We start from the raw sequence: 288,358 nt of genomic DNA, 5'->3' as shown, positions 1-288,358 counted from the left end.
ACATCTTGCTCCTGTCTCACTGTGTGATTCGGACCGGTGGTAGTATAAATACGTTTTCAATTTTGTAAAGTCCACTATCAAAGGAAAACACTTTCAGACGTTTCTTCATACGAAGATATTACGATATTGTAATGACGTTTCTCCCTGTAGCTCAATTGCAAATAACTGTCGACGTGATAACAATTTGAATGTGTGGTAAAACGATGTACGATAGGTGCACAAATGTCGAGATCCGTGAACTGTGTAAGGCTGAGACATGCATTATTGACAGAATCAAGAAAGGGGTGCTGCGCTGGTTTGGACATGTAGAGCGAATGGACAGCGAAAGAACGGCTAAAAAGATCTACGATGCGAATGTTGATGGATGCAGAAAACGAGGAAGACCGAGAAAGACATGGCACGATCAAGTCCATCAAATACTTGAAGATGGACATGCCAAAATTAGGAATAATCGGCATGCGTGCATGAGAATATGTATAAATGTAGAGGAAGCGAGGTCTGTATGCCAAGATAGAGTGTTATGGCGTTCTATCCTCTCTGCCTACTCCTACGGGGAAACGGCGTGATGTTTTGTTTGTTTATCGTATTCGCGATCACAATGCAACATCCGTGAACACCTAATATCAAATGTCAAAATATTTACGTCTCGCGACGTATAATCCTGCTCCGCAATCACATATTTGAATTTCACCGGTGTAAATTTGGAAAATATTCCAAAACTGCCATTTCGATTCATTTATGTGTTTATATGTTTATTAATTTGTATAAATCACTTTAATTATGAGTTACACTTCGGCCGATTTCGAGAATACTACCTCATCGTCAGGAATTTAACTGACCGTGAGGTATAACCCGTAAACTAGTAAACTGGTAGTAGTAGATTTGAAAATGGCGCTGTACAAATCAGCCTTATCTCATAACTATTATCAATAATAATACAATTTGTAATCCCGAGTCTCGATCGCGATGGCCGTGGTTAAGTTGTCGAGATGGTCCGTGCGGCAGTGTGGGGTGCGCGGGGTGCGCGGGCTGCGCGGGCGCGGGAGGCAGTGGATGATGTATGGTATGGACGATGCAGGTATAATTCGCTACCGCCATAATGCCTCCTTGCCCCCGGTGTTACGCGGCGACCACGCGTCCAAGGATGCTGTTCAACCTTTTGTATTACTTATTATTCATTTAACAAAGTTAACGGTAATTGTCTTGTCCGTAAAAATGAGCTGAGAGATTTAGGTGTGATTATGGATGAAAAACTCTTATTTGATTCCCATATTCAGGCGTCTATAAATAAGGCTTACATAAACCAACCATTTAAAACAACCGCATCCCTCAAAATCTTATATAATGCATACGTTCGCAACCATCTTGAGTTTGCATCTGTTGTTTGGAATCCTCAATTTACAATTTATATATCACAACTAGATAAAATACAGAATAGATTCCTTAAACTTCTGGATCGTAAATCTCTTACGTATTTTGACTCGTATGAAGACTCTTCTTCCTTTCATAGTTTTACTTCCCTTACTATACGTAAAAGCATTTCTGATCTGTCTTTCCTCTTCAAAATTTTAAACAATTTTATCGATAGTCCATATCTCTTAGAGCGTATTTCAATCAATTGTCCCGTAAAGTCAACACGACAAGTTCATTTTTTAAATAATTAATTGCCCAAAATAATTATGTGTTGTTGAATTGGTCAACTATATTATGAAAATCCCTCTCCTCCACTCCTCCACTCTATTTCCTCATCCCTTAACCTTCTTAAGAGCTCTTTTTTTTCTATATTTATCAATGCCTCTTTTCTTCTTTTTTTAATGTTATAAGCTATTCTTTTATTGTAATATTTAAACCCTATAAATTGTATACATGGAATATGTCCGTTAATAAATAAATAATAGACAAATGTCTGTCACTATTTATAAATTACTTACAAAACCTATTACAGTGCACAAGAACTGAAACGAAAACTAGTAATACTGCAATTTCTATGCATGGGGTACCACAGGGAACAGTCATTGGACCATTATTATTTTTAATTTATATAAATGAACTTTGTGATATTGTTATTCCCGGCAGATTATTATCTTTTGCTGACGACACTGCAAACGTTGTACAAGGTAAATCTTGGGAGGAGACTACCTTTAAAGCCAACAAATGTACATATGTAGTTAAAGAATGGCTTGACCGTAATCCATTTACCTTAAATTGTAAGAAAACTATTTTTATACCTATATCTATATCCTATAAATCCGCTTTGTCAGCTCCGAAAATTGAACATAACCCACCGTGTAAAATTGACTTTTGTTCTGATTGTGAAAAAATGAATGCAGGTAAAATGTACCAAGTACTTGGGTGTCATTATTGACAGCCAACTTAAATGGACAAACCATATAGAAAAAAATGTGAACAAACTGAGATTTTTAACTTATGTATTTAAGTGCCTAAATGGTATCATTGGTTACAATATTAATATAATGATTTATTATTAACTTGTCCAATCAACACTATCATATGTAATAATTGGATGGGGTGGAGCATTGAATAAACATATTCAACCTTTAATGATAGTACAAAAACTAATAGTAAAAATTATGCTTAATAAGAATAAAACATATCCCTCCATCAAATAACCAATCATGGTCACTCCACACGTGAGAGGAGGGAAAAGCAGACGTTGTGTTTAATGTATATCACAACGTTAAGGACGTGTCTGGCTGTTGTATAGCGGCTACCGTGCGCGCGCCCAAGAGGCAAACATTACCGCGACCCAAGCAAAAACAAACCTCTAATCTCCTCTGCCCTCCCAATACATTGTAATATAATATTTATTTAATTTTGCTCCTTGTTATTTGCATATACACTTTTTTGTGAATGGAGAGTTCAGTAGTGTTTTTTATTTTTTAAAATTTGTTATACACTATCAAACCAAGACAAAAAAAATATATATGTCGTATTATCAGCGCTATGATTTAGTAGTTGGTCCGCACACACTACGGTATTGTAGAGAAGTGATTCCATGGTAGGTGGAGGCAGTGAGAGTTGATGCATAAGAAATACCAAATAAAATATTTTGTATTTTAGGTACTTTATAAATTTGTTTCGAATATTTTCTATTCTTGTTACATATAAGGCATACTGGGGATTCCATATCTGAGATGCGTATTCCAAATGGCTTCTGACAAACGTATGATGATCAATATAAATCGTAGGGTTCTTTCAATGATGACATTTTTTATTCATTGTCAAGAAAACAAAAACTTTTTTTTTCCACCGACCGGTTTCAAAGCAAACAAGTTTCTTCGTCAAAGTTTACGTAACTAATGAATTATTTCCTATTTTATTTTATCCGTGTTTACTAAATACTACACGTAAAGCTAATGAATCAAGTATTATTTTCCCCTAAAAGGGTGGTAATTTCTTATGTCCTCTGAGCGGTATGTAGTGGGCAAGCTTCATAGTAAAACTCTACTTTTACTAACGATCAAACAACCGGGCCTTAGTTATGTATAATTCAAGTTAAAACTCGTGGCTCCCGGCTATCGTCCGTAACTCCAGATTTATATCTTATATATTGCCCGTATTTAACCATCGACCATTTCATTACCATATGCCCTCTGGCCTCTGAAATAACATACTCATGTTCTTCATGTACTATGTACATATTTCACTATTTAGAACGGACACCTCGCCATCTTTGAGTGCCGGTTTACCAGCGTAAATCCGATTCGTGTTGCCTTCCAGATGTTTAGTTTTTTTACAAGGGTCATTTAGTTACCAGCTGCTTAGTTGTAATCGTAAAATGCCCAATCAGCCAAGGTAAACGAAAGCTGCGCGGTCAATTTAATACGCCATTACAAAAAAAAATACAATGTTTATCCATATACTTACTTGTGATGATGCGGCTTAAAAGCCATTATTTGTCGGATAGACCCCCAGAGTAATAATTCTCTAAAGAAGCCCCTAAGGTCTATTGCATAGAACAAAAGCGCTCTAAGTTTTTCGTTTGGTTTTTAGTTTAACAACAAACGTGTGATGGACAGTTTTGGTTTAGGCTCGCAATGCTCAACCTACGGCCTACGGCCCGTTGTATTGCTGTAATCTGTAGCTAACTTCGTGGTCAATTATCATTGAATGGTTTTTCTGCACATTAGTGACTCTATTATAGTCATTAAAATGACAGTTGCCAAACTAATGTCAACGGTGATAGGATATTACTGATCACTGATCATGTACCGATCAAATCGATTTTATCAGTTTTTTCATGCAAACATGAAACTCTGTTTCCGAGAATTGATATAAAAACGCATAAACAAGCCTAATATTGTGTCTAAGACAATGATTCACTAAAAAATAAGACATTTATACTTTTTTCATGAACAACATCAAATGAATTATTTTTTTATTCGATCAATTTACACTGATCAATTTGTCCCATCTCCAACATTTTTTCAAAATGATGTGTAATTATTTATCACCTTTGATTGGTCAGTGTTGTATAACATGGTTGTGTTATTTTTATTATGGTGAACTTATATAGCGCCATTTTCGTATCTCACCTATTTCGCATAATACCTCAAGGGCGCTTTTAAAGTGATTATGTAAAAAAATAAATTTAATTAAAACTTTTTGAATTTGTAATTTAGGCAAAAAAATTTACTTTGTGATCACACGCTAAACCTATGTTAATAATTTATTAAAATCTCTGCAACAATTAACTGCGATCCCAAAGCTAGCGAGATTGCTCGAAGCACCCGTTCGCATTCTGCCGCTGGGCCATCAGCTCCAACTTGGCATGCAGATTATTCCTCCGTGTCACAGTGCGTTGTGGCAGGGGATTCTGCAGCCATGCGGTACCCGTGATTAATGGCTCCCCGTCGTGTTGCGAGGGTCTGCTTGACCCCGAACTCCGTACCCTGGTCCTGGTCCAACCTAACCCACGCATCTGGCGGCAGGGTCGCATCGAGGATGTTATCACCTTTGTCAAACTGTGTAATATTTTCTTCAAATTAAAACTATTATTTTCAATAATAAAATAATAACCGCCGTGGGATGGATAATGTTTGGTTAACTCTCCCTCCCCGGTGATTTGTAGCTAGTACACATTGCGTCTAATAACTATAATATCTTTATAAATAAAATAAATATTGATTTTCTGTATTCCTTCATTACACATTTACGTATCGACTGAAATAATTTGTTATTAAATAATAAGTACTTGTTAGGCACAAAAAAAGCATTTTATCGGAAATCGGGGATAAATTACAAATATCATCATAAGTATACTATCAGTCAGTCACGTAGTCCAGTACTGTATAGCTACTTAGTAGATCTCCGGAAGTTGGCGCGGGTGCACGTTTCGCCCGAGTCGTTAGCGATACCCAATGGGTTTTTCATGTTTTCAGCAGTTAGATTTGAAATATTATCACCTTTGAATTAAATTATTGTTTATTAAAGCCATTCCCTATAAATATTTCATTTTTCCCCTTTTAAATCTTTTATTTTATAATTGTGTAGTGACTACACAGCACCGTAACCCGCGGGTGTTTTGAGGACAGAAAGGGAAAGGTAAATTGTTGAGGTTGATGTGAAATTGGGAACGATAGTTTTCCGTAATAACTCTTGTGTGGCTGTGATGTCACACTAGTCTACACACGATACAAGACTTGATATATCTCTCTTATTTTAAAAAAATGATTTAGTTGTATTTTTTATAATCTTCAAATGGACATTTTCACACCGGATTTGGAAATTAAAATTTGTGTAACTATGCTGGATTTTAATACAAAAAATATTTATCCTTGCTACGCGAAGAATGAAAGTCCGCCAATTCAACAATACGTATAATAGAGAGCAAGACAGATACGCCGTTCTGTGCCGGTGTTGTACGAAACAGAAACAGTTGGTTACCGACAGTGACGGGGGACGCACGCTCGTAATATGTGCGGCGTATTTATAATTTCTTTAGCTAAAACAGGGTTTAATTATGTTTTTTTTTTTAAATTTCTGATTTTTAGAATATTCTGTTTTTTGCTTGTGGTTACACGATGTTACATCACCGCGCACTTTTATTTACCACAGCCGTTTAGAGATTAATCCGAAAATGGTTTCTTGGGTTGAGTTGATACAGTTAACTTACACTTGTGAGTCACCTTTTGTCATTTTGGTTCCTAAATTTTATCTTACCCATAGAAATTCATATAAGTAATGACATTTTTCATATGAATAGTCGATTAGATTTATGTATTCACAATCATCGACCAATCTCATACCGTCTCTTTGTCCAGTAAAATATAAAAATACGTTGCCCGATTATTATTTTCAAGCAGCCAGTAGGCCACATGGCGGCGGTATCTACCTACTATCTACAAAAGCTACTCTTCGGACATCTATCTATCTTTATTTTGTTAACCATAATGTTGAAACAGTGCTTTATTTGTTTAGTTTCTTATTGCTTACTTCTTGGCATGAACACTTGTCAAATTTGCTATGCTCTTTGTTTACTTTTATTTTTTGTAAATTTATTGATACCATTTTAAGTTGCTAGAATTCCACTCGTCCATGCGCTTTGTAGCTGCACGATTGGTAGTCTAGTTTCCATATGTAAATGTTATTAACTATAAAATACCTAAATTTTGTAAATGGTGTCTAGAATTCCAACCGCCCGCGCCCATGCGCTTACGCTTAGTAGCTGAAGACGTGTTGTAATCCTACTCCTTTTTATTATAATTAAAAAAAATAAAATATTTCATTAATACACTAAATTTCTTTGTCAATTTTAAAAATGTGTAAATAGGGGCTAGATTTCCTACCATCCATGCGCCCTGTAGCTGCAAGATGTGCCGTAATCAAGCTCCTATCTGTTATAATTAAATTGATTTCAATTGAAAACTAGGATCAAGAATCCCAACCGTCCATGCGCTCTGTAGCTGCAAGACGTGCTGGGATATTTATTTATTGTACAGCGCCCTTGAGGTGATTTTCACGAAAATGGCGCCATATAAATTATCCAACGATATAAATAACTATATATATTATTAAAAAGTTCCCTTAATCCGCCCCGGATCATACCGACCCTTTCAAGAGAAAAGGTTATCTCGCAAGACTATTTTAACGATCGATGTTTTTTCAGTGATACTTTTCGTGGAATTAATCTTACTTTATCTTCACAACTAAAATTGGGAGCGTGTTTACTTGTATTATACATACTTACATATACTACGTAAATGATCTCTTTAAATTTATAATCTGAGCTCGTTGATTACCAATCGTAAATCGATAAAATAATTGCTGTGTCCGCTGAAGGTTTACCCTGGGCCTATTTGCTTAATGTAAGTATCGCTTTTATGAGTATCTATTGACGCAAAAATATTACATTTTAACAGGCTATTTCGCCAGTGGTCCTTCCTCGCCTCGACCGAGCCGTGCGTATAATCAACGTTTATAATCTCATCTATCAAAAAGTGCGTGTCTTTGACCTCTATCGGATACAAACTAGTTTGAAACGTCGATTGTGTTTTTTTTCTTTCTGTATACAGATACCTAGTACCTTTACATTTGAAGTCTATTATTAATCGTAAATCAGCGCGAGGATCGCGGAGTTGCTAAATTATCCAGTTATTTCGGCTCAGAAGTGCGTTTACCTTTAGGGGCATATTTGTTTCGCTTTGTGTGATCGTTAGTACGTCGAATCTGTTGTTTATTCGAAGTTAATCGTGACGTAAAAAAACATTTAATTCTTTGAGCACTTGTAATTTTCTATAATTACAATAAATGTACCTAGGTAATTGGCAATCCTCATAAAAACTAGCATTTTTTTGCTGTGTGGAGCCCTGCGCTAGAACAAACTTTTGGCCAGTGGGAAGTATAATGACTAAGACACTCGACTCATGCACGAAAGGTTCCGGGTTCGGTGAGAACACAATTTTTTTTTTTTTTCAAGCCTGGGTGTTCTGTTCTGTGATTCACCACTGTTATTATAGTCATATATAAATTCCTGTGCGATAAATGATTACATTTATATGAAAATTTAATAAAAAATTTAAAAATATATACTATTATACATACTCATTTTTTATACTGAAAATTCAGTTTTACTTTATTTAATACACAATTTTACTATAGCACAATTATTTATTTTTATTTCCTGACTTGTTAGAAAATTCCGTGTTAAGTCGGGACTCCTCTATGCAAAAATCAAAACATTTATAGATATTACGACACATCAATATACACAATACATAAAATTAAAATTTGTTCATATCAAAAAATATAAAACACAATAATATATGTTTCAGATACATTTTTTATTTAATTCTTTGATAATTTCACTATCCAATTTAGTAATTAATTTAATAGTAAAAATAAAATAATATTAGTAATACATTTATATGGTACCACATATAATTTAATAATTTAGTAAACAGATTAATAAATCATTTTATGTTTCAATTAGCAATAGTTAAAATACATATTTGTAAATAATCACACATCACTATTAAGTTTATTAATAAATGGTATACACAGGTAGGTATAAGGGTATTATTATTATAGTCACCTAAAAATAATTATGTTAACTTCCCATTGAAATCAGGGCTTAGTCAACAATGATATTAACCCTTGTGTGGCTATGATGTCACACGATTCTACATTGATTACAAGACTTGTTATTCTATATTCAAACTCCGCAAAACAAGAATCCAGGCAACTCAAAACAATCTGTATTGTAAAGAACTTAAGATGTTTAATGAGTTCCCAAAAGATATTAGGGATGCTGGGTCTATCGCATCGTTTCGTGGGATAGCGATGATTTTTGTTAAAAACAAACGTCCATATAGGTAGATAGAGTGTCATCGGAAAGAACAACAACAAAACAATCCATCACGCCGTTTCCCCGTATGGGTAGGCAGAGAGGATAGAACGCCACAACACTCTATCTTTGCATACAGATCTCGCCTCCTCTACATTCATACATCTTCTCATGCACGCGCGCCGATTATTCCGACTTTGGACATGTCCATCTTCAAGTATTTGTTGGATTTGGTCATGCCATGTCTTTCTCAGTCTTCCTCTATTTCTGCATCCATCAACATTCGCATTGTAAATATTCTTAGCCGTTATTTCGCTTTTCATTTGTTCTAGATGTCCAAACCAGCGCAGAGAACCTTTCTTGTCGATAATGCTTGTCTCAGCCTTACATATATATATATATATATTTTATTTTTTTTGTTTTTTTACAATAAACATAATAATAAAACAGAGTATTAAAAAAATAAAGCATAATTACATATCAATGAAATACATATTAATAGAAAAATAGTAAACAAAAAATCCCACAAAGGGATGGCCTGTTCGTGGGTATACAAGAAAATGTCAATGAATTTTTGCTCCTATAATAAATAATGGACAGTTATAATATTTTTGTATAACATAAGAAAGAAAAAATAAAATATTCTGTAAAAGATAATATGGTATTTTTTTTTATAGTAATTAAAAAAGGAAATAAAAAATATTTAAAAAAAAACACTAAAATATTCCTTATTATTAAAGGGCAACAAAATAAATCATAGAAAAAAAGAGTTCATATCTTTAGTTTGAATCCAGGATAGTGCATGTTTACAGAATGTTGTACAGAACTCAACATTTGTGCATCTATCGTACATAGTTTTACCACACATTTGCCCGAGAGATCGCATTTCGACAGCATTTAGCCTACTTCATCCATCGGAAAGCGTCTGGATTTTATAACAGTGTATTGTTTTTGAAATTATTTTTGTATACATATTGTTTATTAGTTAAGGTATAGGTGTTCAAATTTTATTTGTAAAACTATCTAAAATAAATACATTAAATACTTTGCGAAACTCGCCTCGCTAATCTTTTTTTGTCTTCTTTCCGTATCATTTATATTGTGTATCCGATGATCTAATGTTTTTTTTCATTGTTACAGGTATGTTTGACGATATACATTTCTTACTAATCTGAAGACTTTCTGAATGGTAAGCATAATATTTTAATCAAAATTCGTCGTTTAAAAACCGCGTCACATAATATAAACTTGGTATAAAGTTACGCCTAGCAGGGGCGAATCGTGTATAGAAGCGGCTATGCGCAGCTTACCATTATATTTTACTATCCATAATAATGTTTTCATCATCATCATCATCAGCCGTCTCTTGTCCAATGTTGAACATAGGCCTCCCCCTTTAGTCTCCATATTTCCCTATCCTGAGCCAACCGCATCCAACCACTTCCTGCAACTCGTCTTATGTCATCAGACCACCTTGTCTGAGGCCTGCCGACACTTCTTCTACCCGTTCTGGGTCGTAATAATGTTTTACGGTGACTTTATTTACCGAAAAACAAACAAATAATTATTATTTCTTATGAATCATTGCCACCATTCGTATTTTTCTCCAAATATAAATAAATATATTGATAAAGCGCGCCCAGCGCCAGCAATGAGCCAAGGAACTAGCCGATTACTCCAGCTTATTTCTTTATACGGACAATAAGTGGACTATATTTTTAACATATTAAATCCAGTAGCGGGATTATTCTCCTAGAGTAAACTTGTAGATTACACAAATTCTTTGAAGATTCTAGATTTGGAAAACAGTATTCCAAACATTATTTCTTAAAGACTATTTTTCTTTGAGATGACACTTTTGACATATGACTCGCAACACATGTGGCGCCCGACGCGGTCGTTTTTGGCAGGAAAATTCAAAGTATCTTCATCGGTAACCGGTAATTGAACATGTTTAGAATTAAAAATGTAAACAAATTATGTTTTTCATACAGAAAACTCAACTTCCCATCAGAATACGTACCCAGAAGTAATATGTACCACGGCTACATTCACGCCAGTTTTACGCAGTTACTATTGGATTTCCGTTAGTGGCGGTCTCTGTCTTCGCTGCGAAAGTCAGCCAATGGTTTTTTCATGTTTTTAGCAATCGGATAAAAAAAATCGCTTTTTGAGTTAAACTATAAATGATTTTAGCAATTCCCAATGCATATTCAATTTTTCCGATTTAAAATATCTCATTTTTTGCATGTGTATTGAATACACAGCACCGTAACGCGCGGATGTTTTTGGCGCAGTAAGGGGAGGGTTAAGAGTTAATACTTCTGCCAAGTTATTACCATATTAAAATCAGTTCGTACTGCATTTGCAATGGTTGTGATTGTCGTTCAATGTCAAATGATTCTTGACCAATAAATTTGGATCTATTATCATAAATCACACTCAACACCCATTGTTTTGAACTCTCTGGACCTTGAATTTTAGCTATGGTATGTATTATTCAACGCGTTCAGTTCCAAACTGCTCTGAATTATTTCCCCCGACGCATTTGTTACATACATAATATTAAACCAACACGGCCCGAAGACGCGGGTTAGATTAAATTTTAACTTTCGACGCTAGGTATTTTATTTACTTACACAGTCCTACATCCCGCCTTATATATATTTTAAAATTACAATACCAACCGACGTCCGTTTAGCTCAAAGCTTGCCTCCTAACTAAAAATGAATTAATGTTTTCTGCCGTCATAAGAAAGAAGGACGTTTCTACATAAAACAAAAAACGGAGAAAATAAATATTTTGTAACTCGGAAATTGAAAAATTCGCTGTGTAAAAAATAAAGGATATTATTATGCGACAGTATGTATTATGGTTTGCCTTAACGGAATATATATATTAATTTTAATAAATTTTACGTTAAATATTTAAAAATTAACATTTTCATGTTCTTTTTAGTAAAAAATAATACAAGAAAATATGTTATACTGCAATGAAAAGACGTTTCTGGCTAGAAACACCCTTTTTATTTAGTAATTAAGTAAATGTCTTTCTTTTTAGTGTTAATATGCCAATAGATTCTACTCAAATAAATAAAATAGACGTTACTGGCTATTTACTGCTTTTCAAACTAGTAACGCCGACCTAATAATCAATTAACTTCTAAATTACCAGCAGATCTTAAATTTAATTGAATACGAGTAGGTACATTCATGTCAGATGTTTTTAAAAACGAATCAGAAGAAAAAATAAGTATTTCAATCAATCTTTTATAATTATATATAAGTCAGAACAGCCTTCTATATTTAGTAATCTTCGAGACTTTTTGTAGTTAAGTCTCATTTATTAGTGAAAATAATATTTGAAAAAGATAATTCAAGTTTCAGTAGATGCGTATTTTTTCCTGATTCCGAATGTGTATTTTACTCATTTTCGAAAAAAATGTTAGATGCGTCCTTCTATCTTATGACGGCAGTATTGTTAATTATATTAAAACGCCGAAACGAGACGAAATTAACAGTAAAAAATATACGGAGACAGGCGGTCAAAGCGTTACGAAATATTGCCAAAGTTTAATTGAATTACAGTTAAAATTGTATTACTTTGTAGTGGTTTTAATGCAGTTTTCTGGGATTATAGTAATTTTTTTTTTTTTTAATTAAATGTCTGTAACAGGTGCACGGAGCAAGACAGAAAAGGCAGTTTTGGGAGTTTTTACGTAAATTCCTGCATTTATTTCTGATAGGATTTTTAAAATTTGTATTTGGGGTTTCAATTACTTTCGCATAGGTACCGAAAATATTTACTTAACTATCCGTGTAGAATTGTCGGTTCAGTCATTAGTAATATTTTTTCCGTCGGAATGATGCGGTTATGTATTATTATTTTTTATTATACTTATTGTTATTTTTATTTTAACTTTTTAAAATCATTCTTATGTTGTTGAAATTCCACTTGTCAATCCGTTTTGTTACTACAAGACTTTTTGTCATATTATATTTATCATATTTTGTAAATGTTATTAACTATCAAATATCTAAATTTAGTAAATGGAGTCTAGAATTTCAACCGTCCATGCGCTCAGTAGCTGCGAGACTTGTTGTTATCTTACTTCAATTATTATAAATTTGCTTTTTATTTCGTTTTCAAAATATCACTCAAACTTTAAACTTCACTGTTAAATATTTTTTATTCTTTTAAATGTAAATAGGGGCTAGATTTCTTACTGTCCATGCGCTCTGTAGCTGCAAGACGTGCTGGTATATTTATTTATTGTACAGCGCCCTTGAGGTAATTTTCACAAAAATGGCGCTGTATAAATTATCCAATCATATATATATATGCTTATAATATCTGACCGTTCAATAGTTTTTCTTTGCTGTATAATGCTCTCGAATTTTTTTCGTTTTTCACTGTCGATTATCAAGAATTCAAATGTGTTTTCAAAACGTGTTGTAATCATTTCGGTGAATTGATCATTTCAATGAATCCCATTCGGTGAAAAATTCACTTCCCTCTTTTCCTCGCGTACTTCTGGATTACTCCTTTCAGCACAGAGATGCCGCGGCTCTCAGATTACAGAGAGCTCCCACGGGCGGCTTTTGTCGTTCGGCAACGAGCAATTTTTCCTTGTATGTGGGCACCGCCAAGGAGACTCGAGTATCAGAAGCGTGGTGCAGTACGAGGGGGGCACGAGTGTCTCGATTATTCATAAACATTAAAAAGGCTATTTTTTTCTAGCCGATATTCTACTTACGGTTTTGAGGAGTGATTAATTTAAACCTGGAGGCATTTTTCTTCCATTTATGAACTAAACGCTGGTGTTGATACCGCGTTTTTCTCTGCGGTTATTTTTTGCTATCCATTCGCAATTCGTCACGCTTTGAACTTAAGATATTCAGCACGCGTGTTGTTTCGTGTGTCAGGCCCGCTTGTTTAATTATTTTTTGTAGAAATTGAAGGATTCGGCTACCGACCCGACCTACCGCTCCGTCCGTTAGTACGTAATTTGATTGCCTCAGATAAAGTTCCAAGGTGATGGGAAAATGGCCAGATTCGCCACGGACTTGCCCACAGTCGCGAGTACCGTAGAATTTAGAACTGCCGCGGAGCGGGGACCGCGAGGATATACCGCCGGCCACGGGAACAATAGTAATCACCGTTCGTAGTGTGCTCGAGTGTATTATATTTAGTTTCCATCTTCGCGGAACGACTTCGCAGACTTGAAATGGCGCAATTACCTTCGCTATGCCTGTCGATTACATATTATATGGATTCGTATAAGATCTCCTCGAATTCTAGACCCACGGTGATGATTGGGCGCGCGAGACGGATAGAAGCAACTGAACAATAACTAACGATCTTTGATATCGGAATGACTATAATTTCCCAGCTTTTGTAATAACGTTCATGTACGGAGCGCTACGGAGAATTACGAGGCAATTGCTTTTCAATAATACCACTCGACCATTCTCGGCGAGTTGTATTCCAATGTTGGGAGAAATCTATAATCGGCATTTGATCGATCGAGCGAGCGAATCAGATTGACTGCATCGAGCGACATTCTGCCGGGTAAACTTTTAGTCCTGGGTAATAAATAGATCAGTCTGGCTCCGAATGTAAAAATCTTAATTTTAAATTCAATATCGTACGAACATGGGCGTTTAGTCTAATCACTTTTTTTTTCTTATGAATATTTCATGACACTGCGGGAGTATTCTCTGTATCCACTATATTTTTTTATTTTTATTTTTATTCCAGTAAAATGGCTACATAGTGCAGAGCCAATTCTACCATATAAACCTAAAACAAAATGTTATATGTGAAGCACTTATAGTGGTCTTAGCATATCCCGCTATTGCAGCGAGGACGCGTAGATTCTACACATTACACTGAAAGGTTGGTTGTAAGACAACTTATATGTTATACGCAGTACGTGGGATGGAAATTATTAATATCTGATTGAAGAAAAGTTATTACACGCCTGTTATAAAATCTGAATCGACGTTTTCTGCGAACGCCAATTAATGTTTCAAGGTAAATTGTCGAACCCGTGTTGATTTTTATTATTTTTCCGATATAATGTGTATCTCCCGCTTGTCGTCTCCAATAAAATACAAAAAACGACAGACTGATTTTTTTCATTGAAAAATTGTCACATTCACAATTTTATGTAAAAACACTTGAATTCCCGCCAAACTGCGGGCGCAGTTTTTCTGTGTAAATCTTATAGCAACATTTGTCATATTTCTCATATTTTTATTTTTTTTTGCACCACAACAGGCCAAGCGGCCTAATTACAGTGGTGAATTACATTACAGAACAACCAGGCTTGAGAAAAATCACATTTTTAATTTTTGTGTTCTCGCCGGGAATCGAACCCGGAACCTTCCGTGCGTGAGTCAAGCGTCTTGACCACTACACCATGGAGGCCGCCATAACATAAACACATATCTAGTATTTATCATTAACGTCAAAATAAAAGTAAAAAATAAATTGAAGAAGCACATATAAAAATAACAAATAGCACTGTTTTTTGACGAAAAAAATCTTTTTTTCATACACTGAATTTTAAATTTAACTCTTCCTTCCCGTTGATATCGTTGATATGTAACATGTAGCTAGTATACACTGCATCTAATAACTTTAATATCTTCATAAATGTAATAAATTATTAACATATTACAACAGAGATGAAGAACATTAAGAAAAGGTAATATAGAAGTCTAGGCATCTACAGGGCTTATGACCTGTCAATGGCTGGTTTAAGTGGCCACATTACACACTGTGTAACATTCACCATTCTGCCTATATTTGAACATCTATATTCCTTCAATTCTTTAATCTGTTGATGTTTGTGAAGTTAAAGAGCTGAAACCTTTATTTATGCGGGTGAGATTCATCTAATTGAATTATTTCACCTACATACTAGGCAACGCCTGAAAATGTTATTTTTTCAATTTCTATACTTCTTCATGGACCAGGTAATTTATCAACAATATTTTGAGTTTGTCCAAATTTTTGTAGACAAGTTACTTTTGTGCAAGGGTTTCAGTTTTTTTATAAGGTTTCAGTTTTCAGTCACAATAAAGGTTTCAGTTTTTTTACTTCACAAAAGTCAACAGATGGAAGCGTTGAGGAAATGTGGGTGTTCAAACATGGGCAGGATGGTGAATGTTACACAGTGTGTAAAGTGGCCATTCAAACCAGCCAATGACAGGTCATAAGCCCTGTAAATGCCTAGACTTCCATATTTCCTTCTCAAAAACGTTTTCCCTCTCTGATGAAATAAATTTAAACATGAATAACTCCCTAGAGAGGAAATCCAGCCAGTCTGCAAGCATTTGGACACACTCAAACAGTGTTGGATCTTTCATGTTAATGATGGTTGTGGAGATCATTGAACATTGCGAAGACCTAGTCGAGACTTCCGTCGTCCCTTTTGGTTGGATTGTGTAACCGGCGGAAGTACCAGGGCGGCAGAAGGTCGGTGGAAGCCATTTCTCGGGCTTCTGTCGCTTCTTCCCTTCGCGTGTCCTATTCCGTATTCCCCCGACCCTGCAGACGCGTTCGGGGTGTGTTGTGTGTGCCGCGCTTGCTAGAGCCACTCGATCGCCCGCCCGGCGATTAATCGAATATCTCGCGGTTAATTGAACTCTGAGCACCACCTGGACATCTCGACTAAAATGACTACGGTTACTGGAGTGACAGCTGTCGCCGACCACCTTACAGGATATATCGGATTCCTTAAAACAGACAGCCTACAGACATTCTTGTACCTACCTGTTATCATGTTTCCGCAATTAGAGCTAGATTCTACCGAGCAGACTAGTAAATACTGTATTGTGCGAATTAATGTGAACGTTTAGCGATTCTTTACTTACAAAATTTTCACAGCTATTTATTAAAAAAACATCACACAACCTGTTACTGTACTATTGCCAATGTCAGTCGTTTTGCTCGTGAATTCGTGAGATATTTTTTAAGTTTTATTCATTTTAACAAATAAGTAACATACATAATTGTATTTTTGTTCCCGCAAAGCTGAAGCTTGTCTGCGGGTTACGTTACATTTTTTTTTTTAAATTTATAAGTAATTACATAGTTTAATAATAATTAAAGAACAACATATATTTATACACTGTAGTTTCACTTGCTGTTTAATAATTTTTTTGACTATTTTTTAAAATGAAATTAGGTAAAAAACATTTTATTTATTATTTAAAACAAGATTATGGAGAACTATCTTCCAGCGCGATTCAGCACCATGGCTCCGATTACAATGGGAAGTTAATATTTATCATCAATTTTGTATACAAAGTAAAATTTAGTTTTCTGTATGGAAAGCAGAATATCCATCCAATTTTATCTTCTAAACATGTTCGATTATAGGTTGCCGACGAAGATGCTTTAAAGGTTCATGCAAATATACTCATGCTCGTACACAAAAATCGGTATTTCTCTATATACAGTCGAAGATAACTCTGTTAACTTCCCATTGTAATCGGGCCCCATGTCGTGTTTCCATGAAGTTGTTGAACTTTTTCAAGAAAAATAGGTAAATCTTTTTGATACGCCTGGAAACTCGCCAGATGTTAATCCTAGGAATGAAGGATAGATTTCTTCAAATATATTGTACAATAAACGTCAAGGTGAATGAAGCCACAATTCAGGCGTCTTGTTTTATTTTATTAAGATTTTGGTTCATTTTTCTATCACATATCGCTATATTTAATAGCATAAAAAATCACACATAGGCCTGTGCTTGGGTATACTAAATCTAGAATACAATATGAAAGCTATGGTGTAGATGTAGGTATATATAAAATAGACACAGAGAATAAGAAATGGATAAAATAAAAAATTGGCGTAAAGACAGACAATATTAAAATCAAAGTAGATAATCGGGAAATATCACATACTACGACTACCGATAAAAATACATGAAATGGATTTAGAATAATTTTTTTTTTAATACGTCACTAGAAAAACGCGACATGTTTAGCTTTGATAGTTGTGACTTCAAGATTCGTGACAATGTTCTAAACAAATTCGAATGGTCGGGAACAAATAAACATGAATTGTGGCGTATTAGGGGCGTGCCCCAATGACCGTTTTTGCGTGAATTCAAAATTACAAATTTAAAAATATTTTTTATAAAATTGATATTTCCCTATGAAATTAATAAAAGTTACGAAAGCAAACAAAAAGTTTTAATGGAAAAGAAATCATAGACATTTATATCCTGTGTTAATAAATAAATTATTAGAAGAAGAGAGGTTTTAATTATCATTTTCTATTGTGTCTTCTAAGTAAAAGTAATTATTTTAGGGGCAAGGACATTTGCATGTCTCTGTCCTAGTGCTGATTTACAAAATATGTGATATATAATAAAACTGAATGATATAGTTACTGGCAAAAATTTTAAACTCTCAAATCCCCGTTTTGAGAATTCAAGCATTTATGTTTTGATAAAATAAATAAAACAACTTTGTTCTTAACCACTAATTTTTATTTTTCACCGACCGGTTTCAAAGCAAACAAGCTTCTTCGTCAAGGTTTACGTAACCAATTAGTTACCGAAACCTTGACGAAGAAGCTTGTTTGCTTTGAAACCGGTCGTTAAAAAATAAAAATTAGTGGTTAAAAACAAAGTTGTTTTATTTATTTTATTATAATGAATAACCACAAAGTTAGTGCTTCAAATATATTATTTACATTTAAGTTTTGTTCCAATTTTACTATTTTACATCTTATTTAAATGTAGTAAGATGGTAAGTGCTTATTTAAGAACATGTTTTTGATTTTTCCGTTTCTTAAATTCAAATTCGGTAAATATTAAGTTATTTAAAGCTTTCAGCCTGAATAAAATGCCCGGTATACGACTTAACCTTAAATTTATTTTTAAAACTACAGATATATGAAATTTAAAATGACTAAGTGTATTTTGCCAGTTTGTAGAGCGTTAAAAACTTTACAAAACTGCATCATTAAGTCAAATCCGCATATTTTCGAGTTGACGTTTTTTGCCGTATACCCACGATATATTTTCTTAAAAAAAATTATTCAAAATATATCTGCCTGTATTCACATTGATTCGCACTATGCTGTACATCAAATTTTAAATGTAATTACTAGCAATTAACCGGCATTTATTGAACGTCGAATGCCGGTTATTCGAATACTGTGAATAGATAATGAAGACTTGTGACGTAGCAATCATCATGTACGAGTATAATATATTTGCAGTTGGCGCGACCTGATTAGCCGCATCAATGATGCCAGCAAGCCAGGCTTCGACGAGAACTGGTTTTCTAATAATTTCATCACTTCTTTTCTCTTCGTAAATTAGCGAAAATTTCGTATATATCACGGCACTTATAATAAACAATACTCCCTATGAAATCAGCCCGTAACTTTTATTTTACAACAAATTAGCCAACGATTCATAGCATCTTCGCCGTACACTGGGCATCGCAGCAGCTTTGACAGCTTTTTTCTCTAGATTGAACGCGAACAGAAGCGGCGGTGTCGTAAATGCTCACTTTCGTAACATTGGCGTTTCATTTTGAAGGCTTGTAACCAAATAAAAAAATATATGTAACGTAAAAGCAAACACAATATCTTGTAGAGCAGAATTTTTTATTTCGAGTGACGTTTAACCTTAAACATTTTATTTTATTCATGGAACTAATTTTTAAATTTGAAAAAACTAACACAATTTATGTTAACTTCTACTGTTGTAGTTAAATAAGCACGTTTTTAAAAAAATATTCTTTCTCGGTAGATTGAGGAATACATTAGACAGAAATACTGCAGAACTCATATATCGACAACAACAACAACAAACCATCACGCCCCCGTAGGGGTAGGCAGAGAGGATAGAACGCCACATCACTCTATCTTTGCATACAGATCTCGCTTACTCTACATTCATACATCTTGTCATGCACGCGCGCTGATTATTCCGACTTTTGACATGTCCATCTTCAAGTATTTGTTGGATTTGGTCATGCCATGTCTTTTTCGGTCTTCCTCGGAGATTATCGCATTTAAAGCTTTTTTATTCTTTCAACGCATTAGTTGTCCCACAATTTTCTTTTATTTTAATTTATTTAAAGCTTCGAAAGAGTAATCTTTATTCTAGGCATTGCGTAAAATTTGAAATGAACATCTTGCACCTATATTTTAAAATATTTGAATTATTGGACCGAAATTGGGATTAAGCATTTATTATTTAAAAGATAGGGGAAAAAACACATGGCTGTTAAAATACTTATTTGATCTTCTTATCTCCAAAATATGTTAGAAATAGTATAAAAGCTGTAAACGTTGTAAACAATTTATCAGTCTTGAAGATGCCTCCTTAGGCGAAAGCGCTCGTTGGTCAAAATAATAAAAAAGTAAAACTAAACCAAGAAGTTTTATTAATGACTTAATTTATAATTTTATCAAGATCATGAACTTTGGAGTTTTATCAAGAAATATCAACAAAAAACATCAATATTATTAAACTGTGGTGTTTGTATGTATCACCTAAATATTGTATATTTTTTTGTTCAGTTCGTCTTTCTCTTTATTTTTTTCCCCTCCCCTTTCGTGTTAAATTTAGACCAGTCATTTACCAAAACCGGTTTTAATTAGACGCGTGATCGATGTTTCGATTATTCCTAGACCTTTTATTGCTGCACACAATAATTTGTTCGATTTTATTGCGTGTTAAACTAAAGACAGCTGTCGCGGGGGGGATACTGAATCAAAACCGCGGCGACAAAAGCCCGACCGCTGCTGGTAGCTGGTACCTGGTGCGCGGTTCCTCGAATATGATCTACGATAAGACGATCGCATCCTAGAATTTCTGAGTAACTTGCGTCCTCACTTGACTAGCGCATTACCTTAAGGCTGTAGTCTGGTAAATCGAACGCAAAATTAGGAAATCATACGATTTTGCCGAAACGATTAGGGCAGGTCTCAGACCTCAAGGTCATAAAAAAGTCAATAAAAATATGTTTTAAATTAGAATAATCTTCTTTTTTCAAAAAAAGCGAATACAATTCTATAAAAAAAGGTTTCAACTAAAGTATTTTAATAATTTATTTTTTTAAAGTATTACCGAAGGCATAATTAAACGTAGTTATGCAGAAAGCAGCCAGTCATAGAAAAGTGAAAATGAGATAATCGCACTTTTGTGTAAAGATTGAATAATCAAACCCATACAGCAGTTGGATTGTTTTCGACTTTAACAAATGATAATCAATGAATACTCGTACATTCTTTTTTTTTATATTACAAACAAGAATTTAATTCTGTACTTGACCAGTTTAAAACGATTTTAAAAGTACTGTAAGTGCTTTGGGTGTTTTCTGCAAATTGACAAATGCCGTTTTCAAAATGTGATTAATACAATTTTTTTTATGAAAGCGGTCTGGCTATTTTTAGCATAACTATGTTCAATTTTAAGTAGAAATAAAAAAAAATTCACTAAAATGTATGTGATTTAAAATGCTTGTATTTCTTTTCAAAAACAAAAAATTCAATTTTGCCGCGGCCACGTATCTGTCCTAAACTGTCTCTGTTCTTAACTCTTTCTGTCCTAAACTGTCTCTGTTCTTATCTATTTCTGTCCTAATCTGTATCTGTCCTAAACTGTCTCCGTTCTTAACTCTTTCTGTCCTAAACTGTCTCTGTTCTTAACTCTTTATGTCCTAAACTGTCTCTGTTCTTATCTATTTCTGTCCTAATCTGTATCTGTCCTAAACTGTCTCCGTTCTTAACTCTTTCTGTCCTAAACTGTCTCTGTCCTAAACTGTCTCTGTCCTGAACTGTCTCTGTCCTAAGCTGTCTCTGTCCTAATCTGCCCTAAATCCTTTGCCGCTTCAGAAACTTTCTTTCGATTTATCATCTCGCCTCCGACTATTGTACTTCCCAAGCTTTAATGTTTGTTCTCGATTACTTGTATATTAATTTCCATTAGTTTTAAGTTCTTCCTTTCGAGTATCTGGTGTTATGTGATATAAATCGTACCGCATTCGCTAAGCAGTTTATAATCCGTCCAATATGCGCGTTAATTTGCCCTTTCATCTGCCAGATTCATTAGAAATTTATTTAAGCTTCCTTTTATCCATATAAACATATACGCACCTCTCAATCACCACTAATACTAAATATTATAATTTCCTCTTCTTTCTTTTAAATCCGCTGTGCTAAGTGTGAAAAGTATTGGACATAAATACTTCCTCCTTCCGAGGAGTGATTGTTTATCAAACATTTTGGATTCAAATAAAGCAGTTCTCAATTTATATCCATAGAATCAATAATTTGTTTATATTCGACGAGTGGTTCAAGTGATCAGTATTCACGCTTCTCGAGAGGTGGAATACAAACTCTGTTGGTCTTTGCACACGGCAAGCTGCTTTGGGATATCTAAAATATCTAGGTATTCCGGGGCGGAGAACGCTTTGCTAGCACGTAATTTATTTTTTATTTTATTTTTATTTTTTATTTTTGCACCACAACAGGCCAGGAGGCCCAATTACAGTGGTGAATCACATCACAGAACACCCAGGCTTGAGAAAAATCACTTTTTATTTTTTGTGTTCTCACCGGGAATCGAACCCGGAACCTTCCGTGCGTGAGTCAAGCGTCTTGACCACTACACTACGGAGGCCGCGTTTTTTATGTTTATTTACGTTCAAATTACGCGCTGCAAAGCGTTCTCTGCCTTACGGACTAAACTTGCTTACGGACATCTTACGCTTACGCTAGATATAACATAATACTGTAATATTCATTTGTAATTGTGCATTGGCGGGCTTATTGCCAAATGGGACCTTCTTCCAACCAACCAAAAAATAAAAGTTTTATTTGTTAAAACATATTCAATAGAAAATAAAGATAAGAAATAGCTAAAGATTTATAAAAATATAAATAAATGTATTTGTAAATAAATTAACTTAAATCAATATTATTACTCAATGGGAAATAGGATATCATATCCACCATGCCGGGAATCGAACCTGAGACCTCTCGATGGTAGGAAAAAGCACTGACCATTACACCACAGAGCCGACAAACATTTGAAAATACTTTGCTTTTATTTTTTTAGGCGAGTTATTTTATCACCAAAATATTTTAATCTTTAGACATAATATAAACATTTCTAATTGTGTTAATTTTTAAATAATAAACAATCAATATTGTGAATAATCGCTTCCTAGAATAACAAGCACGTATTATTAAACGGTTGTGTTTAAGAAGTCATTGTGGTTTTTACGGTTTTTCGCCCCGAACGGAAATATGGTCTCGTGTTTCGTTTTACACTCGGCTGTCATAACATGCGATTTTCTTTAAAATATTATTATTATTTGACAGCATAACATAATACTCGACTATATTGTAAATCACTACTTGACAAACGAACAATCTCGTGTCAACACTTTCACTAACAATGCGGTGTCGCATTTGAAACTTCACGCGTCAGTTAAAACAGTTTTATTTAGAGACTATTTAAGCTGACAGAAGAACAATTTTGACTGGGGTGAATGATTCGTATTGTGCCAAATATAATTATTATATTTGATTGATTGCATTATTTTAAAACCATATTTTGACACGTGACAAATAATGCTTACAATGTAATGTAGCAAAAAAATCAATTTTGTAATGTTTTAATAACTTATATTTACATATAAGTTATTAATTTTAAAATATTTGGTACACTTCCACTTATTTATTTTGACCAATTAGCGCTTTCACCATCTAATAAGCATCTGCAGACTGGTGAATATTATACAGTGTAAGGATAATTTATATAAAACTAAATATTACCTTAAGTGTAGGTACATTAAAAAATATGTTGAAAAATATACAATACGCAATATTTCAATGGAACAGAGTGAGACAAATCATTTAAACATGTGTACTTTAAGAGAGGATTCTATTCTATGAAAAACATTTACAAATTATCGTACATAAATTATCCTTAGTAAATTAGTATTTTTAAATTATTAACTTATATGTAAATCATTGCAATGTAATTCCATCAAGAATTGTCAATAAATAATTGAAATAAAATTTTGTAATGAATAAAAAAAAATATGACAAATATATTTTTTACATTTTATGTGGTGTTTTACTACTACTACCACCATCACGCCATTTCCCCGTAGGAGTAGGCAGAGAAAATGGACTGCCACACACGTCTATCCTGGTATACATTACCAGCGTCTTTTACATTCATACATGCCCTTCGGTTCTGTCTGCTTTTGATATGACCAGACTTAAGATTTTGGTTTATCTGATCATGCCACGTCTTCCTTGGTCGTCCTTGTCTGACGTTACCGTTTTACCATTCTTTCTTCGTCCATTCGTTCTACGCGATCAAACCATCTCAGAGACCCTTTCTTAATCTTATCAATTATACTTGACTCAGATTTACACTCTCGCCCCATTTCATCATTCGTAACGTGGTGTTTTTAATCCCCTTTATAGGAAATTCTTATAGTCCTTAAAATGTAACATGATAAGAATGACAGTTGTCAGAAAAAGTGACGACATAACTTTGTAGGAACGTTTTTTTTATTTGTATCTGGCGTGTTAATTTATTTTTTTAATACAATGCTTGAAACATAAATCAACATTAATATATAAAATCAGCTTTAAAACTAAAAAAAAAACTAAAATAAACCTAATTATTACGACGTTCTTACAAGGTTACATCATTTTGCAAAAACGTTAGAGATGGGACAAATTGATCGAATAAAAAAATTTAAAAAATGATGTTGTTCATAAAAAAAAAGTATAAATGTCTCATTTTTTTTGTGAACAATTATGTTAAACACAATATAATAGGCTTGTTTTTACGTTTTTTATATCAATTTTCGGAAACAGAGTTTCATGATTGCATGAAATAACTGATCGAAATAATCGATTTGATCAGTGATCAGTAATTTCCCATCTTTAATGAAATTAGTTTGACAGCTGTCATGCTAATCAAGCTATATTTTAAGGACTATAGGTAGTCAGAACCTGAACAAAAGAACCTTTGTACATTGTAAAAATAGAAATAGAAATAAATATATAAATTAAAATTAAAATATTAAAAATATATATAAATATATATGAATTACCTTTGGATGATCTTGCCTAACCTAACGTTGATATCCAACCCCTTTTTTTCAGATTGAATTAAAAATGAAATCCTAACGTAACCTAACCCATAATTATATTTCCAATATTAAACCCATACCTGCTTCTTCAGGTACATAATAAATTGCATAAACCAATACAAATTAGTCTGGTCGTCTGTTTTTGTAATGATAATTTTCTTCAAATCATACTTACATGGTGTTTTATTTTAGTCGGATATTTTTAGAATAAAATATTTACTAAATAGATTAACTTAGCCGGACCCAGGGGGGGATTTCAATCCCCCATAGACCGATTTTAATTCGATAAATCGAATATTATTTAAACTATTTAATTAAATGATGAAATCAGGCGAGAGTGTAAATCTGAGACAAGTATAATTGATAAAAATAAGAAAGGGTCTCTGAGATGGTTTGGTCACGTAGAACGATTGGTAAAACAAGTATATATGGCAAAAAAAACGGCAACGTTAGACGAGGACGACCAAGGAAGACGTGGCATGATCAGATAAACCAAAATCTTAAGTCTGGTCATGTCAAAAGCAGACAGAACCGAAGGGCATGTATGACAAGATGTATGAATGTGGAAGAGGCTAGGATTGTATGCCAGGATAGACGTGTGTGGCGGTCCATTCTCTCTGCCTACCCCTACGGGGAAATGGAGTGATGGTAGTAGCAGTAGTAGCTATTTGCCGTATATTTTTTGTAATCGTTATCTTTATAGAAAGAAGCATTTTCCTGCTTTTGTTTTTAAATTTTAAAATAGTTGTTTTTTTTATATATTAAAACAAAAAAAGGCGTAATTAATACAAGGGTCAATTTCGCTTTATGTACATAAGCATTCGGCAAACTAACAAAAATGAATAAAATACACGAATGAGTAAAATATGTGTACGCAAAAACATGAATAAATTATTGCACGGTCATAAAAACTTCCAACATTTTATTCTCCTGACGCCATATACAAGTAGGCGCTGGGGTCGTTTGGTCCCCCCGTTCGGATCATGTGTAATTCGGATGCTTAGTAAGGGAAAGGTTAAACAAAACAGTTTAATAATACGTGTATGTTATTCTAGGAAGCGATTATTCACAATATTGATTGTTTATTGTGCATGTGTAATTTTTGGATGCTTAGTGAGGGAAAGGTTAAATGCGAGATGCGAATAATAAATCTTCTCTGGAACATTTTCCTACCATCAAGTATTTCGTATTTTGTATTACAATAAGAAAAATTATATTTTAACGCTGAAATTGTTAATTGGAGCTGATTTCTAACTGTCCATGCGCTCTGTAGCTGCGAGACGTGTTCGGGTTTTTATTTTACAGCCTTCAAAGTGATTTTATAAAAATCGGCGCTGTGTACTTTATCCATAATAATAATGTTGCATAAATACATAGCAGATGTTTCAAATGAATTATTCTATAAATGATTCTTTAAAACCAGACTTAATTTAATTTCTACGATACAGTACACATTCATCATCATCATTTGCTTATCCACACCCGGTGGTGCATAAGGCACTGATTCAGAACTCCAATTACGGTACCTGAAACTAGATCTAGCACAGCTATCTAACAAGATTTACATCTGTTGATGGCCTAGTTGTACCAAAATTTGAAAATAAATATGGACAACGTACGTTGGATTATATTGTTCCAAAAATATTTAATATGTTGCTACTTGACATGAAAACATGTCATTGTAAAAATAAAATTATGTTTTTATTACGTAAGTGGTAAGTAGACAGAACGTTATTATATTAATTTATTATTTATGTAAAACATTTTTTAAACTCTCATTAAATACATTTTTGTAATTTTCTTAGATTTACTTTTTCTTTTATTTCTTTCTTATTTTATTTACATTTTTTAGATCTTAATTTTAATAGGTTCTTTTTTGACAGTTGCTTTAGTACATACAGAATAGATACAACATATTCATTTATATTCACAGGAATTAACTTCGGTCTTGAAAGGGCCTCAGAAATAATATAGTATTTTAGCGTAAATTTAATATTCTAATTTTTAATCGCAGGACCTCCATTTTTTTACTCAACGTGATATTAATTTAAATTATTTCCCACGTTATAAATTATTACATTTTTCACATTTATATTCACGAGAACAATATGATTAACAGCCAATCGGAAGCTGCCGACGCTGAAATCACCACGCATAGAATAAATGAATATTTAATTCGTATGAACGCCGCGATTTTTAACGGGTCGGTGATTTCGGACAACCTGTACATGGACTAGTTCTCAGCTTCCCACGCGGGAGGGGTAGCGAGCACCGTGCGTGACTTACCTCCCCGGCACAGGTGATTACCACCGGGGATCGTGTTACGAACTACCCTGTACATAACGATTTTAGAAGAATCTTAGATAGAAAATGTTTTTAATGCGTTACGCACGATTTAAAAAGACCTCAACATCATTAATCCCCGATGGTGTATAAGGCACTGCATTGATACGTTTAACTACCCATCTAGGGCATTTTCATCGGTACATATCGAACCCGTATTGAGTAAAACCGATATTAATTTTCGAAATTGTGTATATTTGTGTGAAAATTTAAAGTATCTTCGACGGTAACCTGTAATTGAACATATCATCATTATTCCCTTTCCGCACCTAATGGTACATAGGGCACCGCATTATTGTACCAAATGCAGCGTATCTTGATCATTTTTGTTACATGAAAGTAAGATGATCAGTTTTACGCTTCAGACACCAGTCCGGGGTCTATGAAATGTTCCAGTTGAAAACACCCCTTTAAATAAATATTGCATTTCAACCATGTCAGGAATCGAACCCGAGTCCTCTTGCATGGTAGGCAAACGCGCTGACGAGGCCATATTAAGAAAAAAAATCTGTGCATATTCTATTTTTCATGCAGTAAACTTAATTTTACTTTGTAGATAAAATTGAAAGTTATTAAATAAAATTTTATCTACAAAGTAAAATTAAGTTTTCTGTATGAAAAGTAGAATATTCATACAATGTTTTCTTCTAAACATGTTTAATTATAGGTTACCGACGAAGATACTTTAAATGTTCATGCAAATATACCCATTTTCGTGCACGAATATTGGTTTTTCTTTACAGACAGTCGAAGATAACTCTGTTAACAATATTGCCGTAGAGAACCAATATTTCATGTTGACCTTTTCAGAAATCCAAACCGGGCCTTAAGTATGGTAGACGAACGCACCTACCACTACACTACGAGACGGAACTATCCCCAGTCGATTTTCTTTTTCAGAAGTTTTACCTGAAAGTAGCCATCTAGTCGAGAACACATTCGTCCAGGGATCTGGTACAAAATAAAAATGGTATCAATACACACAGAACTGTATTTTTCATCGGCCTAGACAGAAAGCAAAACTTTGCTCGTATTGGTAGGGGTAGGCAGAGAGGATAGAACGCCATAACACTATCTTGACGTACAGACCTCGCTTCCTCTACATTCATACATCTTCTCATGCACGTACGCCGATCATTCCTACTTTTGACATGTCCATCTTTTGACATGTCCATCTTCAAATATTTGATGGTCTTGATCGTGCCATGTCTTTCTCGGTCTTCCTCGTTTTCTGCATCCATTAACATTTGCATCGTAGATCCTTTTAGCCGTTCTTTCGCTGTCCATTCTCTCTACATGTCCAAACTAACGCAGCACCCCATTCTTGATTCTGTCAATAATGCCTGTCTAATGTATTATCTTGTCTTTGCTTTTCTTTGTTGTATTCCTTCTATTATTTGTTACTGTATTATTATTGTTTTTCGTTATACAATTAGTTTAAATTGGACATTGCCCGTAAATTTGTTAAATAAAATAAAATAAATTACTAATATTGATGAAATAACTCAATATGTATATAACTTATTATAAAGGTCCGATTTATCTAAGATGATCAGGTGGTAGGTCAAACTAGATTATAAAAACTAGCGAATAAGTCGAACACATTATCTGATGTATAGTCTGTCATCTTCCTTACCGCTATGCTGCGTCACAAAGTCTCCCGAATAAGATCAATGTTCTTATAATGGACTGAATGGTCGGCGCCGAAGTAAAACATCGCGACATTGCACAATGCATTCTGCACATAGCTGCATCGCGCGATGCAGCTAATGGTATTTGAAAGGAAAAAAGCATATAATTAAATCCTCGAAGGTGACCGGATACTAGAAGACAAAAAAGCCCAAGAATTTTATGTTTTTTGTAAAAGAAAAATTCATTAATTGCACGCCCGGCTTTGTGTACGCCGCTTTGCGACAAATCGTCTTTATTATCGTCTGTTTTCATACTAAAATGTATGAATCTGCGATTTACATTTACGTACTGAAAATATTTGCAAACCTCTTCTTCCTCTCGGTCTAGGTCGTAGGACCTATTTGTGACGGTGGGATATCCTGGGATAATGACATCTATCCTTCCATCTTTTTGCGGCCTTCCTGGGGTGGTATTCTGAACGCAAGAAAACGCATTTTAACGAACGCATTTTTAACGAACGCATTTTAGAAAACGCATTTTTACCGCGTATTTACGCACTGAATACACGCTAACAGAGCGATCTCTTCGCGCGCAATGATGAACTTCATCCCTACGGGAAATTGGATACAAAAAATATTTTCTTGCGGGCGGTAAAAATTAGATCATTAAATTGTTCAGCAAAGTTTCTTGAAAATGTACGAAAAAAATAATCAAAAATATTTTAATAAAAACGCACTACTTTGATTGACTTTACTTGTTCATATGAACAAACCAATGATGTGAGATTTGTGAAGGATATCGGGTTGGCTTACCGTAAACGAACCAATGGGAAGAACTAACAGAGAACAACCTCTGACGTCACACGCGTAGTTATTTCATAAGTAGAAACCTTTAAAAAGTCATAGCGCTGATAAAAAAAAATGTTTTTGGCTTAGTTAACAGTCTATTAACAAAAAAAAATAATAAAAAAGACACTGAACTTTCTCATTCTGTTCAGAGTACCAGCCCTGGGCTCCGATTACAATAGGAAGTTAACGGAGTTACCTTCGACTGTCTATAAAGAAAAACCGATATATGTGTACAAAAATGAGCATATTTGCATGAGCATTTAAAGAACCTTCATCGGTTACATGTAATTGAACATGTTTAGGAAAAAAAAAATTTGCACATTTTATTTTTTTTACAAAGAAAACTTAATTTTTCTTTGTAGATAAAATTGACGATAACTGTTAACTTCCCGTCGTAATCGGGGCCCTGGGCGTGCGAAACTTCGCTTTCACTAATCCTCGGAAGGAGCTAAAATACTCGTAGCTAGATACCGTGTTGTAGGTTTTTTGTGAGCGTTCTATTAGCGTACGAGTGGTCTAAAACCGACCAGAGATAACAGATAAAATTGGACCGCATCTGCCCCAGACGAGACGCGGGTATTACGGACCTATCGTGTTATATTATACATACACATTAATTGAGAACATCGTGTTGCATATTGCCTCATCATTACTACGACTCTAGTAGTAATAGTATTAGTAGTAGTAGTATTAGTAGTAGTAGTAAGTAGTAATGCGATAGTAATTTCACTTTCTCGATGGTTTTTATTTCGCCCGCTTTGCCTCTCGTCCCACGCCGGTTTGTTAATTGATTGATAGTGATGAAGCGGAAAAAGAACAACGTACGCTGAGTGTTTTTTACCACCCTTTACTTTCTGTAGCTTTCTTTTGTTCTAAGTTAGTTGTGGTTTAAACGAGTGCTTCTTGGCTTCGTGAAAAAAATTCTTATGACACACCGATTTAAATAAATAAAAATGATGTACTCTCAGAGTAATAATTCTCTAGAGAAGCCCTTTAGCTCTATTGCAAATAAATGTTTGTCGCAAGAAGCAAAATTAGCAGTTCACAGTGGACTCCTGGTTTCGAGCCTGATGTATGGGAGCGAAGTATGGACTTGGCAAATCAGGGATGAAAATAGGCTGAATGCTGTCGAAATTCGATAGATGCACAAATGTAGATCCGTACATTATGTAAGGCCGAGATAAACACTATTAACGAAATCAAGAAAGGAACTCCGCGTTGGTTTGGACATGTAGAGCGAATGGACAGCGAAAGAACGGCTCAAAATATTTACGATGCGAATGTTTCAATTTTTCAATTTTATTTATTTATTCATAATTATGTACATTACAAAATGAAATATCTTAATTCATACATATAGAAAAAATCAAAATAATTAGGTAAAATTAGGTATGTATTAAAAAAAACACATTAGCATACATAATATCCAGAGAATAATATGTTAAAAAAGTAAGAGAATCTTGTAACGAAAAATTCCTTCAGAGACGTGAAAAATGTCAATGTCCAAAGTGATATTGTTCTACATAGAGATAGCCCTTCCAACAGGCATAACCATTGGCATCTTGGTCCTGTATATTGGAATGTAAAACAGTCTATGCTGACGCTGTCTAAGGTAATTATCGAAAGAAGTGCGTTGTTAAATACACATTCCTTCTAGTCTTCAAACTGCTGTAACCGAGCATACCCTGGAGGAATTCAGTGGGATAAAGCCACGGATAATATCCGCACTCCCTCGTGTAGAGAAACCGAATGAATTTCTTCTGAACCCTCTCCACCATAAGAGAGTACTTCAACTCACACGGTCCCCAAATCATCGAGCCACTCTCGAGTCTACTTCGCACCAACGAGTTATAAAGAATTCTCAGTACTCGTGTACTACCAAAAACCCTGGCAGTACGCAAGACGAATCCTAACATCTTCAACGAACTACTACAAACTGTTTCGATCTGATCATGAAATGTCAGGGAACTCACAAAAATGTTGACGGATGCAGAAATAGAGGAAGACATGGCAAGACCAAATCTAACAAATACTTGAAGATGGACAGGTCAAACGCCGGAATAATCGGCGCGCGTGCATGAGAAGACGTATGAATATAGAGGTGGCGAGATCTGTATGCAAAGATATAGTGATGTGGCGTTCTATCCTCTCTGCCTACCGTTACGGGGAAACGGCGTGATGGTTTGTTTTGTTTTTTGTCCGCGTGTAACATAAATTCCTCGTCCCGTTTGCGGTCCTGTTTCTCACGCTCCGCAAGTGTGTCAGAAGTGGGCAGTAAACCGATTCACGCGTTTCATTGTACCGTGTGCAGTGTTCACTATACTTTACACTGCGCAGTCTCTCTTAGCGGCATCCAAAGGTCGTACACGCATGCTAACACACCATAATAAAATTAAAATAGCGAAACATCCACCCCCGAGCTGAAGCCCCGAGCCCGTGTGAACTCCGCGTACTCGTGTTATGTAAGAATGTATATAAACGCCATCATTAGCCGCATTTTCTTTTCAGTAAACTTTGGTTTATTGTGTCTTATGCAACGGTCGCTGCACGATTCGTTCGTTTCAAAATCAAACTTATATTCTTGTATAGCCATCTATTATCTGCGTAAAAATAAAAATACTTAATACACTTCTACTTGTTTATTTGACCAATTAGCGCTTTCGTCTTTCATCCTCTGAACGAGGAGCTTCAGGGCCCCGATTACAATGGAAAGTTAACATTTATCTTCAATTTTATCTACAAAGTAAAATTAAGTTTTCTGTATGAAAAGCAGAATATGCATGCAATTTTTTGTTCCAAACATTTTCAATTATAGGTTACCGACTAAGATACTTTGAACGTTCATGCAAATACACTCATTTTCGTACACGAATATACACGTTTTTGTTTATGGAAAGTCGAAGATAACTCTGTTAACTTCCCATTGTAGTCGGGGCCCAGGTCGGTTAGTCGCTAATGTATAGGATAAACAAGTGAAGGAGAGCTAACTTGGCAAGGAAAACATTTGACAATTATTATTTTTTTTAAATTATATATTTTAAACGCCCTCAGTGGGCTTTTACATATATATATTTTTTTTTACATTCATAATAATAATAATTATGAATAACTTACGTAGCGCCATTTTCGTAATATAATACCTCAAGGGTGCTTTACAAAGTGATTATATAAAGATATAAATTTAATTTTAACTTTTTAAAAATAATGTACTTTGTCAGCACAAGCTAAGAATTTATTCAAATTATTTAGAGAATTAAGTTTCCTCCGAAACATCACTTCACTCTCACAGTTTCGGACCTCTGCTGGGAGAGCATTCCATGCCATAGGGCCTGCGACCGGAAATGCGCGTTCGCCAAATTTAGTGCGCTGTTTGCGTAGATGTATAATAACTTTTCCTTTCGACGTTGATGTAGCTGATCTAAGCGTAAGACGTCTGTCAGCTAGTTTATCTGGAATGCAGAGTTCCCATAGATATTCTGGAGCAGAGTTGTGCAGTGACTTATACATAAGCCAAGAGAGTTTGTATTCCACCCTCTGCGGTAAACGTAGGCAGTGTAATTCCCGAAGTAGTGGAGTAATATGACTGAACTTTGAGATTCCAAAAATAATTCTCGCTGCGGCATTCAATACAGACTGTAAGCGAGTTCATAAAGGAGAGAAGCAGGAATGTGTGATGTCACCATGGCTGTTCAACGTGTATATCGATAACTGCACGAAAGAACTGAAAGGCTTAAGAATGGGAGCAAAAATGGGTGATTTTAATGTCAATTATCTTTTGTATGCTGACGATGCCGTACTTCTTGCTAACAACAAAGAAGAACTGCAATTCTTGGTAACAAAGGTCTACGATGTATGCGAGGGAAGCGATTTGCTAGCGATGAATGTCGATAAATCAAATGTGATGGTTTTTGAAAGAAATGAAAGTATGACTAAATGTGAAATCACTGTGGATGGAGTTACACTAAAACAAGTAGAGGAATTAATGTATCTGGGAAGTAAGTTTACTGGATGGAATGACTGAGAAAGATATTGAAAAGAGGGTGAGTGCCGGGAATAGAGTAAACGGTGCTCTTAAATAGACCTTGGCAAATAAATGTTTGTCACAAGAGGCAAAATTGGCAGTTCACAACGGAGTCCTGGTCCCGACCCTGATGTATGGGAGCGAAGTATGGACTTGGAAAAACAGGGATGAAAGTAGGCTGAATGCTGTCGAAATGCGATCTCTCAGGCGAATGTGTGGTAAAACTATGTACGATGGATGCACAAATGTTGAGATCCGTACATTATGTATGGCTGAGACAAGCATTATCGACAAAATCAAGAAAGGAGCTCTGCGCTGCTTTGGACATGTAGAACGAATGGACAGCGAAAGAACGGCCAAGAATATTTACAATGCGAATGTTGATGGATGCAGAAATAGAGGAAGACCGAGAAAGACAAAAGCAAATGTTAATTTTAAATACTTTAGTGTTAATATTTCAATTTTAAAATAAATTATTGTCCGAATAGATGTTTTGTGATGTTCAGCGTAATAACGAAATTCATCGCTATCCTACGAGGGAAGGTGAAGGTTTTAGACTCCCCAAAACAAGAATCCAGGCAACTCAATACAATCTGTATCATAAAGGACTTGGATATATTTTTATTTATATCCCTACAGAGATGAGGTAGAATTTTTTTCAAATTCAGGATTATGGATATTCGAGCGTTTACAGGGCTTATGACCTGTCATTGGCTGGGTTAAGTGGCCACTTTAAGTACTACAACATTCCCCATTCCCTTGCCATTGCCCTTGGGAGAAAATCCAGATTTGTGTGTGTACAAGTACACGTACCAAAAATAATGTTAAGGACTTGGATGTTTAATGAGTTGCCGAAAGAGATTGGGGATGCTGGGTCTATCGCATTGTTTCGTTGGACGGCGATGATTTTTGTTAAAAACGAACATCCGCATAGGTAGATAGAGTGTCATCGGAAAGCGTCTTGATTTTACAACAATGTTTTGGTTTTGGAATAATTTTTGTTTATACATTATATTGTTTATTAAGGTTAAGGTTCAAATTGTATTTGTATAATTATCTTAATAAATAAATTCCATATACAGAATCCGAATTCCATCATCTATCTCGAGCGGTTCTCTTTTGATCACGGAACCATCGGGCCGATATCACGGTCTCTTGTTTGTCTCTCGTGGCCTCGACAGTGTTATGTGCCATGTCTTCTGCATAATATTTGCGCAACTGTTTTAAACGTGTACCAACGTGTATTTAGTTTATTAATAAACAAAATGCGTGTAAGAATCCATATTGTTTGTGACATCACTGCGGGAATAGAATACCGTTCATAGATAACACTAGACTAGGTCAACCTTACTATTGCAAACACGAAAATGCGCAATTTTATAAAATCTAACTGGAGATCAGTTTCACCACAAAAAGTTCATTTAAAAAATGTGCCAAGTGTTGTTTTTTCTAACTTTTTTCATACGCAAGCCATTTTGACGAAAAAAAAACGCGACAATTATTTAACTTGCACCCTTTTTTAAGGTGCAACTGGCCCCGAATTCGAATGAAATATCCAAACTCGGAACTATAAAAAATGACCTATTGAAATTTTTTGAATAAAGAAACGATCACATAAGTCAAAATGGATTTTTTTACAGGGGAGTTTTTTGTCTCGATTTTTTTTTCAGGGAACTTTTACTGTTTGTATTAAAGCGCAATGAGATTCTTTATCTTTTCTTATAGTTCCTCTCCCCGATGGAGTTTGGAAATCATCGTTGCGATTCTTACTTTGTTTGCAGCTGCCCTGAACAAGGGCTGAGTGCTGCAATGGAACCAGTCGCGCAAGTTCTTAAGCCAAGAGATGCGCCTTCTACCTGCACTGCGTCTTTCTTCAATCCTTCCCTGTAGAATGACTTGTAAAATTTTATATTTTTCGCTTCTCATCACATGCCCAAAGTACTCAAGTTTTCTTTTCTTTATGGTCTTCAGTACCTCTTTATCTTTTACCAGCAATGAGATTACACGAACAAATAATCAAAATTAAGTTTTTTATTAAATGTTCACAAAAAGTCGCATAATAATATTTTAAAACAGTAATTTAAGATAATTAACTGTTTATCTTTGATTTTACCACTGTAACGTATATCTGCATACTTGGATTTATTGCGTAAATTATACTCAATAATCTACACACAGGTGTCAGTCAGCCTATGTGGTATTTTTCTGTATGTTGTTTTTTTTTTAATTTTATTTTATAACGAATCAATAGTTACCGAAACGCTTGTTGAGGAAATCGAGTGGAGATAAATCGACCTCGCCTACCATTTCTGAGGTCCTGGGTTCTATTCCTAACGGGATAAACGTGAAATATTGGTTTCAAATGTGGTTCTAAAGCGTAAGACTAATCACCCCACCTTCCATGTAACAAAAATAATCAAGACACCCTTCAATTAGAGTGTTAATGCAGTGCCCAATGCACACTTATTAACGATAAAAATAGTTAACTTTTTTTACTAAACAATAACCGACCAACTGATCAAATCTCAAATGAGAGTTACATCACAGAACACCCAGGCTTAGGAAAAATCTAAGCAAATTATTTTGAGATCATGGTGATCTCCCATGCCCCAAACGCGAAGCAAGGCCTTACCCGTTAAAGGCTGTTAACACGTGGACGATATAATATTTTTTGTCCCTGAACTCTACCATTGTCAACGTGTAAACGGCAATTTGTAGGACAAAAAATTGTTCCGAGACATCGCCACCGAAGATAGACGGGCAGGCTATCTCCGCGGAACAATGATCACCCTCACCACCACGCGCGGCCGCATTGTCCTCGTGTGAACATGCACGGACAGGACCTTCTGACTAGCGACTTTCTCGACTTGAACGTTCGCTCCCGCTCATTTTTTCTGACGAGATCGGAGGCGAAAAAAAATCATTTGCATTATTTAGTTCGTTTTTTCACAATTCCGATACATCTTGGTATAAAATAAATAGTATTTTTCGTAAACTCGCTTGTGATAAACGCCGTCGTGTATTTATTTGCATTATGATTTTTTTTTTAAAAGAATGTGTGTATCTGTCTATGTTTCCGGCACTGCAAAAATGGCACGGAATGTCGCTGCTGCCGACTGCGACACGGTACAAATTACAAGTACGTTAACACATATTTTTTACAAAACATACAGTTTACCCTGAAGATGGCTCCTGCCATGTTAGCAACTTACACGGGATCACCAAAAAAGAATCATATAGTTATGACCGTGAAAACCTACGCACCCAGGTTACAATCTAATTGAGAAAATAATCTAAGCCATCTCCTCGGGACGTATCGCGATACGCCCAATATAGCCTACACATATTTGTTATCCGAGTTTTAGGCACACACGCTTTGTCGTATAGTATCTGCGTGTACTGTATACAAATAACTGCGTAGTAAATAAATCCGCCAACTCCGGGGACATCTGGACAAAGCGCACATGTGAGCCTTATTAACTCGAAAGATTGTAATGATGTAATAACTTATATTCACATATAAGTTATTAATTTTTAAAAAAATGCGTATTGTATCTTTTTCAACTTATTTTTAAATGTACCTACACTTAAGATAATATTTACGTTTATATAAATTATCCATACACTGTATAATATTCACCAGTCTGAAGATGCCTATTAGAGGGTGAAAGCGCTAATTGGTCGAAATAAATAAGTGAAAGTGTACCTAGTATTTTTTAAATTAATAACTTATAAACAGTATTTTGAGTTTGTCCAAATTTTTGTAGAAAGGACTGGATTCAACTCCCTGGGAAGCTGTTTATATTAACATATTACAACAGAGATGAAAAACATTTAACAGAAGGTAATATAGAAGTCTAGGCATCTACAGGGCTTATGACCTGTCAATGGCTTGTTTAAGTGGTCACCTTACACACTGTGTAACATTCACCATTCTGCCTATATTTGAACATCCATATTCCTTCAATTCTTTCATCTGTTGATGTTTGTAAAGTTAAAGAGCTGAAACCTTTATTTATGCGGGTGAGATTCACCTAATTGAATTATTTCACCTACATACTAGGCAACGCCTGAAAATATTATTTTTTCAATTTCTATATAAATATAAGTTATTACATCATTACAATGGAATTCCATCAAGAATCGTCAATAAATAATTTAAATGAAATCAAAAGATTGTGCTAAAAAATCCCTCAGCGAACTCCCAATTATTTATTTATTTAATGCTTCGCCAAAATACATTATATAATTTAATTTGACACCAAGTCGTTGGAACAATAAGCATAATCCCCCAGTAACTACACACGTGCGTTTCCAGAAAGTATCAAGCAGCCAGTGGGCCACATGGCGACAGTATCTACCTACTGTCTACAAAAACTTATCTTCGGACATCTATCTCCCTTTGTTAACCATGGAGTTGAAACAGTGTTTTATTTTTTTATTGCTTACTTCTTGGCATGAACACTTGTCAAATTTACTACCAGGCTCTGTTTTTTGTAAATTTATTGATATCATTTTAACTTCGCTAGAATTCCACTCGTCCATGCGCTTTGTAGCTGCACGATGATTATCTAGCTTTCATATATCAACTTTAAAATACCTACATTTTGTACATGGGGTCTAGAATTCCAATCGTCTATACGCTTAGTAGCTGCAAGACGTGTTGTAATCTTACTCCTTTTTACTATTCATATATATTTTTTTTAAATATCATTAATATCTACACTAAATTTATTTGTCAATTTTTAAAATGTGTAAATAGGGGCTAAATTTCTAACTGTCTATGCGCTCTGTAGCTGCAAGACGTCCTGCAATCTAGCTCCTATCTGTTATAATTTTTGATTGATTTTAATTGAAAACGAGGAACTAGAATCCCAACCGTCCATGCGCTCTGTAGCTGCAAGACGTACTGGGATATTTACTAATTGTACAGCGCCCTTGAGGTGAGGTGAATTGTTATTTGAACATTGTTTTTTCCCCCCTATGCGATGTGGAAAGACAACTGCACCATCGACGTTTCGCTGTCCCGTTTTGCGGACCCCAAAACTGAAGAAGATCACAATAAAATGTTCTGTGTCGGCACCTTTTTCGTTCTTCAAAATTATTTATCACGGTGAGGCAATCCGGCCAGTCCGCAAACATTTGGACAAACTCAAAACATCGCTGGATACGGAACACGTTTGTTTGAAGAAACGTCGGCCCGCGTTCCTCTCGCAGGATCTAGGCCGAAGATGTACGTGGAAATTATAGCCAAGCTGAGCTAAATCTTCGGCCGCTATATCCATTTTCCCCGAACTCCCCTACTCGATGCAATTATAGCTCGTCGTGGCGGGAAAACTGCTAATTGACGCGATGCGATGCCGCCATTTCGGTTTACTATCGCCGAATTTCTACAAAATGTACCCGCGAGTACGCTAAAACGTGTTTTTCCGTCCATTAATGCGGTGCCCGTTCGCGTCACGTCACAAAAACAAATTGAGATAATGTTGTTTTTGATAATATGTGCCGCGTTGTCGTTTTGTCACTAGTGACCTACATTTCAAAACGCATGAGCCTCGACGACAAAAGATAACATTTTATTTATCATAATAAATAGTATTTGTGCATATGCACATAATGTAAATCTATTAATTTATTATATTATTTATGTTTAAAGCATTAACTTGTGGTCAAACATTTTAACTAATGTCAGTAAATATTAGTAAATAACCACTTACCTACTTTTTTTTTTTTTTTTTAGTCTTCCGGTTTCTAAACTTACCCGTCTCTTCGTCAGGACACTCGCTACACCAACATGCAAATACTGAATAAAGATTTTTATAAAGTTTATATTTGAAGCACTAATTTTGTGGTTATTCATTATAATAAATAAAATAAAACAACTTTGTTTTTAACCACTAATTTTTATTTTTTAACATTTCCCTTTTTAAAGTATTCAAAAATTACACATGATCCGAACAGGGGGACCAAACGACCCCAGCACATACTTGTACATGGCATCAGCAGAATAAAACGTTGGAAGTGTTTATAACCGTACAATAATTTATTCATGATTTCGCGTACACATATTTGACTTATTCGTGTATTATTCATTTTTGTTAGTTTGCCGAATGCTAATGTACGTAAAGTGAAATTGACCCTTGTATTATTTCCGTCTTTTTTGATTTAATATATAAAAACATCAAAATTTAAAAACAAAAACCGGAAAATGCTTCTTTCTATCAATTTCAGAATTACAAAAAATATACGGCAAATAGCTTTAATAATACTTAAATTATCAAATTAAAATTGGTATAAGGGGATTCGAATCCCCCCTTCGGTCCGGCTAGATTAAATAAATATTTAATGTCAACCATGTCGTAAATCGAACCCGAGACCTCTTGCATGGTAGGCAAACGCGCTGACGACTACACCACGAGGCCGACGTATCTCAACTCGATGAAAAAATCTTATTACTAATAGAATCATAAAAAATATCAAGTATTTTGTTGAAAAAATATTAAATTAATTCAATGTTATGATTTTTAAAATTGATGGTTAGTAATATTTATAATGAGCCGTGTTTACATTAGGGTTTTGAATATTTGTTCTGCAATGGCGTCGGAATTAAAAACGTTCCCGCCAATTTTTCATTATCATTTTTTCACATCGCCGCACTTTTTGTGAGGCATTCGTCCTGTCTAGCTTTGCCTAATCCGCCGCCGATATTACACCGTGTCCATGTGTGCACGGGCTCGACGCTCCGCCTTGGAAGTGCGCGTATGGCGTGATCCGGGTGCATCAGTTCCGCGAAGCTCGCCTATTTCCTAGTTCTGCCCGGTGCAAGGTCACAATTGAATTTGCACAATGTTTTTAGAAATCGGCCACATCTTGTTGACCTTGTGAAGCTCTTTAGGCGACTTTTTCTATCGGGTGATTGCAAAAACCTGTTGCGTTATTGTCTGCCGAAATGTTCCGGTGCATTTCGTGATGTTTCTACTCGATCGTCCGGCGGAAGAATTACCTAAATAAATTATTACATAATTATATAATTATGGCATTTACAAAGACAACGTACATGGCTGGAAGACGATTAGTAATCTAGCTTCAATAGGTAAATGTTATTAACTATCAAATATCCAAATTTAGTAAATGGGGTCTAGAATTCCAACCGTCCATGCGCTCAGTAGCTGCAAGACTTGTTGTAATCTAAGATCTATTTTTATAAATTAGTTTTTTATTTCAATTTTTTAATATTTCACTAAAACTCTAAATTCTCATTGTCAAATAAAAAATAAAAAAATGTTAATAAAGGCTAGATTTCTTACTGTCCATGCGCTCTGTAGCTGCAAGACGTGCTGTAATCTACCTCCTATATATCATAATTGGAGACGAGAAACTAGAATCCCAACCGTCCACGCGCTCTGTAGCTGCAAGAGGTGCTGGGATATTTATTTGTTGTGCAGCGCCCTTGAGGTGATTTACAATAAACTACCAGACAAAACTAAACAAAAGACTCAGACAAACTTTACAAAAGATGTAAAAAATATTATTTTGAACAACAGAGTATAAATGAAAAATGTATATATTATTTTATGTAAAATGAATGTTATAATCCGTAAGGGTTTATAAATAAATTTTCAAATAAAAAAAAATTGAAAAAAAAAATCGCAAAAACGGCGCTATATAAATTATCCAAAGATATAAATATATATATATGGCTAATGGTACAAAATAATATTATAAAAATAGTAAAAAAAAAAACAAAAAATATTGACAAAACCATTGGTTTAAATATAGTACCCATCTCAATGGACAGAAAAAATATAATGAGGATGTTCAGTGGTTTTGAATAAAAAAATATTTGTTCAATAGATTATCAAACTAAGCCAAAAATTATTAGTTATTTGTCAAAAGTCATATTTTTCGGTAATCAAAATAGATCGTTTATCAGTTTTTTTATTCAATTTTAAACAATTTCGAAGTCGTGCGACCTTCTCAATGCGTTTCAAGTGATTTTTAATTATTCGTTTCAATAATATCTGAAATGTTTGTATGTGTTTTAATTAATTGTGATAAAAAAGAAACACAAATAATCTAAAGAATTCGTTTTTACATTCTCCTCTTCTTCCTAATTTTGATTTCTTTTTCAAACGGTTTTCTCCGTGTTCTCGATAACTCTGACAGTAGTCCCGATTTGACTTTGACGTTTGTTTGTGTTGTTATAAAATTTATTGCCCACGCGCACATATCAGTGTTGACTGTTTAAAAAAATAAGTATTAAATAACCTGTGAATTGTTTTTATAGGTAATAAATATTTTTATAAGTAATCTTTTTTTATATCGGTTATAAACAGTTAAACCGGGTATAGTTATTTTTTAATATAAACCTGGTGTAAGGAAATCTAATAAGTAAGGCCCACCATCTGCAAATCCTGAGATTCATTTATCTGTATGTACGAAATGTCCGTGTCTGATGGCTCGCCTCGTCAGGCACGTATTTTATACCGAATAGTGTGTGTTTATACCAGTCATTAATTGCAATAAAATATGATTATAATATCTCGGGTCTCGGGCGACGTGACAGATTCGCGCGTAATTCGGTCTCCGTCGGGTTCCCGCCTCGGGCGCATTTGGCGCGCGATTCTCGCGGCCTTGTTGCCCGTTTACTACGAGTTGTTTTATCGTCACTCGCACTACTCCGTTACTACGGCACGTGAAATGAGCGCGCCAATTTTTTCCGTCTCTGAAAATTTCATTCCGCGAGTCTGTCCTTTTTGGCGCCAACCGCCGACCGCGCGGCGGCGAAACTCCGAACTCGCCGACATGCGCTAACCGAAATTACGCGTACATAATCAAAGTAGTTTAACTCCACAATAATTTTCAAAATCAACGTTTACAACTGTCATTAGAGGCGTTGCTATTGAGCACAATTCTCAAAATTAAAATAGTTCAACTCCACAATCATTTTCAAAATCAAAGTTTACAACTGTCATTAGAGGCATTGCTATTGAGCACAATTCTCAAAATTAAAATAGTTCAATTCCACAATCATTTTCAAAATCAACGTTTACAACTGTCATCAGAGGCGTTGCTATTGAGCACAATTCTCAAAATTAAAATAGTTCAACTCCACAATAATTTTCAAAATCAACGTTTACAACTGTAATTAGAGGCGTTGCTATTGAGCACAATTCTCAAAATTAAAATTTGCATTGTTCCATAATATTAATCTACTTTTATCTACTAGTTTTTTTAAATCATAAAACATATTTTTAAATTAATAATTTTTAATTCCCGCGAAAACGGTAATTGCATTGGCCACGCCCCTAATACGTCATGATTCGTGTAGATTTTGAACTTTGTGACGTTAAATTAAATAATAATGATAATACATAGCTGTAATAATATTTGGCTGATTTGTATAGCGCCATTTTTGTAAAAAATCCCCTCAAGGGCGCTTTACAATTGTACACTTACATTCTAACTAAACAAAAGTGACATATTATATTTTCTGATTTTAAATTGAGGATATGATGAATATGATATTGAAGTGAGATTTTAGTTGGGATCTGGACTGTTAATGATTCGTAAGTTTGAAGGCAATTGGTTCCAGACAGAGGGGCCGGAAATGGCAAAAGCACGATCTCCGAATCTAGTGTTCGGGGAGCGCCGGATTTTGACAAGTTTTCCTCTTCAAGAATCAAATGCTGACCTAAGAGTAGATTTTCTTTGACATATATTTTCCCTAATACAAACGTCCGATAGGTATCTTGGAGCCGTTTCATGAAGGGATTTGAATACTGTCCAGCAAAGCTTGTATTTTATTATCTCTGGGCTTTTTAACCAGTGCAAATCTCGAAGATGTGTGAGAAGTAAACATATTTTTTTACTCCCGTAATTTTTATTAATGACATTGATAAATGCTTTACCTCTTCGCGTTTGCTTTGTTTTGCTGACGACATGAAATTTTTGCCACAATCAAGACCCCAGCTGACGTCTTTGATCTGCAGTCAGATCTCAACCGTCTAGAGGATTACTGCAACTCCAACTGCTTGGACCTTAATCCTTCTAAGTGTTCAGTTATTACATTTAGTCGCAAAGTAAACTTTTTACGTACTAACTATGTGCTTAAGGGTCAAAACCTCCAACGCTCATTATGTGTAAAGGATCTAGGTGTCTTCCATGATATTAAATTACTTTTTGACGCCCATGTTGACAGCATCATAAAAAAGTCATCGCGCGCGCTTGGCTTTGTTATGCGTAGCTCTACGTCGTTCACTATGGCAAAGACACTTAAAATCCTTCACTGTACATTAGTGCGAAGCAACTTAGAATATGCATCACAAATATGGAATCCTATGTACAATGTGCAGATATCACGCATTGAAAATATTCTAAAAAATTCGTAAAGTTCATGTGTTTCCGGTTGAAACTTGAGTTTAAATCTGACCAGTATATTCATTTATGTCAAAAACATCACCTATTGCCTCTGCAAAAACGTCGTGAAATAGCGGATATAATTTATTTACTTAAAATTGCCTCTGGTTCAATTGACTGTCCTGTACTACTTTGCAAACTTTCTATCAATGTTCCTTCCAAAGTTTTAAGAAATAACCCTCTTCTCCACATACCTCTTGTTTCATCTAATTATAGGCAAAATTCATATTTATGACGAACTTTTAATAATTTTAATGTAATAAATAAATCATTTAACATAGATTTATTTGCAAATAATCTTAATGACGTACGGCGTTTGCTTTCGAAATAACTCGTAGTATTTTTTCTTTTCTTTTAAATTTACATTTAATTACTATTCATTGTATGTTCGAGAATCTTTTTTAACTTACTGTGATGCTACTTGTGAAAACCTGTAATTGGCTTATTTGTTATTTGTTTTGTTTTATAAATATGAGATAATTATAGCTGTTGGTTATCCAAATAAATAAAAAATTTGAAATTTATTAGTTAGATATTTTGAGAGATTTGCGTATATTTCATTACAATAATAAATAGAACATCTTCACGAATCTTGACGCCACGATTATGTCGCGTTTTTGTAGGGACATGTTTTAATATAATTTCTTTTCAAAGTTATGTGTGAAAACATTTCTCCTCAATATCCATATTGATTTTGAAAACACAATTTATTTTTCTAAATCCATTTTACGCATTTTTATCGGTATTCACAGTATGTAGTATTTCGCAATTCCCATTTTTTTAAATTTATTGGCCTCAAAAATTGACATTGGCAAATATTTCTTTTAGTTAAAAAAAAAAAATCCTTCAATCCAATTCTTCACTTTCTATTCCACGACGGGACTTGGTCGGTGGTTACTTTGAACGTATCCATTTGAAGTTAAAAGTTGTCTTTTCGTATGTCTCCCGGAAGCGGTATATAGGGGGCGCAAACGCCTCCATCCAAAAGCCTCGTTATTATTTTCACACGTTTATTCCCTCCCCGTGCGTTGCGTTTTGTGTTACTCCGAACTAAAATAGTGATACACACAACCGATTGGAAGATAGAATCGAATAATCATATTCCATTATCTCCGTCAATAGAATTATTGTTGCATGAAAATATTTTTTTTAGAATATTTATGGACAATTATTTCATATTTTCCCCGTGACCGTGGCCGTTTTTTTTGTATAGTTTGATAATCTGTTAACTCTTAAAAGACTGTGGTAAATAATCCCTTCGCGCGCGGTGATGTAACATCGTGTTACCACTAGTAAAAGACGGAATATTCTAAAGTTTAAAAACATAAATATACACATATTTATTTTAAGGAATTCAAAGAAACGATGAAAAGAACCTTTAAGTGAAATATAAGACAGTAAATTTAAGTCAATTTCAAAAACATCTTCAAAATTAATGACACATTATAGTAAGAGCAGCAATATATTGATTTTATATACATATATAATATAAGTAATTAAAAGTAGTTTAAAAGCATAAAAACATGCCAATGCAACAGAGAAAAAAGAAAGGATAAAGAAAGAATAACAAGTATAGCAAGTAATCTTTAAAATTTGAAAAAGCAATATAAGGAGAAGATTTTAAACCAAGAGAAGTCGATAAAATTTCATTAAAGCGATTTTAGTAGTAATACAAATTTCAAAAAAGAAATTTGATTTATAATAATTATATTAATGTATGTAATTTGAAGTGTAAGAGAAAAAGGGGTCAACGGGATAATTGTATCTTATAAATTTATAAATGTCTGTTGGCTTTCCAATGAAATAAAATAAAAAATAAAATAGTGTGACATCACAGCCACACAAGAGTTAACAAACACTGATCTTCCCCGTTGTTAAATGAGTATGTCGAATATCCGAGTAGCTAGGTAATCGAATTATTAGGTTATCTTGCGCCTCGCTAGAATGTAGCTGTCTCGTGGCGGATGCGAGCTGCCGGATGTCGAACTGTCGAACTGTCGAAGTGCGTTAAAACGAAGACTTCACACGGTATGTGGCGATGCGTTAACCCACGTACTGACCGCTCCGAGGGTTAGTGTGACACTTTAAAAAATATATAATTAGCGCTTAACAAGATGATTCACGAGTTTGAAACAGGAAGCTATGTAGGCTTATTTACGCTTAACATGCTTTCGCAACTGCATGTTGATTTTATTGTGAAATAAAAACTCGTTTTGGAACTAATAAATCCTTCATAATTCGCGAAATGATCATAATATCGTCCTTTTAGATTTATTTCAACAGAGAGGGAAAAAGTTTTCGAGGAGAAATTTGGAAGTCTAGGCATTTACAGGGCTTATGACCTGTCATTGGCTGGTTTAAGTGGCCACTTTACACACTGTGTAACATTCACCATTCTGCCCATGTTTGAACATCCACATTTCCTCAACTCTTCCATCTGTTGACTTTTGTGAAGTGAAAGAGCTGAAACCTTTATCACGTGGGTGAGATTCATCCGGCTGAACCAAATCACCTACTAGGCAACGCCTGGAAACAATTTTCCAATTTTTATACTTCTTCTTTTACCAGGTAGTAATTCAACAATGTTTGATTATGTCCAAATGCTTGCAGACTGGCTGGATTTCCTCCCTAGGGAGTTGTTCATATTTAGATTTATTTCAACAGAGAGGGAAAAAGTTTTCGAGGAGAAATTTGGAAGTCTAGGCATTTACAGGGCTTATGACCTGTCATTGGCTGGTTTGAGTGGCCACTTTACACACTGTGTAACATTCACCATTCTGCCCATGTTTGAACATCCACATTTCCTCAACTCTTCCATCTGTTGACTTTTGTGAAGTGAAAGAGCTGAAACCTTTATCACGTGGGTGAGATTCGTCCTATCATTCTTCAGCCTGTATATTCATATAAAACTACCGTACTCGAACAATCGCAATAGTTTGTCTTTTCATTCAAATCACAGTATAACGGAAATGTTGATTTATTGATTTCAAAATATCTCCCTTATGTTAATTTATTATTATCTTGATTATTGCACTGCTATCCGGTCTCTTGTTTATAAATTAAATATTGAATCGAGTGTTCGAAAAAATTCCTGGAAAAACTAGAATACAAATTTCATTTGCATTTTCAAAATTATATAGCTTCATTAAAATTTCATAACCTTGATTCATTAGCACACAGAAGATATATTTTTGATCAGATCCTGCTTTACAAAATTGTAAATAATAAATTCGATTCCTCAGAACTCATTGATCTACTTGCTTACCGTGTCCCCTACATGCCAACTAGACTCTCTGATATTTTCTATATTCGTAAAATTAAAACTAATCATCGGAAACATTCTGCGATCCCTCGTATATGTGAAGCATTTAACAAAAAATTTAATAGTCTTGATATATTAACACTCCTTACAATATGTACAGAAGAGAACTAATAGGCTTGATTCAGAATAACAGAAAATAGACGTTTTGTCTCTTTTCTTGCTCTTCATTCATAATTCATTTGATCATTAAATCAAATGCAATTTTCCACTCAAACTTTCCTTCAATCACCCTTTACCACTCCTTATCAATTTCCCTCTTTTCTTATTTTAATATATAGTATATTTATTAAATATTTATCTTATTTTAATACATATAGTATATTTATTATTCATAGAGTTTAAACTTTAAGCCGTCGTTGCTTTATTAGTATTATTTAGTGGATACATATAATTGGATGGCAGGCCCTACTATGTATACATTTTATATAGCTTTTTAAAATATTAATTTAACCTGTCCATCTGTTTGTATAAGATTTTTTTTTTTTAATATTACTATTATATCTCTTCATGTAAAAAATGCACCTTCTCTAGCCACCTCCAAGAAACTTCCGAAACATTATTATACCTACTCTCCAAAATTAATCTTAATGTCCCGTTTCGTGTGACAAGAAATAAGTATTTATTCCATCTGCCAGTCTGTAGAACTAACTATGCACAACACTCTTTTCTCTATCGTTCTTGCTCCAACTATAATGCTTTTTTTTCATCTATTGATATATTTAACACCCTTAATTTATTTAAAAATAAATTAAGACTGATTCTTTCTGGCTGCGATACGATCCCACTTGCTATTTAACGATGGTCACACTTACACACGCCTGAACACTTACTCCCACATACAAGCAAATACACCTTTACACTTACTCTCATACAAATACACATAAACGCACCTTTTTGTTGTACCACAATTTAATATGTATGATTTTTATTTAGAAACTTCGCTGGTCCGTCTTTAAACCGTATCTTTTTTATGTTATTATATCATTGTGGACTGTTTGTGTCTGCAAAATAAATATATCCGCAGAATCCTGAACTACTGTTTTTACTGTTTTTTTTAAAATATATATTTGTATACCTTTTTCTTTCCTTGGTTCCTCTTTCTCTCTCCTTCCATTATCTCAACTCATTATCTAATTCCACATTCTTTATTATTTGGTATGTTTTACCTAAAATCCAGTAAAAAGAAATAAATGGGTAGAAATTATAAGGAATTTAAGGATCTGATTGGGATCCATAAAAAACGAATGTTGTTTGTAAACATTCAAATACAAACTTTTTTATACGCAAAAAATAACATCTTCCCAGTTTGTTAGTATATGCGTTCTCGTCTAATGCAACACCGGTAGGTCGATGAATAAAACATTTATGCTCCTAACTTTTTTTACACATTAGATTGAAGATTTTAAGATCTACAAATGTGCGCAGCGCAACGCTCATTATTATGCAAAAAACCGCACGTAAATATTTTAGTAGGAGTTCAGCGACATCACACGTACAGAAGAATTATATATATGAAGACATAAAACTATATTTTTATATTTAGATAAATAAATGTAGTACTATCAGCCGTCTTTGTTTTCCAATCTGCCATTTGGCGTGGAAATATTAGTATATTTTTCTACCTTTTGTGGTCATATTTCTATTTAAGTTTTCCTATCACGTTCCTATAGTATTGTCCGCCTTTAAAATGATGCTTTTGTGACTCTTTTATATTATTATTGTACAATACACGTTTTTCTATGGTGGGTTTTCAAAAACATTATGCGTGGATGAGCCAACTCTTTAAGATGAATTATTTGAAATATAAATCAATACCAAAGCCACAGATGCGAAGCGGATATCGCGCATCCGATAAAATAGAGTCATAACTACTAAGTATTTTTAACTCTCTCTTGTAACAAATTTAAATATGAATAACTCCATAGGGAGGAAATTCAGCCAGTCTGCAAGCATTTGGACATACTTTAAATCTTGTTAGTTTGTAACAAAGCTTAAACTGAACATGAATCGTGGCGTATTAGGGGCATGGCCAATGTAATAACCGTTTTGGCGGGAATTCAAAATTACAAATTCAAAAATATTTTTTATGCTACTAATAAGCAGCATTTTTTTTTACTCGGCAGTATTTCATAGACCTTTTTACTTTAAAAATGTAAAAAAAACTGTAAAACAAAACTGTTATTTTCCTATTGTACAGCACATTGACATTTGAATTCAGGCAATTTACGCCGTTGCCTTATTGATTCATATACCGTCCCGTCCAATGACTCGTTTTATCTCTGTGAACTTCAGATGGAGGAATCTTAGCCATCGGAACTTAACGCTTATTTTTTTACTGTCTTGGCTATGTATGTAATTCGCAGCGTCACAAAATAATTCGCACTATGTAATTTTTGTGGTATGTATCAAATTAGATACACCATGCAATTAAGGGTAAATGTAACCTGTGGTCCTTAAAATATAGCTTGATTAAAATGACAGCTGCCAAGCTGATGTCAATAGTGATGGGAAATTATTAATCACTGATCATGTACCGATCAAATCTATTTTATCAGTTTTTTCATGCAAACATGAAACTCTGTTTCCGAAAATCGATATAAAAACGCAGTGTGTTTAAGACAATTATTCACAAAAAAAAGACATTTAATCTTTTTTTATGTACATCAAATAAATTCTTTTTTTATTCGATCAATTTACATTGATGAATTTGTCCCATCTCTAACGTTTTTGCAAAATGATGTAACCTTGTAAGAACGTCGTCAATAATTAGGTTTATTTTAGTTTTTTTTTTTTTTTTAGCTTTTAAGCTGATTTTATATATTTACGTTGATTTAAATGTCAAGCATTGTATTAAAAAAAATAATATGCCAGATACGAATGATTTTTCGTGTGTCAATATAAATCACTTCTTAGACGTTACTAAAAAGCTATGTCGCCAGTTTTGATGACAATTGCCATTCTAATCAAGCTATATTTTAAGGACTATAGAGATATTTAAATTGTTCCTTTATCCTTCTTCTTTCCTTCCCATCCCCTCTCCTCTCTTCATAGTAAAGTGTTTTTTTATTTTTATACATATATTTATTTTTGTTAATCTTTGCTTTTAATTTTTGTATAAAATTGTAAGATTCAATATGTCCATGTATTTATAATTTTCTCAAACTGAACGGTTTGGGTAGGTAGGAAGAAATTGCCTTAAGGCGATATGCCCGCCCTTATATGTATATTTATTGTATATGTATGTAAAGTGCCAAATAAATAAATAAATGGCTAGTTTAGATTTTTATCATCTTTGAAATAATTAAAATACATTGCCAAAAGACACTACCCACTACAAGAGAGCTTGATTATAATGATTAAAGCTATCAATGGAGAGTACTTCTAATATTTTCATGATTTTGTTTCCCAAGATGGATGATTCGGATATTACGCTGATGATGAATTAAAATCGTGCGTCGGTCCGTGTACTTAATTCGTATTATGTACCTTAAATGGGTTTCTCATTCCGCACCAGTCTTAAAGTAAGATCCTCACCTTACTTCGAAAAGGATCTATTTTCATTTATCCATCATGAGAAAGAGTCGTTTGAACATCGTATTCGTAAAATGCCACGATTATTTATGTACCTTAGAGGATAAAACACGGGAGTCCACTTTTTGCCGTTTTGAAGTTTAAAATGCGAAAATGATCGCAATAACCTACTTTATGCATCAATATTTTGGGTTCGACCAAATTTTTGTAGACAAGGACTGGATTTAACTCCCTGGGGAGCTGTGTATAATAATCTATTACAACAGAGATAAAGAACATTTAAGAGAAGGTAATATAGAAGTCTAGGCATCTACGGGGCTTATGACCTGTCAATGGCTGGTTTAAGTGGCCACTTTACACACTGTGTAACATTCACCATTCTGCTCATATTTTAACTTCTTCTTTTACCAGGTAGTTAATTCAACTTTCCCTCTCTGTAGCGATAAATTTCAATATGAATAACTCCCTAGGGAGGAAATCCAGCCAGTCTGCAAGCATTTGGACATACTCAAACATTATTATTATTATTATTATGGATAACTTATACAGCGCCATTTTCATAATAAAATACCTCAAGGGCGCTTTACATAGTGATTCTTTTAAATTTGTAATTTAATTAAAATAATTTATTTTGTTGTCACATGCTACGGATTTATTCAAATGATTTAGAGAACAAGTGGGTTTTAAGTTTTTTCCGAAACATAACTTTACTTTCACAGCCTAGCACCTCTGCTGGGAGAGCATTCCATGCCGTAGGGCCTGCGACCGCAAATGCGCGTTTACTGAATTTAGTGCGCTGTTTGCGTAGAGGTATAATAACTTTTCCTCTCGCCGTCGACGTAGCTGATCTAAGCGTGAGACGCCTGTCAGCTAGTTCATCTGGAATGCCCAACAGAGTTTGTATTCGACCCTCTGTAGAAAACGTAGCCAGTGTAGTTCCCGAAGTAGTGGAGTGATATGACTGAACTTAGAGATTCCGAAAATAAGTAACATAGTTTATTAATATTGTTTAGATCCTTTTCCAGGTAAGGTGAAATGTAATATCACACACAAGTGTAACGTGTAGTGTGTAGTGTGTAATGTGTAGTGTGTAGTGTGCGTCTCGAGTCCCACGGTAAACTATCCATAGTAAAGCGTCGCGCTATTCTCTCGATCGTGTTTCTTTGTTGCCGGGACAGGTTTTGTGGTCATCGCTAGTCATTGAACTCACGCAACTAACCTACCTCCTGCTGCCGCGGCATCGCCTAGCTGCTAGCTGCTAGACGCCAGTTCCTAGCCTCTAGGCCTCTACGGCCTCTCGGGAGGCGGAGGAACAACAGGATACTCGACTGGTTTCTGGTTTCCGAGTGACCTGGCGCTGTGTGTACGGCGCCCGTCATCCGCGGCCCGATTCCCGACTCGGCATGCATCAGTCTGATCAGCGAAATTGTCCAATCGTCAAAACTCTTCTGCCTCTAATTTGTGCCAAACTTTAAAGCAGGTTTAATATTGTCAGAGTTTCATATAACTTATTGATAGAATCAAAGGTGGACGATGTATTAGGCGATTTGATATATCGCACATGCAAACGGCTAATTGAAACGTAGGTAATTTCAAAATTGTTTAATGTGCATGTTTTATTTTTTATTTCTTTAATTTCTTCTTTGTTTGTTATAATACATTCATATTATATAATTTACTATAGAACATAAAAGACGAGTGATACTCTAATCCACGAATTTGGAATATCCAGTAACCGGTTTCATCGCTTTCGCGACATCTTCGTGACTGGTGGTATGTTTATTAAGAAATTCAATGTATTTATACAAAACAGAGGTTAGGATAGGGAATTCAAAATTATATTAGAGTAAATGAAATAAAATTATTTTTGTCCTAAGGATCATTAGTAAAGTGTTTCAGGTTAACTGGTATAATGATATTTCTACTACCATAGCGCCATTTACCCGTAGGGGTAGGCAGAGAGAATGGACCGCCACACTCGTCTATCCTCGCATACAATCCTAGCTTCTTCCACATTCATACATCTTGTCATACATGCCCTTCGGTTCTGTCTGCTTTTGACATGACTAGACTTAAGATTTTGGTTTATCTGATCATGCCACGTCTTCCTTGGTCGTGCTCGTCTCACGTTGCCGTTCATTTTCGCCATATATACTTGTTTTTCCATTCTTTCGTCGTCCATTCGTTCTACATGACCAAACCATCTCAGAGACCCTTTCTTAATCTTATTAATTATACTTGACTCAGATTTACGCTCTCGCCGAAAATGAACGGAGCACTAAGCACAGTAATTTCTAATTAAAAAAAATTATTTTGAATGAGTTTAAGTATAATATATATATTATTTTTAATTGTCCCATCCCTTCGTGAGTCTGATTTATGTCAATTTTGATTTCTGAAAAACAAAGAATAAAAAGTCATTACATTACATTAAATTTTTTTTGCACCACAACAGGCCAGGAGGCCTAATTACAGTGGTGAATTACATCACAGAGCACCCAGGCTTGAGAAAAATCACATTTTAATTTCTGTGTTCTCACCGGGAATCGAACCCGGAGCCTTCCGTGCGTGAATCAAGCGTCTTGACCACTACACCACGGAGGCCGCCGGATTAGTAAAGTTTATTAAAGTTAGTTGATTAAAGATGCCAGTCTCGAAGATGTCGCGAAAGCGATGAAACCGGTCGATAATAAATTACAATGAACTTCCACCAAGAATTTTCACTTACAAACTTAAATGTTTCATATTATATAATACAAGTATAATGTAGCTTTCGAGCGGTAATTTTGTACCTACTAAAGCTGCTATGAATATTTCTTTGCAATTTTACATGTTAAATTGTTTTTGTTAACTATCTTCATTATAGTATAAGCAATGTTTTTTTTTTGTATTGCAATTAAATTATACGTACGATTTTCGCCAATAAACGCCGTGTTTCACCACCGAAACTGAAAGGAATGAAAAATTATGATGACAATTTGAAAAAAAGAAAAAATAATTAAGAAGTCGCATGTTTACCATCAGAGGCGGTTCTTTAGTATGTGCATAAGTGCAGTGTACTGGCAAGTAAAAATTTGTGTAAATAAATTAGTAATTTTATTGATAGTAAAAATATGTTTTAAGTAGGTAGAAAGAAACAGGGATTCGTTGCAATATTATACACGTAAACATCATATTAATCAATACTAGCGCCAAAAGATCTAGCGAAATCGACTCTAGCGGACGATTTTATCATCTTGTCTACGCATGCGCAATCGTCCCAGTGCATATTCTGTTTTGCACAATCTTTTACCCTAAATTTGTAAGAAATATATCATATCTCCTAAAATCGTCATTTGAGCGAGACAGACAATGCTTCATACTGAACAATTGTGCGTTGGAGGGAGAAGAGAATATACATATTCTGGGCATTGCCAACGCATGCGCAGATTTGAAGTTCGTTTGTAATGTCACTTTGAACATGCGTAATGACATGATTTTAGTACGAATTTAGTTAACTATAACGTGCGTATTATGTTGGGCGCATTTAGCGTTTCTGGTTCCGATGCGCGGGCTGTCATACTATTGCTCGTTTATCACGTCAGACCTATCATATTATTATAATATTATTGGACTTAATAATACACAAGTTGACAAAATGTAAAGAAACACACTGCCAATGTTTTCGGTCAGGAGCCGCCAGTGTTTACCATAGTAATTTATTAACACATTACAAGAGAAATGATAGTAAATAAATAAAAAATATATATTATATCCTTCAAATCCCGATGTAATCTGAAATTCTGTACCAGTGCAAATACGCCGTATCCGGGGGGGGTGGGGTCTTGAGACAATGATACAATGTGTATATGGGCTAATGTTTAACGCAGTGGTTCTTAACTGGTGCTCCGCGAGCTTGTTGCAAGTGCTCCGCGAAATTATGAAAACCAAAATTTAATGTTGACTCGTTTACTGTGCGATTTGAGTTGCAAATATAATGGCTAGATGGCAGTACCCTTGCAAAGTGAGGTTGTGTGCGCTCACTTCACAACAGCGCAAGCGGTCAATTACTCTATCGAGAACCGTCGCTCGATTGCTGGTTACTAGCATTTCCACGCAGGGGATTCCCCTTGCGTTATTGCGTTTATATAGATAATAACAGACAGACCCTGTGTTTAAATCATATTTTATGTGTTTATTTCGATAGTGTTATGTGTATGCTGTTTATAACATAAGTGCATATTTATTTTACAGTTTTCAACCTCATATTTGTGTGAGCTAGGTTTCTCGACATTAACCAATATTAAAACGAAAAAAACGCGAAAAACTTGTCAATTTGGATGAAGAAATGGGAGAAGCTATATCAAAGAGAAGACATTTAGAAATTTGTAAAAGTCGACAAGCTCAGGTGTCGCATTTATTTATTTATTTATTATTAGTGTATACACGGCACAAATGCCTTTTATACACATAAACATAAATACAATTACAATATTTGAGTTTGTCCAAATGTTTGTAGACAAAAGACTGGATTTCACCCCCTCGGGAGCCATTAAGATTAACAAATAACAACAGGGATGGAGAATACCTTAAATAATCTCTTCACAGCAATAAAGGTTTCAGCTCTTTAACTTCACTTAAATCAACAAATGGAAGAATTGAAGAAATATGGATGTTCAAACATAGGTGAAATGTGAATGTTACACAGTGTGTAAAGTGGCCACTTAAACCAGCCAATGACAGGTCATATGTCCTGTACATGCCTTGACTTCCATTTTCCGTTATTTAAGGTATTCTCCATCCCTGTTGTTATTTGTTAATAAATACAATTAACATACAGTGTTCTATTACAAAATTATGAAATAATATAATAACAATATATCTATACATATTACACAGTTGTTTTATAAATATTCAATATAATAACTTTGGGATTTTAATACTTTACATACTTAGGTAGAAAAATAAAGATAACGCGGTATATTCGAAATAGCAAAAATCATAAATCATTAAATCGTTAAATCATTTTCGCCACAAAAAGTTTCATTGGAGTATTTATGTTTTTATGTATTTTTTAATTTAATGTAATTTTTAACTTGTCCGTAATAATATAATCAGTTTTATTTATAATAAAAGAAATATTTGTATGTTAATTGTATTTATTGCATCTTTAGTTTTGGTGTACCGCGAATTTTCCTTGTGATCAAAAGTGCTCCCTGACTTCGAAATGGTTCAGAACCACTGGTTTAATGTTTAGTATAGCGATATCTCTTTCCTGTATCATACATTTATAGGCAACAGCAGCACCCTGTGTTGATTTTGCTACGAGACGTGTCGCGTGCCGAAGATATTTTTTTTACCGGACGAGATTTCTGCATTCGTAATCTCAGTCGTCCAATCGATGACGTATTATAATCGTATGCGGGCTTCTGAAATTCCTTTCATCGCCATTCGAAGCGGATTATACCCACAAATGTTTAAAAAGCGTTTCTAATACGTGATTAATTTTAATTACGCATAGTGAAGAAAAATTATATTGATATTTAAAAATGTTTTAAATAATTACTAGATTTTAGCCGCGGCTTCGCTCACGTGGTGAGAAATTAGTTAGGTTAGATTACATTTGTCGTTTAGCAATAAAAAAAAATCCGGTGAACGATAATTTTTTTCGGAAAAATTTTGAAAGTTTGGGATCAATGATATATTATCAGTAAAAAAAGAATTGAAAATTTTTGGGCCTATGAAATATGCGTGAATTTAAAATGAAACACGTTATTTTTACCACATAAGAGTTTAATATATTATAACACGACTATAGTAGGGCCAATTTAATAGGTCACATTTGACACTTCATCAAAATTCAACAACATAACCTTGTAAGGGCGGTAATAAAATATTATTTATTTTTTCTAATTTAGAACTGCACAATTGCTTAACTTTTTTCAAAAACGATTACATATTTATCGTAATAATGACAAAAGAAGGTAATTTTATGATATTCTTTCACTAATAAACCATTCTAAACATAATAAACTTTTTCTGTTCTAAACGTCGTTACAATGTTGCATCAGTGAACCCTTTTTCTTTTCAAACACTAGGGATGTTACCCAGAAAAATCGAATGTTGATAATTTTGTTAAATTATGTACTTATCTTATTTTGTTCCTTAAATTTACGATAGAAAATAATAATGGGACAGAGATTCGACTTATGATTTTTAAAATAAAATTACAGTACATATAAGTACTTTTTCATAGTAACTGAATTCAATTCACATGTATTATGTTTGAAGTCCGAATCGATTCATTCACTTTAATCGATGTTTTTAAGCAGGTCATAGTGATGAAGCTAAAACCGACATGTCAAATGTGACCTATTAAATTGGCCCTACTATAGTTTCATGTATTCTGAATTACCCATCATCAGGTGTAAATATAAACCAAACTAAAATACACAGATTAGTACTTAGGTACTGATAGGGTCGGGTGGAATAATATATTACACTCTTGTGTGGTAAAAAGTGTAAAGTGTTTCATTTTAAATATATGCAAAATGTTTTTCCACAGAGTAAATGCTGAAATAAAAAATAATATAATTTATAAGAACCTGCTGACGAGTTGTCTGTATATAATTCAGCGGTACTTTAATTTTAAGACTATTCGTGTAAATATTTTTGAAAAATTAATTTTAAAAAATTAAATAAAAAAGATAACCTGTCCAGGGAGTGTGAAATATTCCGATGTAAAAACACCCTTGTTCTCATACTGAACTCTATTCTTCGGTACATAGACCAAAATTATAATTTTAATCTCTGTTTTGACTGCAAAGCAAGTCAAGGTCTCTGCGGTCGGCGATATTTTGTCTATTTTTGGCGTAAATTTCGCATGTAGATAATTGGTTGTCTCGGTGCAGAATGTGGATATCGATTTCATTGTTCCCAGAGACACGCTTCACCGCATTGTGCATCAAGGCTGCACACTTCCTGTGGGAGTGGGAGCGTCGAGTTGAATCGGTGCATCGGCAGTCGTGCATCCGACCGATACTCGAATTCGCCCTTCGGATCAATATTGGGTACGTCGCGGAGATTATAGTTCTGCTACCACCCAATGCGACCAACGTGACGTGATACGAAAACGAAGATGCGCTGCAATTATACATTATGCCTTGATGCGGATACGAAAATTATGATGAATTGACGTTTATTTATTTATTTATTATGGATAACTTATATAGCGCCATTTTCGTAATAAAATACCTCAAGGGCGCTTTACATGGTGATTCTACTGTTAAGTTAATTTAATTGAAGCTTTAAATTTGTAATTTGATTAAAATAATTTATTTTGTTGTCACGTGCTACGGATTTATTCAAATGATTTAGAGAACAAGTGGGTTTTAAGTTTTTTCCGAAACATCACTTCACTTTCACAGCCTCGCACCTCTGCTGGGAGAGCATTCCATGCCATAGGGCCTGCGACCGCAAATGCGCGCTCACCAAATTTAGTGCGCTGTTTGCGTAGAGGTATAATAACTTTTCCTCTCGCCGTAGACGTAGCTGATCTAAGCGTGAGACGCCTGTCAGCTAGTTCATCTGGAATGCATAGTTCCCTTAGATATTCCGGAGCCGAGTTGTGCAGTGACTTATACATAAGCCAACAGAGTTTGTATTCGACCCTCTGTGGAAAACGTAGCCAGTGTAGTTCCCGAAGTAGTGGAGTGATATGACTGAACTTAGAGATTCCGAAAATAAGTCTCGCTGCGGCATTCAATACAGATTGTAGGCGAGTCATTTTGTTCATTGGTAGACCTGCATAGATACCATTACAATAATCGACTCTAGACACTACAAACGCATTTATTAATTGACGGGCGGCATCAACCGGCAAATTTTTGCGTATGCATTTAATTTGTCTCAGCTGATAGAAGCATGAACTTATCGTTCTACTAATTTGAGCGTCAAGAGATAGGTCAGAATTGAGTAAAACTCCCAGTAGTTTAACGGTGGGTAGAACGGCACTCCCTACATTGGGTAGAGCCGTATCCTGGATCAAATTCTGTCGTCTGGCTGAAGCCACCCACAGTTGTTCAGTTTTTGATGGGTTTAATGTTAGTCTGTTTTCAGCCATCCAGTTTCCTATTTTCTTGATGCATCCATCAATTAAATTGACAAGCACACTTCTCTCGCCTGGTTTGCAATAAAAATAAATCTGCGTATCATCTGCATAGCAGTGCGACCACAATCCACATTCTTTGATAATGTTCTCTATATCTTTAGTGTAAAGGAGATAGAGAAGTGGTCCGAGTACTGACCCTTGAGGCACTCCTGTAGACACCCGAAAGTTGGTTGAGCTTTTACCCTGGAACACGACTGCATATTCTCTTTTATTAACTCATGTGTGGCTATGCGGTAACGGATGTCTACCTCGGGTAAAAAACATTTAATAACTCTCTTATTTTTTTAAATAACCAACTCATATTTTTTGTAATCCTTATATGGACTTTTTTACACAAAAATAAGGAAACATTTTTATAAAAAATGCACGGGCTTTTTCTATAAAAAACAATTTCTTCATTTTGTAAAATAAATTAAAACAAACGAAAGAGATGCCAGTATTATAAGTGGTTTATTAAATTTTATAAGAAAGAGCACGAGAATATAGCATATCAGAAGACCGACAAGGACACTATTCGTTAGGGGCGGAGCTTGAGTGACCGAGAAAACAATACCGAAAGAGCACGATACAGAATTATACCACTTGTGGGACAGAGAACACATCAGTCGCGTGAAGTTTTTTGTAGTATACTGTGCTGACGCTGTATTTAACACACCGTGTTCCCGAAATGTTTCTACAATTTATTCACAATTTATCTGATTTAAATTATTTTTTGACAATTCTTGATGGAATTTCATTGTAATGATGTAATATTTACATACATTTACATATAAGTTATTAATCAAAAATACTTGGTACACTTCCACTCATTTCCACACTTAAGATAATATTTTGATTTCTATAAATCATCCTTACATTGTATAATATTCACCAGTCTGAAGATGTCCATTAGAGGATGAAAGCGCTAATTGGTCAAACAAATAAGTGGAAGTGTACCCAAGGAAGTGTGCAAAGTTATTTCATTTAAAGTGTTCAAAAAATTTGTTCCTAACTAGTTTTAAAAAACGTGTTTACGTTGTCATTTTTGTGTATGTTTAATTATGATTTGATTATATCACGTATTACGTACTATTATTTTATTTCTTACAAGTTTTTTTTGCTATTTTTTTAGGTTTTATTTCAATATTATTCTAAGAATATGTTTTAACAGCGTTTTTATTTATTCTAATAAAATCTAGTATTTATTTGCAATAAAAATTTGATATTCTTTTTTGCATTCAAATAAGAGTTGTATTAGCATAGCATACTTTCTAGTCTCCCGGTTGATCTATTTCCGCTAAATTCAGTCGTAAGTGTAATTCGGAATTCAGTCGACAACCAGACGCGGGCGGCAGCGCTTGATGGCGGGATTTTAAAAGGAATGAACACAATTTCTAACTTTATTTTGCATAAATATGCTTTAATTTTATATTTTTTATGTAACATCTTTAAATAAAGATCATTTTTAACACATACCATTGTAAATAATTTGGTATTTTAGCTTACATTTCAAAATATCTCGACTTATGCTTGTGGTCACATTGTGTTACACCACCGGCTGCAAAGGGATTATTCAGCACAGTCTTTTAAGAGTTAAGATATGAACTGAACCACATATGTGCCTGATCACGGATACCATAAGTTTTCTCCAGACGTTCAAGCAAAATATTATGGTCTACAGTATCAAATGCAGCACTCATGTCCAGAAGAGCCATCAACACCAGATTACCAGAGTCCACCGACGTTATAATGTCAGACAGTACTCTTATCACTCCCGTCTCCGTGGAATGAAAACGTCGGTATGCCGATTGCCTTACCGAAAATAAAGAATTCCGCTCGATATAGTTAACGAGCCTGTGAGAAACTATTTTTTCTAGTATTTTTGATACGATGGGAAGATTTGAAATAGGGCGAAAACTGGAAAGATCTTCCACATCTAGTTGGGAATTTTTTAAAAGTGGAGTTACATTTGCTTTTTTTATGGCTCTCGGAACAATGCTGCGCTCCATGGATGTATTAAATAAATCTGTTAAAAATGGAGCTAATACGTTAATGCATTTTTTCAAAAGCCATGTTGGCATCGGATCTAATATACATTGTTTGTTGGGTAATGCTGCAACAATTTTTTTAACCTCATTTATAGACGTTGGTTCAAATTTACTGAATTTTTGAAGGGCATTATCTAAAATTACAGGTTTTTTCGCTGAACTACACGCCAGTCTGATTTTTTCGACTTTATTTGTAAAAAAGTCGGCAAAATCAGTGGCAGTAGCGCTTGTGTTAGATGTCTCTGCTATACAGTCACCACGAACAGATTGAAGGCTTCGCCAGAGTTGTTTTGGAGACTTTTTCTGTTCAGTGATTTTTGTACACCAGAAACTAGATTTTATTTCTTTTATAAATGTCCTATAAGAGGCTTGCATATCTAACCATATTGATCGGTCCAAAGTTGACAGTGTGTTTCTGTATTTGCGTTCTAGACGTCTTAGCTCTTTTTTATCGTTATCGTAATGAATTTTAAATTCCTGGCAGACAGAAATATATTGTAAATTCTCCAATCGTCAGACTACACCGGCTCGGAAGCGAGTGTGAAGAAATTGATATGTTTCATTTTCCATTGTCAATTTTTAGATTAAAAATTATTACGGTGATAAAATCAAAATAACTTATATTATTCGAATACTCGAAAAATAACTTTGACTTTTTGTATTTTACTTACTCTTAAATATACCTGCTATAAACTTGTTTTTTTTTTTTGCCTAAAACATTTCATTATGGACCTACCTTTTTATGTTGTATTTTACCTTTATATAGATATATATATATATCTAAAAAACATAACTTAATTCGATATTGAAAAAAAAACTGTTTTTTAGACCTACTTGTCTTGTTATTGTTATACCATGAAACACTTAAATTTTATTTTTGTACCTGTCATGTAAAAGCCCCCTGGGCTTTCATAATAATAAATAAATATTTCGTGCAATCCCCGCTGTGCGGTGTGAAATTGACGCATTTATTTATTATTTTAAACACTTATTTTGTTCATGACCACGAATTTACCAAACGTTTTAGATTTACTTTTCATAAAAGAAATGAATTTTCATCGTAATTTGATTAATTATATCTACACTTAAAGATTGTTTAAAACGTCCAAGTTTCTCTGACTGCTGTGAAAGTAAAATTTCTGGATAAACTCCAGAAAATGCATCGAAATTATGAATAATGGGTACATTCGGACCCGATACCGAAGACGAAAACCGCCGCGAAGATGAGACCTTACCATCGTATACGAGAGCGAAATACTATTGATTGCGATTGAGATGGATATATGAGATACGAACGAATTTACGAAACGAAGGAGTGTCATAATAAGGGCTATGATTCGCCGCCAAAACCGATATTTTCATCGTAATCCGAATAATAATGTCACTATAGTCCTTAAAGTATAGCTCGATTAGACAGTTGTCAGCAAAAGTGACGACATAACTTTGTAGTAACGTCTAAGGAGGGATTTATATTGACACACGAAAAATCATTCGTATCTGGCGTGTTAATTTTTTTTTAATACAATGCTTGATACATAAATCAACATTAATATATAAAATCAGCTTTAAAACAAAAAAAAACAAAAATAAACCTAATTATTAACGACGTTCTTACAAGGTAACATCATTTTGCAAAAAAAAATAGAGATGGGACAAATTGATCAATGTAAATCGGTCGAATAAAAAAAAAATCATTTGACGTTGTTCATAAAAAAAGTACAAAATGTCTTGTTGTTTGGTGAATAATTGTCTTAAACACACTATAATAGGCTTGTTTTTGCGTTTTTATATCAATTTTCGGAAACAGAGTTTCATGTAAGCATGAAAAAACTGAGAAAAATCGATTGGATCGGTATATGGTCAGTGATCAGTACTTTCCCATCAATAGTCGCGTTAGTTTGGAAGCTGTCATTTTAAGGACTATAAGATTCGACGGAAAATCATCGTCACTTTCATTAATCGCGAAATCTGACTCCAGTCTCTGTGCTGCAACAATGTCGTCTTCATCCATTCTAAGAGTAGCCATTCTACAGTGGTTATTTGTTTTTTTTTGTTTTTTAACACTATTTGCCTGTACCAAGCGCGTATAACGGATTTTAACGAAACGAAAATTCCCCCCTGAACCCCGACTTCTCCCTCCGTTCTTCGTCTCAAAATTATATCGTTAATTTATCGCTAAAGCAATCCTCCCAAAATATAAAATCTCACCCTTCTTACTCGATCCGATGATTTATAATCCAAAGAGAACGACCGCCGGTTATAAGTGGAAAAGCGTCCAAATGCCAAGAAAAAACTAGTCTTTTTTAGTCGTTAGTCAAAGTTCGAGCGCTTGTTCGTCTCTGGGACGGTTTTTATATTCTGCTGTCACAGTTTTGATCCTTTTACGAGCACCTCTATCCGCCCATCCCGACAGGATTATACTGAATAATGTAATATTTATGTCGCCCTTAATGTTTGTCTCGTTCCTCTCTCGGCTTCCTCCCATTAAAAGGGTCGTTATATCGAGTCGCGACTGGAAATTTTTAAGTGTTAAAATTTCGGCGGCGAGGTGCGATGTGCTATATATCATACCTATTTTTTGCGCTGCATCTTGATTGCGCGTGTAATTGCATTCAGACATTTTATTACTCTTGCGACTACTATCACAAAACTAAAAAAAACTAACAAAACTGTAGAGATTTTCTGAAAGCGGTCTGTGGAATATGCACATATTTATTATTCGTTATTGAGTTAGTATTTTAGAAAAACAGCAGAAATGGTATAAATAAATTAGTGTAAAAATTAGTACATACATCCTGTTAAAGTTTTTCTAAAATGTAAATATAATAGGTCATTTTTTTTTTTTTTTTTTAATTTAAATATAATTATACATTTTTACAATTTAAAAAAAATTCAAATGTTATATTTTTTACTAAAACTAAAATCCCACCAAGCCACTTTCTGTAGCTTGTTGGTAGAGTTTTACATGTTACACACTATTTATTTATTTGATATTTGGCTGATTTATATGGCGCAATTTTTGTGAAAATTCACCTCAAAGGCGCTTTTCAATTATATACTTAAACTTACATTCTAACTAAGCTAAAGGGACATATCATATTTTCTGATTTAAAATTGAGGGTGTGATAATCTAAAAAGTGAGGTTTTAGTTGGGATCTGAACTGACTGAGACTGTCGATGATTCGTAAGTTTGAAGTCAATCGGTTCCAGGAAAAGGGGCGGGCAACGGCAAAAGCACGATCTCCGAATCTAGTGTTTGGGGAGCGCCGGATTTCGACAAGTTTTCCTCTGCCTGAATCGAATGCTGATCTAAGAGTAGATTTTCTTTGACGTGTATTTTCCCTAATACAAAGATCCGATAGGTATCTTGGAGCCATTTCATGAAGGGATTTGAATACTGTCCAGCAAAGCTTGTACTTTATTCTTTCTGGGCGGCTCTTTAACCAGTGCAAATCTCGAAGATGTTGTGAGATGTGAGAATATTGTTTTACTCCCGTAAAAAGCCTTGTTGCTGCATTGAAAACAGATTAAAGTTTATCAGTTCGGCATTTTGGGAGATTGCGTATATTCCATTACAGTAATCTAGACGCGAAGCGACAGGCACTCACGAGAGCTTTAGTTGCGTCCATAGGAATATTTCTCCGTACGGATTCGATTTGTCGGAGATGGAAGAATTTCCGAATTTATGTTTATTGTTGTGCACACAGTTCTATATATACATAAATAATAAACGACTAACTGAAATTGAACATGTTAAATACTTAGGACTAACAATAGACAGACAATTGACATGGACAATTCATACCAACAATTTAATTAGCAAAGTGGCGACATTATCGAGTCTTTTTTAAAAAATCAAAAACTTTATTCCAAAAACGGAAAAAATTCTAATGTATGAAGCCTATGTAAAAACTAAAATATGTTATAAGCAACTACTATGGGGAACAGGATATCAAAATGACATAAACACAATAAAATATTAAAGTGAGTATATGACCTTCCCTATCTAACTGCAATTAGAGAACTTTTTAAACAAACTAAGCAATTAAATATAACTGAACTCTTTCAACTAGAATCATTAAAATTTATCCGTAAATTATTTACTAATGTAATTGTAGACGAAGAACTAAAATTGTAGTCAACATGGACATAATACGAGAATATCAGAAAAATATCACATACAACTTTCTAAAACAAGACAAGGTAAAAAATATTATTTTGAACAACAAAAATATTATTTTGAGTATGAATAAAAAATGTTTATACAATTTTTGTAAAATAAATGTAATAATCCGTAAGGGTTTACAAATAAATTTTCAAACAAAAATGTATATATAGTTAGATCATTTATATAGCGCCATTATTTGTGAACATCACCCAAGGGCGCTGTACAATAAATAAATATCCCCGCACGGCTTGCAGCTGCAGAGCGCTCAGACGGTTGGGATTCTAGTTCCTCTTTTCCAATTAACACCAATTTAAGTTATAACAGATATGAGCTTGATTACAGCGCGTCTTGCAGCTACAGAGCTCATAGGCGGTAAGAAATCTAGCCCCCTATCTGAACAACAGAATTCAGAATCTTAAAATCCATTTTAAAAGTCGCGAGTAGAATAAATTGGGAAAAAAGTTTCCCTTTTAACCCAGGATGCTGTTATGTCAAATACGTGGTAGTCAAAGTCATATCATAGAACCTACCTGCTTTTATATTTAAATGCATACTAGGCATATTATTATTTAATGCTTCTGGTAAACGGGGTTTCGTTTAGAATATTTATAAATAATGTTTTTGTTTTTATTCATCGCCTCAACTGAGTTTTATAACTACCCCTAGTGTTGACAGAACTCGGCATTATGCATTCATAATGCACCGTCCTCGCGCATCCCTCGCGCCTTCCATAACCTTCCCCGTGTGTAGAGTAGGGATGGAAATTATCGCTATTTTTATTTTATTTCATTCGCGCGTGAAATTTATTGACATAGCAATAGCATGCGAAGCGCCGTTATCACGCTGCGCTGGATCTAATCCGGTCTGCATACTAATTTTAATTTAGTGATTTAACTTACCAAATATGCATTTAAATCCTTTTACTTGAAAATCAACTGAGTGTTTCAAATATAAATTTTAAAATGATGTTTTAATAAATTTATTTTCTTAAGAAAATCACATTTTTCACTCGTTCTTTAAACAAAATAATGAGGAAGGAAGATACAAAAAATGTTTTCTTGCGTGCGGTAAAAATAAGAACATTCAACTGTACGGCAAAAAGCAAAAAAATAGTAATAAAAACAAGCTATTCTCAACGGCGTCACTAGTTCATACAAATCAACCAAGAGAAGAGAGAGAGAGAGAGCTTTGAAAGATGTCCATTTTACTTTCCTTGAACGGACCAATCGGCAGAACTGACTGAGAATAAGCGGAAGAGAACCTCTGACGTGACAATCAATCGTCAAATCATTTGAATAAATCCGTAGCATGTGATAGATAACAAAATAAATTGTTTTAATTAAATTACAAATTTAAAAGCTTCAATTAAATTTATTTATCTATAGAATCACTATGTAAAGCACCCTTGAGGTATTATATTACGAAAATGGCGCTGCATAAGTTATCCATAAAAATAATAATGTTGAGATCCGTACATTTTGTAAGGCTGAGACAAGCATTATCGGCAAAATCAAGAAAGGAGATCTGCGCTGGTTTGGACATGTAGAGCGAATGGACAGCGAAAAAACGGCTAAGAATATTTACGATGCGAATGTTGATGGATGCAGAAATAGAGAAAGCCCGAGAAAGACATGGCATGACCAAATCCAACAAATACTTGAAGATGGACCTGCCTAAAGTCGGAATAATCGGCGCGCGTGCATGAGAAGATGTATGAATGTAGAGGAAGCGAGATCAGTATGCAAAGATAGAGTGATGTGGCGTTCTATCCTCTCTGCCTACCCTTACGGAGAAACGGCGTGATGGTTTGTTGTTGTTGTTGAGTAATTTCAGAAATACAAAAATTCGCAGCGCTGATAATTCGATATATTAAAAAAAAATGCTGTGTTTAATAGTATATTCTTCTTCTTCTTCACGTGTCATGTCGGGTCTCCCCGACGTTGACGATCACTTGGGAGAAAGCGTCCCTATCCTGAGCAGTGCGAAACAGCTCCTCCACAGTTCTAATCCTGGTCCATGCTCGGATGTTTCGAAGCCAGGAAAGCTGTTTTCTTCCGACCCCCCTACGTCCCTCGATCTTCCCCTTCGTGTCACGCTGAAGTATGGCATATTTATCGCCTCTCAACACATGGCCAAAATATGAAATCTTACGGAGCTTAACAGTAGTGAATAGTTCTCTATTAGTATTGGCTCTACGTTATACTTCATTGCTGGTTATCATATCGGACCAAGGTATTCTTAACATTCTACGGTGGATCTACATTTCAAATGCTTCAAGGCGGTTTATAGTCCATTAACAAATAAAAAAATATAAAAAAACCAATGATCTTCCTCATTGAGCTTAGCAAATGTTTTTATATTTTTCTGTTGTGAATAATTAACTACGAAATCTAAATGCTAATGCTAATCATCGCCAATGCACCGTGCACACGTGCTCCACGTGTGTCCTACGGGGGACAACCAACAGCTTCCCCATGTATATTAGCGTTTCCTGCGCCGCACTTTCCGGTCTATAAATAAACGCGAGCCTTTGTGAGGGGCTGAATACGCCGCGCCGGACGAGGGCTAAAAAACTGCGATTGTGCCTTTCTTAAAACAAAAGACAATCGACAATGACATTTTTTTTTTTCATATTAATTCCATACAAAATGCATCTCCGATGCTGCATTGGGGGTGGTCTTTTTATTATTTTTTTATTTTATAAACATAAACGGCAAATCTGCCTTTTACAAACATTTATAATATTAACATATTTGTAATAATTTAAGTATATATTTTTTAAAACGCGAATTACCTTATTATACCCAAGATTTATAAAAAAAAAATTAAACCAAAAATTATACAAGTTTAATAATTATACAGAATATTCAGTAGAAAGTTTAATTAATAAAACATTCAACAGTAAAACAACAAGAAAATAATAAGTACTGTTTCACACAGCTAGGTAAAGTGAACAAAAAACTGTAAATATATATATTATGAAATGCATGAATAAATAAATATAATTACCATTCACCATCTTTGAAAAAGTTTTTAGATGTTAGGTATCTAAAGTTGAAGGAGTTGCTCATAAAAACTTTATCGTCATCATCATTTTCCCATCCGTACCCAGTGGTGCATAGGGCACTGCAATTTGAGTTTAATTCTTACCCTTTAGATCCAGTCGATTTGTATAAATTGTATACCATATTTTTTTTTTATCTGGAAAATATAAGCCATTCCGAATTTAAGAAACTGCCCGATGAGCTAAAACACGAAAAGTCGAAGAGAAAATCCAAAAGTGTCGCAATTAAAAAATATTACTTAAACCTTTTTAATAGTGATAGTTATTAATGTAATTTATACAGATTGTGTAAAGTAATGTATTTTATGTTTCTTGTATTATGTTTTCTTACTATTTCGGATGTATTAACATGTATGAAAACATTATGTCACCAAAATGTTTTCTTTATATGCACGGTCCCAAATGAGTTTTTTTTTATAACTCCTGGGAGTATAATATGTACTATATGTATGAGGGTACTATTTGCGAACCCGGCAAAATCCATCTTTCTTCATTTTGAGCAAATCACAAAAAACCGATACAATACTCAACTTCAACTTTTTTTTTTTTTTTAAATAAAAAGAAATATTTGAGTTCTTATGATTTACCCAAATATTTAATTTTTTGAGGGCCATTTTCAACGAGTTGTAAATAACTCACTATTAGAAAATGGGAATCGAGTTGGGGTAGAGTGGGATTCGAACCACGGACCTTTGGTCCGTGAGTCGAAGAAACTAGCCACAGGACCTCAACCCGACCCTATTTTAAACTTCAATTTTTCATTATAATCAGTAAATATTTTATGCGTAAGCAGTGATGACGTAAGCATGATTATGTCAAGAAACAGTAGTGAAATAATAAATTTAATTTTATAAATTCCAACTTTACAATACTCAAGTAGAGGTTGCCATGTTTGCAACAAACCCGATAATTTAAAAGTCAAGTTCTTACAAATAAAGCCGTATTTTTAACTGACAATGTTATAATTATTTTTAAAAATTGTATTCTAAATATGTATTAAAATATATATTTTTTAGATTTTGCCGGGTTTGCAAGTAATATCCTCGTATTATCTTTTATTAATAATAAAATAAATAAAAAATATTTAAAATATTCCATACTACTTTTGACCCTCAACCGAGGTTTGAAGTTTATCACTGTCTGAACATTTTGTTAATTATCTATATTGATAAAATTATTTTTTGTTGGTAAAGATATAACCCAATCACATTACAAATTTGAACACGTTTTAAAACTACCGAAACGCAAAAAGTTTACACTCCGCGGGACTGATTCCGTTGAGCGCCTGGCTAATATTGACAAGAACAATGGCTCATTAAAACAATGCTAGCCATTTATTACGAAACAAAATGCAACTCACGCCCTTAGATGCTTATTTAATAAGGATTAATGCACATTATAAATTTTAATCGGACTCATTTTCTTACTTGAATACGAAATGACAGCCGGTTTAGCACTTTCACTCTGATGTCTAAAATATAAAAAACTTCATACATCATCGGCCCACTTTAGGTACGAGTACATATAAAATAAGGTATTATGCATCAGCCAGAAATATTGCGATTATTATCTTTTTATTCTTACGAAGTGACCTATTCCCAATATCGATATGGTCGGCAAATTCATTGCCGAGTTTTTACATTCGATGTATAGGAGTATTGAGTACAGACACTGCATATATCATACAGTTTTCTCGATAATGCGATTTACGACATGGAACTTTTAGATCCAAGCCACTGATTTACCTAAAGGTTGAGGTTGATATTAGTGTATTTTCGTAATTATCTACAAAAATCAGACATTGATACTCGAAACATTGTTCTAGGTTCTAGGTGTTGTGTGACATCGCCGACCGACGCCATGAATTCACGCCGTGGCCAAGTTTTAAATGAGTTTTTTTTTGTTTCGCAGATTACATGCCCAGCCGCAAGCGCTCCGCTGTCGGGGGCTCCGGCCCTTCCGCCAAGAACGCCCGCCTGTCCGGGGCTCCGGGCCCCGGCGCCGCGCGCCGCCCCGAAGCCGCCCCGGCGCCCGTCTCCCAGGACCGCTCCGGCTAAAAGGAGGAATCATCAAAACATCGATGAGACATCGCAATCACATTATCGGGTCAATGCAAAATCACCAATCTGCAGAATCGTCTTTTGTCGAGATATAATTATGTTTTCCAGGGTGTTTCAGTTCGATATTGTGTAATTGAAACGGGCGATTGAGCAGGTTATTAATAACGAATATTTTTTTTAATATATTTGTTTGACCATCACTAGCTCGGGTGTTTAATATTTTGGTGGAAAAAATTGCAATACTTTTGCTCTGCTATTAATGACGTCATTTATCCATCGCGTTCCTAACTCTCGAACGTACATCACCCTCGTAACCTGTTTTTATACGAAAATATTTTTCAGCAATAAATACGTTATATGGAGCCGTTGGTTTTGAATTATTGCAATTTTTACAGTAATTAATGATCGTTTTTCGAATACTCCTGCGGTATTTTTGATTAATTAATAATTCATAAGTAATATATTAAGAGAACGCTTTTAAGGATCCCCTGTCAAATAATTCAATTTATACTTACGCGAAATTGCAGCATCTCCGAGGATATTGTAATGATAGATGCAATACTAATAAATTCAGAAATTATTGTTCGGTTTTAGCTTTCATTTGCTGATGCCGCTGCTCATTACTTCCTCGGGAATTTGACGCCGGTCAGATCAGGGATATCAATAAAGTCAAACGACTAGATGCGTACTATTAACTCCTAGTAAAAATGAATTTTGCGACGTATTTGTTGTCTGTGATCTGCTCGACTGCCCCTTCAAATACCTGCAATGCGTTCAAACTGAAACATCTTGTGTGAATTGTACTAAACCATCTTCAAAATGTAATGTAATGTAGTTTAATAATATGGACCCATAATTCAGTAGGAAGGTTTACAAACTTTTGTAAGTTCGCATTTTCCGTACTAAAATTAGAATACTTGCCCGAAATTCGTCGGTAGCATGATTGGTACGACGAAGGAAACTGAAAATTTTATTCAAATTTCGAGATAGAAGATTTGAGTTTACTATTTATACAATCGGCTATTATTTTTAATTTCCCGCTGCAACCGAGGACCCGATGACACAATTTAATATTCGTTTTTTTGATCGGTAAACAAACAAGGCGACTATCGGCGTGTAGATAATATCTAAGTCTTTAGGAAGCAAAAAAACGCTCAATTTCAAAAATAAAATCGAAAATTAAATGACTAATCAACACCTTGATTACAATGTAACAATTAAATATTTACCGATTGTGGAATACAGCTTGGACATTCTATCCGAAAATTCGTATAAAATTTACAGTTACATTGACACATGAATTGTGTAACCGACGATTTTTTACACAAATATGAAAATTGATAAATCGTTTGCTTTCTTATTGTAATGCAATGTTTACGTTTGTAAAAAAGGTAAAATTGGTAGATGTTTTATATACTTGCGTATTTCCAAATATTTTTTCTTAAGCCAGATTATTTTGACTCAATTTCTGTATCGCTCCACCCTATCGATTAAAAAAAAAGTATTTATGGGTGTAATTTAAAAAAAATAATTTAGGGACGTTACGCTTCACATTCTTAATGCACTTTGCGATTGCATTGAAAAATAATTTTAGGTTGTTTTTTTTTGTTTTTACAAAAAAGTATTTAAAAAGGGATAAAAAACTAGGGTGGACCATATATAAATTTTTTTTTTGTAGATTTGATGAAATTCAAATATCGTAACTTTTAAAAAAATATTCAATTGCATGTTTTTTTTCCGGCGTCTGTTTTTTTTCGAAATTTTATTATCAATTCACAGAACCTATTTTAACTTCAGTTTCATCAGATTTTGTACAATAATTCCGCTGGGCGACAAATTGTAATATATTCTTGCTAGAAAAATACAATATTTAGTTGTATTATAGGTTTAATATAAGATTATTTATAGCACCCATAGTTATCTTTTGCTGTTAGAATGTAACGTGCCGTTGTCACACATTTTCATTTGGTGTATAATATGGTTTTATATTATAATGTGTTAAATCAGTTATAAATAGAAATTATTTTGAGTGTGTCTAAATGCTTGCAAACATGACCGGGTTTCACTCCCCGTGGAGTTTTTAAAAATAAAATATATTACAGCAGGCACGGAGAACATTTTTAGTAAGAGAATTTGGAAGTCTGGGCATTTTATAATTATTCTGTCATTGGCTGGTGTAACATTCACCGTTCTGTCCACGTTTGAACACCCGAATTTCTTAAGTTCTTCCGTCTTTTGATTTTTGTGATGTCGGTCTCTTAGGCCGTGTACATTCCTGGACTTTCATATTCCCTTCTCAAACTCGTTCTCCATCTCTGTTGTGATACTTATATATATATCAGTTATAAATAATTATAAAATGATCGATGAATTTTCGGATCTATGTATTTTTAATATCAGCATAGAAACTTTTGTAGGATCTATTTTTTTACTTTTCTAATGACTCGAAAATAAAATTTATCAAATGATTTAAGAAAAAGGCGCTAAAAAATCGATGAAAATAATACATTTGATTATATTGTTGAGTGTATTTTAATGTCGGTGATTATCAGCTTAAATATAAGCTTAATCAATAATTTTGGCTACTCCACACTAAACGTATTTAGATAACTAAATCTTTTATAATTCAATATTCTGTAAATTCCACAAAATGTTAACTTGGACCCAGTTGCACAAAAAAAATTGCGTTAAAAAAATTTTAGAGTTAAATAATTCTTATGTTTTCGTAAGAATTAAAAACCCATTTTGACCTTTACGTCTATTAACATACGAGTATACAGTGAGTAGTATTTTACAACAAATTACACAGCATATTATACAGTATGTTTTGTAATTTTCTACAATATGTAAAAGGTGTTATATTATTTTCTACCAACTTTTATTAACTTAACTGCATGTGGTGCGACTGGTCTTGAGATAAATAGGAGCTAATAATCATCGATATAATAGCATATTTAATCAATTGAGTTTTGACATTTTGTGAGATCGGTATAATACATCTTACGTATTTTTCAAAAAATAAATCTAAATTGTTTTTTTAATTAATATTACTATTTCAATTCGAAGTTTTGTAAGTTTTGGTTGAGGCTTAATGTAACAAAATTGAAAACTCTTATGCAGTTAAGTATTGAGCGAATATTTATTAATCGCGGTATATCGAATCGTTTGAATTTTCATAGAATATATTTATTTTGATAAGCGAATTGTACATAAACCCTTTGTTCGTAAGACTATAAAATTGGTTAGTTCTTCAGTAAAAATGTTTTTTTTTAATAATAAAAAAACGTTTGTTTTGTAAGTAAAAAAAGTTTGGAATAGAAGTGAACTGGCCAAGATTACAGTCTTGAAATTTCTATATATTTTCTTTAGTAGATATTTTTAATTTCTAAGGTAAAATTTTATCTAAAACGTTTATTTTATAACGTTATATTATCATAATAATTATTTGACAATTCCCACCAGTATGTTAATGGTCTTTATTTTAAGTTGTTATCCGAAATAAATGTACAAATTCACCCAGTCGCCTGCAGTGAAATTTGAGTATTTTTTTTATTCAATTCATTTTTGTAAGCATCGATTTGAAAATGGGATTTCAAACATTTCCGCTGTATTTATTATGTATATGGGATTAATAACAAAACGCTTATTTATTTTTGTTAACATAAAATCATAACTTCATTAAAAGTAATCGAAGCGAAATAAATAACAATAATTATAATAGGCACATACTAACCGACATTGTTTTCTTAGTGAAATGCACGTAACTTTCTTGATTTTTTTCCATAGATGTTACATATGATATGAAAGAGATGTATGTAGTGCATTTTGAAAAAAATCGACTTAGTTCCTGTATAAAAACGACTGTATTTATCGACCTTGTAATTTAAAAAAATTGCACCGTCGCAATATTTCGACTACCGCTATTCCAGAATAAGGCCTAAAAATATAAGCTAGTTCGCTAAAAGTAATATACTCTACATGATTTTTTACTTGACTAAACCCGATTTTTTTTTGAGCGCCTTGCCTGACGCGTGGTGTTTTTCAAAAAATATATTTATTCGCAAAAAATGTAGTTTTCCGGCGTAATAAAGTGTTTTCTTTTCAATACCATATACATACACGCCATGCTGTTGTTGTCACCTTTCGATAACGTACTCGTATATTATGTTGATCCACTTACATTGCTTACACCGATATGTCCGTTTTCAATAAAAAAATAGCACATACAGTGTGTTACACGATTCGTAATTTATAGAGAGTGTTATGTTATTTTCTATAATGTATAACGTATGTTTACAATTTTCTACAACATGCAGGTACAAGGTGACATGTTATTCTCTATAACATGTGCCGTGTGCTTTGTAGTTTTCTACCAACATTTACAGTATATTACGTAATTTTCTACAGCATACATGTATGTTGTGCTATTTTCTGCAATATTACAAGTTGTTCTGTTATTTTCTATAACATATACAGCGTGTTTTGTGTTCAGCAACGCGCGCACCGTGTTATGTAATTTGCTACGAAAAATGTAATTTCCTTTTCGACCGTAGGTGCATGTATATACAGCATGTTATTTCTTTTTCGGATTCATTGTGGGGACTGGTATCGATCTCATGGAACGGGTACGTAAGGAACTGATGGTTTCTTTGTATCACAAAGCTCTAGGGTACAAAATTATTTTTATTTAATTGTATTTTTGATTTGCACGTACAACCGCTTTCGATGCATAATGATCTCCAAAACGCACCTGGGCATATGGCCACACCGATTTGTATAGTGATGCTTGTAAAATAATATTTATCGTATTGTATAACTGTAAAAATAATTGGTACTGGGAGAAATATAGATGTTGCCATAGGAGTGTGTAAATAAGCGTTGTATGGGGATAATACTGTTTTTGGCAAATTTTTCCATTTTTTCAGTTCTTTCATATCGCATCCCGGGAATAACAGTGACACAATTCAAAAAGCCTAATTTTTTCATGAAAAAAAATAAACCCACATCCGCGCTATCATTCTCAAAAACAAAGGCACAATTTGATGGGCACTCACGCCATCCAGTGTTTAAAAATGGCACAATGGTCATTGCTCGAATCTAACTAGTATGACATTGTTATTTTTGCTTGCGAGGTCGCGTGGATATTTTGAAGAATTATGCTGTTAGATAGAAAGGTGTTGATTTTCGGCACGCTTCTCAAAAACATCAATTCTGAACTTGTGTCATTCTTATCGCTCGGGTACGAAAGTTAAACAACTAATTCTAGATAACTTATATTTACACGTAATTTACAAATTAAAATAGATATTATGAATTAGAGCGTATGAAGTATTTTTTAGCCAAAATGAATCCAATTTTATTGATTTAAAAAAAGTAAGTGCCACGGAGTAATCTAGCTTTCAGACTCCTGGGAGGGTAATAATTCAAAGGATGATCCGAATACTAATCTCACCCCCAGAAGTACACTATCATTAGTCTTAATTTGTCTGTTTTGAGTTATGAGTTTTAAATTATACAATTTAACCATATATTTGATCTCTTCGGAGAACACTGACGTACTTCGAGCGAGATTTACCACAAACCCTCGGATTATAGTACAGCGTTCTTCTTATATCTTAACAGTCAAATAAGCAAATATCACAATAATAACTGGACATTATAATGTCAATTTACGGCCATTAATAAAAAATGTTAAAAGTTTGTTTTGCTCTCCTGCAAAATGGCCAGATACCACAGTTTACTTCTGGGGGTGCGAAATATTTGTGCAACTTTTTTGTGTATATTTTATTAATGACAGAATTAATACAGTCATTTCGGGTAACATTGGACCACTTCAACAAGTTTTTTCTAATATTTTTTTTATTGGATTGAGCCAGCTGCAAATTTATGAATTATTTGGTGTTCTGAATGCTCCATATAACTAAATTTGACCACAAAATTTATAAAATTACATTAAAACATAACTTTAATGATGGTCCAATGTTATATTGATATTTGGATAACTTTGGACTTAAGTATTTTCGATGAACGATTTTCTTGATTTTTGACAAAAAAATCTCTCCGGGTAACATTGAACTATATTTTTTGATATAAAATACTCTTCTGATCCAAAGCATTAAAAAAAACACATGAATTTGTGTCCATTACCCCAAACATACTTACTCTTGGGCTCGAGCGGTGGTACCACACATAAAATAAAAAAATTGATAAAGCTTTTTTTATTCTTTATGAAAGTAATCAATCATATATCTCAGGTTTTTGTCCTATGTTATATTGAATTCCAATGTTACCCGATATGACTACAGCAATTGCATTAAATTCTCTTATTTTAAAAATATACATAGTTACGTTTTCAATCTTACCTTCGCAACTCATCAATTTTGAAAATTGGGACAGGATAAATATTTTCGTACTTATCTGCAATACATGTTACATTTAACAATATTATAATTAATTTAAAAATCAATATTATTTATGTCTAACTTATAAGTATACTGATAAATATGCTTTAACTGTATTCAGTTCACTGGTAAAATAGACCCATTATTCAGTGGAATACTTGGTATTACAACTCATCCCGATGGGTACTCCGAAACCGGTCGCAATAGTTTAGCTTCAGTGTGAATATGAGTTAAAACTGATTGTCCATTAAATAATGTTCACTACCAATCGACTCGATGACTACTCAGAAAAAAAATCTGAAAAAGGAATTCGATATTTTTTCTGCGACTAATTATTTCTGAGAGTTTCTTCAATCCATATTTGAGGTCCTGGGTTCGATTCCTGGCAAGGTTGACGTGAAATATTTATTTAATAGGTGATTTTCACTGCAACATTTCAAAGTTCCTGAAATGACGCCTGAAGCGTAAGACCGATCGTCGTGTCTTCGCGTATACAAATTATCGTTGATGCGCCGCGATCGGAAGTGCCATTGCAGTGCCCTATCGGATGAGTAAATGATGCTGACAAATTATTATTATTTTTTGTATTTTAAATATTTTTATTTATCGTATAAGTAGGTATGCTATTTGCAAATTGACCAGGAGTTTTAAAAATATATAATACGCGTATATTTATAAAATCAAAGATTATTCTTAGTTATAATATGAACGTAGTTATTCAGAAAGCAGCCAGTCCACAATTAAAAAAAAAAGCGATATTGGTGTTATCGAATCCAGGGAAGGTCAATTCTATGTTCTGTTTAAAACAGCCAGGCCGTATTCATACAAAAAACTGTAATAATCATCTTCTGAAAATTTAATGATGTCAAAATGTCACCTCATACATTCAGAGTTTGTCAAACTTTGGCAAACAAATGTTTATCGCAGGAGGCTAAACTAGCAGTTTACAACGGAGTTCTAGTTCCAACCCTAATGTATGGGAGCGAAGTATGGAATTGGAAAAATAATGATGAAAGTAGGTTGAATGCTGTCGAAATGCGATCCCTCAGGCGAATGTGTGGTAAAACGATGTATGATAGGTGCACAAATGTCGAGATCCGTGAAGTGTGTAAGGCTGAGACATGCATTATTGACAGAATCAAGAAAGGGGTGCTGCGTTGGTTTGGACATGTAGAGCGAATGGACAGCGAAAGAATGACTAAAAGGATCTACGATGCAAATGTTGATGGATGCAGAAAACGAGGAAGACCGAGAAAGACATGGCACAATCAAGTCCATCAAATACTTGAAGATGGACATGTCAAAAGTAGGAATAATCGGCGTGCGTGCATAAGAAGATGTACGAATGTAGAGGAAGCGAGGTCTGTATGCCAAGATAGAGTGTTATGGCGTTCTATCCTCTCTGCCTACCCCTACGGGGAAACGGCGTGATGGTTTGTTGTTGTTGTTGTTGTATGAGGTTTTATTCAACATAAAATATGGCTGTCATTAAAATCATTAAATCTGGTCAAATACACGATCAAATACTTTTTTGGATTAATAAAAAAACGAATGCATGCATTATTTATCATTTGCTTAAGTAAAAAACATTCCAACTGTTGAGTAGATTTGATTACTCACTCTTTTCACAAAAGTTCTATTATCTATGTTTCGCTGTTCAATGACTGGCTGCTTTCTGCATAACTATGTTCAATTATTGTATACCTATAATTGATTGATTGATTGAGTCATCGTTCGTTGCACGGAGTGCACGCCTTTTTTGTTACGCGCTGTCTTTCGTTCTAATGTCATGTCTGAATCTGACAAAATCATTCGTGCTCTCACCGAGAGAATTGAAGTGCTGGAAAGTGTCGTTTCCAGTAAATTGGATAGTATTTTGATGTGGATTAAATCCACAAGTGATAAATTACAACCTACCGCCGCCGCTGATATCGGACCAGCGCTATCCGCACTTAGCCGTTCGGAAATCTCCGGTAATGTTCGGCAGTTGCGTGAGGCCGGGCTCCCCGCGAGCCCCTCTCCGCCCTGCCCCGCCGTCACTACCGGATCAGAGCCGTTCGCGTCAAGTTGTTCGGAAATCTCCGGTGGTGTTCGGCAACCGCGTGCGGCCAGGCTCCCCGCGAGCCCCTGTCCGCCCTGCCCCACCATCACTAACGAACCAGTGCCGTCCGCACCTAGCTGCTCGGAAGTTTCCGACAATGTTCGGCAATTGCGTACAACTCCACGCATGCGTACCGATGACATTGCACCCACGGCGTCAACAAAAACAAAGATGATGACACGTGCGATGTCGAAGGCGGTTATACCGGTGGAGGCCAAAAATACATCTGAAAACTTTTCTTCTGAGGGAGATATGCAGCCTCCGTCGCAATCAGCTCCCCGATCACCCAGCACGTCCATCACTATCAACTATGCCGCAGCTGCCGCCAGTTCGAGGAATGTTCCCAGCGATACTTCGGTGATGGTTCCCCCGACAATGGAGTCGGCGGCTGCAGTTCTCCCCAGTGTATCAGTGTCTCCTTCCAAAGATTGGAAGACTGTTAAAAATAAAGGGCGTGTCGTCGTTCGGGGTACCTTGGGAAAGCGGAGGGAAGAGGATAAGTTTTATCACTTCTATCCGTTCCATAAGGACACTACGAGCGATGATATGTCCTCTTATTTAACCTCATTGGTGAGTACCGCCTCATTTCATGTGACAAAGATCAAATCGCGGGGTGACTACTCGTCATTTAAAATCGGAATTCCGAAAAATGCTGTAGATGCAATTTTGCAAAGCGAAAATTGGCCGCGAAAGTCGTATATTAAAGAGTGGGATGCAAAACCGCGAGATGCGCCGCGACTTCCCTCGGTAAAGTGACTAGATCGCGATAGTACAACAGATGATAAACTGAATTTTTATTACATGAATATTCGCGGGTTGAAAACGAAACGCGAAGATTTTTATAACAGTGTTTCGGCCTGTGACCTTGATGTTATAACATTAACCGAAACTTGGTTGAACGATGGCGTTTTCGACTCTGAATTATTTGATAGTAACTTTACAGTAGTAAGGCGAGATCGTGGTGGCCACAGGCAGGGTGGGGGATGTTTATTGGCTGTGAGAAATAGAAAAAACTTGCAAGTCGAGCGTTTTTCTGTTTTAGAAACGTCCAATGAAGATCTCTGGGTAAAACTGACATACGATCTCGATATTACGTTCATTTGTGTATTATATTTCCCTCCGGCGAGTGAGACGAATATATATCAACTGTTCTTTGACAGGGTATTGTCCAGTTTAGAGCTACTTCGGGACAAAAGTGTCATTATATTGGGGGACTTTAACATGCATTCAGCAAAAAACATAAAAAGTATAGAGGCTAACCTCACTTTTTTGTGCTCGGTGTTGGGTCTTTCGCAGTATAATTATATTTTGAACTCTAGGGGTAGAACGCTGGACTTAATATTCAGTAGAAGAGTTGTTGGTGTGTTTCGGTCATTATCACCTCTTACAAGAGAAGATAATTATCACCCCGCACTTGAATTTTGTTACAATCTGATTGCAGATCGCCCCCGTCGATCCAGAGTTCCCGCGGAGGGTACGGTTAGTCAAAGAGGATGGAATTTTCATAAAGGCGACTTTGACCGACTGTACTCTCTCATGGACGGTATCGACTGGGGCGAGATGTATAAAATATCAGATGTAAATGAAGCGGTACAATATTTTTATTGTATTGTTGAAGGTGTATTCGATTCCTGCTTCCCTAGAAAATCTCAGGCTACTGGTGGGAGGCGATATCCGAAGTGGTTTTCTAGGGATATTGTTAGAAACATACAGACTAAGCATTTCTATCATAAAAAGTGGAAAGCTTCTGGCTGTCGCGGTGATTATGAGATGTTTGGGTGTTACAGATCTGTCGTAAGACGTAGCATTCGATTGGCGTACCGGGAGTTCATTTCCAGCATGGAAAGCAACATTCTTCATGATCCTAATACCTTTTGGGACTATATAAGGTCACAAAAGGCGGATGGTGGGAGTGTTGACTCCATGACATGGGGTGAAAAATTGGTTCGAGGTGCAAACATAGCTGAAGCGTTTGCAGGTCATTTTAAAACAGTATATAGCAATGAACCTCCGCTTCTAGATGTTAATATTGCTAAGCAATGTTCACAGACCGGTGCACAGTTTATTGATGTTCAAAATATCAATGAGAAGGATGTGGCCGACACTATCAAAAAATTAAGTAATACTAATTCTCTCGGACCAGATTTTATTCCGACATTCTTCCTAAAAGGTTGTGTGGAACTGATCAAAAAACCCCTCTGTTTTTTGTATAATCTTTCTTTTAATACGGGGGTCTTCCCAGAAACATGGAAGACGTCAAAAGTAACACCTATACATAAAAGTGGATCTAAGTCATCAGTAGAAAATTACAGACCTGTAGCTGTTCTTTCTGCACCAGCGAAGGTATTTGAAATTATCATATGTAGAATCGTCACTTCCCGAGTAGAGCCATTTATTATTGATGAACAACATGGGTTCAGGAAAGGCCGCTCGGTTGAAACCAATCTAATGGTTTTTACAAACTACGTCACGGAAGCTCTGGATGCAGGACATCAGGTAGACTGTTCATATAATGACTTCGCCAAGGCCTTTGATACTGTCGACCATGATGTCTTATTAAATAAGCTGTATGAGATCGGTTTCTCGGATGGTATGTTAAAATTAATGGCGAGCTACCTCCAAAACAGAAACCAATACGTCTCCTGCGGTCTATTCGCGTCAGAGTATTTCCATACTTTCTCGGGTGTCCCGCAAGGCTCTAACCTGGGTCCATTGTTGTTCTCAATTTTCATTAATAATATTAAAAATGTAATTTTGAACTCGCGTTTTCTGTTGTTTGCGGATGACTTAAAACTGTTTTTAAAGGTGACAACTTCTGACGATTTTCGTCTTCTCCAAGCGGATATATCTAATATATCTGAATGGGGAAGGCGAAACAAACTTGGGTTTAATGTTTCCAAGTGTTCGGTCACGTCCTTCACTAGGGCCCAAAAAACTCTTTTTTTTCGCTACAAAATGAATGACCAGAATCTGATACGAACATCGAATGTTAAGGATCTGGGCGTTAGATTTGTAAGCACTCTGACATTTCATGAACACATAGAGACAATCAGTGGTGATGCATTGAAGATGTTAGGATTTGTTCTGCGTACTGCCAGGGTTTTCGAAAATACCCGCGTACTGAGAACTCTTTACAACTCCTTGGTGCGAAGTAGACTCGAGAGTGGCTCGATGATTTGGGGGCCACATGAACTGAAGTACTCTCTTATGATAGAGAAAATCCAAAAGAAGTTTCTGAGATATCTCTACATGAGAGAGTGCGGGTATTATCCTTGGCTCTACCCGACCGAGTTTCTCCAGGGTATGCTTGGCTACAACAGTTTAGAGACTAGAAGGAATGTGTATTTGACCACACATTTTTATCGATTGTTGCGCGGTATGATCGATAATTCTGAAATTATGATGAGCATTGGTTTGTATGTTCCTGATAATTACCTAAGACAGCGTCAGCATAGATTGTTTCATATTCCGATATTCAGGACCAACCTGCCTATGGTTATGCCTGTTGGAAGAGCTACCGCTATGTTGAACAACATCGCTCTGGATATTGATCTGTTCCATGTATCCGAAGGGGTTTTCCGGAGCAGGATTCTTCGACTCCTTTGACATGAGTCTCTTTCGTGTATTTTTTTTTCCTTTTTTATAATATGTACGTATTGAATATATTTTTGTAATGTATATGTTATATTTAAAATAAATAAATTGAATTGAATTGAATTGAATATTTTCAAAACAAAATGATTGTAAATTCAATAAATAGTTATAAAATTTCCAAATCTTTGTAGACGAGTACCTACTGGATTAAACCTTCGAGGGATTTAGTCAAGATAGATCCCATCTCAACAGACTTTACTTCACACACTTTGTACCATTCTGCTTTTTTGAACATCCACATTTCTTTCATTTGAAATTTCCGAAAATTGAATAAATACTGATAATCAAATATTATTTGGTTTTTAATGTTACAAGTGTAAAAAGTAATCACTTGATCCAGTCAATGCCAGATAATCAATTGATACACCTAGACTTCTATTGTATCTCCTTAAATATATTTTTTGAGCCCGTGTGGTATGTGCTTAATTCACTACTTAATTGGGCCTTCAGGCCTGTCTTCACTTCAGTTGAGATATCTGTATGTTATTCCTTTTTATTACATAAATCTGCCGATCATTTTGTTTCGAAATTTATTATTTTATTTAACATTTTCCAAATCTCTAATTTATTGTTTTAAACCGGTGACAGGAATTTCGATTGTAAGATATATTTGTTTTAGTTAATTAGCGGTATCTTTAATGTATGTTTTTTGATGGGGAACTTAAATTCGCTAAAAATGTTTTTTTACAAACGTATAAATGTAAAAAATAGTAAAAGAGCGAAGCCTGATAGGTGTGCAATCTAATATTACAGACCTCAATGTTATCAGCATACGTGTTGCTAAGGTTATGCATAAAGAGTATGAAACCGCGCTACTATACGTCTATTATTTATTGCACCAAACTCTTAGCATACTTGTTGCTGGGGTTATGCATTCTATGCATAAAGAGTATGAAACAGCGCTACTATACGTCTATACCAAACTCTTAGCCTACTTGTTGCTGGGGTTTTGCATTATATGGTTAAAGATTATGGAACTGCGCTACTGTACGCCTATCATTACTTTAAGCTCTAAGCATACTTGTTGCTGGGGTTTTGCATTCTATGCATAAATAGTATGAAACCGCGCTACTATACGTCTATTATTTATTGCACCAAACTCTTAGCATACTTTTTGCTGGGGTTGTGCATTCTATGCATAGAGTATGAAACAGCGCTACTATACGTCTATATCAAACTCTTAGCATACTTGTTGCTGGGGTTTTGCATCATATGGATAAAGATTATGGAACTGCGCTACTGTACGTCTATTATTGCACATTAGCTTCTTGTACTTCTGGTTCGCACATACAAATGAACCGATTCCAGTAATGTGGTATTTTCACAAATCGGATATTGAAAAAGTAATCAATATTTACAGCGGTTTTTTACGATTCTAATGATATAACTATCAATAAAACACAAGTTTTCATTTGTAATTTTCGGGTTTAAAAACGAGCACGTACAAAACGGCTCGCAGTTAGCGACACGTCATTTCGACGTCACATATCTCCCGCATGCTGCACCAAGCGAGGCTACTGTTCTTCTGCTACGGCCCGCTATTACGGCCGACGTAAACAAACATAATATCACAATTTATGTATCCCTTGTACGACAGTGGCAAATATTTATGCCATTCTACGTAAATATTATTTTCTTTGTTAATATTCATCTAAAATGAACTTTTTGTACGTATTTACTTATGTAGACGGCGATCTTGAGTTTAAACTTGTGTACGTGTGACGAAGACAAATAAAAGCGGCATTTATATTTGCCACTGGCCATTAATTTGCGCGGACGACTTTGGAGTGTTTTGATGCGTTTGAACGTGCCCGAATAAATAAATATTTGGTTTGTACAGTTTTAAATTAAAGTCCATTTTAGATGAATATTTAGAAGAAAATCACCTATATTTAAAGTGCCATAAATATTTGCCACTTTCCTATAAAGGGTTAATATCTGTAAATGCAGTCAGATTACAAAGGCAATATAGTTTAGCGTATAAAAGCGCACCTAATCGTTCAGTACCTATTTGTCTTGGATGAGAAATTCGCTCGCGAAATTCTGCTTATATTATAGTTTTCCCCAATTAAACATGCGTTGCCATAATTCGACTTGGAGAGTGTACATTATTTTCTTAAATATTTATGCGTCGGAAGTGGAATTAAGATCTCAAACTAAATCTTTAATTATTTAACTAATAATTTCATTTATTTCTTAATACTCCCGAGTAAAATACCAATAATTATTAAACAAGCAGGTCGTTTGAAATAAATAAATTAAAAAAAAAACCTATATTCGAAAAGAGTTATTTGATCAGAAAATTCCGCTATTGTTACGAAACACCTCAGTTTAAGAGCGTTGCCATATTATTTTTTTAAATTTATTTATTTTAAAAATAGTTTTTAATTAGCTTTTATTTGCCAATCGGAAATAAAAAGTGTCGTAATTTGTGATTGGCTAGAAGATCTAATTGGCTTTATTTTAAGGAATCAAATTTAAAAAATAAGATGGCAACCTACACGTTGATAACAATTGCACTGCATTAATATCACATTTCTCGTAAACCTTTGGAAAACAGTTTTCTCAGTAAACGTATCCAAGATCTTCTTCAAATTTTATGTACAACATTTATTTATCGAAACTTTACTCTTAACGAAATATAGATATAGACTCTTGTGTATGTTTAATAAATTAAAAAATATATCTTAGGTTAAAGGAACTACTATCACCAATGTATATGTACAGATCTTAGGCAGGTGAACCAATTATTGTAAAATATATCGTCACATCAGTACAACAGTGCGACACTCGGTACAATTAAATCACATTATCTTTGAAATTTAATTTTCAAGATGTCCCGCTGTTGTATTGATGTAGCAATATCACACTAAATAAAAATGTAATAATTTCCGCAATTTTTTCAAATTGGTGGTTCTTTCAAACGAAATCACGAGTACTCGTTTGAAAATACCGCCATGATGATGTTTTTCTATCTCTTAAATCAAGCCTCGTATACCGATAGTGTTTTTCTGGCCGGGACGCGTAACTTTACGCTGTGCTCCTGTTTTTCAATCGAAAACCCACGCGACTTTTACATGGCGCTCAACGCCATTTTGATTACTTCAGATGAAAGGGAATTAGACCCGGTACTTGACGCATTGAAATTTAAGTCAAATGTTAAAACCATCCCATATGATGGACGCTGCGGGACATGGGCTTTCTCTCGGCCCTGTTTCCTCCGCATACTGCATATTCGGAAATACCCGGTTCGGGATGTTTCGGAATCCACCCGAAGTGGCTTCGTAAATAGCAGACGCGTCGGATGGAGATAGCGGCGCTATTTAATAACGAGCGCCCGAGCGATTCCGAAACATCCCGAACGGGAGACGTATTTCCGAATGGATAACGCGTCGGGTTTTTACGAATACGCCTTCAGATTCTGAGCCGTCCTCGTCCACTGTCCCCGGTAAACCTCCGAATATCATCCGACCATCTATCTCGTCGCGTTTTAACAACCCAGTAAAACACTATCAGTGTCAGAAAGGCCATGAAAATTTAAAAACTTTAACCGTGTCGTGCACTTCGCCGAACTGTCGAATCGCCCGAGCGGCTAATATTTTGTTCACAATAGAATTCAAAAATATCAGCCCCGTAGACGATTTGAGAATTTAAACATTTCTGTGATGTATTAAATATGATCTCATTATTACTAATGGCATATTTAATAGGTAACAAAAATATATTATTGTTTAGTTTACTTTTAAATGTTATTTTTTAAAATAGTATATATAAACGCTGTAAGATATACTTCGTATTATATTGGTGGCTCGGGATCACAGAAATTCACAAAAGAAAATACTTTCATCGGAATCGTAGAGACTTTCCTTTTCCGCGTCTTCAACCGGTAACTATCTGTCGAAGACGCGACATTTTAGCGTATTTTTATATTCCGTGGAAAAAAATCTGTAAGTACTCATGTTTAAAGCCTTCCTTAATTTATTTTCTGCACTTATCGGCAGTGGTGTAGTCGGGCCGGAGCTTATTATTTATAACCTTTTAAATTTAAATATTTTCTACATTTAGAATATTTAACCCAGTCAGTGTCTTTATAAAAATTATGATTATTTTATGTCACATGGTTTGCGAATTCGCAATAAATATTATTTGGGCACCTTAAGTATTCATTTACTCTAAATATTATACTTTCTTTTAGTTCTTTTTATGTAAATTGAATTGGTCGGTGTTTATATAAATAATAAGTGTTAACAAACAAAATGTGCTAGTGCTTTAAATATTAAAGTACTTTCAATTTGTGTCAACTCTGTGATTCGAAGCTTCTAATATAATTTGATAAATCTTGTGTGTAAAAAATATTAAAATCGACCTATTTGCTGGTTTATCTTCAACGTGTTAATATAGTTTCGTACCACTCGGTGGGCGGTTTGGATATTTGTTTTAAAATGTAATATAATTCACTAATACAGCATATCGAAATGATGTTAATGGTTCAATTAATTTATATTTTTAGAAATTTCTTATTAATAAAAAGAGAAAACCTTTTGTAACCTGAAATTTGTTAATCAAACACTTTAATATCTTAATAATTTATTTTCACAACTTAAAATGTAAGTTAACTTAATATTAAATAATATAAATTGACTTTTGGTAACCAATGTGTATGATTGTTTATTTTTGAATTGTTTGTAAAATTGACGAATGCATTGAGAAGTTGCATTTTCACAAAAGTAACTGCAGTTTACTGAAAACGATGCATTTCTAATTGTATTTTGTGCGCGTTTCATAAATATATTTTATGTTTTATGTCAAATAATTGCTACAAAATTTCATTTCACGACAAATCCATAAATTAGTAATAAAATGTTGTTAGTAAAAATTATGTATTGTTTTATTTCTCCATACTGCTTACATTGTAAAAAATAAAAAAAATTCTCAAGAGTGATAATTGAAGAGATTTCGTCGATCTAAAGACCCTAAAGGGTCAACTTCGAGAATTACACAAAATTTGTGCACTATCTGAGGGTCAACATCGAGAAATACACAAAATTTGATAATTGTGCTATAGAACAGAACAGATAGCTGAGGGTCCACTTCGATAGTTATAACTGTACACAATCTGAGGGCTATACTTCGAAAATTGCGCTCAATCGGAGGGTCTACTTCGAGAATTACAATTGGGCTCTATCTGAGGGTCCACTTCGATAGTTAACTGTACACAATCTGAGGGCTATACTTCGAAAATTGCGCTCAATCGGAGGGTCTACTTCGAGAATTACAATTGGGCTCTATCTGAGGGTCCACTTCGATAGTTAACTGTACACAATCTGAGGGCTATACTTCGAAAATTGCGCTCAATCGGAGGGTCTACTTCGAGAATTACAATTGGGCTCTATCTGAGGGTCCACTTCGATAGTTAACTGTACACAATCTGAGGGCTATACTTCGAAAATTGCGCTCAATCGGAGGGTCTACTTCGAGAATTACAATTGGGCTCTATCTGAGGGTCCACTTCGATAGTTAACTGTACACAATCTGAGGGCTATACTTCGAAAATTGCGCTCAATCGGAGGGTCTACTTCGAGAATTACAATTGGGCTCTATCTGAGGTTCCACTTCGATAGTTAACTGTACACAATCTGAGGGCTATACTTTGAAAATTGCGCACAATCGGAGGGTCTACTTCGAGAATTACAATTGGGCTCTATCTGAGGTTCCACTTCGATAGTTAACTGTACACAATCTGAGGGCTATACTTTGAAAATTGCGCACAATCGGAGGGTCTACTTCGAGAATTACAATTGGGCTCTATCTGAGGTTCCACTTCGATAGTTAACTGTACACAATCTGAGGGCTATACTTCGAAAATTGCGCACAATCGGAGGGTCAACTTTGACAATTACACAAAATTGGATAATTGGGCTCTATCTGAGGTTCCACTTCGATAGTTAACTGTACACAATCTGAGGGCTATACTTCGAAAATTGCGCACAATCGGAGGGTCAACTTTGACAATTACACAAAATTGGATAATTGGGCTCTATCTGAGGGTCCACTTCGATAGTTAACTGTACACAATCTGAGGGCTATACTTCGAAAATTGCGCACAATCGGAGGGTCTACTTCGAGAATTACAATTGGGCTCTATCTGAGGTTCCACTTCGATAGTTAACTGTACACAATCTGAGGGCTATACTTCGAAAATTGCGCACAATCGGAGGGTCAACTTTGACAATTACACAAAATTGGATAATTGGGCTCTATCTGAGGGTCCACTTCGATAGTTAACTGTACACAATCTGAGGGCTATACTTCGAAAATTGCGCACAATCGGAGGGTCTACTTCGAGAATTACACAAAATTTTATAATTGCTCGTTATCTGAGGGTCCACCTGGAGAATTCCACAAATTTTGAGAGCCGCTTCAAGAATGTCATAATATTTAAGAGTCCATTTTGAGAATATAACAAAATTTGAAGGTCCACTTTCAGAAAACCTGAGGGCCCTCTTAGATAATAAATTCACTGTACGCACTCTGAGGGTACTCAAATTTGAACGTAGTTATTTAGAAAGCAGCCAGTCCACAAAATTGAAAAAATGAGATATTGATGTAATCGGATGCAGTAAGGTCAATTCTATGTTCTGTTAAAAACAGCTAGACCGCTTTATGACAAAAAACTGTATTAATCACCTTCTGAAAATGGTGTCGATCACAAACAAGGCATTTCTCAATTTGCAGAAAACACCCACATCACAAGAAAAATCTTACTTTTATTTAAAAATCATTAAAACTGGTCAAATACATAATAAGATTCTTGTTTGTAATAAGAAAAAAAAACTTTTATATTCATTGTTAAAGTCAAAACATTCCAACTGTTGTGTAGATTTGATAATTCACACATTTCACAAAAGTGCTATTATCTCAGTTACACTTTTATATGGCTGGCTGCTTTCTGTATAACTGCGTTCATTTGAGAGTCCATTTCGAGAACTTCGAAAAATCTGAGAGCTACTTCGATAATTGCACCCAATCCGAGGGTCCACTTCGAAAAATTCACAAAATTTGCTGGTCCACTCTTTTTACGGATTTTGTAAACCCTTTAAAGGCTACTTTAACTAAGACGTTTTTTTATATCTCGAAACATCTTCTCTTCTTCAATCTCTCCTCTTTTCCTTTCTATTCCCGACTGTTGAATCGAGTTTTTGTTTACAGATATTGTTAACAATAACAAGGGTTAACCCTAATTTGTTTCAATGTATTTTTTTACATTTAGGATACATTTTATTGACAAAAAGTCGTGTTGTGGTCCCGTGGTAGTGACATCGACTACGGGTTAGAGATCTAAAGTTTAAACCCCACTATACCTCAACTTGACCTCGTTTGGAAAAAAGTCCGATGTTATGACAAAATATTTTTTTTTGCCTAAAAGTTAATTAAATTTAAGATCAATTTTAAAACAATTTTTGCATTATCGATAAAAATAGGAAAAAAACATTATTTTTTAAAACGTGTGAAAGTCGAGGGCCGCTTCCATTTAAATTTAAAATAAATTATTTATTGTATAATTATGTAAAAAGTCTCTTCGAAAACTATTATCTGTGTAAAAAATAAATAAAACTAGACTTAGATATTGTAAAATGACTTCCTCGGCACGAGTTTTTTCCAGTGAGGAATACATTTATATTTATATAACTTAACAAAAAATTCTAAATTTTAAAAATCATCAAGGTTTAGAAGAAATAATAATCATCATTATTCGTGTTCGCTTCCTAGTTAGAGCATATGGTATCCACAAAGGGCCTCCAGGAATAATATAATATATTTGAATAGTCATAAAAAAACAATAATCGAATCATTCGATTGACCTGCTCTCTAAACAGTGAGTAGGTACTAGGTATAGACGGAGTCTACGTTCAAGGCGCACGGAAGGAATGCGGTAATGTGTTTTCACGCTGCCCTGTTGAGTTTCGATAAAAGTAGGCTCGCCGACAATTTTTATCTCGACTAGAGATGTAAGGCGGTAAAATTGCCCCGATATTTTACGGTTATTTTCGGTAAAGAACGAATTTGACGTACTAATTTTTATTTTTCGAAGACATAAAAAATACGAGTAGCTTTTTTTTGGGACACGTTACATGACAGTGAAAACCAGGTTTTGATCCATCGGGTGGTTGTCGAGATTTATAATAAGTGTGGGACGTTCAAGGTCATGTACATTCGTTATGTACTTTTTTCACTTTTTGTAAAAAAAGGTTATGATGTTTTGAAACTTAACAGGATCGGTGGACATAGGGCCCTTAGTAAAACTTTATGTTTGTGAATTTGAACGACCACCGCTCATGGCGCGATTTAAAAAAAATCATTAAGTTGTTTGCGTATAATTCTGACGTAATTACGTCCCTATAGATTTTATATAAAAAAATATACAAAAGTCTGAGAAAATGAAATTTACTTAAAAATCATAATTATTATTTTTTTTTCTTCGGATCAATTCTTTCCAAGATAGACGTTTGAACATAAAATAGATTTTGTCAAAATACCGGAAAAGCGGTATTTACACTTACTTTTTCCTAATTATCCGATAGTTGACCATCCTAAAGTCATCATAATCGTCATAATTCCACGTCCGCTCCTTAGTTGGAGCATGTGGTGTCCACAAAAATCCTCCAGGGATCTCTGTCGGCTTCCAGCTCCTGTGCATCCTCACAAGTCAGGTTCGCATCTCGTAGTTCTGACATGAACTGCCAACCAAATAAGCAGTGGACGTCCTGGATGTCGAGAACCCGATGCCTTGTGAAGCAGGCAAACCTGAAGTAGCATTACGTAATATAAAATTATTTTATAAAAAAAATACAAGGTTTTTAAACTTTACATATAACATTTTATTACATATTTTATTAGTACGAAATATTCCCAATCAGCAAAAGTGCTGGTATGAGGGTATGCTGGTATTTTTATATTATAATGTACACTGTTTGAAGTATTTGTAATACTTGCCACCTGTTTATTTGTAAATTTCAATGCTTTTATCAGAACACGCGACTGCGAGCAAAAAAATCTTTTAAACACCACCGGCGAAACTTTTTTTAGATGCACTGGAAAGTATGAAAAAAGTCATGAGAACATAGATTAAAAATTTGAGCTCGCTATTCGCTACATTATACCCTCTATCTTTTTTATTGAAAAAGGATGAAAAGGAAAGGGAACAAATCGACACTATTCAAGACTAATCAATATATAATCAGCACCCATATGGACATGGTAATAAAGGTAAGAAATATTAAATCTACATGTATTTCTTTGAAATCTAAACGGAAAAAAATACACGACGAAAACTGAATCTAAGCGCCATTTTTTAAGGATGGGGACGCGAGTAACGATAGTTCAAGGTCACAAACATACGATCTTGCTTTTAGGTACCGCGATTATCTACTTATCTTTAGCGTAGTACTGATCACATTAAGTTCACGTGGCGATCGAGATATGCTACAGTTTGTTTAATAATGTAGTACCCTATGCATCACCGGGTGCGGATAAGGGTTTGATCATCACGATGAAGGGCCATTAAGTCGACCAACTCTGCCAAACTTTAAAACCTCAACTTTTTCAAATTAAAAAATCCTTTTTCTGTATTAGATATGTTTTTGGCCGCCACTGCACCACTGTCATAATATTGTAACTTTTTCGAGGAAATCGATTGTATGACTGAAAATATCATCAAAACCTTGAAATATCATTTTTAAAAAGCTAATAACTTTTCAAAAAGTAGCAAAAAACGAATAAAAATATTTTTAGTTCGCAATTTATAAAAATGGCGTCATTTTAATGTCAGTAAACAGTTTTTACACTTCAACTTACATATTTGTTCGAATAAAGCTGAAACTGTGCATCTAGGTAAGATAAACTAAGTAAAACACATAATTAAAAGTCTCATAATCTCAACTCAAGCGGGCAGCGTCACAACGTCACAACGCACTACCGCATTCCTTCCGTGCGCCTTGAACGTACGCTCCGACTATATATATTCCTTTCGGTACAAATCGAACCAGTCGGCCTCTTGTGGCGGCGAGATCAAATGAACAATACAGCAATATGGACCTGTTTACCGAGATTCCCAAAATACCTCCGATAAAAAGCGGGGGAAGAATAGAAAGGAATGTTTTAATCACAACAACCTTTTCATTTAATGCTGTCGTGATTCGTGCATTTTGACGAGCGCATTGCACCGGATCTATTCTACCTACGATCTATTTTCAAATTACTTTTTCCCACACTCTTTTTTCAAAATATGTTTCAGCAAAAGGAGAAAAAAAAACGTGTTTAAAAACATATTTTTATTTTATTTATTAAACTTTTAACTAGAACGTGAAAAGAGAGCCTCCGTAGGATTAAGCAGCTCTGGGCCCCGATTACAATGGGAAAAGAACAGTTATCTTTGACTGTCTATAAAGAAAAACCGATTTTAGTGAACGAAAATGAGTATATTTGCATAAACATTTAAAGTATCTTCGTCGGTAACCTATAATTAAACATGTTTAGAATAAAAAAATGTATGCATATTCTGCTTACAATAATACAGAAAACTTAATTTTACTTTGTTTATAAAATTGAAGATAAACATAAACTTCCCATTGTAATCGGGGCCGATATTGGGAATATTAAGAAAATGCAGGAGTTTACCAAGTTCAATGACATTTAATGAAAAAGATGAGTTAGGAAGAACACTTTTTTGAACAAAAACACAGAAAGGTCCACTGTCTCTCTCTGTAAATTTGTTAATGATAATATCCACTGAATCTGAAGATGAAGGTTGATTCGATCTTAAAGATAACTGAGAAATAGGGTTTAAGACGTTTGAGGTATTATTTTGAATATTTTTGATAAAATCATTTTTGCAAACTTTTCTTATTTTATTTGGTAAAATTGGGGAAGAGGATAGTGAAGTGTTTGATGAAGATGTAGAGGGGATATCGGGAGGTTCCTGACGTCGCGTTTTTAACCTCTCCATATTCCCACAAAACTAAATTATTTAAAAATAGAAGATTAAACAACTTGAGAAAAAAAACAAATGAAGTTATTGTTGCAATTTACTACTGAAACTGAAAATTTCAATAGTATGAAATATAGAAACTGAAATTAAGATCAAAATAAGAAAATAAATATGGATTCGGCTTATCTGGGATGTACTACTTACCAGCAACCATTAAAACTAAAAAAACTTTGGAAACAATCACAAAAACACACAAATATGGCACAATTGCTGGAGCTTAACACTAAATCAACTGACAGTTACAGCTGCCAAAACTCAAGTCCCTAATGTATTCTTGTGAGGTATCAAATTAATCATGAATAACATTGAAATAGGAAAAATAACAATAGTTTTTTCATAACTAAACCAAAAAAATATATAGTGACAAAAATTTCTAAACTTAATTTTACTTTGTAGATAAAATTGACGATAAATGTTAACGTCCCGTTGTAATCGGGCCCCAGTGAAAATAAACAGACTCAGTAACTACGGGTACATTTTGGCATCACTACTTTAAAAAATATTTTACTCTATAGGACGCGTCTATGCGTTAATATGTCAATGGTAATTACTACAACTGGGCAACCTCAAAATCAGGATTTTGGAGTTGACCACTAACTAAACCATTATTTTGTATCTTCCTCCATGTACGCTTCAAATAGACAAGTCGTGATGGATTTAAATAGTATTATGGTGATTTGAATGCACAACTTTAGTGGATTTGAAGTTACCTAGTTGTAGTAGGATATAATTAGTATCCAGAGCCACGATCGTACTGGTTTATTTTGTGAAATGATGTACGAGTATGTAAGTGATATATTTAGTCGGGTTCAAACAATGGAATGCCATTCCACCATGAGTTTGGCAAAACGCACTGCCCAGAGGAGGGGGTAAAGGATGAAATAAAAGAGAATATGTTGCAGATGACTTCCGTATAAATATTTATTACAACATCACCACAGTAGTAAATACAAACAATAATTTGTTAATTTGTGTTTTTTTATATGTATTTTATTTTTTCTCTCACTGCAGGATGCTACCAACCTCGTCAGTGAGTTTGCATACAACATGAAAACATGATTATTTTTCTAAAAAAATATGCATCTAGGCCCATTGACTTTGCTTTACAATTATTAATAGAACATTTATTACTTTGGCTATAAGAAAACACACACTGTGCTAAATTTTATAAATTTGTGAAACACCTCGCAAGCTTCTCCCTTCATTTTTTATTTTTCAATTTTAATTTTTAGGATAAACATTTAAATTTTCAAAATTTGATTGATGCGATAATATTAGCTAAATTTTGACAAATAGCAACGTAATGACATTATTATATTTTTTGCACTGAGTTTTTAAGGCGTGTGAATGCATCTTCTTCACATTTTACTCCGGAGCTGTTCGATCTTAAAAATACACAAATTGAAACATAAGTTCTTTAAAAAGTAAAAACTGAAACTATAACTAATTTTTATCCTGGCTACACCAAACTATCTGTTTCTTAAGCACCTGCGTCCTCAATCGTTTTCTACTGTTTATCTCAGATTATGCAACAAAATAGTTTGAAGTTGAAACAATAATATTGTTTTATAAAAACAGCTCTGGAGTATTGAAAACGTAAAAAGTAAAAATATTTCATTTAATAATATAATAATCTACAAAATAAAAATCTTACAGGCAATTTTTGTCTTTGTTAATAGTTGTTTTCAAAAAATTATGAAACTACTTTGAAATGCATAAACATGCAGCAATATGAGTTTTTGTATTTGTGTGTTTAAATATCAAAATGTTTATTTTATTTACAATACAAGAAAATCCATCCAAATCCATTGACTGTGACGACTGAGTTACATTATATTATTTACCAAATGAACTACATGGAACAACTATTGTCATGATTCAAGACTGTCTGTAAAACAGTTATTTTATTAAATTTATTTAAAAGAATCACATTATAGTTTCATTGTAATTCACAATAATTTAATAATTTTATCAAATTCATGTTCGTTTCTGTTATATTTAACTATCGACCCAATTTACATTCAACTTGTGTAAGAAGTTCGTATTGTCCATAGTATAATATATAAAGTTATCAATTTAAAGATGTTTCGATTGATAGGCGTAATTTAGTGGCAGTTTATGGGAAATAACGCGGAAAAGATGTGTCATTACGTTGGATTAAAGTTAGCGGTGAAGCAAACAGATTGATCTACTTACTAAAATTTTAAAAGAATGAAATCAGTCGACAGATATTGAATACTATATTGAAATGCAAAGAGTGATTATTTTACTTGGAAGTTGTTAAAAATTTTAGAAAAACTCGAGTGACGTAATTTAAGTAACATCTATAATGATAAGTTCTATATAAAAATTCTATGGAGAGCATTGTATGAAAAATTAGATACTTCATATCACAATTATAGATCTACCAAACTATTTATATAATATATAATATTTTGTATTTTTTGCATTAATTATTATATAATATTACAATAAAAAACTACACATTTGATTTTTTTGGATCAACAATAATTGCAATTTCTATGTTTATAGTACAAGTCTACAATCACTAGGTTACACATTTGTATCGTTAACTTACATTAAAGTACACATTCAAAATGATATATCTATTCACTGAACCCTTCGCCCATACGTAACTTTAGTGACAGCCTTTGTATTCTAACACGTCCGATTCTTCCTAAGGAAACAGTTCAGGGGTGGGTGTTAACACTGTTAACCGATCCACTCTGGACTGTTCCGCTCTCCTACCCCGCAACATCTGCAGAGCGAAGGATCGTTCTATATATTAGGAGATAAAAGGCGAAACAAACACCGAATCTATGCGATGAACATCAACTCAATGCACAAACTACCTAGCTACATTTACCGTAACTCTATTTTCATTGGACACATTTTCTGTAATATAAGGTATGACTTAACAATAGGTGTAATGATTTAAATACGATAATTAATATTAGAGATAATAAATTGTTCATCCAGTGATACGTTAGGCACATCGATTGTAAGATAATAAATCGTACGTAATAATAATAAGTGAGACACTACTACAACGGCTTCGTAGTCCATCCATACCGGGGAAGCCAGAGCTCTCTGTCGGTCGGACTCCGAGTAAACCCGTAGAGAACCGCCACCACAGAGCAGGAAACTCGCTAAACTTTCGGAGCTTTGTGTAAGTGGGTGTTGAGTGCATTATTGTCATTATATTAAATAAATTCCGGCACGCAGCTCCCGAAACTAACTACCTCCGTTTTCGTATAACTACGTACGTATCTCGAGTGACGAGCACTTCGGAACTGCGTGCCTCACGTAAAACAAAACCTTCCATTTGCATTATCTAAAATACTCTATTTCTATATATTTTATCACAAGTTTGTTTTCTTAAAAAAGTTGCTTCTTCTGTGAAATCTTTAATGAAAATAACGCATGTCAATTCTTCTAACCAAATTACACTATGTCGGGCTGACTCCTGTGAGTTCACTGCCCTGTGAACTGTGAATTTATTCTCTGCAATCAAACTACATCATGTTGAGGTTGTTTACTACACATTTTCTTTATGTAATGATAGAAATCAGACTTTTTTCAAACATATTTCAATACAGATGGCTAAAGCAAATTTGAGCTAAATATTATAATAATTTTAGCAAAAATTTTATTGAGAATTTGAGGGTTGAATCTTTGTAAAGTCATATTGAGCGAAAACTCTACCAGTTGCCTCTCTAAGGGTATACTTCTACGGAGACTCGTTATTCTGTACCATTCCCTAGCGATAGTTATTCCACTACATCTAGAATAGAAGTTTGTAATCTTAAGAACATTCAGTACAATTTAACAATTATAAAAATATCATTTTAAAGACATCAAATGCAAATCTTTCCAATCTTATAATATTGGTTTAGCTATAAACACCGAGACTAAAGATTTTGACAGCGGCACAACTAGAAAACATTGAATAAGATCCATGCTATATATTATGTACTCTCTGTGTACTTAATTATTGTGAGTAGATTCAACTCTTATGTCTACCAATTTGTAAAACTCTATGGTAATAACATCTACCACCACACTGAGAATAGAAAAGTTGTAAAATCTTGATAACTTATTTGTTGAAACAGCCACGAGAATGTACAGCTTTATTTGACAACATTAATCTATATACCCATCATTTCTAACAAATATTACCTACAACATGTCTATATGTACTCTCAACTCTAATGGTCCAAGCTATGGCTGTATGAAGCTTTAGTGGGGAGAATATACTGACCAGTCTTATCCAGCGTAGATCGAACTGAGATGTGGTAAACTGGATAGTAATTAGTAATGTCATTTAGGTTATATACGGTTTGGTTAAGAACATTAATTTACTACTAGGACACTATTCCTCCATCGAGTGATAACATTAAGATTTGCACAAAATTTGAGGAACATTAAGACACAAAAATGTGACATGAAAAGGACAAAATCTCATCTAACATTTAGGACACACTTTAATTATCTTAATTTTAGAAAAAACTATTCAATATTCAATTAGGTACTTGTGGAAGTTATCATAGACAGCAATATTAAGCTCGTAGTATATGTTTTGTTAATGAATAATGTCTAGGGAGTGCCCATACACCGATACAGTCAGACTATTCCTAGTTAGACATTATGGCTACAACCGTATCTTCTGTATAATATGATTACTTCTCCAAAATGTGCCATACTTAAAGCGAAGAATGTATTTATTTATTACACAGGATAAAACACCGATACTAGTATCTCTACAGCCTTAAGTATTTGAATGGATATACATTGTAACGTACTTCCTACTTACATTACTTTACGATGATCCAAGCGCAGTGAGCGGCGAGGTTATCACAAACGGGTACATTATGCTCTGGAAATATTCAGCATTACTCTTCGCAGTACTTCGGCGTTCATTGTTTACTCAAGCTGCGTTTGGTTCTTTAGATATACATGTATAAAGATTTGCGTCAACTGAACATCAGAAATCAACGGTACCTGTGTGCCTGTGTGCTTGTGTGCTACGGCTACACAAAAATCAGTATAATCGATGAATATGTATGTAATTCTAATTGACTATATATAATATATCGACACATTTACGAGAATACAGAATAAGGAGACAGTAAAGTTATGTTAATTTGATGAAATGCATCACTACAGAGGTACACACGGTTTACGTACGATTATAATATAAACAGCAATATTATTATTCCAAAAAACTACATCAACATCTTATTAAAAATGGATCAAATGTCTACCTAGTAAATTGATATAAAAACAGTCCCCTGTATGTATGTAAGTATGTGTAAGCTAGTGTAATCCTTATTTTATAGAACATTTCTTTCAATGTGACCTAAGAGTGAAGTAAGAATTAAACCTTAAAAGATGACGTATTACACCGAGTTATCGAGTAAAAAATCTATCGCAATAAATTGAACATCACTTCGATATATGTTTTAGAATAAAAAAGTGCTTTAGTAAATATGTGGATAACACTAATTTAAGCAATAGAAAAAGCTATTTAAATCAATGATTTTTAGGTCACACACACACACACGCATCTAAAGTACGCACTAAAGCAATCCTCTAATATATTTTTTCTAGCGAGAAACAAATCAGAGTAAATGTAACTCAACAAATAATTTGTCTTTTCTAATTGTAAATGTTTTATTTGCGAGAAAATAATTCGATGACAGTTAATAAAAACTTCCTTCCACCTAATCAGATCCATTATTATCATTCTCTACAAGCTTCTTTATAAAAAATATATAAATTTATTAAATTGGCAAATCTTTTACTTTAGAATGAATATCCTTACTTAATGTATTGAAAATATTTGGTCAAATAATGTTACACCTAGGGAAGTATAAATAGAGAAATTTGTGATGATTCTACAAAAATCCGCAAACATTGTAAAAAAAAATCAAATAAAAACAAAACTGTCCAATATCTTACCTCTATTTTTAGGGAATCAACGTATATTATGCACTCTTTATCACTGTGCGTTAAATGTTTTCATTTTAATATTTACTTGCCTTACCCATGGCGGCCTAATACTTCGTTTCCAATACAAAGTAGAAAATATCTCATTTGTATCCGCTGATGTAAGCTATTGTAACATTTGAAAGTCATTACGATAGTATGTTTATTTTTTAATATCCAAATTAAAAAAAAACACTGGCTAAAATTTGAACAAAAGCCAAGTAAGTTCAAAGTAATAATGCTAAAAAAAAAAGATTTTCAAGTTACAATAGTTTACATGTTAAAGGGTGAATTTATTGGTTACTTTGTTTTAGAATTTTCTCCCACGTGCGAGGACGGCCACGAGACTTGGACAGCTTCGATAATAACCAAAATTCAACAAAAACTGAAAGAAAAACAAAATAAATAATAACCAAAAGAAAATAAAAAAATCAAATTATAGTAGTTAATAAGAATTTTATTTACAACCATGATTAATTAAAAAAGATAATAAATGCGCACGCATCTAGTTTTATCCCTGAATTCCCATTTATTATATAATACATAATATTTAAATGATACAAAGACTTTTCCTCCCGAAGTGACTTGTCAAATTATTGCGAGATCGGGTGACCGACACAGAACAGTATGTCTACAGTACACATGTGTATGCATATGGGAAAAGGGGAAAGGCAGATTCTGGATTACATCACGATAAGGTTAAACAACGCTACCAAATTGAATATGCGTAAAGAAAATGAAATATTCACAAAGTAACCATGGTAAATTATACAAGAACAGCCTTTTGTAATGCAAGTTTGGACAGATATTCTACACAAACACACGCATAGAGTGACTCCAGTATAACATTCATCCCGGGTGAATAGATACATAATTATTTTTTTGATTTTGTCTCAAAGAAATATTATTTAATCCCTGTTGTGGTCTTCGCAGACCGGTGCAAGTAGAAAGATGAACGCTACAACAAATCTAGTCACGACAATTCGCCACAAGCTATATACACAACACACATCTCTCCTCGTACGGTAAGAAACTGCGGGTTTACGTGTTTGGCCACTGGGAATATTAGAAGCGACCGTGGCCGTCGGCCGCAAGCGGGACGCGAGTGGAGCTCCACCGACACTAGTAAGTATTCTTTCCGGCGTAAAAATATATCACAAAATGCGCAAAACCCAACACTTCTAAATATACATATTGTTACGCATAACCACAAAAAGATAATTACTCGGGTTAAACTAAAGTAGTCCTCGTACCCATTTATTACGCGGCAAATTGCAAAACTAATCCTAGGTACGTATCAGGGTAGAAACTGTACTCGCAAAGTACTGCCATTTCTTCTACGCACCGCACGCTTCGCTTCCTTCCTTAAACTTACCTAATGAACACCTAACACCATTTTCAAATTTGATTCATAAAAAAAACGAAATTCAACAACTACGAAAACCTACCCGCTACTAATGACTATGTTGATATTCTGCCAAGCGAAAGGTGGAGATACCAGATACAGTAAACATACTTTGGATTCTAATACAAATTCTAGACAAACTAAGATATTAATACGAACTCTTCCTAGTGCGAGACTTTTAATAACAAAGAATTAGATTATAAACCCAAGTAAAGCAGATATCATCTAACCACCAAAGCTAACGTACATTTTTTTGTAGTTTTTACGCGTAGCGAAGATCAAACAATCTAAAATTATTATCAAGTGATAAAGACTAAAACGAAATAGTGAAAATATTAATTGTATATTGCGTAACTTATTATGAATGCTAATTAATAATATAATTTCACGGTACAGTTAAATGAGACAAAGCGGGAAAATATTTCCGAGAAAAAAATTACATCAATAGAAAATAAAATACACACTATTAGCTAAAATCAAACGTGGATCACAGAAGAACTTATTTTCAATTTTTACATTCAACAAGCGCCTGAATCAGTTTTCAAAATACACTACAAAATACACAAAATTTAATTAAATACTTTTACGAAGTCTATCAATGTCAGAATACAAATAATGATTGACAAAGGGGTACAAATATTAACTAACAAAATGACTTCGCACCTCCAACAAACATGAAACGTCGGAGGTTACCCCAGTCGGAAATCTAGCTTTGTAAACTGACGGTAGATCTCGTCACAATGCTAGTACTGAATAACTCGTACAAAAATGTCAGTAAGTACATACAGTGATTATGTACTCAAACATGATTATTGCGTTTATTATATAAACGTGATTATGCCCAATATTATTTCCAAATTTTATATGGCAGAATATTTTTTTAAGCAATGGTCCAAAAAGTGGCACAAATTAAATCATAAGCGTGGAAACAAATTTACATAAACATTTTGTACTTTTTTTCAATTAGGGTTACATAACTTGATAAAGGAAATTCATTAATAAATTATCACACTACATTATTATAAAATGATCGGTATAAATAAAATTATAAGTCCTAATATAAGTCGGAAGCCTAATCATTACTAGCCCTTCCCTCGCTGTGTTAAAAAAATTTGCACATTCCGGTGCTATGTAGTCAATACACATACAAAAATTAGGGATTTAAAATCTGGAAAATGGAGCATTCGTAGGCAATTACTTCAATCAACTATATTTGAAGTCAATATTTAAAATATAATCGCTAAAAACATGAAAAAACTGCGCTGTGAGCGTCAGCAAATGGTCCACTCTTAGCGGAATTCCGAGAGCAACTGAGAACTGAGTGTTTTGTGGCAGTGGTACAGGCTGACCTTTGTCGCATGTAAAATTGTCTCTCTCACTCACGAGTATATCTATAACGTGGAGAGTGAGACGTAAAGATTCATTTGAGACAATGGAATTTGGTATTTTTTTACTTCATCGCTGCGACAATGTGACACATCGGTAGGCTTTTGATTGTGTAGATGATTTATCTCTAATTTTTTGTAAAATATTTTTTCTGTGCCCAACAAGTATAAAATGATTTAATAATAAAATGTTTCAATCGCTACGTAATAGCATAACTAAGGAATATCGAAAATCTTACCGAGTTTTTATTATATTTACAGAGATATACAAGTTTTTAGATGCAGTGTGTACTAGCTACACATCACCGGGAAGGGAGAGTTGAAAATAATATGTATTAATTCACATTTATGCTCAACTTTTGAATATTTTCAGCGCGACTTGAATACAATGCGAGCTGACAACCATTGTAAACAATTCCGAAGCTTTCTAGGTTTGAATAAACTAATGGCCGACTTATATTAGAACTTACTTCTAAATAGTGCGTTATACAAATTACTTCACTAAAAAGGATTACAAATTTCAAGTGATTAAAAAAATATATTTAAAGCTTCCGCAGTATAATATTCACCGAGTGTTGTTTAAATATAAAATTAAGAAGTTAAAAATCTTATCGATATATTACCAAAATATTAAAATGTTTATTTGTATTTACAGTTGTTTTGTTAAGAAAGTAGAATCATATTATTTTGGAATAAAACTTATCATTAAAAAATACGAAAAAAATGCCTATCTTTGGTGTGCATTTTGAAATTAATAATTAATAGAATAAAAATGGATAACTCGCGATGATTCGTACTATAATAGGATTCAATAAAAAATAAAACATACAAACGCCAAAATTGAAAATGAGCCAATAAATTATTGAATATTGAAAGTCAAAATGAACGTCTTCGGTTCGAAGAAATGCAAACTTACAATTATTAAACTTAAAAAGATAAATAGTCACAAAGACAATTAATTTGTACAAATTATAATATTTTATAAATTTACCAGAAAATCTTGGTATAACGATTAAACATAGCAAATTGATCAAGCATTAGTAAAAAAAATCTCAGCTAATAAACTTTTTAGAAATAAATTCAAAGAAAATGTCAATATTCTTTTGTTTTCTCCCCAAACAGAAGCGGCAATATCCTCTTCTTGCACTTCTCGCTCGTATCGTGACGGCTCGTCACGTGTCACGCACACAACACAACACATAATATTCGAGTAAAATGCACAACACTTACTCCCATCTCGCCGAGTATCATTCCACATACTTAACAAATCAAATCAGTATGTTTTGGAGGGAGTCTGATTAATGTTTAATTTAGAAATCGTTTCGCATCTCGGACATGAATTTAAAGTTTCTTCGTAATGGGACACAATTTTCTTTTTAACAAAAGTTGGTACATTTTTTAGCGTCCAAATTCACAGGCAACTTTTTATACCCACTCAATCGAAATTTCAATTAATTTTAAAATCAAATGGATAATATACGAGTGCAGATGTAGACATCAGCTAACTACACTAGTTTGTGGATTTCATTCTTACTTTGTTAATTGTTAATTACGATTTCATTATGCCGTTTTCCTTCTCAGGTATTACACATTCTTCCTTAAAAAAATAAATAAAATCTTAGTAACTTTTGTTGCCGTGTGAAACGTTGTATTTTGTCATATCAAATATCGACCATCGATACCACGTTACCAATTGGTATTATATGTTATCGTTTAATCCCATCATTGTCTAAAGCGTACACTGGCACATGTTAGTTCTCCTTAGAAGGGGACGGCTCGATCGATGTTGCTTCTTAAACCGTTCACAATCAATTTTACCTCGTCCACGAATGTCACGTCATATCACCATACAGGGCGGGAATATTGATACAGAGTTCCGCGCACGAGCGTCATCTTCGGTGTTGAAATCGTCATCGAGTGTCACAGCAATTTGCAAAAATTTCATCGAATAAACGGCGATAGATGTCCCGAGCCGAGAATGTCACGATCGGCATTCTTTAACGTCACTAATAATGTTGTTTCCGAGATTATTTAACGGAGAGACACAGTTGCGTCGTGAGCTTGCACTGATCATCGCCTTAATGATAATGACACGATCAATATACACAAATAAACGCTTCATCATTGAAGAAAAAAAACAGAGTGATCATTGGGTATTTAGTCATGCACCACGCAAGCCTACTTTACGCAGCATCAGATTCTTCAGCCCCGGACGTTCACTGTCCATAGTCTGCATCTGAATTACAGGATGCAGACCAGATGCAGGGATACGACACGAAATGGCGATAGTCACACGTGCTTGTTTCCACGATCAGCGCGTGTCTCGATCATGTCTCGGTAGGCTAGAGACAGAGGAAGGCCGGGCGTCAGTCGGTGTACCACAGCTGGGGCTGGTAATGGGCGGGGGGGGAGGCGTATGCCGCCAGCGGATGGGGGTGGTGGTGCGGCGGGGGCAGGTGCGCAGGGGGAGGCACGACGGCTCCGCCCCTGACCTGGTGCGCGGGCGGCGGCACCGCTCCGCCCCTAGAGACAGAACATTACATAAGAACACATTAATTGATGTATTATATTCTTGGCATAATAAATAACTATCCCACCACCTTTCCCGTTAGTTTGATCATTTCTAAAAATGTTATAGCCGAGAATATGTACATCTGAACCTGTAATGTTAGTAATAATTTTATAAATCGAGTTTGGCAGTGAATGAATTCTTCACTGATTAAATATTAATTGAACATGATTCCTTAAAAGCCTTAAAATTATTTTTGGAAGCCACTAGATTAGTATATCCGACAGAACCTATAAAAGGGCCGCAAATAGTAGCGAAAAGCTCCATTTGGTATTCATCGAGAGAGGGAAAGGGACACCAAAGGATGTATTCAGAAGATTGATTAGGACAGTAATGGGTAACCGTTTTAGCTCGGCGTATTAGAATTCTGAAAAAATCTGGCTTGACCCGGGTGCCAAGTCACATCTAGGAATATTGATAATTTTTGCAGCCCTAGTAAATGAGAAGAGTTTTGTTTCCGAACTATTTATTTATTTTTATTAAAAATCGAAAACAAATAATTATTTACATTGGTGATTTTTAAAATGTTGAGTTGCATTTGTTAAGAGGAAAGGCGGTCTGGTCAGACTTCTTCATATTATTTTTTTATTTATAATTACACACAATATTTACTATTGACGTGTCTCTATCATTTTGTTTTTTTTGATCAATTGTTTCTAATGGGAGTTAGGACCATTCGAAAACGCAAAAAAGCGTCCAGTTTTATCCGCTGTCTTTGGACGTACGATATAGAAATATGATAAATAATTTTTAAAATTGAAAAAAATTACAACAGAGAAAATATCATTCTGCTACACTTTCTTTAAAAGAACAACCATATCGGTTCAATTTTGGGTTGCGGGAAACGGGACAGCGAAACATCAATTTTAAAATCTTTTAAAATCAGAACAACGTGCAGTAGTCTTTTTTGCACAGTATCGGGGACACGTTTGCGAGAGAGTGACAGAAAAACAATGTTCAAATACCAATTCATCAAAATTCCCTGACACCGCATCCACTTAAATCTTCAATTAGTATACGAATGAAGAAAGCGCATTGATCGTTCTTGGATGAAGATTTTTGACACGCATTTTGTAGGATTAGAATATTAAAATTAGTATTTATTTTTTGTCTACTTTTTCTTCTCTCGAACAATTTACGCTTTGTCCCTTATATCATGTTTGATAAGTTATTCCAGTCCGAAACCACTCTGCGGGAGTGGAAGATTTCACTCACCCATGGTGATAGTGATAGGAGGGGGGCGCCACGCCCACGTAGAGAGAGGGGGCTCGGTGGGGGCCTGCGGGGGGGGCATATCCGGGGGACACGCCCCCTGCGGGGCTGCCCACCACGCCTGCGGTACCCCCACTGGTCCTGAGAACAACAGTTACAAAATATTAAATCGATATATGAAGAAAGAATTTCAGTATTTCTTGAATTATTATATACAGTAAAACCTCGTTTTTACGTCTCTCGATTTTAAGTATTCCCGCTTTTTACACCGAAATATTTAGGTACCATTTTTTTTCCATACATTCTCATTACAACATTCCCCCCACTAACATAATTTGATTGTTTTTTTTTTCGCTCTAACCCAAAAGAGATTTTTACAAACATTTAATATAATATCAATATTATGTACATTAAAAATGTTTTTGTGTAAGTTTTGCGAAAGCGCCAGCACTAGATAAGCGACCTATACATGATTTGATTAAATAAAAATACATAATTATAAACCAGTGTGATGGATTAAAAATCCAAGCAATAGTTGTCTATGTCACGCTCATAAGCGCGTGAGAGAGACAAAGATTATTTTCATAATGCGTATGCCGTGCGATGTCATACCATGATTTTATTCAACGATACTACACAATGAGCGCCCCAGCTTTTGAAAATACACCACTACTTGTCATCGCAAACTTAGCATTCTCCATTGTGTTGGTGAGGCATGATTAGAAATCTCACAATTCTTTTTCCAAAGTTTTTCGCAAATATCTAATTTCTAAGTTTGCTTATAATACCCTCGTATATTATAATGGTGCGAATTGCTGGATGAAAATACCTGTATGTCGGGGCCCAGCCGGTCTTCAGGTGGGCGGCCGGGGGTTGGTAATCTCTCATGCTGCTCATCTGTACAAAAAGGAATACAATTGAAAACTAAACATTATATTGTGGCCAGTTGAAATGAGAAACTAAAAGAGAATAAATATGATTCACTGCCTAAATCAAATACTACCTTAATATGTAAATATCCCTGGACTGGCACCTAAAGTGTTATAATAAATGAGAGAAATGTTATCGGGTGCAGTGAGGTCAATTCAATGTTCTGCTAAAAACAGCCAGATTGCTTTCAAACAAAAAACTGTACTAATCACCTTCTGTAAATGGTGTCGATCACAAAAAGGCCATTTCTCAATTTGCAGAAAGCACCCACAACACTAGAAAAATCTTACGGTACTTTAAAAATAATTAAAACTGGTCAAATACATCATTAGATTCTCGTTTGTAATATAAAAAACAATGTTTTCATTGTTTATCATTTTTTAAAGTCAAAAACATTCCAACTGTTGTGTAGATTTGATTCATATTCTCTCTTTTCTCAAAAGTGCAATTATCTCAGTTTTACTTTTCTATGGCTTTCTGCATAACTGCGTTCGATTGAAACTACAATCGCGGAATCGATAAATTGTAATTATTATGAAAATAGTACAAAATTATTCTTTATTTATTTATATTTATTATTGCCAAAATACATTAGTGACGAATACACAAGATGCGAGTTAATTTTACAAGAATTTGATATGACATATAGAATATCCTCTAATTTTACTAATGTCCGTACAATCAAAACTCTTTATTGCTCAACTGTTCGCCCTCTTTTTGAATATGCCTCAGTGGTCTGGTCTCCATTCTATGTCAATCGCATAAATCACATTGAATCAGTCCAACATCGCTTGCTTCGAAAAATAGCGTGGATGCTTGGACTAGACAGAGATAATTATTCTTATGCTGAAATAGAGTCAATGTTAAATATTTCTAGTCTACAGAAACGTAGAACTAATATTGACTCCATATATATGTTCGGCATACTAAATGGTATAATCGATGTTCCATCATTACTGGGACAAGTAAAATTCAATATTCCGACTCGTAGATTGAGAAACAATGAAGTACTGTTCATCGATCAACATAGAACAAACTATGGCCTAAATTCTCCAATGACCCGCCTTTGTCGTATTGTTAACTCAAGACAGGATCTGGACTTTTTTGGTTTAAGTTTACAACGATTTAAACGAGCACTAAATAAATAGTCCAGATCTTGTCTCGATGTCCCTTATGTTTGTCAATGCTTCTTTCTTTTTTTTAAATGTTTTAAACTATTCTTTTATTGTAATATTTAAACCTTATAAATTGTATACATGGACAATGTCCGTTAATAAATAAATAAATAATAAATAAATGACGTTTGTACAAATGTGCATTGAAATGGTAATAACAACGGGAGTTTCTTACACTGTCTCTCTTGTTGTGGTGTATGGGAGTATAGTGTCCACATTGGTAGTCTTGTGCGCTGGAACGCACCACGTGATTTGACTGGAAAAATACATTCAGATTCGTTAGGAAATAATACGACGCTGATCAAAGACCCATAATTAAATATACAAGATACAGGAGCCAAGTCGATGCGTTTGAATTGGTTCATCACAAAATGGATTTATTGTTAATTTATCAAATATTTAATTGTTAATAGTAGAACTCCGTTTGCTCTAACTCCAGGCATCCGGATTGCCGAATACCCGGATAGTTGTCAGGAAATAAAAAAAATAAAGGAGATGTTATAATGACAAATAACAAAGAGTGAACGAGTTTCTTCGTCAAAGCCATTAACTGTGCTGGACATTTTTAAGTAATGATTGTGATAAAATTATAAATAAACTTATCGATGAAACTTCTTGGTTTAGTTTTATTTTTTATTATTTTGACCAACGAGCGCTTTCGCGTAAGTAGGCATCTTCAAGACTGGTGAATTGTTTACAACGTTTACAGCTTTTATATTATTCTTAACATATTCTGGAGATAAGATCAAATAAGTATTTTAACAGGGGACAGAAAACATAAATATTTACAACTAGTTTGCTAAACAGTTCAATTTTTCAAGTTCAAGTTTTTGGACCGAAATTGGGATTAAGCTTTTATTATTTAAAAGGTGGGAAAAGAACACAAGGCGAAATACAACAGAGTGAGAAATACACATTTTAACAGATAAAGTTAGCACAATACTTTGATTTTTTTACAGGGAAGTTTACATACCTATATTCATCTATAACACAAACAATAACAACCTGTTAAAACAAATTTATTTTACTTTCCTTACAGTTTTGGAGTATTTTCCATCTTTGATTTATATAATAATTCAACGGTACCAAATAATATTTAAATACGCAAGACCAAAGATTACACACATCGCAAAACGTAAATGTTTTGAATGATGACATTTAATATTAGGTGTTGCCAAGCAACAAGATAAAGTGTGGCAATATTGAAAAATACAATAATCGCAACTGATATATTTGAATCGATGTTCCATTGAAATCGCTAAAACGATAAACAATCGCAGTGTTAAAATTTTATTGCGTCAATTACCAACGGGCGCGATGATTGTGATTGAGCAACAGAGTTCTGGTTCTTTTTCAAACACAAAACTGTATTCATTTTTCCGGACACAGAACGTTTATACGTACGAGCCCTGTAAATGCCTAGACTTCCATATTCCTTTCTCGATAATGTTTTCCATCTCCGTTAAAATACAAATCGATTCGAAATGTGTTTGCTCACCTGAGGTGTGGTAATGTAGTCATTGGATGGCGGTTCTTGTTTCGCCTGACATTCCGACTGGGCCATGGCCAGCAGCCGCTTCTTCTGGTGCTGCTGCTGCAGAGGTTGCGGCTGTTGCTGCTGCTGCTGTTGCTGCGTCGGCTGCTGGGGCTGCGCCTGCTGCTGCGAAGAGCTGGTTCCGGCCACCGACGAGGAGTGGTTACACGCCACCAGACCGCACGGCTCGTGTTTTATAGTCTAGAATTCATGTTTTTAAAATGAACACGGGTACCGAGTAACCTTTATTTTGCGAATATCTAAGCCATTCAAAATCCCGAAAATTGCAATTACATTGTATAAATCATTTGTTCGTAGTTTGCTTGAATTTAATTCTATGATATGGTCTCCTAATTATAATATTCATATAACGCGGATTGAATCGGTGCAAATAAATTTTTGAAATCGTTAATATTTAGAATGGGATCAAATACTTTCATAATCAACTATTATGATCGTCCATAGTAATTTCATATCTTTAGTTTAGAATTCAGAAGGATTTTGGCTGGTTTGATATTCTTTCACAAATTAATATCTAACTGTATAGCAGGGGCGAATGCTCCTTATAATCGATTACATGCAGCTTACCATATTTTTTAGACATCGTAAGTAATGTTTTATAATACTGTAGTATTATTAGGAAAAAACACATCACCAAAAAAATATATTACTTTTCTTGAGTAAGTAAATTATATCATATTCCTTTATTCCATACAGCGACCAGTTGCGCCTCTATTGGCCAAAATTATTACTATTGGATTACACGAGATTACTCTGCTCACTTTGAAATCACTAATTCAAATACGTCTTTAACCTAAAACTTTAGAATCTCGTTCGAAAAATTACACTTGCGATTACAGTAAAATCTTGCAGCTTTCATTAATGCAATTTAGTCTTTCAATACATTTTCATAAGGGCTAGTATTCTTTAAAATACATCAATTTAAGTCTAAAGGAGGTGACAATATACGCACTCGTTATGTGTTAGAAAGAGATAACGAATATATTTCGTATGTCTTAACACGGAAGTTACAATAATAAGTAAGTAATTGATCATACTTATGTTTCGGTGGTTTGAAAGTAAATTTGCTTTAAAATAAATAAATATTTTGATATTTCAATCTATAATATAGTATAAATCTTTTAGTGGGTTTTTAAAAAACAAAGATTCGCTAATTCTTTTTTAATTGTAATTCGTTTTTGTGCATACGATGACAATTGAATATTGTAGGTTATTCTTCAGTATCCATTTAAACTTTTAAAATTTAGTTAGAGTTATGATAAAAACGTTACTAGTGTATAGTGTTAAGAATAAATAAATATGAAGAATTATAAAATGTATAATTTATGTCGTTTTGTGAATAATAATGTGATATAAAAGTCGATAATAGTCTGACTTAACCAAAGATGCACCGGTGCGCTAATGAATTATCCAGTTTATTAATTACTTTTTCGGCGCTTAGCCCAAAACGCAAAATAGCTGCGCGGATGGGTCGTTGCTTTCTGATGACGTAGGCGGGGGTTCGAGTCCATAGGGGTTCCAATTTTTTTTTTTGCAATTGTTTTTTTAAATTGTATTTTTTAAATCAAATGTTTGTGCTACATTAGAAAATATTTTTACTGAAACTATTAGCCGCTGGAGCCATTTGTTAGGAATTATTTATTAAATATAAAATAGACTTGTTTTTTATATGCCATACTACCGCTATGGACATTTTATCAGAATTTTCATAGCTTACCAATTTAAAAACTCACCGCTCGCTACTGGTATGAGCTAGAAGATATATTGGCACATTAAAATAAATTACTAGAACGACTAAAATCTTAAAAAATTAAATATAGGAAAAAAAAATGGTTTATTACTTCTGCAGGGGAGAAACAAGGAGGGGGGAGGGGGGTATGATACACCGTCAACCGCACGGCCGCGCCCCCCTCGCTTCTCCCCTGCAGAAGTAAGCAACCATTTGTTTTTTACCAATATTTGATTTTACAAATTTTCTTCGTTCTAAATATTTTTTAGAGACGGGGTTTAAATAACACCTGTATACAATAGGTGAACATACCTGAGAAGTATGATGGTAGTGATTTTGCTGATTTTGCTGCTGTTGCTGCTGTTGTTGTTGTTGTTGTTGCTGTGCATGATGTTGTTGTTGTGGCTGAGCTTGCTGTTGCTGCTGATGTGGCTGATGTTGCTGCTGCGGCTGGTGTTGCTGCTGTTGTTGCTGCTGATGTTGCTGCTGTTGGTGCTGTGGGTGTTGTTGTTGCTGTTGTTGTTGTTGTTGCTGCTGCGGCTGGTGTTGTTGCTGCTGTGGCTGGTGTTGCTGCTGCGGCTGGTGTTGCTGCTGCGGCTGGTGTTGTTGCTGCGGCTGGTGTTGTTGCTGCGGCTGGTGTTGTTGCTGCGGCGGGTGTTGTTGCTGCTGTTGCTGCTGCTGCTGCTGCTGCTGCTGCTGCTGCTGCTGCTGATGATGATGCTGCTGTTGTTGCTGTGGCTGATGATGCAGAGGAGCCGGCTTTGTGCGCGGAGACGCTGGTTCCACGGGACCGCCTGCCATACAGTTGCCACTGCTGCACTCGCCGCCAACTGTGAATGACATGCAAAATATTGTCAATTAATGTGCAAACATTTGGATAGTCAAAATTAAGTTTTGATGTCGGATATAATCGAGTGAACCAACGTGTTTATCCACTTTTTCGAGAATTTTTCTTTTCTCTCGCACTGACAAAACATTTCTTTGCTGAGACATTATCTAAGAATGAGGATGTAAAAAGAAAGAAAATACTGTAATAAACTTAACTACATACGTAAATGATCGCGAGTAATAATAATAATATTTGGCTGATTTATATAGCGCCATTTTTGTAAAAAATCACCTCAAGGGCGCTTTACAATTGTATATCTAAACTTACATTCTAACTAAACTTAAGTGATACATTATATTTCCAGATTTAAAATTGAGGGTATGATAGTTTAAAGAAGTGGGATTTTAGTTGGGATCTGAACTGACTGGGACTGTCGATGATTCGTAAGTTTGAAGGCAATTGGTTCCAGGCAGAGGGGCCGGCGGCGGCAAAAGCAAGATCTCCAAATCTAGTGTTTGGGGAGCGCCGGATTTCAACAAGTTTTCCTCTTCCTGAATCAAATGCTGACCTAAGAGTACATTTTCTTTCACATGTATTTTCCCTAATACAAAGGTCCGATAGGTATTTTGGAGCCATTTCATGAAGGGATTTGAATACTGCCCAGCACAGCTTGTATTTTATTCTCTCTGGGATTTTTAACCAGTGTAAATCTCGAAGATGTTGTGAGATGTGATAATATTTTTTTACTCCCGTAATAAGCCTCGCTGCTGCATTGAATTGCTGCATTGTAATGTCAAAAAGAAAGAAGCACTGCAAACCGAGTAAAAAGTCAAAAGCCGAATGAAAACGACAGATCGACAGATGTTATAGCATTTTAATGGCCAAAATTGAAAGATGTTGGCCAATCACCACGATTTTAATGGCCAAAATTGAAAGATGTCGACCAATCACCACGATTTTAATGGCCAAAATTGAAAGATGTCGGCCAATCACCACGATTTTAATGGCCAAAATTGAAAGATGTCAGCCAATGACCACGTGGCGCGCCGTACGCCGACCAATCACAACGTCGCTCGCCGTCAAATTACGGACCAAATAATGTGTATACTGCGACGACACATTTTCAAGGGCGCGTAATTTACATATTTTAAATATTTTTTACGTAAATTGCAGAAAAAAAACATACTAAAATACAACAGGGATGGAGAATACCTTAAATAAGGGAATATGGAAGTCTAGGTATTTACAGAGCTTATGACCTGGAATATGGATGTTCAAACATAGGCAAAATGGTGAATGTTACAGTGTGTAAAGTGGCCACTTAAACCAGACAATGACAGGTCATAAGCCCTGTAAAATGCCTTGACTTCCATATTCCCTTAATTAAGGTATTCTCCATCCCTGTTGTAATTTGTTAATCTTAATGACTCCCGAGGGGGTGAAATCCAGTCTTTTGTCTATAAACATTTAGACAAACGCAAATATTGTACTAAAATACATCGGGACTGAAATAATTACACGCAGTTGGCAAGAAAACGTTGAATCCGGGTTTCACTGTATTTTAATTTTTCAATTTTGTGATAAACATATTTCATAAAACAGTAGTTAGGTGGTATATTTTTGGCCAGCACCTGGGTTCGGCGGGTGTTTTGCCCTCACGGTGGCCTCGTCCTCCGAGTCGGAGATGGTGATGACGGAGAAGGTGGGCGAGGGCGTGTCGTCGTGGATGGTGATGGTCTGCTGAGGGGCGGGAGGAGCCGGGCGCGCTTCCCACCCGGGGGCCACCGGTGGCTTCCTGCCGGACCTGGGAAGACAAAATGAAGAATGATTAACTATATTATATTAATATTGTATAGGTTTTGAGACAGCAAATTGGCAGCATGACACCAATTATTTTGACACGACACCAATCATTTGCTGTCCTTATTTGATGGAAAATCAATATTCACAATTTAAGTCACACGAAAAATAGTACATAAGCTTTGTAATCTATAAACTGAATACGTACGAGGCTTGTTCCGGCCAGTGGCTGTTGATGTGATTGTTGTTCCTCCTGTTGGGGGGAGTTCCTTCCTTCACGCGCTTCTTTACGGGACTCAACTGGGTCGTCTCTTTCTTCTCCGCGCCCACCCTGCTGACAAACCATACTGTGTTATTTAAACTAGTCATTTATCAAAAGTACGAATATTTAATTAATAATAAGTAATCCTCTATTTTAATGGATATTTTTGAAAAACGGTTTTACAAACATTAAACTATTTTATACAAACATATAAGTTAATTAAATTTAGAGGTTATTTATTTTAGTAGATACAAACCACTTTTTTTGGATGCCCAATAAACTCCTATCAGAACTCTCCAATATAAACACTCCACTCCCTACTAATATCATAACTCTCCTCTCCTCGTCCAATAAAGCTGTATATAAAATTTTATGTAAATATCTTGTGGAATTAAATTTTAAATAAGTTTTATATAGTGTAATATTAGATGCTAACATTTAAATTGTATATTACCAACATAAAAATGTGTAAATATAAAAAACATATAAAAAAAACATGACACTGGCTAGAACATTCCGGTAGCGAGGTGAAAAAGCCACAAAAAAAGAAGAAGAATTTTAATAGAAGATATTCCTGGCACACAGATAAGCAAAGTCATTTTTTAGTGTCAGCCATAGAGTGTGAGTGGGGTATTATAAAAGGAAAATGGCAAAACAGCATGTGGATTCCTGTGGAGAGCTGGGAAAACAGAAGGGAGAAAGGGGGAGCCGTCAGTTCCCGGGAAAGGGAAGAATGACGCAGAAAAGGAACAAAGTGAAAGGAAATTAATTGCAAAGAAGACAAAAGAGGAAACCGCAGAGAAGACAGGTTCTTCAAACTCAATTAATTGTTTCTGGAGACTCAAAAAGGAAGGAAAATACTATGAAATGTGATTAAATTTACAAATAAAATGCTTGTAATATCGTCGTGATCTTAGAACTACGACGGATGTGCAAATAATGCGACATTGATTTTCTTTTATATTTTATTGGAAAAGGTTTTATAAAAGCTTTATTTTCTAGGTTCGAAAAAAATGAATATATATAACTAACCCAAGTACCGGAGAATATACTTTTGTACTTGTAGAGTTGTGACAGAATGTATGATTTTTTAAAATTTAAACCGCTATCATGTGAAATTAAAGAGCATGAACATGCGTTGTTCTTCTACAATCATGACGATATGCTCGAATTAACAATGCTAACATAAGATTGATCGAAACATGTCACTTGAATCTGACCATCTGATATGATATCACATATCACATCCCTAATTTAAAGAAAGAAAAAAACTGGTAAACAAAGGGAAATAATGAATTCAGATTTGATTGGAAATAAATTTGTACAACACAAAATCGGCAGCTAGATCGATTTTACACATTTTCAAGGAACCAGAAATAATTTTTCAAAAATAATGAAAGACTGTCTTTGACGAAGGATTGGAAGGTAAAACAAATGAAAGATGATGAATAGATGAAACTAAGAAGGTGGGGTGGTCGTGATGTCATCGCTTTCGGCACCCACCTGTAGTGGTGTTGGTGCTGCGAGTGGTGCGGCTGGTGGTGCTGCTGCTGCTGCTGCTGCTGCTGGTGTTGCTGGTGCTGCTGCTGCGGATGGTGGTGGTGCGGCTGGTGGTGCGGCTGCTGGGGAGCCTGCGGCGGCTGGTGGTGCACTTTCGTGGACCTGACCAAACCAGCAAGCACCGTTATATATTTGCCACTTTTTGTCGTACCGTTACCACTATCCTATTGCTGCATTTCACCATTATAGTTTTTACTGCTCTTTACAATTGTTGCTTTTTATCACTATGCTATTGCTGCTTTTTATCACTATACTATTGTTGCTTTTTACCACTATACTATTATCGCTTTTTACCAGTATACTATTATTGCTTTTCGCCATTACATTTTTCCACTGCGGTAAGATGCAGTTATATTCTAACTGCTCTTTACTATTATATCGTCGCTGTTCGGACAAAAGCCACTAACCCTAAAAAGGTTTGTTTTGAGTTGAATGTGACATTCAAAGCGTAAAATTATGTTCTTTTAAATGCAGAAGTCTCCAAGGTTACTTAGAAAAAAGGTGCATAAATCGAAATTATTTGTTGTTATTGAAAAACAGTGGCGTGACTTTCAATAAACTCTCAACAAGCGTAAATCACTAAAGGCGGATAGAATTTATTGTCAGTTTTTATTATTCTTTAAGCATGACAGGTTTCTTCCTAAAAACAACATTTTGTTTATGTTTAGGTATAATAACATATATATATATATATATATATATATATAACAATAAACTTGTTAAAAAATATTTCATTATGTAAAACATAATTTTAACCACAAAAATTTTATAATTGTTGGTAATATTTACTTCCCGTCACTAACTCTTTTCAAAAAGCAAAAGTAACTAAAAAAAATTTTAGTAACCTTGCCACATTAAAAAAATTCTAGATATGACTGAAGGAATCCTTCTTCTTTCCTTTCCATCCCCTCTCCTCTCTTCATTGTATAGTGTTAATTTTTAATTCTTTAATTAATCCTTGTTTTTAATTTTTGTATAAAATTGTAAGATTCAATATGTCCATGTATTTATAATTTTCTCAAACTGAACGGTTTGGGTAGGTAAGAAGAAATTGCCTTAAGGCATTTTCCCGCCCTTTATGTATATATATATTGTATATGTATATAAAGTGTCAAATAAATAAATAAAGAAAAAGTTACGAATGAAATTTACAAAAAAGAGACGAAGGAATTGTGCTGTATACATTAAACTTGTTTTTTGTTGTAATCTGATTTTTCCTAGTTTTCCAAACTTTAAAATTGCGATTTCTCAAAATGGTGTATTTTAGGTCAATGATTTTTGCCCGAATGGCGACGATATTATCGTTGTTGCTCTTTACTATTATCCTATTGCTGCTTTTTACCATGATATTTTTGGTGTAGCGAAACGAACTTATGTTTGAGCCGATTGCAGGTCAAGGGAACCAACCGACAAAATGGTCAAACTTTCATATTTAAGGCCTTACTCATAAACTTGGTATAAAGTTACACCTTAGCATAGTAGAAGAATAAGGATGGAAATACCATTTTTATTCTACCACTACAAAAAGGATGATATTCCCATCCGTATTCTACGACTACGCCTAGGCGTAACTTTATACCAAGTTTATGAGTAAGGCTCTCAATCTTTTAGCTCTGTGAGATTTTTGCCGATTTTTTTTTACCAAACTGTTCAGATAACTTTTATTAACACAAATGTTTTGTAAATAAACAACCAGGGCCGCGATTACAATGGAATGCTAACGGCGTCGTACCTTCACCATGACGGTATAGTTGAAGATAAACTCTCCCGAGCGATTACGAATATACATTATCGATCCCCGGAAGCCAAGTTTTGGGTTGGTATATCGATATGTGACAAGGGGAAGCGAGCGCCACGGTACACATATCTACGCACTTAAGTGACATACCTTCATTATGACGTCAAAATTGAAGATAAATTATCCCGAGCGATTGCGAAGATATATTACCGACCCCCCACCTACAAGTTTTGAGGTAGGTACATCGGTTTGTACCTACTGGTCCGTCTTGGTAATTGTCAAAAGTATAAAAATCATGTTCAAGCGAGCATTTTCTGCTTGAATTGGGATTTATTGGAGTTTATAATCGCTTTGAAGTGGCCAATTTTTATCACAGAAGACTATTTAAAATATAAACGAGAACTATATTAAATTTTAATTAAGTAAGGAACACGTGTTAAATTTTCAGGACCATTCATTGGTTGGATTCGATCATATAACGTCGAGATGACAAGTCAGTAGAACGGTAGAACATACCGAGGTAGATAGAGGTAGTACACAAGTTCAGTATACCGTCTCGGTATGTACCGATGAAGATAGCCTTTATAATCGCGGCCCAGGATTACAGAATGTAATGTAAGCAATCTTCACCTTCAGTAAGTTCACTTCACCGCAGAAAAACATAATAAAGAAATTTGATATTTATGTTGAGAAAATTTATGAAAATTTCAGGTACGCAAATTTGGGACCGATGTGATGAAAACGCAATTAGAATAAATTATAGAGCCAGTCGGATAATCGAACCTTAATTATTGTGGACTGTAGTCTGATGCTTTAACCACCGCATCACAAGGTGAACAAAATGGAAAATATAACCACAACCATTGTGACCTCGAAGATGGAAATATTCGGTAGAATAGAGACTTACCGTTTCGGTTGAGCATGATGGTGATGTTGTGCCGGCCACGAAGAATGTTCCAGAGCACCGTACACTTCTCCGACTTCCACACCGAACACTGGCCGACCGTCCTGAAATTAAACAGATTGGATCACACAAGAGACACAGAACAATTATTAGATATATCACTGTGTTCCAAGGCAGTCACCATTTGTTAATATATTTATATTATGCGGGTTACCTGCACCGGCAGGATGGAATCCACGGCGATGAGCGAGCCGCGCGGGGGCCAGCCCTCGGGCTCCAGCAGGTGCGGCGGCGGCGCGTGATGCGGCGGCGCGGGCAGGCCCGGCGGCGCGGCGGGCGGCGCGCGCCAGCCCAGCACCACGCCGCGCCCGGCCTCCACCACCGACACGGGCACGTATCCTGCCGCGCCGCCTAGCGCGCCCCCTGGCGACGCGCCCATGCTCTGTGGACGGGAACATTGCCATTAAAACATTGTTGTTTCTGATTTTTTTTTACATTAAATAAAAATTAAGGGTAGTATAGCAAACCACATGTTTTCTTTATATTTAATTACAACAACAACAAAACATCACTGTGCCGTAGGGGTGGGTAGAGAGGATAGAACGCCATATTTCTGGCTTGCCGACCCTTCATATACTGAGCCTACTCCTAGTACTAGCAGAATTTGCCAGAGTGTTTTGTGTGCCATTTTGTAACATTGTATGTATAAACTAATAAATGAATAAATAAATGAATGAATATCACTCTGTCTTTGCATACAGACCTCGCTTCCTCTACTTTCACACATCTTCTCATGCACGCACGCCGATTATTCCTACTATTGACATGAACATCTTCAAGTATTTGATGGACTTTATCGTGCCATGTCTTTATCAGTCTTCCTCGATAACATTCGCATCATAGATCCTTTTAGCTGTTCTTTCGCTGTCCATTTGGTCTACATGTCCAAACCAACGCAGCACCCCTTTCTTGATTCTGTCGATAATGCATGTCTCAGCCTTACACAGTTCACGGATCTCAACATTTGTGCACCTATAATACATCGTTTTACCACACATTCGCCTGAGGGATGGCATTTTGACAGCATTTAACCTCATTATTTTTCCAATTCCATACTTCGCTCCCATATCTCGCGATCATCATTGTCAGACTGATGATAAACTAGTAGAGATTAAACATGTATTTTTATTATTATGAGGAAGTTCAGTGGTTTTTTTAAAATTATTTGTCAATAAACTATCAAACTAAGACAAAAAAAATATAATAATAAAATTTTATTATCAGCACTATGATTTTTTAAAGTTGTGTAATTTTGAAATTACTCCGCACGTGAGGTCACAAGTTCTCATCGTAGAGTTCTGCTGATTGATGAGTTGGCTTGGAAAACTCAATATATATTTATTAAATAAATAAAAAAACGGGTGATACTATTTTAGGATTATCACTTTAAATCCCTTGGTCCAATTTTTTTTATGCAACTTTGATATTTTTAATATTTTAAAAACTTACAAATCTAACTCATCATTATGTCCTAGTTGCTTGTAGTACCTGAAGGTGCTTAGGGCACAGCATTAGTTCACCAAATGGAGAATGTCTCGATTATCGTCAGTTCAAGAGCAATGAAGTATTGCAGTGTTAATCTTTATTACAAATTACAGACCATAATTCAACAATTTAGATTCTGTTGGAGATGTTTTAGCTAAAATTCAATATTTTTATTATAATAGAAAACTCAATAGAATCATTTTCAATAATATAAATATTTCAAGACACTTTACAAAGTGATTCTATGAAATACCTGGTATGTGGGCTGGCACAGGATTGAAGATACGAGCTGATGCTGGAAGGGATCTGGCCTGGCAGCCGTCGTGTACTGCCTTCCGACGGCACCACCGACAGCTCTGCCCCCCCCATATAGTTGGTACTGAAATAAAATAATCAAAATACAGTTAAGATAAGCTGAAAACAAATTATAAAATTCAAAACAAATATTTGAACACAAAGTTAATTATTTAAAAATTAATAATACAGAAAATATTTTAATGACATATACATAATGGTTTTTAAATATTGGTATAGAAATATATTTAAAATTTCAAACACGAAAAGTCTCCATCTTAGAACAGGCTGAGCCATGTTAGATGGAGACTAAGCTAACCAGTTTTCAAATAAACAGACGGAAACTGCATGTTTACTCGGTTCACCGACAGGTACTATGTAACACGTTAACATAGGTTTATTAAACTAATATTTTAACCCTTCCCTTACTGTGCCAGAAACATCCACGCGTTACAGTGCTGTGTATTCAATACACACGCAAAAAACTAAAGACTTTAAATACGAAAAATCATTTATAATCATCAACCATTCATAGTTGAAGCCAAAAGTGAAAATATTTTTAATCTAATAGCTAAAAGACTATTGGCTGATGTTCGCAGCCAGAAGAGGGACCGCCCCTAACAAAAGCCCGAAAGCAACTGCGCAAAACTGGCGACTTGCGTACTATAGCAGTGGTACAGGTCACTTTGCAACTGGCCTGTGTGACACGTGAATTTTTCTCTCACGTTGCAAATATACCTGTATGGCATCAAGAGTGAGACATAAATAGTGTTTGAGACAGCCGCATATTTGGTACTCTATATAACACACATGTAACATTGGTAATCTTTTGAATGTATTCATGATTCGTCTCCGATTTGTGAAAAAATTTAAATATGCCCAATTTATTTTAATTGATACATAAACGTGTAATGGAGGAATACCGAAAATCTTAAGCCAGTATTTATTATTATAGATATTAAAGTAATTAGATGCAATGTGAACTAGCTACACATCACTAGGGAGTTAACGTAAGTGAATTATAAGTATATGCAAACATCTAAAACCTCTACGCAAACAGCGCACTAAATTCAGTGAACACGCATTTGCGGTCACAGGCCCTATGGCATGGAATGCTCTCCCAGCAGAGATGCAAGGCAGTGAAAGTGAAGTGTTGTTTCGGAAAAAACTTAAAATTCACTTGTTCTCTAAATCATTTAAATAAATCCGTAGCATGTGATAACAAAATAAATTGTTTTAATTAAATTACAAATTTAAAAGCTTCCATTGAATTTATTTATCAATAGAATAGAATGTAAAGCGTCCTTGAGGTATTATATTACAAAAATGGCACTATATAATTTATCCATAATAATAATATGCAAAAAATAAGTAAATATAAAGTAAATATGTGGCAACATGTTTAAGATTTCTGTATCATGATTAAGCTGATTGCATCAAGTTTATATTAAAAAAAGATTCCCTTTTTTGACAATAGGCAAAATACTGCGTGAAAAAAAGTGGTTTTGACCTTTTTTTTTCTATGTTTTGTATTTTATTTTTATAGTTTGGCGCATTTGGTAAGATGACTAACTGTGAAACTGGCGTCGCGGGTTCGATTCCCGCCAGTTGTAAGAAAGAATTCCAAGAAAGATTTTTTTCCCAATTGGCCTGGGTGTTGTGTGTTTTTCATAACTTCATTCCATATCCTGTCTTTCCCATCTACTAACAAGCTTCTAAAATAGAGACTTAGCAGATAATTCCTTTATTCTTTTAATTAATAAAGACAACTTTTACTTGAACATTTCAAGTTTTCGAAATAAATGGGAATAGCATTGTGGGTAGAGTGAGATTCAAACAGTTCTTTGATCCAGAGTCCACAACACTAGCACGGGATCACTTGGTACAGTTTCTAGCGAGAGTGCTATTACCAGGTTGTCGTAGGGCGCTGTCCGCAGGCGCTGCTGGTTGATGGTGAAGGTGAGGTGCGTGTGCGTGCTGGCCGATGATGCGGGCACGAAGTTCCCGATGAGCGCAGCGGCCGGCGCGGCGGGCCCCACGCCCACCCCCACGCCCACGCCCACCCCTACGCCCACCCCCACGCCGTAGTCCACTCCCGACGACCGGCGACAGACCTGAAACAAACATCACAAATATTAAAGTAAATTCTGCCAACTTAATATTTAAATTGGAGATTGAGATGAACGTAAGGAGTATAAAGGTTCAAATATTACAGCAGAGATGAAGTATACATTATACGATTCTTCCATCTGTGGATTTTTTGAAAGAAGAGAAGTTAAGAAGAATGATCAAAATAAAATGAAATAGCAGAGGGCCAAATTCCTCAGAGTAATAATTTGCGACCCACTTATAAAAGCGTTCTAGGATTATCAATCACAAAGTTAGCTACAGTTTCCAACAAAACTACGGACCACAGGTACTCAGGTCGAGAATTGCAAGCGCAGCGACGAAACTGCTACGCGTTTGCTGTTAAGCCAAATATTTTTTTATTTTTTTTAATAAATAAAACCTTTCGGTTATTGACTGATGACCTATTAAATTGTTAAAAATATTATCGTAAAAAAAGTAAAAGGGGATATATTTTTACAATACAATTAATTATTGTTAACCATATTTTGAATTTGTCAAAATGTTTGTTAACAAGGACTCGATTTAACTCACATGGAGTATGAACGTGATGAATAAAATAACTTATTTTTAAGTTGGTTTACATCACATTATCAACTATGAGTTTCAAATTAAATTGTCCTGAATTGGAATTTGATAAATAATATACAGTAAAATCCCCTTTTTTACGTTTTTTAAGGGAACAAGAAATAAGTGTAAAACTAAGGAAAATGCTAAAGTAGGAAAATGAAAAATGTAAAGAAAATTTTTTGACTGCATAAAAATAAAATAAATTTGCTAGACTAAAGTATAAATAAATTTCCAGAAAGATGTAATAACTGGGGATTTGAAATACTTTTTACTTATTTTTGATGATTTCATTAAAAATACTTTTATATTTTGTATTTTTTTAAACAGTATGATGTAATCATTTTTTTTTATTTAATTTAACAACAGCAAGTTAAAATTATTTTATGTGTAAATAAAAAAAATAGTATTTGCATAAAATACATACAATATTTTTTCCCCTAAATGTTGGGAAATTTTATTTAAATGGTATCACTTTTTTTTCAATGGCATCACTAAAAACAACTGTCATATAGATCGCAGTAAAACTGTTTCACACTTTTTTTGACAACTTTTGACACCTTCTTTTTTATAACTTTTAATGTTTAAATTGTTTCATTTTTTAACTTTATGCATCATAGCAATTTATTCATATGAAGATTTTATTGTTCCTAAATGTTTGTCTCACTGCGTGTCATGATTTGGAACATGTCAAGGTGACACTTAAACAAAAAGGTCAATTACACTGCATATGCTTTGAATTTAGTTAAAGGCAATAATTTATCCTTTATTAGTTGTTTACATGCTTTTAGTCTTCATTCGCGTGGCAAACGCGATAGTGCGCGAACTGTGGCATCATTTTTACGATATAATTTTGAGTTTTTTGGCACATCAAATGAATTCCGAAAATTTTCAGCTTAAAACCGGGGTGATGAAAAATGTAAAAAACGTTAATTGGTGCGACTATTTGTATGAAGAAAAAAGGAACCTGAAAATTTCGGAGCGTAAAAACGGCTGGGCTTTAATTAGTAATCTAAGGTGATCCTTACCTCCATCATCTGTACGCTGGCCTTGACATTATTACAGTGTGCATAGTCCACCAGGTGGGCGAGTGTCACAAACGCGTGGTTCAACGCTTCACCGGGAGTTATACGGCGCTCCTGCAACAAATTAGAAAAAAACTTTATCACATCTGTATATATATTAATAATAAATTGAATCGGGCTGTGATCCTGTGGCTAGGGTCTCGGACTCACGGCTCAAAGGTCCGTGGTTCGAATCCCCCTCTACCCCAACTTGATTCCCATTTTCTAATAGTGAGTAAAAAATAGTGTTTGAGACAATCGTATATTCGGTACTATTTAAACCACATATGTCACATTGGTAATCTTTTGAATGTATTCATGATTTGTTACAAAATGCTTTTTCTATGCCCAATAATTATTTATTATTCCAAATAATTTATTTTAATTGATACATAAATGTATAACGGAGGAATACCAAAAACCTTAAGCCAGTATTTATTATATTTATAGAGATATTCAAGTTATTCAATGCGATGTGTACTAGCTACAGATAAAAAAAAACATAAATATATTTCAAAAGATACATACATATGATAAAATAAAATTTAAAAAAAAAACTAATTACTTAAAAATAAGAGCTGTTTTTTAATTTGGAGATAAGGCTTGCACATATTAACATTTTGTTTTTTTAAAGTACATTATGTTATATGTATTTAAATGATGTGGAATGTGGGATCAGATAATGAGTTTGGAAGGAGAGAGAAAGAGGAACCAAGGAAAGAAAAAGGGATAAAAAAATATATTTGAGAAAAAAAATCAGTAAAAACTGAGGGAGTTCAGAATTCTGGGGATATATAATAATGTTTCAGGCGTTACTTGAAGGTGGCTAGAGAAGGTGCATTTTTTGTATAAAGAGGTAGCTTATTCCAAAGTCTGGCGGCTTGGACGGAAAAGGAATAGCTGAAAAATGATGTGCTATGTCGAGGAATGGAAAGTGTTCTCTCCTGAGAAGAGCGAAACCAAACAACAAAGTTAATGTAAGTGAACTGTAAGTATATGCAAAAAATAAGTAAATATATAGCAAATATGTAGCAACATATTCCAGATTTCTGTATTATGGTTAAGCCGATTGCATCAACTTTATAATATTCAAAAATACACTTTTTTCACAATAGGCAATACTGCGTGAAAAAAAGCGGTTTTTACTTTTTTATTTGGTTTCCTGTTACTTATAAGATATTATTGAAGATGCTGTGAATTATTGACTAATTTGTTGTATTTTTTTTTTGCTGTGTCAAAGAGGACACAATTAAAGGAACAAGAGTTCTCTTCATTAGGAAAAAAACAGACACAACTTATGTTAACACCCAATAGTATGTAAAAGTTTTCTTATATTAATTAATATTTATGATGTCTAAAAAAGTTTGTAAAGTTAATATTTTTTTATTGTTCCGTGATTGGCCGTGGCCGGGGAAGGCCAGCACTGAATATTTTTTTAATAATAATTGCCTGAATTCCCCATAGTCGCTACAGGTGGCATCTACCACAAAAACACCATAAAAATAAAAAGAATGACTCAATAATATTTACCTGGTCCATAGTCAACATTCTTTTGAGTAAGTCAATAAATTCTCGGCGGTCAGCTTTCTCGGCAAGGAGTTGACCCCCTTCCAAGTCAGTTGGTACGTTAACCTAAAAAAAGTAAAATGATAATTTAAATGAAATATATATTTTTAAAAACCCAACAGCGAATCAATACGAGTACACTGAATGGTGAGCTATTCTTATAATATATAATATCATAATGTATAACTGTGCAACCGATAGTCAAGTGTAGATTTATTTTCCTATTATTAATAATATATTTTATTTAATATATATATATCTGTACCTCAGAGGCAGACGGATGCAAATCCAAACGTCAAATGTTCAACACAAGCCTAAAGAATCTACTTTCTCTAAGAGATTTCTCAAACAAACAAACCATCACGCCATTTCCCGTAAGGGTAAGCAGAGTGATGATTTCTGATTTATAATAATTTATAACATTTATTTGTATATTCTGTATCTTAATACATTGGTTCATTCATTATAAGACTTTTTATTTCTTCAATATCAATGGACATGATCATAAACTGGATACGAAAATCGAAATGTCATTTCACCAAATTCTGGATTTGCATCTGTCTGCCTCTGAGGTACAGATATTTTTTAATTGTTTTAAACTTCTAATGAATGCGCTATATAATTTTTAGGTTTAATTTTTGTTTCTAAATCTTAAGTAAAAAGTCATGTATATATTTAAAAAAATAATTAAACCAAATATGTTCATATTGTAATTTTTGTTAAAGGCAATTTTATTTATGTATTATATATATTATGTATCTTTTTTGGGTGATACCGTGTATGTTGGATTTGATCCGACGTTTCGGCTACCATTGCAGGAGCCATCTTCAGGGAAAACTGTGTGTTTTATAGAGAAATGTATGTGTTTAAGTACTAGTAATTTGTACCGTGTCACAGTCAGCAGTAGGCACATTTCTTGTTTTGTAGGAAAGAATAATTATGTTTATGTACTAGTAATTTGTACTGTGTCGCAGCCGGCAGTAGGCACATTTCTATTCGTTTTTGTCATATGTAGTGCTGGGAACCATGTTGAATTTAATTTAAGCCCGTCGTCTTTGTTTATATTATTTGGATGTCTGTGTATTTCAATTGCCTCTTTTATTATTCGTGCACTATAATTACTAGGTTTATGTAGAATTTTTGGTTCAAAGGCGAAAAAATGTCCTGTGTCTATAAAGTGTTCCGCTATTGCGGATTTGTCTGGATGTCCAAGTTTACACGCTCTTTTGTGTTCGTCAATTCTCATCTTTGCTGTGCGCCCTGTTTGTCCAATATACACTTTTTCACATCCTTGGCAACTTAGTTTGTACACGGCTTCAGTTTCCAGAGGATTTTTATCTTTTGGTTTTACTAAATGGTCTTTTATTTTTCCCACAGTCCCAAACGTTGTTGCAATATTTTGTTTCTTCAGCACTTTGGCTATCCTGTCAGTTACATTCTGTACATATGGCAGGTATGCAGTCCCTCTGGTAATATCTTCTTCCTTGTTCTTCTTTGTCCCTTGCGATTTAATAATGTTGTCAATTTGTTTCTTCTTATATCCATTATTGACCTATAGTTAGCAATATAGGAGCTCCAACTTACAAACTGGCGCAGTATTTATCGAAACAGTTGCAATCACATACTGGAAAGACCAACTCGTTTGTAAAAGATTCGGCTCATTTTGTAAGCCTTCTTAACAACATATCTGTGACAGAAAAGGACATTTTAGTAAGCTTTGACGTAGTATCGCTGTTTACTAATGTACCAATGGGAGACTCGATGGCTCTTCTGAGTGAAATTTATGAAAAAGACATGTGCGATATGTTTGAACATTGCCTTAAAAGTGGCTATTTTTCATTTCAAGGTGAAATTTATGAACAAATAGAAGGAGTGGCCATGGGTTCTCCACTTTCGCCAGTGATAGCAAATTTCTTCATGGAAAAATTTGAAGATACAGCATTGGATACAGCAACTCTTATACCGAAAGTGTGGCTGAGATACGTAGACGATATCTTTGCAGTCTGGCCACATGGGATGAATGAATTAAATACCTTTCTAGATCATTTAAATGCATTACATCCTCTGATAAAGTTTACAATGGAATTACAAACGAACGACTCTCTTCCATTCTTGGATGTAGAAGTAAAAAGAAAACCAAACAGCAGTCTTGGGCATACGGTATATAGAAAACCAACACATACGAATCGATACTTACACGCTGATTCACATCATCATCCAGCCCAAAAACGAGGATTAATAAATACACTTCTAACAAGAGCGACTCGAATATGCGAAGATTCCGAAAAGGGCGAAGAGTTCAACAAAATTTCACATGCATTGGAGCATAATGGATATAAGAAGAAACAAATTGACAACATTATTAAATCGCAAGGGACAAAGAAGAACAAGGAAGAAGATATTACCAGAGGGACTGCATACCTGCCATATGTACAGAATGTAACTGACAGGATAGCCAAAGTGCTGAAGAAACAAAATATTGCAACAACGTTTGGGACTGTGGGAAAAATAAAAGACCATTTAGTAAAACCAAAAGATAAAAATCCTCTGGAAACTGAAGCCGTGTACAAACTAAGTTGCCAAGGATGTGAAAAAGTGTATATTGGACAAACAGGGCGCACAGCAAAGATGAGAATTGACGAACACAAAAGAGCGTGTAAACTTGGACATCCAGACAAATCCGCAATAGCGGAACACTTTATAGACACAGGACATTTTTTCGCCTTTGAACCAAAAATTCTACATAAACCTAGTAATTATAGTGCACGAATAATAAAAGAGGCAATTGAAATACACAGACATCCAAATAATATAAACAAAGACGACGGGCTTAAATTAAATTCAACATGGTTCCCAGCACTACATATGACAAAAACGAATAGAAATGTGCCTACTGCCGGCTGCGACACAGTACAAATTACTAGTACATAAACATAATTATTCTTTCCTACAAAACAAGAAATGTGCCTACTGCTGACTGTGACACGGTACAAATTACTAGTACTTAAACACATACATTTCTCTATAAAACACACAGTTTTCCCTAAAGATGGCTCCTGCAATGGTAGCCGAAACGTCGGATCAAATCCAACATACACGGTATCACCCAAAAAAGATACATAATATTGATAGTTATATTAAATTTATATTTAATTTAAAAAATATTATTTACAAAAATAGAAGAAATTAAATGTCATCATTTTTGAGGGCTCAGGGCATATCTATGTGTTTATAATATGATATGTATATTATAATTTTATACATGTGTGTTGGCATAAAAATGAAAATAAAAATGCTTTTGGCGTAAATATGATTAGCAGTTACCTGTCCAATGTCATCGAGGCAGTTGAAGATGTACTTCCTGGCCTCCTTGGACTTGATGCCCGTCTCCAGCTCATGTTCCTCGGGGGTCTTGAGGCGCCAGAAGGGGTACGTGCTGTCCATGTCGCGGTAGAAGAACTTGGTGGTCTTGGATGCGTTGTTCAGCATGTGCTCCGTTGGAAGGCCCTGCGTCTGGCTGATGTAGCGGATCTGGTCGTACTCCGAGCTGCCGGGGTACAGCGGCCAGCCGAGGAACAGCTCGGCCACCACGCAGCCCAACGACCACATGTCGATGGCCTCGCAGAAGGCCAGCCCCAGGATTATCTCGGGAGCCCTGAAAACAAGTATCTTAGTATCAAACACCGCAAACAACAACAGGCTAGGAGGGTTGAGAAAAATCATATTTTTATTTTTATTATCTTACCAGCAATCGAATTCGGAACCTTCCATGTGTATGGCAAGCAACTTAGTTTATACTAGAGACTAATCGTTTGTGTGCTCTTAAATGTACACCCAACTCCCGTTTTATATTGTGAATACATTATTTGCAATGCCAATACCGCGTGACACTCAATAAGGAAGTTCAGTGTAACGGGAAAATTGATACGAAAATTCTTACGCACAGTAAAAATTAGAGCATTGAATTATACTGCGAAGTTTCTATAAAATGTATGAAAATGATTTTGATGATAATGAACTAATTTAAACGACATCACTACAGTTCAGACAATATAAGAAGGTACTTTTGAGTGATTACAATAGTGTTGTGGCAGTCTTTTTTCTTTCGATTTTTGATATAGATTAAAAAAAAATTCTGTCAGATGGAGTAAATAGAAACAGGATTTCATGTCTAAATAGTTTAATACGTAATAGTTCAACGTCAAAATTATCATCCATCAATTTTAATTAACCGTATTGCGAACTCCTTAAAATGAACACGCACAATATAATTCAATATAAAGTCGACATTGTCGATCGATAGTCAAGTTATCTGGTGGTACATCACTATTGCAGCGACTCAATAATAAAGTGTGGCATTTGTTTCCTACACTAAACTGTCAATATTTACAGAACTTCATGAGCGTGCTAACGTCAAAAGTCTCTTCTTAAGTTGACTGTAGAATAGTTCTTCAAAATCAACCAATGACAGAGTGTTGTGATACGTTTCTGGATACTGGGAAGCCAACCCACCAATTAGATCAATTCACCGTAGAGACCTTGCGAAGTCACAGGCGGAGTAATTTTAAAATCACAGAACTTTAAAAAATTGTTGCGCTGATAATACAATAAACATAATTTATTTTTTAAATTTTGGTTTAGTTTGATAGTCTACTAACAAATATATATATTTTTTAAAACCACTGAGCCTCCACAATCGTATTTACTAAAAATCCGCGGCCTCCGTGGTGTAGTGGTCAAGACGCTTGACTCACAGACGGAAGGTTCCGGGTTCGATTCCCGGTGAGAACACAAAAATTAAATGTGATTTTTTCTCAAGCCTGGGTGTTCTGTGATGTAATTCACCGCTGTAATTGGGCCTCCTGGCCTGTTATGGTGCAAAAATAAAAAAAAAATAAAAAAAGATTTTCATTTAACCTTTTAAGACTGTATGTATGTTCAAACGAACAATAACTTTGCAATTTTATTTTTCTCATAATAAATCAAAGAATAATGCGTGCTTTTGTTTTCTAATTGCTTGCAATCTTCTCTGCAGCGTCTATTTTTGTCCACTAGGTTGCAATCCGTAATCCAGCCTAAAATAGCAATCGCACTTTGACAGTTCAACCCTCATTAGAGCACCTGATTCCTTCCGTTATTATTTGCATTATTTAAGGTCGAATGCCCACTGGCCTGTGACCTAATAAGTTTGAATAGATGTATTTTTTATTATAATTATTTTTTATTTAATAAAATGAATTTAAGTATGTATTTGTAACTGGTATTTATTTCCCATACTATAAAAAAAACACCATTTGAAACCTAATGCATATTCAAACTAACATAGCAAAAACTTCTTAGTGATATGGAAAAAATATATTTAAAATAATGAAAAATGTTCAAATCAAATATTTTTTACAACTGCTAGATTTTCAATCCAGATTTCAGAGGGTTAATGTAAAATATATTTTTTACTTTCAATCTCAATAAAAAAAATAACAAAAACATCTAATTCAAAACAGAAAAAAAAACTACTTCATTAAACATACAAAAACTACCTCATTCCAGCAATTGTCACATTTTTTACTTTTATTTTGCCAGCCGTGGACCCCATACTTCTTTTCTGCAACTTATCAGACAAGGAGCCACATTTCCTTAGTTTAGAATATTCTATTATATCGAACTCATTCGGGAGAGTAAAAAAGCATATCTCAAAAATAGAAAAATTGCAATGAGGCCGTTTCGGCCGTGTACCCTCAAATGTGATCCATGAATATTTGCAACTGATTTTGAATAAAAGTTTAGTATTTTATTGACGAGCAGAAAGAAATATCTTCAAATTTTAAAATGACAGAAACTGCTTGGCGTAGGGATGTCACCTGCGCTTGAAATGGCTGGCGCCCATATGGTCAATGAAAAAACAAAACCTACATATTTCTTTACACAACATTGATATTGCGTACCTGTAGTATCGGCTTTGCAGGTAGGTGTTGCAAACCGCCTTGCTCACGTGGGACGCGCTTCCAAAGTCAATCACCTTCACCCTATACGGCTGACGCGCCGGCTCCACCAGCATTATGTTCTCTGGCTTTAAATCCGCGTGGATCAAGCCAAGTTGCTGTAAAAGAGAAAATTAAACTTATTAAAGAAAAACCTCTCGCTTCACTCGAATATTTATGTGGATTCAGTATCATAATTATTATAAAATTATTAATACAAAATACGCATAATTTTCAGTTTTGAAAACGAGCATTTCAGTTCAGTGCCGAATAAATCGGCGTTTATTGTAAAGCATAGTATTATTATGATCCGTTTGCAAAACAGTAAAGAAGGGAAAAAATATACAAAAAAGCAAAATTAAAGTGTAAGCAAACGCATTGGGCCACTGTCTATTCTCACTAGGTAAAGTTCTGTTCTGAGATAGACAGCATTTTCAAACAAAACAAACCATCACGCCGTTTCTCCGTAGGGGTAGGCAGAGAGGATAGAACGCCATATCACTCTATCTTTGCATACAGACCTCGCTTTCTCTGCATTCATACATCTTCTAATGCATGCATGCCGATTATTCCTACTTTTGAAATGTCCATCTTCAAGTATTTGATGGGCTTGATCGTGCCATGTCTTTCTCGGCCTTTCTCGTTTTCTGCATCCATCAACATTCGCATCGTAGATCCTTTTAGCTGTTCTGTCATTGTCCATTCGCTCTACATGTCCAAACCAACGCAGCACCCCTTTCTTGATTCTGTCGATAATGCATATCTCAGCCTTACACAGTTCACGGATCTCGACATTTGTGCACCTATCATACATCGTTATGCCACACATTCGCCTGAGGGATCGCATTTCGACAGCATTTAACCTACTTTCATCATCATTTTTCCAATTCCATACTTCGCTCCCATACATTAGAGTTGGCACTAGAACTCCATTGTGAACTGCTAGTTTAGCCTCCTGCGATAAACATTTGTTTGCCAAAGTAGATTTCAGTGCACCGTTCACCCTGTTCCCGGCGCTCACCCTCCTTTCAATATCTTTTTCGGTCTTTCCATCCCTAGAAAACATACTTCCCAGATACACAAATTCTTCTACCTGATTCAGAATATCTCCGTTCACACTGATCTCACATTTAGTTATATTTTCATAATTTTCAAAAACCATCACTTTCGATTTATCAACATTCATAATGGTCAGCTCGTTTGCCTACCATGCAAGAGGTTTCGGGTTCGATTCCCGACATGGTTGACATGAAATATTATTTAAAAGGGTGTTTTTACACTAGAATATTCCATAGTCCCTAGACTGGTACCTGAAGCGTAAGACTGATCACCTTACCTTCGTGTAACAGAAATGATCAAGATACACTGCGATTGGTGTACCAATGCAGTACCCTATGCACCATTAGGTGCGGAAAGGGAATGATGATGATGATGATATAGATAATTAACAAAATGTTCAGACAGTGATGAACTTCAAACCTCGGTTGAGGGCCATAAGTAGTATGGAATAATTTTTACGTTCAATGTGATCCAAAATGCAACTTTTTAGACCCCTTTCACTTTGATAACAAAATAATAAAAAAACTTCATACATCATCGGCCCAATACTTTGCAGTGACCGAAAAAAAACGGAAGAAGAAAATAATCGGTGTGGTTTTGCAAAACATGTTCACCGAAATCAGATCTGCACCCAGGATTGTGTTTTAAAAAATACCACAAGGAGAAAAAATTTAGGTAATCATAAAGTTACTTAAAAAAGGGTTTTTGTTTTAAATAAATTTATTGGTAAATAAATTTTCTGCATTTCTTCGCAAGAATTGAATTCAAAGCCAGCTTAAATGGTGAGTCAAAGGGTTAACTGTATTTTAGCTATAACCCATTATAGATATTCTAATAACCCGATTGGCTATGTGCACGGCGAATAGCTCTGACAAGGGGAAGAGTGGCATAATGCGAGTGTCTAGGTCTGTTTATCTCACCTTCAGTTTGAGCAGAGCCGTGAGCACCTGCTGCAGGATGGGCCGGATGTACTTGAGGGGCAGTGGAGAGAACTTGTTCTGCTTCAGGAAGTCATACAAGTTCTGCTCCAGCATCTCAAACACCAGGCACGTGTGGGACTTGTGCTGGAAGCACTCGTACGCGCGCACAAAGTTGAACTCGTCCGCATTCTCCTGCGACAGCCGGGACAAGATGGAAACCTGGAATGGAGAAAGGAAAATATGCTCAATATTGGCAGTGGCACAAAAATGAACTCAATCTATGATGGCTTTTATCTTTGGACTTTTTTCCTGTCATCAAATAACCATTTTATAAGACACATTTTTACTCTGAAAATTTAACCAAAAACTAGGATGCGTATTATGGTCATATGCACCTTATCATAAAAAAAAATGTCTACCTTGTTTTATTTAGCAATCTGACAGACGGTAAAATAATCGAATTCTTAAATAAAATAATTTGTGAATTCGCTACTAACACATGAAATGTGATCCCACCATATTCCATTTTAATCCCAGCAGTATTTTGACACTTACAAATGACACAATACGGCATAATTGGATTTAAATCGTCAGTTGCGTACTAAGCGACGTCTACAGAATAACTAATGGCCAAAATGTAAAACTACTCAGTTACGAGTAGTTTAGTCGGCTTCAGTTGCGCTTACGCGGTTTCTGGACTATTATAATTCTATGGTTAAGGCTGTAGTCCTAATCGCTTTCGAAAGGGCTGGTCTGAAGGTCACGAAAAAGTCAATAAGATATCGTTTTAAATTTAATATTACAACCAGAATTGTCTTCTTTTTTCAAAAAAAGAAAATACAATTCTATAAAAAAATGGTTTAAGTATTTAAATTTTTATTTTTTAAAGTATTACCGAAGGCATAATTTTAAGTAGAAAAAATGAAAATGTCACAAAAATGTATGTGATTTAAAATGTTTGTATTTTTTTTCAAAAAAAAAAAAAAATTAAAATTTGGCCACCGCCACTTTTATGAAAATATTATCTTCAAATTATTACAATTTTTTTTTTTGTTCAATACTTAGTCTTTATTGAGATCCCAGATACCTAAGTTTAGTCTAAATTTGAAATGGCGTAATCTGCCGGTCTGAGAGTAATTATATTTTAGTTAAATAAAACTTTTAAGAATATTTTTTAACAGAAATACCTTTAAAAAAACAGTGTTTTCATCTAATTTATGTTTTTTTATTATTGCCCGATTAAAAAAAAACGCTCGTTTTAAAATGGCAAAATCGTATGATTCCTAATTTTGCGTTCGTTTCACCCGACTAAAGCCTTAATAAATTAAAGTTCCTATAGCATAAATTGAATAACTGTGTTACATATAATATATCATAACGTAAATACTAACTACAAACTTTTGCTACTACTACTACTACTACCATCACGCCATTTCTCCGTAGGGGTAGGCAGAGAGAATGGACCGCCACACACGTCTATCCTGGCATACAATCCTAGCCTCTTCCACATTCATACATCTTGTCATACATGCCCTTCGGTTCTGCCTGCTTTTGACACGACCAGACTTAAGATTTTGGTTTATCTGATCATGCCATGTCTTCCTTGGTCGTCCTCGTCTCACGTTGCCGTTAATTTTTGCCATATATACTTGTTTTACCATTCTTTCGTCATCCATTCGTTCCACGTGACCAAACCATATCAGAGACCCTTTCTTAATCTTATCAATTATACTTGACTCAGATTTACACTCTCGCCTGATTTCATCATTCGTAACCCTGTCATACATTGATTTCCCACACATTCGTCTAAGAGATCGCTTTTCAACCGCGTTCACTCGGCTTTCATCCTTCCTCTGCCAGTTCCATGTTTCACTTCCATACATAAGTGTTGGGACTATAACTCCGTTGTGCACTGCCAGTTTAGCTTCGATTGACATATTTTCATTAGAAATTACTGTGCTTAGTGCTCCGTTCATTTTGTTGCCCGCATTCACTCTTCTTTCAACATCTTTTTCTACTCTTCCATCTCTTGAAAACATGCTTCCCAGATACACAAATTATTCTACTTGCTCGAGACTTTTAAATACTTTTTTAACTTTGATTTTAATTTTTAAACTAATTCCATTTATGTTTTTTTTCCTTCTCTTTTTTGTGCTTATTATTATTGTATTAAAAATAGTTCAAAGATAACCTTAGATATAATTATAATATAATACGGAAATTTCACTGGTCCATTAGAGTTAAGTCTAGCTGTGTCAAATATAAAACTATGTAACCGTACAGTATGTTTCCTGAATAAAAGAAAAGAAAAGAAAAGAAAAAAACAACAACGAACCAAAAGCGCTAGAAAACAACTAATTTACTTACTAATTTTAATGAATTTGTAAGGTTTAAAATAAAAAACCGTAATTTTGGGCGTTTTTAACCTATTAATTCATTCAAATAAGTTTCGATTTCGACTAAAAATCTTGATTCGGTCAGTCCGTAATTATTATGACTCGTTTACAATTTCATGCCAGACTTAGTATATTCCTAATACTTATAGTACAAGCTTACAAAACATAAATAAATGCACTGCTAGTGTTTTTAGTCAGGACCGCCTGCGCTACATAGCCAAAATATAACCAGTATTAAAAAAGTTTTCTGTCCGACCAGATTTTTGTCATTTACAGCATAGCATTAAAATTTCTGTTGATATTATAAATGGATAAAATAGTAATCAAAGTTCTTATTCTGATAATAAATGTTTAATAAAATGGAACAGAACCAACACGGGTTGTGGTCTATAGGATGTGGTACGCTCGCTTAATTTTTATCAGACCAAGTTTCCTTTTGGAATAACACAATTATCTATTTCTGGTGAAATTTCACATTAGTCGTAATATTTACCTCAAATGACTGTTTTATGTAAAACAATACGCTGATTTAAAAATATCAAATAATAAACAACTTTGATATTTTCATACGCTTCGAAGTATATTCATTATTTTATACCCACGATTATTGATGATCGAAACAAATACCCGCTGAGATGACAAGAAATAAAAAATTATATGGTTAATGTAAATAAAAATTAAGTTTATGAATATTATAAGCGACATTTTTGACAATAAGGATGGCGTGACATATATTATTGTGGGAATAAGGAATTTCAGTGCTACAGGAAATTGTTGTGAATGTTTTCTAACACAATTTATTAATGATGTAATAACTTATATTTACATATAAGTTATTAATTTAAAAAATACTTGGTACACTTCCACTTATTTATTTTGACCAATTAGCGCTTTCACCCTATAATGGGCATCTTCAGACTGGTGAATAAATACAATACGAAATATTTCCATGAAACAGTATTGTATTGTATTTTTTCAACTTATTTTTAAATGTACCTACACTTAAGATAATATTTAGTTTTATATGAATTACCCTTACACTGTATAATATTCACCAGTCTGAAGATGCCCATTAGAGTGTGAAAGCGCTAATTGGTCAAAATAAATAAGTGGAAGTGTACCAAGTATTTTTTTAATTAAAAACTTATATGTAAATATAAGTTATTACATCATTACAATGGAATTCCATCAAGAATTGTCAATAAATAATTTGAATAAAACAATTTACTAAATTAAAATTTTTCTTAACAATTTAAATTCAATAAAACATTATCGTCGCATTAATTTGAATACAATCACAAGTAAATTTTTTTTGTATTTGAGATTCTGATGGAATATTTTTCACTTTACAAAATAGAATCTATCTATGTCATTTAAATTAAGAAAATGTTGACAGAAAAGAGAGCACATTTTCGAATAACGCGTATCTCAAAGATGTACTTTCATTGGAATACTGCGTAAGTCAGTAGGTAATCAGTGGTTAGCATTTGTTGGGATAAAATACAGGTAAACGTCGTTTTGCGCCGGTTCGATTTACAATTACGCTGGTTGGTGCCGGCGTGGGATTTCCCGGTTCGGCTGACACCAGACGACAGTAGGCGCCGCGATTCTAATAACAGGCACACTTTTACACGTTGTTTTATTCTATTACCGTGTACGCGGGCAGCCTATTGTGTGTGTTAAATTGTTTCAGTTAGTTTTCGTTTTGTTTTTAAGAAAAATAAAAAGGTTTGATCATATTTTTCATTTTATTATTATTAAAATTAAAAGAATATTCAAATATTTGTAGTTTATGCTGTGATTCTACAAGAAAGGAAGCAACGATCAAAGCAAATGAAATTGGATGCTTTTTAAAAAAAAGTGTGAGAATTTAATTTAGTACCGACGAACTGGTGAGTTAGAGTTTATTATAATAAAATCATTATTTATATCCAGAGATTATTATTTATTTTGTAAACAAATTGAAACGGTATTTATTAAATACATTTATAATTTATTTTGAATATATATAGGAAATGTATTTAATTAACATGTTAGATTGTTCTTAAAATTTTGACACAGAACCTAATCTTATTATCTTCCATTATATTTGTGTTCATTTTACGCCGGTGTCTCTCGAAACGGAACGCCGGCATAAAACGACGTTTTCCTGTACTTAAAAATCTGTATGCCTTAAAAACATCAATATTTGGTAAGAAAAAACCAGTAAAGTTTCATACAAAATTACTGAAGTTTGTATTGTCCCGGGTAAATTTATCATTCAGTGACTTAAAGTAATACTAACCTCTATCTGTCCTTGTCGCGCGTACGACGGGTGGTTCTTGAGTATCTTGATGGCCACAATCTCATTGGTGCCCTTCTTCCAGCACTTGACCACCTGGCCGAAGGTGCCACGGCCCAGGAACTCCAGCACCTCATACTGGTTGGCCGACGAGTAGAGCACCTCGTGCTGGACCAGCTGGTAGTCGCCATCTCCGCCTCCGGATCCTGCCCGCCCCGAAGGAAGGAGAGACGAGGGTAGAGGGATCCGAGATGATCGAATGAAATTAAGGTTGCGAGAGAGATTGATCCAATGTTGTATTGGTTGTGAGAAAGATTGACCCAATGTTATATTGGTTGTGAGAAAGATTGATCCAATGTTATATTGGTTGTGAGAAAAATTGATTTAATGTAATTTTGATTATGAGAGAGATTAATCCAATGTAATTTTGGTTATGAGAGAGATTGATCCAATGCAAAGGTGGTCATAAGATAGAATCATTCAATGTAATAATAGATCATGCGAGATTGATGTAATTTATGCAAGATAGATCCAATGTAATGACGATCAAGTGAGATATTGATCCAATGTAATGAAGATCAAGTGAGATATTGATCCAATGTAATGAAGATCAAGTGAGATATTGATCCAATGTAATGAAGATCAAGTGAGATATTGATCCAATGTAATGAAGATCAAGTGAGATATTGATCCAATGTAATGACGATCAAGTGAGATATTGATCCAATGTAATGAAGATCAAGTGAGATATTGATCCAATGTAATGACGATCAAGTGAGATATTGATCCAATGTAATGAAGATCAAGTGAGATATTGATCCAATGTAATGAAGATCAAGTGAGATATTGATCCAATGTAATGATGATCAAGTGAGATATTGATCCAATGTAATTGTTTAAGATTTTTTTTAAGGTGGGTCGGGGAAGGCGAGCGGCGGTCGACAGTATCCATATGTGGAGGAAAAAGAAAAATACAGCGTTAGCGCATCTATGTCATGGCAATAAAATGGAACATCAATCAAATTTATACATTTATATTACAAAATTTGGCAGTGAAAGTTCTTTTCAGAGGGTAAGAGTTCTTTGATTAATTAAACAAGTGCATAAAAGCAATTTTTGACTGTGTAAAAAATGGAAATATGATTTTATTTTAAGTTGTAGACTGGAATCGGTGAACCAATTTAGCGCCCTATGGACCAATCAGTGCGAATAGTTCATTTTCATATCAGAGGTACCTAACGCAGATATGTTTCATAATTTATTTGGTATTAATGATTTAATTCAATAATATACTAGTAAAAATAAAATAGAATATAATAAAAAATTAAAAGTAATGGAAAAACTATTTATTTTATGGTAGAATCTTAATTAAAAATGGTTTCAGTTATTTTACTCGGCATTCACATCGTAAAACACCTAATTATCATTTACTGTAAAATACAATAAAATTAACTCTGATCTATGGGAGCGAAGAATGGAATTAGAAAAATTATGATGAAAGTAGGTTAAATGCTGTCGAAATGCGATCCCCCAGGCGAATGTGTGGTAAAACGATGTATGATAGGTGCACAAATGTCGAGATCCGTGAACTGTGTAAGTCTGAGACATGCATTATCGACCGAATCAAGAAAGGGGTGCTGCGTTGGTTTGGACATGTAGAGCGAATGGACAACGAAAGAACAGCTAAAAGGATCTACGATGTGAATGTTGATGGATGCAGAAAACGAGAAAGGCCGAGAAAGACATGGCACGATCAAGTCCATCAAATACTTGAAGATGGACATGTCAAAAGTAGGAATAATCGGCGTGCGTGCATGAGAAGATGTATGAATGTACAGGAAGCGAGGTCTGTATGCAAAGACAGAATGATATGGCGTGCTATCCTCTCTGCCTACCCCTACGGGGAAACGGCGTGATGGTTTGTTAGTTTGTTTTTTTTTTCACCAGCAGGCCCAATTACAGTGGTGAATTACATCACAGAACACCCAGGCTTAAGAAAAATCACATTTTAATTTTTGTGTTCTCACCGGGAATCGATCCCGGAACCTTACGTGCGTGAGTCAAGCGTCTTGACCACTACACCACGGAGGCCGCCTTGATGGTACGCGACTTTCTGGGAATTCTTTCTCAACAGTAAAATTATTTCTAATTTTTATTTATTTTTTAATTATCGCCATAAAAAATAAGCTAATGGTCTGTGTACAAAAATAAATTTGCGAGTCGTAAATGCCACGCGAAATAATTGCTCTCGGTGTGAAATTGATAACAATAAGGAAAGACGAAGAACTGTACTCGCCGTAGGCGTGGGAACTGGGCTCGTATCGCGTTATGTGCAAATAAATTCATCAGGCAGTTAAATACTGCAAAAAGATCCGAATACTTGCACGCCCGACAACGGTACAGCGCACTGAGGCTTTAATAAGTGCGAACGGCGCGGCGTATCTATTATACCGCCTTTGTGTCAAATTAATTTGACGAACACGACATGCTAATTGCGAATACTTTCTAAACCAAGTACGAAAATCGGAATGAAAAAAACGTTTTAATTGATCAAAATTAAATTTCTATTTCTTCGTTTGCGAATTTGCTAACCCGTAATGCTAACTTTACGGGACTGAAAAAAGACGTATATCGTGGGCATACAAGAGAAATTGACCAAGTAACAAAATCAATAATGTTCAGAGGAGCCATTTTAGTGTTTTTCTAGAGTTCAATTAAACGTTGTTATGCAGAAAGCAGCCAGTCCACAATTAAAAAAAATGAGATTGTTATAAGATGCAGTAAGGTCAATTCTATGTTCTGCTAAAAACAGCCAGACCGATTTCATACAAAAAACTGTATTAATCAGCTTCTGAAAATGGTGTCGATTACAAAAACAGCATTTTTCAATTTGCTAAAAACACCCACAGCATTAGGAAAATCTTACCTTTCTTTAAAATCATTGAAACTGGTCAAATACATAATTAGATTCTTGTTTGTTAAAATATTTATAAAGGTTAAATAAACACAGAAATACAAAATAAATGAAAAAGAACAAACAATAAAGAAGTGTTACGTAATAATCTAAGGAATAAATTTTATTAATTAACTTTTTATAAAAAAAAAACATATCAATCTGTCAAATACAAAACGAATACTAACTTACTAACCACTAACTCTAACTAACTCTTCACTCGTGATATCTACCTACAAGTAAAATTGACTGTTACTTGGTCGATTCTTTGGATCTTAAATTTACTAATAAAAGTGACTATGTGTGTTGGTCAGTTTTACTTGTCAAAAATCTTTGAGCTTCTATCAAATGGACACATATTTGAAAAACTATTTTTTTTAGAGTGTCGGATCGACTTGGCATTTTTACCAGTCAAGCATTATGCTAATACGATGTCAAAAAGTCAATAATCTCAAATTCGACATTTTTGCAAATGGTCACTTTTACTTGTATAACCACGATATTATGTATTATTTACTATTGGATGTAATAAATTTATGTGTTTCGGATGTCTTTATATCAAAGAATTATAATATACCGGAAGGCGCGCATAACCAAGTTTGCATACATCGTACTGTGTCCAAAAGTTAACCATACGCCTCCACCCCGCCTGCGCGCATGCGTGAAGTGGCCGCGTGATGTTGCCAGACCGTGAACAATACGCTGTCATAACACAAATATAAGATAATTTTGTGTTATGTTACGTTTTACCACAAAAAAAAATTACTGACTTGACTTTTAAAACATATAATTTTATTAAGCAAACTTAAAAAAAAATATTTGGTAATTAAGTAAATTATTACGGTTCAATATTATAGTAAGGATTATTAATGGAAAGCCGGGTAAAAAAAATCGACTACCCTGGCAATACTAACAAAATGTCCACAATGTTTTATTTAACAATCTGACAGACAGTAAAATAAATAATATTATTTGTGAATTCACTACTTACACATGAAGTGTGATCCCACCGTGTTCCCTTTTAATCCCAGCAGTATTTTGACACTTACAAACGACAACACGGCATAGTTGAATTTAAATCGGCAGTTCCGTACTAAGCAACGTCTACAGAGTAACTAATGACCAAAACGAAAAACTACTCATTTATGAGTTGTTTAGTCGGCTTCAGTTTGATGCGCGTACGCGGTTTCTCGACATATTTGCATGAACATTTAAAGCATCTTCATCGGTAACCCATAATTGAACATGTTTAAAAAAAAATAAATGCATATTTTGCTTTTCATACAGAAAACTCTAAAGAATTTTACTTTGTAGATAAAAATTGAAGATAAATGTTAACTTCCCATTGTAATTGGGGCCCGATCCGTCAGTCCGCGACACTAGCCACGGGACCACAACACAACTCGGTTATATAAATATATAAACGCATTAAAGTCACATTATTTATAATATATAACCCGGCAACACTTTGTGAAAAAAATCTTTCAAACAAAAATAATAAAATTCAAATAAATTAATTTTAACTGTACAATTATTTTTATATAATAAATTACGATGAACTTCCACCAAGAATTTTCACTAACAAACTTAAGTTTTGCCTAAAAATTATTTTCCTTATTTAATTAATTTTATGTTCATTATTTCCTAGTGTACTTTTTACAACACTTATGCATGTTGACTACAAAAACCTAGATAAACCTAGAATGAAATATCAAAGAGATTACAAACAAATAAAAAAACTATTAGGTACGCCGTTTTCCTTTGGGTTGAATTTGGTGATGCCATGTCTTCCTTCGAATCGCAAATCCTTTTAGCCGTTCTTTCGCTGTCCATTCGCTCTACATGTCCAAACCAACGCAGCACCCCTTTCTTGATTTCTCTTTCTCGATAAAACTAGGCTCAGCCTTACGTAATGCGCGGATCTCGACTTTTGCGCACCTATCATACGTGTTTTTACCACACACTCGCCTGAGAGGTTGCGTTTCGACAGCTTTCAGCCTACTTTTATAATTATTTTTCCAGTTCCATATTTCGCTCCCATACATAAGGGTCGGCACCAGAACTCCATTGTGAACAACTAGTTTTTCCTTCTACGACAAACATTTTTTTGGCCAAGTTAAATGTAAGTCTACGGTTCACCCTGTTTCCGGCACTCACCCTCCTTTCAATATCTTTCTCAATATTACATTACGATTAAATTGTAATTTGAACTCTGTAATTATCAATATGCCCGAGGAGGCGAAACAGTTGTCACTTCACTATGGATGGTGATATTTTTGAACTGATCAATGTTAACAAATTTTTTTATTCAATAAACGCATTTTTGTTATTAATTAAATCAAAACTTAAAACTAAGGGAAGGTTTGGTTAGTAATGGACTGTCGGCGATAGTGTGTAAGAATGGTTTTGGTTAAATGACTTATAATTTAATAGATACGTTACAAGCGCGTAAAAGACTGCATTTCAATTCGTGGGTAATAGGGAAATATCACTTTTTTTTACAATTTTAAATTAACGAGGGTCTATGAAATACTGTCGAGTAAAAAAAATTTTTTTGTACTCATTAGTAGGATATATTTTTTTTAAATTTGTAATTTTGAATTCAAGCGAAAACGGTTCATTGCATTGGCCACGCCCCTAATAAGACACGATTGGGATTGGGTTGGGGATTTTGAACTTTGTTTGCGACCGTTTAAAAAAAAACAGAATATCGTCACAAATCTTGACGTCACAATTTTCAAGGTCAAACATGTCGCGATTTTTTTAAAACAATTTTATTTTTTTAATTATGTATGAAAACATTTCTCCACAATATCGACATTGATTTCGAAAATACAATAAATTTTTCTAAATCTATTTCACGTGTTTTTATTGTAGTATGTGATATTTCCCTATTGCCTTGCTTGCCTCCATTCTTCTATTCTTCATTCTCTAACGGACTTCCGTTGTGATCAGACGTGACGCTACGAAGAATAATGCCGTCGCGTATGGTGAGAAAATACTTTAATTACACCGTAACTGTACAGACATATTATCGTAAATATTCTATTCGTAAATAAAAATCCTATTTTTTAAAAGTTTGAGATTAGCAATTAGCAAAAATTGACAAATCTGCTTTCCTTCCATACTTTTACTTTTCAAATATCTTGATATTTTTATGTTTTTTCATTATGTATTTTTGTATTATTTAATTTAGTACTTACTCTTATTTGGCATATTATTTATTACTCCTATTTTTAACTAAAGTATAAAGTGAGTTTCTAGAAACCATATCTCAATTATCGTTTCAATTATGTTTTTATATATGTGTTCTTTTTCTATTCATTTCAATGATACTATTATTTTGTTTTTTTTTCAATACTACTATATTTTACTATTATTTTGTCTATTTGATTATATATGAATCTAAATTTATATAATTTATATTTTAATATTTATATCTTTTTTACATTGTATTCTTTGGAATTTTATTATTTTTTTACTTATACCTTGTTTTTCTGGATTGTTATTCTATTGCATCATGTCATTATAATTTAATCTAATTAATTTGACTGTGTATTTTTTATTGTTAATTATTATGGCTTGACACAGGCGCAGCCTAAAAAGCCTTAATGAGTTCACTTATATATTTTAGCGAGTGTAATTTTGAATGAATAAATAAATACATAAATAAATAAATTTATGCAATATATTTTTATTTTATTTATTTTTTATTTTGTTTATTAAGAAATTTTTTTAAAAACCTAGAAGGATGTAGCTAGCACAGGAATGACATGTCTATTTACTATACGCCAGTGTTTAGATTATTGCGAAGAGTGTTTATTGGGACGATAATTTCATGGGAAGCGGTTTACCCGAGAGCAGCTATCGAGTCAAAACACTCGTTCAAAGACTCTGGTCTATTTCACACACAGACTGGCATCTGAAGCGTAAGACTGATTAACATAATTTCATTTAACAGGTGAATTATAAAGCCGCATTCAGTGAACTATTTTATCTGGGGCATGTTGTTGCTTGCTACCGTCTGCTTGCTGGGCGAGGTTGTGGTGTGTGGGTCAGTAAATGGGGTATAAACAATAGTGTGTAACGTTTGGGGTAACCTTGCCGCCAACCACCCGCCCCAGCTGCTTGCTGCGCGAGGTGTGGTGTGGTGTGTGGGTCAGTAAACAGGGTATTAACAATCGTGTGTAACGTTTGGCGTAATCTTGCCGACAACTATCCGCCCCAGCTGCTTGCTGCGCGAGGTGTGGTGTGGTGTGTGGGCCAGTAAACAGGGTATTAACAATCGTGTGTAACGTTTGGCGTAATCTTGCCGACAACTATCCGCCCCAGCTGCTTGCTGCGCGAGGTGTGGTGTGGTGTGTGGGTCAGTAAATAGGGTATGAACAATCGTGTATTACGTTTGGCGTTACCTTGCGGCTGGGGCGGGTGGTTGGCGCCGCCCGCCGCCAGCTGCTTGCTGTGCGAGGCCGTGGTGGGGCGCGCGTGGCGCGCGCAGCACGGCGCCCGGCTGGGGGGGCCGGCCTGCGCCTGCACCTGCGGCTGCTGGGGGCTGCTCTGCTGGCCGGGGGCCGCGAGACCATCTCCCGCTCCCGCTACCGCTCCCTGCGCGCGCCGGGGCCGGCAGCCGCACGAGCACGAACAGCACGCCCTCTAAAAATGAGAAAATAATTCTTTAGAAATTTTTAATAATTTCTTATATTTTATTATATTCTAATACATAGGGATCAGTACTAAATAGGCTTTAGGGCTCCGTCTACAATGGGAAGTTAACAGAATTATCTTAAATTTTCTATAAAGCAAAAAGGTTTTTTCAAAACAAAATGTGTCGTTAACATATAATTGAACACGTTTTAAATAAAAAATATGAACTTTTTCGTAATAAAAATTCGATTTTACTTTGACAATTATTGAAGATATCTCTCTCAACTTCTCATTGTAATCAGGGCCCTGCGGGGGAATTACAATCGGAAGTTAACAGAGTTATCTATAAAGTAAAATCGAAATTTATGTACGAAAATGCGTATATTTGTATGAAAATTAAAGTATCTTCATCGGTAACCTGTAATTGCACACGTTTAGAGAAAAAATGCATGCGTATTCTATATTTCATACGGAAAACTTAATTTTACTTTGTAGATAAAATTGAAGATAACCGTTAACTTTCCATTGTAATATGTTGCTATACTGGCACACAAAGCGTTAAGAAGGCCAGCTCAGTACCCTATGCACCATTAGGTACGGACGATGGAAAAATTAAAGTCAGGAAATCAGTTCTGAAGATAAATTCGAACCGAGGACTTCTAAGTCACGCGTCAGCGACAATGAAACGATAGTCCGATTTTAAAGTTAAATGCACGAGCTTCGACACAGTTTTCGACCTGATTCACTTCACCATCCTCCTACGGCCGGCAAACGAGATTCGGCCGAGTGTTGCGCCCGCTTGGAACTAGTTTGTTTATATTTATATTCTCAGCTCCGGGAGTGGAACGGGCTAGACCCGCTCCGCTCGCGACCCGCTTAGCCACGGCGGATGGCGGACAATACTTTACGACGGAATAATAAAATTGTGTTCAATCGGACATGGTCCCATTGTTTATGCGCCCACCACGCCTATACATTGAAAGTACGTGGGTGTTACTCGATGTCCGCAGATGTACTCACTGTACTTGATAAAAAATATCACAGTTAAGTTCGGTTTGTTGTATTATTTATGTATTATAAACATCGTCGATGCGTTTTGTAGCTGCACGACTTTTTGTGATGTTAGCTATCATATTATTTTTATCATATTATGTAAATGTTATCAACTATCAAATATCTAAATTTAGTAAATGGGATCCAGAATTTCAACCGTCCACGTGCTCAGTAGCTGCAAGACTTGTTGTTATCTAACTTCTATTTTTGTAAATTTGCTTTTTATTTCTTTTTTCAAAATATCACTTAAACTCTAAACTTCATTGTCAAATATTATTTTTTTTTAACATGAAAATGTAAATAGGGGCCAGATTTCTTATTGTCCATGCGCTCTGTAGCTGCAAGACGTGCTGTTATCTAGCTCCTATATATCATAATTGAAGACGAGGAACTAGAATCACAACCGTCCATGCGCTCTGTAGCTGCAAGACGTGCTGGGATATTTATTTATTGTACAGCTCCCTTGAGATGATTTTCACAAAAATGGCGCTATATAAATTATCCAAACATTATTATTATTATTATATGTATATTTTTATTAGCACCAAAACAGAAAAACAAGAGAGAGAAAAAAGAAATCAAACCCGTTTTATAACTTTTAAGTCCAGAACACAATATATCAACCTTATTCTCATACTGATTACCATATATCGTCGTCCATATTTCAAAAAGGCGTATCTTGTTTTGAGTTATGAATATTTTAATAAAAATTAAGTTATATTTATGGAATAAATGGGCACAATACTGTATTAAAATACTAATGAAAAACCCAGCAAAATACAGTAAGATTGTTTTTTTTAATAATTTTTAAGGCGAAAAGTTTCCAAACAAATTCCTGAAAAGTCGTCTAAAAAATTAACAAATTCAAAATACGCCTTTTAAAAAGGTGGACAACGATAAGTGGAGCCTAAGGATAGGTTAATGCATGTTATAGTTGGTCCTAGAACTTGCAGAACAAAAACGAGATCTGCGGCGGATAAGTCGACCAGGTACACGGAAACACACCAACAATATTTTTTTTTAAATAATGTAAATCCGTGAGGGTCTATAAAATTATTTTGAATTTAAAAAGAACCCAGGACCCTTCGTTTGCGAGTCTCAGCCATTCTCTAAGACTGAAGATGCCAAATTGCGCGTTGAGGAAATAAAATAGTAAAACTTAACCAGTTTTTCACAATTTTATATCAAAATTATTAAGTGCATTTATCACACAGAAAGAAATATTATAAAAACATCAGTTGTTAATTTATTTTCTAACTTTAAAAAACAAATATCATTATTATTATTTGCACCACAACAGGCCAGGACGCCGAATTACCGTGGTGAATTACAGCACAGAACACTAAGGCTTGAGAAAATCACATTATTTGATTTTGTTCTTATCGGGAATCGATCCCGGAACCTTTCGTGTGTGAGTCAACCGTCTTAACCACTACACCACGGAAGCCGCCATAAAATAATCAAAATATTAAAACTACTTTGAAATAAATATACATTATTATTATACGAAATTATATACACGTTTATCGTCACCCCAACTTATAAAACTCGTAAGTTCACAAATGGCCAAAAACGATATTTTTGAGTTTTCTGTTACGACTTCAAATAATCGATATGTGTGTAAAACTTCTATATTCGTACAGTGCTCTGTTATATTTTTTAATTTCGCTTCTGTAGTAAAAACTGTTTTTAATATATTAATTTCCCCCAAACAAAATAGTTTTGGATTTACGAATTTTCCAAGTTAGACCGACGACATCGTATTACAGCCAGGTGGGAAGGCGTATACGAGTACTGTACACAACTTATCGGACATGACAACCTTGCGCCCAATTTCTACGTTTATACGAATGTACCGAGCTGCTTTTTTAGATACATTTAAACCTTAAATGATTCCATGTTTATAGTGCAAAAAATAACTTCAATCAACTCAGTTATACTGAAGTACTTGCTTTAAATTGAAATGAAATTAATGCCTATACAACTCATAAGCTGGTTTTAAAAGTTATTTTGTTAGTTAGGAAAATACGAGAAAGATTTCTAGTAAGAGTCTTCGGATGAAGTTTTTCCACTTTATATTATATGGCACAATTATTAAGGAGAGGCAGTGGTAAGCCAGCACGCGTGAGTTAGGTATTTTATACGACGCACAAACACACGTTTCCCGTAAGTAGATGTATCAGCAATACACCAAGCAAAGCGACGTCCGTCCGGCTCCGATGTTCATCCGACTCATAGATTATCAAACTTATTTTGATTACTGCCCACGGGGGTTGGTGATGAGGGGGGGGGGGAGTCGATACATAAAACTGATCCAATTCGAAAAAAAAATAAGACTATATTTGCATTCTACAGAAAATAATTATACCCTCCATCACCTTTTTTTATAAAAGGAATAACCCGCCAAGCAGCGGCGGCTTTCCTTTATGTCCATTGGGTCAATGGCCCCCCAAATTTTGCTACTAATAAAAAAAAAATTGTACCTAAAATATATTATAAAGAAAGTACATAATATAATGTAATTAGGTTTTATAATTTATATTTTTAAATCATTCATTCAAATTTATAATGACCTATTAACCTTCGTATTTCTATACACGTTATCTAGAATATTATTAAGAAAAATCACCGCCCGCGCGGGTCAATTCTATAACTGTCCCAAAGTTAATGTTTTCTCTCTACATTTTCGCATGAGAAAGAAAGAGATGAAACGTATCGTACGTATATGAATATCGAAACATTTCACCTAAAATTTGTTGGAACGCGGGCATTGTCCCGGTAGAGATAACAATATGAAACAAGGAAGATTAAAATAAGATTGATTGATGATCATAAGATTGATAGATGCACTTCTACGTGTATTTATATCTAAATGAAATGGATTTTTATAATTGTATTTATATGGAAAACTGATTTGGCTTGATTTTATGTTTTTTTATAATGCTGTGTATAATTTGTTGTATTGCTGTTGTTTTTCTGAATAAAAAAAGATAATAATAATTATAATATTGGCATTGGTCTAGACTGGAAGAGATACGGTGACAAATGAATTCCAATGTATTTTACATACCTACACTAAAGAAGGACGAATTCGTTATTAGTTATTATGTGAGTATAAAGACATATGTTATTCGGGGGTGTTTGTGTATTTTAATTGCATCTTTCATTATTCGTGCAAAAGCATAAGCAATGACGACGGGCTGAAATTAAACTCAACATGGTTCCCGGCACTACACACTACAAAAATGACACGGAATGTCTCTACTGCCGACTGCGACACGGTACAAATTACTAGTACATAAACACTTTTTTTCTACACTACACACAGTTAACCCTGAAAGTAAAGAACCAACTTACACGGGATCACACAAAAAATATACATACATATAGAAGATTATTCAAATTTGCAAACAAAAACAAAAAAAGACAGTCTATAACTTATTTGTGCGTATATATCTTCTGGTTTCTGGAACAAGTTGGTAACTAACATTTTACTAAAGTCCTTAAAATACATGATTAGAATGACAGTTGTCAGCAAAAGTGACGACATAACTTTGTAGTGTCGTCTAAGGATTGACACACGAAAAATCATTCGTATCTGGTATGTTAATTTATTTTTTGAATACAATGCTTGACATATAAATCAGCATAAATATATAAAATCAGCTTTGAAATTTAAAAAAAAACTAAAATAAACCTAATTATTAAAGACGTTCTTGCAAGGTTCCATCATTTTGCAAAAACGTCAGAGATGGGACAAATTGATCAATGTAAATTGATCGAATAAAAAAATAATTTATTTGATGTTGTTTATGAAAAAAGTATAAATGTCTTATTTTTTGGTGGTGGTCTTAAACACACTAAAATAGGCTTTTTTGCGATTTTATATATATTTTTGGAAACAGAGTTTCATGTTTGAATGAATCGATTTGATCGGTACATGTCAGTGATCAGTAATTTCCAATCACTATTGACATAAGTTTGACAGTTGTCATTTTAATCAAGCTACAGTTAATTTAATTAAGGACTACAGTTGGAAGATACTGCATTTTTAAAGTTAAAAGCTGATCCCCAACCAAAAATTTTAATAAAACCGCGATATAAAATATGACGTAAACAAGGATTATTTTATGGCAGTTATGAAGAAATTTCATTTTTCGAAAATTCGTTGTGCCAAAACGACGATATATTTTATTTAATGTCCATAGACACCTAGGGTTGCGCCTAAATATTTTAGTGGATTCTTGCTACTTCTGATATTTAATTTCTCCAAGGTACGCTACCAGCCCCGACCCCTTAGCATGTTGTGCCTTCGTTTCGTTAGTTCGTTCGTATCCTACACGTGTATCTCACAGTTCTGCTCTGAATACAGTACAATACAGTTCTGAGCGTAAAAATAGAACTAGAAACCTGGACGAGTGTTTTGACTCGATGGCAGCTCTCGGGTAAAAATCTTAAAAAAAGAAACCGAGTGGAGATAAGCCCGCCTCGTAGTGTTGTGGTTAGGGTGTTCGCCCACCAGGTTTGAGGTCCTAGGTTCGTTAGCTAACAGGGTAAACGGGAAATATTGTTGTATATTTCAATATTCATGGACTGGCCTCTTGAAGCGTTTGACTGATCACCTTACCTTCCATGTAAAAAAATAACCGATCCATATACACTGCAGTTGGAACTCAAATACAGAGCTCTATGCATCACTGGGTGTGGATAAGGAGATGATGAATGCCATCATAATTGTATATTGCTCTCGTTTCCACTACATTAGAGATGGAAATTTCAGTTTTTTAAAAGAAGTACCAGTTACCGTTTCACAAATCAATCTGTTTCTAAAACACATTTTACAACAATATTTAAACTGTTACTTGTAACGAGCCACGCTGCTCTCAACTGTTATTATTAAACAGTTTTTCATTTATTTAATTTTCATGCGGGGGTGGCAAGGTTTTGTCAGACTGCTCTACAAACTTGCTCATTTGAAACCCCGACTAATTTTTTTTCAAAGTAACAGTTTAATTTTCTTATGAGACGACAGCTGTTTCCGAAAAATTACGGATTTTTTTTATCCCAGTAACAGTTTATTTTTTGGTGAAAGTGTTTCAGCTGATTCGGAAGAATTAACATTTTAAAATAAGAGTTTTGATTTATTTGACTACCTTTTCGAACGAACACTTTGCGGCTCTTATGCTAACTACCTAACCCAACGAAGACTAGCCTCCGTTTCAACAAAACCAGAAATAAAATCGAAAATTTTATCCACAGGTTCGATTTTATTTAACGTTCAACAAATTGGATTCGGTTTAAATCGACGTGTCCTACCTAAGGTGCTTTAACTGCAAATATATTACTTTGCAGGAAATAACTTAAAATGTTCTTTCATCATATTAAAAAACATTTTCTTCGCAACAGTAAAGATTGCCGCTCTTTTACATCACTAAAGTCGACAGACGGCAGATTTGAAGTTATATGGATGTTCAAACATAGGCAAAATGGTAAACGTTACACTGTGTAAAGAGGCCACTTAAACCAGCCAACGACAGGGCATAAGCCCTGTAAATGCCCAGACTAACATATTTATTTCTCTGTTGTAATTTTATAAATCTTTGTAAACATAACAGAGTGTATTAAAATGTAACTAAATGTATTTTATGTTACTATTGTAATGTAAACAATAGGTTTATATTTTATATTTTTATGGTTTATATTTTATCAACTTTTTTTTCATTAGACTATAAGAGATTGCCAGTGGTAATAAGTCCGCCGCTTTACTATGCAGACCATTGTTTTTTATTATTATTTAATGTATCACAATGTATATGTATTATTATTATTACCTGCTATAAATTTATTATTAATCTGATATTTTCTTTGTGTAATATATAATAGGGAAAATTTACTTTTTTTACAAATTTATTTTTTTTAAAAAAAAGGTATATGAAATACTGTCGAACAAAAAAAAAATTTTTGTACTTAGCATAAAAAATATTTTTAAATTTATAATTTTGAATTCCCACGAAAACGGTCCATTGCATTTGCCACACCCCTAATACGTCACGATTCGTGTACATTCTGAATTTTGTTTGTGACCGTTGAAATTGAAATAGAAAATCGTCACGAATCTTGACGTAACAATTATCAAGGCAAAATGTGTCGCGTTTTTGTAGGGACATAATTAAAAAAAAAAAAAGTTATCTATAAAAACATTATACTTTGGCAAACAAATGTTTATCGCAGGAGGCTAAACTAGCAGTTCACAACGGAGTTCTAGTTCCAACTCTAATGTATGGTAGCGAAGTATGGAATTGGAAAAATAATGATGAAAGTAGGTTGAATGCTGTCGAAATGCGATCCCTCAGGCGAATGTGTGGTAAAACGATGTATGATAGGTGCACAAATGTCGAGATCCATGAAGTGTCCGTGAAGTGAAGTGTATAAGGTTTTATTTTTACATCTGAGCATGTTTTTCATTCTTTATTTCCATTCTTAATTACTCTTACAAATTTTCTTCATTTTTAATATTATTTCCATTTGTAAATACTCACTACAAACTACAAACCTTAAAATATATTTTTTTTACTTAAATTTTAATTTTTAAACAACTTTCATTTATCAATATTATGTATCTTTTTTGGGTGATACCGTGTATGTTGGATTTGATCCGACGTTTCGGCTACCATTGCAGGAGCCATCTTCAGGGAAAACTGTTGAAAAAACTGAAAACTGGAAAACTCACAGTTTTCCCTGAAGATGGCTCCTGCAATGGTAGCCGAAACGTCGGATCAAATCCAACATACACGGTATCACCCAAAAAAGATACATAATATTGATAACAGTGACCGTGAAAACCTTCGCACCTATTTAACTTTCATTTATGTTTTCTTTTTCCTTCTCTTTTTTATACTTTCATAATTAACCTTACATTTAATTGCTTTTTAATATGGAAACTTCACTGGTCCATTAGAATTAAGTCCAATTGTGTAAAATATTAAACTTTGTAACTGTACTGTATGTTTCCTGAATAAAAGAAAATAAAAAAAAATAAAAAAATATATAAAAAAAGGCTGAGACATGCATTATTGACAGAATCAAGAAAGGGGTGCTGAGTTGGTTTGGACATGTAGAGCGAATGGACAGTGAAAGAACGGCTAAAAGTATCTACGATGCAAATGTTGATGGATGCAGAAAACGAGGAAGACCGAGAAAGACATGGCACGATCAAGTCCATCAAATACTTGAAGATGAACATGTCAAAAGTAGGAATAATCGGCGTGCGTGCATGAGAAGATGTATGAATGTAGAGGAAGCGAGGTCTGTATGCCAAGATAAGAGTGTTATGGCGTTCTATCCTCTCTGCCTACCCCTACGGGGAAACGGCGTGATGGTTTGTTGTTGTTGTTGTTGAAATACAATTAATTTTTCTAAATCTATTTCATACATTTTTATCGGTATTCGTAGTATGTGATATTTCCCTATTAAATAAAACTGAACAATAATTGAACGTAGTTATGCAGAAAGCAGCCAGGCGTAGAAAAGTGAAACTGAGATAATAGCACCTTTGTGAAAATACTGAATTATCAAATCTACACAACAGTTGGAATGTTTTTGACTTGTTTTTGAAATTATTTTATATCATTATGATTATGTAATCTAATTATGTATTTGACCAGTTTTAATGATTTTTAAATTACCGGAAGATTTTTCGAGTGCTAGGGTGTTTTCTGCTAATTGAGAAATTCCGTTTTTGTGATCGATACCATTTTCATATGGTGATTAATACAGTTTTTTTGTATGAAAGCGGTCTGGCTGTTTTAAGCAGAACATAGAATTGACCTTATTGCACCCGATAACATCAATATCTCATTTTTTCTAAATTGTGGACTGGCTACTTTCTGCATAACTACGTTCAATTGTAATACGTATCCCTCAATATTGGATTTATTTATATTATTATTTTTTGTTTTATTTGGGAAATCAACAGTTCTACATACATATTTTTAGTAAACAAACAGATATAGTGTATAAACTCAGAACTAATAACAAATTTCCACATAGTATACAAAGTTAGTAAAGAAAATATATTACACATCAAATAAACACATACAATTTATACACATAAAAATGTTATTTTCATGTACTCAATAATCAAAGATTTTTAAAATATTTATTTTAAGAACATTAAGTTATTGTAAATTGGGCGGGATAAGCACAAAAATGCTTGAAGAGAGGATTAGGAGGGGAAGGGAGATGTACATATTTATTATTATAATGTCTACTAAGTTACCTAATACACATTTAGTGTAAATTTTAAATCTGACAGAGTGATGTTTGTGTAATCTATATTTTTTAATTTTGTATTGTACATTGAAAAAGACCTACGAAAAAAAGCATTTTTAACATACGATGTTTTACTTATTGGTACATGAAACAGGTGGTACCGTCTACAAATCCTGGCTGGCACATGTATTGTTATTAAACCAAGCAGCTCTGTACAGTCAACCATTCCTGTCATAATTTTGTAAAGCAGTAGTTGGTCCGCACACACTCTGCGGTATTGTAGAGAAATGATTCCATGGAAGGTGGAGGCAGTGAGAGTAGATACATAAGAAATACAGGTTTTGTATTTAAGGTACTTTATAAATTTGTTTTGAATATTTTCTATTCTACTTATATATATGGCATACTGGGGATTCCATATCTGAGAGGCGTATTCCAAATGGCTTCTGACAAATGTATAATATAATGAAATAACGGCCTTTGGATTATCAAAGTGTTTACTCATTCGAATTATGAAACCTAACATGCTCAATGCTTTGGAGGTAATTTTATTGATATGCGATTTAAAAAATAGTTTTGAGTCTAAAACAATCCCAAGATCTTTAATTTCGTGCTTTCTCATTAGTACATTATTGTTTAGTTTGTAATCAAGGAAGAATCATTTCCCAGGAATATATTATGGTAAATTCTATTATATTCTGGTGAAGCATTTAATAAATAATACTAAATTATAAAGTACCGAGTTCCCGGATTCAGATACTCCCGGTACAGCCCCGCGTACTAAAATTAGACTTTCAGATAGCCCCGGGAGGATTAATTATTTCCTGAAATATGGTGAGAATCCTTCGCATCAATTTCTTAAATAAATCTTCAGATATTACGTATTGTTATATGTACGATCGAGAACAGGCATTGCCTTAATGTCCTAAAGGAACCGATGGATCCTTACAAGGCTTAATATTCTCGCTATACCGCACCGTTCCGCTCGCTCGACTTATCCGTAGTGAATGAGTAGAATATTGGGTTATAATTTTGCGTACGTAATATAGAAAATATATAAATAAATAACCGGCCTCTTCTAGGAATGCCTCTTTTGGAGTGATTTTTCCTGTACATGTTTTTTACAGTTTGTGAAATGTTAATTTTTAATGTGTGAGTTTCTAATACAGAATAAAAGTTCTGTTTTCTTAGTGTTTTGAAAAAAATGGGTTTTTTTCTTTCTTGCAAAAGTGTTTTTTTAAATGTGTTTTCCACTACCTTCTCTTTAACTGACTTTTTCGTTTCCGGCCCTGGGTCGGTCCCGTCAAGGCCGGTTAAGAGGGCGTTTACAAACAAACAAAATAAACAAACCATCACGCCGTTTCCCCGTAAGGGTAGGCAGAGAGGATAGAACGCCACAACACTCTATATTTGCATACAGATCTCGCTTCCTCTACATTCATACATCTTTTCATGCACGCACGCCGATTATTGCGACTTTTGACATGTCCATCTTTAAGTATTTGTTGGATTTGGTCATGCCATGTCTTTCTCGGTCTTCCTCTATTTCTGCATCCATTAACATTCGCATTGTAAATATTCTTAGCCGTTCTCTCGCTGTCCATTCGTTCTACATGTCCAAACCAGCGCAGAGCTCCTTTCTTGATTTTGTCGATAATGCTTGTCTCAGCCTTACATAATGTACGCATCTATCGTACATAGTTTTACAACACATTCGCCTGAGAGATCGCATTTCGACAGCATTTTCGAGAGCGTTTACTGTAATAACACTTCCTCAAATGTTTGACCACGAAGTTAAGGCTTTACATATTAATGATATAATGTATTATCATTTAATTTCACCAAGAATGTATCAAACAAATAAACGCTACATGTTATATTGTTACACTTAATTAAAATTACCCTATATAACATACATAATATTTCAAAGATTGTAGGATTTCGTAATTTTTGTCGCATTAAGTTGGCTTAGCTCTAAATTTAGAAACTGGAAAATCGACCTGGTGTACACGTACTGTACCCGATCAAGTTATTTGGTCCAGTTAAATATATCATACTAAACTATATGAAAGTTCATTTATTTTTATGAGAATTTACGATTATGATTACTTGTTTTCAATTGATTACAATAGGGAAACATAACATTTTTTTTTGGGAATTAATAAGGATCAATGAAATACATTCGAGTAAAAAATATTTTTTTTGTACTCAGCATAAAAAGTATTTTTAAATTTATAATTTTGAATTCCCACGAAAACGTTTCATTGCATTGGACACGTCTCTTATACGTCACGATTCTGTTAAATTTTGAATCTTGTTTGCGACCGTTTAAATTAAAATAGAACATCGTCAGGGATCTTGACATCACAGTTGTCAAGGCCAAAAATGTGGCGTTTCTTTAAAGATATATTTTAAAACAATTTCAATTTTTAAATTATGTATGAAAACATTTATCCCGCGAAAACGCTTTATTGCATTGGTCACGCCCCTTACACGTCACGATTTGCATTAAATTTTGACGTTTTGTCATTTCAGTACGTACTTTGTATGAAGAGACCGTCTTATATTATTTCATCCGCGTTTATTTACATATATTAGTATTTTACAACTATTTTTTGTGTATTATGTCTGGAAGAAAATGTTATATATACTGTATAGTACCCAGATGCACAACGAATATGTAATTCAAAATGTCAAAGTCCAAAAAAAAACACACGACAATAACAACCCATACAAATAAATAGTAAGAAAAAATGCCAAACATTGTAGACTAGCATGAATCTTGACGTCACGAATGTCACGATCAAACTGACACCAGGGATGGTATTCCAAACGCTCTCGCGGCCATATTATCTCGTGTATACAAAATACACGAGAAAAACTGTTTTCTCGTGCCGCGAGAGCGGTTCAAAATAGCACCCCTGAAGCGAAAAGCTTTCTTTCATATGTGTAACAAAAATAATCGAGATTGGATTACCAGTGGAGAGCCAAATGTAACAAACACTAAGTGCGTATAAGGGGATAATAATGCTGACTTAGTAGTTAACCTATGGCACATAAAACGATGATTTGAACTAGAATTAATTCAATAAATTTTACGTAATTTTCTTGAGTCTAATAGTATGTGGCGGGACTGTACTTTTGAACATGGAAACCGTGATATCGGTTGCCATAAGCTCTACACCTACACTAAAGAAATAAGACGATTTACCATATCGTGGGAGTAGAGGGGGAGTAATCCTCCAATACGACAGAAATTTTATCCAGGTTCTAAAGTTGAAGGCTGGGATAATAAGGCGATTTATATATTTGTTAGTTCTATGTACTTCGTTTATGGAATGATACATTTATGTAGCTAACTTGATGAATACAACCAAAATAATAAAATAAACAGATATTTTGACAGAAACGGAAGCTTGCGAGAGGAATATGAAAATCTGGGCATTAACGGGGCTTATGACCGTGTAACGTTTTACATTCTAGCTATATGTTAACATCTAAGTTTCTTTCATTTATCCGTCAATTGCTTTTTGTTGATGGTAAATTTATATAGCGGAGTTTGACTAATATTGCGTTTTACGAAATTGAAATTTCATAAAAGCAACTGGATTTTTTACAAAAAAAAGTTTTAAGCATGAGTGAAACCGATAGAAAAACCCGCGGTCCTCAACAGCTTTTGGTTTTGTGGAGGAAGCACTATCAGTGTGATTGAAGTTCTAACGAATTATTTCACACGCTAGAAATGAAAACACGAATAATAATTCAGTGGATTAGGTCCAAAAGCGCTAACGCCAGATTTTTTTTCTCTTATCAACAGTTTATAGACAGCCGATTTAAAAACATGGGACATGATTTTTTTTTTTTTTAAACCAACACATAATAATTAATAATAATTATGGATAACTTATATAGCGCCATTTTCGTAATATAATACCTCAAGGGCGCTTTACAAAGTGATTTTATAAAGATATAAAACAACAAATAACAAGATCAGTTATAGGTTTTATATAGGAACAAAAATATAAAAAAAAACAAAACGTACAGTTCGCTAGGGGTGTAAGTAAGTAGGATGGGAAAATAGGGAAGGATAAGAATAAATAGTATATAAATATAAAACAATGAAAAAATAAATAAAAATGTATATAAATGTACACATACAACATACATACATATACACACACACACATATCCATATATATATATCCATATATATATACATACATATACACCCACATACATACATACATACATATACATACATATACACACACGAACATGAACATATATATATATATATATATATATATACATACATACACACACGAACATATACACTAATGCACATACTTTCGCGTACATATGAGGTATTTAATTCTTTTTTAAGAGGAATAACCCGCTAAGCCTCTTCTTTAGAGGCTTGTCAGCAGGTGGGTAATATGATATGGAAGGAAGTTATGAAAAATATACCACAATACCCAAACCAATTGAGAAAAAAATCTTTCTAGGATTATTGTTTTGCAACCGGCGGGAATCGAACCCGCTACGCTCGTTTCAGAGTTAGCTGTCTTACCAACTGTGCCACGGCGCCCTGTTATAAAACACGTCAATAAGTTCATTTTAACACCACAATATAGCGGAAAAGTGACTCTCTTGTAATATTGCTTTTTTTTTACTGGACAGTATTTCATGGATCTTTATTATTTTTTAAATATTTTTTAAAAAGTCATATTTCCATATTCAAGTCTCGGCTATTTCATGAATAATCTTAATTTCAATATTTATGAAAAAAGATTTCAATTTTAATGAAAACATTTTACTAATAAAAAAATAAATCCGAAAACAGCTCGGGCGACTGGTGTTGCCTCGAAATTAATTTGAAAATGAAAAATGAAGAGTATTTTTAAAAATCCTACCCAAGTCCCTGGAAACGGCTTAAACACGTTATTTATCCAAATAATAATCCGTCATGGCGGACAGGATTTAGAGAGGATTTTCCGGACATAATTATTCCGCAGAAATTTTGACGGAAATTATGAAACGGAATAATAAAAACACGTATCGAAGCAGAAAAGCAAAACGGCTGTAGCAAATTTGTGGAAAAAATACAGAATTATTACTATATATAGTTAACTTATATTTACATATATGTACATACATATACGGTATTTTTAAACGTGATTAATACTTGATGCTCTCTTTCCACTTGACGATGAACATATCAAAAGTCGAAACAATCAGTGTGTGTGCATGAGGATAAACATATGAGTGTAGACAAACCGAGGTCTGGGAAAGCGAGTAGTGTGGCGTTCTATCTGTTACTCTCTGCCTACCCCTACGGTAAAATAGCATGTTTTTTTGCTGTGGTAAAATAAATATAAATCATTAAATATAGTAGCTGCTAGACCGTGGAATAATCTACCCACTAATGTTAGAGACACCCCTCTTAATTTACATTAAAGTCAAGATTAAAATGTCACTATCTAAATATTTAAGTTGTTCTTTCCTTTATTTATCCTTCTTCTTTCCTTCTCACCCCCTCTCCGCTCTTCATGGTATAGTGGTATTTTGTAAAAAAAAATATAGTTAATCCTTGTTTTTAATTTTGTATAAAATCATAAGATTCAATATGTACGTGTACATGTAATTTTTTAACTGAACGGTTTGGGTAGGTAGGAAGAAATTGCCTTAAGGCAATATGATACATAAAATCAGCAGAAAATAAAGAAATTACAAAGGAAAATTAAACAAGAAAATATAGCACAGGTATGCAGCAAATTAACAAAAATTAAAGAGTTTGAATATAAAAATACTGAAGTAACAGGGGCGATGTATCACAGTATACACAGGAAAACAAAGTGTTGGTATTTTTTTTTAATAATGAATAGAAGTGATTAAAAAGTAATGATTTTTTTTGTACAAAGATAAAGAAATAAATCTAAATTTCCATGTTTGTTAGCTAACATGTGGAGCCGTGGAATAGGTGAGTATTTAGCTTAGTTTGAACTATGCAAACCGACAGAAAAAAGTAGTATCTTAACTCGTCCCACGCTGTCTCACATAAACATTCACACAATTTAAAAGTTCGGGACTGCCAAGAACATTATTTAATAACTTGAAAAGCAGCACTAAATCTGAAATTTCACTTGTATCACTAATACATATTTATTTTAACTGCTTCATTAAACATTTATGGTTTAGCTCTTCAATTGGAATGTTTAATTTGAAATTCACAAATCTTAAAAAACTTGCGCTGGTGTGTTGCTCTTCATATATATATTTTTTTGTATGATCATTTGTCCCGCGAACCCACTAAACATCCTAGTAAAATCTAAGGACGAACTGCCAAGGCTCCCAGCGCCTACACAGCCGGGAAAATGTCAAAGGTTAAATCCGAGCGCCGTTATTCCGAAACAGGGTTATCGTGATTAAAATAACGACTTTAATCAACTAGCTGTTAAAATGTTTCAATAAAAATTAATCACTTTCCATTCCTTGACATACCACATATTTTTTTAGCGATTCCTTTTCTGTTATAAGTGTCAGACTCTGTAATGAGATACCTCTTCAATGCGAAAACATGTCCGCTCCCTAGCTGGGAGTATAATTTGGTGTACACAAATAATTCATTCTAGGTTTCTCTAAATCAGGAGAGGTGTACAAGTTTGGATTTTGTCAAGAGAAGAGACCATTGCAGGAGACTGCTGCGAGATATTGCATAGATTTATATACTACTAAGCGTGCTGTCCAGATGTTTATTGAAATATATGTTTAAGTAATCATTCTTTGTTTTAATTTTTGCTATTATTTAATAATGTACATACTTCCACTTTCCATTATGTTGTATCCCAACTCATTACAGGGCCGTTGGCCTCATGGAGCTAGAAATACGTTATTTTTTTGTAATATATATGTATTTGTATGGATAAATAAATAAAATAAATCACATTTTGTCGCGGATGTTGCGTACTTTGTCTTATTTTTACATTCCTTAAAAAGTAAATTTAAAAAAAGTAAAATTCTTCTACGCGTATTATAATAACTCAACGACAACTGGCCCCCTTTTAGGTATCTATATAACTAATACTCCTTTCATCTCTGATGAGACGTTTGTTCATTTAGGTTAAAATTCAGTACTCGTCTTGAAAGATTTGGAAATACCTAAAATACAATCCTGATAGCGAAATAGAACCAGAACCTTAGACGAGTATTTTCAACTCGATAGCAACTCTCAGGTAAAAATTCTGAAAAAAGAAATCAAGCGGAGATAAGACCGCCTTTGTTTGTGGCTGTGCGTTTGCCTAACACGCTTGAGGTCCTGGGTTAGCTTTCTGGCAGGGTGGGGGTAAAATATTGATTTTTAAAAGATCTTAAAACTGCAATATTTTATTGTTCTTGAACTGGCACCAGAAGCGTAGGACTGATCACCTTACCTTTATGCAACAGATGATTGAAATACGCTGCATTTGGTTTAGTAATTCAGTGCCCTATGCACCACTGGGTGCAGAAAGTAGAATAATGGTGATATTAAAGTAGTAGGTATATTATTCTTCCCATTCAAACTCTGGACCTCAAGATTGGTAGGCGAACGCCCCAACCGTTACACTACGGGGCGGAGTCATCCCCATTGGATTTCCTTTTCAGGATTTTTACCTGAGAGTAATTATAGAGTTAAAAATACTCGTCTAGGATTCTGGTTCTATTTCACGCACAGAACTGTATACTTTATTTGCCCGGACAATCTTAAGAAGGTTAAAATACAATACTTTTCTATTTTTTAAATTATAATTTATTTCACCCCTGTCCCGGGAATCTATCTTCGGAGGTAAAACCTTCGGAGGAAGGGTTATAAATACCCCGCTGGCTTTTCTCCTGCATATATACGCTGACGGGCGGACAGGGCGCCCCTTCAACCCCCCGATTGCGGTGGGGCAGGGGATGTTTTCAGACAGATTTTGTTTGTAGCCAGGAGATTCAATTTGCAAAATATGCCCACGCAATTCGTGACGTGAAAAAGAAAACAAACACGATTTTATATTCTTCCGAGGGTCTGTTGTGACTTGAGGCAGTATTTCATTCATCCCTTTAGCGACGTGACGACAAAAAACGACAGTGAATAAAATAAAATGAACAAAATTACATACTATAATAATTCTATTCAAAGAACAAAATCCAAACGGATTTTTAATTTTTTAAATGGGAGTTGCTTATTTGATATTTTGCCTCGCTTGTTATGTACAAGGGTTTTATTTACGGATATTCCATCTAATGTTCTAATTACTCTAACTACAGTGTGAGGTTCTGATGGGATAATCGGCTGTGGCCTTGTCAGGGATCTTCTTCGCATTTGCTTCGAGAGGAAACCACAGAAAACTCATTCAGAAGAAGCCGGACTATAGACAGACATCAACATACCTTCCGTCCATATCGAGACGGTATAAAGTAAGATCGATATTTATTTAAAATAAAACACTTTGTAAATTTTACCACGTAAGCGTTTAATATATAATAACACACTAATTTCAGGTATTCTGAATAATCCATCATCGGGTGTAAACATAAACTAAACTAAATTATATATACAGATTAGTACTTAGGTACTGATAGGGTCGGTGGAAGGTCGAGTAAATGTCCGTTTCTGATATTAGGTACATACATAAAAAAAACAAATGGTTGCTTACTTCTGCAGGGGAGAAGCGAGGGGGGCGCGGCCGCTCGGTTGACGGAGTATCAGACTCCCCCCTCCCCCCTTCACCCCTGCAGAAGTAAGCAACCATTTATTTTTTTAAATATTTTATTTTTGTTAATTTTATTCGTTCTAAAAAATTATTTTAATGTGCCAATATGTCTGCTTGCTCATTCTGATCATCGTGGTTTCGGATGTGACGGGGTTTAAATAACACCTGTATAGAACTCGTTGCACATTATTCATTTAATATTTAAGAATTAATTTTAAAATTAAAATGCTTTATTCAGAATAAGGTTTTAAAACTTACTTTGATGAGTAAATTAAATTGAATTAAAATCGCGGTTTTTAAAATCAAAATATAAAAAAATTAAGGTACACAATGATTACAACAAAAAAATGGGAAGGCCCTCAGTCTGTAAAACAGTTTTCAGGTATATTTAGAAAGATCGTCAAAGCTTACAAAAGCCAAATTATTAAAGTGCTCTCGGGGCAAACAGAAAATTAAACGTGGATGAAAAGGATAGAGCCTAAAATATAAATATTTATGTAGTACGGAACGCAGAGTAATCCGTCGCTCGGCCGGGGGCGATTATTTCCAAGTTCCTGTCCGCAATGGAATAAGCCATAATAAAATTACGTTCGTGAAAAATGGAATTGTGTTCAACAGCGCGTTTAACTGGAAAATTTAAGGAATGAAAAATGTACAAAAACGCGAAAACGGTGGCTATTTTTGCTCCAAGAAAATTTTCTATCAATTCCAGAAAGGAAATAATGGATTGAGGTAAATAAAGGTTAAATCAACAAACGGAATTAAAACACAGCTGAAAATGAATTAAAATAGTGTTTGATTAATTAGAGAGGTGTTTAATATTTACGTTGCAAAATCAAGCAGCAATACAATGAAAAATACATTGAAAAAATTTAAAACCCTTTATTTGTAAAATGGGGCTGCGACTTCTGATCACACAATTAATTCTAATGAAATTCAAATAATGTCCTAGAGGTGAAATATTCAAGCAGAGACCATCTCATAACTCTTTTGTAACAAACTTATTTAATGTTTTCTTATCAAATTTGTAGCATAAATATTTTTTATTATGTTGGGCTAGGTTTTACTAATCTAGTTAAATGATGTATTTTTTGTTAACTAGTCAACTTAAGAACAACATGATGTAACAACGTAAGTAACACGATGTAAGTCATTGGAACAAAAGGCATAATAGTACTACACACGTGCGTTTCCAGAAACTATCTACCAGCCAGCGGGCCACATGGCGACGGTATCTACCCACTGTCTACAAAAGCTTCTCTTCGGACATATATCTCCCTTTGTTAACCATGGAGTTGAAACAGTGTTTGATTTACTTAGTTTTTTATTGCTTACTTCTTGGCATGAACACTTGACTTATTTACTACTATAATCTATTTATTATAAATTTATTGATATTGTTTTAACTTTGCTGGAATTCCTCTCGTTCATGCGCTTTGTAGCTGCACGATGATTGGTTATCTAGCTTAAATATATCAACTTTAAAATACATAAATTTTGTAAACGGGGTTTAGAATTCCAATCGTCTATGCGCTTAGTAGCTGCAAGGCGTGTTGTAATCTTACTCCTTTTTATTTTTATTTATTTTATTCATATTATTATTTTTTAATACACTAAATTTATTTGTCAATTTTTAAAATGTGTAAATGGGGGCTAAATTTCTAACTGTCTATGCGCTCTGTAGCTGCAAGACGTCCTGTAATCTAGCTCCTATCTGTTATAATTTTTGACTGATCTTAATTGAAAACGAGGAACTAGAATCCCAACCGTCCATGCGCTCTGTAGCTGCTAGACGTACTGGGATATTTATTAATTGTACAGCGCCCTTGAGGTGATTTTCACAAAAATGGCGCTTTATAAATTATCCAACTATATATATATATCACATTCGCCACACTGCCTCTTTTTGAACATCTCTTCTTCTACCACCGCTACCATATCGCCATTCCCTCGTATAGGTGGCGGAGAGGATGGATCACCACACATGTCTGTCCTGACATACATTTCTAGCTTCTTCCACATTCATTCATCTTGTCATACATGCCCTTCGGTTGTGTCTGCTTTTGACTTGACATGGGCCAGACTTGAGATTTTGATTCATCTGATCATGCCGCGTCGCTATCAATTTCATGTCTCAGATTTGCAATCTCTAATGATTTCATGATTCCTAACCTTGTCATACATTGATTTCCTATGCATTCATATCTTCTTCGCAGTTTCAATCTTGGGGATTGGTTTGCAGCAAAGTCCTGCATCTCGTCCTCCATTGGTCTCTATTCTCTGCAGTCCTCTTGAACTCGGTATAAGAGGCTCAGTTTAAATCCTAGCACACTTGCTGCAAATACTGCAGTCGGGGGCGCCCTCTGTGATTTGTCCCCTCAGCCATTTCCTCTTTGATGTCATGTAGGAGACCATCATGGCGTATGATGTGGCCGATCCATTGGGTTCGCCTCTCTGAGATAGTTTTGATTAGGTGCCTCCCATATAAAAGATTATATAAATTATCGCATATCGACCGCGTTCACTGGCTTTCATCCTTTCTCTATCAGTTCCATACCTATGTAATATTCGCATCCAAAACTGCGTTTGAACTTAGCTGTTTCTTCAATTCATCCGTCTGTTATTTTTGTGAAGTAAAAGAACTGAAATATTCATTGATTCATACGATTTATTTCACCTACTAGGCAACAATTGAAAATACTTAATACAATTTTTATACATCTTAGATCAGTTTAATGATTTAATCAAAAATATTTTGAGTATGTCTAAATGTTTATAGAAATACAGTTCTTGTTTACTGACATATTCAATATGCATATTTAATATATATTTTTTTATTTTAATAGTATAATTATACATTTTTACAAAAAAAAAAATATTCACTTGTTATATTTTTACTAAAACTAAAATCCCACCAAGCAACTTTCTGTAGCTTGTTGGTGAAGATTATATTTATACTAACTTAATAATATTATTTGACATTTACAAAAACAATGAATAACAGATAATAATTAACAGCCGGAAAGATCAGAATGAATATACATGTTTATACAAATAATGATTTATAAATTTATTTTTTAAATATAAATACAAGAAAATATATGAAAAATTAAAATATTTACACATAAGCTTCTATTCATATATTTTTATTTTTTCTTTTATTTAGGAAACATACAGTACAGTTACAAAGTTTAATATTTTACACAATTAGACTTAACTCTAATGGACCAGTAAAGTTTTTATATTATAAAGCAACTATATGTAAGGTTAATTATGAAAGTATAAAAAAGAGAAGGTAAAAAAAAAAACATAAATATAAACTTTTGATCGAGTAGCCACTCTCTTATTTTGCTCTTGTTACAATGTGAGTTAAATTTAAGTTCTTTCGGCAATATATTAAAAATGCTAGGTACTAAATATTTCAGAGTTCTATTTCCATACATATTACATACTTTTGGTAATAAATAAATACATTTAAAAAAAAAAGGTTGACGTATAGAGATATCTTTTAAGCGAGTTCAAGCAACCGCCCCATTTAAAGGGTTGTCAACTATTTACAACAAAACAACTTTGCTCTAATTTGGTTTTCGTCCATAGGGTCGATTCTCCCCTGGGCGTCGGGTGTAAAATTCATTCCGTCGCCGAAGGCTCCGATGGAACAAACCGAATTAATGATCACCCCGACAACGGAGGCGCCGCAGAGCAGATTGATAGAATTTTAAACTTTATATCCGTAAAAGTTGTGCATGGAAAATGTTAATCAACAGAGAGCGAGCTTAAAATCCAATATTGTCGCGCTTTGCTGAGGGATACAAACGGGCGATGGGCGGAGGAAGGGAAAAAAAGAGGGAGGGGGGAGTTAATTAATTCTGAAACGCAGCAAGCAGCAAATGGACATTGCTGTTTTTAAGCCCGTCTGCTTTAGCATAATCCACGTCACTGTTTTAACTTCAATAACGATTTTTTTTAAGCCAATCAACAGGTTTATGAAAGCCCTAATAGATTGGCACTTCTATTCTAAGATTGTTTATGTAAATATTTAACATAACAACAATCAAAACTCTGCCTGTTCGAGGACTACTGTGGCTTTGCATCATTTTGGAACAATTTAATCGTAATACATTCAAGTTTCCTCTCAAACATAACCATAATACACGCTTCACGTCTAATGATGGCTTGGTAGAACCAAAAGTATGTAATAAATATGGAAATAGAACTCTCAAATATTCAGTACATAGAATTTTTAATTTATTGCCAAAAGAATTTAAATTTAACTCACATTGTAACAAGAGCAAAATACGAGAGTGGCTACTCGATCAAGAGTTTATATATGAATAGTAGCTTAGGTGTAAATATTTTAATTTTTCATATATTTTGTTGTATTTAAAAAATACATTTATATATTATTATGTTTATTCTGATCTTTCGGGCTGTTAATTTTTATCTGTTATTCATTGTTTTTATAAATGTAAATAATATTATTAAGTTAGTATAAATATAATCTTCACCAACAAGCTACAGAAAGTGGCTTGGTGGGATTTTAGTTTTAGTAATAAATATAACGAGTGTTTTTTTTTTTAATTGTAAAAATGTATAATTATACTATGAAATAAATAAACAATCTTAGAATCTATTAAAATGTACGATTGGTATAGTCATAGCATGATCTAGGCAGACCTGGCGAGTGTGTCATCTCAAGTCAGGAGTGATAATACCGCTTGCTTCTTGAATGCTTGCCTTTGCTGTAGGAACACATCGACAGAACTGTTTAGTGAGATTTAGAGACATTTAGAGAGACTGTCGATGTGTTCCTACTAATTTCCGATCGATTAAATAATAAGTTACGATTAATTTTAATAATTAATAAGTTCCTATTAATTTTAATAATTAATAGGTTCCGATTAATTTAAATAATTAAGAAGTTCCGATTAATTTTAATAATTAATATGTTCCGATTAATTAAAGAACACAGATGTCGCAAGATAGGCGAAAGGAAACATATATCAGATGACTCCATCATCCAAAAAGTTAGTTTTAAAAAAGTTCAATGAGTTGTTAGAAAGCCTCAGGTAAGTTATGAACGTCTTATTATATGGATGAATTATTTTATCCATGAATATATGAATTTATTTATAGTCGCTAAATGGTGATAAATTCAAGACAGAATTTGCTTACCGAATACCTACAACTTCAGCACACAACATGGACATATTTTTCTGTGCATATCGGCAGTTTAGCAGCTATTTACTTTCTATTCATAAACATATATTTTACATTTACATTTCATCATGTTATTCTACCTTCACAGTCTACATCACGTAATGGTTTAAATAATACCCAATGAAGTAACGCTGACACGCCTCATTACCTTCTTTTCAACATCCGATCCTAAGTGGAGCATGTGGATATCACCAGGTGTCTCCAGGAGACCCTATCGCCAGCCAGCACTCTCGCCTCTTCCCACGTCGATGCAGCGCCCCTTAGTTCCACCATACGAAGTTGAAGGACCGTCATCGACGGCCTTCCAGAACGGCGTGAGCCCGCAGGTTAAAAGAAGAGGCGACTTGGGTTTATGTTCTCCCGAGGCATGCGCAGCACGCGCCCAAGCCAGGTCCACCGCCGCATCCTCAAGATGCTTGTTATAGGAGGCTGCTGCGTCCGTTCTCAGACTTCAATGTTAGCTTTAAAATCGAACGACCTTATGCCTAGTATTTTCATCAAGAATTTACTCTTAAAACTCAGAAGTATGGCGTTCTGAGCTTTGGTAAGGTGTCAAGATTCGCACCCACATAGGAGTACTGGCATTATACGAGAGCTGAATAATCGGCATTTCGTTTTGACATGGTATAGACTAGAGTTCCAGACAACACGCATCATCTTATTGACAACCCTGAAATTATGCGGAGCATTAGCTTTTATGTTCCGGATAATTACCTAAGACAGCGTCAGCATAGACTGTTTCACATTCCAATATACTGGACCAACCTGTCAATGGTTATGCCTGTTGGAAGGGCTATCTCTATGTTGAACAATATTACTTTAGACATTGACATTTTTCACGTCTCTGAGGGAGTTTTTAGTTACAAGATTCTCTTACTTTTTTAACATATTATTCTCTGGGTATTATGTATACTTATGGGTTATTTTTATACATACCAAATTTTACCTAATTATTTATACTATTTCTATATGTATGAATTAAGATATTTCATTTTGTAATGTACACATATATGAATAAATAAAATTGAAATTGAAAATCTTAAAAGTTGCTCCAGCAATTCCTAAGCGGGTTGCGAGCTCTTTGTGCATGCTTCCATCCCCAGTTATGTGAACTCCCAAGTATTTAAAGCTGTCAATCATGATCCTCTGCCCATTATTATAGAGGCTGATCAGGGTCAGGACAGGATTTCTTGCACATAATCCGAGAATTTTTGGTATTAATATAAGACCCGGACGAGTAGAGTTTTCCTGCAGCTTGTTTGTCAACAATTTCTTGAAGATTACCAACATTAACGTAATTACGAATAAATATTTTTTATGTGTTATTGATAAATAAGTATTTTAAAATACAATTTTTGATGATTTTTTTTTACATTAAAAACTCGCACATAATTTCAAGAATCAATTGTATGCGAAAGTGGAGAGCTTACTGTAATTTATTTATTTTATTGACCAAGTAGCACTTTCGCCAAGATATATTATTTTATTTATTAGAATAGATACATACAAATAAAATAAAACGAAAAACCCACTAAACCACGAAACCGGCTTGTCAGCAGAAGATGGAAATGCTATTTAGGCGAAAATTACCAAGGAATTCAGACTTAATATAAATTACTTTTCTTAGAAACCACCGATATGTTATGCACTGAAGAGGTTGGCAATCAGTCACACTAAGTGTACTTATTTAACTGAGCAAGCGGTAAACAAGTATTCACAATGAATTAACCCTCCCGGGCCTAAGGGGGGTAGTATCTAGGGTCCCCCAGGTAGCATATTTGTTCAATAACTTTCTTGTCAATCATCATATTGATTTCATTTTTGTATAATCTTACCCCATAATGTAAAGAATGTATCCAAAGTGTTAAAATATTTTTCTGACAAATTCTTTTAATAATGATTCACATCTGTATGCCTTTCCCCCTCGCAATCAGCAAACAATGCAATTCATCGCTTTACAAATTAATAAACTTTGATATAATTGTCAGTTAGAACTAGTAGCGTGCCTAGGGATAACCAGTAAGGCAAGCCCATTTAAAAATAAAAAAATCTTGCGTGTAAACATAATGTATAAAAAGTGCAATACGGGTCTTAAACTAATTTAGAGAAAAATAACATAACAAAAAGAGAAATAAACAATCGCATCCGCACGCAACTAACATCACTTTGAAAGAAGTTGGATTCTAACCTCTATACAAAAAGCAATATATACATGTGACTAAAATTTGTTATCCTAATGTATGTATCTCATGTTCGCAATGCAATGTTCGTATTTTTTCTTGCGACGAAAAAGCCACATAAGAAGCCCATATGAGAAAACGAGACGACTATTCATACTGCCAGCGTCCGCGCACATGGATTTTATGGGATTCGGGTTTCAGCTAAATTCGTCTCCAGATAATAATGGCGTCTTTACAAACGATGGCGCCAAATTTTAAGCAACTAAATTAATTATTTGTAATCGTTAGGTCCAGATTTGGTCATTTTGATTTAAAATCGGTTAAGCAAGGCCGGCTTTTGGGCTTGTATGGAAATACCGCCACTGGTTAGAACGTGTATTTTTTGGTTCATAACCAGAAAAAAATGGTATTCGAGCTTTACATTACACGCATCTTGCTCCCCATCCCCCGCGATTTGACCGCGCTAACACGTAGCGTAGGCACGGTTAACTTGAAATTATTTTTTGAGCTGCAGGTCAGCACGCAGCTCAAGTACTCGAGCTGGAGTTTCGAACCGGCTCACAGATCAGCTCAAATTATTTTACGCGACTGTCGCGAGTCGCGAGCTCAGCTGCAGGCTTATTCTGTCACAATAGTGAAATATCACACACTACGAATACTGATAAAAATATATGAAATGGATTTAGAATAATTAATTGTACTTTCAAAATCAACATAGATATTGTGGAGAAATGTTTTCATACATAAACGTAAAAGATAATTTAATAAAAATACGTTGCTAGAAAAATGTGACGCGTTTGACCTTGGTTGTTGTGACGTCAAGATTCGTGATATTGTTCTACACAAATTTCAGTGGCCAGGAACAAATAAACATGAATCATAATGCATTAGGAGCGTGGCCAATAGAATTATCGTTATTCCGGGAATCCAAAATTACAAATTTAAAAGTATTTTTTATGCTACTAATAATTAGCAAAAAAAAAAATTACTGGACAGTATTCCATTGACCTTTATTACTTTAAAAATGTTTTTTTTTAAAAGTGATATTCCCCTATTTCGTTTCGTAAATTCGTAATATTTCCATCTCATTCTAACGCGATCAAAACCATATTTCGCTCTCGTTCCCTCGTATACGATACGAATGAATTTACGAAACGAATTAGATAGGCCACTGACCTGAAACATCGCGTACACGTACGATTCGAACGAAACTCACAATGAACCACTGTGAGCTGCCTATTAGAAGTTGGAGCTGCAGCTCATCAGCTCAAAGCGTTCGAACCGTCTTTTTGAACCGGTTAAAAATTGAGTTACCCATGCCTAATAACGTAGCGATCAGTGATGTTCAAGTTGTCGGAGGGAGAGCGGCGGGATGCCATAAAGCAGCCTCTCGCAACAGTACTTTATAGCATTTTAGCTGGGGCATTCGTGGTAACCCCCTCAGGGACTCGCTGATTAGTTTTACCTCCAGGCTCGGAAAGGTTAAGCTAAGTACTCGCGTGTATGTACGTACTCGTATGTATGAACAGATTGCAAGACCCGGTGATAGAGGATTGCCTTATTTGCGACATCTGACGTCATTGGGAGCTATAAATCAAGTTTGATTGGATGGACGGGGACAACATGTGCACACACATGTGCATTGCGAACATTGCCTTCTGCATACTTCTAGATCTAGATATAGATGGAAAATTTCAGACGAAGACCAAAAAATATAATATAGGTACTCGTATCACGATATATTTAACTGCAGATTGTTACCTAATGACGAATATAATATAGGTATCACGATCTATTTAACTGCAGATTGTTACCTAATGACGAATTTTTGATAGACATTTGCTTACTGGGTCTATTTTTTCCACTTAGTATTCAGCATCTTCTTTCCTTGATTTGTCCTATGATCACTGTGTGATAGTCAAACATTTAAGGAAATACAAAAAAAAATATCCAAGACACGAAATATATACTCTGACAAACGAAATAATTTACGAAGTTAAAATTATATGAATTAAAATGAAATAAATTACTTATGATTATTTTGTTATTCAGCCCTGTTCTATAAGTTGTTTACGTGTGATCCGCTCGATGTTCTCAAATCTTTCGTTAATTTGCAACAATTTTGCAACCTTGCAACAAAAACATCGGTAAATTAAGGCATGTATCACTCAAATTCGGGTGCTTTGCCGAGAAAAGAAAAAAAAATATACAGTAGAACTCCAACTATCCGAACTCCGACTATCCGAATCGCTTGAGAATTTCAGAAAAAAAATTAAGACGGAAACGTACTGCGATTCGAAAATAACGATTCTGTCTATGCGCACTATTGTTTTTCCCTCCGCGCTTAACATATAAAAGTGTTGCCATTTCATTTCATTAATTAAAAGCTCTTTTTCTTGAAAAATAGTTTGTTCTCCCATTTTCAACATACATACAGTAATGAAATAAAATAGACCCTTTATTTGCAAAAATCAAATTATCCGATTTTTGATTTTCCGATTGCGGTCCGGTCCCAATGCAGAACTTCAGGCCTACGGGAAATTTTATACAATGAATGTTTTCCTGCGCGCGGTAAAAATTGGAGCATTAAATTGTAAGGCAATTTCCTGAAAATGTACGAAAAAAATAATAAAAACTGACTACTTTGAATGACGTCACTGGTTCGTATAAATCAACCTATGATATGAGAGAAGATTTCCGGTTTGCTTGCCATGGATGCACCAATGGGAGGTGAAGCTCAGTCAGCGAACAAACGGCGTTGCTATGGTCATGAACTTTAAGTTCCTGGGTCAGTTGGATCTTGTACGGGTGTAAGCCTAAGTCCCGACGCAATATTCGCCAAGTTAAAGTCCGCGAAAGACCGAGTTCTTGTGCACGGCGAGGAATCGACTGCCTCGGGTTCTGCTGTACATACCACTGAATGAGAATAAGCAAAAAATAACCTCTGACGTCACACGGGGAGTTATTATAAAAATACAAAACTTGTAAGAAGCGTAGCGCGGATAATACGATATACGAAAATTGAAAAAAAAAATTGGCTTAGTTATATAGGCTTTAAACAAATAAAAAAACAATAAAAACACTTAACTTCCTCATTGATTCGGATAATGGGAGTTGTACTGTAATTCCATCTAAATGTTCGAGTTATCGCTCTATGAAATTGAGCCATCGATGTAATTTGATCGTGACAAGTAAGTAAATATGAACGCGAGAACTCGACGCGAGCAGAAAACGACCCGTTTTTATGTTTTCAAAACTCGTACCGACGCGACGGGTGACAAAGGTTCATTTTACACAATGGAGGAAAATAAAAGCGCTTGTTTTCTTTCTCTCCGTTCCATGACGGGTTTTCACTCGAGTGCGGATAAAAGGATTCGGATAAATTTAGAACAGTTGGTACCTAATTTTCGATTGGTTTTTAAAGTATACTTATTCTTATTCGTAGAGGTGGGGGTCAGTGCTATTCATGCTCCCGACGTCACTGCAACCTGCGAAGATCTATTGAACGTAGTTATGCAGAAAGCAGCCAGTCCACAATTTAAAAAAATGAGATATAGTTGTAATAGGGTGCGGTTAGGTAAATTCTATGTCCTGCTAAATACAGCAAGACCGCTTTTATACAAAAAATTGTTTTAATCACCCTTTGAAAATAGTGTCCATCACAAAAACGGCATTTCTCAATTTGCAGAAAACACCCACAGCACTAAAAAAATCTTAACGATTTTTTTTTTTTATTAAAACTAGTCAAATAAATGATTAAATTCTTGTTTGTAACATAAAAAAAACTAATATATTCATTGTTTATCATTTGTTAAAGTCAAAAACATTCCAACTGTTGTGTAGATTTGTTTATTCACTCTTTGCACAGAGGTGCAATTATCTCAGTTTCACTTTTCTATGGCTGGTTGCTTTCTGCATAACTACGTTCTATTGTGACGGGTCCCCGTGAATAGTTCTCGCCCTTCAAGCCCAGATCTATAGAGAGCCTGTCTGCTGTGTGGAACGTGAGAGTTTACATTTAGCTAAATCTCTCCCTAAAAGCCCAAGTCTATAAAGATACTGGCTACTGTCGAGAAGGCGAGAATTTACATTTTGCCAAATCTCTCCCTCCAAGCCTAGATCCGTAAAGTATCGGGCTATTAGATAGGGGCGAGCTCTTTAACAATTTTAACATTCTCGGGTTTAACCAGTGGTCCCCCGAGGATGAGGGTAAAGTCTACGTAAGACAATTTTGTTTTTTTTAAATAAATTTATTGCATGAATAAGTACGAGTATACGGAGAAGTGAGGAGGGGGAGGGGGGAATCTGATATTGCGCCGCACTCCCCTCACTTCTCCCCCGCAGAAGTAAGCAACCATTTGTTTTTTTAAATATTTTATTAATAAAAAAATTTTTGTTCTAAATATTTTTTTAATATTCTAATACGAGTATGTCTTCTTACCCATACTAATCATCGTGGTTTCGGATGTGACAGGGTTTAAAGAACACCCTGTATATAAAACAAGTAAATGACAAAATGAATACGGAGCGTGCTCTGGTTAGGATAGCCTCCATCTAAATGGTTCTGTCTGTTCTAAGATGGAGATTTTTTATGTTTTAAAGTTTTAGTTCTATACTCATCATCATCATTCCTTTTCCGCACCGAGTGGTCCATAGGGCATGGTATTGGTACACCAATCGCAGGGTATCTTGATATTTTATATTTTATTGTTACATGAAGGTAAGATGATCAGTCTTACGATTCAGGCACCAGTCCAAAGACAATGAAATATTCTGGTGTAAAAACACCATTTTAAATAAATATTTCTTATCAAATATGTCGGGAATCGAACCCGAGACCTTTTGCATGGCACGAGGCCGACAATTATAATGTAAAAAACAAAAAGTCATTTATAATGTTAAAAAATAAATAAAACCAAACATTTAATAATTTGTGAAACTATTATTGTTGAAACATTGTTTTTTATACATAAATACGCCAAAAGATTTACTCTTAAACATTAAAAATTTGGGTGTAAAGAAAAATATAATAGAAATCTGAAGATCGTTAAAAAAATACTGGGTAATTAGATCAAAAAGAGATTACTAAACAAACATTTATGTACTAAAACATGGATATTAATTAAATGCTATCTTCCGGACAGGTATTAAAACTTCTTCACAATGACGATGCATAGTTCTATAGAGATTAGTTTGCAAAAACACGCAACAATATAAATATTTTTTAATGTGTGCAAACGAACATTACGAATAATTTATCTTAATATATATAATTCCTCTGTACGTGTGATGTCACGGGACTCCTTCTAAACGGCTAAACCGATTTACGTGCGGTTTTCAGAGAAACATAGATCTTTGCGATGTGCGTGTTCGTAGATATTAAAATCTTCAATCTAATATGTAAAAGAGATGAAAAGATCATAAATGTTTTACTCATCGATCTACCGGGGTTGCAATAGAGGAGAATGCATTTACAAAAAAACGGAAAGATGTTGGTTTTTTTGTGTATAAAAAAAGTTTGTTTTTGAATGTTTACAAACAGCATTTGTTTATGTGGATCTGAATCAGATTCTTTCCTTAAATTCCTTATAATTTCTACCCATTTATTTCTTTATACTGGATTTTTGGTAATACTAAAATAATATTAAATTCAATAAATTTTGAAAAATCGTATTCCTACACAAGTACACCCCATTGTTGGTGAGAAGGCCGGAGTTTGGCGTTTGCAAAAAGAATGCCATATTTGAAAAAATATTTATTTTATGTTTTGGAATTCAACCATAAACAAGTAACAAGGTACCTGCTTGCATTCAATATTTGAATATTAACAATTTTTAGTTTCGGAATTTAATCCCAAACAAGTATCTAGGTACTTCTTATCAATGAAAAGTCTTTTGCCAACATTCGGGCAGGACCACGTCTGTCGGGTCGGCTAGTTAATGATAAATGCCGACGTTTTCGGCACTGAACTGCTAAAAGGGAACACACGCGTTTCCACAAAAAAAAACAAAACACGTCGGCAAAGAAAACTTACACGAGCTAAGATCTAAACGGGGCGGTAGGTTAAAAAATGACGCACAGCAGATAAGGAGTTGGCGATCTGAATAATAACAATAATAAACTCATTAATTATAATTATTATCACCTTCACATGACCGATAAGTCGGCCAAAACACTAAAAGATTGAATAAATAATATGTAATTTATTAACGTTAGTTCAGCAGTCTGTTAGGTTCACTTCATTTTGTAATGATTTCATAATATTTTATTGACCTTAGATGGTGGTGTCAATAGCCGTACGAGCTGCTATTGTTTCTTGAATATATTAGAGGAAATATTGCCAATATTCACGACCTATACGATAGCTGTGAATTTTCAATACGAATAAAACCGATTTAATTCATTTCTTTTTCTCGATATAATCCGATCACATTATTTAGGCATAGTTATGTTGATATGTTACAATAGAAATGAAGAACATTTTATAGAAGGGAATATAGAAGTCTAGGCATTTGCGGGGCTTATGACCTGTCATTGGTTGGTTTTAGTGGCCACTTTACACACTGCGTAACATTCACAATTTAATGACAGGTCATAAGCCCTGTAAATACCGAAACTTCTGTATTCCCTTCTATAATAGTTATAAAACGAGTCTGATTTATTTTTTTCTCTCGCAATATAATTCTTAAAGTATTCTTTATGTTTTTCTTTTTCGTTTTTTCATGTTTATGTACATATTTCGTTAATATTTTTTGTTCCTTATGTGTATTTACTTTTTATTATTATTATGGATAACTTATATAGCGCCATTTTCGTAATATAATACCTCAAGGACGCTTTACATAGTGATTCTATAGTTAAATAAATTTAATTGAAGCTTTTAAATTTGTAATTTAATTAAAACAATTTATTTTGTTGTCACATGATACGGATTCATTCAAATGAGAGGACAAGTGGGTTTTAAATTTTTTTTTGAAACATCACTTCACTTTCACAGCCTCGCACCTCTGCTGGGAGAGCATTCCATGCCATAGGGCCTGCGACCGCAAATGCACGTTCACTAAATTTAGTGCGCTGTTTGCGTAGAGGTGTAATAACTTTTAATATTAACTTTTAGAGTCCACGCCTCTACACCGTACAGTAAGACAGACCATATATAACATTTGACCATTCGTTGTCTCAGCTTAAGGTTTATATTATCGTCACAAATAAGATTTTTCATTTTGTTAAATCCTGTTCGGGCTGCTTCTATTCTGCGTTTTATCTCAATGTCGGGGTCTAGATTTTCTGTGATGATACTGCCTAAGTACCTAAACTGTTTCACTCTCTCAATATTGATACCTTTGAGTGAGTAAATATAAGTTAGAGGATGCTGAAAAGAAAGCAGATGGCTGCTAAGCTGCTGACACGAACGGAAAAATGTAAAAATAAGTAAATAAATAAAATGTTCTTCATCACTATTGTAATGGATTGAGTTTTTCTACTGACATTTCTTAGTGGAACTGCATTTTATTTATAATAATAAAAATACGAATATACTTTTATTCCACTTTTATTTATAAATGTTTACTATAGTCCTTAAAATGTAACATGATTAGAATGACAGTTGTCAGAAAAAGTGACGACATAACTTTGTAGTAACGTCAAAGGAGTTATTTATATTGACACACGAAAAATCATTTGTATCCGGCGTGTTAATTAATATTTTTTTTACAATGCTTTGGTTTGTTTGTTTGTTTAACCAATGTAAGCGTTCTTTTCTGAATCTAGAGGCGACTCCAGCTTCCAAGAGACTTTCTGGCGACTCATTCGACATTTTTAAAACCTTATTACGTAACAGGTCGATCTCACTTTCGGCAGCCTGAAATCGTCTCCACGAAATAAACATTAGGTGTTAACATAAGTTGTGTCTGTTTTTACCAAATTTAAAAATGAGCACTAAAAATTAAACAAAATTGTGAAGTCTCACAACGCTGCAGGAACGGCGAGCGAGGGGTGACCCGATAGGGACACGCGAGACACTCATCAGTCACTACAGCTGTCCGAATTTGGATCCCATGTTCGAGCTTAAACGGGATGCCCGTCTTCGAGGCCAAAGTATCAGGATGGAGAAAATCAGATTTTATCCAGAGGACACTCCGTATTAATTTTCTAATTTACATAATTATAATCATAATTAGTTTTATATCGGTTACCTATAGTCCTTAAAATATAGCTTGATAAGGATGACAGTTGTCAGCAAAAGTGATGACATAACTTTGTAGTAACGTCTAAGGAGTGATTTATATATACACAAAAAATCATTTGTATCTGGCATGTTAATTTATTTTTTTAATACAACGCTTGACATATGAATCAACATTAATATATAAAATCAGCTTTAAAACTAAAATAAACCTAATTATTAACGACGTTCTTGTAAGAACCTTCTAAGGTTACATCATTTTGCAAAAACATTAGAGATGGGACAAATCGATCAATGTAAATTGATCGAATAAAAAAATAATTCATTTGATGTTGTTCATGAAAAAAGTACAAATATCTTATTTTTTGGTGAACAATTGTGTTAAACACACAATAATAGGCTTGTTTTTGCGTTTTTTATATCAATTTTCGGAAACAAAGTTTCATGATTGCATGAAATAACTGATAAAATCGATTTGATCAGTGATCAGTAATTTCTCATCACTAATGAGATGAGTTTGACAGCTGTTATTCTTATCAAGCTATATTTTAAGGACTATAGTTGTAATGTTACATACAAGTGCAAGCAGGGGCTGTTAATCATGATTTTATATAATTATGGAAATAAAAGAGTTTAAATTAAAATAATTTAAGTATAAAGTAATAACAATTGTATGAATTTAAGTTTTGTTTGAATGTTTATAATAAAAACCTTACATAACATAGAAATTTGTATAGTATCCCACCAGTCTGACGATGTCGGTCACGACGAAACCCGGTCATTGGTGAAAATTTATAAATAAAAGTGGAATAAAACTATACGTTTCATTATTATAACTGTTGTAATACATTTATTAATAACTCCCAAGGGGGTTGAATCCAGCTCTTGTCTACGAATTTTTCGCATGTTAGTTTAATTGTTGTCCCGACGAAGAGGCGGGTACGTATCGAAACCGGTAGACATAGAAAATTCGGTAACGATTTCCCACACATTTACCCACAGCTTTAATACGGTTTTCGGTTGTGCGTAGGGAGTGCTTTCACTATGTATCAATTATTGACAAATTCGCAGAATCGTGACGAAAACAATATTTTTATACGTCAGGTTCGTGTCGTGTGCGCTATTCGCCACGTGTCGTTAGTTGGCGAAACGACCGAACATTATGGGGAATTACGACCAAATAATACGGAAACGACTGTGTTAGGAGAGACCTGAAATTTTAATCCACTTTTCTCCCTATGATCCCTGTATCTCTATACAATAATAATAATAATGAGCGTATTGCGCGTGGCATTCGTTCGTTAATTTGAGACAGTTCCAATTAGCGAGAAAGCTCTAGAATAGCCCTATAAAAATACTGGAAACGGCGACTCCGGGCGCCGAGTGCCCCGCGAGACCCAGACAAGGCTGAAAGCTAATTGCTTTCCACAGGTGAGGCGTGTAGAGAGTATAGAGCAGTGGCGAATGGTGATTTTATTTGCAGGTAAGTTGTAAAAAAATATCACATATTTGTACCTACATAGAAGGTACATAATATAATGTAAGTACTACTTCGGTAATTGCACTGGCTACGTTTTCCACAGAGGGTGGAATACAAACTCTGTTGGCTTATGTATAAGTCACTGCACAACTCTGCTCCAGAATATCTAAGGGAACTCTGCATTCCAGATGAACTAGCTGACAGACATCTTACGCTTAGATCAGCTACATCTACGTCGAAAGGAAAAGTTATTATACCTCTACGCAAACAGCGCACTAAATTCGGCGAACGTGCATTTGCGGTCGCAGGCCCTACGGCATGGAATGCTCTCCCAGCAGAAGTCCGAAACTGTGACAGTGAAGTGATGTTTCGGAAGAAACTTAAAACCCACTTGTTCTCTAAATCATTTGAATAAATTCTAAGCATGTGGTGAAAAAGTAATATGAAAAAGCTCTTCATCTCTGTTATAATATTTTAATGTTAACAGCTCCCCAGGGAGTTGAATCCAGTCCTTGTCTACAAAAATTTGGACAAACTCAAAATATTGTTAATACTGTGACAATTAATATTTTGAAAATCATTGAAAAACCAACATTACAATCAAACAATATTACCTGCCTTCATAAATATAATATTGAATTATAGTTTTTAAAGGATTATTTATTTTACACAAGCAAACGGGTGACAGCTCAAAGCAAAATAGATACCCTGGAGTCATTATAGGAACTAATTACTTAAAAATAGCTGAAACTACTTAAAAACGTCCAAATATGTACCGAAACTGATAAGTTACATCAAATGCATTCTCATAAGAGATAATGTACGAGTTGTTTTACACCAATACAAATTTGTACCGTTAGGGAGCAAAGGGTTACGGAACTTGAGGTGATTTTTAGAAAAATGGCGCTATGTAAACTATCCAACTATAATAATAATAACCTTTTTATGAATTCAATATACCACTCACCTAAATTAATGTAAACTCTTTTTCACTTTAAGTTTAGTAAACATGAAGTCTGTATAACCGAAGTCTGTTGTGCAACTGAGCATACCTGAAACAATAAAAAGAAAATTATTAAAACAATGAATATAATATTATGAAAAAACTTAGACAATCCGCTACAGAGATTTTGTCGCTACGCGAGTATGCAGATCTGTGGTACCGTGTTCTTCTCAAAGTAAAAAAAAACCTAAATACATAGTAAGTATTGATCGAATGACCCCAAAAATTTAGTCCGCGTTCCTTACTTTAATAAAATTGAAAATAGTTCTCATTTATATTTTAAATGGACTTGTGATAAAAAATGACCACTTCAAAGCGATTGTAAACTCTAATAAATCCCAATTCAAGCCAAAAATGCTTGCTGGAACATGATATAATATCCAGAATAGTAATGCTTTTATAGCAATTTTACCAATGGAGAAATTGCCGGCCTCGTGGTGTAATGGTCAGCGCGTTTGCCTACCATGCGAGAGGTCTCGGGTTCGATTCCCGACATGATTGATATGAAATATTTATTTAAAGGGGTGTTTTCACACTAGAATATTTCATAGTCCCTGGACTGGTACCTAAAGCGTGAGACTGATCACCTTACCTTTTTGTAACAAAATTGATTAAGATACGATGCGATTGGTGTACTAATCCAGTGCCCTATGCACCATTAGGAAAGGAAAAAGAATGATGACGTTGATAAACAAATAAAACATTTTAAAAAACCACTGAACTTTCTCATTGAAAATTAAAAATAACAAAATAACAGTGTAAGTAATACATCAATAAATTGCAATCATTTCACAATTACAAATCGTGGCATTCAAGTAATGCATTTAAATCATTATAATATTATAAAGTTTATATTTGAAGCACTAACTTTGTTTTAAACCACTATTTTTTTATTTTCCACCGACCGGTTTCAAAGCAAACAAGCTTCTTCGTCAAGGTTTACGTAACTAATGAATTGATTCCTTTTTTTATTTTTAACATGTTCACTAAATACTACACGTGGACGTGGAAAAGGAATCAATTCATTAGTTACGTAAAACTTGACGAAGAAGCTTGTTTGCTTTGAAACTGGTCGGTGGAAAATAATAGTTAGTGGTTAAAAACAAAGTTGTTTTATTTATTTCATCATAATATAATTCAAATGTATCACAACTTGTTTATTTGTGGCATTCATGTTAACTCGACAATCCTAATTTTGAAGCTACCCGGTTGTAATAATTTCCCACGAAATTAGACAGGCTTTACGGATTTGCACAATTCAAACGATATTGAAAATAATAGATATGATATAATATGTGTGATAATTGCGATGGAGATATTATTATACAAACAAAATTTATTTAGAGCAATTTCCGATGTCCAAATATAGGAGGAACACGACATGTGATTTGAGGAAATAAATATATTTCAAAAAGTATTTATACAAATATTAATTATTTTAATAAAGATTTTTCAAGGGAAAATGTGAATAATCTGTATTTATAAAATACTTTTTACCAGTAAATTAATAATTGTTCGTTCGAAATATCATTTAATACGTCATCATTTTTATTGTATTGTAATACATACATAATTTTCATTCTCTATGAGTAAATACATCTTCAAAAAACGTTGAAATATTTCTATCCCAAGAGGAGTTTTTTCTCTAAACTTTTTGGGATATTTTCTTTATTTTTAATTTATCTTTCTTTTTTAACGTATTTTTCCAACCCCTCATTATTATTCTGAAAAACGGGGGCCAGTTCTATGTACGCTACTGACGTCACTGCGACCCGTGTAGATCTACTGTGACGGGTCCCCGTGAATTAGGTAAATTAATCAAATATAAATATTTATTTATATTAATATATTTATTTTGAATTTTACGTTATCGTGGTATGTATTCTGGGGAAGTTAATTTTTTTTATCTTCAATTTTATCTACAAAGTAGAATTCAGTATTCTGTATGGAAAATATAAAATTTTTGCATTTTTATTCTAAATACGTTCAATTACCGGTTACCGACGAAGATATTTTGAATTTTTATACAAATATACACACTTTCATATATAAATAACGATATTTGTTTATACCGTCTCAGTGTACACCGATTAACATAGCCGTTCATAATCGCGGCCCAGGGCCCGTATTACAATAAGAAGTTAACATTTATCTGAAATTTTATCAACAAAGTAAATAAGTTTTCTGTATGAAAAGCAGAATAATTTTTATTTATTTTTATTTTATTAACATAAACGGCAAATCTGCCTTTTACAAACATTTATAATACTAACATATTTGGCTTTATATATTTATTTTTTTTAAAACATATTTTTTCTTGTACCCAAGATTTATAAAAAAAAAATAAACCTAAAATTATACAAGATTGGTATTTAAAAAAATTAACCTAAAAATTATACAGCATATTCGGTAGAAAGTTTAAATCATAAAACATTCTACAGTAATGCAACAAGAAAATCATAAGTACTGTTTCATACAGCTGGGCAAAGTGAACAAAAAAACTGTATATATATATATATATTATGAAATGCATGAATAAATAAATATAATTACCATTCACCATCTTTGAAAAAGTTCAAAAGGTTTGTTCTATAGGAACACTACACACCCTACACTAAATATATCAGATACGTGGGAATAACTATTGCCGAGTTCATGAAGTCTATTTAATACGGCATTACAAGTATACACTGTCCGTGAATTGTTGCTACAAAACGGTGGAACCTGTCAAGTCATTCTTCCAGGCACCCTAAAGTTGATGAGAGGTAATAGTTCAGGGCAATCCCATATTGAATTTACAATTTTGAATAAATTTAAAAGGTCTATATTTTTTCTTCTATCGTTAAGTTTTAACAAATTTAATGTTTTTAGTAAAAAATCGTAATTTAAAAATAAGTTTAAAATTTATAAACCGTAAGAATTTTTTTCGGACTCTTTCAAGAGAATTTTGGTGACAGTTGTAGTAAGGAGTCCAAAAGCATACATTTTTTTCTTTTAAATATGTGCAATTACAGGTTGCCAATGAAGATACTTTAAATGTTCGTGGAAATACTCGTATACTAATTTTCGTACACAAATATCGGTTTTTCTTTATAGACAGTCGAAGATAACCCTGTTAACTTCCCATTGTAATCGGGGCCCGGGTAACGAAATATTAAGAAAAAGCTCGTTTATTTATCTGGAGAAGTTTACAGGCATAATTCTTGATTTGTTGAAAAGTAGACGGTAATAGAATAATGCTACCGCGCCTTGTACATCATGCTGAAGCCGTTACGCCTCTCGCTTCGAGTGAAATACTGCGTGGGTTTGTTATAACTGAGAAGTTGTACGGCTCCGTTTTCGAGCCATACCTGCAAATTATTGAGCAATACTGTCTTTTCTGGCTTAAGGCGGGAGTCCCCAGTGTAACGATGTTCTCGGGACGGTTCACAGATCGCTGTATTGTTAAAGCAATACTGTAATCAACAATGTTTTGAGTATGTCCAAATGTTTGTAGACAGGCTGGATTTCCTCCCTATGGAGTAATTTAGATCTAAATTTGTTGCGACAGAGAAGGAAAACATTTTTGAGAAATATTTACTGTGCATGCAGACAATTAGTAAAATTCCATATTAAATTTGGTAACGTATCCAAAATGAAACACATTTATTGGATTTTAATTCTACCTTATTTTTAAAAATATACAAGAGCGTATATTGTGACGCGTTTCGTCTTGTTACAACATTTTCAAACTGTTTGAAAATCCAATAAACGTGTTTTATTTTTGATACATTACCAATTTTTTTTAGAATGCCTGTCTACAAACATTTGGGCACACTCAAACCATCGTTGATTAAACTAGCTGGTATAAGAATTATAAAAATTGAAAAAAAAAAATTAAGCGTTGCCTAGTAGGTGAGTTGGTTCAGCCGGGTTAATCTCACCCACGTGATAAAGGTGTCAGCTCTTTTTTACGTTACGTAACTGAAGTTACGTTTCATAAAAATGGACCAAAGAGGTTGCACGAAAAAAGTAACCCACTTTGCTGATTTGGACAAATATTACAATTCTGTGACTTGGGTTCAAAAGGGCCAATGTTGTAAATCACTACATTACATGAGAGTAACTTTAAAGCTTTTTTTGTAATGTTTTAATAAACTGTTTGAGGTGTTTGAAACTATTACTAATAAAAAAAACACTATCACATATGAATGTGTGAGTAAATTTTAAAAATATATTTAGTTTTTTATTGACGAAAAATACGAAATCCGATATAAGCCCTTTTAGACCCAAGACACAGTTAACTCTCCCTTCTCGGTGATGTGCAGCAAGTACACATTGCATCTAATAAATTTAACATCTCTATAAATATAATAAATGATGGATTGAGATTTTCGGTATTCCTTCGTTATACATTTACGTATCGGCAAAAATGTTTTTTTACTAAATAATTAATGCTTATTGGGAACATAAAAAGCGTTTTGTCGAAAATCGGAGATATCACTAATATAATAGAAAGTTTACCGATGTGTCGCATGTTGCGTTCGTAGTAAAAGATAATTGTCTCGCACACTCTTTGCGTCTCACTCTCGATAATATTTGGGAGCGAGAGACAATTTTTATGCGTCACAGGCGCGTACGGCAAAGTTTCTTGTACTTCTCCCTGACGGCCGTTAGTTGATTCAGTAGCTTCCCGGCTTGCGTTGGGGCGGTTCTTTTGCGCGTACTGAGAGCATGATTTAATGTTTTAAGCAATTAGATTTAAAATATCATCACTTTTGACTTCAACTATAAATAATTAAAGCAGTTGCCGATGAATATTACACTTTAACAATTTAAAATCTCTCATTTTTTGCATGTGTAGTGACTACACAGCACTGTACGCGCGGACGTTTTTAGGACAGTAAGGTAAAGGATAAACTTTTGTCAGGTTATTTTTTTGCGGTGCAACTGGCCCTTGGAAATGGTCGCTTTTTACGACTTCCCTCTTAACATGACCATAACATAAAATTGTGCGCGACGGAGAAATGTGGAGACGCAAGAAGTATCTCACTTGGAAAAGCCTCGGAATTTTCTTTAAATTACAGTTTTCCCTCGTACAGTCAAGTTATTTTTAGCAAACTGCCTCCGCACTCCGCCCGAACTCGCATAGACATAAGTTCCGAGAGAGGAAATAGTGACAATTTCAAAAGGAAACTTTTAAACCAACTTACAATTGAATAATGCTGAAAATTACTCAACTTTTTTTATTTCTCACGTTTCACACCCCGGATTGCGTAGGTTTTGAGGCAGTTTTTGAACTGTAAATCACGTTAAGGTACAGAGAGATTGAATCGCATTTATTCAAAATGTCATAATTATTTCTATTGTGAAGCCATAATAAATTATAATAAATAAATTATTATTTATTATTATATGTATTATTATTTATTATTATCTTTTTCTGAAATTGGTGTATCAAATATTTTTGTGTACCAGATATTATGTTATTATCTTATATATACTTACTGTTAACTAATTTTTATTATTTTTATTATTTGTTTTTAACAATAATTTGTTGATACTATTTTTTTTATACTTATAAGTATATGTAACTGTGTTTATTATTTTTTGTTTGAATTCTTTACAAGTTATTTACAATTTGCTTTTTAATTTAATTACTTTTCTTATATCCATTTTTTTTTTCTTCTTTTTTACTATGTAAAGTTTCACTTTTTATTTTGCATGGCAGTATGCTTTTTATTGTTTCTACATGTATACAAAAAAGCGTTGTTTATCTTTTAAATTTTTACTCACTATGTTTGTACTTACCTGTATTTTTTTGTAAATGTCCCTTGGGAGTATTGTAAAATTAAATAATTAAATAAATATTAACTTCAAGCCACTTAAACCAGCCAACAGGTCATAATCCCTGTAAATGCCTAGACACCCTGTATATATATATATATATATATATATACAGGGTGTTCTTTAAACCCTGTCACATCCGAAACCACAATGATCAGTATGGGCAAGAAGACATATTAGAATATTTAAAAAAACAAATGGTTGCTTACTTCTGCAGGGGAGAAGTGAGAGGAGCGCGGCGCAATGTCAGACTCCCCCCTTTCCCCACTTCGTTTCACCCCTGCAGAAGTAGGCAACCATTTGCTTTTTTTTGATATTTTATTCGTTCTAAAAAAATATTTTAATGTGCCAATATGTCTTTTTGCTTATAATGATCATCGTGGTTTCGGATGTGACAGACAAAGCAACCGTGAGATATATCTGACGGACATATTCCGAGATAATCGATCTTAGAGGTGTGCAAAGGGTCTGACTGAATTGAATTATTTGAAGTAGATTATGAGCACTATATTTTCACATAGGTTGACTATTTAATTTCAATATTTTACTATTTGAAAACATCAATTTATTTCATTTAAAAAATACCATACTTTAAAAATTTTAAAAAAATACGTGATATTTACCTAATGACTTACAATTTTGGTTTATTTTTAAATACGGTCTTTTTTTGTTATAATGGTTGTAGGTTTCTTTCAATAAATTGTAAATTTTAAAAATAAAATTCGAATTGCATTGAGTTTTTTTTTTTAAATTTCATTGTTAAACAACGTCGTCTGATCGCTGATACCTACAATATGCACTGCACATCCGTGGCTGGCGAAAGTTGAGCTAAGCCAACCGAAAGGCGGTCATCACATCCAAACCATTTATAAACTTGTAAAGGCGAATGACTAAATGGCTGAGTTGTGTTAGCGTGTACCTCCGACTTCGTCTAAACCAGTCATTCCCAAAGTGGTCTAAATGGACCCCCGGGGGCCTACCACGACCTGCAGGAGGTCCATGGCATTGAAAAAATAAATCGGGGGTCCATGAGATGTCAGGCCGTCAACTGCCGAACCGATTGGAAATAACTTGTCGAGATTTGAGTTTAATCTTTCCCTTACTGTCCTAAAAACACCCATGAGTTACGGTGCTGTGTAGTCACTACACATTGAAAAAATAAGAGATTTGAAAAGGGAAAAATGGAATATTTACAGGGAATGGCTTTAATTAACTATAATTTAATTCAAAGATAATAATATTTCAAATCTAACCGCTGAAAACAAGAAAAAACCATTGAGTATCGCTAACGCCTCGGGTGAAACGTGCACCCGCGCCAACTTTCCGAGAGCAACTAAGTAGCTATATAGTACTGGACTACGTGACTGACTGAGAGTATACTTCTTCTTTCTGTGTCATATCAGGTCTCCCTGACGTTGGCGATCACTCTAGAGTAGGCTGCTGCACCTCGCAGACACCTCGCTGCATAACACCAGCAGCACTACCAACCGCCCGACTCATTAGCGTCCTCGCCGCGAACCCCGGGCAATGTGATCCCTCTATACTAACATAGGTATGGGTCATAGTAGATAATTAATGAGAGGGTAATGGCGAGTTCTTAGCGCCACAAAACTGGGAGCATCCAGCTAAAGGTAGGTAACCCTGACAGAAAATTCCCCGGAGAAGGCAACGAGAAACCACTACGGTACTTATTCCCAGGAAATCACTATGGAGAGAGTATACTGTTGATGATATTTGTAATTTATCACCAATTTCCGATATAATGCTTTTTTGTGCCTAATAAGTACTTATTATTTAATGACAAATTATTTCAGTCGATACGTAAATGTGTAATGGAGGAATACTGAAAATCTAAACCCAATATTGACTATATTTATAATGATATTATAGTTATTAGATGCAATGTTTACTAGCTACACATCACCGGGGAGGGAGAGTTAAACCTGACTAATTTGAAGCCAAATATTGAAATTTTGAAATATGTTTTTTTTTGTGTAAATTTTATTTTCTTTATTAAAAAGAATCTTTCGTGCAGTAAAAAAACACTAAAAAAGTGAGTAATTCTGCATTAGCTTCAAAAACACATGAAAAATTGACGAATTTTAAATAAAAATTATGAAAGCAGGGGGTCTAAGCAAAACAGAAAATACCAGCAAGGGGTCTATGAGACAAAAAAAGTTCGGGGACCTCTGGTCTAAACTATGATCGACTCTCGAAATTTCTATTGTTCGTATGCAGCGGTCGGATAAGGTCAATAAGTGGATACCTGCCGTGCGATCATGAATGAAATGGCTTTCGGAAGATTTAAAGATTTAGTCTACTTGAACGAGGAACTTCAGCCCAGCGGGAAATTGGATACAAAAATGTTTTCTTGCGCGCGGTAAAAATTAGAGCATTAAATTGTGCGGCAGAGTTTCTTGAAAACGTACGAAAAAAAGCATAAAAACGAACTACTGTGAACGACGTCACTGGTTCATATGAATCAACCAATAAAAACAGATACCGATCGGCAACACTGACAGAGAGTATGTGGAAGAGAACCTCTGACGCCACACGCGGAGTTATTCAGAAATACAAAACTTTAAAAAATCGTAGCGCTGATAATAAGATTAATAAATATTGATTTTTTTTTGGATTAGCATAATAGTCTATTAACAAATAATAAAAAAGAAAAAAACCACTGAACTTTTTGTGAACTTCTAGAAATTGAATCGAGGTAACATGTTAAAGACACACGGAAAATTTTATTTGCTTAATCAATACATCTGCTTAGCACTAAATAATATTTAAACAATAAAAAAAATGTATTCACCCTGTGTCGTGTGGATTTGGACGATACGTATTAAATAGTCCTTGCGCCGCTCAAATTACTCCAAATTTTTCTATGGCTTGGATCTAAAAGGGCCAATGTCGTAAATCGTAATATTACAGGAGAGTAATTATTCAGCCATTTTGAGGCATGAACTATTTGAAGCCTTTGTTTATTTATTTATTGTGGATAACTTATATAGCGCCATTTTCGTAATAAAATACCTCAAGGGCGCTTTACATGGTGATTCTACTGTTAAGTTAATTTAATTGAAGCTTTAAATTTGTAATTTGATTAAAATAATTTATTTTGTTGTCACGTGCTACGGATTTATTCAAATGATTTAGAGAACAAGTGGGTTTTAAGTTTTTTCCGAAACATCACTTCACTTTCACAGCCTCGCACCTTTGATGACGATTATCTAAATATATAAGTTGGTTGACATCGAACCTCGACAAAATGGTGGCAAGAAAAATATGAAATCTGGCATTGGCCCTTTTAGATCCAAACCAATAATTATCGGTATAGTTAACTCATAATTACAATATTATATACGCATAATTACAATACGCGTTATTCAGGGAATCTTCGTGTGTCTAAGTTTCGCTCAACAAAGTTTGGCAGTAGGTTCTTGGAAAATATTGGCCATTGCGAATATAATAAACTGCCTGATGAGCTAAGACACGAAAAACTGAATAAAAAATCCAGAAGTGTCGCAATTAAAAAATATTTCTTGAATCTTTTTGATAGTGATAATAATTAATGTAGTCTATATAAGATGGTTTTTTATGTTTCTTATACAATAGTGTTTTCTTTTTATTTCGGATGTATTCATTTGCATGATATTATGTATTGTCAAAAAAATGTTTTTTTCTTATGTACGGTCCCAAATGAGTTTCCTCCTGAACTCCTAGGAGTATAATATGTAATTTTTGTATTATATGTTTTATTAATAATAAAAAAAAACTCGATTTTTCAATCTAAATCCCAAAATTGAAATATTTTTTATAAAAAAATTACTTGCCTTTTAAAGTTAGAATGGTATCAATCATATAAAATTCCTCTCTGTCCTGTTGTAATTTTAGAGGTATACCGTGGACGGAAAACGATACAGATAACCGGTTGAAAAATGAGGTTTAAAATTGATTGATCAATAAGTCGATAAAAATTTATCGTTGCGAATGATGCATTCAGGATCGCCAGTCAGGTCACCTTGCTTGATTGCCAATATTGCAATGCGAAGTAGACGCGACAGCAATATGACGAATGATCTGTAAGCAATTTGCACTCGCGCGCGGCATGTTATTATAAACCAGAGGTGGCCAACCGGATCAGATGCGCGGTCTACTTTTACTGTCCAGTGTCCGTGAGATCTTACGAATCAAAATGTCTCCATCCTAACCCAGTGGTGCATAGGGCACCTCATTGGAATTCCAATTGCAGCGAATCTAGATACTTTTTGTGGCACGGAAGGTAAGGTGATAAGGCTTACGCTTTCGGTGCCAGTTTAGGGACTGAAAAATATTGCTTTGTAAAGTCAAATGTTTCACATCGATTCTGCCAGGATTCGAGGCTTGGGTTTCAAGTAATCGAAAATACTCGTCTAGGGCACTAGGAACTAGACAGGACTGGACAAAAAGAAATAAAGTTTATTTGGTTATTTATTATTATTTTTCTTATTATGAATCGCTGTCTAGTTTCAAACGTATCCATCTTGCATTACCATCCTTTCAAGACAAAAATACTTACTTTATTAGTTTTATTGGCAGCATACTGATAAAATGCAATAGGAAAGAATTAATTAGTTAATATACCTTGAGAAAGAAGCTTGTTTAGCTTTAAAACCGGTCTATGAAAAAAAATAGTGGTTAGAAACAAAGTTATTTTATTTATTTTATTATATTGATGATTAAAGATATACCTGCCTCACCTTTTTTAAAAAATAACTTTAAACAAACATTTTTTGTACTTTTTAATTTTTATTCCTTTAAATACATTGTTTTTTACACACTACGTTAGCGTGTTTATTGAATGAAACAATAATATATACATATAAACTTTTTATGCTTTTTTTTCCTCGTTTATCTACTGCATATTATTTGAAGTGATTATTTCTACACAATACGTATTTTTTGTAAAGAAAAAGGCACTACATGCCGTGTATATTGATAAATAAATAAATAAAATGAATAAAGAATAACCACAAAGTTATTGATTCAAATATAAAATTAATATGTAATTTACCCTTATAAGATAAAAAAAAAATCGTGAAAATCATCATCTTTGTGTTGACTCATTTGTTGTTTACTTTGTCACGATCGAAAGTCCTAATAACTGCGATCGACCGGTTGGCCACCGCTGTTATGTAATATGTACGTACTATCGTTATTGTCCCGCGTGTAGACGCGGTCTGGGAGTGCGGAGCCGCCATGTCAGCTGTTTGCCGGGCGTGGAGCGTGCAGACGTGTAAACACTGTAAGCCGTAAACAAGACAACGCGAAGGACAAAAATAGGCACGTGTTTACGAAAATATAGACAAAAAAAACAAAGGGTAAATCTTAAGAGTAATAATGCGCTACAGCTGTAGAGACGCCATTTCGCTCTATTGTATAGAACAAAAGCATTGCGTTCGGTGTAACAACAGACGTGTAACAGACGGTTTCATCGCTGCGCTTGCGATTCCCGACCTGAGCACCTACGACTTATTGTGAACTTCTTTCTTTATCTCATTTTTCGAATGAGGAAGTTCAGCGCTACAGGAAATAGGTTATAAATAATGTTTTCTTGCACGCGGTAAAAATTAGAGCATTTAATTGTACGCCGAAGTTTCTCGAATATATCACCATTGTTCCTTTACGCACCTAATGGTGCATAGAGCACTGCATTGGTACACCAATCGCAGCGTATATTGATCATTTTTGACACAAGAAGGTAATTTGATCAGTCTTACGCTCTAAGTATCAGTCCAATTTCTAGGAAATATTCTAGTGTGAAAACACTCTTTGAAATAAATATTTTATATCAACCATGCACGGTAGGCATACGCGCTGACCATTACACCACGAGGCTAACAAATAAAATCTCGAAAATATATGAAACAGTAATTAATGATAATGGCTTCAATAAAAACGAACAACTTTGAAACGTCACAGGTTCTTGTGAACAATAACCAATTATCTATAGCTTTGTTATGTGCTGTGATAGATTACCGGTTTCCGGGTAGTCATTTTTTTAAACGTTTTGTGCATTTTGACAGCAACGGGGTTCTATTAATTTCACCGACGACAACTCGTGACGTGGCGGGCGTAGTAATTTCAAAAGCACAAAACTTTAAAAAATTATTACGATGATAATACGGTACAATAAAAACCGAAAAAAATGGCCTTGTTTGATAGTACATAGTAAAACCACTAAAATTCCTCATTGATAAGGAAAACGCAATATTTGATTTGTTTTAGATGTGGCTTGTATGGGTATAACGTGTCTATTTATTGTACGGCGATGTATAATGCAGATTTCTGCATCCACTCATTTAGTTAATACCTATTTCAGATACCTACTACAGAATTTAAGTCAAATGTTGGTGTGTACTTATTGTATTTGGTGTACCTTAAATAAAAAACCAAGGGAGTCAAGCACTGTAAATGCCTAGACTTCAATATTTCCTTCTCAAAATTGTTTTCCCTCTCTGTTGCAACAAATTTAGATCATGTATACATTGAACTTCTAATGCTTTACAGAAGAATGCTTCGTATAACGTGGACAGATTTGGTCAGCAATGTAAAGGTCCTGAGGAGAGATCCTGAGTATAAAGGTCCGTAAGATCTCCTATCCGCGTCACAACCTGCTTGGAGAAAAGTACAAAATCCTCCAAATTATTATAATGGGCAAGATTGAGAGACAAAGTCGACCTGGTAGAAGGCAAACGTCTTGGCTGCGCAACATAAGAGTCTGAACCGGATGAGATGTGTGGAAGAGTTGTTCCGGGCAGCGCAAGACAGAAAAGGCCTTTTTAGAAGTGACTGCCAGCGTCGGGGACACCTGATATGCCACAAGAATAACGTATTAAACTACTTAAGTTTTTGCATTAAAACAAAGTGGACTAAAAAAAATTATTTCAGCTTAAAAAAGCATTTTAACAACGAAAGTGGACTTTGGTGTTATATTCACGTATTCACGCAGCAACAAGGCGTATTACGGGAGTAAAAAAATATTCTCACATCTCTCAACATCTTCGAGATTTGCACTGGTCAAAGAGCTCAGAGATAATAAAGTACAAGCTTTGCTGGACAGTATTCAAATCCCTTGATGAAATGGTTCTAAGATACCTATCAGATCAAAATCTACTCTAAGGTCAGCATTCGATTCAGGCAGAGGAAAACTTGTCGAAACCCGGTGCTCCCCAAAGACTAGATTCGGAGATCGTGCTTTTGCCGTTGCCGGCCCCTCTGCCTTGAACCGATTGCCTTCGAACTTACGAATCATCGACAGTTTCAGTCAGTTCAGATACCAACTAAAATCTCACTTCTCTAGTTTATCATAAAATATAATGTGTCGCTTTAGCTTAGTTAGAATGTAAGTTTAAGTATACAATTGTAAAGCGCCCTTGAGGTGATTATTCACAAAAATGGCGCTATATAAATCATCCAAGTATTATTATTATTAAAATTGCTAATTTTTTTATTTCAATATGGCAAAAAGTGGACTTAAGTAGAATGTAATTTTTTATTATTATTATGCCTCTGATTTTATATAATATTTGAGGTAGCACAGGGCTTTGGTCCCATGGAGGCACTTTGTCTCGAAAAATGTACGATATAATAAGCTGTACGTAAATAAATAAATAAAAACAATGAAAATAAACATCTTTGAGTTGGGAAAGTATTTTGGATGATTATTTTTCAGTATTTTTGCGCACTTTGAGACATTTCTTTGATCTGTTTATAAAATTTGATCGCAACATCTCCATTAAATGAGTCACTCGAAGAACGCATTCTCGCGTTAGCGGAATCATGTCAGGAAAACAGAAATCGAACCTACGTCATACATACTAATATGGATGGAGGGGATCTTGTTTGTGTCGACTCGATACAAAGACAGCACGCCGTCACTTCACACAGGAAATTCTGAACAATAACAAACTCCTATATAAGCCGATACTGCCATATTAAATACTTGAGATATTATGGCGTCCTGAGCGATCGTAATAATTTTATTAAAGAAAGAGAAAACTAGACAAAACGATTTATTTTAACTCACCTGCTGTAAAAAAGTGCCGGCTGCACTAAAAAAAGTTTAGCGTTGAAAAAGTAAATAGTTTTAACTTAATAATTGTTAAGTTTTCTACCAAATGGACAAAACTGGTTACATGAAAAATTTCAATTCCAATGCAGGTGAAGTGAACCAACTGACAAACTTTTGTAAAAAAAAGTTTTAACAATATGAGATTTTTGTCTATTATTTAACTAACGTGTTTGATCTCAGAGTAAAAAGGCACTACCGCTTTATAAAGCCGCTCATATGAACAAAGGGTGGGTCATTTTCACAAAAATGGCGATATATAAATTGTCTATAATATTTTTATGAACAATTTAAATACGTTTTTTTTAAATGAAACCTTTTTTCCAAAAACGGAACAAAATGTAATGTGTGAACCCTAATCTTGAATATGTTATATGCAACAACCATGGGAAACAGTAAACAAAAATAACGTACACAGACTATAAAAGGGCAGCAAAATAAAATCTTTAAGTTAGTTTACGACCTCCCTTATCTAACAGCAACTAAAGAACTCTTTAAATAAACTAAAAAATTAAATGTAATTGAACTTTTTCAACTAGAATACTTAAAATTTATTCACAAATTAGCCACTGATGTAATTGTAGGCGAAAACATTAAAAACATTGTCGTAAACACGGACACAATACGAGAACATCAGGACAATATCACATACAACATTCTAAATCGAGAAAACGACAGTCGAGAATGATAAACCTGGGCTGGTATTCCGAACGCAATTATAGCGCATTTATACGTACTAAATACGCGTTATAGTGCGTTGTAAATGCGCTCGGAATATCAGCCCAGGGATTAAAAAAACTACCAGACAAATCTAAACAAAAGACTTAGGAAAATATTATCACTAAAAATAGAAAAATAAATTGATTTATTTTTTTGTTAAATGCCTGTAATTCGTAAGGGTTTATAATTGAATTTTATATATATATATATATATATATATATATATATATATATATATATATATATATATATATATATATATATATATATATATATATATATATATATATATATATATATATATATAATATATATATATATATATGTATATATATTTAAATAACATCGACAAACGTCTGTAATTCATCGTGATGAGTTCTTTTTTTTAAACTCAAGTCATGAATTGAACCGTTCAGTCGTGTGAAAGTCGCTGAACGACCACGACTTTTCTATTCACGTGCGCAATCAATGAGTACATATTTTTCAAACTAGTTTAATTATCTTTCTGTCAAATACATCATTTGTATCAACGATGAAATATTATACTTTTGATTCGGAGTTTTTCTAATCCCAAATATCATTACTCAATTTATTTTTATTTCTTAAAGCATGCTATTTGAGACATTCGTTTTAAAAATATTTAATCGACAAAATTCTACATTTTTTATATATATCTATATGTATACTCGCATATAATTATAAAATATTTCATACAAACACAGATGTAACAATGGTAACTACAATTTATAGTCAATGCAGCGTAAAAAATATATTATCTTTAAATGTATAATTCCTCTGTACGTGTGATGTCACTGAACTCCCTCTAAACGGCTTAACGCCATTTTTGCCATTTTTAAAAACTTCTCCGTGTAATAAATAAATGTAGCTTATACAATTTCAAATGGTTTTGAAAACACACATTTTTACGAATTCTTACACAAAATGCACCACTGTTGGTAAGTAGCGCAGAGTTTGACATTATAAATTTTTCTGAGTCTTGCTATTACAACTCAAGCAAAAAAACGTTTATTTTAAACATATTACAACAGAGATGAAGAACATTTAAGAGAAGGTAATATAGAAGTCTAGACATGTACAGGGCTTATGATCTGTCATTGGCTGGTTTAAGTGGCCACTTTACACACTGAGTAACATTCACCATTCTGCCCATATTTGAATATATATATTACTTCAATTCTTTCATCTGTTGATGTTTGTGAAGTTAAAGAGCTGAAACCTTTATTTATGCGGGTGAGATTCATCTAGTTGAATTATTTTACACACATACTAGGCAACGCCTGAAAATTTTTTTTTTTAATTTCTATACTTCTTCATGGACCAGGTGGATTTATCAACAATATTTTGAGTTTGTCCAAATTTTTGTAGACAAAGACTGGATTCAACTCCCCGGGGAGCTGTTAACATTAACATATTACAACAGAGATGAAGAACATTTAAGAATCCTTTCCTTATCTACAAAAATTTGGACAAACACAAAATATTGTTTATTTTAAGGTCAGTCTAACTCATTGCAGACCAACAGTGGAGATTGCCGTCTTTAACACGCCACATATGTACATGATTATTACGCACATAAGGTACCCACCCGTACACACAATAATACTGGTTTGGTTCGTGGTACAGATAACATAACAAGACCCAAGTTTGAGCCCGCATCTAGAGTGCAGTGAATAGTGTTTATAAAAAAACAATTTAAACGCTACATGTGTGTCGCAAGCGCAAGACTCCGCAACCAACTGAAATGCATCTACAGTATATCGAGGCTATACTGACAGAATGCAGTAAGTCAACGGTCTTAACATATTAAAAATATTTTAAAATGTAGTTGCAAGACGTTCTTTTCAAATTTTATGCTTTGCTAAGAATAAAGATTACTCTTTCGAAGCTTTAATTTTTTTTTTTAATAAAATAAAAATGTGGGAAAAACAATGCGTTTGAAGAATAAAAAAGCTTTTTTTTTTAAAGAAAAAATAAATATTTGCGTTCTTATGATTTACCCAAATATTTAATTTTTAGGGCCATTTTCAACGAGTTGTAAATAACTCACTATTAGAAAATGGAAATAAAGTTGGAGTATTGTGGGATTCGAACCACGGACCATTAGTCCGTGAGTCCGAGACACTAGCCACAGGACAACAACCCGATTTATTTTAATGCGATTAGGGTCAAAGCACCAATGAATGACCGTTTAAGGTTCAGCTTGTAGTGAAATCCACATTAAAGGTATAAATTTCATTATTTAAGCGTACAAAATAAAAGAAAACAATAAAAATCACATTAATTTTTCTAAGTACTTTGACTTTTTTATTGAAATACGAGTATTACAATTATAATTAATATTACTCTAAAAAAATAGCAGAATCTCCAGTGAATGACCACTGCTACCCCAGTAAAAATAATACTCAGATTTAGTTACATCATAACATTATAAAACACTCTAACACATTAGAATATGGATATATTCAAAGAATTGCATTAGAAATAGCATCAAATAAAACACTTACCACACATTTCCTTATAAAAACACTACCAATCTCAGAACAATAACGGGAAGACGCACTATTACCTTTTGACAACTCACAGTTCAAAACTGATAGATTTGTTTCTTACCAAAAGATGTGTCCGCCTACTGCTTTTGTCATAGTTTCTAGTGTTAAAAGATGTTTGACTGGACACATGTAGCGATTCTTATTATATTGTGTTTTATTAACCAACGGTCATTTACTGAGGGGTGGTCATTTACTGGTGCTTTGACCCCATCTCGGAACTTGTTTTAATGACTTAATGCATTCTGTCAGTGAAGCCTCGATATTAAGTGTTGAATAATATTATTTTAAAGGCACGTTGCATCATTTTATACGGGACGGGTAGATAATTGTGGTAATTAATTACAATCAAACGATAAATATTTGAGAAACTGAAACAAATGATAGGATATTTGTAATTTATACTAGTCTGCGCTCGGGCGGATGAACACAGTTCTGTATGTGAAATAGAACAAGAATCCTGGACAAGTTTATCTGAATCGATGGCGGCTCTTAGGTGAAAAAATCCGGAAAGGGAAATCGGGTGGAAAAAAGTCACCTCGGATTGCAGTAATTGGTGCGTTTGCTTAACATGTTAGAGGTCCTAGGATTTTTTTAATTTTTTTTTTTTCAAAAATAAATCTTTGCGTTCTTATAATTTACCCAAATACTTAAATGTTTGGTGGCCATTTTCAACGAGTTGTAAATAACTCACTATTAGAAAATGGAAATCAAGTTGTGGTATAGTGGGGTGCGATCCTCGGATCTTTGATTCACGAGTCCACGACACTAGCCACGGGACCACAAACCGATTTAAACCCGGTTCGATTCCTGGGAAGTTTGACATGAAATATTAGTTTTAAAATGTGATTTTACACGGAAATATTTCATTGTTCTCGGACTGGCAACTGAAGCGTGAGATTGATTACCTCATTTTCCGGTAAATAAAAATCGTGATATGCTGCATTTGATTTAACAATGCAATGCCCTATGCACCATCGGGTGTGGTTAAGGTGATGATGATGAGTAGTACATTTTTCGCATTGCGCTAAAATACCCAATAACATTAGTAATTTACAGAAAAGAAACATGGAGCCTTGAGAAAATCTTATTTTAAGTTTTATTACATCCAAGTACATACGCGGAGAGTCAGTGTGGGGGTGAGCTCTGTAGGCACCATATTATTAAACAACATTAAAAAATATATACTAAGCTTATCTACGCCTTCGTGTCGAAAAAGTTATAGCATTTGGTTAGTATCGTTTAAGTACGATTCCTAACATCATCATTATTCCCTTTCCGCACCTAATTCAGCGTACCTTGATCATTTCTGTTACATGAAGCCATGAAACTTCAGGCGCCAGTCCAGGGACTATGAAATATCCTAGTGAAGAAAAACTTTTTCAAATAAACATTTCATGTCAACCAAGTCGGGAATCGAGCCCGAGTCCTCTTGAATGGCAGGCAAACGCGCTGACGACTACACCACGAGGCCGACATAAAATTTATTAAAGATTGAGTTACATTTTTACATTTACATTACATTTTTTTTTTGCACCACAACAGGCCAGGAGGCCTAATTACAGTGGTGAATTACATCACAGAGTACCCAGGCTTGAGAAAAATCACATTTTAATTTTTTGTGTTCTCACCGGGAATCGAACCCGGAACCTTCCGTGCGTGAGTCAAGCGTCTTGACCACTACACCACGGAGGCCGAGTTGATTGAACGACTTGAATTTTTTTTAAATTGGTCAGGGTGTTTGTTATTTACAACTTCCATCTATATCCTTTTTTTCTTACATGCTGACATGCTTCTTAAATAGAGGCTTAGCGGGTTATTCTTTTTTTTAAATAAACAAAATGTACATAAATATATATGTATATGTACAAAAATAAAATATCGTATAGTAGTATCTCTATTTACTAACCATTCAATCATCAAGGCAAATTAATAAAACAGATGACGTATTAAAACTTTCAAATACCTAATACATCTAAATATTTTTATCTCATGCATAACACAACAAAATTTATTTAAAAATATGTTATGTGTAAAAATATAATAAAAACAAGAGAAATTCTCGTTTAGCCTTACAGAGTATTAATTAGGTAATAACTTATATATAAGTTATACATAAAAATACTTGGTATACTTTCACTTATTTATTTGACTAATTGGCGCTTTCACCATCTAAAGAGCATCTTCAGACTGGTTCAGAACGAGCTTACAAAGTATAGTATAATGTTATCGAGACACGTTTCACATTCAAAATTAAGTTTTAAAAGTGTTCAATAATTTTAACTATGCTTTTGTTGTATTTTTGCTATCGCAATTTTACTTATATAAATAAGTATCGCTCATCTGGTCATAAACTAATAATATTAATCAAGTTATTATATAATTCCTGCCAAAAACACGTTTGACAGAGTGAGTTGCACAGTTTAAACCATCGCTTTGCATGAATGTTTAATGTGTTGAATGTTCGCGCTATCCTGGATTTAAACTAAAGATATGAACTTTTTTATTTATGATATATTTGCTGGCCTTTAATAATAAGGAATATTTTTATGTTTTTTTGTATTTTTTTTTCCTTTTTTAATGACTATAAAAAAAACATAAAATCTTTTACAGAATATTTTATTTTCTCTTTCTTATGTTACACAAAAATATTAGAACTGTCTATTTATTATAGGAGCAAAAATTCATTAAAATTTTCTTGTATACCCACGAACAGGCCATGCCTTCGTGGAATTTTGTGTTTACTATTTTTACTATTAATATGTATTTCATTGCTATGAATTATCCTTTATTATTTTAATACTTGTTTTACCTCTTATGTATATTGTAACTAAAAAAAATGTTTTCTTTGCATTAAAAATACTGTCGTTAAACAGATACTACTAATCGTCAGGTTTCTAGCACAAGTTGGTAACTACATTGAACTTTTAAATGTAAAAGCTCATCCCAGATCAACAATTCAAATAAAAGCATCAGCTGAATAATATAAAATATTCTTTTTTGTATTTATAAAAAACGAAATATTTTTTTTTATGATACTTTTTAAACAAAGACTATTTTTTGCCATTTAAGAAGACATCTCATTTTCCGCAAGTTTGTTGTTACCAACTTGTGCCAGAACCCGACGTAATAGACATTTTTATCAAAATGTGTGGAGTTTTATCAAGAAATATCGCTAAAAAAAAAACAAAATTTAAAAAAATATTAATTCCTTTTTTGTTGAATTTAACTGTAAATTTACCTTAATGTCGTATGAGATTTGCTGTGCTGGCTGGCCTACGCAATAGTAAAACGTAGGAGATTAAGTGATAACTCTTTGCTGATAACAACGACCCTTACAACGCGAATAGATTAGTTCTACGGACGGAAGAGAATGATAAAAGGCACAAAAGGCACTTATTGTCCAGGTGTTATATACGAGTAGAATAGAAAATGGTGTATGTCTTTGGCCGAAAGATTTATTTACGTCAGTTGGTTCCGATGAATACAATACGACTACAACATGAAAATCAATCGTGTAAGGGATTTTGCGAGAAGGATTTTCAATCCGGAGATAAAAAACATGTTTTTAGTTCAACAATGTTTTGAATATGTCCAAATGCTTGCAGACCTTCTGCAGGGGAGAAACGTGGAGGGGGAAGTCTGATACTGCGCTCCCCTCCCCTGCAGAAATAAGCAACCATTTTTTTTAAAAATATTTTTTTTTTTTTATTTTCTTGGTTCTAAATATTATTTTTAATGTGCTAATATGTCTTGATCATTGTGGTTTCGCATACAGTTTTTGTTTATATATACAGGGTGTTATTTAAACCCTGTCACATCCGAAACCACAATGATCAGTATGGGCAAGAAGACATATTAGCATATTTAAAAGAATTTTTAGAACCAAGATTTTTTTTAAAAATATATACATTTTTTAATGTTTGATTACTTCTGCAGGGGAGAAGTAAGGGGAGCGCGGCGCAGTATCAGACTTCCCCTCCTCGTTTCTCCTCTGCAGAAGTAAGCAACCATTTGCTTTTTTTGTTTTTTTATAATTTTTTAAAATAATATTCGTTCTAAAAAAACAATTGAATGTGCCAATATGTCTTCTTGCTCATACTGATCATCGTGGTTTCGGATGTGACAGGGTTTAATGAACACCCTGTATACCTAAATAAAATAAAGCTGTATCTACTTCTCAAGATAGACATTAGCAGCTAAATGGAAGAATCACGACTTTGAACTCAGTGGCGGAAGACAAGTCGGCGGGAACTGAATACGAACTACCCAGTGACGAAATATCAGAAGCATTAAACAAATTAAATGTATATTTGAAGCGCAAACTTTGTGGTTTTTTATTTTAATTAAAATAAAACGATTTTGCTTTTAACCACTTATTTTTTACCGTTCAAAAAAGTACATGGGCACATAGATTAATATTTTATTCAGTTTTTTTCCTGTGTCAAAAAACGTAACGTGAAAAACACACAGTACTTTATTTTCCACCTAACTATCGATAGCAATTTATAAGTTATTACATGCCTTATTATCTAATGCTGCATATTATAACAAACGATTTTTGCATCAGACTTTCTAAAACTGACAAGAGCTGACATTGGATTGACAGTTAGCTGTAAGGCGGAAGACATATTCACGTATGAAAGTATAATATCAGATAATAATTCTTACATACAGTCTATTCAAATCTTAATTAAACTTTGATTTTGTGTGTGTGCTTTCACAAGCAAAAATTGCACGTTTACTCGCTTCACTGACGCGCACCAACACTTCGACATAGGCCTATTGAACGTTCGAAGGCCCGTACCTTTAAAATATCGTTTTAGTAACATGGAAAATGATTACGGCGCATCTTTGATTTCATTTTAGTGCAGAATCACTACAAAAAAGGCGTCTTACATGTGATTTAATTTTTCTTTTAAAAAATCTGAATAATTTGGTTGATTCGCCGTACCTTTTACAAAATATTGGTTGGCGTTGTCCTCTTCGCTATACCAGATTAAACTCCCTTTTTATATACCAACTTGTAAAAACAATTGAACGTAGTTATGCAGAAAGCAGCCAGTCCACAATTTTGAAAAAATGTGATATTGATGTTATCGGGTGCAGTAGGGTCGATTCTATGTTTTGCTAAAAAAAACCAGACCGCTTTAATACAAAAACATGAAAAAATCACCTTCTGAAAATGGTGTCGATCACAAAAATGGTATTTCTCAATTTGCAAGAAACACTCACAGCGATAGAAAAATCTTAAGGTCCATTAAAAATTACTAAAAATGCTTAAATAAGTAATTAAATTCTTTTTTGTAATGTATAAAAAACTCATGTATTCATTGTTAATCATTTGTTAAAGTCAAAAACATTCCAACTGCTGTTGTAGATTTGATCATTAACTATTTTCACAAAGGTGCTATTATCTCAATTTTACTTTTCTATGGCTGGCTGTTTTCTGCATAACTACGTTCAATTATACCTTAAAATTCATTCATTAGACGTATCTGTGGAAATTATAACGGACTGGATGGAGTATAGGATAATGGAGTATTGATGGACATTTTTAACTGCACGTTGCATTTATACAGAAAATTTCTTCATGGGGTTGATTATTTGGGATAGTTGCTGAATGTGCATCTTAAGTGGTTTATGCTAAGTATTTGTGCCGCACGTAATGTATATGTTTGTGTAAGTTTTATATGTGCGTTCATGTGTGTGTGCGTGGATGGCTCGGAAGATGCATTCGGTATTTTTGTTTATTTTAATTTATTACCAACGATAACCTCCATGGAAAACGTAAATGTTAACGATTATTATTTTCTCACTTGAGTTTCTTATTTATTTATTTTTTGTCACATTTAATGTTTACATCTTTCGCATAATTTATGAAAACTTAATTGGTCTTTTTATGTTAAAAAAATGTTGTTTTTAATACTTATTGTGCATGACTTTTATGTTTTCTGAATAAAATAAAAAATCTACAAGTATTTTTTTGAAAAATTCGGGTCAAATATTAGAACGCTAATATTTATTTTTCATTAAAAATAGTAATAAATAAACAAAGTAACGATGTGTATACCTTAGTACACATGTTGAAATATTTACAGGTGTCATAAAATCTATTCATAATAAAGCAACGTTTTTTATGCTCAATGGCGTTAGTAAGTCAGTAGACACAAACACAATAGAAGAATGGAGTTTGCAAAAAAAAAAACATAGTAATATCTCAAACAATAAACTTATTGCTAAATTTACACAGGCGATTCGGTGAATTACCACAAAACTATCAATAATCAATGTGTTTGTTTTCCTCTACTCGCAGTCAGTTTCAAGGAATTAATAATAATGCTACTGTGGTACTTAAGTATTATGAATGGTAGGCATCTTTCAAAATACCGATATAATTTATTTTTTTATTTAGTTTTGTCATCCAATAAGGTTAATATTTTTAATTTTATATTTCATGCACCAATGTGTTCACATATAATTGGTGAAAGATGTTTAGTGTTATTATTTTTTATTTTATAAATATTTTATTTTATTTATTTATTAATTCCAATATACAGGGTGTTCTTTAAACCCTGTCACATCTGAAACCACGATGATCAGTATGGGCAAGAAGACATATTAGCGTATTCAAAACAATATTTAGAACGCAGATTTTTTTTAAAAATAAAATATTTAAAAAAAACAAATGGTTGCTTACTTCTGCAGGGGAGAAGCGAGGGGGGCGTGGCCACGTGTTTGACGGTGTATCAAATACCCCCTCCTCGTTTCTCCCCTGCAGAAGTGCAAACATTTGTTTTTTTTAAATATTTTATTTTTGTTAATTTTATTCGTTTTAAAAATTTCTTTAAATGTGCCCATATGTCTTCTTTGTCATACTGATCATCGTGGTTTCGGATGTGACAGGGTTTAAAAGGGACAAACATATAGATTACAAAAGAAAATGTTTATACAATAGGTACACTCAATATAATATAATTTCCTTTTTTTCACATTCCGGAGTGCCGGTGGATTATTTATTTTCTACATAATAGAACATACTTTCACATCAATAATCCGAATAAATTTTTAACTTCTACTTCTAATGCGGGCTTGAGAACACTCAGACATCGGGAAATATTTAAACTGCCTTTGTTTTCAAATAATGCTACATACCACACATCTATGGCCCGCATGTGTCGGGAATATAATATATACTGCCGAAACAATAAAATTGACATTTTTCATGATACTCTCTCAGCTTTTGCGAATAATCTCTTAGGAATAAATCTTATTTAATAAGTACACACGTAAAACTTATTTTTATTGCATTGTATCCTGTATAATTTTTTTTTAAAAAAAGAAAAATATGTATTACATCTTAATATATAAATATATTTTGTGTAATTCTATAATTGAAGATAATTATGCATGTAAAACTGTATAGACGAATGCTTTTAAATTATTATAGAAACTAAGTATAAGACAAAAAAGTGTGTTTTAAAACGCGCATTTTAAATGTTAAATTGTTAAAATCAAACGGATCAATAAGGAGAAAGTTCAAATTATATTCACGAGCTAAACGTATAAGTGGAGAGTTCTGGGCATAGTCGTACGAACTGCTGGCACATGAAATATGAAATAGAATTTTAGTGTAGGCGTAAGCTGAAAAGCAAGTCTCACATCGGCAAGTGGATACAAACGGAAGCAGAACCATGATAACTTTCTTTTAACTCTCGGAACCTATGAGACTTGCACGGAACCCTTGGGTTCTGCGGAACACCTTTTAGAAACCGCTGCTCTAAAGTACAGATTTAATCAATTTTTTATTTATAAAACAGTAAAAAAAATACATATAAATTTATAAAATCATAAAGATGTATTTTCTAGCAGCAAATTTTGTTTGAGTAAATTAAATGGAAAGAAGCTGAGTAAAAATACCTACACATTTTTTATAACTTGTTATGAAAAGCTTCGAAGAAGGAAAGGGTTCACGTCAAAACAATTTAGGCTTGATATAACACGATAAATTAGAAAACCGATGTCGCGTAGCTGAATAAATCCCTACAAATATCCAATATCTACGGACCAGGGTCAGGGGGTCGATGACAGTGAGAAGATACAGAAGCTACGAGTATATCTATTTTAAAAAAAACGATATAGTTGACTTTACCCGGGCGATAACGAAGAAACAGTATCTAAAGGATATGACAGGTTTAAAGAGGTCGATAGTTATCGTGGGCTTTCAAAACGGGTTATTATTATCTACGCACATTATATCTCCGGAAAATGTCAAATGTCAAATCGTCTGCGACGATTTAACGAATAAAATTTAGTTTTGTTGCGATTTTAAGCACAGTAATTGCTAATAAAAATATGTCAATCGAAGCTTAACTGGCAGTGCACAACGGAGTTTAATTCCCAACACTTATTAATGGAAGTGAAACATGGAACTGGCGAAAGAAGATGAAGGATGAAAGCCGAGTGAACGCGGTTGAAATGCGATCTCTCCGACGAATGTGTAAGAAATCAAAGTATGACAGGGTTCTTCATTTTCTCTCCCCACTTAATGGTGCATAGTGCACTGCATTAGTACACCAATCGTAGCGTATCTTGATCATTTTTCTTACATGAAGATAAGATGATCAGTCTTATGCTTCAGGAGCCAGTCTAGGGATTGTGAAATATTCAAGAGTAAAAATACTTATCAAATGTTGGGAATCGAACCCGAGACCTCGTGCATGACTGGCAGGCAAACGCTTTGACCACTACACCACGAGGCCGAGCGACAGGGTTGCGAATGATAAAATCAGGCGAGAGTGTAAATCTGAGTCAAGTATAATTGATAAGATTAAGAAAGGGTCTCTGAGATGGTTTGGTAATTTAGAACGAATAAACGACGAAAGAATGGTAAAACAAGTATATAAGGCGAAAATTAACGGTATTGTGAGACGAGGACGACCAATGAAGACGTGGCATGATCAGATAAACCAAAATCTTAAGTCTGGTCATGTCAAAAGCAGGCAGAACCGAAGGGCGTGTATAACAAGATGTATGAATGTGGAAGAGGCTTGTAATGTATGCCAGGATAGACGTGTGTGGCGGTCCATTCTCTCTGCCTACCCCTACGGGGAAATGGCGTGATGGTAGTAGTAGTAGTTAACTCACTTACAAATCATTTTGAGATTACAGTGCATCCCAAGCATGCACCTTTTTGTTTAACACTTAAAAGACTGTGGTAAATAATTTCTTAGCGCGCGGTGATGTAACATCGTGTTACCGCAAGCAAAAGACGGAATATTCTAAATTTTAGACATTTGAAAAAACAAACATGGAGAAATACAGTTCATTAATTCCTTTTCCATAGTTTATAAAAATAAACATATCATTTAGCCATGTTGTGGCAAAATAAATTAAAAATCATAAATACGCGGGTCATCATGCAGAGTCCATCAATATCAAGTAAAATTCAGAACTTGTCTGCAAACATTTACATTTTGGACATAGATTATTTTAGAACGAGTCAGGCTTATTGCGTCCATTGCGCATGAATAGGAATAATTCACAGTTAAATTACGAATATTCTCAAATACAAAGCATAATTTCAAATAAATATATCGACGGAGGTATTTATTGTGATGAGGGCCCTGGGTCGGGGGCGGCGGCGGGAGTCAGAGCCGGCGGCAGGGCAAAGCGCCCACCACCGTAATCAAGGGGCTGAAAACTCAATTTAAAAACCTATTTCCTTCTCCCTGTAAAGCTTCGCGTCTCTTCACACCGGCTGCAACCGATATTTTATTAAATTTACTCTTACTTGAAATAGAAATTAAGGAAAACGGGATAAAAAATGACCTCGAATTTATATCGACACGATTTGAATTGTCAATATCAATATTGGCTGCGCGCTCAGAGCATTAATTCGCTCACGCTTATAGAGATGCCCTTTCGCTCTATTGCATAGAACGGTGGTCGGCAAACTCATTAGTCAAATGAGCCAAATATCAGCGCTACAAAAATTAAAATTTATTTTGCGAGCCAAATTTATTTTCGTATAAAAAGGTTTCTTCAAAGCCAACGGACCTTATTATGTAGTAGAAGGTTTGCGTATTCACTCTCTATTTCAACTTTAAAAAATGGAATTGGCGATAATTGACCAATTGTGTTGTCAATCTTGATTACCAATTCCAAAATATTGAATTTCTACCGGAAATATCTTCGCACAAAAGCGCTTCTTGGTGAATAATGCAACGATAAACAAATATCTCGTGAACAATTGTTGACTTCAAAATATAAACCAAACCGTTTCTCTCTGCGATCACACTTTTTGTCCCAGAAATTGAAACAATTTTATCGAGATGCCGTTTCTTTGTGATTTAATGACAGCGTTTGCAATATCCTCGCCACGTGTTCGACCTTTCAGTGGCAATAGTGGCAAAGTGGCACACAGAGCATGAGATAATGATTTTTTTCATGTTTTAAGCAACTAGATTAAAATTACGACTTTTGACTTCAACTATTAATAATTGAAGCAATTGCCTATAAATATTAAGTTTTTCCGATTTAAAATCTTTTATTTTTTGCATGAGTCATGACTTCACAGCACCTTCGTCGGTAACCTACAATTAAACATGTTTATAAGAAAAAAAATGTATGTATTTTCTGCTTTTCATGCAGAAAACTAATTTTACCTTGTAGATACGATTGAAGATAAATGTTAACTTCCCATTGTAATCGGAGCCCAGGGCCTATTATAGGTTGTCGTCGAAGTTATTTTTAATTTTCATACACATATACCGATTTCCGTGCATAAATTTCGATTTCATTTTATAGGCGGTCGAAGATAACTCTGTGAACTTTGAGGCCTGGGAGCAAGTTAGTGGCTATCCCATCCTAGTCTATCTTTCTTAGTCAAATTTGTGAACGATAATCGACACTGGTGTGGTTGAAGCCACGACCGCCGCCATTGCATTAATTCATTGAAAATCTTTAAAAATACAGTTCACTTATATCTCGCTATTACCACTTAGGCCGCTAGCATTTTCGTAATTATCCAACTCGTAATCCACCATGAATGCTTTGATATCATTCGAAAATACGTCTCCCGTTCAGAATCACTCGGGCGCTTGTTTTTAATTAGCACTATTCAATTTCGTAACACCACAAAATCGTCCCTGAGAATCGCCTACTAAAGTCGTTCGGCATAAACAGTCTCTAGTATCTCGGCTACGCCATAAATTTCCTATACAATTCACATCAGAATACAAAATTCATTTGCATTTTCCAAATTATATAGCTTCTTAAAATTTCATAACCTTGATTCATTAACACACAGAAGAGATATCTTCGATTAGATCCTGCTTTACAAAATTGTAAATAATAAATTTGATTCCCCAGAACTAATTAATCTACTAGATTACCCCCCTCCAAACCAACTAGACTGATTTTTTCTATATTCGTAGCATTAAAACTAATCATCGGAAACATTCTACCATCCCTCGTATATGTGAAACATTTAACAAGCATTTTAATAGTCTTGATATATTAAGCACTCCATATAATAGGCACAAAAGAGAACTAATAGACTTGATTCAGAATAACAGAGAATAAGACGTTTTGTCTCTTTTTTTGCTCTTTATCATTGAAACAAATGCAATTTTCCACTCCTACTTTCCTTCATTCATCCTTCACCACTCATCAATTTCCTTCTTTTCCTTCCCACTATTTTCTTTTTTGTCCATATTTCGTTGATATTAATGTTTATTCTGTACATAGTTAAAACTGTCGTCGCTTTATTATTATTTATTCAAATGATTAAACCTGTACATCTGTTCGTATTCGAAATAAATAATTTTAAAAAAGAGAATTTGGTTTGTTTCGTTTATTACTGGGATGGAATCTAACCGACCGGGTAGATTTCAAAACATCCCGAACGAATGACGCGTCGAATATTTAAGAATATGTTAGTCGCTAGGCTTCGCGGTTTCTGATTTCCCGTCAAATATCCATTTCCATCGAGCGCGGTAGAATCCGGAATAAACAGACTACTTTCCGAGCTTTTTCCCAGATCTTATTTTTTGCATTACTATGCAAATACAATATTGCGGAATGTTTCAGTACTGAGGTAGTTACTTTGGTTCGGTTTGATAACCAAATCAGCCGCCCGACTCGACTGCAATTTGAAAATAATTGGCAAACGTTCTGCTCAGGTGAGTTTCAGAACAATCGCTACACGAGAATGCAATAGTTTTATTGCACCTGTAACGTCCAACTATTGTATTATATTCTCGAATAGCTTACCCTTTCACAACCAGTCATTGTAGATTAAAAAGTAATAAGACAAAAAAAGGAAAAATAAAAACATGTAACACAAAAAGGAATATATAACACACGCGTGAGACCCGCCCAATCAGACATATCCCGTAGAAACAAGAGCGGACACCACGAGAACGAACAACTCTTTTAGAATTTAAATTTACTATGGGCACGCACTTTCGCCGTATTAATTACGTAGTGAAATCTTTTGTAAATATAAAATGGTTGATTTGACTTACCGCAGTTACGTTGCAAGGTAGCGAGAAATTAAATGAAAGATTTACTTACATTGTTCCGAGATTTAATAGATAATATGATGAATACAAGATATACAAAGATTTGATTAAATTAAGAACAACACTGAATTAATTAACCGTGACACGAATTTACATGATCTGTGTATTTGTAAGTTTTAGAGAGAGAGATAGAGAAAGAGAGCAAAAGCCATCTGAACCGAAGCAGACCGGGGACACGCGGATTCTGGCGAGCTTCGATCGTGCTGACGTCGTGCAGTTCCGGTGTGTCTTGCGCGGTGTTGTTAGTGGTAAAAATACGGCGAAAGTAATGACCATAGTACAATACAGTACTACAGCCAATTGCAATGTACATAAACTATATAATTAGGTAACTACAAAAACATGATAAAAAAGCACAATAGGATTATTAAGGTCCATAAAAACAAAAGTAAACAAAGACGAATGAGTAACTAATACACATTATGATACATAGTTAAAGCTGATAATCCCAGCATGGAAAAGATCCAGCTCTCTCGGTAGGCAGTTCAACAAACCGATCATTTTCCTCACAGGCATCATCAACGGTAAATTCGTCCTGCATTCCGGACGAACGAATGGTCTGTGTTTCCTAGCTCTTAAATAGTTGCTCGGTACATATAATCATTATATGCGCTCCAAAATGTTGGGATTGTAAATTAACCCGTTCAGAGGTTTAAAGGCCATCATAAGCGAGGCCCGCAAACTTGTGATAACACGCATACCTAAAAGAAACAATGATGGGTACTGCAATGAGTAGTATCCATACTCTCTCATGTACAGGTAACAAAGAAACTTTTTCTGTGTTCTCTCAACCATTAGTGAGTAAGTGGCTTCATCTTATGTAGGTTTATATCTACAGCAATAAGTTGGTGTTTTAAAATCTGGCGATGAGTCGTGTTCAACTTTAGCCCGAGGCCCCCCCCATCAAGAGGCCGGTTAGTAGGACGAAAGGCGAAACATTATACAACATGAGCCACTTAAATCTCTATCATAAACCGAGGCGCAGTCTTGAGTATTCTTTCAGAATTGCCAAAATAAACTAAACGAGTCATCCGCGTGTTATATTACATTATTTATTGCACCCCAAAAGACAAAACAGTCCTATTACTTCGTTGAGTTACATGCAGCAACATACAGACTTAATGGAAATTACTTTTTTGCCATTGTCTTTGTGATATCACCAAGAATTGAACCCGGAACTCCCGAGCGTGAGGCAAGCGTCTTAGCCGTTACATTATCGACGTCGATAAATTTGATAGTTTAGTCAACTTACTTGATCATTTTGTGTTTGTGTGAAGCTCGTATAAATAGTTCTCCCGACTCGAGTTCCAAAAGTGGCATATAATGCTAAACTTTTTACAATTATTTTTGTATGTTTGTAGAAAAAAATACAAATTACTAGCAAGACATTTGCAAAAATAAAAAAGCCACCTCGCTGTTTCCCAGTAGGGATAGGCAGAGACGATATAACTCATCAGCACTTTTATTTTATTTTTTAAACATATACAGTTAAACATATTACAACGGAGATGAAGAACATTTTAAAGAAGGTTATATAGAAGTTTAGGCATCTACAGGGCTTATGACCTGTCAATGACTGGTTTAAGTTGCCACTTTACACACTGTGTAACATTCACCATTCTGCCCATATTTGAACATCTATATTCCTTTGATTCTTTCATCTGTTAATGTTAGTGAAGTTAAGTGAAGAAGTATAGAAATTGAAAAAAAAAAAATTTCAGGCGTTGCCTATTATGTAGGTGAAATAATTAAATTAGATGATAGATATCAACGTCATATATATCAATATCAGCGTCTTAATATCAAGTATCTTTCTATAATAAATTACAATGAACTTCTTTTTTTTTTCATTTAAATTATTTATTGACAATTCTTGATGGAATTCCATTGTAATGATGTAATAACTTATATTTCCATATAAGTTATTAATTTTAAAAATACTTGGTACACTTCCACTTAGGCATCTTCAGACTGGTCTGACAGTCTGAAGATACCCATTAGAGGGTGAAAGCGCTAATTGGTCAAAATAAATAAGTGGAAGTGTACCAAGTATTTTTTAAATTAATAACTTATTTGGAAATATAAGTTAGTACATCATTACAATGAACTTCCATCGAGAGTTTTCACTAACAAACTTAAACATTTATACATAATACTGTTTTCTATTTTCCATAATTTGTAAAATAAAAATTAAAAATACTTCTTTTATAGGAAAATCGACTTTAATAATGAATAATTTAATAAATAAGGGAGATATATCTGTGGCTTGGATCTATAAGGGCCAATGTCGTAAACCGTAATATTACAAGAGAGTCATTATTTAACCATTTTGAGGCATTATAATAAACTTTTTGGCGTCTTTGATAATGAAAAATATAAATGAAAACATTACAACACATGTATGTGTGTATAAAATAGTTAAATTTACATTTTTTTACTGACATCGACCCTCTACAAAATGGTGGCAAGAAAAATATGAAATCTGACGTTGGCCTTACTAGATCCAAGACACAGATATCATGTATTGTATTCTATGTAGACTTACGTGACATAGCCACATTCGAGTGATTTCCGCATATCGCTCCATTACAGGCATTTCAAAAATCGAATGAAAAAAAACTCTGAATTCTCTACCACGCGATACGCCCGATCGAAAATAGAACGATTTAAAATTAGTGGAATATTTTAAACTACACGATCGACTTACGCGGTCATTTCCACGCTTTTCCAACCGTTTCCGGAATATTCTGGTGACGTGCGCGCTGATGTGGCGCCAGTGTGTATCTTGTGATTCGAATAGGTTTTGCGTGACAAACAGGCCAAACAAAGGTCGTGGGCCCTACCCAAATTATACAACAGAGGAACTTCGATCTATAAAAGTACAAAAGCTAAACCAATCCACATACACATACATGTGTACCCGATGTTGTAGTTCAATAAACGCATTTATATGGATTAAATCAACAACCTATGAAGTACCGTTAAGTATGGTTACTTTGCCCACGATATAAAAATAAAACAATATGAAAATTAGTTTGTTCGAGAATCCGTCACTTTGGCTTTCTTTAACCGGAAGACTTCTTCATCTTCACGTGTCATGTCGGGTCCCCCCGACGTTGACGATCACTTGGGAGAAAGCTTCTCTATCCTGAGCAGTGCGTAACAGCTCCTCCACAGTTCTAATCCTGGTCCATGCTCGGATGTTCCGAAGCCAGGAAAGCTGTTTTCTTCCGACCCCTCTACGTCTCTCGATCTTCTCCTTCGTGACAAGCTGATGTATGGCATATTTATCACCTCTCAACAGATGGCCAAAATATCAAATCTTACGGAGCTTAACAATGGAGAATAGTTCTCTATTAGTATTGGCTCTACGTAATACTTCATTGTTGGTTATCATAACGGTCCAAGATATTCTTAAGAAGGAACCCGGAAGACTAAGCGATAAAAATTACGAAATGGTTTTAGTTTAAGAAACCGCTTATCATTAGCTATTTTTCCCCGGGGAACAGTTTAAACACAACGTCGGTAATTTTTTAATATATTTTTTGAAATTTATTTATTATTTTAAAACTCCGTTAGAGTTATGTAAACATATTATAATTTCAATTAATTTTATGTCTCACCTGGTTAGTGCATTCATCATGTGCATTTAAACTTTAATTTTATTTTTTTGTTAGAAAACAAACAAAGTATTAATCAAACATTTACATGCGTATATTAATAGTTTTTGGAATTATCTACATCGCTCTTTTGCTACTAAGCGAATATATAATTATGATAGTGAATAATATTTGTTACGATTTTTTTTAATATATATTGTTGTCACGTTATTATTTTTGAATAAACTATTGAAATAGTAAATTTTTTTATATTTATTTTAATCCCGAAATTATTTTTATACAAGACTTTTTTACAATTAATTAATATAGTTACATAAAATGATACATGATTTTTTTCCTTTAAAAAATAGTTTTATATATTTAGTTAATCTTCAAATTGAAACTTTTCAAAAAAATTGACTAGCTCTTGTGCTTGTAGTGGCTTACACTGTCATAGTTATTTAGTAATTTAAAGTTATATAATATCGAATATCCGTAAGAAAAATAAAAAAAATATACGAAATAAAGAGAAAAACAGAAAACACTCATTAAATATATATATACAGGTGTTCATTAAACCCTGTCACATCCGAAACCACGATGATCAGTATGAGCAAAAAGACATATTGGCACATTAAAATATTTTTTTGAATCGAATAATTTATTTTTTTTAAAAATATAAAAAAGCACATGGTTGCTTACTTCTGCAGGGAAGAAATGAGGGGAGAGGGAGGACTCTGATGCACCGACAACCGAGCTCCCCTCACTTCTCCCCTGCAGAAGTAAGCAACCATTTGTTTTTTAAAATATTTTATTTTAAAAAATTGTCTTTGCTCTGAATATTTTTTTAAATATGCTAATACGTCTTCTAGTCCATACTGATCATCGTGGTTTCGGGTAATTAAAATATAAGACTTGATACAGAAGAGGTACCCGAACTTTTTAAAAAGCGAGGGTGCCTGTTCGTAAATGCTATTCTATGGCTCAAATTTGTTACTAGATACCGATTTGATAGTAACTACCAGAAGAGGCATTTACATCCACATAATACAAGGATGGCACAACGCGAAAGCTTGTCAGTACCGAGGTCTGTAAACAAGTATGGCCAAAGAACACTTCTTTATACAAAAAAATACTAAAATTTTTAATAAGATTCCTAAGATGATTTTAAAAGAAAATTTTGACAAAGATTTTAAGAAAAAAATAATTAAATGGTTAATGTGTAACAGAGCATTATATTGATTATCATTTAATGTCATCTATTTTAATTTTTATAAATAAATTTTGTGTGAAAATTAGGTATGCTTTTAGTTCTTAATAATGTTTATATTACTTTTTAAATTTATATAATTTCTCTAACGTTTTTCTTTGTAAAGGAAAAAATAAGAAACCTGCTGACAAGCCGGTTTCGCGGTTTAGTGGGTTTCATTATTTTTCCTTTTATATTTTCTGTACATGTTTTTACCTTCTTTAATAAAAAAAAAATAAATTAAAAAAAAAATAGTGCTGTTTTTAGTCGGGTCCGAAAAATTTCTTTAAATTAACTTTGAATTTATTTAGTGATATAATTGAGTTTTAATAGTTTTTAGTTCACTTGACATATCTCCATTATTTATTTAAATGATGAAGTTCTATTTTTTGCAATCTTCAAATTTTCATTTTCACAACGGATTTGGAAAGTTAAATTTGTTTAAAAACGCCGGATTTTAATATAAAAAATATTTATCCTTACTACGCGAAGAATAATTATATGAATGAAAGTTACGAAAATACCACAATAAATCTGTTTTACTGTATATGAAAGAGCACGCACGAGCGTGGAACTTATAATAAAAAAGACAGAGACGCTGTTCTGTGGCCGGAGTTTATGTGAAAGAGACAAAAACAAAAGAAGACATTAGTTCCATCAGTCGGTTATTGGCAGTAGGCGAGAGTGCCCGCTAGTTATATGACCGGCATATTTATAAATCGTGAAAAAAGAATTATTTAACAGTGTGTTTATTTTTTCAATGTCCGAACTTTAGAATATTTTGTCTTTTGCTTGTGGTAATACAATGCTACATCACGGCGTGTAAAGGAATTTTGCAGCACAGCCTTTTAAAAGTTCCGGTGTACGTGTATTATTTTTACCGCTGCAGAAAATTTATCCGACGTCGCACGGAAAAATACAAATAAAGTATTGTTTTAACAGAGTTACCAAAGTAATTTTTTGTTTATTTAAAAATATATATTAAAATAAGATGTAAAAAGACCCTATGGCAAAAATGTTTCCCACCTCTGTTGCAATAAATTTCAATAAAATTAAAAATTGAATCAGAAATATAATTACAAAATTACGACGAAGTCGAATTAACCACTCACGAATCAACATAATACATAATAGCAATAACTTTAACATATTACAACAGAGATGAAGAACATTTAAGATAAGGTAATATGGAAGTCCAGGCATCTACAGGGCTTATGACCTGTCAATGGCTGGTTTACTCAAAAATTCAAAATCAACTCAAAATATTGTTGATAAATTCAACTCAAAATATTGTTGATAAATTACCTGGTCCATGAAGAAGTATAGAAATTGAAAAAATAATATTTTCAGGCGTTGCCTAATATGTGGGTGAAATAATTCAATTAGATGAATCTCACCCGCATAAATAAAGATTTCAGCTCTTTAACTTCACAAACATCAACAGATGAAAGAATTGAAGGAATATACATGTTCAAATATAGGAGAATGGTGAATGTTACACAGTGTGTAAAGTGGCCACTTAAACCAGCCATTGACAGGTCATAAGCCCTGTAGATGCCTGGACTTCCATATTACCTTCTCTAAAATGTTCTTCATCTCTGTTGTAATATGTTAATATAAACAGCTCCCCAGGGAGTTGAATCCAGTCCTTGTCTACGAAAATTTGTAAAAACTCAAAATATTGTTGGCAATAACTTTAATTACACATACCGACTTTTTTATGTTTTCGCTAGCAACCATGGGATTAATGTTTAATGTAAGCGGGTGACATTGCTCTTTCGCGGTGTCGCATTTAACCCACATAATTCTAAATGAGTCTGTCAATCATTAAATAATGTGAAATCTATTTACCACTAGATACTGCACGAAATCGCACCTGCATTGTTTGACGAATAATTATTGTGAAACTCCCGCGGCTGAACTGAACCCCGACGACATAAAGGCGCCATTAGAACGATAGCTAAAATCTGATACAGCAAAGGTTACCAGCGCTATTATGCTATTTCATAATGCTCCGATGCCGACACAAAATGGAAATAAGACGAACTATTTGAAAATTAATCTCAGATAGTTAAAATGTATGACAAAAATAGTCAAAGAGTCAACGTAACTATAGTCCTTAAAATGTAACATGATTAGAATGACAGTTGTCAGAAAAAGTGACGACATAACTTTGTAGTAACGTCAAAGAGGTTTATTATATAAATAAAACACGAGTGATACTTAAATCCATATAGTCTCGAAGATGTCGCGAAAGCGATGAAACCGGTCACTGGATATTCCAAATTTGTGGATTTAAGTATCACTCGTGTTTTATTTATATAATAAATTACAATGAACTTCCATCAAGAATTTTCACTTACAAACTTAATTGTCAAAGAAGTTATTTATATTGACACACGAAAAATCATTTGTATCTGGCGTGTTTATTATTTTTTTATTACAATGCGTGAAACATAAATCAACATCAGCTTTAAAACTAAAAATAAAAACCTAATTATTAACGACGTTCTTGCAAGGTTGCATCATTTTGCAAAAACGTTAGAGATGGGACAAATTGATCGAATAAAAAAATAATTCATGAAAAAAGTAAAACTGTCTCATTTTTTTGTGAATAATTGTGTTAAACACACTACAATAGGCTTGTTTTTGCGTTTTTTATATCAATTTTCGGAAACAGAGTTTCATGATTGCATGAAATAACTGATAAAATCGATTAGATCAGTGTTTAGTAATTTCCCATCACTAATAAAATTAGTTTGACAGCTGTCATTCTGATCAAGCTATATTTTAAGGATTATATGCGTAAAAGTTTAAAGGATACGAACAAATTGTATGTGTGCTGGGCAATCTAATAATAATAATAAATTTCGATAAATCTAAGTTTGGAATGTTCAGCTGTGTATTTTTAGGAAAGCTCAGTGTGACTAATATTACGATTTAAATAATGGGTTCAATAAGACAACACTAAAAGGCAGAAAATACATATTTGAATAGGAAAAAAATAATCAATATTATTTCAATTGACAGGGACATTAAAACATTACATCCTTAGCGCGAGTCGAACGCAAGGTTCGGACTCAGGACGGATAAAATGTTTTTTCCGAATCTATCGTAGAGCCGTTTGCATGTGGACAATACGAAAATTCAGCCGCAGTTCACACGCGAGCGCTGCGAAAATGACTACACGACGGCGTTTATCACGAGTGAGTTCACGAAAAATAAAATAAAAAAATGTTAAAGAACAAACTAAATAATAAAAATATTTTTTTCCTGCCTACATTTGCGGCAGAAAAAATCTGCGGGAGTGACACGTTCACGTCGAGAAAATTGCTATCGTCACAAGGCCCTGTCCGTGGGTATTCACACGAGGAATATGTGTCCGCTGGCGGCAGTGGTAGAGGTAATCATTGTCCCGCGGAGATAGCCTGCCCGTCTATCTCGGTGGCGGTGTCTCGGAACAATTTTTTGTCCTACAAATTACTGTTTACGCGTGGACAATTGTCGAGTCCCGGGAAAAAAACAATATTGTATTGTCCACGTGTAAACGGACTTTTAGTATCGTAAAAGGTTCATTTAGTTCTGCTACCTTGTGTAACATGTAAGGTTGGTTAGGAGTAAATAAATAAATGATACAAATTTTCCAAAAAAAATCCAAACATATTTTCAACACCATATTTTCACAGCTTCCATAAAATAGTGCAAATCTTTTAATTGATTAAAATGTTTGTATGAAAATTCAAGTTATCGTTCAATGTATTGACTAATTGTCATATGACAGGCACCGTGGCGCAGTTGGTTAGACGGCTAACTGTGAAACTGGCGTCGCGGGTTCGATTCCCGCCAGTTGCAAGAAAAAATTCCAAGAATTTTTTTTTTCTCAATTGGTCTGGGTGTTGTGGTGTATTTTCCATTACCTTCTTCCATATCCCACTATCCCACCTGCTGACAAGCCTCAAAATAGAGGCTTAGCGGTTTATTCCTTGAAAAAAAAATGTTTTTATAATATATTTTAATATATTATTTTTAATTTAAGTAACATTATGTATTGTTAGCACTTTTATATTTGTATAAAAATTATAGTTAAATTATTACATCTGATTTACTAAGCATTTTTAATTAAGAAGTTTCAGTTTTTTTATTTATTGTTATTGTTATATTAGTTTTATTATTGGCGGTTTCCGTGGTGTAGGTAGTTAAGACACTTGACTCACACACGGAAGGTTCTGGGTTCGATTCCCGGTAAGAACACAAAAACCTAATTGTGATTTTTCTCAAGCCTGGGTGTACTGTGCTGTTCCCCACTGTAATTGGGTCTTATAGCCTGATGTGGTGCAAAAAAAAAGTTAAGTAAAATTTAAAAAGTACAGAACAACTTAAACTTTAAAATATAAAAAAATCTCCATCTTAGGACAGGCTGAGCCATGTAAGATGGAGATTATCCAAACCAGAGGACGCTCCGTATTCATTTTTTAATTCACTAGTTTTATATAGATTTAATATGTATAGGCACTTATTAATGCAATAATGTTTTCAAATAAAATAAATAAATAAAAGAGAAATTCCGCCAGAAATTCGAATTAAATTGGTTGAAAAACGAAAAAAAAATTGTGCTGAGAAGCATTTAGGATTCCAACCAGCGAAATTTTATAGCGACCAAATAATCAGTTGAACAAATTAATATTCATCGTGGCTAAGTTGAAAACCATATTGTCTGACGGCCAAATAATATCTTTCCCCACATGTGTGGAAATATGATTGCATCCAATATTACGAAAACTAAATTTAAGATAGGCAAGAAATATACACTAAAAATCGCTTCTGAATAGGAAATATCACTTATATTACATTTAAAGGTCTAAAATTGTTACTTATAAGTAAGGAGCATAAAAAATATCTTTCAATTTGTAATTTTGAATTACCGCAAAAACATTCATTCAATAAGCCACGCCCCTAATACGTCACGATTCATGTTTATTCGTTCCCGACCATTCATTTTTGTTTAGAACATTGTCACAACTATCAAGGTCAAACATGTCGCGTTTTTCTAGTGACGTATTTCAAAAAAAATATTTTTAAAATTCATATACGAAAACATTTCTCCACAATATCCATATTGATTTTTAGTTTCATTTATTTTTATAGGTATTCGTAGTGTCCGATATTTCCCTATTAACTCCACGCAGCCTTGAGAACAAGCCGCTATTTAAGGCGTAAAGCTAGAAATGAATACCATGTTTACAATCGTGCAGGCGCGTTATGTTTTTACTTTCTCCGCCGAATAATATAGTCGATGCAGAGTTTTTTCTCGATCTGGTTATATCAGATACACGCAATTTTGGGCAAATAAAGACGGGCGTAATTTCCCTTCTATTTCTGTGATACTTTGTATGACTTTCGCCATCAGATTGTATCCACCGCGCTGCCGTGATGCGCTCTAGCGTTATGCAATATGCTCAGTAGCGTTGATTGCCCGGCCAATACAAAGATCGTGCTTTCAGTCATATCAAATTTATTTTTAAAATTAGCGGAATCTGTAAATATCACTATCAACTCTTGTGTGGATATAGAATACAATATATGAGGGCATTAGTAGCAAACTCAGAAATCTCCATTGAAGGAGTTACTGAGATATTTGCGAAAAACTTTGAAAAAATAATTGTTAGATTTGTAATTATGCTTCACCAACTCAATGGAGAATAAACTTATAATTAGAAATCAAACACTGATTTGAGTCTACTGAATACTTTATTTTATTTTTACAAATATAAACATATAAAAATAAACTTTCTACTTAAGTACCTTGAATTATATAACTATATAAGGACATTCAATCCAAATAATCTTCACATTCGTTTGAAAATGCCCTAATAAGGCGAAACAATTGTCACGAAGTTTTATTTTTATATGTTTATATTTGTAAAAATAAAATAAAGTATTCAGTAGACTCAAATCAGTGTTTGATTTCTAATTATAAGTTTAAATATGGAGTTCTACAAAATAAACACCAAATCAATCAATCAATCAATGGAGAATGCTAAGTTTGCGGTGTCAAGTAGTATAATTGAAATCTGTTTTTGCAAGATTTAGATACGGTTTTTAATCACGTTATTATTTAGGTAAACAGGTTTTTATGTATAGTTTATTTGGACATCAATAAGTAATTTTCCGTTTTTAATGGAGATATCTAAGTTTGCTTCAACTACCCTCATTTCTCTCTTAATTTTTAAAAATAATGCGGCAATGCAGTAGTATTTTGCTATGACAAGCTTAAATTGTATGATTATTTTTATAAATTATGGAACATGGATTATTATTGTGTTCATTTTTTTAAATACCTGTATTTCAAAATATTTCGTCTTTTGCATAATGTAACACGACGTTAAAGCACCGTTTGCACTTTCAAGAGTTAACATGTATAATATTAAATCCGTCTTGACTGCGGTGCAAATTAAAGAGTGGAAACTTCAATCATCTTCCATTGAACCTAATAAAATTGAAAGATAATATATACGTAAAATTAAAAAAAAAAAAAAAAATAGTAAAATTATGCTCAAAACTAGTTTATTTGTCGTAGCTGCTCCAAATTTAATTTACTTTGTCCCCATTAAGATATTTTTAATACAAAATTTTGTGACTTCAAAAAAAACTTTTTGATACACTGTAAAATGAAACATTTGTCAGTGTAATAAGCTTTTGTTTTGTTCCTTTAAATATGTTTATTTTATTATATCAAAATTTTGAATTGATCAACTACATTATAAAAATCCCTCCTTAACCTTCTTACGAGCTCTTTTTTTCTCATCTTTATGTATATAATTCCTCTGTACGTGTGATGTTACCGAACTCCTCCTAAACGGCTTAACCGATTTAAGTGTGATTTTCAGATAAATATAGATCTTTGCGCTGTACGTGTTCGTAGATATTAAAATCTCCAATCTAATGTTTAAAAAAGAAAGTTAGGAGCATAAATGTTTTATTCATCGATCTACCAGGGTTGCATTCGAGGAGAATGCATTTACAAAAAAATGTAAAGATGATGTTTTTTTGTGTATAAAAAAAGTTTGTTTTTGAATGGTTATAAACAACATTTGCCTTTTATGGATTCAAATCAGGTTCTTTTATTAAATTCCTTATAATTTCTTCCCATTTTTTAATTTTTTATTAGATGTTTAGTAATACTAAAATATTTAATTCAATACATTTTTAAAAATCGTATTCCTACATAAGTGCACCACTCTGTTGGTGAGAAGACCGAAGTTTGACGCTTGCAAAAAAAATGGCATGTTTGAAAAAATCTTTATTTTGTTTTGGAATTCAACCGTAAACAAGTACCTAGGTACCTACTGAAATTCAATATGAACAATTTTTAGTTTTGGAATTTAATCACAAACAAGTACCTAGGTATCTACTTATCAATTCAAATACCTTTTCCAAGCTAATAGCAGGTAAACTAACGTTCGGGCAGGACAACGTCTGTCGGGTCCGCTAGTGTCTTTTATTATATATTATTTTTCTCTTTCCCGTGTAACATGTTCTCTCATTATATTTGTGAAAAACTTCAACTGGATGTATGTACTATTTTTTATATTTTGTATTCTTATATAACAACTGTTGTTTTTCCTTAATAAATTAATATAAAAATAAATAAAAAATATGAACTTTCGGGAATAATTTAAGGTATTGATGTGATAAAATCAGCCATTCTGGTTTTCGGGTTGACGCCGAAGGAAGCCATGTGACGAGATGTCGTAACTAATACTTTTGATCGGGGCAACTGTCGTCGGTCTGATCAAATGGGATCGTCTAATCGTTAAGATCTCGCAAGATAAACATTGAGATACGTTTAGACGAAAAGATTAAGAAAAATGTCTAATTTAATTCGCATTTAAAGTATTTTCTGAAGATCCAATTTAAAGTAGTAAATCAAGAAAATTTAACGGAAAAACATATTTATTACATGTAAATTGTATGACTTGATGACAGGAATTAAGCGACTCACCCCACTATCGCTTATTTTTGGGTGAAAAGTCGACATCGGAAAAGTCAATTATGTTTGTTCAACAGCTTACCTGAAACAAAAAAAAAACAGAAAAATATTAAATTAAATACATATTGATGCTGGATTATAACATGGTAAAAATAGTGGATAGATATTCGATACTAAAAAAAAACAAAGGATAAAGAAGCTATAAATACACACAATACTCACACACCCATACACATATACACACACCCTAAATATAAATACTCACCCTAACTAACATGTACAATAATAAAACGGATACACTAAATAAGAGTGCGCATTGTTTAGTTTTATAAAGTTTATATTTGAAGCACTAACTTTGTGGTTATTCATTATAATAAAATAACAACTTTGTTTTTAACCACTAATTTTTATTTTTCACCGACCGGTTTCAAAGCAAACAAGCTTCTTTGTCAAGGTTTACGTAACTAATGAATTGATTCCTTTTTATATTATTTCTATCATGTTCACTAAATACTACACGTGGACCCAATAAATCAAGTGGTTTTTTCTTACACGGGTGGTAATTTGATATCCTTATTTTCGAAGTAAGCCAGGAGAGGACTAAAAGTAATATTGTTTATTTGGTTATTAATTATTGTTTTCTTATTATGAATCGCTTTTTTAATTTCTAAGATTTCTAAGTTGTCTAACTTTAATATTTTCTTTTCAACATGAAGTACTTTTAATCCAATGTCTTTATTGAAGTTATGATTATTTTCTATCAGATGATTTGCGAATTCAGAAAAATTATTATTATTTAAGCGTCTTAAGTGTTCTTTTACTCTAATATTAAAGTTTCTTTTAGTTTTTCCAATGTAGATTGAATCGCAATTAAATTGTCATGATCAATATAATGATCATAGCACGAATCAAAATCAATAAAGTAAATAAAAGCAGGTTGCCCACCACATAGCGCACACCGCATCTGAGGACTTAAGTCTCATTGGCGGTGCTCATGTACAGAGAAAAATTGCTCGTTGCCAAACGAGAAAAGCTACCCAAAGGAGCTCTCTCTGTAACCTGGTAACCTAGGCATATTTGTGCTGAAAGAAAGTAATCCAGTAATACCACATTTATGTACTTCATTGGATTTAGAAAAAGAGGGTGGGAGGTGAATTCTTCACTGACAAGGATTAAATTGATTAGACATGATCAATTCGCCGAAATGATTACAAAACAAAAAAAAAACAAACAAACATACTTACAGATCTCGTCTTTGCATACAGATCTCGCTTCCTCTACATTCATACATCTTCTCAAGCACGCGCGCCGATTATTCCGACTTTTGAAATATCCATATTTAAGTGTTTGTTCAATTCGGTTATGCCATGTCTTTCTCGGTCTTCCTCTATTTCTACATCCATCAACATTCGCATCGAATATCTTTTTAGCCGTCTATTCGATCTACATGTCCAAACCGACGCAGAGTTTCTTTCTTGTTTTTGTCGATAATGCTTATCTCAGCCTTACATAATGTACGGATCTCGACCTGTACGCATCTATCGTACACCAGGACTCCATCTTGAAAGATTTGAAATTTATTTTGGAAGCCACCAGATCTGCATTATTGTGATTCCTTGTAATCATAATGAAATCATCAGATAACCAAAAACTTGTATTATAATTTTTCGTTCACTAACTGTAGCGTATCTTGACCATTTATTACATGAAGATAATATCATTCTGACGCTTCAGTAACCAGTCTAGGAAAACTATGAAATATTACAACAACAAAAAAAAACATTTTCATCACGATGCGGACGGACGAGACGTTTCTATAGAACTTTACATTTTTTTACTACTCTCCCTTTCCCCTCGTGCACAGAGAATTTATGGTCTTACATATTACTATGACCATAAACGTTTTGCGAGTAGGAGGGTTTGGCGACCTTATTTGGCAGACAGCCCTACCTTCCACCCCTAGCCCCCCCCCCTAATGCCCGTTAACCGGACCGGCGGAGGGCCAAGTTGGCGACGCAGAGGTTTCCCCAACACCAGACGTACTGTTTGCTCCGCAATAGTAGTTGAAAACCCTCGGTTTAGAGAAAAATACCAAAATTGACTTATGAAGTGAAGGAAACAAAAAAATAAAAAAATGTTGGCCAGTGTTATCAATGGATTTCTTAAGTATTAATTACAATAATAGTAATAATTATTTCTTTGCAATTATTATAATCAGCAGTAAAGTAGAAAACACATTATTATTATTATTATGGGAACAGGGTGAACGGTGCACTAAAATCTAATTTGGCAAATAAATGTTTATCGCAGAAGGCTAAACTAGCCGTTCACAACGGAGTTTTAGTTCCAACTCTAATGTATGGGAGCTAAGTATGGAATTGAAAAAATGATGATAAAAGTAGGTTGAATGCTGTCGAAATGCGATCCCTCAGGCGAATGTGTGGAAAAACGATGTATGATAGGTGCGCAAATGTCGAGATGCGTGAAGTGTGTAAGGCTGAGACATGCATTATTGACGGAATCAAGAAAGGGGTGCTGCGTTGGTTTGGACATGTAGAGCGAATGGACAGCGAAAAAACGGCTAAAAGGATTTACGATGCAAATGTTGATATATGCAGAAAACGAGGAAGACCGAGAAAGACATGACACGATCAAGTCCATCAAATACTTGAAGATGGACATGTCAAAAGTAGGAATAATCGACGTGCGTGCATGAGATGTATGAATGTAGAGGAAGCGAGGTCTGTATGCCAAGATAGAGTGTTATGGCGTTCTATCCTCTCTGCCTACCCCTACGGTGAAACGGCGTGATGGTTTGTTTGTTTGTTGTATTATGGATAACTAATACAGCGCCATTTTAGTAATATTATACCTCAAGGGCGCTTTACAAAGTGATTCTATAGATATATAAATTTAATTGAAGCTTTTAAATTTGTGATTTAATTAAAACAATTTATTTTGTTATGACATGCTACGGATTTATCCAAATGATTTAAAGAACATGTGGGTTTTAAGTTTTTTTCCGAAACATCACTTCACTCTCATAGCCTCGCACCTCTGCTGGGAGAGCATTCCATGCCATAGGGGCTGCGACCGCAAATATGTGTTCACTGAATTTAGTGCGCTGTTTGCGTAGAGGCATATTTTTTTATCTCGCCGTAGACGTAGCTGATCTGGCTAGTTCATCTGAAATGCATAGTTCCCTCAGATATTCGGGAGCAGAATTGTATAGTGATTTATACATAAGCCAACAGAGTTTGTATTCCACCCTCTGTGGTGCACGTAGCCAGTGTAATTCCCGAAGTAGTGGAGTGATATGACTGAACCTAGAGATTCCGAAAATAAGTTTGGCTGCAGCATTTTATGCACATGTGGAAGATCAACCAAACGTCAATTGGGTCGTTTATTCGGCCAATGCATATTTAGTATACTATTTGCCTTAGCTAAAAATACAAAAATAGTCACTCTAGGTTGTTACCACATGTCTCGCGGCTAAAATATCCACATGGCTCAGAAGTTAGTCCCTGGTTTTCGTAAAGAAAATGTACAACTTGACTCATTTTTACTCATCGGATGAAAGAACGACTTAAGACATTGACTCATTCAAAAAGCCGTATTGACATGAAAAAAATATATATACTACATTTAAATAGCTGAATATCAAATACAACTTTCGTAGAAAACAAAATACTTTTTATAAATTATAAACACAGGTTAAAAACACTTTAAAAACTTCAACAGCGATCGTTTCGAAACTCACTTTTGAGGGTTACATTTTACATTTTTACATATTTTTTTTGCACCACAACAGGCCAGAAGGCCTAACTACAGTGGTGAATTACATCACAGAGCACCCAGGCTTGAGAAAAATCACATTTTAATTTTTGTGTTCTCATCGGCAATCGAACCCGGAACCTTCCGTGCGTGAGTCAAGCGTCTTGACCACTACACCACGGAGGCCGCCTTAGGTTAGGTTGTTCTTCCAGGTACCGACCCTTATGTATGTATGGAAGCGAAGTAGGAATAAGAACAATTAGTACAAGGATGAGAGTAGGCAGTGTTGTCGTCGGGTGCTCTAAATGTGAAATAAAAAAAAACTAGATTCATCAAAAACATGATTCATTTATTTATTCATTCATATCAAGACATATTACAAAAAAAATAATAACGTATCCCTAACTCAATGAAGCCAAGAATTATATTATGTGTCAAACTATATAATATTATATCCATCTCAATCAAATCACAATATATTTCCTTTATTTTTCTTCTTTGTTTTCTTAATGTTTTAAACAATTTTTTTCTTTTCTTGATTTTATTTATAAGTACAAAATATTTCTCTTTAGCAAATTTTTTATATCAGTATGTATTTTTATGTATATTTATACTAGTAGTAGTTTTAAATAATAATACATATAATTATTTTTTATCGATCAAAATTGTTTAAATTTCTTTTTTAATATGTATTACTTTTTTGTTTTTTTTTTACAGGTTCAAAATATTTATATGACCAAATATTTTTTTTTATTAATATTTTTATAACTGGTAATATGATTTTTAACCATGTACCCTTTTTTTACTTCTTAATTTGTTAATAGCTGTTAAGTATTAATTTGTTTTAAATACCATATTTTACTATTAATTCCACTTACATGTATGTATTTTAATGTATATGCAACTTATGTGTAAAAGGCACAACGTGCCGTTTATTTCGATAAAATAAAATATGTAAATAATTGTAAAGATGGATTAAAAGTCTGACAGACTTTTTTTTTAAAATACAGAATTTGACCAGAATTTGACAATGTTATCTGATTGGATTCGTGAATAATGTGAATAACTAATTGAAATCAATTGGGATGTTCCTACCGTAGTTAAACATTTCTAACAAAGCTGCTAAAGGTTTGTAAGCACTGTTTCGTGTCATACGCCATTGTATTAGTGGGTTTATTCTGGTAAATGACTGCAATCGAAATGACGAGCAGAGCCGCAATTAGTAGATTGAACTAACTTGTAATTCCCAGTTCCCAGTTCAGGTTCAGAGTGGACCGGCCGCGGCCTCGGCTATCTGAAGAACTAAATTGCCCACTAATGTGGGTTACGTAATTACGATTCGGATGAAAAACATCCATTTTTAAACATACTGCAGAACTGCGGCAGAATTACTACAGCCAACTTAGTGTAAGTGATATGATATATCTATATATTTTATACAAAAGGCAATGTTCATATGTGTGTCCTCTATAGACTGCATAACTACTGGACCGATTTACGTGCGGTTTTCAGCGAAATGTAAATCTTTGTCACAAACATATTTATAGCTCTTAAAACATTCAATATATTAAGTAGAAAAAAAAGTTAGAAGCGTAAATATTTTTTTTTTATCATTATTTTTATATTTAAAATTGAAAGGACATTATGTTTACAAACTACATTAGTTTTTTTAATTTTTTTTTTAAATATTTATTTACAATTTTAAAAAACCCGTTAGGGTTACATTAGAAATTTCATATTGTCTATTCATTTTATGTCTCGTCTAGTCTAGTTAGTTCAGTCATCATGTGCTTTTTCAGATTGATTTTAAATTTGTCTCCATTAAAAGTTTTCAAGTAGTAAGGTAGGTCGTTGTAGTGTTTAAGTCCATTATGTAGTATTTTTGACTGTCCTGTGTTTGTCTTTGCTTTTTCAATATGATAGTAAATCCCAATCAGATATTTCCTTAAACTTTTTATAATTTCTACCAATTAATATCTTTTTACCGAATTTTTAGTAGTACTACAATAATATTAACTGATATTCAATACGTTTTTGATAATTGTATTCCTACTAGAATACACCCCTGTTGATGGAAGAGCAGAGTTAACATTTGCAAAAAGAGTTCGACTTTTGAAAATTAATTACTTTATGCTTTAGAATTCAAACATAAACAAGTACTTAGGTACCTACATAAATTCAATATTTGAAAATAAATTATTTTAAGATTTGGAATTCAATCATAAACAAGTACCAAGGTTCCTACTGATCAATGAAAAGTTACACTATCTTTTTTCATGACAACGAAACGTCTATTTTGTCTATTTTAGTTAGGCATAAAAGGTCCGAAATGCAGTTGTCTTTTTTGCACAAGTGTCTAGTAGTCCGAAGTAGTTTAGCCCGACGATAATGCCCTACGTTTCATATTTTCGTTACCATCGATCAATTCTTCATAGGTTAGCCATTTGTATTTTTTTTTTATTTACTATAATTTTATTTTTGCATTTACAATAGAGGTATACATTAGTTTTAAATACAAAAAAACTATTACATTGACACAAAAAAAATCCCACGAAGGCATGGCCTGTGGGTGGGAATATATATATTTTTTAATTGAAATAATGGCTACTGGAAGAATACAATAGATATTAATAAGTAAAAAAATGAGTGGTGATAAAATAAAGAAAACATTTTTTTTTGTCACTAAAAATGAAAAAAATATAGTAAAAGTTTATTCTATTCATTAAAAAAATAAGGTATTTAAATCCGTTTTTCAATCCATAATTTCAACAAAAATTTGAATCGAAATAGGTATATTCAAATATCTGATATATATATATCATACTGTCCATATGAAATGCATTGAACAGTTTTGGAGCTACGAAAAATGAGTGTCTTTGCCCGAGTCTGGATTTACAATAAGGGACTTTGAGTAAACTATTCAATCTTTGACTGGATCTATTATAATTTTTAGAAATAAATGTTGTCGCATAAAAACATATTTTAGACATTGCTGGCAATAGATTTCTCGTAGCTTCAATGAATTTGATTATTACTATGGATAACTTATACAGCGCCATTTTCGTAATATAATACTTCGATGAGTAAATTTTATGTATAGCGTAATTTTCTTTCATTCATTTCACCTTTCTTTCTTTCGTATATTTTTTTCTTGTTTTTATGGACTACGTGTTTAAAGGTATGTATCTTTAAATTTTCTATTAAACACTTTTTTAAATACTCATATGTACATTGTAATTGACAGTTGTGCTTTTATTTATTTTTTTATTAAAAATTAATATTGGCGTTCTTGTAATTTACTAAAATATTTCTATTTTGGTGGCCATTTTTAACGAGCTGTAAAAAACTCACTATTAGAAAATGCAAAAAACATTAAAATATTCAAAAATAAGACTCTTTGCAGACGATGCCTTAATATATATATCGGGAGAAAATTATAAAACAATTATGGACAGACTAAATCATGATCTTAATAGTGTATCACTGTGGCTAAAAATTAATAAACTAAAATTAAATGTTAACAAAACTAAATATATGAATATAGGAAACAAAAGAATAGAAATTACACCATCAATTGTAATAGAAAATGAAAAACTTAATGAAGTCACTGAAATGAAATATTTAGGTGTAATGTTGGATTCAAAACTTACATTTCACCAAAACGCTAAGATGGTAATAAATAAGATTGCAAAAAAAAAATAATTTTGGGAAGGATCAGAAGATTTATTGATAAGGACTCCTGCAAAACTATTTACAAAGCAATTATTGAACCACACGTTAACTACTGTAGTAGCATTTTATTTTTATCAAACAAAGAAAACATAGATAAACTAACTGTATTACAAAATAAAGCCTTTAGAATCATTTTGAAATATACGAGGGTAAAGTCGATGGTAAATGAAATGAAATTATTAACATATAAACAAAGAATATCTTACAATACAATGATATTTGTTCATAAAATTATAAACTCTAATAAAAAAACAGAATTTTGGAAAAAAATTGATCGGAACCAGCATGAACACGATCACAATACTAGAGAAAAGAACAAAATTAAACTTCCATTTAGGAAAAAGGCAAAGTCACAAAATTCAATTTTATTTAAAGCAATTAAAAAGTATTACGAAATGGAAAAAAATATTTATGAAGAAAAAAACATATCAAAATTTAAAATTATGGTCAAGACATATGTGATAAACAATTTATAAATTAAATATATTTGCAATGTTATTATTAGAACACACATAACAATATGTATGATATGTGTGCCCTACTTTAAGATTTAAATAAAAAATGAAAAGTAAATAAAAAAAATAAAATAAGTAGGGGTAGAGTGGTGTTCGAACCTCGGACCTCCGATCCGTGAGTCCGCCACACTAGCCACGGGACCGCAACCCGATTCAATTCTACATCGTTAGATGTATTTTTACTGACAAAAATTCTTTATTTAGTTATAAAAATGCAGACTAAAATTATTATTAGGAAAACATGAATCACACACGTTCACGGAACAGGCTATTGAAGATTCCGAATCGTCCGACAAAAATATAATTGCATGAAACAAACAATGATTTCATACGGCAATCAACTAAAATTAGATCTAAGTGGCGGTTGAACTAAAAAATATTAATGCAAAGAAAAAAAAAGAGTAAAAAATATGTTATTTGTTCGGTTGATCTGGTACATGCCGCGTGTTTACTCTCAATCCAAAAATAAAATCATGAGCGACTAAGTTGCTAATAGTCTCTCCCAAGGCCGAACGACTTCAATGCAAGACAGACAAATATTTGGATGGAAAAGAAAAAACAAAGAATCAAACGTGTATAATTTTGGTGCCACGCAAGAATTCATTTTCGAATGAAATATTTCATTGTTTTTGAAGTGCGTCTCTGATCATCTCGCCTTCATGTCACAGATACCAGGGCAGTAGCTCAATCACAAATAACTATCGACGTGCTAAAAAGCGACGTGATAACAATTTCTCACCATGGTTGCTTAACGTATTCGCGATCGCAATGGAACATCCGTGAACACCTAATATTAAATGTCAAAATATTTACGTAATCCTGCTGCGCAATCACATATTTCAATTTCACCGGTGTAAATACGAAAATATTCTAATGTCGGTCTGAGCACCCGATGACAAACTATTATTGAATAGTTTATCGGGACAAAATATATTTTAATACTTTGTTTTCTTTATAATGTATTAATACTCGTATTGTAATAATGTGTATATTTTATTGAATATAAAGACTCTATGAAAAAAAGAAAAAACCGCTATTTTAATTTATTAATTATTACGCTATTTATTGCATTTAGCCAAATGTCAAGAAAAGCAGTCGCCATAGTAATTATAATTTAATTTTCTATCCTATATTTTCTATTCTATACTCCTTACTATTTTGCAAATGCAATATATTGTTTTTTTTTTTTTATATAGTAAACGCAGATTTTTCGCCAATGACCTGTATTTATTTACGAGGAAAACAAAAAACAAACCTACACGAGCGTTGACTTAGAGATTACACACGCGTTGACTTATGACTGCGATAACTTAGGCATGTTAGTTATTGTTTATTGTGATCGCTCAAATGCTTAGAATATTTTTAAGCACGTCGATAGTTATTTATGATTGGGCTACTGGTATTCCGAACGCATTTACAGCGTTAAGTATGTAAAAACGCGCTATAATTGTGTTCGGCATACTAGCCCAGGGGTAGTATTCTGAAGGCAAAAGCACGCGTAAAAAACGCATTTGTACGTCACGACCCTCAGGGAAACGACGCAGATGATGATAATGATTACATTATGCAGGGTGTCATTTAAACCCTGTCACATCCGAAACCACGATGATCAGTATAGGCAAGAAGACATATTAGCATATTTAAAAAAATATTTAGAACGAACAATTTTTTTAAAAAGAAAATATGTAAAAAAACACATGGTTTCGTACTTCTGCAGGGAAGAAGCGAGGGGGGCGTCGCCGTGCGGTAGACGGTATATCAGACTCTCCCCTCCCCCCTCCTCGTTTCTCCCCTACAGAAGTAAGCAACCATTTGTTTTTTTAAATATGTTATTTTTGTAAATTGTATTCGTTCTAAAAATTAATTTTAATGTGCCAATATGTCTTCTTGCTCATACTGATCATCGCGGTTTCGGATGTGACAGACTTTAAAGAACACCATTTATATATTTTTTTATCATTTTATGAACAGCGACCTTAATTTCTGTGATAGTGTATTACAAGATATACATTTGTAAATATGTCATGTTATTCAATGACTAATCCAATATTTTACATACGATACCGAGTTCCGAATGCGCGACAGTCCAATTCTCATGACATCATTTTCGCAACGTAATTTGCTAGTCGGCATGTTGGCGAAGAGACATCGATTGAACGGTTACTCGTTAATTAAATGATTTACCCGGTTTGTTCAGGTTCAGCTATAGAGCGTTTATATAAGCCAACCCGTTATTCTTTCATTGTTTATTTTTATCATCGAAGCACTTTTAATCAGAAAAAATGTAATTAACTTTTATTGTTTTATTCCATCTCAGCCAATCTCGCGATTGCAACGTGGGAGGAATTTCTATTATCATTATACGGAGCTAAAGGGTAGCTAAGTGTTGGTATTTTCAACAGGGATTTTTATTATCAGATACCCTTTCAATTAAGAAATGCTAATTAATTCGAGACAGCCGAAAACGGCTTCGCTTCTTTTATTTCAGTTTTTATCATTTTCTATTTCCTAACTAACTAACTAACTAACCATCACGCCATTTCCCCAGAGGGGTAGGCAGAGAGGATAGAACGCCACACCACTCTGTCCTGGCACACTTCCTTTGCTTCCTTCACATTCATACATCTTCTCATGCACGCACGTCGATTATTCCGACTTTTCACATGACCACTTTCAAGAATTTGTTGTACTTGATCATGCCATGTCTTTCTCGGCCTTCCTCGACTTCTACAACCAGACACATTCGCATCATAAATCTTTTTAGCCGTTCTTTCATCATTCATTCGCTCCACATGACCGAACCATCGCAAAAGACCTTTCTTAATTTTGTCGATAATGCTTAACTCAGCCTTGCATTCTGCTCTAATTTCGACATTATTTTCGACATTTTCTATTTCCGTATTTGCAAAGTTAATGAAATAATCCAATATCCAGAAAAGTAATGCTTTTATAGAAATTTCACTAATGGAGAAATTATTAAAAATCTATTGTTAATCCTCCCTCCCCGGTGATGTGCAGCTAGTACACATTGCGTCAAATAACTATAATATCTTTGTAAATATAATAAATATTGGGTTTAGATTTTCAGTATTCCTCCATTACACATTTATGTATCGACTGAAATAATTTGTTATTAAATAATAAGTACTTATTAGGCACAAAAAAAGCATTTTATCGGAAATCAGAGATACATTACAAATATCATCAAAAGTATACTCAAAGTATACCAATAACACCTGGCATTACACGTCCACTACATGTCCAGTCACGTGGTCCAGTACTAGCTACTTAGTAGCTCTCGGGAAGTTGGCGCGGGTGCATGTTTCGCCCGAGTCGTCAGCGATACCCAATGGTTATTTCATGTTTTCAGCAGTTAGATTTGAAATATTATAATCTTTGAATTAAATTATGGTTAATTAAAGCCATTCCCTATAAATATTCCATTTTTCCCTTTTTAAATCTCTTATTTTTTCTATTCTATTCTATTTCAAAAACGTAACTGTATTATGCATCCACCCGGACACATACAATTTTTAAAAACAGATTGCCGATTTCACTTGATTGACAGTTTCACCACCGGATATCGTCCGTTAGACAGATAGATAGTCGATGCTAATCGTCACCGGTTAATTTCAAAATGGGTAATTATAATTTGTGTGTCTGCCGACAGGTGAAATGATAAATGGTTACAAAACATGTCTGAGGAAATTAATGATTCAATCAGTTGGCTACCGAAGTTAATTAGAGCGGCGAGATTTCACTTTCCAAAAAACTCTGACCCAGCGTCACTAATATTTTAATTATTACGGATAACTTACAAAGCGCCATTTCAGTACGCGCCTGGTGCGCTCTAAATTTGTTGACACGAAAATAAAACCGAAAATGCATAACACAAAACCGTGATCGTTACATTTGGCCCACGACACATGTTTCGAGTATTCAGAATTACCCATTATAATTATTATTATTATTTTAAACGTTTATTAGCATAAAACAACAATACATACGTGTACAATAAAAAATTGAACACTTAAGGCTGAACTTGCCAAAAAAGAGTCTGGCTCTTGTGTTTGGTAAGTTTACAAAATAATATAAAAAAGAAACAAAAAATGCAAAACAAAATAATACAATAAATGAAAAATTTAAAAAATGAGAAAATTGAACACTTATTTTCAAAATACGGTTAATGTTAATTACGTCAGGAAGCCTTTCTTTAATTTATCCTTAAATTTTCCGTAATTTATTTACTGACAGATTTTGTGGTAAATTATTGAATCCGTCCTATTTAAGTATAATGATGTTTGGCCGTAGTAGTTATAATTCTCAGTAGAGCGAGGCATCCTGATCTTAACCTTTGCGTAATAAATACGGTCCGATGGGAGGCTCTCCTATTTATTTTATTTATTTATATTTATTGTTGGGCACACAGTGCTAAGTTGGTTAAATGCAATGAAATTATTACAAAAGAACATAAACCTAACACAGCACCAATCACGTACACAACACAATATATAATACAATTTTCTGAACAGGACAGCAAGGCATACCGAGACTGCGTATAAACGTGATTTTATTTGGTGTTCATTTTAGTGAATATGGAAAGTGGTTTATGGAGTGATGTGTATAAAATGTGGTGTTTATAATATGTATATGTATGAATGTGAAGGAAGCAAAGGAAGAGTGCCAGGACAGAGTGGTGTGGCGTTCTATCCTCTCTGCCTACCCCTCTGGGGAAATGGCGTGATGGTTAGTTAGTTAGTTTGTATGGTAGATTTAGTATTTTTTGGTTTAGTTTTTTTAAACTTATTTTCAAATTATTTATTTATATGTCAGCGGTTTAAAGAACCTTTTTCAATAAAAAGTTTTACAGAAATAATCACAGCAGTGAACAATTCATTAGGTAATATATAATATGAAATATAATTAATTAATTCAAATAAATAATTAAAACTTAACAAATTAATACATACTTTTTAAAAACTGCAAAAAAGTAAAAAAGAAACATTCAAATTTAAGATGACAAATAATAGATAACAATTAAAGTAAGAAAACCTTATGTTCTAAATATAAATATAGCAAATTAAAATTGAGAGTAATTTAACATAAACATAAAGTGACTAGCTAGGTAATAATGAAAAAGAAAAATAATGCTACAATAAGATTTTATAAATAATACGTTTTTTGGATCAATATGAAAGCTCAAATAATTTTAATAACACCTTTATTTTATCAGTTGGAATTTGGCAATAAATCCACAAATGTATAATTTATATATAAAGAAATAAACAAAAATATGTATCCAAGTAAACAAAGTTAAATTTAATATTATCAGGTGTAAATATAGATTTATCTTTTTGTAATTTTAAAATTTATATATCTATAGAATTACTTTGTAAAGCGCCCTTGAGGTACAATATTACGAAAATGGCGCTACATAAGTTTTCCATAATAATAATAATAATAATGCGGTGCCCTATGCACCATTAGGTGCGGAAAGGGAATGATGATGATGATGAAATATAATAAATGCCAGGTTAAGATTTTCGGTATTCCTTCGTTATACTTACATTTTTTATCGATTGAAACAATTAATTATTAAATTATAAATACTTATTAGGCACACAAAAGGCATTTTATCCGAAATTGAATATTAATAACCTGTGCCTACAACCAAAAGCTTATCGATGTCACGGTGATTTAGTTAAATAGTAACGAATATACGATTGCCCATTTTTTTTAAAACAACCCGTTACACCCCCTCTATCCAACCCTATTAGAACCAAAGTGTATAATTACTTTGATTAAATTTATATTAACACCAGATTATGGGGAATTAAACCGGAAATCTATTTCAACTCTCTTATCATTGGTTGATTCGGAAGAACTGATGACGTCATGCAGAGTAATTCATTTTTATAATTTTTTTCATACATTTTTAAGAAATCTCGCCGTACAATTTGACGCTCTAATTTTGGCCGCGCCTAATAATACATTTTTTATATCCAATTTTCCGTGTGGCTTCATTTCCTTATTGTGGGCAATCTAATTATGCAATTAATAAATAATATTGTAAATAGAATAAGAAAACTTATGTATGTATTTATTCGATTGAGGAATATAATATATTAACCATTGAAAAATTAAAATCAATTTACTTCGCATTAGCTCAATCCATATTACTGTACAGAATAATCGGATGGGGTGATTCTTTTAAAACAAATATTTTACCGGTCAAAAAAATACATAAATTAATTCTAAAAGTTATTTTAAAAAAACCGTCTACTTTTCCCAATGTTTAATTATTCAAAAAATTTAGTAAAATTATTATTTAAAAATATTTTTTTGCTTCAAAATACATAAAGATTTAATAAAGAGAAGTGTTTCTACGTCACAAAACGTAAGTACGCGACCTAGAACAAGTATACTTACACAGGAATATCTTTCTATAGAGAAATGAACAAAGAAAATAAAAAGTGCAGTCAGGAAAACAAAATATTTAAGAAACAAGTGAAGAGTTACATTTATAATCCTTTTTTGTGTAGCACTGATTAAAAACACCATTTGTTTTTTTTTTGTAATTTATATGTTATCCTAAAAATATTAATAATTAAAAATAAAAAAAACAAACTACAAATTGCTTGCATGATGGTATTTCTTACACATGTAATTGTGAACTCATAGAATTTGTGGAGGAGTATAAGTATTTGGGTATTTTTATTGATCATAATTTAAAATGGGATCGTCATATATTTTAACTTTGTGATCGATTGCGGACTCTTGTGCGTTTTTTTATAAGTTATCTTTTATTTTGCCTAAAATCACTCTTAAAATTATTTATTTTTCTTTAGTAGAATCAATAATGAGATATGGTAGAAAGTCGTGGGGACATTCGACTAAAACTAATATTAAAATGATCCAGGGTCTACAGTATTCTATAGTTAAGCGAATTGTACCTGCAGAGATTTACGAACAAAGAAGTAATAATGATCTCCTGTACAAAACAATCTGCAAATCTGCAATCTGCATCAAGACTCTGCCTGTTCGGGGACTATTGTGGCTTTGCATCATTTTGGAACAATTTAATAGTACTACATTCAAGTTTTCCTCTCAAACATGAACATAATACACGCTTCACGTCTAATGATGGCTTGGTAGTACCAAAAGTATGTAATAAATATGGAAATAGAATTCTCAAATATTTAGTACCTAGAATTTTTAATTTATTACCAAAAGAACTTAAAATTAACTCACATTGTAACAAGAGCAAAATAAGAGAGTGGCTACTCGATCAAGAGTTTATATATGAATAGTAGCTTAGGTGTAAATATTTAAATTTTTTATATGTTTTCTTGTATTAAAAAAATAGATTTATATATTATTATTTGTATAAACATGTTTATTCTGATCTTTCCGGCTGTTAATTTTTATCTGTTATTCATTGTTTTTATAAATGTAAATAATATTATTAAGTTAGTATAAATATAATATTCACCAACAAGCTACAAAAAGTGGCTTGGTGAGATTTTAGTTTTAGTAAAAATATACAAAGTGAATTTTTTTTTAAATTGTAAAAATGTATAATTATACTATTAAATAAATGGTAAGACGTCACTCCCCATTTTGTGGACAAGAACTGTTTTTTTCTTTTACGTAATGGGAAACGTTAATGTAAATATATGTATTTAATAAATATAAAAATTGGATTTAGTAGTAATATTGTATATTTACATAGGTATATTGTTTATCCGAATAATTATTTTTTTAAAGTGTGTAATACATCACCATTCGTAATGTGGTATCCGCGTGAGATTTTCAGCATTCTTCAGTGGAACCACATCTCGAAGGAGACGATTTTTTGCCTTTCGCTAATGCACCGCGTCTCGCAGCCATGCAACAAGATACACATAGCATATGACCGAAGTTCCGATAATTTCCGAAGTTATTAATGTGACTAGTTTTGATGAGTCACGGTTATATTACTGTGAATAAAGTTTTAGATTTCATCCGCATTATATTAATAATTGTACGTTGCAATTACCGTGATTTAAATGTCAAGAAAAACTCGTTCCAAGTTGTTGGCTTTTCAATGTCAGCGAATCAAAAGTTGTTGACAAAATTGTCCGCCTGTTCGACTCAAATCACAACTATTATTTGCGCGGTATTCAAACAGAATTATAATAATAAAGGAAAATATTATTCAGCGTGCATAGTGACGCAGTAAAAACTCAACTCCGAGGCTGAAAACCGGGTTTGAATCCGAGACGAATAATTTGGGTCTTGCAATTGTGAGAACTTGTTTATATGTTCAACGAAATTTTTAAAATACCTAGATTATAAAAACAATAAAACGCTTTGTACTTACATCCAATCTGCCAAACAAAATGGATTTTTTATCCATTAAAATAGACGCACTGTATCTGAATTATGCTATTTACATAAATTATTAAATAATAAAGTAGACTCTTTTAACCTACTCTTCAAAATTAATCTTAATGTCCCCTTTCGCGTGACAAGAAATAAGTATTTATTCCATCTGCCAGTCTGTAGCACTAACTATGTATATACAACACTCTTTCTTCTATCGTTATTGCTCTAGCTATGTTTTTTTTCCATCTATTGATATATTTTACATGCCCCTTAACTTATTTGAAAATAAATTAAGACTTATTATTTCTGGCTGTGATACGATCCCACTTACTATTTAATGATGCACACACCTGAAAACATACTTCCACACTAATACACATAAACACACATCAACACTTACTCTCATATAAATACTTATAAACACATCCTTTTGTTGTAACACAATTTAATAATTTGTATGATTTTTATTTAGAAACTTCGCTGGTCTGTCTTTAAACCGTATTTAAAAAAAAAAGTTTTTATCTCATTGTCGACTGTTTGTTTCTTTAAAATAAATATTAATCTAATAGAATAAACTATTTGAAAGAGAGAATTAAATACGAACATTTCCAAAGATGCAATTTAATCCATAGATAAAAAAAAAACGATATTTTTTTATGTGCAGAGTACTCATCTTTTTAAAAATAATTCGTGTTTTTATCTATTAAATTTTTAAAACAAACTATAATATATTATTTGCTTGATCGTGCGCAGGCAGGTATGGTATTCGGGTAACAAAATTACATCTAAGGTCTCCCTACTTTGTTAAAACTAGACGAAAATACACGGCTTTAATTGTGAAATTCGACGGTTTGACGAGAGACTGCGGTTTTCCACTATAAACTATTTCATGTGTAAATTGGTCTCTTTTAACAGGTTTGTCTAGTGAACGGGACAAAAATCAATCTAGAGATTGGCCGTTTCTAGAATACTAGAAAATTTCAAATATTTAATTACGAATACATTTAATCCGTATATTACGCAATAGTCACGAATACACATGTTTTACAGCTTTATTTTCCAGTTTGATTTAATTGTGACAATAAGAAACATTGGAGATGTCACTGCAGCTGACATAATGACCCACGATATGTAATCTAACAGAAATTGAACATACGCATATTTAACTGAAACTGTGTTTCAATATGATAATACTGCAATTTATTGATACTAAATCATTTAGAGTGGTTAATAAATATTACTTAATATATTAAAACGAAAAAACTTCGTTTCTTTTTGTACCACCTTATTTTTTTGGAAAATTTAATGACCAACGAGTTTCGGCAAACACTATGCCTACAATCCTTGTAATTAATCCTGAAAATGGCATGGTGTTTTTGCCGAAACTATTCGGTTTTAAAATTATTTTAAAAAACCTTATTTGATTTTTTAAAGAATATATATTTGATTTTTTAAAGGAATAACCCGCTAAGCCTCTATTTTGAGGCTTGTCAGCAGGTGGGATAGAGGGGATATGGAAGGAGGTAAAGGAAAAAACACCACAACACCCAGACCAATTGAGAAAAAAATCTTTCTTGGATTTTCTTCTTGCTAATGGCGGGAATCGCTTGTAACTTACAAAGCGCCATTTTCGTAATGTAATACCTCAAGGGCGCTTTACAAAGTGATTATTATAAATAAATAAATTTAATTTTAACTCTTAGAATTTGTAATTTAAGTAAAACAATTTACTTTGTTATCACACCATTTGAATATATGAAATAATAAATATCCACAAAGTTTGTGATTCAAAGATTAAAAACAAATATTACTTACGTTCAATATTACAATAATGCTTACAAATACATTAAAATTGATCAATCCATGCGTTTTATATTATATCTGCAAATGTTACTATTGCGTGGGAGAATGAATATCGATTTAACAAAATGTGATTAAGGAAAGTGGTGATTTTAATGTATCCTTATTTATTCAACCATTTGAGTTTAGAGAAGAATATTCCACAGAGCATTTATACTATTAGTATGGAGTACACAAAGTGTGATTTTAAGAAGTGGTGATTTAAATTTATCCTTATTTATTCATTCATTCGAGTTTAGAGAAGAATATTCAGCAGAATAATGAAATTCAGATACTGAACACCTAGACACGAGAAAGTAGGTTGCATATACATAGTACATACCTACATTGGCTTTCTCGAATTTGTTTATATAATTAATTTCATACAGAATAAACGCTTTGACCCATTAAATCATTTTATCAGCCATGCTTCGATGATAATTAATTAGAAATACCAATTCGTCTAACTTATTAATCAATTACAAATAAAATATATTATTTAATAATTACGATAGAATATGATGCAAGAAGCGATAAACATATTACATAATGAACACGTTAACACGAATTAATAATGATATGATAATTAGTTCAAACGTTCGACAAAAAATAACCAGTTTTTTTACAATCAATAAAATAAAATGAAAAAAAAAACCATTAAAAAAATTAAGGCTAAATATAACTATTATATTTAAATACATTTGCATTACTTAGTTACGTCTTCCAAATATTCATTAATGATACAATAACACTTATTTACTTTGTTTGCTTTTCGTCATTTATTTTATTAACTCATATCTTTGCATTTTTTATTTTACATTCATTATTTTTGTTTTTCTTTTACTTTGTACAACTTTTTTATTATATCTTTTCTATTTTTTTCTAAATTTCTAACTTTTTTCACATCTTTTTTCTGTATTTTTTGTGTTTTATTTTTAAGTATGTTAGCATGTATTTTTTTTTGTAAATGCTCCCTGGGCGATAATGAACAATAAATAAAATAAATAAGTAACATTTTCGTTAGTTTATAATATTATTTTTATATTTCTTGATATTTTTATGTTTTTTTAATTATGTATTTTTGTATTATTTAATTTAGTACTCACTGTTATTTGGCATATTATTTATTACTCCTATTTCTTACTATAGTATAGATTGAGTTTCTAGCAACCATATCTCAATTACCATTTCAATTGTGTTTATATATATACGAGTATATTCTTTTTCAATGATTTCAATGATACTATTATTTTGTTGATTTCAATAATACTATTATTTTGTTTATTTGATTATGTATGAATCTAAATTGGTATAATTTATGTTTTAATATTTATATCTGTTTATCTTCTTTACATTGTATTCTTTAGAATTGTTTTATTTATTACTTATAACTTGTTTTTCTAGATTGTTATTCTATTGTATTACATGTCATTATAATTTGATCTAATTAATTTTACAATGTATTTTTTATTATTAATTATTACGGCTTGACACGGGCACAGCCGAAAAAGCCTTAATAAGTTCATTAATATTTGAACGAGTGTAATTTTGAATGAATGAATAAATAAATAAATATATTTACCTTAGAAGATAAAACATGGTAGTCCACTTTTTGTCGTTTTGAAGTAAAAATGAAGAAATTATTGCAATGAACTATTTTATACGCGAATAAAACGCGAAGTAAACTTATCATCATAAAAATGCATTTTTAAGTTGAAATAAAAATCCGAAATCCACTTTGTTTTAATGCAAAAAAACATCAGCGGTATGCTATTTTAATATGTCCTCTTGTAATCAAAATAATCATTATTTTACATTAAAAGTTTTTTAAACATTAAAATTATCTTATTTTGTTGAACAGTTATGATGCTTTGGAAATCACAGAATCTTGTTTCCTGAACATTTTCTTCAATGTGACTCCCGTCGTTTATCCTTAGAAGTGAAGATATTATTTTCATTTAGTAGAATATATCACGTCGCAGTTTACAAATATATATACTTACTTATGTATTTAATTTAAAACAATAAAGACATAAATATGTATTATTCCCTTTTAAGGAAATACATAGAAGTTAATTTATCTCATTTCAATTATTTATTTTTATTACATTGAGAACATTACACGGTATTCAATTCATTCTCAATACATTAAAAAATATACATAACAGATTGATTAAAGAGGAAAGATAAAAAAAGTTTTATAAAGTGAACATACGAGGTATATTCAGAAAATAACGGGAATTGAAAAAAAATGCGGGTTTGGAGAGTCCGATTGTCAAACTTATTTGAACGCGATTTCTTCAAGAATGGTATTTTTACTAAAAAAATCAATGTATTTATACGTAAACAGTAAGGATACATTTTTCAAAATTAAGTAATCGTAATTTAAATTAATTACTTTAGTCTGAAGAGATACGGGGTGAATAAACAAGTTTTCAATTTATTTTAATAAATTTGAATTTGGGAATTTAAGTATAACTCGTCTTTTACGTCTATAATAAATTACAATTAATTTCCACCAACAATTTTCACCAAAATAACTTGAACTTAAAATGCAGTATTCACAACTGTAAAATATCATTATTGGATAATACCTACTACATACATATAGTCAGACCACCATCGATAGTACCTTCTAAAAATATTCAAATCCACTGATTCAATATATCTAAATAAACGCTTCATTTGAAAAATCCCGGGAGTAAAATTTCCCAGTATGGAAAAAACCCAAACGAAGGGTCTTCCCGGAAAAGAGAATGGTATGTATGAATGTAAAGCGCAGAACAACCCCCAGGCGTTGCGCAAGGCGAGAAAAGGGAAACGGACGACTGTCTACCGTTCTAGGAACCGCCCGCCCCCACCCTTAGGGACGGTGACGTAATCATGACCCTCTTCCACCCCGGCCCTTCGAGGATGACGTCAGCGCTAATCACGGGCCATAATCGTAGGAATGTTCCAGGATGAGTGTTCGCGAGGTACTTGAGAAGGTTTTTTAGGCGTGAAAAACATTGATGAACCAGTTAATAAACCTTTGAATCAGGTTGTAGTCCTGTGGTTGTTCCGCGGATTAAGTATCAAAGGTCTGAGATTCGATTTTCGCTAACCAAAGCTTGTTTCATATTTTCCAGCACAGTACGCAAATGGTATTGAAATTTTAACGATCGAGTAAATCACACGTGGTCGCGCGTTGTTATAGTTAAACACTACTCCTTTCCTGTTCACTTAAATTCTGGTCAGTACTTATGAAGAGCCGCATTCAATTTTGTCAATTGATCACAATATATTTTCATTTAATCATATTGGTAAATATTTTTAAAAATATTTATTTTACTTCAGTAGTGGAAGTCAAAACATCCTTAGATTAAAAAAAATATGAGTATGCTTAAACGCTTGTAGACAAGGGTTGATTCACTTTGTTCTTATCGTATTTTTTTAATCAGAATTTCCTTTAAAAAATATTGTTTTTACCATTTCTTTTAGATTTCCTTACTTTTTAACAGACTAGAGCCTTAAACAAGCAATTTAAAAAAGGACTCCGCCCAAAAACCGGACGATACCGCTGGTGCGAAGGCGCACCATGAAAAATCTCACATGGCTAAGTGCGCGTTTCAAATTGATTTCCACAAATGTTAATCGTAAACCCCACATACCTAAGTTTTATGGGAAATGGTACAAGCCCGAGTATATTCAATACACAATGTCGAGTTACGCCACCATCCACCATTAATCTACGTTAGTACGTATTTCACAATCAACGTGATTCACTGTAAACTGGTGAGTCACGTGGCCGGGGGCGAACGTGCACGTGAGTACTACCCCGTAGTAGAATGACGCAAAGGGTCCGTAAAGGACAAACGAAGTATTTTTAAAAATTCGTTACCTTATTCACATTTTTCCCACGAATTTTTATGAAAAAAAAAAGAAGATTTTTTGCCGATAAACTGGTTATTTTTATTTATATGTAAGAATGCAAACATAATGCACGTGCCTTAATGTCGCGCTACAAAGTGTGGTTCAAGATCTCCACTGTGCCTAGCTTGTAGTGGATACAACAGGCCACCTGTGTGCTACAGAACGTCAAAAAATGTAACTCAGCCTCAAACAATACTACTTGAGGAAGATACCGAATAAGAAATGAGGAGATAAGAAGCCGTACAGAGGTGACCGATATCGCGGGAAGAGTGGGAAGTAGGAAGACAACGATGGCAGTGGCGAGACAAGAAGTTGATAGGTGGACCCCCAGAATACTAAATTGGAGACTCCACGAAAATAAAAGAAAAGTAGTGAGACCAGAGGAGTTGGACTGACGACGTCGTCGAACTCGTGGGCCATGGATGGAAACAGAGTGCCCAGGACAGAAAAACATGGAAAAATTTGGAAGAGGCCTATATCCAGCAGTGGAGAGAAACGAGTTGAGAAGAAGAATTTAATACACAGCACTATACCAAAATTAACAAAATAGTGAAAATTAAATTTTATGTCACAACTTGATAAACACAAATGCATACAATTTGATACTTGGGGTAGTTTAATATACACATATATATATATATATATATTTACAAACCTGGAAAAAAAGCCTTTACAAAACTTTATCAATATCAAGCGTAAAAGAAAGTCAATGTCGCATTTTTCGCACGTCCGTCGTTGTTCTACGATCACAACGATATGTATTAAATTATAAGAAAAAAATATGCATTAAAAAATGCGTAGAAAATTTAAGGGTACAGACGTAACTGCTCGATTATAGAATAATCCACCCACTAATGTCAGAGACGCCCCCCGCCCCTTCTTTATTTACATTCAAATCACGAATGAATGCCACTTCCTGAATCTGTTAGTTTTTCCCTTTTCCTCTATCTTTCCTTACTTCTTTACCCTCTCCTCTCTTCATAGTATAGTGTAGATACCTAGTCAATTTTAATTTCTTAAAAAATATTTTTAGAAATACATATTTTTGCACCACAACAGGCCGGGGGCCCAATAACAGTGGTGAATTACATCACACCTAAGGTTAAGAAAAATTACAGTGATTTTTTTTGTGTTCTTAACGGAAATCGAACCCGGAACCCACCGTGCGTGAGTCAAGCGTCTTGACCTGTAATTAAATTATTAATAAATCAACAATATGTTCATACACCACTGATTTTCTCAACTTAAATGTTTTGGGTAGGTAGGAAGAAATTTCCTTAAGGAAATATGCCAGCCATTATGCATATGTATGTAAACTGAATCTGTATATAAAGTGTTTAAATAAATAAATAAGCATGTATATGTGTTTGGATGTTTGTAGTCTAAACCAATATTGAATCAACCGCTCCACAAGCTTATGTTAGGTTTTTGTTATTTTCATTGTGCGTTTTGTAATATAAATAATATAGATGTACATATATACCTTGTTTTTAAAACTATGAATATTTTGTTAATCATCTCTGTTTATTAAGTTAGTCTTCTTTGTTTATTCTCTAATGTAAAAACATTTCAAAAAAGTATATTGTTAACTGTCCTCGGCACGGGTAACCCCAGTGAGGACACATTATTTTTATTATTAATTATAGTTTGTAAGAGAAAAATATGAATAAATAAATAAATAAAAATATAAACAATAAAAAACAAAGACGACTAAATCACAAATACACATAACAATACTCTTTTATTACTCCTTGTTTCTCGATACAAGATGTTATTCACAACCTGGTATTTTTTCGCAAATTATCAATACTTTTCAGTGCACAGATAACAAGTCGGTAGTGTACAGAAACAGTTGTAACTAGAGATTATAACCTGATGCTGCTTCCTGGGGTCATCCAAATATGGTTATTGGCCGCTGGAAAACTGTCAACGTGCCAATATGGCGTGGACAGCACACTAACACAGACTCAGCCATTTAGATACGTTTATCTGGCATCAAATGACTATTGCAGAATGATTTACAATGAAATAGAGTTGTATCAACCACTCAATGAAATAATGAATTGTCTGACCAACCAAATTTTTTATATTTTTATTAAAATTTCCAGCTTATAAACAATTACTTGTAAAACATTTTAGTGTGGAATCAATATTTTAATTATGTTCTTTCTAAGTAAGCATTGAAAAAGTTGTTACTGTATATACTCCACTGCAAATACTTATGTATGTATGTAATGTAAAAGGTACTTGTACCGTTAATCCAAAAAAAAATTAGCGAACGGCGAGTTTAAAAGTATATGCGGTGCCAGACAATTTTGATGCATAGGTATTTTAACATTGTTTTTCTGTCACTCTCTCGCAAATGCCTCCCGGTACTGCGCGAAAAAGACAACCGCACGTCGGGCTGATTATGCCGAACTAAAATCTACAAAATAGACCTTTCGTCGTCCCGTTTTCGGCATCCCAAAACTGAACTGATTTCGATTTTTTTTTTTTGAGAAAGAGAATGAAAATAAAATGTATATTTGAATACCGTACGCCCGAAGACGGCAGATAAAACTGGGCGCTTTTATGGGGTTTTGTATGGTCTAACTCCCATAAGAAACAATTTATAAAAAAAACAAAACAATAGACTCGCCAATCTGTCGCGTGTAAAAAAAATCACTGCTCTAGTGTCATAATCTAGGGAAAAAATACAAGAATACGTTTGTATGAAGAAATGTTAGTCCGCGTTTCCTCTTAAGAAGTAACAATAATATACTCTTATCTATTCTCATTCTTAGAGGCGGGGGTCAGTGCTATTCAAGCTCCTGACGTCATTGCGACATGTGAAGATCTATTGTGACGGGTCCCCGTAAATAGTTCTCGCCCTACGAGCCTGGGGCTATAAAGAGCCTGGCTACTTTCTGGAAGGCGAGAGTTTACGTTTTGCTAAATCTCCCCCTCCAAGCCCAAATCCGTAAAGTATCGGGCTATTAGGTAGGGGGGAGTTCTTTAATATCCTCAGGTTTAAATTAAATTGAATTAAATTATTCTAATGTTTCCTATATGTATTTGGGTTTTGTGTCGTTTGATTTGTTTGTATTGCTACGTTCTTCTTCCTTTCCGAGGCGGGATCTGGAGCGTGCGGCCGCGGTCCCAACTTGGAACTAACACTGTATTCCTTCACTGTCGTACTGGGAAATTAGAAAAAGGTGATTGTGCTGACCATGTGTATTTGATTGATCACTTATTGACAATACTGCAGTGAGGGGTACAATGAAAGCTCTTAAAGTTTCTTTGTATTGTTATTTTCGCGGTTTAATTGTAAAGAAATATTAAATGTTCGCTTAATTAGTTTTTTTTAAAATTGATAGTGATATGCGAAACTGAAGAAAGACACAAGTCTTTATGAACAGTTTCGGGAAAGGGGTGGATGCTTTCATTGTATTCTCAGGTTAAACCAGTGGTCCCTCGAGGATAAGGCTCCTTTTGTGATGTAAAGCATCACATTCACATAGAATGTGTAAAGGTGTTTCCTCATCTAGAAGTTTCGGAAAGGTTTTTTCTAGCAAGGTGTTTGTTTAATCTGCAGTGCCCTGTGAGGGCTCTAGTGATAACCCTCACTTGATTTAGGCTGAGCTTTATTAAGTCGAAGGAAAACTTTTGCGAGTAGCCTTTTATCAGTTCTTTTACTTATATCCATATATTGTATCCTATCCAATGTAGGCCCTGTTTATACACAGTAAACGGTGACACGTATTTTTCTGTTTCTACATAACGCTGTACGAATAATCTGATTTTAATTAGTGCGAAAGTTCAGCCCTACGAGAAATAGGATATAAAAATAAAATTTGAAAAAATATTAATATTTAAATCATTAACTTTGTGGTCCGACATTTTATTACTAAATGTTATTGAATATTTTACTAAATATTTAATACGTACCCGATTCTTCTGGTACCTGTCTCTTCTACCCCTAAACCAATTAAACTCACGCCTCTCCCTTTATCCCCACCCCTTTTTTTTCTCAACTATTTCTCAAACAAAATATTTTCATAATCTAATCAGGGCATGTACTGATGCACGTCGTGTTGGTTTTACATTTTTGTGCAACAACTACGTGAAGGTGTATAGTGGGTTTTGCGTGTTTGTTTAATTAGTATCCTGACGAAGAGACGGGTACGTCTCGAAACCGGTAGACACAGAAAAGTCAGTAAGTGGTTATGTACAAATATTTAATAACATTTACTAAAAAAAATATTCTCGGGCGAGGTAAAAATTGTAGGGCGAAGTTTCTTTTTGCCTTTTTGTCTTTTTGCCCATACTGATCATCGTGGTTTCGGATGTGACGGGGTTTAAAGAACATCCTGTATATACCTAATTTTACCTAATTATTTTAATTATTTTTAAACCGGGTTGTGGACTCACGGACCAAAGGGCCCAGGTTCAAATCCCACTCTATTACAACTCGATTTCCATTTTTCCAGCACGTTATTTAAGACTTTTAGGAAGTTCTTTTCTAGTATTTCTCTTTTAAAATTTAAAAAAAAAAATATTTACGTATAAATTAGGATAGTCCATTTTGTAATGTACATATATATATATATATAAATAAATAAAATTGAAATTAGTCGTAGTAGAATATAAAGACAACAACATTGTAGGTAATAGGGCCCCGCTCTATCGGTATAAATATTACAAGTCAGGAGAGAATAGATGGTTTCACCTTCAAGTCTCCCAATCTCTCTTCTAGGAAGGAGGAATTCCAACGCAATGATTTGGCCACGAGCCAGCAGCCAGCCGGACGGCTGCGTTTGTTTCGTGGAAACTATGGCGGCGGGTCTGTATTCTGTATTGGCGCCGAAATGCTTCGGGAGGGCAGAGGGCATGCAGAGAACGCCGGCTGCCGGCTATAAGCTGGCCATGGCGACCTATGCAGGTATGGGTAGATTGTACTGTCAACTAGACCACGGGCTCCGAACCAGTGGGGCGCTCCGTCGTAGTAATAATGCGCATGCTGTAGAGGAGCCCAAACGTAGAAAAACCATTCTATGACAATTAAATATTAAGTTAGCTACAGTTCGCAGCAAAACAATAAGCCGTGCTCAGGTCGATAATTGCAAAAATGGATATTAATTTGCATTGTAATTACTTATGTACATAAATTAAATATGTACACCTTTGACGCTCCAACTCTGCAACCTCAGAGTAACAACGCGCCAAGATATAGAGGAGCACAAACGTAGGAAAACCATTATTTGACTATTGGGTATTAAGTTGGCTACAGTTTGCAGCAAAACAATAGGCCGTACTAAGGCCGAGAATTGCCAAATGGATATTAAATTGCATTGTAAATACTTTTAAATATGTAACTGTGTATTTATTTTTGCATGGTAATTCCAATTTAATTTTCTATAATTCGCCTATATTTATTTTATAAAACTGAAAATACATGTGTGTGTTTATTTTTGTATTTATTTATTCATTTTATTCACAATATACTAATGTTAAATTTATTGAGACATAAATCCCAACTCCATGGAACCAAATTCTGTGTTTAGTTTGTCCGTCACATCTCCGAAACGGCGAGTCGTAGCGGACTGAAATTTAGACACGTCATTTTAGATGTGATTTCAAGGTTAACGTTGTTATTTTCGAGTAAAGTTTTAATCAACTTTTCGCGACAAAGACTCAAATTTTATATGGATGCCTAGAGCGGCCCTGACATACTGCCCGTAATCAACTATCATTATCAACAGTAAACATACTTTAATTCACAATTTTTTCCCCTAAATTCAGAAAAAATAGTATCTGAAGTAAATATGTTGATATAAAAAAGTGTTTAAGCAACATAATACACGTGTCTGGACAATAAATGCCAAAAATCAATGTTAGTCATGGTAAAATATTCGAAATCAATCACCTGTGAAAACTGACTCCTTTAACATCTCTGACGCTCCTACTGCTGCAACCAAACATACCGCAATTCACCATAGTCGATTTATATATATAAAAACGTAAATATCCAAGTTATTTACAAACAAAGCCAAGCACAGCGACAAAAGCCTTCGATAAAACCATTATGCATATGTAGTCAAATAAAACAAAATGGCCGCCCATTTGTTGCTAACCAACATCGCTTGCGTTCTATGAAACATAGTGATAGGACTTCTCCATAGGTTGACGCATTATTACTCTGAGGCTGCAACCAAACATACTGCAATTCATTAATGTTGATTGTTATTTATTGTAACGAGTAAATATCCAAGTTATTTACAAACAAAGCTAAGCACATCGACGAAAGCATCTGTTGTCAAACAAAACAAAACGGCCGCCAGCAGAGTGAAGTTGTCGCTAGCCAAAAATATGTATCGGTTTCCTTCTATGTAAAATAATAATAAGGCCTCTCTATAGCTAGCGCATTATTACTCTGAGGGCGCTCCCCACTTTTACTACGAGGGCATAGTGACTCACAGGGTGGCAGCACGGCTCCAAAAATAAACTGCATACTTAAAATTATGCCATTTGTCCTATTGTCGGCAAAGAAACAATATCTTTGTGAACGTGGTTTTTTAACTCTGGTGGGAGAAAAGTAAAAAAAAAAAACTAGATGCTGAAAATGATTTTCGCTGTGCCAAGAATTCACCGTTGGCTAACGAAGTGCAGTGCTCTCATAAAGTTGATTATTTATGTTATTTTGGATTTTCAAACCACTAACATTGTTTTATAACCAACTTTTTTATTGTCACAACCGACAAGTTTCGACAACTACACGTTGCCCTCTTCAGGGTAATATAATAATTAAACATACATATGTAAAATAAAAAGTGAATAGATTTGTGGGTATTGAAAAGGATAGAGGGGGGGGGGGTAATTGTGTTTAAGGTAGGGTAAGATTTTATAAAGAAAATAAAATAAATAGGGCTATGACTTAAGTTAAATTGATTATTTATGTCATTTGATTAAAAATAAACACGCCTATTATTATTTTAATAGTATGATTGTTACACTTAAAATTAGGAAACGAACGCCATATCACTTTGTCTTTGCATACAGACCTTGCTTCCTTGTTTTCTGCATCCATGAACATTCGCATTGTTAATATTTCTCACGGTAATGTTCGCATGGGTATAGTAATATCTCCTTTTTCGGAATCTTTAAATGCGACGCTATATTTGCTTTTATTATATGCGCTAAAGGTATTTGCTTTTATTTTATTAATGGTTATTCCTCAAAGGAGTTGACTAAAAAGGTTTTTTCTAATCAATGTGAATACAGATGACTAGAAATAAAAATGAAGTAAGGCTGCCATTTCGTAAGAAGACAAAAAACTCGTTGATACACCGAGCTGTACAGTTATATTATAAGGAAATACCATAAGAAATAAGATAACAAAAAAATATAATTGCATTAAAATGTAATTTCAAAAAACATGTGTGTAGCAGATGAGTTAGCTCTTAAAAAGTAATCGTTTTCGGGTTGGGTTGAATTTTTTTTTGTATATTTTCAAAAATTATGATTGAATGAATTATTGAACGAAAATATTTCTTTTTAAAATGAGTAAGGAATTTAGCATCGACTTTACCCCTGTGTATCTGTTTTTTTCTCGTGATTATTTTGTAGAGCTTTGGTTTGTAATATGGTGAATTTGTTTCAAATCTGTCGTGGTTTGATGGCATAATGTGCTGTTGCGGTGGTCGGTGTGTGGTTCAGTGATTGTGCTGTAGGTGATTTTACATTAACCCATATCAACAAATCTTCTGGTTGTTCCCAAAATTAAAATTAACAATGTTTTGTTCTCTGCAATCTTTTTCGTAATAACTTTCAAGTGTAAACATAGTCTGACTAACTTGCAAAACTCCAATATCCAAAAATAAAAATTTTACAGGAGGGTGAAAAAACAGCATAATTTTTTGAAATTTGAAATAAAGTTAGTCAGAAGAAATATGGTTTAGAAATGTTATTAATTAGTATATAAGTTAATATTAGGTCATTCATATATTATGTTTCTAAGGTCAGCCTCGTGGTGTAGTGGTCAGCGCATTTGCCTACCATGCACGAGGTCTCGGGTTCGATTTCCGACATAGTGCATATAAAATATTCATTTGAAAGGATGTTTTACCACTAGAATATTCATAGTCCCTGGTAACTAAAGCGTAAGACTGATCATCTTACCTTCACGTAACAAAAAATTGATGAAGATACCCTACGATTGGTGTACTAATGCAGCGCCCTATGCACCATTAGGCGCGGAAAGGGAATGATGACTTTTTTTAAGACTAAATATAAAATATATATATATGAGATGCAGTTGGCGTCATAATATGGTAGGTGGGACAGAACGTTTTGATAGTGGGTACTATGAAATGATAATTCCGTGAAAGCGCGTCGGACGGTGCGCGGTGGACGAACGGCTCGTGCATTATAAATAGGTGGACGCTTTTAACTCGAGAACATACACCTTCTTATGCTATACTTACTACTCTCAAACACCGACAGCAGGTATTCGCTTCACACTTTACATTTCATGCGCCGCTATGCAACTGTGGAATAATATTTCAACAAAGTCAACGATATTTTGGTCAAATATATCAACGATACTTTTGGTCAAATATATCAACGATATTTTTGGTCAAACATATCAACGATACTTTTGGTCAAATATATCAACGATATTTTTAGTCAAATACATCGACGATATTTTCGGTCACACTTTACATTTCATGCGCCGCCATGCAACTGTGGAATAATATTTCAACAAAGTCAACGATATTTTTGGTCAAATATGTCAACCATAATTTTTGGTATAAAATATATCAACGATATTTTTGGTCGATATATCAACGATATTTTTGGTCGATATATCAACGATATTTTTGGTCAAACATATCAACGATACTTTTGGTAAAATACATCAACGATATTTTTAGTCAAATACATCGACGATATTTTTGGTAAAATACATCGACAATATATAGTTGTCCAAATTTTTGTAGACAAGGACTGGATTCAACTCCCCGGGGAGCTGTTTATATTAAAATATTAAGTTAATACTAACATAAAAGTGTGCAGTGGCCACTTAAACCAGCCAATGACAGGTCATAAGTCTTGTAGATACCTATATTACCTTCTCTAAAATTTTCTTCGTCTCTGTTGTAACACGCAAATATACCGAGATAATCACTTCGTTTTAAGACGACTTTAGTTTATTTTTGAAGCACAACCAGTTTCGGGAAGCACAGATCTTTCCACCTACAGGTGTAATAAATTATAAACTAAACATAAATATACAGAAATCTAAAATCTAGGCACTGACAGGGGTGAGAGTGGGTATCAAAAGCAAATTAGAATTTAATTTTACCGCAAACCCTTACACTGATACATCTTGAAAAATCTGTGGCTTCCCCTCCAGAATTGCCGGTTCGAATCAATAAAGGTTACAAAGTTACATACTCTCATATGAGATACAATTACTAATTGATCTATGTAATACAATTACTTTAATCATGTACGAGTATTAGTGCGATCGGACTCTCATTCGAATGAAATTAGTAATCGAATGAATCATATCTAATATTAACTAACTTAAGGAAGTGAATGCACAAAAGGTCAATGAATAATATATATATAAACATAAAATGTCAGCCTCGTGGTGTAGTAGTCAGCGCATTTGTGTAACATGCAAAAGGTCTCGGGTTCGATTCCCGACATGTTTGACATAAGATATCTATTTAAAAAGGTGGTTTTACTCTAGAATATATATATATATATATTTCTTTTATTTAGGAAACGTACAGTACAGTTACATTGTTTTATATTTTACACAGTTAGACTTAACTCTAATGGACCAGTGAAGTTCCATATTATAAAATAATTATATGTAAGGTTATTAATTAAAGTACAAAAAAAAAGGAAAATAAACATAAATAGAAGTTGTTTAACAATTTTAATTAAAGTAAAAAAAATTAAGAAAATTTGTAAGAGTAATTAAAAGTTATGAATTAAAATAAAGAATGAAAAATATATATTTCTAGAATAGTCCCAGGACTGGCTCCTGAAACGTAAGACTGATCATCTTACCTGCATGCTACAAAAATTATCAAGATATGCTGCGATTTTCATACCAATACAGTGATTTATGCACCATTCGGTGAGGAAAGGGAATGATGATGAAACAAAAAATATTAAATAAAACTAATATTATTATTTTTTAAAGCTGAATAAAATAGACAAAATACAAACAAATAAGAAGGTAATAACTTTCATACTGGCCAATGAACATAAGATAGAGGGGAAACATTTTTGAGAAGATGATATGGGAGTTTAGGCGTTTTCAGAGCTTATGACCTGTCATCGGCTGGCTAACATTCGCCGTTCAGACTATGTTAAACATCCGCAATTTTACAACTCGTCCGTCTGTTGATTTTTGAGAAGTGAAAGGGCTGAAACCTTTATCATGTGGGAGAGATTTATCCAGCTGAACCATTCCACTTTACTAGGCAACGCCTGAAAACTTTTTTTTCTTCTTATTCAAGTTACTAACTCCCTAGGGAGGAAATACAGCCTGTTTACATACATTTGGACATACTAAAAAAATTGTCGATTAAACATAAGGCGGCCTCCGTAGTGTAGTGGTCAAGACGCTTGACTCACACACGAAAGGTTCCGGGTTCGATTCCCGGTGAGAACACAAAAATTAAAATGTGTATTTTCTCAAGCCTGGGTGTTCTGTGATGTAATTCACCACTGTAATTGGGCCTCCTGGCCTGTTGTGGTGCAAAAATAAATAAAATAAAATAAAAATAAAAAATAAGATATCTTAAAAACATGTTTTTAAATCGCAAATAAACTGGACACAAGAAAACTCGCTGAGTTAAAATCGAAAGACAAATAAAATTAAACGAATTAGCTGACACCGTGACAAGATTTTCTTGACCCCATTCCACTTATAAAAAGCACTGACGATAAAATAAAAAAGGCCGCAATGCAAACTGCAAACAGCGGCATATAATGCAAAAAAAAATGTTTCAACAGAAATGGAATACCCATTGAGAAGGGAATGTTGAAGTCTAGGCATTAACGAGGCTAACGGTTTATTGATTGATTGAGATATTCTAGATACTTCAAGAAATAAAGAAACAAAGAATATTATGTGGTCAATAATTCCACTTATATTTTGAACCTAAATCCTTTAAGTCTGCCAAAAAATGTTTGGAAAATATTAAAATACTTCAAATACAAGCAGGAAATAAAAATGTATTTATGGATAGAAATACAATTAACCTTGAAACCATGGTCGCCCTATAATCATAAAAAATGAACTAAGGTTGTTATTTCAAGACAAAGACCTATAACTCGTTGATGCACCGAGCTGTACAGTTATATTATAAAGAAATACCATTAGAAATAAGAAAACAAAAAAAAAAACATTTAATTTAAATGTAAGTTATGTGTGTAATGGTTAGCTCTTAAAAAGTAATCGTATTCGGGTTGGCTCTAAATAAGTTTTTTTTGCGAGTTTTCCAAAATTATGATTTAAAGATTTTTTGAACGAAAATCATTGTATTGAAGGGTTTTCTTTGTTTCCAATGAGTAAGTAATTTAATTACGAGTAATTTAATTACGCAAATCATTGTATTGAAGGGTTTTCTTTGTTTCCAATGAGTAAGTAATTTAATTACGCAAATCATTGTATTGAAGGGTTTTCTTTGTTTCCAATGAGTAAGTAATTTAATTACGCAAATCATTGTTTTGAAGGATTTTCTTTGTTTCCAATGAGTAAGTAATTTAATTATGTAATTTTGCATCGACTTAACCCTTCCTTGTGTATGTGTTTTTTTCTTCTCAGGATTGAATTTGTTTAAAATCTGTCGTGGTTCATATTAGTATATAACAACTCACCGGCTTTTTTATGTCTACCGGTTTTGAGACGTACCCGTCTCTTCGTCTGTTCACATGTTCGGACATCATGGTGTTTGCATCCCTTTAACTCTGCATGTAATTTATGTATTTTTTCGTAAATACTGTGTATACTAAGGTGAAGGTAAAGGTTAAAGTGTATTTTATTATTTGCATGTTGGTGAAGTGAGTGTCCTGACGAAGAGACGAGCACGTCTCGAAACCGATAGGCAAAAAAAATCGGTAAGTGGTTATTTATTAATATTTACTAACATCAGTTAAAATGTTTGGCCACGAAGTTAATGCTTTGAACATGAATAATACTTTTAAATCTAAAATCAATAGTATATTCTTAGACAATATTTTGAGTTTATCCAAAGGTGTGTAAACAAAAGAATTAATTTCACCCCCTAGAGAGTTATCACGATTAACATATTACAATAGAGATTGAGTACATTATAGTTCTTAAAATATAGCTTGATTAGAATTACAGTTGTCAGCAAAAGTGACGACATAACTTTGTAGTTACGTCTAAGGAATGATTTATATTGACACGCGAAAAATCATTCGTATCTGGCTTGTTATTAATTCTTTTTAAACAATGCTTGACAAATCAACATAATTATATAAAATCAGCTTTAAAACCAAAAAAAAAACTAAAATAAACCTAATTATTAATAACGTTCTTACAAGGTCATTTTGCAAAAATGTTAGAGATGCGACAAATTGATCAATTTAAATCGATCGAATAAAAAAATAACTCATTTGATGTTGTTCATGAAAAAAAAGTATAAATGTCAGATTTTTGGTGAATAATTGTCTTAAACACACTATAATAAGCTTATTTTTGCGTTTTTATATCAATTTTCGGAAACAGAATTCATGTTTGCATGAAAAAAATAATAAAATCTATTTGATCGGTACATGATCACTGATCAGTAATTTTCTATCACTAGTGACATTAGTTTGGCAGCTTTCATTGTAATCAAGCTATATTTTAAAGACTATAAAAAGAAGGAAATTACAGCCCTGTAAATGCCTAGACTTCCATTTTCCTTCTTTAAATTGTTATCCATCTCAGTTGTAATACGTTAGTATATTTTTCTGTAACAGTAAAATAAAATAAAAATATTATAATTTGATGTATGAAGTCTATTTTAAAACTATTTTGTTTGGTAAATTTTTTTATAAATCAAACGAAAATAAACCCGTTAAATGTACTCCTCTGTACGGGTTTTTTCCAGTGAAAAATACATTGTTATAATTTTAACATTTAATGTATTCTAGTAAAATATTGACGAAATTAAAAATACAAAAATTTTATTCTCTAAAATGTTCACCATCTCTGTTGTAATACGTAGATTTGGCAAATGCTTAAGGTTTATGAAAGCATAGCGAATGTAATTAAAACACTTACAAATATATATATATAATGTAGTTTTCTTTATAACCTAACCTATAATAAAACATATCGTTCGTTATGCCCGAATTTCGTACAGAATATTTCAACATTCCAAAATGGTATCAATTTAAACGGTAAAATTGCAATAATCGATTTGGGAAATAACCGGTTAAAGTGGAACGCCCGCTGAAGAAGGAAGGTGCATTTTTAACCGACGAAATAAATTTCATTTGAACTAAGGACAATGCATTTCCTGGTGCAATTTTTTACATGTATATTAAAAATAACCGAATGACCGCAGGCATGTTTTTTTGTTAATACATTAATAACCTATGTAGAACAAATACTATACAACGAAATTTGGTATTAATATATCGTCAGTTGACAGGTAAAACTCATTAAGACAGATTTATGGTAGAGTGACTTAATGTCACTAAGTCCATTATGAGATCCGAAGCAGCTTTTTATGATCGAATAATTTCACTCACTACAGTTTTGAAAGAGATTTTTTTTAAATATAGAACTAGACGATATTTACTTTACTCAGATTCACCAAATCTGGCGGCTGAAAATCTTTTACTAATTACAGTCCTTCCGGGAACTCCCTAGAAATTGAATCATGAAGCCATTTGAGAAACTCCACAAGTCAGGTTTTTGGCGGACGTGACTTTGACTTGAAACGCACTTCATTCCGTTAAGAAATCAATGTTTAATAAAAAAATAAACGAAAATATTAAACAAATAGGATATAAGCTTTTTTATGTAAGTTAGTTATAAAAAAAAAGGTCCTGCCTAAACACAAGAATTTTCTAGCTAGTCGGGACCTGAAAAAAAGAACTTCTGTACATTTTAAACTATGAAAAGAAAAAAAAAATCTAAATTTTATAAAAAACAGTTTTACTGAAAAGTTTAGACTGACTGGCTAATTGGGTTTCTCAAATAAACGATTCCATTATATAGTTTGATTGTATTCCACGGGCTTAAAATGACAATAAACCGTTTTGTTATTTTCAGATCTAAACGACTATGGTTGCGATTCTAATATAGCAGAATTCATGATAGCATGATTCTAATATAGCATAATTCAGTAATATAATATACTTATTATATTATATTATTTCTTTTCTTTTCTCGCTCTTGAACAATAAATTTACAACAATGTTTGAGTATGTCCAAATGCTTGCAGACTAGCTGGATTTTCTCCCTAGGGAATTGTTCATATTTAAATTTATTTCAACAGGTCATAAGCCATGTAAATGCCTAGACTTCCATATTCCCTTCTCAAAAACGTTTTCCCTCTCTGTTTAAATAAATTTAAATAAATTTACGACGATATATTTTTAAATCCTGCTGAACATCAAAACATTTTTGTACATAATAGTTTTTTTATTTATTTTTATAGATTTTAAACCACAGAAATATACCAATGCACCTAGAGAATAATAACTGCTAAAGAATGATTGAACTGTGTGTTGTTAGTATGATATTGAATGTTGATTCGATAGTTAATTTATTGTGCAAAACAGCTATAAAAGAGCAGAGAACGAGGAAAGGACAGCGTGTATTATAATTTTCCATCAACAGTCAAGTTGCCATCTTGGAATACGAACACGTGATTCGGCGTCACATCGAGCATCGTCGTACCCACTGACTTCATTTCATTTGAATGAGAATGGAATTAGCATAGCATGTAAAATGCTATTACAAAACGCTAAAACTAATTGCGGGTTTTTTGACCGCAACCATTTATCAAAATTACAACACTCGCTTAACTTAAGATGGTTTCGTGATCCCTCAAATTTGTAATAAATATGGTAGCAGAAAAATTATATAGTACCTTATATTTTTTATTTAAATCCAACTGAAATAATATTTCATATTAGATGCAGCAATATAAAAATAAGGAAGTGGGAACTCGATCAAGGGTTTTTAAATTAGTTGATGTACTCGTATATACAGGGTGTTCTTTAAACCCTGTCACATCCGAAACCACGATGACCAGTATGAGCAAGAAGACATATTGGCACATTAAAATATTTTTTTAGAACAAATACAATTTAAAATAATGAAATATTCAAAAAACCAAAATTATCTAACTTCTGCAGGAGACAAACGAGGTGAGGGAAGGGGGAGTCTGACACACCGTTAGCCACGCGGCTGCGCCCCCCTCGCTTCTCCCCTGCATAAGTAAGCAACCATTTGTTTTTTTAAATATTTTATTTTTACAAATTTTCTTCGTTCTAAATATTTTTTTTAATATGCCAATATGTCTTCTTGCCCATATTGATCATCGTGGTTTCGGATGTGACAGGGTTTAAAGAACACCCTGTATATTTTGTTTGTTTGTTTGTCGGCATCGTGGTGTTATGGTCAGAGCGTTTGCCTACCATGCAAGAGGCCTCGGGTTAGATTTCCGACATGGTTGGTAAGAAATATTTTATCTATAAAAGGGTGTTTTCACACTAGAATATTTCATAGTCCCTGGACTAGAACCAGATATGATCAAGATACGCTGCGATTGGTGTACCAATGCAGTGTCCTATGTACCATTAGGTACGGAAAGGGAATGATGATGATTATATGTTTCAATGTAACGTTTATTTAAAAAATAATTCAAATACAAGTCCAAATATTTTTTTTAACTATAACTGTCATTGTGATGATATAAGTAACTTTATTTATTTTTAAGTGGGATTAATTTTACATGGGTAAATCTCCAACAAGCCACAAAAAGAAGCATAGTGGGATTTTTGTATTTACTCATTATATTTCATGTTTTATATCATTATCCAATGTCTGTACTGATATAGTATATTTCAATAAAAAAATATATAAAAGCTTTCGGACTTTTGAATGAAAAAAAGTCGTCATTTTTCTTATCGCCTACAAATTGAAAGGGTTTTTTTAAAAACAAAAACTGCATAACTGAAGTTAGAATATTTTCTCATTAACTGCAAAAACATTATGTATTAATGAAACATTTTGATTGCTTTGAACATAATGTTTGAAAACATGGTTTTGCACAATTGTTTTAAGATTCCAATTTTAGTTATGCAGCTTTTGTAAAAAAAATAAAAATTATCTACTACTAAGATTTTTTTATTTGGCAAACTTATTGTAGAAGAACTTCTAGAAAAGCAAATTTTTTTTTACCCTAAAAACAATAACTGACGATCATTTTTTGATCATCTACTATTTCTATGTCCGTGTGCTGCTAACAGCTACTACAAAAATGCCACTTTTATTTTCTAACAATGCGGAAATAATACATTCAAAATACTATATCTGCGTTGATAATGCTTAGCGTTTCATTAAATTTTAAAAGTTCGTCTTGAGTACTTGCTAATGCTACTGAAAATATATTTTGATTTCACGGTGTTAATGCTAATAATTGCATCACAAGTTTGAGAGCAGAATGAACGCATAAAAACAGAATACAACACTAAATATCGAATAAAGGCAACACATAGAAATACCGTCTAATAATTTATCACGGTATGAAAATACACCTTTCGAATAGTTGCCGCGTCTGGACTCTGGACGATCTTTGATCGATTTACAGATCACGATCAATTTGAAAACTAGGTTAGATCTACAAATTTTCCACTGCTTAATCTGGCGGTTATCGTTAAATCGATTATTATTGTTGAATCTCGTTTCTACAAATAACAAATTAATAACCGACCCACGATTTCTTTCGTCAAAGGGTAAGCCAAATGTTAAAAGAGCGAGGAAACGGAGAAAAGGTCAAACTGAAGCGTGCATTTACAAATGGGATCGTAATGATGAAAAGCACTTATGCGGGCGAAGGTTGAATTGTAACAAGATTTTTTTCCAAATAAAAATAAGTACAAGTGATTTCAAGATAATATGACAAAACGTGAAACAATGAGGCAACCAAAAACGAAAAAAGAACAAAAAAATACTTACTTAAAATTTTATCTATCTTTGAAAAAAAGTCATGTGAATGTGTATAGTGGGATTTACATTTTTATTTATTTTATTTGTTTATTTTTCCATACATATATTATTTACATAGAAATATAATTACAAAATACACTTTGGAAAAATACATCTTAAAATTAAGCTATAACATACATTGGGAAAAAGGCCCACAAAGACTTCAGCGTCTGAGCGAGGGCCATTCCTTTTTTAATTATTAAAAAGTTTATAGCACATAAATATGGTATGACATGACAATGAAAAGAAAAAGAAAAGAAAAAGCAAAACATATGATGATTTTATGAAAACATGATTGATTATTAACAATATTTATGGAATAAATTTTTAATTCGCCCTTGAGGTCTTATATTACGAGTATGGCGCTACATAAATTATCAATAATAATAAATTTAAAAAAAAAAAAAAAAAAATATTTGTTTATTTTTCCATACACATATTATTTACATATAAATATAATTACACAAATACACGTTAGTGTAATTAGTGTCCTGACGAATCCGGTAGACATAGAAATGTCAGCAAGTGGTTAATATACAAATATTTACCAACATTTATTGAAATGCTTGACCACAAACATAATGCTTTCAATATAATAAATTTATTTCACATTTTACTATTCATTATGAATATTTTAGAATGTAAGATAAACTACAAGGAAAAATATTTTGCTAACGACTTTGGCGATTTGGTGTATTAAAATTAATAATTTTGAGTAGGTACCTACTACCTACATACTTTCGTTATAATTTTTTTGATAATGATATTAGTAAAAAAATCTTTACTAACCATAATGTAAATACCTATACAATGTGCTAAACGCAAAAAAATAAAACGAAGATATACTTGATTAAATGGCGGACTTATTGCCACTATCAATTTCTTACAGCCTGGCCAAAAACAAATAAAAATGCAATAATCATAAAAATTTATTTAAAAAAAAAACAAATAAACGAAATGTTAAAAAAACACAAACGGTAAAAACATTATATTAGTTATGATGTCTATTGATTACAATATTATTATATTGAAGTTTTTGTTCGTTTGTTTATTAAATTATAATATTATTGTTTATTTTATCTGATTTGATAATTGAAATTCACTTTCTACTTTTATTTTTAAATGTATTAAGAAAATCGGTATCAAGTACATATCAATGAAAATTACGAGTTTTTCTATAATCGAATTTATACGGAGGGGAAATCAAATTATACGCCAGTCAATTCGCAATTATTCGTAAACAGTTTTCTTGTCATGTCCTCGAAGATGCAAATAATTTTTCAAAATAAATTTCACGCTATTTAGAACTGTTAGATCCTTGGTCATTAAACAGAAACAATTATATTGTTTGACTTCATAGATTTTCACGGTCTTTCAGATAAAATAACGATAGTGTTCTTCTGGGTTGTTATACTGTGTATTGCAGGTCGCTTATTTATTTATTCCTATTTGTATATTGGACCTAAATCCTTTAACATCAAAATATTTAAAATACTAGCAGGAAGTAAAAAATATATAGACTCTCCCTTCCCGGCGATGTGTGTAGATAGAACACATTGCATCTAATAACTTTAATATCTCCAAAAATATAATCAATTATGGGGAAAAATTTGCGGCATTTCTCTGTTATAAATTACGTAAATGTTAAAATATTTTTTGAATCAATGATTAATGCTTATTGGGAACAGAAAAAGCATTTTTACCAAAAATCGGAGATAAATCATCAATACTACAGAAAGTTTACCAATGTGTCGCATGTTGCTGAGTACGTAGTAAAAGAGTAATCGTAATATATAATTGTCTCACACACACTTTACGTCTACTACCGATAATACAGGTATATTCGCAAGCGAGAGAGACAATTTCACACGTCACGCGCGCAAACAGCATAGTTTCTAGTACTTCTCTATGTTGCCAATTTAGCGACTTTGTCGCTAGATTAAGCGACATTTTGACATTGAAAACGACTTTTTTATTTTTTTAGCGACAAATAAATTCTAGCGACTTTTCTAGCGACTTTTAAGCGAGCTGTCAAAAGTTATAGTAAAAATGGAATCACTTGTGATGAAGAAATATTTTACACCCAAAAATACAGGAAGGAATAGGAAAACAGACATTTCAAGTTTATTTTATTGAAATTAAATATTTTATTCATTAATATTAAGGTAAGAATTACTTACTACTTACTATATTTGTATCAGTAGCACCGAGAATATACACTTTTTTATCCAATTTCCTTTACTTATGACACAACTTACTTTTATCTGTGTAATTTCTATTAAATAAAAACCTAAACTTATTTTTTAATTACTTAAAAGTATTAATTATACTTGAAGGTAATCGTGCAAGCTGCCGCCAAAAAGCCTTGCCCCTTCTCCCATCAGCAACCCTCCCTTTCCTTCTCCCACACCCCCCTCCATCGGACGACTTAAGATCTAGCGACTTCTAGCGACTCAACCTCCGAGTTGAGAACACTGACTTTTCCCAGACGCCAGTTAAAAGCTTCCCAACTTTTGTCAGTGGCGGTTCTTTCTCCCGCGCTGCGAGCATGAGCTAATGGGTGTTTCATGTTTTTAGCAATCAGATTAAATATCAATTTTCACTTCAACTATGAATAATTACAGCAATTGCCTATGAGTATTACATTTTTCCGATTAAAAATCTCTAATTTTTTGCATGACTACACAGCATCGTAACGCGCGGATGTTTCTGGGACAGCAAGGAAAAGGTTTATAGATGGAAATGCAATTAACTTTGAAACAATGGTCACCATATAATGAACACAGCCTATATTTAGTTAAGATTTGCAACGATTTATTTAAATTAGGAAATGGGTATCGAGTCGGGGTAGAGTGGGTTTCAAACCTTGGGCCTTTGATCCGCGAGTCAACGACACTAGGCACGGAACCACAACCCGATTATAATAATTCGCTGATAATATAATCCGGTAATGTAATAATTATTACTTTCTATATTTAAATCATCATTACAATATAGATATTGACTCGAGGTATTTACCATTTTATTTTCTCTGACCTAGCTTTAACTTTTTAAAGTTTTATTTTAGGTGCACAAATGTCGAGATTCGTACATTATGTTAGTCCGAGATAAGCACTATCGAAAAAATCAAGAAATTAGTTCTGCGCTGGTTTGGACATGCATAGCGAATGGACAGCGAAAGAATGGCTAAAAGGGTTTTAAGATGCTAATTTTTCAACAATATTTTGAGTTTGTCCAAATTTTTGTAGAAAAGGTCTGGATTCAACTCCCTGGGTTGCTGTTAACATTAACATATTACAACAGAGACGAAGAACATTTAAGAGAAGGTATTATACAAGTCTAGGCATCTACAGGGCTTATGACCTGTCATTGGCTGGTTTAAGTGGCCACTTTACACACTGTGTAACATTCACCATTCTGCCCATATTTGAACATCTATATTTCTTCAATTCTTTCATCTGTTGATGTTTGTGAAGTTAAAGAGCTGAAACCTTTATTTATGCGGGTGAGATTTATCTAATTGAATTATTTCACCTACATACTAGGCAACGCATGAATTTTTAAATTTTTTTTCAATTTCTATACTTCTTCATGGACCAGATGGACTTCAAAAACATCAACAGAGGAAAGAATTGAAGGAATATAAATGTTAAATATGGGCAGAATAATGAATGTTACACAGTGTGTAAAGTGACCACTTAAACCAGCCAACGACAGGTCATAAGCCCTGTAGATGCCTAGACTTCTATATTACCATCTCTAAAATGTTCTTCATCTCTGTTGTAATATGTTGATGCTAATTTTGATGAATGCAGAAAACAAGGAAGACCGAAAAGACACGGCACGACTAAATTCAACAAATGCTTAAAGATTGACGTTTAAAAAGTCGGAATAATCGGCGTGCGCGGATGAGAAGATGTATGAACGTCGCGGAAGCGAGGTCTGTATGCAAAGACAGAGTGATATGGCGTTCTATGGCTACATAATATTTTTTCCAACCAACCGAAATAACAACCATTCATAAAAAAACATTGACAATGCAATGATATAAAATAAATAACAATAAAATATAACATAATATGAATCTTAAACTAACAGCCCCTTTAATCATAAATTTTGTGAAAATAGGGAGAGGAAGCGAGGGAAAAAAATGAGTGCGAGAAGAGTAATGGAGATATGGGTGAAGGTAGGGATGAATGAAAAATGGCTAAAAGTCTGAAGGGTAGGCGGCATTTTAGACGTTTCTTGCAAACAAGGGTGCGCCTCGAAATTAGTAGACATAGAAAAGTCGGTAAGTGAAATGAGGAACTTTAGCCCTAAGAGAAATTGGATAAAAAAAATATTTTCTTACGCGTGGTAAAAACTAGAGCATTAAATTATACGGCAAAATTCTTGAAAATGTACGAAAAAAATATTTTAATAAAAACAAACTATTTTAAACGACGTCACTAGTTCAAATGAATCAACCAACGACAAGAGAGTCGTACAAGATTTCTGGTTTACTTACCGTCAATCGGCAGAACTAACCGAGAAGAAGCGGAAGAGAACTCGAGACGCCACACGCGAAGTAGGTTCAGAAATACAAAACTTAAAAAATCATAGCGCTGATGTGATTCATAACATTCTTCGTTTAATAAATAGTCTATAAAGAAATATTTTTTTTTTTTAAAAACCACTGAACTTCCTCATTGAAAAGTAACTACTTTATTGTTTTTATGTGTCAGCTAGAGTAGCTAGACTAATTAATCATCGTTAAATAAAATAAAAAGTACATCAATATTATTGAATAACTTTGTTTACGCAGCTATAGATAAATTAACTTCAAACATAAGATTGTTTTAGAATGCACAACAAACGCTCCATAAAAGTATGTATTTTGATAACAATTATCAGGGGTAATTACGATAATAATAATTGCGTTTAATAATAGCGTGGCGTGGGTGCGCCATTGTAAAAATCGAGTCGACTTTGTAATATCAACAGTACCTAATAAATTATGAACAATAATGTCAGTGCTATAAAATCTAGCCATTAAACAACGTAATGTGATGCGCAAACCTAATAAGAATCTATAAAAATAGAAAAACGTATTTTTTATTTTTTTTTTTATTTTTTTTTAAAAAAAAGAAATATTTGCGTTCTTATAATTTACGCAAATATTTAATTTTGAGGGCCATTTTCAACGAGTTGTAAATAACTCACGTTTAGAAAATGGAAATCAAGTTGGGGTAGAGTGGGATTCGAACCACGGACCTTTGATCCGTGAGTCCGAGACACTAGCCACGGGACCACAATCCGATTCGATTATTTTTTTTACTACGGTACTCCATCTATGATCCGGCACTTCACTTCTCCGCCAAGTAATCCTGCGTTTTTATACATAGTCTGAATACAGTATGAATATCACCCACATGATAAAGGTTTCAGCTCTTGGAAGATGGAAGAGTTGAGGAAATGAGGCAACATAGGCAGAATGGTAAATATTATAGTGTGTAAAGTGGCCATTTAACACGGCGAACGACAGGTCATAAGCCCTGTAAATTCCTAGACTTCTGTATTCCCTTCTCAAAAATGTTTTACTCTGTGTTGCAACAAATTGAAATATTATACCAGTTATAAAAACATATTACAACAGAGATGAAGAACATTTAAGAGAAGGTAATATAGAAGTCTGGGCATCTACAGGGCTTATGACCTGTCAATGCCTGGTTTAAGTGGCCACTTTACACATTATATTTGAACATCTAAATTCCTTCAATTGTTTTATCTGTTGTTGAGAGCTAAAACCTTTATTTATGCGGGTGAGATTCATTTAATTGAATTATTTCACCTACATACTAGGCAACGCCTGAAAATGTTATTTTTTCAATTTCTATACTTCTTCATGGACCAGGTAATTTATCAACAATATTTTGAGTTTGTCCAAATTTTTGTAGACAAGGACTGGATTCAACTCCCTGGGGAGCTGTTTATATTAACATATTACAACAGAGATGAAGAACATTTAAGAGAAGGTAATATAGAAGTCTAGGCATCTACAGGGCTTATGACCTGTCAATGGCTGGTTTAAGTTTATAAAATGCTATCATCCATCCGGATTTATCAAATATGTAAAATTGAGTTGAATTGTAGTCCCATGAGGTTTTGAGATTCGTTCTCACCTCTACCAGAACTTGATTTGTATTATCTAACTCCACTTTAACTAACTAACTAACTATCTAACTTTTTTCCTTTTTCCCATTGAGTAATAGTTTTGATTTAAGGTAATTTATAAACAAATACGTTTATTTCTATTTTTATATATTTTTAACTTTTTAATCTTTTTTTTTTCTATTGAATATGTTCTGTAACTTGAATTATAAAAATAAAACTTTTATTTTATTGGTTGGTTGGAAGAAATTGCCATTTGGCAATAAGCCCGCCAATGTACAAATAACATTATGTACAAAAAGTTAAATAAATAAATATCCACGATAATTTGAAAACTAATACAAACTTGCATCACGTTAACAGCTGTAAATAGTTAAAATTATAACATGTCTTGCTGTTGCGCTCCGTAACAGCAAGACATGTTGCAATCTAGGTTACATTTGTGATATATATATAATAATAGTAAAGCGTCCTTGGGGTAGTTATGAACAAAACTACTTTTCAAAGATATTTTTTAGTCAAGAGCTCACATAGCACTTTTTAAAATCCGACCAAAGCGAATGATTGTAATGGGAGCACAGTAGAGCGAATAGGCCAGGATTAGAGAGACGACAGACGGGCTTGTAAGTTATGAGATCACAAGAGGCGGAGACGTGAGATCAATGCGGACCTAATTTGCGAGTGAGCTCATTTCGCGTACTGATGTGGATGTAACAAACTGTGCCAGGGATATGCGGGGTGATTATTTTACTTGTCCAGAAACATTGTTTTAATAATTGGAATAAAGTTGTTATGACGAAGAGTGAAATGGGTCAGGATTATGCTGATTTAAAGTTATTAACTCTTAAAAGGCTGTGCTAAAACGTCCCTATGGAGCAGGGGCGAGTTCTCCCAATAACCGATTATTTGCAGCTTACCATATTTTTTGACATCGAAAGTAATGTTAATATTACATTGCATTTCTTGGGTTAATAAACTTACATCATATTCCATACAACGAGCGAGTTGCGCCTCTATCGGCCAAAATAATTACTACCGGATTACAGGAGCTTGCGCGGCCAAAGATAAAACACGAATTTCATTACGTCTCCAAACTACAAATTTCAGATTTATCTTAGAAAAAAATCACTTACGATTACAGTAAAATCTTGCAGCTTCCCTAAATGCAATTTGGTCTTTCAACACTCCTTCATAAGGGCTATTATTCTTTAAAATAAAACTGCTTCACTTAAGACAGTGCACGTGAGATGGTATTATACGCACCCGTTATAATGTGAAAAGGAGATAACGGAATGTGTAAGAGTATATAACATAGAAGTTAAATTAGGATAATACTGAAGTCCTGTTCGGTGGTTTGAAAGTAAATTTGTTGTAAAATAAATAATATTACGGACATTTTATGTCCTTAGAGTATCAGTATGAATACTTTAGTGAGTTTTCAAAAACAAAGATTCGCTAAACAAAAATAAAATATACATGAATTATAAAATGTTCTTAACGGACGATGACAGTTCAACTATAGGTTATTCTTCAGTATCCATTTAAACTTTTAAATATTGTTTGAGTTATGATAAAAACGTAACTAGTAAATTAAAATTGAATAGTGTCAAGAGTAAATTATACATAAAGAATACACAAATGTATAACTTACACCGTTCTGTGAATGTAAAAGTGATATAAAAATCGATAAAAGAATGATTCTAAAAAGGCAATTATTAATGAACGTTCTCGGTGAGGAATACTTTGAAATAGTTTAGATATTATCATTATTTACTAAGAAATAGTGTTTTACTTCAAGACAAGTAACGAAAGTCACAATTAAGCGAAAATTATCGGTATGCTAATGGATAATACAATTTTACAAATAACTTTTTCGACAACTGGTTAAGTGCAGGAAATAGCCATGCGGATAGGTCGTTGCTTTCTAATGATTAAGGTTGGGGTTCGAATCCTCGCGGGTTCCAGTTTTTTGCATTCATGTTTTATTTTTAAATGCATTTTTTTGTTAATAAAATGTGTGTATTAAATTAGAAAATATTTTAACTGAAACTGTTAGCCGCTAGTGCCATTTGTTATAGATTATTTATCAAATATAAAATAGGCCTTTTTTATGTGCCATACTACCGCTATAGACATTTGATCGGAATTTTTGCAGCTTACCAATCTAAAAACTCACCGCTCGGTACTGCTATGGAGGCGGAGCCGTAACGTCGTGTTAGATCAGCGGTTTCTAAAAGGGTTCTGAGAGTTAGGGCGTATTGTCGAAGAAAACAGGCAGGCGACGCCGCGTCAGAACTAGACTGGATGCCGCTCCAGATCATATTGACCCTTCGCAATAAGAGTCCTGGTTTCGAATTGGAGCTAAATTTTAATAGTAAGAGCAATAATTAAACCATGCTTTTCCAAATCAAAATAATCGACAGTATAAACAAATAACTCAGCAAATGCGCTGTTAGTTTGTAATAAGATTTCGCAGAATAAGGTATTAATGATTGTGTTTTCATAAATGAAATTATATGAACTCTTTGTAAATGAATAAATAAATCAATTTTACTCATAAATAATGCAATAGCGGAAATTTAAGAATGGTAGCATAATTGTGTATTATTGTCGACTTCCAATACTTTTCATGATAGAAGTATGACTTTTGTGGTAAAGAAAAAACCATTACGGAATAAGAACGCCGCATGATATTATTGTTATGTAATACTTTCGAACAAAAATACCATTAAGATCGTTAAAACAACATTGTATTGTTGAAAAATATATTTATAACCATTTACGTTTACTTGGTAAGACCAGAAATTTCCAGGCTGACACAAGATTAGAAGCCATACTTGCTTCAAAAGCGCTAAGATATTGCACAATGTAACAGTTAGTCGTACAATTATCGATAAGATCGTTGGTTGCTGTAATCCTTTAAATTAGATAGGGTAAAATTGACATTAAAAATGGACTGTTTCAAATGCACTTGGATTAGTGGATGGGCTAGAATCGTAGTGTCTACGAAAAATGCAGGTAAACTATATATCTATGCAATATCTCGCATCAGTCTACCGCAATGGTCTCTTCCTTAGACAAAATCCAAACTTGTACACTTCTCCTGAACGTGGCTTTCGTCTTAGAGAACTTAATATATTCCATCCAGGACATTGAAAACTCTTGGAGCCACAAAAGAGAAATTTCTCTAAACTTAAGTCGTACGTGTTTTCGGTATTAAATAACTCAAATTACAGGAAAACCTCGTACGAGCATTCTGCTGGGATCTCCTCTTGTAACCGCGTGACCAGAAATGTGTCAATGACACTCAAAAAATTGTATAATGTCCAGTACCTACATAAATTGAAACCATGTATCAGACTTTGATTCATATATGGCAACACTGATACGTTAACAAACTTTTTATATTGTATTTTAATATCGTGGGCTCAATGCTACAACTTGGCACCTTTAAAATCAGCATTTATGAAATAACCACTTAAAAGACATATCTGTCTCCTCCTTAATGAATGCTACAAATAGACAATCACGATTGGTCTATTTGTGGATGAACCCCTGAACATTTTGAAGCAAGAAACACAGATGAGATTTTAGTAATTAACTCAAAAATGCTGATTTTAAAGTTACGTAATAGCACTGAGCCCGTGATATTATGCATCTACTATTTCAAATTTCTAATGGTTGCATTTCTTAAAATTTTATTTGTTTATAAAGATTTTCATTTCTTATGTCTTTTACAGCGTTTTATTTTTTAACGGCATACTAAATTTATTTTTATTTCTAAATACTGCACTTTATTTCAGTACACCGATGTTGTTTATGTACTCATGTTTGATATTATTTATATGTATGTAAAAAGCCTTATGGGCTTGAAAATGAATAAAAAAACGAACTAGTAATTACTGGGGTAGCAGAAGAACGGAACAGGTGGTGGGACTGACCTTATGGCCCCTGTCGGGCTGGTGACACGGGCTGGCGCCTACTGGGTCTTGTCTTCGCCGCTTGCCTCCGCTGGCTCCTGCCGCCCTGCCCTGCTGCTGGGCTCTGCTCTCCTGGTAGTGCTGCTGGGGCGCGAGCGGGACGGGGCTACACGGGCTGCAGAGGCTGGCGCTCGGCGGTGGCGAGGGGCGGGGCGCGACGTCCACTTGGCGGTATGACGACCGATGGTCACTGAACATGTCATGCATTCCCTGGAAAAATCAAAATTAACATTAACTTCGAGTCCTCTTTTAAAACTATTCCCGTTATGATTTATTTTATCTTCTTTCTCTCTCTTTCTTTCAATTTTCTGTCTCTTTCATACAATATTTTATTATATAAATAGGAACGCGTGTAATTATAAGTTTGTTAAATTCCTGACGATGAGGTAGTAACCTCGAAACCGGTCGAAGTGTAATTAAAAAAATTAAGTGGTTTATACAAATTTATAAACAAATAAGTGTAAAATGTCACACCACAAAGTGAAAAATGTTTTTGATAACAATAATATTAACAAATGTGTCCACAAGACAAAAGTGTAGACTTATGAACGGAATTTTATTAAAAATTAGTCACAATTAGCGTTATCCATTCGGGATATTTCGGTGCCATTCGGAAATACGTCTCCCGTTCGCTAACTTCGTAATCATTCCGGCGCTAACGCCATAAAATCGCCTCTGAGTAGCGCCTGCTAACGTCACTCAATATAGACATTATTTTCCCAAACAGCCAACCCATTGGCTATATTCTATTTTGTTTGAAATTACAGCCGGTTGCGTTTGTTCTTGCATCGCAAATTGCAGTTAATGAGATAGCGAAAATATCGACTGCTTAAGTAATTTGACAATTCGTCGCCCGAGCGACCAATCAATGAATCGGTCTTTGATTTCTAAGAAATCGAGACACAACAAACGTAATTGTCTGTATTTTTTTACAAAAAATACATCGTGCATATCAAAAGTATGAGACTTAATCCTACTAGCTAATTTGCAGTTTATTTTTAATTTCTATCAACGATAATATCGAGCTATGATCGCCAAAACATCGTAACCGACGGGAGAACATTTTTTCTTCTTAATTATTGCGAACCAAGTTTTGATTCAAATGTTTCATTTATTGATATCAGTAAAATAAATAGTCGAAACAGAGTTTGATTATCCAAGTATATTCCATGTTAATTCAGAGGAAGGAGTGTTCTTCTGTGAAATATTGTTTTTGTCGGTTACGATGTTTTGGCGTTCATGGCTCATATATTTATTTAATTATTAACGGACATTGTCCATGTATACAATTTATAAGGTTTAAATATTGCAATAAAAGAATAGTTTAAAACATTTTTTAAAAAAAAGAAAGAAGCATTGACAAACATAAGGGACATCGAGACAAGATCTGGACTATTTATTTAGTGCTCGTTTAAATCGAAATATTATCTCCATAATGCTAAAATACCTTCTAGCTTTCGAACGTATTAACCTAAAATAAAGGCAATGGTCGCCTTTCACCGGCAATCGGCAATTGGGTAAACGCGAATCGTTTTAGTCCGGAAACAAACTTCCGGAGACGACTGCGAGTGTGGCAATTTATTATCTCTTATAAGTCTAAGCGTATTATTATTCGGCAACCAAAATTTTGAGACAAGGAGAATGGCAAATTGATACAATAAGCTGAGTGCTGGTCGGCGCCAAGTCAAGTAATCGACTATGTTTACTATTAACAATAAACCGGCGCGGCGCGGCGACCGAGAGAGAACAATATTGATTAAATTTATATTAGACTCACATTTTTGTGCTATCTAAACCGAATGCCAATAAAACACGAGTATTTTTTATTGTGTTTTCTCAAAAAGTACTGACTGTTATATGTAATTTAGAGTTCAGTAAATGAACGCCTTTCACGATCGATCAATTCCATTATTAAACTGAGGCGATTTTGCATAAATTGGTAATATCATGTCAAATCATATTTGTCGGCATGCGTCGCACTCCGAGTATAAACACAAATTGGTACATGATTACAACACCAGGTTTACTAGTATGGAAGGGCTAGCTGTTCCTAATATTGTAATAAATATGGCAAAAGGGCACTACAATACAATATACCTTAAATATTAATGTATCAAATATTTTTTTCTGAAATTAATGCATCAAATATTTTTATGTACCATATATTATATAAGTATCTTATATATACTTACTGTAAAATAATTTTTATTATTTGTTTTTAACATTAATTTGTTAATACCATTTTTTTATACGTATTTATGTTTATATATATATATATATATATATATATATATATATATATTTGTTTGAATTCTTTAAAAGTTATTTACAATTTGCTTTTTAATTCAATCACTTTTCTTACATCCATATTTTTTCTTTTTTACTATGTAAAGTTTCACTTTTTATTTTGCATAGCAGTATGCTTTTTATTGTTCTACATGTATACACAAAAGCGCTGTTTATTTTTAAAATTATTACTTACTATGTTTGTACTTACCTGTATATTTTTTGTGAATACCCCTAGGGCGTATTGTAAAATTAAATAATAATAAAAAAAAATTAACATGTTACCAAACAATATTCAAAATAGTGAGTTAAATACAGGAGTGAGGCCTATGCTCAAATTATGGCTAATGGAAAAAAGTTTTTTGAATTAATGATAGTTTTTAATATTTATTAGTGTAATAGAATATGGAATAGTATGCAATGTTTTTAAAATAAAATTATGATTAATGTAGGTTAAGTATGAAAAATCGAAGCAACATATAAGAACCTGCTGACGAGTTGTATGCTTACAATTCAGGAGGACTATAATTTTAAGACTTTTGTGGAAATATTATTGAAAGATTTATTTTTTTATCTTTTAAATAAATATAAAAAAAACATTATAGCGGCTGTTATTTTTTTTTTTTGACAGAACTTTCGATTGGTAAAATTGTCTCATCTCAAACTAACGATTACAGTTATTTTTTTACATTTGTGCTCTGTTTGTGAAAAATTTCTTTTAAAATTCAGTTTATCAAATGTATTTTTTACGCCAATAGATTATTCTCGATCGCACGATCTAAACGGAATCAAACCAATAGCCCTTGAAGCATTAGAAGCCTTATCTCCCAATTAAAATACAGCTGTTAGTTTTAATTAATTAGGTTATTTTTATTTTATGTACCCATGTATCTTTTTATATAATATATTTAAGGTTTTTTATTACAAAATTTCGGCCAAATCTTCTTTTGACCAGTCTGTTTTTTTGTTGGCTGGAAGATATTGCTTTTAGCAATAAGTCCGCCAAACATAAACGGAAAATCTGCCTTTTACAAACATTTATAATACTAACATATTTGGCTTTATTTTATTTTTTTAAACATAAATTTCCTTATACCCAAGATTTATAAAAAAAAATTGAACCTAAAAATTATACAAGATTTATATTAAAAAAATTAACCTAAAAATTTTACAGTATATTCAGTAATGTTTAAATAATAAAACATTTTACAGTAATACAAAATAAAATCAAAAGTACTGTTTCATAGAGCTGGGCAAAGTGAACAAAAAAGTGTATATAATATGAAATGCATGAATAAATAAATATAATTACCATTCACCATCTTTGAAAAAGTTCAAAAGGTTTGTTCTATGGGAACAATACCCTACACTAAATATATCAGGTACGTGGGAATAACTATTTTCGAGTTCATGAAGTCTATTTTATTATTTTTACTTGAAGTTTGAAATAAATAAATAAGCCTATATATAAAACGCACTATTTCGGAAATAACACAGGAGTTTTTAGAAAGGTGGAAGAAAAAAACCGACCGAATGGACAGCTGATAATATAAATGTGTATTTTCTTTCATTAGAACACAATAAAACATAATGATTCCAACAAATATTTGTTTCTTTTATTTCAACAAAAAAAACACCGGATTTAAATAAATAAATCTATACATTTAGGATACGTGAATGTATCATATTACAACAAAACACTCGTCTTAAAAACATCTTAAATAAACTAAGCATATTCTCGGAATTAACTACTTTTCCGTTATAGGCTTATCTTTTTAGATTAGGGGTGAAAATTTATGGGGGAGATAAGTTAAAGCCGAGACCGCACCAATATTGCATGTGAAATGGCGCCATAAGACTAGGAAATATTTTATAGTCGTCGAAAGAACAATAAAAATACTATCTAGCGGAGTTACATTAATACAGATAAGTCCAGATATCAGCATAATTTGTGACGTCATGTATCTTTTGATAAGCGCCTGAAAATTTTCCACGTATTTTGACGAAAAAACACTATGATTTGGAATATACGCACGCGGGTAACAATGAACCCAAATACTAACTAAAGATTGCTAGTAATGTGTTACGCGTATATGTGTAACATTAAATTCTATTTTTTATTTTTAAGCTAATCACCAGAGGCTTATGGAAGCCCTAACAGATTGAAATTAATGAGTATATACATATATAATAACACTTAATCTAAATCTTAAAATCTATTTTAATTTACAAAAGGTATAATTATGGCATAATCTAGGCGGACATGGCAAGTGTGTCATCGCGAGTCAGGAGTAACAACGCCGCAGGCTTCTTGAATGCTTGCCTTTGCTGTAGGAACACATCGACTGTACCGTTTAATTAGATTGTGTTCACTGTTCTGAGGGATCCTCGGCAGAGGGGAAAAGAATTCGATGTTAGTTTTATAATTTCCCACAGCAAAGACAGGATTGGTACACAAGTTACGGCGAGGCACATTAAGGTTAATCTGAGCAAGGATATCATGGGCATCTATACAGTTAGATATTAATTTGTGCAAGAATATCAAACAAGCTAAAAATTGGGATAAATGAGTATATATAACATTTTATCTTAACAATCTTAAAATCTGTTTAAATTTACAAAAGGTACAAATATGGCATAATCTAGGCGGACATGGCAACTATGTCATCGCGAGTCCGGAGTAAAAACGCCGCATGCTTCTTGAATGCTTGCCTTTGCTGTAGGAACACATCGACTGTACCGTTTAATGAGATTGTGTTCACTGTTCTAAGGATCCTTGGCAGAGGAGAAAAGAATCCGATGTTGGTTTTATAATTTCCCATAGCAAAGACAGCATTGGTACGCAAGATACGGCGAGGTACATTGAGGTTAATCTGAGCAAGAATATCATGGGCATCTATACAGTTAGATATTAATTTGTGCAAGAATATCAAACTAGCTAAAAATTGGGATAAATATAACATTTTATCTTAACAATCTTAAAATCTGTTTAAATTTACAAAGGGTACAAATATGGCATAATCTAGGCGGACATGGCAACTATGTCATCGCGAGTCAGAAGTGACAACACCGTTTGCTTCTTGAATGCTTGCCCTTGCTGTAGGAACACATCGACAGTACCGTTTAATGAGATTGTGTTCACTGTTCTAAGGATCCTTGGCAGAGGAGAAAAGAATCCGATGTTGGTTTTATAATTTCCCACGGCAAAGACAGCATTGGTACGCAAGTTACGGTGAGATACATGTTAATCTAAGCAAGAATATCGTGGGCATCTATACAGTTAGATATTAATTTGTGCAAGAATATCAAACCAGCCCAAATCCTTCTGAATTCTAAACTGAAGTTATGAAAGTACTCTAGACGATCATAATAGTTGATAATTAAAGTATTCGATCCGATTCTAAATATTAACGATTTAAAAAATTTACGTTGCACCGATTCAATCTGTGTTATATGAATATTATAATTAGTAGACCATATTATTGAATTAAATTCAAGCAAGCCACGAACAAAATATTTACTCAAGGGACTTATCTAGGGAACTATGCATTCCAGATGAACTAGCTGACAGGCGTCTCATTCTTAGATCAGCTACGTCTACGGCGAGAGGAAAAGTTATTATACCTCTACGCAAACAGCGCACTAAATTTAGTGAACGCGCATTTGCGGTCGCAGGCCCTATGGCATGGAATGCTCTCCCAGCAGAGGTGCGAGGCTGTGAAAGTGAAGTGATGTTTCGGAAAAAACTTAAAACCCACTAGTTCTCTAAATCATTTGAATAAATCCGTAGCGTGTGACAACAAAATAAATTATTTTAATTAAATTACAAATTTAAAAGAATCACTATATAAAGCGCCATTGAGGTATTTTATTGCGAAAATGGCGCTATATAAGTTATCCATAATAATAATAGTCAATGTAATATTTTATAATAATTAATATAAATAATTTTCAGGTTAAACTAAAATATGATAAACAAATAAATATAAAGGTTTACATAATAAATTTACGTATAAGGAGAATGTTTACTTTAGACAAGGGCCCGTATTCTAATAGGAAGTTAAAATGTATCTTCAGTTTTATCTACAAAGTAAAATTAGTTTTCTGTATGAAAAATAGAATATGATTACATTTTTTTCTAAACATGTTCATTTACAGGTTACCGGCGAAGATACATTGATTTTTTATACAAATACCGTATTTTGCGGACGATAAGACGCATCTGACCATAAGATGCAGCTCAATTTTTTGTTGAATTTTCAGAGTAAAAAATAATGTCTTCAATTGCTCTCGGCAAACTTCAGATTTCAGATTTTTTTTTTTAAAAAGAGAAATACTTGAGTTCTTATTCTTTACTTCAATACTAAAATTTTCAGACCATTTTCTAAAAGCCGTAAATAACTTGTGCCGGGAAAATTGAAATCAAGTTGTGGTAAAGTGGGATTTGAACCTCGGACCTTTGGTCCGCGAGTCCACAATACTACCCCGAGACCACAACCTGGTTTAGTACAGATATTAATAGATATATTTAAGATAGAAATATGAAAACAGTTTTTTGAAGATTAATGTAATGTTTTATTGGACAGTGAGTAATAAAAAATAATATATATAGTATATTATATTAACTCTTAAAGGCAGTGCTACAAAATTCCCAAATTACAAAAAATAAACATACTGTCAAATGATTCCTTTTCCATTATTTATAAAAATTAGATAATAATATAGGCCTGTTATATCAAAATAAACTTAATATTCTAAATATGCCTGTCATATAGCTAGCGTGCACTCCAGCTTACTGTTAATAACCGACTGATTTAACGAATTTCTTCTTTTGTTTTTATCTCTTTCACACAAACACCGGCCACAGAACAGCGTCTGTCTTCCGTGATATAGGTTATATTCTCGTGCTCTTTCTCATACAGTATAACGATTTATTTTGGTATTGGCATCACTTTCATTCGTATAATTATTCTTCGCATAGTAAGGACAAATATTTTTTTTATATTAAAATCTAGCATATTTATACAAATTGTACTTTCCAAATCCGATGTGAAAATGTCCATTTGAAGATTACAAAAAATACAACTTCATCATTTGAATAAATAAGAGAGATATATCAAGTATATCCTATGTAGACTCGTGTTGCACCATAGCCACACATTAAAAAAAAAACTATTTTGTCTCACTTAGGTATTTGTTTATAAATTTGTAAAAACCATTTTAATTTTCAGTTTTACGTCGAGCGGCTTTGACCTCATAGTTATAGGTACTACTAAAGACGTATACGTAAATTAAAGTGGTTATATAAATTTACGAACAAAAAATTGTAAAATGTCATACCAAAAATATAAAATATACTTGATATTTTTAAAATGTCAGCCTAACCTTGCGAAGGAACGGCACTGCGAGTTAATTGATTAAAATAAATAAATTATCTGCCTTTACGGCCTAGACTTGATGGCAATATACACTCTGACCGTGTTTCTTCCTATCATTTAATATCAACCCCGTTCAATTGGCAATCCCGCCGGATTGGTCAGCCGCTAAAGTCTGTTCATTATTACAAGAATTTCCAAATAAACAAACCAGCCGCGTGATATCCGACGGAGAATAGCATATTCTACACATATCATCTTAATCTAAACGGCACGGTAAATTTATAGTGGATTGATATTTATTAGATTCGTTGGTGCCTACTTAAATTTGATAATATTTATATATACAGGGTGTTCTTTAAACCCTGTCACATCCGAAACCACGATGATCAGTATGGGCAAGAAGGCATATTAGCATATTAAAAAAAATATTTAGAACAAAGAAAATTTTTGAAAATAAAATATTTTAAAAAACAAATGGTTGCTTACTTCTGCAGGGGAGAAGTGAGAGGAGCGCGGCGCAGTATCAGACTCCCCTCTTCCCCCTCCTCGTTTCACCCCTGCAGAAGTAAGCAACCATTGGCTTTTGTGATATTTTATTTTTTTTAAATTTATTCGTTCTAAAAAAAAAATTAATGTGCCAATTTGTCTTCTTGCTCATACTGATCATCATGGTTTCGGATGTGACAGGGTTTAAAGAACACCCTGTAACTCAATGGTTAATAACTTTAGTAAAAATATCAATAAAAACGCCTCGGTTAATATATATAATTTATAACAATATTTGAGTTTGTCCTAATGTTTGTAGACAAAAGACTGGATTTCACCCCCTTGGGAGTGATTAAGACTAACATTAAATTCACTAAAACCAACAAATGGAAGAATTGAAGAAATATGGATGTTCAAACTTAGGCAAAATGGTGAATGTTACACAGCGTGTAAATTCTCCATTCCTGTTAATCTTAATATATAATTTACCCAAATATTAAAAATTTTGGTGACCATTTTTAACGAAATATAAATAACTCACTCTTAGAAAACGGAAATAAAGTTGGGGTTCGAACCTTGGATCTCTGATCCGTATGTCCGCAATACTAGCATCGGGACCACAACCCGATTCAAATAATATAGTAAAACTTAGCAAAATAGTGCCAAATTCCTCAATTTATCGAGTATTCTTAGGTAAAAATCCTGCAAAAGGAAATCGACTGGGGATTAGTCGGTCTCATAGTGTACTGGTAATTGCGTTTGCCAGGTAATAAATAAATAAATAATTGTAAAACAATTATATATCGATCCGCCGTATTGTATTTTATCACGCCGTGGTGTAAAATGAGCCAATCATGCGATATCACGCAGTGGGCTCGTGGTTTGCACGTGCACAGCGGTCTAGTCTCCGTGAATGCACGGTAGACATTATTCACGACCACACACTACAGACATATAGGGCGATATAACAATCTTCCTCGTAATTGAGATCCAGACAATGATTGGACAACTTACGACCATACAGGCTGTTCTCGAGTTACGACACTTTACGCAGTGACAGCATTCTCGGCTCAAGACCGAGACGCGTTTTGGAGATTACCCAATTTATCAATAATGATCGTTTTTGTAGTAAGATTCCTTGGCAGCACGCCTATTTTACGGAAAATGTCAAAAGGTTTGTTTAAACGCTAAGTTTTCTTTTAAGTTTGTATTAATCTAATCAAAGTAATCGCCATGGAGCTCTAGAACATTATCTAGTTGTCCAAACGTCATTAATCTTCTTGCTGTAAACAATACCCTTGTCTGCACCTAACGACTTCTAAGGCAGACTATTGGTACATCAATTGAACGTAGTTAGGCAGAAAGTAGCCAGCCACAGAAAAGTGAAACTGAAAGAGTGAATAATCGAAGCTACACAACAGTTAGAAAGTTTTTTACTGCTACAAATGATAAATAATGCATACATTCGTTTTTTTTTTACGCAAAAAAGAATTTAATTATGTACATGACAAGATATAATGATTTTTTAAAGTCTGACTGACCACAAAACCTAAGATGTCCATTATGCAGTAAACAGCCAGCCCTCGTAAAACTCTAATGCGTGTTGTGTCATTAGGTATTGATCATATTATTTTATAAATTATTATGAAAATAAAACTTTGTTATTAGTGTTACACAATTTTTATTATTTTACAAGAACACTACTACAGTTTCGGGAGAGCACTCCTCCCATAGACAGGTGATAGATATGAGTTTTATATCACCCGTCGATAGGAGGAGTGCTCTCCCGAAACTGTAGTAGTGTTCTTGTAAAATAATAAAAATTGTGTAACACTAATAACAAAGTTTTATTTTCATAATAATTTATAATGAAGTGTTACGAAGTGAATGCCGATTCAATTAACAATATATTATTTTATGTCTATATTAAGGTATTTAATTGTAAAGAATCACTCACTTATTTTTTGTGTAATTCCTTTAAAAATAAGTTAATTACAGGAATTTTGGTGATTTTTTGTAGGCCTCGCTGACTACAAAAACTAAAATATACAATTTGCAGAAAACCGATCTAATATTAAATAAAACCTGATACGAACTCAGAATGTATGAGATGACATTAATTTCGATGCCATTTTGACATAATGGAATTTTCAATTTCAGTAGATCAGGGGTATCAGACATTGGTTTTATTATTTTATATAAAGTCGTAAGATCGGTCGATGTTCTTCAATAAAGTTAAATATCAGCTTCTCTCAAAATTTCTATAATTTTAAATTTTACATTTTAATTTTAGAAATAAGGATATTACAATAACTGGCCACTTAAAAAGATAGAATCCTAAATATGCACTATGTATAGATGGATAAAGGTTTAAAAATGTATGAAGTGAAGCCGGATTATTAAATAATGAAAAGAGTTTGAATGAATTTAAAAATAATTTTTATGTTTACTGAAGACGATGTAAATAGATATGTAATTAAAGTAAGTGTAAATATTGGTTTGTGTACTAATTGTAATACAAGAAGATACAAGGGATGCTGCGTCTACCGCATCGTTCCGTGGGATGGCGATGAATTTGTTAAAAACAAACATCCATATAAATAGATAGTGTCATCGGAAAGCTTGGAGTCTTAAGTGGACTTTAATTTGTACAAATATCTTAATAAACACATTACATTAGCTAACACACTAAAGTAGCCAGAAATCTAAATGCACGCAACGATCCATGGAAAGACAGATGCTCGGTGTATGTCTAAGAGACAGAGTAAGAAATGAAGAAAAAGGGCGCCGAACCGGAGTCTTCGATATCATGGATCGTGCAGCAAAATTAAAATGGCAGTGGGCAGGACACTTGGCGGAGCAAAATAATGGCAGGTGGACACCCAGAATAATAAAGTGGAGACCATAGGCAAACAAAAGAAGTGTAGGAAGGCCACAGAAAAGGTGGGTCGAGGACATTGCCTCTATTGCCGGCAAAACGCGGATGATGAAAGCGGGTGATGGGAAGGAATGGAGACGTTTGGAAAAGGCCTTTATCCAGCAGTGGAGAGAATAAAGCTGAAGAAGAAGAAGATACGCTATTAAAAATAAATTTACCAACTTACTAAGACAGTTTCTGATTTATTCTTCCAATCTTCAAATAACATAACTATGAACCTAAGTGTGTAAAGGAATATATCGTTATATCTTTTTTCATCAGTAGTTTGGCCGATTCACTGCGAATTCAACACCTTTAAATTTCGAGAAGCTCTCAAGATATACCACGGCTTGACTCGAATATTTAGTCTGTAGTCGACGATAAGATCGGCCGGTCGATCAAATAGCTATTGTTCCACGCTCTGTGCTCGTGAACCGAGCGTTTCGTAAATCCGAAGTTCGTCTGTCTGTACGAGAAACTGAACTACATCTACAAAACATGCCAACAATGCCGGCTTCGAGCCGCGCTTTCAACAAAGTAATGTTACATAAATTGTAATGATTCAAAATGTCGCACGAACTAACCTTTCTCTTTTATGACTCTCCGACCGAACAAATTGAAACGGAGTGAGTATATCCGTAAAAATAATTGGTAGTAAGGCGCATTTTATTTATTTATTTAAAACAACAAAGTGCTCGCCATCGTTCGGGCTAAGGCAACAGAAGCGTTTGACGCGTTGATGCGTCTTTTTCCGTTGATAATAAACTATTTTTCTTGATCATCCACCTTTTTACATAATTCGCGTATGCAAGTACAAGCCATAAAAAGAAAACCCGGTTTGGTGCGTAAGAGTTTATTTCTTACGTTTTAGTACGGTAGCAGCAGGCTTATTCTGTCACAATTTCGTTTCGTAAGTCCGTTCATTATTTTTAGTATGGAAAACTTATAAAGCGCCATTTTCGTAATAAAATACCTCAAGGTCACTTAACATAGTGATTCTGTAGATAAATAAATTTAATCGAAGCTTTTAAATTTGTAATTTAATTAAAACAATTTATTTTGTTGTCACAATATGCTACGGATTTATTCAAATGATTTAGAAAACAAGTGGGTTTTGAGTTTTTTCCGAAACATCACTTCACTTTCACAGCCTCGCACTTCTGCTGGGAGAGCATTCAATGCCATAGGGCATGCGACCGCAAATGCGCGATCACTAAATTTAGTGCGCTGTTTGCGTAGAGGTATAATAACTTTTCATCTCGCCGTAGACGTAGCTAATCTAAGCGTGAGACGCCTTTCAGCTAGTTCATCTGGAATGCATAGTTCCCTTAGATATTCCGCATACATAAGCCAACAGAGTTTGTATTCCACCCTCTGCGGAAAACGTAACCAGTGTAATTTCCGATATGACTGAACTTAGAGATTCCGAAAATAAGTCTCGCTGCAGCGTTTAATGCAGACTGTAGGCGAGTCATTTTGTTTATTGGTAGACCTGTGTAGATACCATTACAATAATCGACTCTTAGACACTACAAACGCAATTATTAATTGACGGGTGGCATCAACCGGCAGATTTTTGCGTATGCATTTTATTTGTCTCAGCTGGTAGAAGCATGAACTTATCGTTCCACTAATTTGAGCTTTACGAGAAAGGTCAGAATTCGTCATATATCTATATCACTTTAAGGCAACCAATAGGTAGATACTAATATAGCCAGGATATAAAGACATAGCCAATAGCATCTGAATTAGGAAATTGTGTTTAAAAAATAAGAGTCAGTACTTTAGAATAAAAATTCTACATCTTCTTGAGTTCATTATGTCTTTTAAGATATTTCTGATGAATTTTTCTGATGAAGATTTTCTAATAGTTAATTTAAATAGAGTGCTCTTTTTTACAAAATATTCGTATTTATTTTTTATACCTCAAATGACCGAGAACCTATGCCTAAATCTTTGTATAATTGGACGTAGCTATGCTTTCATACAAAAAAAAAACTGCGACTGTTTCTGAAAAACCTACAGAAAAAAGTGTTGATCACAAAAACAGCATTTCTCAATTTGCAGAAAACACACACAGCACAAGAAAAATCTTACATTATAAATGCTGATGGGAAAAATTAATGTCTTCAGTTAATGTGGATAAATACAAAAGCATTAAAAAAAACCTATAATAAAAAACATGTTTTTATACATAATGTCACTTCATACATTTAAAGTTTGAATGAGATTTCATCCAATCTAAGATTTGGATATTTTCTGCAAAGTGCTTATATTAGGTTGTGTGGTCAGCCAGACTTCCTCTAATTTTCTAGAACTCCATGGCTGCTTTCTGCACAACTACGTTTAATCCTAAGCATGCTTCCCGCAATCAAAAATAAACTGTAGAAATAGAAATGTCATATATTTTACTTATTTTTGTCGTACGGCCGTTTTGGTCATAGATATCAAATTTTAAAATTACCCAAAACTTCAAAACAAATTAAAAATGCCAGACAGTTTTTAATGAATTTTAATAGACGAGGATTTGAATGAGAAACTGGAGATAATAAATCATCAAACTGTATTCTTGAGTAAAATATTTAATCTGACATCATCTAAGAAAGAATCTCTGTGATGTCTGTGCAAAGTAAAACTAACTTTTCTATTCCAAGAGAAATCTCAGTAAAATATATGGAAATACATACAGCAATGTGCATTCTGATTTATGTAAGTACCTTAAGTTGAATTCTAATGAATAATAAAATTAATATTAAAATTCAAATAACCTAATAACATAATCACATACACGGCAAAGAAAAATAAAACTTT

General features: G+C 33.7%; 1 protein-coding gene across 3 annotated transcripts; it reads right to left on the bottom strand.

Moving 5' to 3' along the window:
• Nucleotides 1-102,683: 102,683 nt before the first annotated feature.
• Nucleotides 102,684-274,686, bottom strand: LOC148279041 (uncharacterized). Of its 3 annotated transcripts, none has more exons than XM_088230532.1 (21): nt 274,442-274,686; nt 145,951-146,203; nt 138,601-138,803; nt 133,921-134,139; nt 131,906-132,060; nt 129,288-129,618; nt 125,928-126,029; nt 124,362-124,472; nt 122,550-122,753; nt 120,599-120,724; nt 119,015-119,242; nt 118,804-118,904; nt 116,102-116,260; nt 114,545-114,670; nt 114,168-114,340; nt 112,020-112,537; nt 109,922-110,158; nt 108,599-108,679; nt 107,148-107,215; nt 106,322-106,459; nt 102,684-105,060 (listed from the first exon to the last, which is right to left on the bottom strand). In XM_088230532.1, the coding sequence occupies exons 1-21, from the start codon at nt 274,676-274,678 to the stop codon at nt 104,904-104,906; spliced, it is 3,927 nt and encodes a 1,308-aa protein (XP_088086658.1). In that variant the 5' UTR covers nt 274,679-274,686; the 3' UTR covers nt 102,684-104,903. The 3 variants fall into 3 exon arrangements, with proteins under 3 accessions (XP_088086658.1, XP_088086659.1, XP_088086660.1); XM_088230533.1 differs by having other exon boundaries at nt 114,545-114,667; XM_088230534.1 differs by having other exon boundaries at nt 145,963-146,203.
• Nucleotides 274,687-288,358: the final 13,672 nt, after the last annotated feature.

This window comes from Micrasema longulum, unplaced genomic scaffold (genome assembly GCF_059751315.1).
Source record: "Micrasema longulum isolate JH-2025_06_02 unplaced genomic scaffold, ASM5975131v1 h1tg000778l, whole genome shotgun sequence".
Lineage (NCBI taxonomy): Eukaryota > Metazoa > Arthropoda > Insecta > Trichoptera > Brachycentridae > Micrasema > Micrasema longulum.
This window is presented reverse-complemented; position numbering and strand designations above follow the sequence as displayed.

Excerpts from the sequence above, each read along its gene's own strand:
- LOC148279041 (XM_088230532.1), bottom strand. The coding sequence starts at position 274,678 with ATGTTCAGTGACCATCGGTCGTCATACCGCCAAGTGGACGTCGCGCCC. Across the intron at positions 146,204-274,441 it reads AGCCCGACAGGGGCCATAAG|AGGGCGTGCTGTTCGTGCTC; the intron begins GTCAGTCCCACC and ends TCTCATTTTTAG. Across the intron at positions 126,030-129,287 it reads GCCTCGATGACATTGGACAG|GTTAACGTACCAACTGACTT; the intron begins GTAACTGCTAAT and ends TACTTTTTTTAG.